Genomic DNA, 270753 nt, shown 5'->3' on the forward strand with positions numbered 1-270753 from the left:
TAAACAATACATTTTAACACCCAGTCTCACATTACCAGAATCAGAAAGTGACTTGGACAAGGGCCAAATTGTGATGGCTGGAGGGCTGGTCAGAGCAACTATAAAAACTGCACCTCTTGTGGGATGATCCTGGTCTGCAGTGGGCAGGACCTACCAAAGGTATTTTAATTAAGGAAAACTCGTGAACTGGTGACATGGTCATGGGTGCCTGGTGCACATGTGGTGGAAACCAGGACCAGAATAAATAATAATAAAAAAATCCATCCAATATGACTCAAATAAATGTAAAATTCTCATAGCATTGTTTTTTTTTTTTTTTTTTTACTTTAAAAACTTTTAAAAGCTTTTCAAATATCTTCCAATGTCATAAATATGAAAAAGAGAGGGTATACTATGATAAAATGTACTGTTTATCTGCATGTCTTGGACTGTGAAGAGAAAACCAGAGCACCTGGGGAACACTCAGCAAGCACGAGGAGCACATGCACACAGACCCGAGGTGGGACATTTATGAGTAAACAAACTTATTGTTGTTATGTTTACTATTCACATAGATCTTATTTTATTATTAATAACAAAAATTACAATATTGAAAGAATAACACAATACTAAAAGCATAACACAAGTCTCTAAGAATTATACAATTAACTATCGACAGTTATTAGAACAGAAAAAAAGAATATATACAGTATAAGCAAACTTAACAAAGAATATATAAATAAATAACAACAATAGACAGAGTAAACAAACAAATAAGTAACTAAGAAAAAAATAATAAACTGACTAAATGGGAAAAAAAAAGTTCACATAGATCGATGGTTTCCAAACTTCTCAACGGTGACGTAACACCTTCCCAGAATTCATAGTCGTGCACATGCGCACATCAGACACTGCTCTGGTCCTTTTCTCGCTCCGTGTGGAACGATTAGCATCGTGCGATGTAAGGCCCGTCTTCCTCTACATATTTATTACGTTTTTAGTGTATATTTCGGGTTAAAATTTCAATTGTTTGGGTATATAAGGTTTAAAATTTGTGCTATACAGGTTTCCAGGTTAATATGGAGTATATTTAGAGTATTTATTTAACACTTTGACCGCGTGCCTCCTCATGCCTGTGAGCGCTGTGTGGACCTGCGTTCAACTGGCTAAAGCTAAAGCTAGCACAGAGCACAGCTCCAGAGCCAACGCACGACAACTCATTATATACTGTTCCATTGTTTAGTATTAGTTGTTTCTTTCAAAAGTATAAAAGGTTATAATTTAATTAATATAAAACTAGGATTGTGGCTAGCACTAAAATTGAGCTAGCTCCCACTAGCTAACTTTTCGTAAAAACTGGATCAGGAAGTGAACAGCAAAGGAGGAAAACCTGGAGAACCTTAATCATACTTTACCTGTTGGCATTTTACGGGTTTTCCGTGTTTTTTTAAAAATGTTTTTGTGAAAAAAAACTTGTTCGTTGTTGCTGACCAATCATCTGCTTTGAAATTAGTGACGTCACATATGTACAGAATATTTCCTTATGACGTAAAGTAAAATATGGCCGCCGCCGAGACAAATGTATATGTAACATCTAAATACTTGGAGCACAATAAAAAATAATCCACTTTTGTCTTCACCTTAGCAATCAACATGCAGCTTTTCGTGCGTGCACAGAACCTGCACACCCTCGAGGTGACAGGACACGAGACTGTCCAGGATATCAAGGTGAGAAACACTCATCCTATTTATTATTTAAATAATAAGTGAATTAGATCTCTACTAGCTTCTGATCTTTGTAATGCATGTAAGTCATGACCATGATGATGGTACGTGTTAAAATATAAAACATTACCTGGTGTGCTGTAAAAAGGATGACTATAACCTATAGGGTGATTCTAGATAATTCTTCCTCTTATACCATGTATACAATTTTCCCAGTTACTAAAGTAAAAATGTAAATATTACAATTTAATTAAGGTTTATAGAGAAAGTGTTTATAAATTGTTTAAAAGATTAGGTAATGTGGTGCATTATTTATTGTTGTATTTCATTTTGATGGTTTGTTTTTTGTGAAACCTGAGCTATGGGAGTGAATTAATCATTTTGTTGACCATTTTGTCAGCCTTATGAAGAGACTTTCACAGTACCTCTGTTAATCTTTATCTTGTTTGCCCTATTCGGACTGAACCGTTATTTTGATGTTACAGTTTAAAAAAATCCCACAGAAGCATTTGAAGAAAAAGGGATTCTATTGAAAATACAATTAATTGATCACAAACTGTATGAGGAGCATTTTTAAAAATTTCCTGCATCAGGAAGTATTTGGAGTAGCAGGGTCACTCGTATACCCACACACAGCCAGACAGTTATAATTATTATGAAGTGAAAGAGTATGTAATTCTTTCTGTAATCGTCCCAGGTTGGTTGGGAAAAAGTACAGTCTAGGCTTATCCGCATGGTTTTGGAGGTCAAGGTGTGCTTGTAAAATAGGACTCCTGCCCCAGGAATTGAATCCTGTCTAGGGGGCTGTTAAAAAGCTGTATAGAATTTTGAACACCTTTTAAGCAGCCATATTTGAGTGTTGGTATACAGTCAATGTCGTCAGTCACCCTCACATCGAATATATAACTACAGTGTTTTTTAGCCTGTATAGAGAGAAGTGAATGCTGCAAGTGTTGTTTATACAGTCATTGTTAACTATGTGTTTGTGTCTCGCAGGCCCATGTTCAGACTCTAGAGGGTCTGTGTGTGGAGGATCAGGTGCTTCTTCTGTCTGGCACCCCTCTCGAAGATGCTGCTTCCCTTGTGAGCTGTGGTATTTCAGAGCACTGCACTCTGGAGGTTGTTGGCAGGCTTCTGGGAGGTAAGTACGTGTAGGTTAGAAACCAGTGTTTGCTGTGCAGATCTTTATTTTTAAACTTTTGAGCCACAGGTAGTGTTTAAGGAACTGTTACTGCAGTTTTAGTGTTACTTGTAAATTAGTGCAGATTACTGGAGCCACAGGTTGTAATGCCAGTGAAATTTGATTTGGCCCCTGCTCAGTGGAATGAAAATCTTTCGATTGAGAATGAAAGAAAAGTAACAGGTCTTGCTTTATCCTCTCCTCTGTCTAGGTAAGGTCCACGGTTCTTTGGCTCGTGCTGGAAAAGTACGAGGACAGACACCCAAGGTAAGAGCAAAGGGCTCTTATTTAAAAATAATTTAAATTGAGCATAATTAAGTTCAGGGAAAAAAGATTGTAAAAAGCCTTCTCCCTTAAAATGAAAAATAAATTAGTTTTAGATTTCTCTTGCAAGTTATACACCGATTATGGTCTGCCTTCTGTAAGCTGTGTTTACTTCAGACATGACCGCGTGAACAGAAAGCAGAAAACGTCATATCCCCTCTCTTTCTTCCTGCTTTTAGGTGGACAAGCAGGAGAAGAAGAAGAAGAAGACAGGCCGTGCTAAGCGTCGCATCCAGTACAACCGTCGCTTTGTCAATGTGGTGCCCACCTTTGGAAAGAAGAAGGGTCCCAATGCCAACTCTTAAATAATTCTCTGTAACATGTGTTAATAAAGTTGCAGGTTATATACACAGCTTTGTACTTGGCAATTTTTATTGTTCACATTTAAAGCATATTATAGTAACCTAAACCAGGGAGACATCAAGCAAGAAGCAGGGAAACGTTCACACAGACATTTGATTTTAATTTATTTTTATTATTCATTTCTTAAACAACAAAAGCCAACAATGCAAAATAATGTGAGATCACATGGTTGCAAATGAGCTCCTGCTGCCACCTGTAATATTGAGTACTTTTGCAGTGTATTAGAATACTGAGGTTAACATGAAGGCTGGCTCCAACACGAACTTGAGTTCTGCTGAAAGGAGAATGTTCGACATCCTAATCAATGGACACCAATTCAACCTCAAAAATAAGTTTGGCATTTGGTGGGATTCTGGTATCTAAATTAAGGAAAAAGGTGCAGTAGTATTGTGATTCTGCAAACGTGTTAATGTCCACAAAATAAATCTCACATTGTGACCACAGAGACTGTAAACTTAATTTATCTGGAAACATTTATCCTTCATTAACAAAAGTTTAAATTTGTTTAAAATTTGCCCATTCAACATTAAATGCTTCACATTATTGTAGTTATACTATTCCATAGTATAACTCCATAGTAGGGCCATATGAACACATTTTTAAACCATGTATAATCATTAGGGATGGGACAATAGATTTTTTTTTTCCTTGATAGGATTTGAAACACTGATGTTTGGGATATTTAATTTTTTTTTGCACTGATTTGAAAAAAAGCAATACACGCAGCAAAGAGCAAATATTTTCAGTAGTTTTTATAGCATGTGTTAATGATTTCTGCATTCACTGTCTAAGAACGTCCAAGTCTTGTGCTGATTTCTTTAGTCTGGATTTAATCACTGAGGAAACACTTTCTGCCTAATGTGTTATTTAAAACAGCCAATCAGAATTAATGTCCCCCAGTTTCTGATTGGCTGCTTTTGTGTCAATCAAAGGAAGGGCTGGAATACTAGGGGCATGGGATCACGCAAGTGTGTTTAAGTGAGCACAGATACAGTTCGTGATACCGAGGGGCTCTGTATCGTGACTCCTGACATATTTAGAGAAAACATAATACTACTAGATAACTGTTGAAGTGTGTATACATTTTTGGGCTCCTCTGTAGATACATTATAAGATGCAGTATTTGCAAAAAAGGAGATTTTCGATCAGGAATGAGTCACAAATATAATGCCACACCTTAGCTGCAGTATATCATACAAATATTTATGACGTCCTACAAAATGTAATGTTTCAGGTCTACTTGAAAAAAAAAAACAAAGTTATCCGAGTAATGGAAAACCCAGTTTTGCATTTCGATGCATGAAATTTTTATATTTTCTCATTCAAATTCTAAAAAGTTGATATTTCCATAAGGTAACTTTTACCGTGAGTCTCTGCTGTCAGTTCATTGTAAGTGAGCTTTAATAAAACTAACTTTTCCAACACTGTTTAGGCTTCAGTGCGGAGAACTTTGCATGTGCAAATCCTTGGTGGTTTTAATGTTATGGCTGAACAGTGTATAAATTTACATTTGGCAGACGCGACTAACATTTTTTATCTTCTTATACAACTTAACAGTTGAGGGTTAGGGGCTTTGCTCAAGAGCCCAACAGTGGTAACTTGGTGGTTGTGGGGTTTGAACCTGGGACCTTATGATCCTTAGTCCAATGTCGTGCCCCCTGGGCGACCCCTGCCCTATACATTTTAATTAACTTGAAAAAAAAGGAAAAGGGATGCTATTGCAGGATTGTCTGTAAGTGGTATAAGTGCTAACACAAAATAATTGGTTTCCTGAAAACACAATGAACATAAACATAAGTTGGGAGGAAAATCACCAGGGATCTGCTGACATGATAAGAATTTTATAAAAAGTATAATTTATTATAATTATTATTTTAGATTTTCTTACAATTCTAATCAAACCTGTGCTCCTGCCACCCATGATGCTGCACTGCCTGCCGATGTGTGACTACAATTAGATTAGAGTGTAGGATTATAGAGAAATTACATTAACGCCTCAAATGCAGTGTCAGTGTAGCAATACATGAATCGCCAGACATCGCTGGACCGATTTTTCTCCCTCATTTCTAATCAAAGTATGACATATTGTTTTTTGCCAAACTATTTTGGTATCAGCGTAATACAACGTTCCTGGATGTGAAAATTATTAACATCTAACCAGTAAAACTAAGTCTGCTTCTCATGTTGGCAATGTCTCATCACCTTCATCTGAGCTGAAAGAAAAAACTGGAACTGTGGGTGAAGTACAGTCTAAACAAAAATTCAATTAAGTGAAAGGATACTTAGAATCAGGAACACCCTTTTTACCGTAGGCCCATTCGGGATCAATTTCCAAGCGCGCAGTTTCACCTTTACTCATGGTCAGGAGTCCCTCATCCCACTGCAGGTTCATTTTTGATTGAGAGTGTGTAAAAATCTTTACGAGAAATAGATAAATACTGAGATATTTATATGATGATCAACAGAAAACACTCACCCCTTTGATAACTTTGCCCATGCCAACTTTAAAGGAAAGTGGTTTGGCCTGCTTCTTTTTCCGTGCTCCTGCAAAGAACAGTCACGGTCAGTTATTGTTCACTATGCATTCATGGCACAGTGTATTTCTCTTTGACATTCAGAATTTCACTCCGCTTTAAATTTGGAACTGAATATGAATACACACTGCCTGGCCAAAAAAGACCACCATTTCAAAAGGGTCAAATTGTTGGCAAAGAAAAAAATCTAGGGAGATTTGAAATGACTGGAAGCCTTCAACACATTATAAAAAATCCAGTAGGGTAATGCTGAACCATCAACTTTGTGGAATAAATGTGGTAGAGAAAAAAAAAATCATTTAAAGTTGCACTGTTAAAAATCACTTAAAGTTGCACTGTTAAAAAAACAACAACAGTAAAGACCTTAGCAAAGTTGAATAGTAAAGGGAAGAGCATTTCCATACACACACAGTGTAATGAGAACTCACAGGATTGGAACTAAACAGCTGTATAGACATAATTATTTGTTAATGACTTCAGTTTTCTAGGGAGCATAAAGACTGTACTTTGGAATAATGTGGAAAAAGGGTCATGTGGTCTAATGAGTTCAGATTATCCCATTTCAGAGCGATTGGGGCGTCAGGGTCAGAAGGGAAATTTGCACTCATCATGCCTAGTGTTCTACTGTACAAGCCACTGGAGACAGTGTTATGATCTGCGGTTGGTTCAGTTGGTCCGCTCTAGGCTCAGCAATGTTGTGGCAAGAAAATAAAGTCAGCTAAATGTAATAAAAGGAACTGGTCTAACTTCATTTTTTTGGCCAGGCAGTGTATGTTTGTTAATCAACAGATAATGTGTTCTAAATGGATGGAAATAGAGATATTCATTATTCTATACTCTCTAAAGAGTGATGGAGCTGCACTTTATTTCTTTTTGTCTTAAAACTGTCTCACCTACTCCTATGTATACAAACTTGTGCTTGTCATCTAGTACATCCCCAATAGCCAAGCCTCTACATCTCTGCTGTAACACTAAACAAATGAGACTTATACACACTAGATTGCTAAAAGTAGGCAGACAGCTGATCGTTTGCACCTATTTGTAAATTACAAATTTCACAAACAGTTATAGGATTTTTTAAAATGATTTTTGATTACAAATTTCCTTCAACCAAGCGTGTCTAGAATGACAGTGCACAATGTGAGTTTTATAAGATGAATCAGAACCCCGACCACACCCCAGGCCTCCTCAACCGTCATCTTGTGACAGAATGTATTTTTTGGTCTTTTTTTCAAGCCAAATGCCTGTGAATGTTTAAGCTTAACACACAGGTATAAACACTGACTAAAAACACAAATATTGTTGTTATGATGATGTTAATACAACCTGCAGGAATGTTGGTATCAAAAACAGTGCCATCTTCAAGCGTGCCAGTATACCAACATGCCACTGTGTCACCCTTTTTGGGAAAGTTAGTCTTGTCTCCTTTCTTCAACACTGACTTTGTAAACTTAGGAGGACCCTGTGCAAAGAAAAACACTATATTTTTAAATGCTAAACTGTAATTTTAATAAAAGTCACATACAGTAGCACAACTGTAATAGCGTACAGTAAAGCTTGTGTCTACCTCATCTACAACTTCTGTCTTTGTTTCTTTGGGCTTCTCATCGATCTTCACAGCTTTTACCTCTTCAGTCACCTGCTCCACTTCCGTGCCTTTAAACCTCTGCCAACACCGGCACAAGACGTCAACTTGTCATGGACTGAATCTTAATGTTGGTTTTTTTAATGGATAAAAGAAAATGCATAATAAAATCCCTTTTCAGGGATGATGAACAAATTTAACAATATAGTATTTACCTTGCTCTCAAACAGCTGGTTGTAGGCGACAACAAGTTGCTCCTTTTTAGCAGTCTTTGCAACATTCTTGATGTTTCCCATGAGCTTGTGCTCAGCAAGAAACTGGAAGCACAGAGAAATGCTGAGCAATCTCACTCACACTAACGACCAAAACATGTTATCGGTGCTAAAAAGTGTCTCATCTAGGTGTAAAAGTGAATTTTCAGATAGGATCATATAACACGAATTTATTATAATACTTCATATTTCTTATCTCGCGATCCATGCTTCGTTTTTAAAAAAAAAATATGCATACACATTTGTTTTTTCAAATTGTCATTCAGATTTAACCTGGCCAATTGAGATTCCACACGAAAAGACATAAACCTAAAAAAAGTGTATTATTATAAAATGTAAAATTGTTAAAATATGGGACACTAATAATTTTTTTGGTATTTTACAAAGCACTGAGTTAGCTTTTATTGTATTTTTTAAAATGGTATATGTGTTAAGAATGAATTGATTTGCAGAATTTTAAATGCTTAAAAATATAAAATAGGAAAATGCTTAAATTTGCTTGGAATGCTTAAATTTAAACAACAATTTTACAGGTCACATGCTTCTAGAAGCTTACACCAATTTTGTCATCAATAATTAAAGAAATATGAATAATTTGTATTTTAAATTATTATCGTTTGAAGATTGACTTCCAAATAGCTTCATATACACCTTAGTAGTTAAGCATTGTAACCATTATGTTCTACCCTACTTAGTGCACGCAGTAAGGGACTGCTGTAGGTTTGACATGCACACTCTGTGAGGGGTAGCCGTCCCATGTTAGCATTGAATCATTTACAGAATAAAGCAATGGTTTATACAAACTCTGCGAGCATAAATATCAACTGTGAATACCGATTGTGTTGCATTGTCCTGGAGAAATTTGATAAGGTCTTTTTTGGGTACTTCGTCACTGTTCAGTTTCTCATCGCTCCACTCTCGTGTCGGTTCAGCAGCCATTTTGCTTTCGAACTCTGCGAACTCTGACCTCCTGCCGAACAGCCAATCAGATTGCTCTGTGCTCGCCTAGGATGTTACATCTATCGATTTTTTTTTTAGCATCTTTATTTTAAATATATATTTTATATGTGCACTCTTAAAGCGCCAAATGGGTTTATATTAAAATAAATAAATAAATCAAGCAATGTATTGGTCACTGATTTGTTCTGCTCTGCCTTTGCCATAAGAGAGACTCAGTTTGTGTGAATTAGCTTTTGTTCTGTAGATGGAGCCAAAGAAACAAGTTCTAAACTCACTTACTCACTCGCTCATTGTTTATACCGCTTTCAGGGTCGTGGGGAGCCTGGAGCCTATCCAGGACTAGGGTACGAGGAGGGGTACACACTTGACAGGGTGCCACACACACACACACACACACACTTAAGAAAGCCACTTAGCCTAATCTGCATGTCTTTAGACTGTGGGAGTAAACCGGAGAACCCGGAGGAAACCCACCAAGCACCGGGAGAACAGGCCACACACACAGGCCTGAGATGGAAATCGAACCTTGCAGGAAAAAAAAATCATCAAGCACAATTAAACCTACAAAATAGAACAGACTCACACAAAAAGAACAAAACAGGTGACTTTTTCCAGTACAATTTCAGTCAGCCGGTGTCCATGATATCCCCAGATTTATGTTTTTGGCTGACAGGTGTGATCACAATGCAGCTGTAGCCTAACCCCTCTAAGGTCCAATGCTTTGTGCTTGTTGAGATGCTTTTCTGCTCACCATGGTTGTAAAGAGTGACCTTCCTGGCAGCATAAACCAATCTGGCCATTTTCTTTTGATATCTCTTATCAACAAGGCATATACACTACCATGCAAAGGTTTAGACACACAGTGTGATTCCATTGTCATTCCTGATTTTTATTTTTTTCCTACATCATAAAACAATGCTGAAGGCATCCAAAATATGCAATAATCGTCTTTAATCAGTTTATACTGATATGTTTCGGCTACTTATGTTATGTTGTTCTGTAAATCCTTCATAACAGCTTTAATCTGAGTTGCTGTTAATTGGTGATTTTTAAGGCTGGTAACTCTAAATGAACTTCTTCTCTGCAGTGAAGGTAAGTTTTGGTGTTGTTTTCCTAGGATGATCTCCACCAATTTTTGGAGGAGTACATGTCATCAGTGACCAGCTACACGGTACAAGTGCACCGATGACATCACTGTCCCCAAGAACATCATCTCATGACCCAACCAGAAACCGTGGATTCCTGCGGCGGTGATGCCCTAAGAACAGCAAGTGCCAAACTTTCCTGGGCCATCAGAGAGGCGAAGCCCAGAGAATCCAGAAACACTTCAGTGACAGTGGAGACACACAGCACATGTGGCAGGGCATACAAGCCATCACAAACTACAGGATGACATCACCTGCCTGTGACGGTGAAGGCTCCCCTCCAGATGTGCTGAACAACTTGTCGACACTCGGTTCGACATGTAGAACGATGTGACGGCGATGAAGACCAACCCCCCCTCCCTCCGAACAACCAGGTACTGTGTCTCACTACAGCTGATGTGAGGAAAACTCTATGCAGAGTCAACCCAGGCAAAGCTGCTGGACCAGACAACATCTAGGCCTCTTAGTTAGCTAGTTAGTTTCTCTGTTAATTTATGTTGTAAATTTATGTTGTATGTAGCACCTTGGTCCTGGAGGAACGTTGTTTCGTTTCACTGTGTACTAACTGTATATGGTTTAAGTGACAATGACGCCTACTTGAGCTTGAACTTGATGAAAGCCAGTTTCATCATGGTGCTTGATAGGTTTTGCAAATACACTTGACAATACTGTTCATCAAGAACTATTCCAGAACAGCTGACCTATGTGTCTAACAAATAACTGTTCTTATTGTTGTTGTTTTTGTTGTTACTTAATCATCTAATGCCCTATGTGTTATTTCATAGTTTTGAAAAAAAAAATCCAGTATTGTTTTAGAATGTAGAAGATAAATCTGAATCCATCCAAACTTTCGCCAGTGTCTGACCGCACAAATGCGCCTCTGGAAGAATGGTAAAAAAAATCCCCATAAACACACCTAACCTTGTGGAAAGCCTTCCCAGAAGAGTTAAAGCTGATATAGCTGAAAAGGGTCAGCCTACATCATATTAAACCCTACAGACTAAGAATTGGATGTTACTCAAGTTTATATGCATGTGAAACTAGGTGAGCAAATACTTTTGGCAACAGTATTTTTATGTTAACAATAAGTTCTTCATCTGTGTCTGCATGATTTTATGCTTTGTTCTGCCACCAGATAATTGATTGATTAGATAATCTGAATAAGATTGGAATGGTGCTACCAATAAAGTGGACAGTGAGTGCACGATAAACCAAATCATTCACCAGTGGAATGGACCAGTGCATACACCATGCAGCTACCTACTGAACATTTGAACTAAGGCCCTGAATGATAGTGTGTGTGTCCCTCATGTACTGAACCTGAACTGTCCTGCCTTACAAAAATCTATATTCCATGCTTTAATGCCCTGTTACATTGAAGGACTGCTGCTTGCATATGTATTGCTCATTGACTTACAGTTTTTTCCATTTAAAACATACATTCGTAGTTTTACATGCACCTCAGTATATATGGTGCCTCTCCTGATCAGTGTTTATCAGGAAATATCAAAAGGATGAAGTGAACAGTAGGTGGCAGTATTAACCATTAATGGAGCATTACTGTCACTCTCAAGGCTTCTCATTGCTGATTTTAAAACCTTATAGAAGATGTGTGTGTAGATGGACTAAAAAAAAAATTTGTCACACATTTGTCAAATTAATGAGAAATCAAATCTTTTGAAGTGAAAATAATAGAGATACAGTATGACAGTTGAGGGATACACAGAAGTAATAATAAAAAAAAGCAATAACTTTATTATTTATTATTGTGTTCCAGAGTGAATTATTAACACCATATTTTATATTAAAAAAGTACAATGAATAAATACGATGAACTAGAATGAATTAAAGGAGAGAATATTTCTCATCTCCACCTGTACAGTAAAGTTACAAGGCCTGTATTTGCACTTAAAACCGTATTTTAAATGTTATAACATTTTACTGAATGTTTATGAAGTACATTAAGTAAAAAAAGTGTAAGGCATTGTTTAGTAACACTGGCTTATTAGATAAGGCTTTGGGTTGCCACTGTGTGTGTGTGTGTGAAATTTCAATTTCATAACCATACACATCGAGTTTATTGGATATACGGCAGTCTAGAAAGCATGTATGTGTTTCAATATTAGTCTCACTGTATGTAGCTCAGTGCTAAAAGGTTGTTCTCTTCATTTCTGTTTCCTTTTCATTTTCTTTGTCTTCATTTTTCTGCTTCTTAATCAATCGGCGCATAAACAGCCATGTGATTCCCCAACCAAGGAGTATACCTACAACTCCAAATATGGCTGCAACCCACATGGGTAAGCTGTTGGGGCAGGGAGCTGGGGTGCTTGGCACCAGGGTGCTTGTAGTTGTCGGCTCTGGAGTTGTGATGTGATCAGGGTGGCTGTTGATCTTGGTATAAATGAACGGTCTGAGTGTCTGATAAAGAGAAAAAAGGCATGAAACTTTTTTAGTTGTCCAATAGAGAAGTTCCTGCGACGCCAGCATTTCAAACAAGAAGCCGGTAGTCCGATCATGGCTGGGATACATGAATTAATGTAAAGGATTATATAGGGAAATAAAGGTAGTTTTTAATTTCATTGCTGCGTTTTGTTATTCTACACAATTAAGTCCCCACTTATACATACAGTATCATTGTTTTAGGATGCTTAACACATTTTTATCCATATTAGATATAACACTATGATCCAACACACTCAGTTTAGATGTGACACAGCAATTCAAACATCTACGAGATCCAATGTACCCTTATAATGCATTTATTCAAATGTGGATTTATACATATTTGCACTTTGAATAATATTTGCTCCTATGTATTTTTATTTATGAGATTTTTTTATTTTATTTTTACTACTTCACTAGTAGCACGTATTACTGCCATACACACTTATTACCAGAACACACTTTGTAATTGAGCACACTCACCTCTGATGGACACCTAAGTTTCGTGCGATCGTATGTAAAGTTGTTGAAGATCTGCTTATTTCCCACTGGCTCCAGCTAGACAAACAGGTGAACAATGTACCATGTTAATGATAAAAATATCCATAAATACTGTATTCCAGGAATACTAGGTGCAAGGAAGAATAATTAATCCTTAATAGGATGCAAGTTCATTGCGTGGTACTATTCACACACATTCACATCTCTGGCCAATCCAGCTTCCAGCATGTATTTGGAAAGCCAGAGAAAAACCCAAAGACATTGTGAACAGGTTCTGGATAAAAACCAGGGACCCAGGACCTGTGAAGCTTCTCACTGCACCATATATTAAACCACTTCCCCATTAGAACCCATTCATGGATCAGCTGAATTTCATTGTCACTGTTTGTACACTGCCTGGGGAAAAAGCGTAAAATGATTGGGCTGCATCAAGCTAAGAAAACAATTATGGAGTTTGAAATGACTGAAACTGAAACTGGGTGAAGAAAACTTCAATACATTATTAAAACCTGGAAGTAGTGTGCTGAACCGTCAACTTTGTGGAAAAAGGAGGCTACAGGGTAAAACAGGAAGCGCATGAAGCACCGCACCCATCATGCATAGGGTCCTATCTCATCTTATGGATGAACATATGTCCAGTTCTGTATCTTACCATGTTATTCCAAAGGGAAATAGCCATCTCAGCTTGTGCCCGCTCACTGAAATGGAAGCAGTCTAATGTAAAATAACTGAGATCAGGATTTCCATCCTAAAAAATGGAAAAAAGTAAGAAAAAAAGAAAAAAGGTATTGTTAGTGTTTTTAATCCTTCAGACTCATGTTGTATTGCTAGAGTTCATGACTCATATACTCATATACCCACTTTATCTAAAGGAATGGTTGTGTTTTGAAGATAAGGCTGAAGGACAACAGTGAAATCTTCACGTCCGTCGTAACGTTCCCCAGATATCAGCTGTTCCATCTCAGTCTAAAAGACAGGAGTGAGAGAGAGGTCATTTAAAAGAGAGCAGAAAGAACCTATTTTTTTTTTACACAATTACGAAATCCACCAATTCTATCTGTTGTGGGAGTTGTACATTGCCCTTATGTCACACTTGTACTAATTACACCTTCAATCCTGTTGTTACTTCACACTGATATCCACAGTAAATAAATATTTTTATGTTTTACTCCCAATTTAAGAGCAGTGAACAGAGATATCCTGGTGCTCAAAAACGAGATTGACAATAAAACCACATTTTAATTAATGTACCTGATATTCCTGATTAATCAGCATTAACTCTGATAGCTCTAATGAGTTGTCATCTGGAGTCATTAGGCATGGACAGACGTCTCTGGAAACAACAGACACATAACTATAAGGTGTGAAGCACTGTAAAGACATCTACAAAGCTTAAATGACTGACTAACAACCTAAAGGACAAAGAAGACAAAGATCAGGAGTTCTAAATCAGCTATAATGTCTAGTTGTAAATACATTAACCCAACTGGACACATACTGTTGGCTAAATCTACTGTAAGTCCCACTGTGGGAATATTGCATGAACTTGAGTCCATGGTTTTTGAAATTGACTCCACATCACCAGAGGACAAAATTGAAACTGTTATCAGATTAGGCATGTGTCGTTCTAGTTAATCCAGCCCAAATGTAGTCCAAGATCTCAAATATGTTAAGGTAGGATTCCACAAGACCTATTGTAATTTGTTGAGATCAGACTTACTACTGAGTACAAGTAGATCTACAAGGACTGTACCTATATTGGCTCAAATGTATATTTAGATATAACAGATTAAATTTAGACTAAGGAGAGCCATTATAAACATTTTCTAAACCCAAGATTAGACCCACTTTGGACCTTTAGTCCATTTTTTTAAACTGCCAATTCCTATCTATTAGCCAGCTGTCACCTAACACACAATAGAATTTACAGGGGAGTGAAATATGCCATCTCTTCCAGTTCCAGTTTTTACAAAACCCATTACAGGCCTACACTAGACTAACACAAACGGGCCATTTAAAAACTGTGCATGGTCCTGTCTAACCAAAAATCAGCTATTTATTAAGCATTCATACCATCATAAAGTTAAACAGGCATCAAAAGCGATGGTGTTTTTTACAACTCGCCATGTTTGATAGAGAAATTGAGATCATCTAAAGTGTTTAAAGTATCACCATTCTTAGTAATAATTTAAGACGAAGTTTTCAACTCATAACTTTTATGCAGAAATGAAAATTATTTGATAGAAACTCAGAAACCTGGGAAAAAAACTGCAGCCTAATGAACTCTTCTTGACCATCCTCAAGACCTCAATTTCTGGAACAGTGAGAACATTCACTAGAGCACGAGGTACCTGCATTGGAGTAAACAAAGAACAATTAACTGAAAACAATCATGCTGTCAGGGATAATAATTATAGCCACTACTCATCTTTGGTAATTGTGATACAAATATGATAACAATGCCTCTAACATTAAAGGCTAAATTAGGGCTAGACAGAATGCAGAAGGTTGATTCCTGTAAGTAAAAGAGTTCCCCTAATTTACACACCATTCTTAAATTCTTATTCCATGATTCACACACTCACACACCACAAGCAATTTGGAAACACCAGTTAGCCTCATATTCTGACCTCTTTATATAGCAGATCCAGGGCCTTCATGAGGTGGTGCCTATAGTTCTGAGGCGACAGGTTGTTCTGTATAGATGAGGTTAGATATGACCAAGAGTTAATAAACAAGGTTTTCAGTTAAGAATTTTAGGAACAACCACTGAACTTCAGAAAATATAAAAAGATACATACCTGATCATTACAATATTGGCATAAATCACTGACCCCAATAAGGACAGTAATCAGCTTCCAGTCCATTTCAAAATCTACATTCTGTGAAAAAGTTGAAGAATTATGTTATCTAATTCTGTGATAAGTGCCCCAGGAGTGCTAATAATGCAAATGCTACCGTAGATAGAACAGGCTGACCCACTTAAAAAAGTTAAGAAACAGATAACATGGATTTTACGGTATCATAAAAAGTATATGCAACTTCACATCATCAATATATATACAGTATAAATAAATAAATAAGTGGGAAAAGTAATCCTCACCTTATTGGATTTTAAGGACAGAATAAGTCTGTTGACCTGAGCTACAAGATCGCTAGAGTAAAGAAGGAGAACAGGATGTTAAAAAGGCAGGATTTTAATCATCAGTTAAATATTCAGTTATATTCCAGCTAATGCAGAAAGAAACTGAGAATATTTACGAGGCTGTGGCTGCAGACACGGCCATGTTGAAGCCATCCTGTCCTGATACGCCATCTCCAGTAGAGAAGCCCTGCAGGGATGGGTTGAACTTTCTCAAAATGTCTGTTTAACACAAGACATATACAATCAGTTTAGCAGCTTGATATGAGAAAAGCACACCAGGATTTGTTACTCTTTAGTGTATCTAGCTTTGCCAAGCAGGACAGCGGTACCATTTAAAAATAAATAGTACTGATATATATATATATATGATTATATATATATTTTGACTTTATTCAACCAAAACCTTGAGCTATTTGAAACTTTTAGTAAAAAAAAAATATTAAAGAAAAGACACATGAAATGTTAACAGCGTGTGCAAGAGTTAAACAAGCACTATGACATCAGCCCCATTACACCATAGGGTGGGAGGGCCCGGGTGGGAGGGCCCTATTGTTTTTCTAAGGATTATTATTAGAGCCCAAGCACTATGACATTAGTCCCATTACCGACTACACTAACTACATGTAGAGTAAGGGGAACCCCATTAATTGGACATAGAACACAGAGATAAAATCTCAACGTGTCCAAGTTAATGCTGAGATGAACTCACTTGGCAGCGTTGTAGTGCTGTCCAAAGAATTATCACCTCCAATACTGCAAACATGGGCACGCACACATTAAACTTACATGATGCATTTTGCAAATCATATTTTACAGTATACATTTTAGTACAGATCCTCTTCACATACAGGAAAAATTATTAGTATTTTACCTCCATGACACTCCCTTGTATTCTATATGAAACTGAGTGTAGTTCTGTGATTTTGTACCAAGTGCAGCCTGGAAAACATCCGTAAGTCTTATAGAAAAAAAATGCTCGGCAGGTGAAAGTCATAGATCATTTATGGGTAAGAGATAAATCAGTCAAATATTAACACTTGATGCAGCTGATAAAAGTCAATGAGGAAATCTAGAGATATTCAGTCTGTTATTGTGTAACACACTGCATAAAGCTGAAGGGAAGATAACACATAGGGATGTAACTTACAGTAACAGCGTCTCCGAGTGCAGCAATCACCTTGATATCGGCAGGCCTCAGCTGATGAACTGAGCATAAACAAAATAAATATTCAAATTATTCCACCGTCATTTCGTTGATGTCAAGAACCAGCCCAATCAGACTGGAACATCCAGGTCATGACTCAAATCTAATCTAATCTAATCTAATCTAATCCAGACTTTCTCTTTGTTTTCTTACCCAGTTCCCACCATGCTCAGCAACTCACGTGAATGCTGGCAGGCAATCAATTCCCAGCTTGAAACGTTATTACACTGTCTCTAAGTCTGTATTGAGTACACCCAAACCACCTGGTCATTCATGTCTTTAACAGTTTACTCTGGACATGATACACTTGAGTTGCGGCCCTTGACCAACTCAGACAGGCCGTTTCCCAGCAAGGAGCACACTAGGCACCCATAAACAAAGCAACTAACAGGTAAAACAAACACTCCTCTTTCAGCTCGGTTGCAATAAGTCCTACCTTCTCCCCCGTCATCTTCATGTTCAGCCATCCAGCATGAATCGTGTCTCCCCAACACTCTACCTTACAGTGGCGAGCATGGAACCTGTTGCTCCATTCTGTCACAATGATTTCCAATTCTCAAACTCCAAGCCTCAACTTTCCCCACAGAGCGCTTAAGAATGTCTTATATCATCACTCTCATTCCTCACTGGAAGGACTAGCGAATGGGGAACTGTTTGGTATGTCAATCGCTCTTGCTCCAATTTCAAGACTTTCACAAAGGAGATTAGGAGGGTATATGACCATTCCTCTTTAGCCAGGAAGGCAGCAAGACATCTGCTTTTTCATGTTCTGTTTATGACTACGCCATCAAGTTCTGCACCCTGGCAGCCTTTATCAACTGGGATGCTCAAGCCCTGTGTTAAGGATTTCGGTTAAGGATCAATTGATCTCTCAGTAGCTTCCCACCATCTCATCAGCCTCATGGATTAATCAGGATGAGCAGACTCTTTAATGAGACTAAGACGGCCAGTTTATGGCCAAGTCATGCTCAGAGTCAGACCCCCTTTGAAGAATCTTATCCAAGGAGCACCGGTGTAGACTGCAGTCTGGGATATGTCTCTATTGTGGCCAGGCTGGACATATGCATCTCCAGTGCCTGTTAAAAGCACGACCCCTCTGGTGAAGCAAGGGGTTCTGGAGAGGCCTGGTTTTTGTCCACTGCTTTCAGTCATTATCACCATACGCCATAAGTCACATGGACTTGTTGACTCCAGTTCAGGCCAGAATCTTATCTGTGCTGCAAAGGCTAAAGATCTGTACATTCAGCTAAGCAACCTACTATCAGTTTGGACACTAAACAGAAGCACCAAATTACTGCGTGGGTCAAAGAGTTGTACTCATATCAAAACGAGTCCCAGCTAAACAACCTCTCGGTAACTGTATCCCAGATTAAATTCTCACCTCACCATCACAAATTATTATCAACCCCTGCACTGTCAGACTTCTCATACCCTCCACCGCATGAGACGTCCACCGTTCTTTCAACATCGATCAAACCTAGTTGAGGGTATAGAGGGGTATAGAGTAGAAAAAAACCTTCAGCTGTGCACAGACTCTGTTCACCTGTTGATTTTACACCTTACATTTTTTTAGGTCTAGTTGGAATTATATGCACTCTGAAAGTGTCAAATTAACACTGGGGACTTTCCTGTGTAAAATCTTTGGTGGTTAGCACTGTGGTCCAGCAGTGACCTAGGTTTAAGGGTTCGTTTCCTGCCTTAGGTGTGCTTGGAGTTTGCATGTTCTTCCCATGCTTAGTGGGTTTCCTCTATGTACTCAGGTGTTGTCTCAGATTCTAAAGACATGCAGGTTAGGCTAGTTGGTAGTTTTAGATTACCCATAGTGTATGAGTGAGAGTGTGCGCTTGTTTGCCCTGTGATGGACTGTTACCCTGTCTCGTGCCCCGATTTCCCTTTGATGGGCCCCAATCCTGTACAGGATAAGTGGTATAGAGACTAAGCGAGGGAGTGAGCGTCTGTCTTTCTGTCTTTATCACTCTCAGTCTTACCTGAGTTAGGGACTTTGTTTGATGGCTTGGTGTCTGTGCAGGAGAAATCACTTCCCCAGTTCTGCGTATGAGATAGCCACATAATATTAATGGTATAGGAGGAAGAGGAGTATAAGGGAAAATGAATAAATAAATAGACTTACTGAAATTGGAGGTGGGGGTGGCAGTGGGCTTTTATACACGTAATTGCTGTTTTCAAAGGTCTGAAGAAAGGGTGAGGACTGGGGAAGGACACAATATGGAAAAACACAAGAAAGTTTGAACAATTATGATTTCAGTACTGGTGTGTGTGTGTGTGTGTGTGTGTGTGTGTTTGTGTGTGTGTGAACAGATATTGACAGCAGTTTTACCTGTGAGGGACATTTAGGTTGCAAATTTACAGTAAAGTCATGTTTGTTGGTTTTATTCCCCAGTCCCTCCATCTGGTGACAGAAATAAATTGTTAAATGCTGAAGCTGCAGGAAAAGTTGATTGCAAAATAAGTAATGAATCAATAAATCTCTGCAGACATTTTTTTCACATTGTCCTTTTTTATGCTTTTTTCTTGTATCTAGTGTTTTTGAAACCACTAACCATATTGTTCCACAGAGCACGAGCCATGAGTGTGTGAGCCTTCTGACTGAGGTGGAAACAATCAGGAGTGAAATATGAACGATCAGGCTGTCCATCCTTCAGGGGAGAAAGAGAGAGTAAGAGATAGATAGAGAGAGAAAGAAAGACTCACTAACTGCATAACAATAGTACAGTTGTATAATAATACTAATACTACTAATAACAACAACAACAACAACAACAACAAGAACAACAGCAATACAATTTATAAAAAAAAAAGAATAAAAAAAAAAGCTGTAGCAGTGGGGAGATTAATCTGTTTAGAGAAGTAATTCCGGTAGTGTATGTGTATGTATGTGTGTGTGAGTGTGTGTGTACCAGCATTGGTACTGTTATATCCCTAAGGAAAGGCTGCAGCACAACAGTAAAGTTTGAGTTGGTGTCATAACGGCCAGACTCCACCAAATCTTGAAGTATTGTCTGAAACAAACAAACAAACAAACAAACAAACAAACAAACAAACAAACGAATGAATAACACCAACCTTAATGGACCGACCCTTGAGTACAGATTCCACGTATCTGAACATGTTTTGATGTACATAGACCTTGTTTTACAACAGTTTTCAACAATCACAATCAAATACAAAATCAATACATAATCTCACAAATCTCATTAAGCTGGTGAACTCCAGAAAATGAAATCTTATAAGTAAGTGAAAGTAAACAGTGAGAGAATGCTAACATAGCTGGCTGTTGTAAACAATAGTTAAGGAAATTAGCAAAACGGATGTCTATTAGTGATCAATTGTTTTGCGTGACAATTCATACATCTCCACACTGACACCAAAATAAATTCTTTAAAAAAAATACATTTGAGGTGTTAATGTGTGGCGATTCCTCTATATTCCTACAGGTGGTGTGCTCTAAACTATTCACACACTGGCATCCTGTGTGCTATGAGCAAACTATTTGTTTTAAATCATAAGAAAATCTAAATAGTGATTATCTGACTAGAGAGAGTAAAAGTTTCTCTTATGATTAGAAAGCTTCAATCATTATTTTTAATAAAGCTTTATTTAGAGATGTATTTCCAATAACTTTCTACATCATTGAACATATTACATCATTAAAATATTAACTGCATAATTGCTTAATGTCTATGGTAGATAGGTGTGTGTGTATGTGTGTGTGTGTGCTATGCGTGCTCATAATTTTTCTTATAATTAGAGAATATTGATATTTCATTCACATTTGATGGTAAATTTCTAAAAAAAAATATCTCCTTAATATGAAACTTTTTTATCATTTTGATAACAGTGAGCTTTAATGGATTCAGACTCCCAGACAATTCACCTGATAAGCTCTGTTCAGATGTTCGAGGCTCTGCAAAGCTTCTGATCCCTCTTCTGGTGAAACTACACAGGAACAGAGGATGCTACAAGACCAAACATTATTATTATTAGTATTATTATTATTATAATTATTACTACTACTACTACTACTACTGATGGCCAATTGTACAAGAGCCAAGTCCAAGAGGAAAAAAATATTGAGCGAAAGTTATAGGAACAAAACGCTTGCAAGAGATACCTCATTAATAAGTAAAATCCTAATGGCAAGTAAGAGCAAATTAATTAATAAAGCCAGGCTAAAGGAAAGAAAAGCCATATTAAAAAGAGAAATGCAATCAAAATGACAAAGCTAACTAGGTAGCTACTGTATAGCAAAAACTAGTAAAAGTAAAGTGTCACAGGCATAGTGCACACATACACTCACCGCACAAGCCATGTCGGGCAGCCCAGAGTGACGTTCAGGTGCATGGCTCTCAGTGGGGTGATATGAAGAGGCTCCACCAGATTAATGATAGCACGAGGAACCTGAACAATCAACACAAATAATATAAGCATATAAACTATTTTGTTTAGACAATGCAGTATGCAATGCAAGTCCTAAATCTGTTTATATTTGCAGCTTTAAAATTATACTTGACATCTGACATCTCACCTCAGAGTGGAGAAGGTCCAGCGCTAACTGGATTCGCTTCAGAAAGTTTTCTGGAGAATAATGCAACTATGAATAAAAGATGGAATAGAATAAATGAGAATATACTGTACATTCTGTCAGTAAGATTACACATAAGTTCCATACAGTATGTGACTTGACATAGCAAAATACTTTTTTTGCTTTCCTGATACTAAAAGCTTATCAGCTGATATCAACCTTTATATCAGCTGATATCAACCTTTATATTAGCTGATATTAAAACCTATTCAATATTATTTTCTTTAAAAACTACAAAGATTTACAAACTTCACATATAAACCCCTTCACACACACAAAAATATTGTTTATAACAAAATATCAAGCATAACATATATCAGTCCTAGCAAAAGAAACATTTGGTTTTATATATAAAAATTTCCAGGTTTAAACATTATTTTAATTTTCAAACCAAATTTTAATCTATTAAAGTCTTACAGTCTCTACCGTATCTTATTAGAATTTATTGTAATAAGTAACAGTTAATCTTTCACGTATATATGGTTAGAGGCTGTTTACATAGATGTAGATTTAAGGTGCAAAGGAGGTTCTTGCTCATATAACTATTAACTATAACTATAACTTTTGAAATGTTAACAGGAAATGGACATACTGGATTTTCACAGGAATCACAGAAATCATTGCCTCCGATGAACATAGTGATCACCTTCCAATCTGAGTCGAAATTGATGCGCTGTGAAAAACAATGAGCAAAACTAAAAGACTGTTGATACTTAACTACTGCAATCTCATGACAGCTTTTAAAATCAGGCACTGATACCTAATACCTTATGTCAGTCATCCGAAAAACTTAAGAAGGCCGCAGCACTATTTGAAATTTGAATCTCTCCTGCAGCACATCCAAACCTTTAATCACACATCTGATCAACACACAAGACACTCAAAGTATTTCTCTACAACCATACACTCCAGACATTTATTAGGTATATTTTGGTAGTACTGAGTTGGACTCACATTTATACAATTGGATCAAATCTATACAATTTACCCCAGAACTGCCCTACTTCTTCATGTTATAGATTCAAAAAAGTGCTTGAAACATTTCTTAGAGATTTTGGTTAATATTGACATGTTCACTTGGCATCACACCATAGGTGCTCTACTAGATTTAGATCTGGTGACTCTGGAACCCATTTGAGTACCATCATCCATCACCAGCCAGAACCATTGATACAAGGCAGATACAAGTTCTGTGCACTTTTTAAAATAAATATTATAAATATAATGTAAATATTTAATCATACATATTAAATAGTAACTTAACTGCCAAAATTAACATTTAAAACTTTATTCATTATAAATGATCTCTAGTGGCCTATTCATATTTTGATAACAAGCTTAAATTACAGTAGTTGTGCATTCTATCTAATTTCATATAATATAATATAATATAATATAATATAATATAATATAATATAATATAATATAATATAATATAATATAACAGACAGTTGGTGAGTGCAGGTTATTTCTTACATTATCTGTCTTCATCCTGTTGACCAGCACTTTAGCTTGATTCAGCAGATCGCTGATAATGAAATCAAGGACGTTACCATTTAAAAACAATATTTTTACAAAAAAATTATACTTTGAGGAAGCAACTGTTAAGTTACACAAACTTACATGCTCTTGGCTCCTGCCACAGCCTGGTTGAGGAAAGCTTGTTTGGTGTTCTGTTTTCCCGTTTTAACAGAGAATCCTGTAAGCTCTGGATTAAATACACGCAGGATATCTGAACAACACGATGAAAATTGTTATGAGAGGAAAAACTAAAGCTCTTGCATAGCACACATACAGTATATTACATGTATAGAACTTGTACAGTGCATTTTACCACATTAAGAAATTTAATCAGGGATTTTCAGTAGAATTCAGCTAAAGCTAGCTCCTTCCTGTATTCATTACTAAGATTAATTGTCAGCTAGGCTAGAATGCCCAAAAGATAGGATGCGTTCTGTTAGACAGTGAACAAAATTGATAGACTTTTAAAGATTTCTCCCTGTCATGAGAGACTGGATGAAATATTTAAAAAAGTGTTCTGATGTAGAACCTCGATCTTTAATTATGTATATTATTAAAAATTAAAAAGTTAAAGAAAATATGAAACGAACTTGGAAGTGTAGTGACTGTAGAAATGTTGTTGTCTCCTCCAATACTGTCAAACACAGAAAGACAGTGAACATTATCGTGTGATAATGTACTTGTATAATAACATACAGTATTTTAGAACATGGAAATTGGTAGTGTGATATACTTAATGTTATACTGATATAGGTTTTTACTGATTTCCAAAAAGATGAGAATCAGAAAAAAAAACAGTTTTTATTAAATATTGCATTACTTTAGTCTCAGTAGCTGCATTCACATGGGCCCAAATATTTAGTTACTAATTATAAAACAGCTCAATCTGAATAAAAAACCGCTCGCTTTTCAGCTCGCTCTAACTTTATCTCTGCCACAATTAATAAATCGAGTAACAGGCCAAAAGCATTATTTAATACAATAAATAAACTTACCAACAGGATGCTCAAGTATCTAATGAGTTTTGCTGCTCTTTTTTGGATTATTTGCTTAAGAAGACTAATGCTGTCCACCAATGTTTTCCTACTGATACAGAGCTCAGCCATCCAACAAATCTATCCAGTCAGTCTCTGTCTTGTTTTTCTCTGACGACCCCAGATTCTGTCTCTAAGCTAATCCTGAAATCCAACTCTTCATCCTGTCACCTTGATCCTGCTCCTACTTCTCTCCTGAAACTTTGTCACTCTGCCATTTCTGCACCTATTTCTCATTTCATCAACGCATCTCTTACCTCTGCTTCATTTCCTCTGCCACTAAAAATTGCTGCAGTTACACCAGTGCTCAAGATACCCAACATTGACTCCTCAGTTTTATCTAACTATCGTCCCATTTCTAATTTACATTTCATATCCAAATTACTGGAAAGTACTGTTGCTGCCCAACTCCAATCTTTTCTAGTTGATAATAATCTCTTCAGTCTCAACCCATTTCAGTCGGTTTTTGCCCCCTCCATAGTACTGAAACTGCACTTGTAAAGATAGTGAATGATCTACTGCTTTCTGGTGTTTCTGGTTCCTTGTCTATACTGCTGCTACTTGATCTCAGCTTGATCTTCGATACTGTCTCCCATGATTTGCTTATTTCTCGTGTCTCTGGTTTGGGTATCTCTGGTACTGCTCTTTTTTTGGTTTTCTTTCTATCTCTCAGATAGACAATTTTATATTTCTGTTAAGGATTTTCGATCACCCACCATCTGCTGAAGCGAGGTGTTCCCCAGGGATCTGTTCTTGGCCCACTATTATTCACAATTTACATAATCCCACTCGGTCTGATCCTTCAACGTCATGGTCTTAACTACCACTTTTATGCCAACAACATTCAACTTTATTATATCTGTACACCTACAGTACTCCATCTGCCCATATTGAAAAAATCTCTGCTTGCGTAAAGGACATTAGAGATTAAAATAAACTTTCTGAAACTTAACAAGGACAAAACTGAGATTATTTTCATCAGAACCCCAGCACTCACCAGCAACATTTCCACCAATTTCATCTGCAAGATTGCTGGCTCTCACATCAAAACATCTACTTCTGTCAAAAAATTTAGGAGTAATCTTTGACTCCACACTCTCCTTTCAGCCTCATTAAATCTGTCACTAAATCTGCATTCTTTCATTTACGCTGCATTTCCCAACTGCGTCCCTTCATCAGTACCAAAGATGCTGAAACTGTCATCCATGCATTTGTCTCATCACGCATTGATTTCTGTAATGCCCCTTTTATTGGTCTACCTGCCAGCTCCATCTCCAGATTACAATATATTCAAAACTCTGTGGCTAGAATACTCACTCTTTTGATATAAATCCATTTCAATGGCAAATCTTTAGCCATGTAAATACGTGATCCAATCATCTTGCATGTTGTGGGTGTAACATTAAGTAAGCCAATAGTTTTCCGGAGGAAAACCAAAAGACTGAATTATTGCAACCAGCGGAATTTGTCAAAAAATATGGGAAGCCTACAGTAATATAACTTTAAAGGGAAAAAATACTCCTTCTTCTGCTTAACTTATGGTAAATTGAACACAATGGGCTTTAACCACTTTGCGCATGTCAAAAAAGGTACTGTATATTCTGACTAAATAATTTGTGCATGTAAAGATCTTATAAGATCAGTACGATTTTAATCAGACTCAGGAAATACGTTTTATGTAAACTTATAGTAGCTGTTGTTAGCTCTCTGTTGTACTCACCTCCATGATAATCCTCTGTACTGTGTCAGCACATCCAACAGGGATGTAGATGGAACACCATTCCCTGCCTACACAGAGGATTGCAACGCATAAAGATGGTGTATTTATTATTTGACATTACAACTAGGTACTATTAGGCAGATTAAAAAATGACAATTTCAAATAAATATAAAACATAATATAAAATTAAACACAATAACGTGTACTGTTATAGAAAATTAATGACTGGATGGTGTAATAGAGTTCTGCTGTGAGAGAGGATTCTGTTTTACATAAATAGTTGTACTTTTATCAATTTATAGTAACATTTAATGTTATAGAACATAAATCACACCAGATTTCTTTCTTTCTCTTGGGGTTAATAAGATTTTTTTTTTTTTACTTTTCATGTTATCATCAACACCAACACAAAAAAAATGTATAAATGTGACAGTGACCAGCCGCTAAAAAAGTTACAAAAAGTAAAATAATAACAGTTACAAACTGCGGACAACTAAATCTCATCCATCCATCCATCCATCTATCCATCTATCTATCTATCTATCTATCTATCCATCTATCTATCTATCTATCTATCTATCCATCTACTGTATTAACTCTAAGGTTATTGGTATGCAAAATGTGTGTGAATGGGTGTTTGTGTGCATCTGTGCGTCACGGACCGTTAGAGAATCTCCGACTGCTCCCACAACTCGGATATCCGCCGGCCTCACTTCATGCACTATAGAGAAAAGCATGACATCCAGTTATATAGTCTTGCAGTGATTTGTATGACTGTAACTAGAAAGTATATACTGTTAGTTGCCAGAAATTAATTGACAAGGTATAGACAAACAGCATATTCGGCATAAATATAAGGGTGAGTAAAAATTATTTATATTAATTAACTTTTAGAAAAGACAAATACATAATTGTCAGCATTATTTCCTTGCTTTTAATACATGTGACAAATGTCCATCTGTCAACAAGCTTTCATATTCCCTCATTAAAAAATGTTTTAGACTGAGCTGTGAGCTACGATTGCACCACTGTCTTCACTTCATCATCAGAAGTGAATCTTTATCCTTGTAGGGTGGCTTTCAGGGGACCAAACAGGTCAAAGTCTGATGGAGCAAGATCAGGACTTCAGGAAGGATGCTTTAACACCGCAAAACAAAGTTTTTGCAGAGTTTTGACAGTGTGGGCAGTAGTGCACGCAAATGTGAATTGTCATACAAGAACACAACAAGCAGTCCCTTGCGTTTAATGTAACATTCAGGCTTCAGATCTTCAATAAGCATCTCACTGTAACATTCACTGTTGATTGTTGAACCTTATTCCAGATATTGTTCCAGGAATAAAGGTACTTGCCCTTGAGAACCCCACAAAACTGTAAGCATCAATTTTCCAACGGAACGGAAAGCTTTGATAAAACTGTGCGGCCAACAGAGGTTTTAGTATAAGTGAAGTGCGTATAATTTTTGACTCATCTTCGTACATTTAAAATCATTAAGTGTTGTCTTTGTTATATTCTAACACAGTTATGCAGCATTAGGAGTATTACGTGGCTTCTTTCCATTACTGTTCAGGTCTGTGTTAGAGGCATCCTGATCTAAGAATACAAATAGCATTTGGAAAATTGAAAATAATTTATTTGAAGGGTACCTAAATATTGTATTTTTGTCACCTTTGTACTTTAGTATATACTTTAGAAAGCAATTTTAACAAGGCTTATGTCGGTTGTGAGTTCATATCCCAGCAGTTCTAACATAATGAACTTAACATTCATGCAATGCTTATGAATACATTATACGGGCTCAATATATACAGGTTTAAATAAAGGGTCACAAAATAATATACCACTGGCCACAATGAGTGTTAAATGTAGTTAAAAAGTATTTTATTACAATTATTGGATAAGAGAAAGAAAGTAATATTGTCTGTATTTGAACGTGTAATGACTAATTATGCCATGGACTAAATGCCAGTTGTGTGTGTGTGTGTGTGTGTGTGGGTCTATACCTGAGGTGGGGATTGTGTTAGAGGGACTCAGATCTTCACAATGTATCTCAGTGCCCAATACCTACAGTACAATACCACAAACAACATAATAAAGTGGTTATGAAATATATCACACACATTAAAAAGCTACTGTAGGTCAAATCAGCTAACCATTGTACCAGGGGGAATGGGTTAAAGCTTACAAAACAGATCGGACTGTTCTGAATTACTCTATATTTAGTCTATTTCTTAAGGATTTATTATAAATTAGTTGGCAAAAAAAAAAAAGGAAAAATATATGACATTAATTACAATGTATCTAAAATTGCAAATTGCAATGTATCTATTTGTCCATAAGACATTAATAAAAGCTGGAGACATTAAAATACTCACTTGGAAATTTTGTTTAAATTAATATTATGTGTCATATCATAACTTGAATGTGTTTTTGTGATTTGTGCACTTTTGTGTTGCACGTTTTTCATGACAATCCTTTTGATAATTTTGGTTTGGTTAATAAAAATAAAATCTATGCTTATGTCTATATAACAGTTTATAAATAAAATATCAAATATTTAAAAATAAATTTTGTTTAAAAATAAAAGTTAACATATTTTAGATACGTTGTCTCTTTCAATACTGTCAAACATAAAAAAGGGAAACATTACAGTGTGGCAATGTACTTATGTAATAATACAGTGGGACCTCGAATTATGAGTAACGCGGTTCACAAGTATTCCGCAAACCAAGCAAAGATTTTTAATAAATTTTGACTTAAAAAACGAGCGTTGTCTTGGTTTACAAGCACGGAGTATCATGTATAACTCATGCGCTTCTTGTTTTGACACCGAGCGTCGCGTCATCACAACTGAGCCAACGGTTTTTCTCTCTCTTGCGCTGCGGGTATTCATCTTCCCTGTTGGGTCTTAGTGCTCGTCTCTTACTGGTATAATCAACATCCATGTGTATGTGTCTCTTGCGCTGCAGAGTGTGTGTAATATGTGTGTGCGCGCGTAATTTGACACCGTGCCGGTTCACACACAAACACACACACGCTCTCTTTCTCTCTTGCCTTTACTGTGTGTCAGTGTTTGAGTGTGTGTTATGTGTGTGCGCGCGCATATTTTGCCGTTCTCTCTCTCTCTCTCTCTCTCTCCTTTAATGTGTGTGTGTGTGTGTGTGTGTGTGTGTGTGTGTGTGTAAAACAGAGAGGGGGTGCTTCACTCACACACAACCGGCACGGTGTCAAATTACGTTCGCACACACACATAACACACACTTAGCAGCGCAAGAGAGAGAAAAACACACACACAGCGCCTGTGCGCATAAATGGAAACACTTATCTGTTGGGATTTATTTTTACTTTTTTTAAGGTAACATGCAGGTTAATTTGTTTTATTTTTACTTTATATTTTGTGTTAATTATTTTTATGTATTTATTTTTTGGGGCTGTGGAACGAATAATTTTAATTTCCATTATTTCTTATGGGAAAATGTGCTTTGATTTACGAGTGTTTTGAAATACGATATCGTAATCCGAAGTTCCACTATATATGGAAATCGGTAAAATGATATACTTAATGTTATACTGGTATGGGTTTTTACTGAGTTAAAAAAAACCCCCGAAAATCAGAGAAAGCTGTGTTTAGTTCAAAGTATACATATTAAACCCAGATATGAACAATAAAGTTGAAAAAAAGTCAAGAAAAAAAAGAAAAGAAAAACTTGCTTGGGTTTTTAGGAAGAGCAGCAAAACTTTAAGTCATCAAACACATCATTATAAATTCCTTGGTGATTTTAGGCCGCAATAATCTGGACAACATGGAGAATAGTGTTATGGTGCCATAGATTGTGGATTAATTTACATCAACAGCTTTAGCCGGTCCTCTGGATGATGGATTCATTTCTGATGGAGAATTCTTCTCTGTTCTGAAAAAGCGTTGGTCCTATATAAGAAAGAAAATAGTCAGTCTGTACTGTTGTTAAGATTATTATGTTGTCAACATTTATATCAGCTAGTTAAATTTGATTTTTGTGGAACCAAAATTACATAGTCAGAAACTCTTCAAATATGAATAAAAAAAATTATATCACACCTTGGTTGGGCATCGATTTGTAGAATCGTCACCCTTGTTCAGGTTTTCCTGATTGGTGATTGGCTGGAGCTGCAAAATTATTAAAATATATTAAATCAGCTTCTGTGTATAAAAGTAGAAGAATTTCTGGGTTGTGTGTGTTATTCTGACATACAAGGTTTTCCCAAAGCTGCAAAAAGACAGTGTATGCCTGCTCATTCAGTTTCTCTTCTAAAGTCCATTCGTGCTTCACATAAGACATAAGAAATAAAAATTAAAAAAACTTGTATTTACTATAATATATATATATATATATATATATATATATATATATATATATATATATATATATATATATATATATATATTTTTTTTTATTATTATTATTATTATTATTATTATTATTATTTTTTTTTTTAATATGGTCATGATTAACTTATTGATCACAAAAACTAATTTTCTTACATTGTTAGATAAGACATTTGAAAACAGAGGAACATCTTGAAGCTGGACAGTAAAATCATCCCTGCTATACGAGTCCTTCTCTCTTAGACTGTCTTTCAAATCTTCCTGAAAAAAAGCAGTAAAAACGTGTGTAAGGAAGCCAAACAGTTAAATAGGAAAAATAAAGCTTAAAATGGTAAATGTATCTGAAAAAGACTTTATAATTTGATGTTTAATATTTTAATCTTAGAATATTTTATCTTAAAATAAATATAAGGAACAAAAATACTTGCTAAAATGTTTTCACTTGCTAAGTACAGTAAATGTGTTATCTATACAATTACTGCAACATTTGTTTTTAATATTTTATACACAACAAAATATTCAGTGTTGAATTAATACATTAATAAGTATTTTAATTTATACATGTAAATATAATATAAATATGAATATTAATGTACACATTTTATAAATATTATAAATATTAATAAGGACCTTACTGTGAGGGTTTATTGCACATATTTCATTATATATTATTTTGTTCATGTTTCCTCTTGCTAGAAATTAAATGCAAGCCAAGGGGAAAAAATAAGCACATACAGTATTCACTGCCTAATATAATCTGCTAAAGAATTCACATTGATTGTAGTCTAGTCAAGAAAATAATAATAATAATAATAATAATAATAATAATAATAATTATTATTATTATTATTATTATTATTATTACTACAGTATTATAATAATTAGTAATAGTATGAGTCTCACCAAAAGGTTGTGTGCATAGATTGCACCAGTAAGACGCAGTTCTTCAGCTGAGTCTATTTGTGGACAAGAACATCTGGAAACACACACACATACATGTTAATATTACATATAATACTAAGAATTTTTTTTATACTCTTCTAAAGGGCCCTTTTTAATTATTATAATAGGAGCATCTTAATAGCTTGTGCGCTTCATGGAAAGTATAAGAAACTTCAGCATATATGCTATTCTTCTAAAAACATAGTAATATATCATACTGTTATTAAGAAACTATTACCAAACGTGACTGTAACTAAACCTAATAATAAAGCATTGGGTATTACTGTATAGTAATTCTAATTTAAACCCATAATCACCTGCTGTGTCTGCTGTTAGGTTCAGCCTCCAGGAGCACAACACTCACTAAGGCCTTTTTCAGCTGCAACAAACATAAAGTTCGTCATAACAAAATCAAAAATAACTGCTGGATGGTGCTTTGATTGTGTCCACGACATCCCCCGCTCGCATATCCACAGCACACACACCTGAGAGTGCAGCACTTGTAGAGCAGCATCCACATCTTGGGCCATAGTGTTGACCTAAATGTAATAATTCACATAATTAGTGTTAGGAAATGTGCAATAAATAGTGAGTGTGTGTGTGTGTGTGTGTGTATGTGTATGCATGCTCTCTAACCTGCTGAGAACACATACACCGCCAATCAACTGGCACGAAGACTATCAGCAACTTCCAGCCAGATTCTGCTACAGACTCCTAAAACAGGCGCGCGGACACACACGCATGCACACACACACACACACACACACATGAATATACAGTGGGGCAAAAAAGTATTTAGTCAGTATTGTGCAAGTTCTCCCACTTAAAAAGATAAGAGATGTAATTTTTATCATAACTAAACCTCAACTATGAGAGACAAAATAAGAAAAAAAAATCCAGAAAATCATACTGTACTGGCTTAAGCAGGGGGACACGTCTGGCACTGCAGGATTTGAGTCCCTGGCGACGCAGTGTGTTACTGATGGTCCCAGCCTTTGTTACTTTGGTCCCAGCTCTTTGCAGGTCATTCACTAGGTCCCCCCGTGTGGTTCTGGGATTTTTACTCACAGTTCTTGTGATCATTTTGACCCCACGGGGTGAGATCTTGCGTGGAGCCCCAGATGGAGGTAGATTATCAGTGGTCTTGTATGTCTTCCATTTTCTAATAATTGCTCCCAAAGTTGATTTCTTCACACCAAGCTGCTTACCTATTGCAGATTCAGTCTTCCCAGCCTGGTGCAGGTCTACAATTTTGTTTCCTTTGAAAGCTCTTTGGTCTTGGCCATAGTGGAGTTTGGAGTGTGACTGTTTGAGGTTGTGGACAGGTGTCTTTTATAATGCTAACAGATGCCATTAATACAGGTAACGAGTGGAGGAAAGAGGAGCCTCTTAAAGAAGAAGTTACAGGTCTGTGAGAGCCAGAAATCTTGCTTGTTTGTTGGTGACAAAATACTTATTTTTTTCACCTTAATTTGCAGGTAACGTCTTTAAAAATCCCAAAATGTGATTTTCTGTTTTTCTTCTTACTATTTTGTCTCTCATAGTTAAGGTACACCTATGATGGAAATTACAGGCCTCTCTCATCTTTTTAAGTGGGAGAACTTGTACAATTGGTGGCTGACTAAATATATATATATATATATACATTTTCTAAAAACATAAACAATATAGAAGACAAGAAGAAAATTAGCTATAAATAAAATAAAACAGCATAATAAAAAGTGGAAAACCACTTTACAAATAAAATTACATTATAGTATATTACCTGTTGGGTGTTCAGAAGGGAAGCTGCTTGTTCAGCCTGATACATCAAATCACTGGAAATAATGAGATATCGTGAGTAGGACACACAGACAGACAGACACACACACACACACACACACACACACACACCTGGTTTGTGCAGAGCCAAATCCTTTAGGTAACACACTGGAAATCTCAGGACTAAACAAGGACATCATATCTAAATATACAACAAGAACAACAAAATTTAATTTTATTAATTACACACAAACATTCTCTCCCTCAAACCACACACACACACACACGCACAGACACACACACACACGCACAGACACACACACACACACGCACGCACACACACACACACACACACACACACACACACACACACACACACACACACACACATATATAATATTAGAAGTGAGTGTTAGGTCAACTTACCATGAAGACTGCTTATAACTGATGACATTAGTCTGCTTCAGGACGACAAAAGCAACATTGTGAATGGATGTGACTCATTTTATTGTGAACATCTAAAGAATCGTAGAGAAAGTCATAATTTTGTGCCTTACATTGGTGTGTTTGGGAGTCCAATCACAGAGAAGACTGTGATGTCCGCAGGCCTCAGTGTGTGCACTGCAATATTTGAACAACTTATCAACTATTATCAGTTATTAATTAATTGCAAATCAGTTTTTATATTAATTCCTGGGTTTTGTAAATTCTACTGTCGACTATATCAAATAACTTGTGAAGTTGATGTTTTTGCATAACATATTTGGTGCGAACATAAAAAAATAAAAGCAGACTAGTAAAGAGAAAATTGGATGTATAAAACTTTAAGGGTACTGTGATACTGTAAGTATAACATAAAAGATGGTATTGTTCGCTTGGTGATGGTTTCAGTGATTTCTTTCATATTTATATTTAAGCAATAACACATAAGATGGAGTGCTGTTGTGCTGGATATCAGCATGGCTGTGATGCCATCGTAAACATGAGGCCTTTTATACAACAGTTCCACAAGCACCATTTATTATCAACACATTGTGATTTGGTTGTTTAATTAACCAGTTATTTTGCTCTGCAAACACATATCATTCTGTGTCTGGAGGAATTAACTTACTGTGACTGGTGGAGCTGGCAACCAACAGGGGTGGCATTAAGAGTGCAGTTAACGGGTGGAAGTAGATTACATTTTTTACCGGAACTACTATATGAACCCAAGACGTGTCTAGAATAAACAGTGCTGTAAATCCCATAATTTCCTCTTTATATATTCCATAGACTATTAGCTACTTCAACAGGAGAGGACTATTATGTCTAGTACTGTAAATGCACTTATTTTATGTTATATACAGTAAATGTATACACACTTGAGCATGAAAAATATGTGCCTCTCTTCTGACGGTCACAAGATCGCGTCAATGATGATACAACTACTGACTACTCTTTAAAGGAATCTAAATACTACACATTACATTTCAAGTTTTAAAAAAGCTCAAAATGACACCTTGCACCTCCAGGCCTTGAGTTCGATTCCTGCATAAGGGCCTGCGAGCATGAAGTTTGCATGTTCTCCATGTGCTTGGTGGGTTTCCCCTGGGTTCTCCGGTTTCTTCCCACGGTTCAAAGACATGCAGATTAAACTAACTGGCATTTCCAAATTGTCCGTATTATGTGAATGCACATGTGAATGTGGTCCGAGGTCCTACCATGGTCGTACAAATAAGAATAAATACTATTTTTTATTTATTTATGGTGACCATATCAGATGGTCACCATTGGCCTCATCCACGGTCCCTAGTTGGACTACTGAGGTTCCTTAATGGATGGATAATACATGCCTATATTGTGAGCAAAGTCTCACTATATCTTCTATCTTTGTATGGTATATAATCCTTTGCTTTAATTTCCAAATCATTACTTGTCCTTTGCATCCTACTTTACTATCACTAGCACTGCATGGAGCATATTTTGGTAGTATTTTTGTAAAAAAAATTAAACAGAGATGATGCTATAACACTCAAGAGACACACACGCACTCTGTGTACAAGAGACATGAGATAGACATGCTGTATGTGGAATACGGTTGTGCTTGTCCTTGATCTTTAACTTGGAAGTGGCATAATGCCATAAATAGTGATTTGCAATGTTAGGGTCTTTTGCTGGGTTTTTGATTTACTACCTTCATACACCCAGGATATTTGATTGTTCATTAATACATGATTGGAAGGCGGTTACCTGAGGAAGGTTTGTGTGTGCCAGCAGGAGGGTCAGAACAAGGCCAGGAGAGTCTCTGATAAATGCATATCAGACAGATAACAAGAAACGATAAGATAAACCACAACTTGCAGCATACAGTACTACAAATACTGAATACAAATTTTAATATTAAAAATAAAGTTATTCTGTTCTGAAACCAGAGTTTTAGTTTTAAAGGAGATACATTTTGTTGACTCCCTATTGTAACTCACCCCATTGATTTTCTCAAGGCCTTGAGGTAAAGTGCGGACAAACACAAGCCCTGGGGATGAAAACAACCAAACAGGCCTCAATCAGTATGCTTGTTTTTTTTTTTTTAACATTTTGTTAAATCACCAATGTTATAGTCAGGCACGTGCTTCTACAGTAAAGACTCCAAACAACATATTTAAAGCATTATTCTGATTTAGGAAGCCTACTAAAGTTTGAGAGGTGAAAGTAAGTGGTATGACTTGCAATTTCTGATCCTAAGACAACCTGCTATTCTACAGTGATGAAGGTCGAACTTATCTACAGGATGCTGATAAAGAATCTTAATATGTATATCTTAAAGGTCCCGATCCCATCAGATATGCTTTTAAATCGTAATGACTCAAGTGGATTTTTAAAAATGAGATCTTATTTCAAGTCGTTCATTTCATTACGTGGTCAGTTGATCCAAATGTTTAATTTAAAAAAATCATCAGTAGAACCATTTTAAACAATATACTGTTTAATTTGAGATAATGTTCAATGAATTTATGCTTCAGTTAGCAAACAATGTAAATGTAACTTCAGATGTTCATAAGTAGACTTTATGGTTTAAGAAATTCATTATGTATAATAATATATGTAGTAAATACATACATATATAGCCTAATGATTTGGAGATGCTTTATTGTTCTTAAAAATGATAATGGAAAGGGTATGTCATGTTGATCTCTTCATCATTTTAATCACATATGGTGTCAGGATAAATATTACATTTAAATGTTACAATATTTTACAGTTTGCAGCAATTCAATCACAAAATTGCTGATTTTAACAAAATTACTTTAGATATATGTTGAAAAATATACTGACTTAAAAAATATAGAAAGTCGATAAAAAAAAAGGAAATTTTCTTAAGAATTCTGGAATCCAACACCAACAAATGCTAAAGTATTTAGTGATGATTTTACATAGATAAAGAAGCAAAAGCAATAGAACAACCTTAACAGATACACATTAGACATTTGCAAAATCTTAGACCCACTCCACAAAAAAAGTTTTTTTTTAAATATAAGAATGAAAAAAATCAACAACCTGAGAGTAAGAACAGGATAAAGAACATCCAACACTTAAACGTCATCTTCATACTATCCTCTGGAAACTTTAAGAGTCTGGAGACATTGAGAGAAAAAGAACTTGCAACTTTATGTCCTTTATGGTCTTTTATGATTATTTATGGTCCCCTAAGACGTGACTGACAGCTGCATCTCTTATCAGTACAGTAGTTTTGAGAAGGCGGGGACTTGACCACCCAAAAGTAAAGGAATGGCTAATACCAGGGGAGGGAAGTACTGAATTATGTACTCTTAATATAGTACTCCAGTCCAAGGTTCACTGTAATTATATTTTTATATAATAAAATAATAATAATAAAATCATAGTATGTGTACTTGCTTGATAAATGAGATTAAATTGTGATGAAGATGTAATAAAATATTGCATTTAACCCTGAAACACTGTGAACCAAGTAGAGTAGTACAGTATATGAAACTTATTTAAACCTCTTATGGACAGAGCTTACATTTTTTATGCATTTTGTTATTTTTTCCTACCTATTTTTTGATTAGTAGAATCAGATACATTATTCATAAACCTAAGCATTGCCCATAAACAAAAAATAGTTAAAAAAAAATATTATGTTCTAACGTGGAGACATTTGGTTTATTTTATTGCATAACACAGTCACTAGTGTGTAACTAGTGTGTAACTGTTTATTTTAATGCACCTTCATTAGTGTACCAGTAAAAGGACACTTGCTTATCAATTTGATTTACAGCTTTCATGTATTTTTAAAAGTAAACACAGTGTACTTTTGCATCAGGATACATACTGTAGTTTCAATCAGACGTGCAGTAACTACTGGCGACAAACCCCGGTATCTTCTTGTCCTAACCCTGTGATCTCAGAATGTTTGCAACTTAATACACGTAATATGCTCAGGCACAAAGCTGGATATATACTGTACAGTACATATAAATGTATATATAATGTATTTATGCAAATACATATACAGTATATACACTGAACATACTCTCATACAGTACTTGTTCTCTATGTTTCCAGACTTCACAAACTCTGAGTCAAATACAAGAAATTTTCTCCCCAGAAGTTTTTCGAACCATTACAATAGATATAGGCATTTTATTTAAGTAAATCCTTAACTTGTCTCGTAAGCTAGACTAGCTAGCCATATCTTTTGATATTTTACAGTGTAAAAACTGTGAAGGCATGTTGGGTTCAATATGTATAAGTTCAGCCTCAGCCTATATGTATATTTGCTTGACAGCTAACTGTGTAACTACAATTAATAATAGCATTTAACAGAATTGATTTTTAAAAAAAAGATAAATGCATTTTTCAAAATCAATAATTGATTAAAATGCATTACTATGATACAGAACAGTTTTGGGCTTGTTTTTAACAAATAAATAGATAATTTACAGTGTAATTACTGATTTAGATTTTTAACCAAGCAGCTTATTTACTCTTTCTTGAGTCATGCTCCTGATCCTTTACCTGAGTTAATATGCTGCTGATAATAAATAAAAACGTAAGTTTTAGATTGACCTTATCCTCGAGTAATGGGCGTGTCAGGGTAAAAAGGGAAGTTCATGAAGTGATGCGCCCATCATGCATATACTGTAGTTCTCACTGTTTACGCCTCTGGAGGCAGTGTTATGCTCTGTGGTTGCTTCAGGTGATCAGGTCTACGTTCGGCAATGTTATGTGACAATAGAATGAAGTCAGCTAATGACCTGAATGTACTGAATGCCCAGGTTATCCCATAATTGATTTTTTCATCCCTGGCATTTCCAAGGACTCTGTGAAAGAGCATGTGAGCATGAAGAATCATTTTGACACATTAACTGGCCATAGTCGCAGCTAAAGGGCAGTTGAAGGAAATCTTAGAATGTGCATTTTTCTCTTTGTCCAGGCAGTATATAGTTTGTCCTATTTTCACCACAAGAAGATACATAAACTGAGAAACACAGGGGTAGCCAAAAGTAGTAGGGATTGCTAGACAGACAGATGGAAAGGTACAAAAAAAAAGATCAGCCTGAATATAGTGTCAAAGTGTATCAGATAGCATGTCCTTGGGAAAGAAACATAAAAAGAATGAAGGTTAAAAGTTAGGCTTTGAGAAAGCTAAAGTTGAAACAAAAGATAAGGCGATGGATGAAGGTGGAGAAGCATTAAACACATTGACAGTTCTGTGTTCTGTGATAATAAAGTCTCCATGACAGCGATAAAGGATAAACTATCATACAGATTTCAACTCATAATCTTTCTTATCTTAAAGAATTAGAAATATTGTCATAGATGGATAACACAATTGCGAGAATCAAGGTCTACAACTTTCCCTGAAAGGACAAGAGTGCCTGTCTGCCTGCCTGTCTCCACTTTAAGGAAATAAAAAGGATGATACTGCTAAAATTTTAGCCTGGGGACTTAAAGAATTAATTTGACTTTAACTTCTAAAAAGAAGTTGACAGGTCTTTTTAGTTGTGATACAGTTCGATGAGCCAGGATAAAACCTTGTAAATTGAGGTCAAGCAGTCAGATGGGGACAGTGGAGTAACTACAGACATTCACTAAAATTTGCCTAGCAAAGCACGGTGACCAAGAATAAGCAATCAGCTATGAAAAGAAAAACCCAGAGGGAAGTGGACCGGGAGTAGAGGGCTCAGTATCGTGTCGTTCCTCATGGATTTGCAGAACAATCAGAATGTGTGAGCTATTCAGTAGCATCATATGAAATGTGATAAATTTTTGCCTATTATCTTAGGTATTTGCTAAATAAATAAATGAATAAATACATCAATAAACACACAAACACAAGGGTGAGTCAAAATTTATCTGGACTTTGGTCATATCAGTCTTATCAGCGCTGCGCTCATCTTATTAACGCTTTCTGTTCAAGGCTACTGTGTCGGCCAGTCACAGCAGGTGTGAACGTGTTACATCAACGTGTTACTTGTTAATGCTGTGCAAGCATAAATGGACACCCCACTTGTGATTTACACGAAAGAAAAGCAGCGAGCAGTGATTTCTTTGTTGCCTTTGCACCAATACTCTAAGGAAGGTGAAAGTTTCTAAAAGAGAATCATTACTGGTGACGAGACATGGATTGATCACTATGAGGCTGAGGTTATACAGCAGAGTATAGAATAGAAACATCTTAAAATCGCTGACCAAGAAAAGGTTCAAAAGTCAACCATCACCTAGAAAATTTATGCTTACAGTTTTTGGGATTCTCAACGGCCAGTAAGGAGTCAGGATGTTTACAAATATAATGTTTGTAAAAAATAATTACACAAAAAAGCTAATTAGAGTCAGATATTAGCATATCTGGAGACTTCTTAAGAAAATGAATTTGAAAATGTGGACTAGAGCTACTTTCACTAATAATCTTTTTTTGAGTTTGCTTCGCATAAGAAAAATATGCTAACTGCCAAAAAGAGCTTTCAGAGGATCTATGATCGAGTATTTTCAAAGAGTTACAAAATGATTTCAAAGTCTTTAGAAATTCACCAGTCTATTGATAGGCAAATGGAGACACATTGGGACTGTGGCTACTCTACCAAAAAGTGGGCGCCTAGTCAAAATGACCCAAAAAGCACAACAAAGACTATCAATGAGGTAAAGAAACAACCCAGAGTAACAGTCAAAGATTTGAAGTCATTATGTTAACAACTGGTTAACATCTGTGTTCATGAGTCTACAGTACATAAAGCATTGCACAAGTAGGGTGTCCATGGCCAGACACCACAAAGGAAGCCGCTGCTTAATAAAAAGAACATTGCTTCATGTCTGAAGTTTGCGAGAGAGCACATTGACTTTTCACATTGGTATTGGCAAAATGTTTTGTGCATTTTGTGAAACTAAGATTGAACTATTTGGAAAAAACATGCAACACTAGGTCTGCCATAAAAAGGGCACTACATAATATCTTGAAAAACATTATCCCAACTGTAAAGGATGGAAGAGAAAACATCATGATTTGGGCCTGCTCTGCTGCATCAGGTCCTGGCCACTTGCAGTCATTGAGAGGAAAATGAATTCCCAAGTGTAACAAAAAGTTATTCAGAATAATGTGAAATGAATGTCTAGATCTCACTCCATGTAATTTCTTTCTGTGTGGCTATGCCAAGTAGGAGGTGTACAGGACAAAGCCTTGCACAATTTGTGAAATTGCACAAAGATTCAGGAGGTTCTCAGTAATATCCCAAATGACTTCAATAATGTGCTTTTCATCCCAGCGTCTGAGGAAATTGGTTGATGCCGCTAGTAGCTAGTTTAAAATTTAAGGGTGTGCTTTCATTTTTCAATGATTCAGGTCAAGCAGCTAAATGGGGACTGCATATATACAGATATACAGTATATATATATATATATATATATATACACACACACACACACACACTTGAATTTAAATTCACTTGTAGTGCAGTAGGGCATACGTACGGCAGCTTTTCTGCATTGTTTTTTATTTATTTATTTTATTTATTAATTTTTTTTATTGAAATTATACAAAAATGGAATACAAAATACATAAAATACAATTTCCTGCATTATGGTTAGTAGTTGTTTCTTTATTTTTATTTTGTTATTTTTTATTGGAACAATACAAAAAGAATACAGAACATATTAAACACATTTAAGAATAACAACAGCAGCAATAATAACAACAACAACACACACGAAAAAAAAAAAACATTAATTAGAACAAACAAAGTATAAAGGACAAAGAACTATAGATTTGAAAGTCCAAAAAAGGATAAAATACACGAGGGGATCAAAATTATGTATAAACCGTGAAAAAGATGTATTAAGAGACACTTCAGTTAAAAGTAATATTATAATAATCTAGAAGTCTATTATTCTTCTTATTAAAAATGAATTAATTTAGTGGTTTGTTTCTCCCCGTCAATGCGAAACGGAAATGACGTTTTTCTATTGACGCCAACTGTATTCATGACAACACGCATGCGCACAACGTGATTAGCCGTTTTTTAATGCTCGGAGACGATTTCCGACGCAACACCGGATGTTGCTATAGACTGCGGAACAGCTGAGCATATCAACACAGCACCAAAACAGACGGGCGCTTAAAAAAAATAAGATCTGGAAAACAAAATACAGCTAAAAAGACAACAGCGAGAAAAGGGTCATTGAACAATAACACTTCCCGAAAAATTGTCAGCTACAAACAGTTCAAGTTTAAACGACTGCATTAAGTTATAAGAAGAACAAAAAACGGTAAGACGTCACTGACAATCAACTGGCTAGCTGTTAGCAAAGCTACTAGCAAAATTCATTGTGTGGTTAAACATATTTAAAAATGGTTTGGACGTCACCATTATTGTGTATTGGATTTGTCTTGGTTTGTGTTAAGCCATTTGTTTCAAACGTTTATAACGTTTATATTTTCACTTTAACTAAAAAAAAAAAAACAATCATTTGTAAACTTGATTAGCTGGGTGTCTGACTGCAGCAGGCCGGATAAACACACACACACGCGCACAAAAATGCGCAAAAACATAATAGACAAATAGGCAATTTTGAAAATCGGATTGATGTCCAAATCTACGTCAGAAAACTTTCAGTCGAAATAAGTGTATTTCTGTGTGAAATCCCATCATCTGAATAATATGCAGTAACAATGAATGTCTGTTACCAATTGACCACCTTGTTAGTGTGGTTAGATGGTTGGTTGGTTGGTTGGTTATTGACATTTAACATCTATTGAGTGTCAAAATGGAGCAAAAAGGGCTATATGTGTTCAGGCTTTCATTCCAATCAAGCAGAAGCTACGCCTGATGGGTCTGTTAAAAGCCCAGAATGTCTTATCACAAACAGATGTAGCTTCTGCCTGCACCCTCAGACTTCTAGATCCATTCTGACATCCCTAATCCATTTAAATCCCATGAGACCTGAGCTCATCTCTTTTTCTCACTCACTCACAGCAAGTTTACTGATACTATTGCACATACTCACCGATTGTTTTCCATGTTGCAGCACAATGGGCCGTATATTTTTGGATCACATTGGAGGCACTCGGCTCTTCTCATGTGCCAACTGCGATACAATCCTGACCAACCGCTCCGAACTCATTTCCACACGCTTCACGGGAGCAACAGGCCGTGCTTTCCTCTTCAACAAGGTAAAAAAACATTATCTGTAGTTTGTAAAATGTTTTTGTAAAGCCTGTGAAGACACAAGGCTAGTTTGTGAACAACTTTTTTAGGAAACCTCCTGTAGTTTAGTTTACACTTCCCTTGAACTTGAAGTTCGCATCTTTAGGTTTTGTCTAAGTAAAAATTTTAAATTTATAAAAGGGAGATTACGTTCGTATTGTGCAAAATAAGTTTGTATTAGAGCTGCAGATAAGGTGAAAATTGAATGAAAGGTGAATTTCAGATTTTACATCATCATTATCATCATCATCATCATCTGTATAAGTCTGATGCTTGCCCAGATTCATAATGAACTGCTGGCTGTAAAAATAATTACTTGTTTGTTAAATTACTAGCCAAAGTTAAACCTGAGACAGCAAATAGGTATTACCTGATTGAACAAATTTCAAAGGGGTGGATGGTGTCCTGTTTATTTCTATTGTAGTGCCTCTTCTTGATAAATGTATTTTTTTTTTCCTAAGCATATCTTCCTGTTCTATGAGGGGAAAAAATAGCTTTCTGGCAAAACCTAAGGTGGTTTTAGTGTTAAAAATTAAAGTTGGAATTCCAGCAAGGACATTGATCCAAACGTGTGGTCCAGTGTCCACAGAATTTTTTTTTTGTCATGACCAGCTTAGATCCATGACCTAAACCCAATTGAAAACATGAGAGAAAGAAGAGAGACAAAACGAACCTGAAGAAAGAGAACGTAGGAACCCAAAGGATTTGGAGACATTCAGGATCTTTGCTCAGTATTCTTCAGTATAGAAGAAGGCTCAGTGCTATTATGTTGCCACAGGGAGGTTGCACAAAGTAATTAAAGCAATATTATATAATTAAACTTACATATTGTGATATTTTTTGTTCCACCAGAACTAGATTATAACTATTTTTTTGTGCATCTGTTTATAGTGGATTTTATTTTAAGTTCAGAATCTCCAAGTGCTTCAGAGTTTAGAAGTGTAAGAGAAGAAATTTAGAAGGTGCTCTTCTGTGTACTGTTGCTTTGGAAATCCAGGGTCCTTAATTTTTTGCTGAGCTGTGCAGAGTTTTACATGATTTTACAATTTTACTCCCACTGTCTCAATGCATACTATTACATGGATTGACTAAACGAAACTACACCTAAATATAAATACATGCGTGTTAAATCCATCGTGACCCTGACCAAACTAAAGGAGTTATTAAGTGAAGATGGTAATTATAATTAAGAATGTTAGAAATCAATATAAAATCACAGTTATAAATGAACTGTAAATCTGCAGGAAATTAAGAGAATCCTAAATATTTTATTGAACCATGTTTAACCCCAAGAATAAAAATAGTGCAAAGATATTTTTAAGAAGACTTTTTGACAGTGTCCTTAATGATCTTTTAAAACACTATTTCAGAGTTGGGGTGAAGCAAATCACATTTTAGTGGATCAGCTATGAGTGATTTTCAGGATTAACTGTAGCTTTGCCTCAGCTGGTTTGTTTTTTTTATATCAAATAGCACAGTCCTAACACCCAAGGTCATTCCACAAAGACTGTAGCACAAAATAACATAGAAATAGAAAAAAAATATTATGTGAAGAGATATTTTCAACTAAAGTTTAAAGGAAGCAATAGAAGCACAGACAATTAGAGTAATTAGAATTATTAAAATGATTCTAAAGTAACTACCATCCACTGGGGGAAGAGCCTGGCATGGTGAGCTACAAGCCTTACTGCCAGTATTTTGGCTTGAGTAGTTTAAAACTACAGTGGAGTTCAAACATTCAGAGATTGAAAGGTAAGTGGGCAAAACTTTGTCATCAATTTGGAACTTAATACGCTTTAATAAGATTGGAGTAATGTGCTCTGACTAAGAAAGAAGTTTATATTTATCCAAACATGTATTTTATTCAGTATTCAGTTTTGCATAGGTGAACATGAATGGATCTACATGTCTAAGGGGCTAGATTTAAATGGAGATTAGGTTTCAGGCTGAAAGCTTTACTGCATTCATATAATGCAATCGGCAAAGTCTTTTTCAAAAAATGTAAAACATGTCAGTGTAAAGACTCATGCAGTCTGGCAGCAGACATTGGCTATTCTTATGTGGGGATGGGATAATATGTAGAAACAGGGTTTCTTTTAAAATAAAGCACAAGTTCAAATGAGACAGTTAGAGACAGTCTTATACTTAATGGTACTCTGTGAACTTCTGCTATCCATGCAGAATTGTTTATATACCCGCCTGGGCACCTTTGGTCTATGAGAAGGATTCAGCTTAAATGCTTATGATGTTGACTTGGAGAATAAAACCACCATACATTGGTCTCTGAAGCTGCCATACAAATGTGAAAAAATGATTCAACTTTTATTTAAAAAAACATCAGAGCTATTCTTCTTCTGAAAAGCTGTGTCCAATAAACAAATCCTTACAGTTTAAAGTTTTTTGCATTATAAATGTTTTTATAAAAATAGTTTCCAGCTTTTCAAGCAGATGAAATGGAACTAGAGTACTTAAATAGAAGGGCTTATGCTATATATGATGTACAGTGTGTTGTAGCACACTTGTAAATCAAATAGAAATATACACATAAACACAAGTATGGACGGTGAGACAGAGCTGATATTATGCACAAAAGTAACACCTCCTTGTTTAAATGTAAAGAGCTGATATTAATCTCTATTTAGAAATACCCCATTACAGATAAACCATGAGGAAGAGATATTAATTTTCTTTTTTTCCCCCCTCTGGCCAGGTGGTAAACCTGCAGTACAGTGATGTGCAGGACCGGGTGATGCTCACAGGGAGGCACATGGTGCGTGATGTCAGCTGTAAGAACTGCAACAGTAAGCTGGGCTGGATCTATGAATTTGCCACGGAGGACAGCCAGCGCTACAAAGAAGGTCGTGTCATTCTAGAGAGGGCACTAGTAAGAGAAAGTGAGGGATTTGAAGAACATGTGCCATCTGATGCCTCCTGAATTGTGTTCTCATTTAAATCTCTCTTTAACTCTCTCTCTCTTTCTCTCTGTTACGCTGCTCATCTCAGTCACTGCCGTGTCCGAACACGATCTGAACATCTGAACAACGTATCCGCTTCTCACGAGCCGGTTCAGCCTTGCTTAGAGACTGTTAATAAACAACAAAATGATTCAGCAGCTTTATAAAGCAACAAAAAAACATGCCTGCAATCCATCTACAGATCTGTAAAGCAAAAAACTAATTCAGCTGCCCCAGAAGTATGCCTCGGTAAATAAGCAAACCCAGCCTCTTAAACTAGTAGCCACTCTAAAGATCAGTAAAGTCAACCAAAAATCAAATTTGGCAGCCGTTTAAAGCTTATCCAGGTACACTTTTGCAGTTTAGGCTTTATAGATCTGGATCTGAGCCAGCTACTAATGATTACAGGAAGGTAAAGGTTATCTTCACAAGCGCCACAGTTGCTAGTTCAGCAGTATGCAATGACAGTTTTTGCCAGGATGCTGATGTCTGATTTCATTTTTTAAGACCACAAAGGGAAGGTAAAGTGTCAACGTTCCCTCGCTATTTATACACATTGTTTTGGAATTGGTGGGTAATAAGAACCCTATGTTCACGATAAACTCAGTCCAGCACCATTTTAATTATTATTCCTTTCCTTGTTTTAGTTCAGTGATGTATTATTATTTTTTTTCACAAGAGACAATGATAAAAAAAAATGTGTTCATTTGATCTTAATAAAGTAAATGGTCTTGCTCAAGCATTATGTCTTTTTCTTAATTTATGTCTTTATGTCTTAAACAGCACCTGGGACACAATGTTTACAGTAATTATAATGTATTGTTACACATGCTATGTATGTATTGTCTTAGCTCTTGTATACAATTATAAATATTGAGTTACTGTTCTCATGATGGAAAACAAAGACTCACCTGAAAGTAGGCTTTTGCTTTAACATGGTAACTTTAATTCTATTTTGTATAGCACTGTAGTACTTTTTTCCCACTATTTGAGAATGCTTTAGCAGGGCTTTCTGCCAAATTACTGCTGAGCTGCTTTCTGTCTAAAAATGTGATAAAAGGATCTTGAACCTTCTGTAATGCACAGCACAAAAAGTCAGTTTTAATTCTAATGTTTTAATGTGCTTGTCATTCGTTTATCCATCTATCTATTTATTTGTCTCTGTAAACCTCACTATCCTTATGAATGGTCTCAGACTTTAAGGACGGTTTCGCTCATGGGAAAAAAATACTCCCTGGATCGCGTCCAAGTCTGTAGCAAGGCATCACGCGTACACCCATGCACATTTGACATTTAAAATTCGGTGACAACCAGAGGTATCGGTCTGACCAAGGACTTGAGAGCTGTGAGGTAACTTTTTTTGTCAACTGCATCATGATCCCATCACCTTATATTTCCAATACAGGGCAAATAGGGAAACTAAAATTGCTGTTGCAAATAGGGAAACTGAAATTGCTGTTGCATGTATTTTTTTGTGTTGTGCATGAATGTTGTCATCTTGTGGAAAGAGCCAGGTTATAACCTCCTGGCAAAGGCAGCTAGTTCATTGGTCTGAAGTAGATTATGGACATAAGTTAGAATGTAGGAGAATAAGGGTTTGTACTTCTATATTACAATGACTATTTAGTAGTGTAAGACCTAAATAAAATTAGTCAGTGCATCACTGTTTATTCCTAGCTAATCACTGCCAGCCTGCTCAAAGTCTATCTGCTTGTGTTGACCACCAGGTGGCACTTTAAAATAGCATTGTCTGCAGAGGTCAGCCACCAGATACATAATTTGAAAATAGACCTAACCAAGTTTATACAAAATAATAGCCGCTAAAAAAAATTTTGGACTGAGAAGATGGTAAGATTAGTGTCTCTGGGAGTAGTTGGGATTGGTAGAATTGATTTAAGTATAATTAAAGAAAAAAAACCTTTTCCACACACCTGCAATGCAAAAAATATCATACTTTTTAAAAATAGTAAGTTCTCCTTACATTTAATTTTGGTTTATTCAGTACCCACATCATAAAATGCCGTGCGACATTAACAAGGGCAAAGTCATTTATTCTCAGTATATACTGGAACAGCTTTATCAGTGTTACAAAGTGCTCCTGACACTCCTCCCAGACATTTTAAACCTTGTTTACATGCTCTATCCAATAATTACCCTGCTATTATTTAGACTTTAACTACCAAGGGCATAGGCTTTTCTGTTACTAGGAATATGGGGTAACCATTTACATTGTAGTTCCAGGAATTATAAGCAGCATATAAATGGCATGTGAGATCTGTCTATAGACCGATAACCTTTTTGTACTATACTGTATGTTAGTGCTAAGTAATACTATTGGAATGGTACACAGTTGAGCTTGACATTTCTACATAATCCCAAATTTCATTAAACTGTACAAGTGCAATATCATAACAAGGAAACTAAATATTTGATTTGTTTTTTTTTGTTTTGAATATTTGAAAGAATTTTAAGTACAACTTAAACAAGTTACTGCAACATATTTCAGTATCTACAGTACCGTGCAAAAGTCTTGAGCCACCCATCATTCCTTTTTATTTTCCTTTCAAAGTGTCAGAATTGAATCTTGTATTTTTTGTAACATAGTTTTTTCAATTTCTTTAATTTAATCTACATCTGATAATTAATAAGAAATAGTTGGAGGTTCAAAACTTTTGCATAGAACTGTACATTGTGACAGTTATTATAATTTATCACATTATTTGTTTAAGTATTAAAATATCACAAGGACAAAAAAGGTTCATACTTTTTACTCAATATTAAAAAGTATTAATATTGAATATTCAATATTACAATAATGATTTATATACTGTATGTATACAGCTGTTTAGTTGTTAGCAACATCTATATTTAATTCTGGAAAGTGTTTTATCTGTCTCCAGATTAAATCTGTGTCAGAAGTAGCTCTCTCTTCTGAAGACTGGTTAAAAAAAGGAGAAAGAAAATACTTTAATCCATTTTATCTGTAATCTTGACCTCAGCCTCTTGTGGACCAGACACTGAGCAGCTCGCTGGGGTGTCTTGTTTTGATAAGTGGCTTATTTCAGTTAGATATTCTTTCCTGAAAGAGAGCAGAGACTCAGGGTAAGTTCCCATCATACACAGATATATATATATATTCCCATCATACACATATATATATATATATATTCATATGCATATGATTCTTATCTTGCCATATATCCTTCTTCATTGCACTCAGTGTATATAACTCTTTTGTATATAACATTTTCTGTTTACAGTTACATATTGTATGCATACAGTATACATATGCAACCTATTTATTATAAGAATACAATATCTTCACACTGCATACTCTTTATACATAACTCTTCCTCATATAATTCCTTCCTATTCCACCCACCTATAATCCATTTGCTTATATGCACTCATTATATTACCTTCCTCACTGTATAGTGTTAACATATGAAAAATTTTATAGCATGGTATACACTACCTTCCTTACTGTACCACCTGTAATCATTAGCTCATTTGCACCCATTGTAACTAATCTACCTCTCTACATACTATTTATATATGCAAATTATTCTGCACTGTGAAAATGCACTTCTGGTTGGATGCTAACTTTATTTTGTTGCCTTGTACCTACAAGTGCAGTAACAATAAAGATGAATCTAATCTAATCTAATCTCATCTAATCTAATCTAATCTAGTACTATTACTTAACTAAAAATAATGATCTTTACATACATCTTTGTGGACATAGGGCTGCTGATGGGATGGGTGGGATTAGACTAAACCACACTTATTTGGATTATGTTAATAGAATTAAGATAAGGGGAGTTTCCTTTTTTGCTCACTTGCTGTGCATTTTGTACTTTTGGTCAGATGATTTAAAACTGTTTACTAGTCATTTTGAAAGTGTCATATATATATGAAAAATCGGAGCAGAAACAAAGGTGTTGCTTTATATTTTTGTTGAGTATATATATATATATATACTCAACAAAAATATAAAGCAACACCTTTGTTCCTGCTCCGATTTTTCATGAGATGGACTTAAAGATCTAAAATTCATTCCAGATACACAATATTACCATTTCTCTCAAACATTGTTCACAAATCAGTCTAAGATCTCAGTCTGAGATAATCCATCCCACCTCACAGGTGTGCCATATCAAGATGCTGATCTGACATCATGAGTAGTGCACAGGTGTACCTTATACTGCCCACAATAAAAGGCCACCCTGCAATGTGCAGTTTTTTGCTTTATTGGGTGTCTGGGGACTCAGAACCGGTCAGTATCTGGTGTGACCACCATTTGCCTCATGCAGTGCAACACATCTTGCAACAGATCATCATGATCTACTCATGATGTCAGATCAGCATCTTGATGTGGCACACCTGTGAGGTGGGATGGATTATCTCAGCAAAGCAGAAGTGCTCACTATCACACATTTAGACTGATTTGTGAACAATGTTTGAGAGAAATGGTAATATTGTGTATCTGGAATGAATTTCAGATCTTTAAGTCTATCTCATGAAAAATCGGAGCAGAAACAAAGGTGTTGCGCTTATATTTTTGTTGAGTGTATATATATATATATATATATATATATATATATATATACACACTACCGTTCAAAAGTTTGGGGTCACTTGCAAATTTCTTTGTTTTTGTTTAGTGATTTATTTTCTACATTGTACAACAATACTGGGAATTTCAAAACTATAAAATGACATGAAATTAGGTAATCACGTAACAAGAACAAAAACATTTCAAAAACATTTAAGACACAGAGGTCAGCCTTTCTGTAATAGTTCTTGCAAGAACAGTATTGTTAAGTACATTTATATATATATATATATATATATATATATATATATATATATATATATATATATATAAAATGCTAACACAAAAGAATATGGCTTGTAATTTACCTGTACTGTTATGAACATTAACTGTCAAATTAGTTGAGTAGTTATGACTGTTTAGCATTTACTTCCTCAGTCTAGTTTCTAGCAAACCGACTATAGAAATATATATTTAAATAATTCAATTCAGTCTCATACCTGCCAACTGTACCTAAATATTAAAACTTTACACTTAATGTGTAATCATCTGCACATTGATACAGAACTGTTATGTATGTCCTAGAGAAACTATATTTTAATCCAGTATATACAAGCTACTGTATATAACTGAATGAGAATAAAAATCTGCTTGACTTGATATACACCCAGATCAGCCACAATACTACCACTAGGTAAGCTGAATAACATTGAACATTAACTATGTGCCAGTAAACTGGAAACAGGATCATGGGCACTCTAGGCTCATCCATGCCTTTGAGGACCAAAGACTAACACATTTGGTCAGATCTCACAGAAAAGCCAATGCTGAAAAAGGTTAATTCTGGCCACTGTAGAAAGACACCAGAACATCCAGTGCATCAAAGCCTGCCACATACGGGGCTTGACATGCAAAAAGTTAGTTTGTTGATCTGGCGTCCAAAGTGTCTAGATTTCACTCAGATATAGGGTTTACCAGAAAAACAAGTCTGAGCTATGGGGGCACGATTCTTCAAACCACAGCACCCAACGGATCAACCGCAAACATCCTGGTGCTACACACCACAGCACACCACCAGAGGCCATGTGGAGATATTCCCCTAAGCGGCTAGAGCTGGCCGGGTGGCTGATCAGTGTCCAGAATAATGTACACAGCTATCTGAGAGCTGGAATTTGTGTAAATGTTCCTTTTGCATTTTTGTAGGTAATTTGAAATCATGTACCTGTACATTACATCACGAGTAAAAATAATACAAATTGCTTGTTGCAGAAAATTTTTAATAGTAGTAAGTGAGTTATTTACCTTCCATTGTTTAAAGTGGTAGCTTCACTGTCCTGGTAGTGGGTCTCTGTGACACTAGGTAACAATACTTGGTGGTCATTAAGTGTTGGCCTGTACGGAATGATCCTTTGGAAGGTCTGGGGAAGGCAAGTAGTTTGTAGTCTCCCTCTGGAGACCTTTTGCTCCCCCCATGGTCTTGGTAGTATGGACCTACAGGAAGGTTTGACAGACTCTGAGGCTAATTTGTACTTTTGACAAAACATAGAATGGGCATTATAAAATGACATCGAACTAGGTATAGTCCTAAACCCATTTTCGTCATCACTGTTTTTCCTAGTCCACCCCTGGATTTGAGAATTGAATGTGGTTGTGAATGTTTCCCCTTTACCACTGATAGGACAGGAATGAGATGGAGCCGTAGAACTTGAAATTCTGTGGCATGTAAAGTAGCCTGAGGGTGTGATTCGAACTCTGGAGGCTGGTGGATTTGTTGGTAAGGGGCTGGTAGAATAATGGGTTGATGCTTCATCACCCGAGTTCTTATTTCCCAGTCTTACAGATCCTTCCACCCTCTCAGATAAAGACTTGATATTACCCTCATTCTCTGGGCCTAGCTTGGATAAAATGTTATTGGAACCACATAAATGAACAGTCATTTGAGAGTGATGAAAAAGACCAGTTGCTTCATCTTTCTCCTTGTCTTTATTCCCAACTGCCTGTTCATAGTCCCGCGCTGGGTTGCTTTTGTCCTCTCCATTATGGTAGGTTTCTGAGATATTCAGGGAGTCCGTTGAAACAATATCCTGGCTGGGGTATAAAGATACTGTGTGTATTGAGGATTGTGGACACTGAGAAACACAGCACTTCTGCCTTCGTATTGAATACCCCTGATTTGGGGTTTTACTAGCATAGTCAATACCAGTAGGACCATTTTCCCCTAAGGAGATATCCATAAGTAATTCAGGAGGAGGAGGTGGAAGGCTGTTCATATCTACATCATCAGTTCTCTCAGAGATTTGCTGGTCAAATGCATAACTGCGATCGCTGACATCAAGTGCCCTGCAATTGTTTAATACAGGCAAAAGGCTCCTTTTTCTTCCTCTAAATCTATTAAATGATTTAGGATTGGAATTGTCACATACACCCTGGCTAAATGTATTAATGAGTCTTCTGACAGCATTTTTGCCAGGGGGTACAGGTGCAAAGGCAGATGTCAAGCTAGGTCTTAGTCCAGATTTAGATTGCACATTATTCCCATCTTGGGGACCACAGGATTGGGGTGGATTCTGTCTTTTGGACATGCATTCATGTTTTGGCTTATCATTTGGAAATCTGTTCAGCCCTTGTACCATATAGTCATTAACTTTTCTACATAAACAGTCTGCTGATCGTGATCGGCGTGCACCCCATAAATGTCTGTATTTTCTTTGACAAGAGATAAACAAATCATCTGCAGTTTGGGTCTGTCTGATGCAGTTGCTCTCATTTTGATCAATCCATCCAAATTGTACTACTGGCCTCATGTTTTGCAGATTGACTATAAGTGGATACTGACTTGGTTCTGCCTGAGACTGATTTGACATGTTTCTGTATGTCAAATCAGTTTTTCCCTCCTGCTCATGTTTTGGCTCTTCATCATGGTTATCCTCAGCATCTATATCTTTGTCAGTATCATCATCTTCATCCTCATTAACATAGGCCTGATCTAATAAATTGCCATCAGAACATTCATATGATGATTGTGTGTTTACCCTTGATCCAGAGCTCTTCTGAAGGCTGCAACATCGCACTGAACCATTGTGGCACTCATTCTCTATACTAATGCCACTGTCCTCACTGTGCAGAGCAGAGTCTTCTAAATTAGGCTTTCTTAAGGCATTTGATTCCACACAAGCTAACACTTCTTTCAAACGCAACTCTGCTGCTCTCTTTACCTCTAGCTTTCCTGCCAGCATTTGAGAGAGTGAGCCAAAGTAGCTGCCTGTTTCTCCTAATGATGAGTCCCCCAGTTCTGTAACAGAATCCCCTACCAACCTGATTTTTTTAATCAAGTGATGAAGTTTATGCGGTGGCCAGTCTGGAGAACTCACAGATGAGTTTATCTCAACCTCTGGGATGTCTGGGTTTAGCATAACATCATTTTCTGCTTCTGGCAAGGCCATATGGTTTTCATGCATTTCTAGCATCTGCTCTCCCTCAGTTGCAATTTCAGTTAAGGACTGGTTTATCTCCTCATACTGTAAAGATAATAAGTTGACCACAGACCGTAAAGAAAGTTGGGTTTCTGTTGCTTTTTCCAAGAGCCCTAAGATGGACTCATATTTAGGGATATTATGTTTCAGATAAGCATAAGCTGCCTGATGAGCTTTTTCCATGCCTTGTGAAAAATCTAAATTTGATTGGATGTGGACAGTTTTCCTCAGTCTCCTTTTGCATCCGTTATTTTTCTTTCTTCTGTCATCCTTTCCGCCTGTATTTTTTTCTGTGGGTAAATAGTCTTGTGGATGGCTGTTTGTGTCTTCTACATCACACACTTCAGGTGTTGTACCTTGCAGTGGTACAGCAGTGTTTTCTTCTTGTAATAAACTTCTGCTGGAAACTTCCTGGTCTTCCTCCACTTGGCTCTTAATTTCTGCCCCGCAAGGTAAATCATGACCGTTGCATTCGTATGATCCAAACTGCAGAACTTTGTCTTGATGGTTACAGATTCCAGCAAAGAGTTGACCTTTGGATGGTGAGCAGCCCATTATTGATCAGAATGTTTTCCTTATGTTGATTATGTAGTTTCATCCACAGAAGCCAAAAATATTTTATAAAACAAAAATAGCAATTCCGTAATGATGTTTATGCTTTCTCCACCGTGATCACTAATCCCGTCTTCTTGCTGGTAGTAAAAAAAATTATGCTCCTTTAAACAATTTACATCTGCCCAAACAGATAATGCTAAGGCTGATATTTTAGTCAATGTACTCTTTATAAAAAAATTTCCGGTCCATTCTCATCTACAGTATCTATGCCTTCGAATAGTCAAGTGGCTGAGAGGATAAGGGAGGATTGCAGATCCTTGCTCTTAAGATTTCCAGATGGCCACACTAAAAGAAGTGCTCACGTAAGAGCCTAATCTCATGAAAAAAAAAGTGGCTGTTGGTTTTCTTTTTTTCATCCATATTTTCACTATTATGTAATACTCAAAATACCTAATGCAGTTTCCTGTGCAGTTGAGCAGCTATTTTAAAGCTGTCTGGTGTTTCCATTAAATAATGTATGGCAAAATCATAAAAATTTTACAGTAACCAAGTAACAAGTAACTTTTGCAGTTTCTTTCAAGGTGTCTTAAATGGGTATAACAAAAATAGTTTTACTGATTTATCACTTTTTATTCTTCATTATTATTAGTAAAAGCAATGGTGTAAAAATATTAATAATGGACATTCCTACATTTTTTCTCATACCCTTTTTGTTATTTTTCCTTCAAACTTTCCAGCCATTCATTGTGTCTGTTTATTAGATTGATTGATTGAGTAATTATGTATTATTATGCACTCTGAGTGTATGATGCCACACCTTGACACTACATTAGCAACCATTCTAAAAGATGTAGTCTGTTGGTTTCATGTGTCCTGGGGAAGCATGTGATAGCATTAGAAAGGTGAATACTAAAAATAAATATGATAAAGTATTCTCTTATGTGCTGGTTGCTTAACAAAACCTGACAGTGTATGTATTATATGCAGGTATAAGACCCCAGTGGCCTGTGGGAGAAAGCTCATGAGACTCAGTTCAGCAGGCTCTGTTTAGCTCTTAGGGGGATCAGAGCTGATCAGTGCTTTATCATGGTTGTTGTAGATTCAAGCAATGAGTTTAAATTTGGAAGTTGAGCTGTTCATTATAATTATTAGAATGTGAGCTTTATGTGATCCTTGACTCTTAGTGCTCAGGGTAGAACGTCCTTAATAATGTTTATGGTTTGTCCTCTCTGACCCTTGATACAGCCATTATTTTATCTTTGGATAAAAGGGGATTGAACTTATCAGGTAGCAGAGATCGTTGCAAGTGCATGCGGACTATAATACAACAGTTAATCTAATGCACTATGATATACAAAGATGATTAGATGAAATAACTGTAATAGAAAAAAAAGAAAAACCTCACATCAAAACAAGAATGTAAGGTTAATGCTGCTTACATACTCGGCCTATGTTTAGTGTATTTGTGCAGGCTTAGAATCAGATATGAAACCTTTCTCTACTAAAACATGCTATATTTGCAACCCTGTCTGTCTCCTCCAAAATATATGTATGTGTTTATCCCATGAACTACATAGACATGGTAAACAATGTTTGAAGGTAAGAGAAAGGGTCCTTCTTGACATTGACTTCAAGTTATTAACAATAATTTGGAATATTAGCATGAAGGTACTTCTTCGCCTTCATGTTTACTGTCAGAATGCAAATACTGCCACTTTACTGTGCGCAGATTTACAAATGTACTGGAAAAGAATATTAGAAAAGACTTCAAGATGACCTGAAAATATTGTGAAAGTAAAGTATTTCACATTTGACCAGTTTAATCTATTCATTTTGCACCTATAAATATAAAATATATTTTTATAAATAAAATTAATTAACGAAGCTATTTATGAATGCATGAAAAGATGTTTGCATTAAAAAAAATATTTTCAGTAACATCCTAAAAAACTTTTTAATTCAAAAATAAATTTAAATATTGCTGACAATCTGCCTGTCAAGAGTCGGCAAGGTTAAGCTTGGTTTATGAGGTTGTTCTATATGTTAATCAAGACTAGTATTTTCCCTTCAGTACTGTGCATACACCCACTTGTGAGGATTTATTTTGCGCCTCTGTTTGTGCAAAAAACAAAGGCAAGCAAAGTAGTGAGCATGCTTAGGACTACAGGCTTAGTCTCTTTCTCTCTCCATTTGAAGGCTGTCACAAAATAAAAACCTGCCAGAACAGAAATGTATATACAGTATATGTGTGCATCATGACCAAACCCACTAACAGTCCCTCAAGTGCACAGATGGTACGGGGTAAGAGGATCTTTTTCAGATGGGCTTTCTACAACTTTACAGTAAGAAGATCACATATAAACCAGAAGAGGCAAATAAGAACTTGAACATCAGTGAGAAGGTTTATGTTGACAAAAGACTAATTAAACCTACTTAACTAAAGCTGTCTATTTGGGTCATAGAACATGAAAGCATGAACACGAATGAGCTAAAGGCCTTAAACAGAAAGCATGATACAGAGAGAGTAAATCTAAGACCACAGATGGGAGCTTGGATAAAGCAGTTATTGATGAGGAATGAACAAACAAACCAAAAAATGAAAGTGGTACTCCCCTTAATAGTGTGATCTCCATAGTGTTACTTTCATGGAAAATGTGCAGTTCTCAGAGCCGACCAAAGACTTCCATAAGCAAACTAAACGGTTGCTTAGGGCAGCTGTGGCCACCAGGGGGCTCCCAAGAGTGACAGCGTTTTTTTTTTTTTGGTACAATGATAATTATACAAAAACGCAATATTAACTGAAAAAACAACAACAATGCAATATTAAACAAACAAACAAAAAAATACAAAACAATAATATGTTAGCGGTCTGCAGAATGCAAGTACAGTCAGACTGTGACTATGACTATTGGAGCTAATTGAAGAGGCAGCAGCGTTAGCAAAACCATCATAAAATGTCACAAAACGGACATTTCCTTCGCATACAGACAAAAAGAAAAAAAAAGAAGAAAAGTGAGGAAAAGAGAGAGAAAAGAGAAAAACAAGCAAGATAAAGGTATGTAAAATTTATGTAGCTAAACTATGTTGCGAGCTAACGTTAGCTGGCTAGTTAGCAGCCTAGCCTATCTTCTTGTTTTAGGAAAGGTAATGTTTGAATAAACATCCTTAAATAGACTTGACATCTTAATATATTATTATATAACAAATTACTAAAATAGTTAGATTAAAGTTTTTGTAATAAAAATAAGCTTGTGTTTAATTACTGATAACAGCTTAATATTATCTATATTAGACTATCTTTGGGGTTCACAGCTTTGCCCTCAGGAACTATGAGGAATATCAGTTTTTTAAATTATTATTAATGTTATCCTTTAGAAGGTTTACTTGATCCGGCTCTGTCTATGTGTACATTATGAGAAAGATCTTCAGAAGACAGACTGTCGTTTTTTCCGCTGTCACGGTCTGTTTAGCTGGGTTCTTTTTTGTGTCAATCACATGTTGACCCACTTTCTTCTAACTTCATGTAGAGGGAAGAATCTTCTTCTTATCCAGTGACGTAATGAAAAACGGGGTCTTGGCTATTATATTTGCTTCAAAGTTTGATGATTTGTACTTATTTTGAGTTACAATTGAATTTTGATTTTTGTTATTTCTTGCATTTATTGTGATCGACGCAAAAATATTGAAAAAGACATACCGCCACCCCAACTCTATCACCCCATTACCTACACATAGCCATTATGAGTAAATCTTAATATCTCCATGTGAAGGACAATAACTCTTAATGCTGCTGTAATGTAAATGTCTCCATCTGCTGACTAAGGTTTACAATCACAAAACCAACCTACTGAAGGAGACCTCCTTGAATTGACAATATTACATTTCTCTATATACATCACTGTAATTGTTACAAGTGAGTCATCTGGGAGAGTCAACTACTACACATCAAAGCTTACACTCCTTTATCCATGATCACATAGCAGATGATTTTATGAATAACAAAAATTGGGTTTGTCACAATAATGTCCGCCAATAGCAACAGAACACATTGTGAAGCAAAAGCTGTTTTTCCAGCTGTTCATAGATTTTCTTGGTTATCTAGTCCAAGCAGAAGACTAACTTGAGCAGGGTGGGAACAGTATACAGTACACTCTTGCTTTGGAACACAGACTAAATGAGATAGCAGAGGGCATGGGCTCAATGCTTTGCTGGTAACTCAATATTAAAATAGAATGTAGACCAGAGGGGAAAGCAGGTGCACTGAACAGCACTCACAAATAAATTTACTACAAGCTGGTGTTAAACATGTTAGCCAAAATGAAAGTTAAATCATCTACCTTATATGACTGTATAGGGCTATTCCACAATATACCAGTGTTCGAGCTGTGGAACTCATGGGAACAAGGTGTGACAAGCCACTGGAGGCAAGGAGAAAGGGTTGTTTGGTTCAACACCCATTGTCAAATCTTGGGATTATTTAATTTATACATTTTTAATGTAATTAATTTATGTGAGTTGTCTGATCAATGTCTTATCTATACAATTTCAATTCAATTGTATTCATATAGCACTTTTAACAATGATCAATGTCACAAAGCAGCTTAGGGAAAATTAGGGAAAATTAGTGAAAATCTCATCAAAATTTATACAGATGGCAAGAGTTACCTGTGAAAGAAGACCCTGAAATTCCTGTTTGATATTCCTAATCAAATTTAATGGATTCCTTTACAATCTAAGTAGATTTTAAATGACACAAGAAGAGAAATCTTTGCTGTGTGGATTATTTAATCATTAGTTTCTCTTTTTTTACTCATCTTTTGTGTCAAATTGTGCAACTTTGGTTTATTTTATTTTTTTATTTATGAAGTAACAATCACTAGTTAATGAGCTAATTAATTAACAAATTGATTCATTTCTTTCCCATGCTGATTATCCTCTTTAGCATCATGTGGGGCCTCAAGCTATCCCATAAAAAATTACCATTACTACTACTACAAGTATACTTAAAATAATACACACACACAGGGCATCAAAGACTCAATTTAAAAATTAAATAATAAGACCACTACTTTGCGGGCATGATGCAAATCTTGGCATAGATTTTACCCACTGCTAGAGAATTGTAGGTCCCTTGTTACAAACATGGCTTAATTTTGTCGTATCACAAGCCATTGTAAAATGTAATTTTTTGGAACACACACACACACACACACACACACATTAAAAAGACTTCAAAATATGTATAAAAATGTTTTTAATTCATATAACCATTTTTTGTAATTATGTTATAATGACGTAATAATGGTTACAGTTTCATCACAGCTAAACAGGACACAGCAAAAAAATTGCCTATTACAAAATTTAATAGTTGTCTCTCTTATAACAGTTACATTGTCATTATTAATTATGATAATGTAGTGAAAAAATACTGTAAAATTTTTAATTAAAAATAATATACATTCATAAATAATAAATAAATAAATATGTAACAGTTTTTCAATGAAGATCAGTCTTTTGTCTTTGGACTGTTAACTTTTTTTTTTTTTTTTGCATCTAAAGACATATAAATAAAAAATGGGGAGGGGGTACACACAACAACCAGCTCTTAGTTTTCCGATATGACACTTACAAGCATTTTTCCAAAGTAAAACTCTGATAGAATAAAGACAAAATTACATTAAATAGACATTTGTTTTGCATATTCATTAAAATCATTAGGAACTATTTACATTGCTTGTTTATTTTTAAGTGTATGTTTCAGGTTAATTTATTTTCATTACATATGAATATTGTCATTTAAAAAAAATAAAGGCAGAGAATCAGAGAACTGGAAGACAATTTTGCTTACCCAAGTTACAGTAAAGGTTTTAATCATTCATTTCATGCTACTCCACCCACCTCCCTTCATTCTCTCTCTTGCCCTCACTCACACACACACACACACACACACTACATGTCAAATTCATGCCAGATAATTAAATATAAGTTAAAAGAAAAAACAAACAGTAAAACAAGAAGCATACTGCCAGTATGTAGCCAGTGTTAGGTCTGCATTAAGGACTGTGTGAAGCTTTTCAGAGATGCTGGAATAGGCAGTTTATCCAGACTTTGTGGAAATTCCTGTGGAGGCAGTTGAGACAGGATTTTTTGCATAGCTACGAGGAAGAGTGTTCCTGGATTTCTCCCAACAAGGTAGTTAAAAGTCTCCTCACCCAGAACTTCGGACCAGCACTGCGGATCCTTTTGCAGTGCGCTCTTCATTTTGAACTGCACCCGAGGCATGAACATGAGCAGGCTCTCAAGGCACATCTCCTTGGCACGTGTGTTCACTTTGGAGGTCCAGAGCTGCTCCAGGGTGAGATCCAGTGGTGTCATACCGTTGTGGTCCTCAGCATGAGGTGAAGCCCCGTTTCCCAATAACAGTACGACAGCCTCTGAGTGTGACAGTTCACAAGCCAGATGGAGTGGAGTTTTGCCGTCCTCCATGTGGTTGCATCCTCCTCGGTCCATGTACGAGCGCAGAGCGGGCATTCTATGTGCCACCTGAAGGATGAGAGCCATGATGTCCTTCCTGTCGTAGCGGACAGCCATGGCCAAGTGCGGGGCAGATGGTGCACAGCAGCAGAAACGCTCTCCTGGCATGGCAAGAGCGCCGTCTGAGAACTGATTCAGCAAATATTGTGCGTAAGCTCGGTGGTCGTGCACGATGGCATACAGGAGCGCCTCGGATGGAGAGTAGGTCCGTTGCTGGCTGCTATCTTCCCAGTGAAAGGTTTCCATGTTGCGCATGTCCTCCAGCATCCACACAGGTTTATGGTCGCGCACAGCTTGGTAAAACAGAAAGGAGAGAAGCTTGCGCTCCTTGCACGTGTCCTCCATCAATCCAGGCGACAGGGGAAGATCGGCTACGCGGAGAAACGAGAACGCTTTTAGGCTGTCAGTGTTAAAAGTCACAATCGCTCGTCTCACAAGAAAAAATAAAGGCACAAGAAATTAATACCTGATATGTTCATAAAGGAGGCGCGGCTGTCACTCTCACACGGTTGATGATTAGAAGGTCTCTGCAGTGCTCGATCAGTGCGCGTGCGCGTACGCGGCGTTCCTAATGTACAGTGCGAGATCGCGTTGCCCGTTGCCATGGTACCACCCAAGCCATAAAGGACGCTACCTGCTGTGACGTCACTGAGGGACGCCTGTAACGGAACTGCCTATTCAAACACAAACAGTACAGTAGGTTCTCTCCATATTTATACCCCCCCCCCGCCCTCCCTCTATATCGTGCGTTCAGAATGTGCCAATCATGTATTTATTTATTTATTTATTTATTTATTAATTCTCGCACAGTATCGCGATGTGTGGTTATTCTGGAAAAGCTGTTCGAAATTTTCCATGGACTAAATCCGTGTATTTATCACCAGCTTAAAAAAAACCCTGCTCCGCCAGAAAAACACGTTTTTCGATGGTTAAATTGTTTTCAGTGTATCCGGCTAATAAATATATACAAATATGTACATATTTAATCTGCTATGTGAGATTACAGAAGTCATTCCCCCTTCCAACACGGTCTCATAAAAAGTGTTTTTATTTAAACTATTAAACCCTATATTGTACATTAAGGCTATATGCAATTGTTTTTCACTTTATTAGGCTTTTAGTTAACAAAGCAAATCTCTGGCTCATGTACAATGTATGCATAAAACACCTTTTATATATGCTTGTATCTTATTTCAGATTTAGTTTACTCATTGATTTGTATTTATTTATTTTATTAATCTCCAGATTAATCCATAGAATTAAATTGTGGCTGCCGGAATTACTGCATTTGGCCACAAGAGTATTATTAGTCAGATCAGGAACTGGCATCCCAGCGGTGTTCACTGGGTTTAAGGTCAGGGCTCTGTATAAAATACTTAAGCACTTCCACTCCAAACTTCCATGTCTTTATGGAGTTTTGGTTGGTGCGCATGTTGGAACAGGTTTCGCTGAGAAGGCATAAAACTACATAATACAAAGACATTATATGCAAATACAGGCATCAGTTACTGGAAGGAAGATCTATGGGTCAGCGGTCCACAAACTTTTGGCCGTTTAGAGTATTTTCATTTTGTTTTAAAGTTTTAATCTCCATTGCAATAATTGTACAGCACCTAAGTTTATCTCATTTACTCTCACTCACTCATCATCTATACCACTTTATCTTGTATACAGGATTACGGGGGGCCTGAAGCTTATCCCAGGAGGCTTAGGGAATGAGGTGGGATACACCCTGTTTGGGGTGCCAGTCCATTGCAGGACACACTTACACGAACACACTCATTCACACACTACAGGCAATTTGGAAAAGCCAGTTAGCATAATTAGCATGTCTTCGCACTGTGGAATGAAACCCACCAAGCACAGGGAGAACATGCAAATTCCATGCACACAGACCCCAAGGCGAAAAACAAACCCGGAACCTGGAGGTGCAAGGCGACAGTGCAAACCATTAAACCACAATGCCGCTACTTACTTACTAATTTATCTTTTCAGTTAAAGAAAAGTCAATTAGGGAGTACTAGGGAGTAGCCTAGACCATAAAGTGCATATTTTTATGCAAATAGACATTCATAATCAAACTTTCAGGACCTTTTCTCCCCCTCCTTTAAAGCTATCACACTGACTTCAGTTTTTTTCAGGCTGTGATTGGATAATAAATGCATTTTACTATAACACATCTAGAATGCCCAAAGAATATACATTGCAGGATTAAGTTTCTAAACAAAGTCACTTCTAAACACAAACAGCTTTTAATTAAAAGAAAAAAGAATCATTTGTTGCTAAGGCCTATTTTTTGCCTTTTAATGCAGAATAATATGATTATAAGGAATTACCAATAAGAAAGACATATTGCTTTTCAAAAAAGTCATTTATTATTCACTTTAGTCTAGTATGCATGATTGGTAAGCTAGTACTAAAATACTGTACCAGTTAAAATGAAAAGTTGAATCCATCTCTGTCATCAACGAAAGGCAACTGAAGATCATGTCCTGGTCCCAGTCATCCTGGGGGATAAACTGTCTAGTGTACACAAGATTAAAAACATGCTGTCTCTTCTCTTCTCTTCTCTTCTCTTCTCTTCTCTTCTCTTTTCTTCTCACAGTGTATGTTTTTGTGTACATTCTATACAAACAAAAATCAATGTATGTTTTCAAATAAAGAATATTAATTTGAATAAAAAACATTTGTTTGTTTTCTTTGTTTGATTCAATCTGAATAATTGCATTTTACAATGCAAACTAACATTTCTAATATGTGTGTGTGTGTGTGTGTGTGTGTGTTGGGGGATATATTCACAACCTGTATCTACATGATTTTATGCAGTTGCAGTAGGTAAAAATGCCACATGAATGAACAAGTGTACAAGTGTTTTCTAATAAAGTGGACAATTATTTTAAAAAATAAAATAGATTCCTGCTTCCTGACCGCAGAGGGCAGTAGTGCACTTTCTTTCCTGCTTACCTTTCATGAGACACATTTACACCAGGAAGCTATTTGTCTGGACTAGGAGAAACTGCACTTTGCATCATTAATATTGCTTAACCTTGCTGATGAACTAATTTCTATGAACTAGTGAATTTGGTAAATTTGGAAAAAAAAGTTTTTCGCTTTTACTTCACTATTGATACCTTACAATTAACAGAATTATAATTTTCTAATAAAAGAACAGTTTACTTAACATTTATTAAACATTTGGATGGGAATGTTCCATATGATATTTGTGACTAGTACAGGAAAAGGAGTGTCTTTCTTTGTACACTTTGATGAAAACTAATGCATTAATGAAATTAGCTAAAGCCTTCCTCATAATTGAATTTTTATAAATTCCTCTCACTTGTTTTAAACCCTAAATTTTGCACAGGCTTAAATTGTAGCCTAATGCTTCTGTGTTTAAGCACAATCAGTGAAGATGTGCTTGACTGAATTTCCCATCCCTATATAGTGCCATCAATACAATAGCTGAGATGCTTTCTAAAACGCATTGATTTCCTGCCTTAGTTTGTGAGAATGTGAGAGACAGAGAGGGAGGGATACCAGTATATGTAGACAATTGGAGTAATCACCCTTATTGCCAAGAAGTACTTCAAAGAGTAGACTCTATTAAATATGTCGAAGTTGCAAACAAGGACCTTCACATTTTACTGCAGCATTTACAAAGGAAAGCATGAGAAGACTAAAATTGATTCCTGAGTTGAGAATGCTTGGCTTTAAAGTGGCCTATCTTGAGAAAATTGTGGTTCTATTCCAACAGAAGTGGATAAGAATAAAGTGGATATAATGGAGTAATCACTATATCTTAGAGCGATCTTATAGGAGCAATTTAGAACTGTCGATCAACCTGCTGGCAAGTTTATGGAACCCATAAAAACCCATAAAAATGTGGACCTCAACGAGAACATATGAAACATATGGATTGCAGAGTCAATAACTGATGTTTATGATTGCACCACAGACCCTGGAGCTGTTAGGTGGCAAGGCCGCCTGCTGTGCCACCATGCCACCATGTGTTCTAATCACAGATTGTCTTTTTTCTTTTTAAAAACATTGCATTATTGTGCTAATTATAATCGTAGTATTAGGTCTATTAGGGTTAATCAAGAAAATTGCTTACTACAAGCTTAGCTAAATAAATCATCTACTAGTTAAATCTTGTATTTATCTAATGATGGAAAAAGGACAAAGATTGGACATGCTGATAAACTAAAAGCTTTATAATTAAGCACTTTCTTTTTCTGGTCCCAATTTATTGCCACAAACCGGTAAATATGTAAACATTATTTTAAAAGAACAAAACACAATTTCATACTTACTTAATTCCAGTCAAGGATGTGTGATTCACACTGTGATCTCATTACAATATTAGATTCTCACATAATGGGTTTGTGTCATGAAAAATGGATTTCAGGTCAGACAAGTAGAACCTTCAAACATTAGCATATATTTATGCATTACATGCTTTTATCTGAGAACATTTACAAGTGCGGTAAAATTAATGTATGCATGGAGCAGCTGAGGATCACAATCTTCTTATCATAAATCATTGTGCTTCCACTAACAGGTTTAGGTGTCATGATTGCAAATTCATATATATTTCTAAGAGCCAACAACTGTAATGAAGGGTTAATAATCTGTGCATGTAGGACAATTATAACTGAAGTAAAAAAAGCACTTATACAAAAGTTGAATGAAGAGCTAAAAAGCTTTGCACATATCACCTTTGAAGTGAGCAAGGCCTAACAGATGCCATATGGCAGTTTTGGACTGAAATATATATTTTTTTCTTTTTTTTGCATTTTGTCAGGATTTAAGTAAATTTACAGGTAGAAAAATATTTCCTGTTGTGTTTGTTGCCACTCCAAGATTTCATACAATTGTCTTTAGCTTTGATTACAGCACACAATTTGAAGGCCAGTTCATGTGTGGAAATTATTCCTCATGCTCCCAGAACCACTCTGTCACAATCTGAGTACTGGAATAGTTCCATGCCATCAGGGAAGAAAAACGTAAGTGAACCAGGTCATTCAGTACATTCAGGTTTTTAGCGGACTTATTTTGGTAATGACAGGTTTTGATAATGACTTGAAGGGTTCTTAACCCACTTACATTAATTTTAAATCTCTAAGTTGTTTTCTTTGTTTGATGGAGCCCAAAAATGCGACCTTCTGAAAAGGTATTATTATTATTATTTTTTTGGCTAGGCAGAAAATAACCAACAATATTGGAGTGATTGGGATAATTCAGTGTTCAGACATTTGTCTTTGTTACTTATTATACTTAAATTGCATGTATCTTGTTATATTTAGATGAACATATACAAGCAAAATATGCATTCATTACGATGAACAAATACGTGGGAATTGGTGGTTCTGTGGTAGAATCATAGCCAGCCAGGTGGGAAGCCCAGGTGTGGACAGAACAGGTGTGCCTCACAATAAAATCTAGACACTACACTGTAAAACTAATGATAAGAAATGTAAGCATTTACTTAACAGAAATTTAGGACAACCAAGATAAGCAGAGACAACAGTTGATTATAGAATAATTGATCATAAACGATGCTAATATAATACAATAATTTTCATTCATATTGTATAACCTATGCAAATCCCTTCTGCAAAAAAGAAAGAGAAAATAAAGTCTGAATAAAAGCATTACCTATAGACAAATCAGATCTGTTCTTCAACATAGGACAAAGCAAAAATAGATCTGTTTTTGTCTTGGCGAATTTGGCGAAATATTTTAATTTGATCCTGAATCTAAAGAGATTTTCAACAAGCCCACCACAAATATGAAGCAAAGCCTTCCATGGTTTTGGCAATTTCTTGACAAAATTCCCTTTAAAAATGTAAAGAGAATTAAAAAAATGTGAATCAGAGGGAGTTTCAGAAGGAGTTTCATATCCCTGGGAACCTGAAAACAGCTTATTTGTCAGGAAGAATAAGCCAGCAGTAGAACACAAAACAGTTTTTGTTTTAGTTAATTTTGTTATGTTTGTGAATAAATAAGCACAAATAAGCAGTTTATATTTATAAATACAAAGTTAAAAGACATGATGTATGGAAATATGCAATGGATATACAGTATGTAATAAAAGTATATGAAATAACAAATAAACAATGTCCAGATACGTATTATTTCTCCTTAACTGGTATATGGTCCATGTCTGGATGCAGGTTATTGTAAGGTTTTTAATAATATTTAGATCTATTGTATGTATATTTGGATTAGGTGAGAACTAAGAACATACCATTAGATAACCATCCAGGAGTTAATACAATTAAATCATTCTTCCAAATAAATCTAAAATCTTGTAGAAGATTATCATAAGGATACGTCTGCTAGTACAGGATGCTTATTGGGGAGTGTCCTTGATTAGCACTATTTTTCACTTTGCTCTTACATTTGTCTTTTGCTCATATTTCTCAAACAGATGAACATTTTAAACATGGTCTATTATGGCCTATTTGTCTGTCCTAAATGCACTAAATTATACATGTATGCACATATAGATATTACACTGGAAACATAAAATTATCTATATGACAGCTGGGTAAAAGACATTGAAAACAGGACAAATTAGACATCACTATGGATTTTCTTGAATCAAAGGCCTTATTTTTTGAGACGGAGTTCATCATGGCTATAAGGTCCATGTAGATGTTGAGTCAGAAAACGTGATTCTGCGCAGTACTGCATCTTCAAATCTAAGCAAATATAAGGATTATTTATTTTCTCACCAAGACCAGAAGGAAAGAGCTGTGCATTTTTCTTCACTGTGTTTTTTTGTTTTTAAATTTTCCACTGTCTAAAAATAACTCTGACTGCAAAGTTTAAAGTGGTTACTTTTTCTAGCTGTTTTCAAAGTGTCATTCTTCTCACTACACAGGTGCTTGTTTATCAGTAGTGCTTTTCCACCAGCCACTATGGCACGGCTCAGCAAATTACCCATAATCTGGTGTGTTGTTGCTATTTCCAGTACCAAGTGAGGCATGCCATACTTAAGTAACCGTACTAAATTTGATTTCTGTTTTTACCCAGGTACCTTGCTGGCTGAGCCAGGACATACAGGTGCAGCTAAAAGTAGTGCAGCCCATCGATTGCTCAGATGCTCAAGACGTCTTGATTAATGTGCCAGCCTTATGGTACTCCTCTACTGCCACCACAAAATCTTTAGAAGCACATAAGAATATGGTCTGCTTACACTCCTTACAAAAGTAATTTTTTGATAGATTAATTAACACAAATTGAATATATTAAAATATATAAATAATATATAACGTGCTTATATTGTTTTTACTATTTAGCTTGTTGATCTTATATTCAATTTCAACAGTTACCCATTCCCTATTTACTTTGTTTTAGCCCTTAATATAAGGGAGTAATAAGTGCCCCCATCTTCAGAAAAGACATAACTGCTTCGTGTTTTCTCTGTGTGCGCTTGCGTGTGTATGTGTAATGTTGTCTATGATTTGCTCTGTTTTTAAATATTAAAGCATTAGCATGCTTGTTTCAGAGATTAGGCAACAATTAAATAGAAGTTTTCTTCTCTTATTTTTTGCTAACAAAATAAATTATCTTCACATTTGCACGCTGCCATTAAAATAACCTCATTATCTGATGCTCAGGATGCACTGTGACAAATAATAGAAAAACCCTGCATTGTTACCATCAAATGAAAGATGTCTTGTTTTATTTCAAAATAACTAGTTAGAATTTCAAATAGCCTAAAATGTTACTACTCATACATACTCCAGAGAAATAACCTGTATGTTTACTGATTGTGTTATGTGATAGCAAAGTTCCACACAGTGGACTGCCATTCAAAACATTTCTATTTTGCATTCTTTTCTATTTTAATGAAGAAAAAAAAAAATAATACAAATTTTATTTATCGGCAACAACTTGAGTAAAAATTTCAATATTTGGTATGTTTACAAGAATTTCAAATAAAATAAATTTTTGTATTCCCCTTATTTACTTTAATGACAGGGTGCACAGTTGGCATGGACTCTACATCTTATGATCCATTTTAGATCAAATACATGTGAGTGTGGTCTGAACATGTGTTTCTGTAGACTAGGCATGAGGAAAATGTGACCTTTTATACAAAGCAGTTGTCATGGACAATATCATCAATTTAATTTCATTGAAATTGGGGCCTTTGAAACAGTGCTGAATCTTCAATAATATACATCCAAGATGATAAGCATTTATTATTTTTTAAATTTCATTTATTCATTTGATTTAATTTATTTTTTTATTATTCAAGATTGCAAACATTTCCAATGTTTATTACTAATTTTCAATGAACACATAAAAAATGTGTTCTCAGACTTTTTAACTCCATTTTATACCTACAATGTACACCTCCTAATTTCATTAATTGTCTTAATTTATGATCCTAATTTGGATTACATTCCTCTAACAGTAAAACATGTTTCACAAAATTTTCCTTACATTTTTGTATGCAACTGAAATAATTAAGTGATTTTTACTTGAATTTTCTGTTATCCTTAGCATTTAAAGCCTAATCTCAGTTTACATTTGTTTACTTATAACCTAGATACTGGAATTTTATGAATACCACTCCTACAATGATTGACAAACAAATGAATTCATATTCAGGAATGTAATATGATAGCTAAATCAAGGCCATTATTGTTGGTAAGGACAAAATAATTGCATCTATTGAACTGAATAGTACAGTGAAAAAAATACACATTTTACTTGACATATCCTAATAGTTTGGATATAACTATATGTGTTCCTAATAGTTTGGATATGACTATATGTGTTCCTAATAGTTTGAATATAACTATGTGTTCTTTTAGCGAAATCAGATCTAAAACCAGTTCCACAGAGAAGCTTAACAACATTACAGCTAGTAAGGACACAGAACATTTAATAGAACACTGTTTCTGACATTTGCTCAGGTTAAAAAACTCCACTGCATTTAAATACGTTTTTCCATTGAGATGTTACTCAATAAAATGGTGCATTGGTCATGTTCTGTTACATTTCTAAATGTATTCAGTTGTCAAACAAGATGCTCAGCTCTTCTCTTACCTGCCCAAATGTCTGATTTACAGAAATGCCACACACCAAAGGTTGGGAAAAAATCAATCAATCAATCAATCAATCAATCAATCAATCAATCAATCAATCAATCAATCAATCAAAAAAACAAACAAACAAACAAACAAACAAACAAACAAACAAACATTCTATAAGTACAGAGTATCTCCAAAAACATGTTATAATCATGTAATTACTTTTTATTCATAGAGAATATTCAACTGTATATTTCAGTTTTAAAACATTAGAGAATCTGATGACAGGGGAAACAGAAAGGCTCAAGACAAATAATACTTCATTATATAAATTGGTACTTTCCTTTAGTTAAAAAACAAACAAAAAACAAAATGGGATCTATTTGATCGAAAAAACATAGTCTCACAGTTAGCAAGACTTGTATACATTGAGCAATACAACAAAGTGAAAATACTCTTCTTTAGATATCATGTCCCATTAGAGTAAAATGCTACTGTACAACTTTCCATTACACACACTCATTCATGTGTACAAAAAAGCCATTTTATTGTGTCAAGCAGCCAGTCTGAACTGTGTCTATGATTATGTAATTGTGTGACACGACGATAAAACTAACAATTCCCCAAAGGACCAAAAAAGTCTACATACTGTGAGTTCCATGAGAAAATAACACACCATCGCATCCCAATTGTAAATTTTTAGGAAACAGGATTTTTATGGATTAGAAGTGTAAAAGAACAACACTGTATGCATCTGTATACTTCAAATATCTGTATTGTTTTGGGTTTTAAACCAAAAGTGGTCACAGGCTGAATGTGATACCTATACACTGGAAACTTAAAAAAAACTAAAACAAGGAAATGGCACCACTGTCAGCATAATAAAACTGTAAAATCTGGCTCTGTCAGTTCCTCAATATTATCTATATTGCTAAGTTTCATAATAAACCTCAACTAGAAATTTGTGCTTGACAGTGTTTAATTTAAGTTGTGCAGTTTTTACTTGTACTTTTTTCTAGTTAATTTAGTGGGTTTTATTTTCCAAAAACATAAATAAGTTACTAGCTCAAGGGAACACTATCTGACAAGCTTCCTGGTTGTGTCTGCATGAAATTAAACACCAACTAGTGTCTCTAGGATCCCAGTCATGGGCACAACTCAACCAACCAACCTACCAACCAACCATGCAACAAACAAACAAATAAACAGTGTGCCTCCTGTTCATATCTCATTTGAAAGTTTTAAACATTTTATCTGTTCCATTAGCATATTGCATTAACATTCTGCATATCACATTTAAAACATTTTGGGTGCATTGATTGCACACACACACACACACACACACACACCTGTCCATCACTCAAACTTTGACCAGTACATACATTTTACTAATAACTACATTTGCAGTCAAGTTAACAAGCAATGTAATCTGCTCTAACAAGCATGGAAATATGCTTTGTTTATTTATTATTTTATTCAAGTGGATAATAAGGGCTAATGGTAATGGGTTTGTTCAAAGGAGGTTAAATGTCTGTGAAGTCAGTTTTAAAAGCAAATTTGCATGACATCTAACAAATAGTTAAAGGGTAGCACAAGTATATTATCTTTTAGATATTTTTATTTGTAACAAGTTTGTTCATTGCATTTTCAATGCACACCTGTTCGTTACATTCACACTAATTTAGAAAAAAATCAGAAAGCATGGCTTTGATAGTGTTATCAATGATAGTAATAACACTTCAGTGTAAAGTGTCATTAAGTCAAGCTTGAGTCCTGAACAAGACAGACATTCTGCTCTGTTGGTTTTATAGCTAACTACTGTATGCATTTGACAGGTGTGTGTTTTCAGACTTCACATTTCATTTGGTAAATAAAAAAATATGTTGTTCTTAGTTCTACTTATAAACAAATAGCAAGAAATAGATATTACAAATAAAAAGAAAAAAAATAAATAGCAAAAATGCATACTCAAAACTTTACATACAGTATTTGCACCAACACTGTTAAACATAATTTTCAACTAGTGATGTGTCAGTCGCGAATGATACGGCTCTTAAAGCTGGCTCTTGGAATAAACATCCAGAGCTGGCTCCTGCCTGTTTTTTTTCCTCTTCTTTTTTCTGTACAAGCCATGCATGATTGGTCAAATACATGTCATGAAGTGCGATGGTGTTTGTGGGTCTACACTAAGTAATAGGGGAGGGGTGGGGTTACAGATACAGCACATACAAAGATGGACAGAGAGGAGGGAGACGAGCCACTGGAAAAGGTGTGAAAATGAGTGACAGCAGGAAAAGCAGTCAAATTTGGATGCATTTAAATTATGCAGACAATACAAAGGCAAAGTTTTGGTTTCTAATAATTAATTATTTCCCATCACTATTTTCAACCACCCAAACTAGAACAAACAAACTATTATTTCTCTTGTGTGTCTGGATAATATGATTTATTCAAGATGTAAAAATGGTGAAATAGCGCAGAAAGTCCAATAAAATTAAGTCAGAACTGGATCTACAGTGGTGGCCAAAACATATGCCATGTATTATAGTTCTCCTTATGCATGAAATAGGTGATATCACTGATTAGTTCGAGCTAATTAGTTGGCAGAAGAGTTGTGATAATTAGAATCAGTTAGTTTAGTTAATGGAGGGAACAAATATGAGTAAGGACTTTGATTTTCTGAAGCTGGTGTGTCCACCTCTGCACAAAAATAGCCTAAACTTGGGAGTTCTCAAGTGGCTTGCGAACTGTGGCGAATTTCTGTACATGGTCTTTAACAAGCAATCAAGCAGGCATGGATTGAGCAAGTGACCGCAGAGTACTGCAGCCATCTTTCTCTATGCCTAGCTGGATCCAAAGGGCTTTGTAAAATAAAATGCCTTCATACAATATACTGATTGTTGTATAGCAATTTCATTGCATAAAATAGCAAATAACTATTTTTTATTTTTGATTGTCATTATGTAAAAATATGAGTATATCATTAAAATGCTGAATTTCACTATAGTCTCAAAACTTTTGGCCACCACTGTGCATTAGAATCCATGACTTCCATTTCTAATCATTTATCTTCTCCTTAAACCTAAAAAAGGTAACTTCGGATACCAAACATAAGTAGGTTTAAGGGGAACACTGTGCACACGTATTTTATACATTTGTTAGGTACATTTTTGGAATACACTTGTTCCCAGTTTGCATTGCTTCCAGTCATCAGTACTGTGACTGAAAATCATGGTAATAACACAATGCTTGCATGGCATGCTCATTTCAAGAAAGCAGTATACAGGTCAATCCTGTTCGACACCAATACAATGTCTGCCATTTGCAGCAGATTTGGCCTTTGAAATTTTCACACATCCTTTTGACACGTATAATTAGATTGAGATGACTGGCATTGAAGTTATCTCTCACTGGCTCATGACAGTAGCTCTGACACGTTTAACATGACAAATATTTAATTTAAAATTTAAAAGCATGATCATTGTCTTGATTTCTCTAATTATAGCTTTCCCAAACATATGTACTGTAGACTTCTCTTGTGGATATGGCATCATTTGTAGCTGTGTGAATGCACAAAGGAAATTTTATTGTACAGGATGTCACAAAAAATGTGTTTCTTGGCTTGATTCCAGGACTTCATTAGACGTTCTTAACAATTCATTAATATACATAGAAATTATTTCTATGGCAAAAAATATGTGGCGTTTTTCAGCTCCTTTATGTGACAAAAATGTAATGGTATTTTACACTTTAATATTCTGTGAAAAGGTAAATCAAAGAGCTGTGAATCTTTCAACACATACTTTCAAACTCTGCTTTTTACAGATGATTCCTTTAGGACATGAGTGGGATAAAAAGAAGAAAAAGTAGGGAGGAAAAAAAAAGTATGAAATCTCTGACTTTTTAGCTCTTCTCTTTGAGAAAGAGAGGTATGACACTGTTGAGATAAAAATATAAACTTTAACTTCATTTAATTTATAAATATTATTTGTACCACAGATATAATTTCTATACAGACTGAATTTGCAGAAAGTATTGGCAGTTTTTTTTTGTCTGTGTGTGTTTTTTTTTTAAATAGCTGACATTTAACAGTCATGTATCTGGTCACACTCTAATGGCCCTGATGAATAGCAAAATCCCAAGGGTATATGACCTGAACTTTCTCATTTATAAGGGCTTAGAAGCTGCTCAACACATACAATCTTATGCCACACACACACATGAATACACCCACACACACCCACACAAATGCACTTATTCACCAGAACATAGAGCTTATAACTGTCTGTCCAATACAGCACATTGTATAGTGAATATATGTTGTAATATTCGATGAACAGATATGTAATTCCATGCATGGTAAAACAGAGGCTTTATTCCCTTGACTTTATTTGATACAAGGGCAGGGTGTCAGCTTAAAGATATTGTACACAATCTAGACAGTGCTTTCCATCACCCACTCCGAGCCTTCTAGAGTGCCTCTGCTGCTAGCCGTGTCATCTTTGAGCAACATACCATTGATGGAGAGGCTACGTTTGGTCCAGACTCCACTAATTGATGGTGCAAATTCACCAGCGTCAAACGAGTGACTCCGTCTGAATTTGGAGTCCAGTGTCCGGCCCAGCAGAGGCTCCTTATCATTAGGGGGTACTGTTGATGCTATTGCACGGCCAGATTTGGTGTTTCCCAATGGCACCTGACCCTTAATCTCTAGAGAGTTGATGGCCCCCAACAGTTGGTCCAGATTTCCTCTTGGTTTGAGATGAGCTGACCTCCAGATGTTGGCCAAAGCACTGTTCGGACTGCAGGGGTGCAAAGCATTCACAGAACCAGAAGAAGAGGAGGATGAGGATGAGGATAAAGAGCTCATGCTATTCTGGAGAGAGCCACATTTAAACTCCACCACCTCATCTCGTAGACTTACCTTGGGTTTGGACTTAAGTTTGGCTTTGGAATTTGAAGGGGGCATGAAGACTCCATTCTGCCCCAGACATCCATCGTTGGTCTGCGAATAGGTATCACCAGTGTCGCTTAGCTTGCTAACAGGAAGGTCAGCCCCAACTGCAGTCAATGTCCCTCCCTCCCCAGCCTTGTAGCGCACCATTAGGATAACAATGAAGACAAGCAAGGTAGCTACGATCACACCTCCTACCACCAGGATCATAGTGCCGCCCAGTAGCTGCCCATGCAAAGAATGACATTGTGGGTAATCATCTCTTGTAAAGAATTCAACACAACCCACAATGCTGGTGGCTGTCAGTGTAGTGGCCGAGTCATCCCAGGCTGCCAAGATGCACAAATCGTAGCGGGTTCCAGATACCAAGTTGTTTACTAGGAATGCCTTACTGGAAGCAGGGATCATCCTTGAAAAGAAAGAAATACAGGTTACAAACTGTACAATAGCACATTGGTTTCACTGTAAAATGTGATATATACATTATGGTAGTTTTGAGAAGAATTTGTTTTAGCAAAAGATGTAAAAAGTAATGCAAACTAATACAGAAAATATTGTGAATGTTTTTTTTTGAGTCACAAGGGTTTTAAAGTAAGTTTCCATTTGTGTATGTCAAATAACTCATTTGATTTTTTGTAAAATGCTAACAATCTCCTACAGTTTTGTCACAATTTATGCAGCAATGTAAATATGTGATTGGCCTTTTGGATGCATATCTATTAACTATGAAAATCGGTTGTTTAATATTGTGTTTTGCCAAAAATCCGTATGTTCAAAGCATCTAAAATAAAGATTAGACTGCAATTAAAAAATGTTATATACATATTTTGTGTGTCTGAAGAATATGACTTGCCAGATTAAGTAAAAAATTGAAAGTCTGAAAAGAGCGTTTATCACACTTTACAGTGTTCCCCATCACATGCTCTCAAAAAGAGTCATATTAGCATGCCAGTAGGCACAGCATTGTTGCAAAGAGGTACTTATCTTTCCATTAACACTTAAATGGGATTGCAGATGAATATACAATAGCATCAAAATGATGTCTAAGGGAATCTATTATACAAAATTCATATTCTGCAAATTTTTCTGCTCATTCACAGTAGGCTCCAAGTGTGTATACAAGGACTAAAAAAAACCCTCCTGTTTTTTCCCTCCATTTTTTTCATAAATGTGCTTGAATAGGGTATTCAGAGTTCCTGCCTGGTATGATATCATTCCAGCTACGAAGAACAAAAGGATGGGTGGGCATCTCTCTTGGGCATGTTTTTAGGGAAGTCCTGTTTTTGCTGTTTTGACTATTTAAAAAAGTGCACTTCAACAAATTTGTGTGTGTGATAGCTTATTTGCATTTAAAGCTGTAGAAGGGTAAACAGTTCATTTGGAACACAGTTGAAATACGAGAACATTCAGGGATGTCAACATCCTGAAAATTAACCTGAAAATTTCACCTTTAATTTTGCTCTTTGTGTGTGAGAAAACAGACTACAGAAATATCTGACAGGATGTTTTTGTTTTTCATTCTCTTTCTTTCCTCTTTTCTTTCTTTTATTCTTTCTTTCAGTGCTTTACACTGTCTTTGTTCAATTTATTAGTGGTTAGTATGCAGGAGGCATCTGAAAAACAGAGTGGGACAGACTTAAGCTTAGACGGTGATTATGATCATTTTTACTGTACTGTTGATTTTTGAGATAACTGGCGATATCTCTTTAAGCCATCTGCCTCAACAGATGGCCTATTTGATATTGCAGTGATCAAGGATAGATAGATAGATAGATAGATAGATAGATAGATAGATAGATAGAGTTTAGGAAAAGTATAGAAAGTTTATGATAGAATATTATGAATATAATAAATTATGCATATTTCATTAATTAACATAAAGTGCTGCACAAAAATTCCACAAAATAACCAAGCTCAGTATCAAACCTGGAGTTTTGGTGTTGGTGATGTCAATGCCATGTTGAACCCTGTTGCCATTGTGTTCCATGTATCGGCACAGATGCTGATTTTTGAGCTGACAAAGCAGCCTACCTATAACTAAAACCTATAAATTCAATTAATACTAAAAAATATCTTGTTTTGAAAGCAGGTATGTAAATAAGTGTATAGAAGGAAAACATTTCTGTCCTTCTGTCCTTTTTTTTCATTTTTGTAATGGACTATGGAAAAAGACTGGCATGGTTTTAATAGTTTAAATATGTTTAAAAAGAAATAACAGGTCCAGTTGCTTTATAATCCCAAAAACGATCCTTTAATATCTGAAATACTTCATAGTCTTATAAAGGACCCTCAAGGCAAACTGCTCAGTTGTCACACATTCAGCTTATAAAGCTCATTTGTTTACATGTAATGCACTTCACTCTGAGTACTGTATTTGATATCGGACATTTGGAATAAAATCCATTACTAGACTGTGTTGGATGACACTCTGTCCATCTCTACTCTCACTACAGTAGTAGATTCATACATCATAGAGCACATCTCTGCTCTCATGGTGTATTCATTCCTTCCAGGACGATATTGTAAAAGTTTGGGGCTTTTTTGATTAGATCTAGTATGCTAGAAGGCTACATTCAATAGGTTTCTGCATATCACCAGGTATTTCAAACCCATGCTTTTCTGCACCCATTACAGATGGATTTTGTCCAGCACTTAATTTAGTTTAACTAAAAACCTCAGACAAAGTGGAACCCTGGTGGGACATGTTTGGTTCTGTTTATCATACTAGCCTAGGAAATAAGTGATAGTTTAGGATGGAAAGAAATGAAAGTTTTAGCAGGGCTCCAGGCACTGAAAGGCAATTTTGGAAGATCGAGGCTTTGCTTTCTCGGAGACAGCATGAGGCCATAACATTAATCATGGAGACTGAGTCATGAAATGCAGCTAGCAGGAAACAGCTACTATAACAGTGAGCAAATATTGGTCCACTTTTCCCCTAAGAGCTTTATGGACCTTGTCTGCAGCACCTTTCGACCTATTTGCACTTTTAGCTGCAGACTTGATCTAATAAAACTTACACACCAATAAATACGATGCCTCCACCTGTTTCCCCTCATCTTTTCTCCCTCTGTAATCATCTAACCATTTTCGCAGCTCATTTTTACTCACTCATTTCTCACTAGGCACTTCCAGTTTCAGACATGACTCCTTCTTGCCCATTACCTAGGCCTGGTTCTTTCTGGACTAACGTCATGCAAATGTACTCCTGCAACATTTATTCCTCTGTGGGAAGGAGATTTGATTGTCTTCATGAAGGCAAAAATAGTAAACGGGCCTGAAACAGGCAGGGAGAGAATAGAGAGTGTGCAGAATGAGATAAATGGGTCTTGACATTTGTCTGGCCTGGCCGATGAGCTGATCTCAAATGCACGAACATCACTAATGGATGGATGCATTAAAAAGAAATAAGGAGTTATGGAGAAGCAAAGTGAGAATGCCTTAAAAGGCTCTTACAGTGTTCTTTCTAAGTTGGTGTCACATTAATTCCCTAATAGGTTAACCAAACCAAATAACATCTATTAGAATGATACATATTGCAGTAAAGCAGATATCTTACAGAGTTCAATACATATTTATGGCTAATGATAAAAGTTTATTTATTTCCTTTGTTAGCTGAGGAACCACACACCTTCTAAATGAAAGTCCTGATATCAGTAATTACTCAGATCACAAGCTGCTAGTAGAATTTTTCATGGTAGAACCGTTGGAATTCTCGCTTGTTGTATAATAGTCATGCTGTAACATACTATAACTGAGTTTAATAAACATGAGCTGTCTTTGTTTACTGTCAGCCAAACATGATCTTTAATGAAACAGACAGACCCAGAGCAATGAATAGCCAATGGGCAAAGTTTCCCAGACAGAATAGCAATATATATCACAAGAAAAGACAGACAAGCGCAGTAAATTTGACAGCAGGTGACATTCTGGACAATGAGGGATAGAAGAGTGTCATGGTTGCCTTATGGCAATCCAGCTAAAACATTACTATGGCTTTCCATTTAACAAGTCACTTGCTATATGAAGTACACTAACAGTATGTCTGCCCTATGGCAGATGCCTTTAACCATCCTTTCCTATTTATGACTTAGCAATGCTGTGTTCTGGTGACATTAATACCATCTTTACAATATTGCAGTACATCTGTATGATCTATTTGAAATTGTCAAATTATTTCAATTCTTTGTTCTTTTTTATCCATCCATCAATCCATCCAATCGTAAACATTTAGACTTTCTAACTGACTAAAAACTGCAGATTGTCAAAATGTTTTATTTTACTAGAATAAAAAGGCTACCTACTTGTTACTTTGGTGTCAATGGTTACAATAATACCGCATAATAATACCATGTATATTTTACTCAGTGGAATACACCAATTTTATATGATTATACCCCACATTTCTACAAAAATTATAAATACATAATTCTGTAAGAGACATGGAAAGTGCAGATTCCTAGCCAATGGACTGAGCAGAAGAGAAGGATTTCCCCAGATACTAATGAATAAAGCTTTAAATGGCATTAAGTAATTGGATTTGCTCTTTGCTTGGGGTTTTCTGCTCTTCTTGCTCAGATTTACTGCACCATTCTTGCATGTTGTAAAACACTTTATATCATTATTATGGGTCTGGGGACCAAAAGACTCAAATGCTTGTCATGAGATTTGAGAAATGAAATAAGTACAGAGCTGCAACTCTCAACACATAAAGCGGCTTACATTGGTTTTAATTCTCGTCTGAACTAAAACCTCATTGGCTTCCATGGTTGCTCTGAGATTGTGTCAAGATTACTCTCACATGTTTTCAGTTTTCCCGTGATCAATCTGGGTACTTACAGTAAGCTCTCTTTCATATGGCCTGTGTAAAGTAAATTTATTGTGTTCTTGATTCTCTGAGAGAAATTATAGTATTTTGACCTTGTTTCTGTCTTCCAGTTCCTGCTTCTGCCAAGCCTTGTTAACAGAGTTTGCTGATCTCTTGCCCTCTGGCTGTTAAACGACTCAGATTACTGATTCAAGTGTTTTGTTTTGATCGTCCAGGATAATAAAGTTCTGTTGACATGGATTTGCATCCTCTGCCCTTATTCTGACAGCAGGAAAAGAAATCAATGTCTTTCATCCACACTATAAAAGTTTCAGTAGTAGAAAAAAACATATTGACTGACATTGGACACAAGGGAATATTCACACTGTGGCCAAGACAAGTGGGTGCAAGCTTAGTCTGTACAGATGTAATGCACTGTGCGTGGACTTGTCTATTTGTGCAAGAGTACATAAAAGTATAGTACTAATAATAAATTATTGTGTAATTGCAACACACTTTTTACTCCTTTTATTTCCTTTTTTAAAAAAAAGTCTGGGGGAAAGCAACTTATTTAACAGACCTATCAGGAGATCATGGATAGATTGCTAAAGAATTTAACAGGGGTACACTATCAAAGATAGCATTCTCATCCCTAAGCAAATTCATCACTTTTTGGTTGAGCTGTTGATATAGCTGATCGAGTATATATAAAATCTCACAGCGTGTCAAAACTGGCAGTGCCTTCCAAAATATGTTTTTTCTCCAAAGTAATCAAATCTTCAGCATTTAGCAAGTCACTATTTAGCAAGCACTAAGTTTCTTTACTGTTTGCTATTTACAAGGTTTAACTGTAGACATACAGCTCTGATCCCCTTTTTAGTCTATAACATTTTGACATCAAATATATTGAACATTGAGTCTGGAGGCCTGCCCCTGCTGGACATTTTATAATACTGTACCTGTAAATGAGCACTTCATCATCAGAGCAGTTGTATTGCAGCTGGTACATTTTCACTTTGGGTGCTGCCTTACTGATAGACCATCTGACAAGGGCAGAGTCTGAGGTCACCTCGGAAACCCAAACTGGCTTGTCCTTTTCTGGTTGGCTCTTGGGTGTGGCCTTTGAGGTCCCTGTGATATCCGAGAGGCGGGTTTTGGGTTGTCCTGTTCCATTGCTTATGTGGGGCAGCTGGATGATTGAAAGTTCCACTGAAGCAGTGGATTCACCGGCAACATTGGCAGCAATACATGTGAATGTGCCAAAGTCTTTTGATGTAGTAATGGTAATCACAAGTGTGCCGTTGCCATATAGGAAAATCCGAGAGGAGTTGCTGAGGAGACGATCATCAGGGGCTACCCAGTGAATTGTGGGAGTCGGGTCTCCAGTGGCCTCGCATCTCAAGCTGGCTGTTTGACCCTCTAGAACCAACATCCTGTGTGTGTGTTGTGTGATAAGCGGTTGCTCACATATGAACTCATCTTCCCTTATGGTCCAGAAGTAACGGCCTTTTAAATTTGAAGGGGAAGCACAAGTTTCCAAGTCATTTTCACGCTCTAGTCTTCGAAACCAAAGCATCTCGCAATTGCAATGCAGTGGATTGCCACCGATGCTAAGTGAAAGTTGTGGTGCAAATGGTGTAGAGACTTGCAAAAATTCCTGCAATGAATCTTGTGCCCGAGCAAAAATTGGGTCTGGGGGAAGCTTTCGGAGACGGTTGGATGTCAGGTCTAGACGTGCAAGTCTTTCCAGTTCAGCAAAAGTACCTTCAGGAATGTATTCCAACAAGTTGTGGTCCAGAGTGAGCTGGTGTAGGTTGACCATCTGACGCACTAAATCCCAAGGAAGCGTTTGCAGGTTGTTGTATGACAAATCAAGATCCTCAATTGCTGGCACCAAGTCCTGGAAGGCATGTTCAGAGATGCGGCGTAGCTGGTTATTGTTTAGAATTAGGTACTGAAGGTTTACAAGTCCCCGTAGATCATCTGGTCCCAATTCAGACAGTCGGTTGTTGTCCATGTGCAGCGAGCGCAGTGTCTCAAGGTCAGCGAAGGAGAACGGCTGGATGGAACTGATGCTGTTGCGTGACAGTGTCAGATCCACTAATTCACTCATATTGGCAAAGTCCTGCTGCGTAATGCGCAAGATGAAGTTTCCGCCTAGACGGAGCTCTACTGTGTGCCGGTTGATGTCAGTTGGTACAAACAAAAGGCCTTTAGCGGGACACAGTGTCCCAAGAGACTCAGACAAATTCTGGCACACACAGTATTTGGGGCATGCATGAACAACCACTGCAGTCATAACCAGGACCAGCAGCTGCCAAAGCACACGGTCCATGGTCGATTCATAAAAAGGGGCCTGTGGAATAGAAAGAGAATTTTTTTAAAAAAGGATTCATAATTTAAAATAATATTGACATCATTAAAATCTCATCCGATACTAACTAATAAGAAGCAAAATTGCATTGTATATGGAGCAGGTCTCTGTGGCAGATGTTCATTTATATGGTTTGGCACAAACAAAGCACAATGACCATGGTAGACTCAGACAAGTGGACTGGGAGAGGATTGACTTACAGAAATATGACTTACAGTTTCTCTCTCTCTCTCTCTCTCTCTCTCTCTCTCTCTCTCACACACACACACACACACACACACACACACACACACACACACACACACACACACACACACACAATCTGGGCACAGAGCTAAGCAGATGAGGGTTAAATGCCTTGCTTAATGACCCAAAAGTGACTCTCTGGCAGTCATGGAATTTTAGCTCATCATCTTTTGATCAATAGCTCAGCAGTTCAGAATAGAGACTAAGCCATCACTGTTTAGGAATAGTTCTTAGAAGTTTGCAGCACAAGTTTCAGGAATATCTTTTATACTAGAAGAATGACTTAAAACTATATATAAGAAGCTTGAAATAACAAAGATAGGAACCTTATGATCATACACAATCAGTTATAATATTAAATCCACCTGCTCAATATTGTGTCATCAAAACAGCTGTAAACTGTTGAGGCATAAACTGCAAAAGCCCTCCAAAGGGGTGCTGAGCTGGCACCAAGATGTTAGCACTAGATCCTTTTATGTCGTGTTTTTGTGAGATGAAGCCTTCATGTATTGGACTTGTTTGTGCAGCACATCGCACAGCTCAATCGGGTTGAGATCTAGGGAATTTAGAGGCCAAGTCAATACTTTTGTTTGTCAAGTTCCTCAAACTATTCCTAAACACTTTTTGCAGTAAGACAGTGTGATTTATCCTGATGAAAGAGTGAGTAAATTCCATGGTCATGAAGGGGTGTATTCACTCTGCTTGTAATTTAGCTATGTGGTACTGTATGTGTCAAAGTAAAATCTACATGAATGCCAGGACCCAAAGTTTCTTAGCAGAATATTGCTCGGAGCATCACAGTGCCTCTGTGGGACTTCCCAAGACCCCTTTTTGCCGGACTTCTTTCCTCCCTCCCTCCTCAAACCCCCTTCTCTTCCCCTTTTTCTCATAAGACCTTGCCTCGTGTCTGTGGTGCACCCCGAGCGAAAGATCTTACACGACCTTATGTGTTAGATTGTGCTTACAAGAACACAACTCTCATCTGTAATTAATTAGATGCTTTAATGCATGTGAAATGCAAGTCAATCAGTGCCACTTCCTCAGCCAGAGACTGAGGATGGAGTGGATAAAAAGTTCAAAGAGTGGATGAAAGTTCAAAGTAAAGACTGGTGGCAAAGAGTTGTTCTCATGAAGCTTACTAATCATGAATAAATGTAAAATCTCTCTTCCAGAAACTAGTCATGTCACCTAATGTGACCACCACATGGGGCAGAAAGAATATATTTATTCCAACAAAAACAGATCAAGAGTTTATCGAAGGTTTACACTACAGTACCCTTCACCACCTCTACAACACCCCTCCGATTGGGCTAATAGTCTGATTAGTGAAATACGTAGAAGGGGTTCTGGGTAAACATCTAAATGTTATTTATGTCACTTATTAGTGGTTTTTATGTCCATCATTTATAGATTAATTTAAAAGCTTGGTCAATCCTTATATTAATCTCTAATTCAATTAATGAGGAAGAAAACAGCATTATTTGCAGAGCAGGTCTCTGTAACATATGGTCTGTTTGTGTGTACTGTATGTGTGTGTGGGTTCACAGCCTGCAGAGGTCATCCCTTTGGCCACTGATCCAGCGCTTCTTTGATCATTGCTGTTTTATCTTTTGTTACTGTGTGTCTTACTGCGTGTGTTCAAAAGCTACAGTACATATGAACAGGGGGAGTTCAATAAAGCAGTTCAGCCAAGCAGTGTGGCTTAGTTTAAGCATCTCAGTGTGATGCTATTTTTTCAAACCTTGGTCTTTGCCTTTATTTTTAACCTCATAACATAGAAAAGCCTTCCAGCCCCTTCACAGAATGTGGGGCAAAGCTAAATTTCACTGTTTTGTCAAAAAAAAAACAATACTGGAACATTCAGTGCTGGTAGAGGTGTTAATGCTGTGGGGGGTGAACACATTCACACACTGAATGGTCTGACATAGATAAGGAGGAAAAGAAATCAGTCGCAAGCAAGCAAACCGCCCATCAGGATAAAATTGCAAAAGACAAGCCAGAGCCATTAAGCGGAGAGTTTAGTCATTCCACACAACTAGGTAACTACTGAAACATGACAGGACTTGGCATTTCCTCTTGCATCATCTCCCCACTAGCCTCCGTGCATCAATGATCCAGCATTACTCTGTCAGTGTCTACACACACACAAGTGTTAAATTTTAAACTAGGTTGAAGTGTTATTTCCAAGTCATTTGCATTTATCTTTAAGTTTTTTTTTTTAGTTATTTATAGCAATCTTTCTATTATTTAAATGTATGATTTGCACACCTGCTTTATGCAATTTTCTTATCATTTAGAAAAAGGATTTTTTTTACACACAAATGTTTCTCGAGAAGGGTGGAAAAAACAAAAACATTTTTAGTTTTAAGGAAGGACATGGCTTTTTAATGAGTATGGACGAACTGCTTTGACCTGACAGAAAGTCTACAGTAACTTAACTACTCTTTACAACCATGGTGAGGAGAAAGGCATCTCAGAATATACTATACTATATCTCAGGTTTTAACAGCAGATCACACTGGCTATCTGAACAGTTAAAGATTGTAAATACATCAATTGCCTAGTCATCTTTTGCCAAATATCAAACATGCTACAGATTGCTGTCCAAAAATAAAATTCAATCTTCACCCAAGCCTCTCTGGCACCAACATCCATGCCACATTCGAAGTTACTGCGTTCACATTTTCTCTTTTCTAATGTTTAATTGTAAATATTACCTTAGGCTCTTGACCTGTATCTGAATGCTTTTATGCATTACGCTATTGACACATGAGTGGCTGTGTGAATGACTGCATAAATGAACGTACAGGTGTTCCTAAAAATGGTTTGTCAGTGTACGTAAGGGGCGTAACACAATAAAACTGACATTATCTTTATCTCCAAATGTCTATATTGAATAACTCTGAAATACACTGGAAAAGGTTTTTAAATTTAAATATGAACTCACTACGAGAGACACTAGGAAGAACAGTGTTAGAAGAACACTGTCAATGTTGTGGGTTTTTTTTCTTCAATTTCTCAGCTTCAGACAGTAATGTGGCAGTCTAGAACCACATGCAGCTAGAAGTAAGCTTTTTGATTTAATCCTAGCTCTGGATGGTCTTTCTGTTTTATTATGTGCATTAGTAAAATACCCTGGTGTGACTTATTGACTCCAGCCTTTTATTTTGTATATTACTAGGATAGCATTCTTTTATCTCAGAAATATTTCTAAGATAGGAAAAAAATTACAATACATGATGCAGAAAAAAAAAGAATGCATGCTTTTGTTACCTCTAGGTTAGATTGTAGTAATGCTTTACTATATTGATATTACAGTGATTGCATAAAATGCTCTAGGTAGGCCAGAATGTAGCAGTCATTATTAGAATAAAAAATATGAAAAAATCACACCCTAAATTATCTATAATTATCTCCCATTAAGATTTTGCACTAATTTGAAAATATTACTATTGAGCTAAACATCATCGAATGGTTTTGTGCCACAGTACACGAGTGAACTGCTACAGTAGTATTCTATTATTTGACACAACTAATTCAATCAGAAGGTGCAGGCCATTTGTTGTTACCTCATATAATGAAGGCTACAGCAGAAGTCAGAGCTTATTTTTACAGAGCTCTAAAGTTATGTAATAGCCTTCCAATTAATATTTGGAATTCAGAGACAGTCTCCCTGTTTAGGTCTAGGCTGAAAGGTTATTTGTCGTTCAATTTTAGTTATCCTGTCATAGCTAGTCCTGCTGCAGTCCCTGGTTGCACTCTGCACAAAATATACATGATCTTATCATTTACAATACTGTAAGCATATTGTAGCATCTCTCTCTCTCTCTCTCTCTCTCTCTTGTTACACATGCCACAGTGATGCTGACCCCTTCCATTCTCTTGATTTGCCTGATCCATGCTGATGTTCTACTTCTAGTTGGAGTTCTTATCACATGAAGACCACTCACTGCTGCTGCGGATGACCACATATGGTCTGCTTAATGATATGTGACTACCTAAGATGGTTCTACTTAGAAACCTTAAAGATAGTTTTGGGCAGCATTTGATACAAACAGTTTTGCTATGATGGTGTAAAACTGCAATTGCTTTGATGGAACAGAAATTGCCCCAAACAGTTTTGTACCCATCTCCATCAGTGAAAACAGCTGGAAGCTTTAAAAAGTGAACTTAGTAATAACTAAACTCTGAGTTTTCCCTTGCTATCATTGTCTCTTAGTTGACTCAGTAAAGCCTATAAAACCATACATTTACTGTATATGCTTTAATTTGTTAATTCATGCCTGCTGCTTTGCGATTGAAAAATCATATTGAAAAAATTCTTTTCACAGTCCAGTAGCAGCTCTGGACAAAGTTTCTCACTGCTTTTGCCTTGTGATCAGAATAATGAGATTATGTGATGCCACATTGAAATTATTCTGGAAAAGCAACTGTAATGTTGTATTTCAAATTGGATAGACTCAAGGGAGCAAAAATACCTACAAAGGCACAGGGTAGTGACAACAATGATATGGACAGACAATCATGAAATATAGAGTTATCTGATTATTTAAAGATGTCAGTTCAGAGGTGATGAAATAAACCGATTATTGGGTGTAGTGTGTACATAAAGAAGATTGTTCCATTAAAAGAAAAGGGTTTGAATGCTTTAGAGCAGAACACACAGTGCCTGCCACCCCATAATTCCTCACGACTAAATGGGTTCATTTGCTGAGAGGCCAGTACAAGCTAGCTCCTGCCACCCATGTAGCATAAATCAACGAGAAATCACAGGCAAGGACACGAAGGCTTTGCCGAATGGACAAATCTTCCATGACCGTTTAATTTGAGGCCTGGATGTGGATATCCACACACACACACACTCGTCCCCCTACTTGGCTAGAAGTACTTTATCAGCTCCAGATAGCATAAGATCAAAAGAAGCTTGAAAATGTAATGGTACTGCTCTTCAGTTATTGAGATGAAGTTAATTCACACCATTTTGTGGCCACTCTAAAGTTTTTTTTTTTGCATACAAAAAAAAAAAGAACATCAGTGAATGGAACTCTTCTCTACTTCATTGTCCACCAGCTTGAAAGATGACGAGGACAGTGATGAGTGTAACAGTGACAATGTCATCAGTTCTATTAAAGGACAGTGTTGTTGAATTATCAAATGTGATTGGTGTTAATGTAAAAAAAAACCAGCTCTGACAGTAGTGTCAGCTGTCAGACGGCTAATCACAACTTTATATCAATGCTGTTTTTCTATTACACCAAAATTCTCATTCGATAGGGACAGAAAATGTATGACTAACAGAAGTAGTTGCTATTTACCAGCACAAAATGTACAGACATTGCTCTGGTGAGGTTTATTATATAGGAACTTGAGTCAATGTCAGATATATAAGGTAACATTGTTACTTAAAAAGGTTTTTCAATCTTTTTATTTTCCTCAGTTATAAGTTGAGAATTTTTTTTTGTCAATAACATATAAAGACTTCTCTTCATGTCCTTCTCGTCCTGTCCTCAGAAACAACGATAGCTTGTTATCATCATTAGCAAATCAATATTGCTTAAATGGAAAGTGGTGTAGTGCGATTAATGCAACAGAGATTGTGATATAACAGAGGACAAGGGAAAACCAAGTGATAACAGGGACACACTTATCTCATTCGTTCATTATCGTGCACAACTATTCTGCTGGGCATATCAAACATCATAATTATTATTAAAGACACAACATACATCAAAGGCCTCTCAGTATCTCCCCAAAATGATACCCAATTTATGAAACATCTATTCACAAACTTTCAGTCATCAGCAGAGATCACAGTCGTGTCTGAACTCAGAAATGCAGGGTCATTAACGTCTCATCTCTTTAAGAGAGTCTTGAAACACTCAGCTACATATCTCCCATAATGCTTTTAGGCTGCCTGATATCATTCCTTGGAAGTGAGCGCTTTTGTGTTAAAATAGAAAAATGTAAAAAAAAAAAAAAAAGCTCCATAAAGCATATGAGCCATAAAAAATTCGCTGTAAGACATGTTAAGCCGCTCCAAAATGTCACTGAACTTATAGAGAACTGGCTTCGTGGAGAGCATTGAGCATCACCACATGTTAGAGGGAGCGTGCTCATAACTCCTCTCACCAGGGAGTATCTACAAAAATCCGAGCTAAATTGAAAATATAAAATATTGAATCCCCAACTGGCATGAGTAATACACTGCCTGTATTGCATTTGGATTTAAATAAACAAATATTTGAAAGCCTTTGATTAGATAATTACAGCACTGATTGATGTTTCAGCTGGCAGCTATTCTTTTACCCTAACTGGTGCAGTGAATAGCTTTTTAGTTCTCAAACAACCATGTCGGAAGATGTATCCCATGGCTGTATTAGTATGTTTCAGAAGGGTTTAAATATTGGCCTGGGAGAATGCTGGATTTTGGTTAAGAACTGTGCACCACATTATTAATACCCTGAAGGAAAGTGCTGAACCGTGTATTTTTTTGTGGAAGAAATTCATTTTATTCATCTTCTATATAGCTCATCCCTGTACAGGGTCTCTGGGGCCTGAAGCCATCCCAGGGGACTTAGGGCAGGTGGCGGAAACTCACACACAAATACACACACAAACTCATTCACACACGACAAGCAATTTGAAAACACTACTTAGCCTAATTTGCAATGCTTTTGAACTGTGAGAGGAAACCGGAGTAACCGAAGTAAACCCACCAAGAACAGGAGTGGGTGGGTGAAGGTGCAGACTCCACACACAGAACCGAGGCGCGGATTGAACCCGTAACCCTGGATGTGTGAGGCCTAAATGTGGTCAGAAAGAAAAATAATGAATGACTGTCTGAAGGGCATTGGTGTCTAAGTGGTAGGTCTTTCGTCCGACATGTGGTCTGGGTTTGATTCCTAGTCAGTGCCCAAATCCCTGCCACTGCTGTGCCGGTCCCCAGCCTGTATATGGGAGGGTTGTGTCAGGAAGGGCTTCTGGCGTGAAGCCCATGCCAACAGATGGCCCCTTAACAGGAGCAGCCAAAAGACTGACAGCAATGACTATGAACTGCAATCACTTAAATGCCTGGTGAAGTTCCAATTATAGAAATCACAGCTATGTTTATTAGTAAAAGTAAGACACACAATCTGATGAGAACTCACAGGACTGGGACTAAACAGTGGCCAAAAGAAAACCACTTGTTAGTAAAAAAAAAAATGCTTCAAATGGATGAAGATCGTTTAGATTGCATTTTGGAGCAATGGAAAAAAGTCCTGTGGCCTGAAGAGTCAAGACTGATACTATTCCAGAGTCATGGTTAAGAGGAGTTTTATAGAATAATAGTGTATAAGAAGAGTACTCCACTGACCAAGTGCAGTGAAATGCTTCTCCATTCGTACCCTAGCTTGTTGAAAATGTAGCGCTGGATGTGCCATGAGACAGCGCGGCTGGGCAGACATGATATACTTTAGCAGATTTGAGTTGTCTGGGCACAAACTTGTGATCAGTAGCACAGATAAATAAAAAACCAAGTCATCACTAACACCACTTATGTCAAGAGGAGTTGAGTTGCTGGCCAGTGCACTGCAGTTTTTCTTTTTTATGTCAGTAGGGGCTTAAAGGCTACGGGTTACTGGCGGGGCTTCCAGCTGCCACTGATGCCATATCATAGCTGATCCTATGTTCTGACCACAGCTTCCTAACAAGCTTTGATATGGGAAAAAAAGTATTTGTGAAAAATGAAGGCTTCTTATGAAAGAAAGTGTTAAGCAAAGAAAAAATAATCCAGCATCATTAGTGATATAAGGGTTTCACATTAGGCATAGGGGCATCAATATACAGTAAAACCTGCCTTTTATATTAGTAACATGACATGGTAGTACAGCATTGCAAAAATGTCTGCTTTAAACTATTGCACCCTAAAAAGTGCATGATTCTATTTTCATTACATTTGTATATTCAAATAAGACTGGCCAAGTTACTATACGTGAATTAATTACACAACAGTTCCAAAATCCAGAACATTGACTCAGTGACACATTTTAATGTAGTAACAACTCTCCAATGGCTAAGTACCACAGAGAAAAGATTTCCTTAAAAGTGCACTTTATGGATATTCACCTAATTTAGTGTGTTTACATACAATTTATGAAATAAATTATTTACAGTCAAAGTAAGTCAGATCTAGGCGGCATGATGGTGTAGTGGTTAGCACTGTTACCTTGCAACTCCAGGGTCAAGCATTTGATTCCCTTCGATTCCTGGCCAGGCTCGATTCCTGTCTCTATGTGCATGGAGTTTGCATGTCCTCCCCGTGCTTGGTGGGTTTCCCCAGGGTACTCCGGTTTCCTCCCACAGTCCAAAGATATGCAGGTTAGGTAATTGATGTTCCCAAATTGCCCGTAGTGTGTGAATGAGTGTGTGAGGGTGTGTGTGTGTGCCCTGCGATGGATTGGCACGCTGTCCAGGGTCTACCCTGCCCTAAGTCTCCTGGGATAGGCTCCCTGCTATCCCTGCGATCCTGAATACAGGATAAAGTGGTATAGAAGATGAGTGAGAGTGAGTGAGTAAGTCACATCTATAAATGAAACGATCCATGACAATTTAATTAAATGTAGAATACATTTAAATGCAGGATCTTAATCATGCAAACATTTAGGCTTGGCAGATATTTCAGCTACTGTTAAAAATAATATTTACTCAGCATTTTATCCTTTAGTGCTATAATTCATGTATTTTCTTATAAATCATAAGTAAAGCTTTAATTTTTTTTGTTTTCTTCTTCTCAGTCGAATTAAATAACCAATTTATTAGAATTATAAAAGGTTAAAGGTTCCATATACGTAATATTTCTTTAACTTAAGTTAAAACAGGTCTCATAGCTACCCAAAGTGTGTGTGTTTGCATAATACGTCTCCTTTAAACAAACTCACTCACTCATCTTCTATACCACTTTATCTTGTATTCATGGTCACGGGGAGCCTATCCCAGGAGACTTGGGGCACGAGGCAGGGTACACCTTGGACAGGGTGCCAATCCATCGCAGGGCACACACACATACACCAGGCAATTTGGAATCGCCAATAAGCCTAACCTGCATATCTTTGGACTGTAGGAGGAAACCCACCAACCACTGGCAGAACATGCAAACTCCATGCACACAGAGATAGGAATTGAACCTACACCTTTAAACAAACTATAAGAATTTTATTCATTCACAAATCATATAACATTAGGCTACACAGTTAAAGAAAGGCAATGCTCTCACATGTTGGTCTATTGCTAAAACCCACTGACTTATGTTCTATGTAAAAAAAAATATTATTCTAGAGCTGTTTGCCTGAAGTTCAGACAGACTTTTGTTGTTAAGGTCATAGGTCAATAGATTATGTTTAAAAAAATATATATATATTTTATGCAGTAAAGGCCAGTGCCATCCTATGCAACAAACATCCACCCAAAACTCTAAAAAGTTGAAAAAGTACACTTGGATACCAAAACTACTGAACTCGTGTACTTTTAAAATCTAAATCACTTAATTATTTACCAACAGATAAGATACTGTATACCTTAATTCGTCCCACAGTAGGGAAATTTCAAAAAACACTAACACTCAAAAGCTCATGTCTAATTTCCACTGTTACTGTACCATTATGCTGCCCATATAAATAAAATAAATGGCTACATGTTAGCTAGGTAAATTGTTAGCCATGTTCATTAGCTCACCTTCGCTCAGTGTCTGTATTTTCACTGAGGTGCTGCCTGCGTGACTGAGTGGAGTCTACTCGCCACAATGCACTCATTTATCAGCAGTGACAGTAAACTCGTTTGGCTTATTGAGTGAAAGAAAACACTCTTCTCTTTCTCTCATTTTATGCTTGAAATCACTTGTCTTCTACCTGCCTGCTAACTCTGTAGCACCATCCTTAAGTGTTAATAGCCTTTAATTAGAGATTAATTGTGAATGCAGAGGTGAGACAACCTCTGATTGTCAGTGCAATTATCCACACCGGATTAAAATGCATTGCACACACACACACACACACACACACACACACACACACACACACACAGAACACGTTTAGATTTTAGGAAGAACAACAGCCGAACTTGCTTTACACCTCACTCTTTCCTCACATATTTTTATTTCTGAAGTGTATTCTCTCTCTCTCTCTCTCTCTCTCTTTCTCTCTCTCACACGCACATACAGTAGGTAGACAAGGGGAATGGACTTGGCTGCAGTCACTCAATAGTGCAGGACTGGAATTACCTAAAAGTCTACCTGAGCCTTCAATAACTACCTGGACTCCATATAAACATCAATTAACATCAACTGTTATGCTGAACAGCCTGTCACCTAACACACAGTATGAATGCAGATTCATTCCTGCTTTCTGTTTCACCCAAATGAGGATGGGTTCCCTGTTGAGTCCGGTTGCTCTCAAGGTTTCTTCCTATTGCCATCTCAGGGAGTTTTTCCTTGCCACTGTTGCCTTCGGCTTGCTTACCAGGGACAAACTGACCATTTTGATTCATACACATTCACATTCCATACAAACTTAAATAATTCTTTTAATTGTGTAAAGCTGCTTTGCGACGGTGACAATTGTTAAAAGCGCTACACAAATAAATTAAATAAATTGAATGGCTATAACTGCCGCGCTCATCGCCGCGGCAAAAAGTCGCATTTCAAAGTAATTCGTGAAATGACCGCCAGGTGGAGCAAAGTGACATTTTCCATCATCTCGGTTTCTTAAATATAATTAGAGCTTAAGTCATAATAAAGTCATAATATTCAATATGACCTTATTATGTCAAAAACTATTTTTTGAATCGAAGAAATACTACAATGATAGTAATTTCCACATCCGAGTACTGTGTCCAACATGAAAAATCATAACCACACAATAATGAGTTAGAAAACATTGGTTTCATTTTGTTTAGACAGACTCTGTTTGTATCTGTTTAGTGTTTAAGAATTCGTTATTCATTCACACTTCGTCTGGCACTAAACCAAAATATAATGTCTTACATTTGAGAAAAAAAATGATAGGGGTTTTTTTCAGAGATTTATTTGTGCAAAATCATATTTATGCAATATAATCAGAGGCTCTTAATTCGTTATTCGTTCGCAATATAAACCAAAATATATACATTATTCTATTATAATATATATACATATATTTTGATACATCTGTGAAAATGTTTCCGAAGATTTTTTTTAGCAATGTTGTTGTCCTGATTGTTGTTTATGCAGTATATTCAAGGTCTCTTAATTCGTTATTCGTTCACACTTTGGCTTTCACTGGCTACTGTACATTGCGTTTTCTGCTTCCACCCTGTTCACAACTGAGCTTCCAAGTGTGGCAATGCATCCTTCGTTTAAGTTGAACGTTGAAGCACATATTGTAAATGAATGTGAATCACCTTACCAAGGTTCTAAAGTGTCCCAATGATACATTTAAACTATTTATTTATACAGATGTACCTGTTTTACATGGAAAGTTACAGGTCTGTCACTGAATAATTTACCCTGGCAAAGAGCCATATAAGAAAAAATATTTTAAAAAAGCATATAACTGGGCTATGACCTGATCGTCAATCATAATCTTGATTGTTATTGAAATAATTACAAAAGTGTTAAGCATTAGCCCATACTCGAAAATCTCTTCTTCGTTGTAATCTCCATACATTCTGCCGGGGTTTAATCGCCCTAATATTAACACCCATCCTCTACTCGCAGTTCACGCAACTAGAATCAGGACATTAAGAGGAAAATGAACAAGAAGAAGAAAAGCAGATTCATTGTTCATCTGCACTTAGCAACTGTAAAAACAACAAGCCGCCTCAAAGTAAAAAAGTTTAGTAACAAGTTGCACATCTTTTTTAAGTTTACTCAACTTAAAGAGCAATTTGCTGGCCAAACAAAATATTTTACATTGATGTTTAAAATCTTAAGTTGACTCAACTTGTAATTCATTCATTTTAAAATTTTCATTTTAGCCCAAGTCAAACAAGAAAATACTGGTTCTATTTTGCTGAAAGGTTAATTGTTGTACTAAATAATAATAATAATCATGCTCTATCATCAGGGCCTCTTACAGTAATTCATTATTCAATTGCACTTTGGCTGGTTGTTGTTTTAGTGTTTTTTTGTGCTTTCCAATTTCTGACAACGATGCATGCTTTATTTACAGTAAGATGAACGTTAATTACGCAACTGTTAGAAAAGACAGGAGGCAGAGTTGGAGGTAGCAGAGCTGAAGATGTTGAGGTTTTCCTCGGGAGTGACAAGGATGGATAGGATCAAGAATGAGTTCAACCCATGTTAGATGTTTTGGAGATAAAGTCAGAGAGGCCAGATTGAGGTGGTTTGGACATGTTCAGAGGAGGGATTGTGAATCTATCGGTAGAAGGATGCTGAGGTTTGAACTGCCAAGCAGGAGGTCTAGAGGAAGACCAAAGAGGAGATTTATGGATGCAGTGAGAGAGGACATGAAGTTAGTTGGTGTGAAAAAAGAGGATGCAGAGGATAGGGTTAGATGGAGGCAGATGATTCGCTGTGGAAATCTGTGTGAAACGGATCAGCCGAAAGACAAAGAAGAAGTTAATTGTGCAACTGTTAAGCGCTACATAAGCATTAAGCATACCTGAAAACCTATTCTTCATTTTAAGGTGGATCCTGTCTGTTTTCTTTATTCAAGTGTAAATGATTGCGCTGGCGCTTTGACATCGCAGCCTTTTAATTACAAAAATAACACATTGTAAACCAAACATATATATAAAAAAATACACTGCTCAAATTTAAACCCTTTATTTAGATGTTTGTATACTATTTAATAGGGCATTCCACTATATGGATATATTCCAGAATGGATTTGACTGACATACTGTACAGTGTACAGTACATGCTAAATTAGAGACGGTAAAAGTGAGTGGGTCCAATATCACTAGTCTTAAAAAGTGGGTGGGTCCTGTTCCACCCACATGCATTAGTTTAAATGCTGCGTGGTCTCTTTTTAAATGCTAGCGTATAACCATTTCTGAGCTCGAGCTTTCTGCCACACTATCGACCATGACGAAGATTTCCTCTGAGATGAGCATCAAGATCAGGTCTTTGTGAATAGCAGGACACCTTTTCTCTGATATCTGGACATTCTTGAAACAGTCAGGTGTTCATGTCTCCAACGACACGATCAAATGACATTGTCGTTCTCGTCGCCTGACTCCTGCAATTAAAACACCAACTCCATTGAAAGTGACCAGGTACAGTAGGTTATGTTGGTATTTGTTTCGTATAAAATCTAAAATTTTACATTAATCTGACATTGAATAAAATGTCATTTTTATTTGTATAGTGCTGTACTTCAGTGCATTAAGGAAATGCTGCACGAGGATGATGAACGGTCTGCTAAACAGATTCAAAATAAGTTTCAGATTCGACTGCAATTGAAATTATCAATTCGCACCATTAGAAGGTCAATAAAGAAACTTGGATGGACTTATGGCAAAGCCCGGTAAGCATATATAATAATTTTAGTGACTATACATTATATATTAGATTTAACTCATTTATCTATATATTTATTTGTTTGTGTTTTTTTTTGTTTGTTTAGCACAGACCCTATGATTCAGGACACCAACAAAGTCCGTCTTAGCCAAGCACAGCAGTGGATGGCTGTCAAAGAGACCTTTGACAAAGTATCCTTTGCTGATGAAACAACTGTGGCTTTGGAGCGCTTTAAGTTGACAAACATTCTGTAAAACTTCATGTTTGGGGGCCCATATCCCTTCAACGACCAGGATTAATAATTGTCTTTTAAGTTTAGTTTGATATAATGTACAGCACATTTTACTTAACGAGATACAGTAGCTGAATAGTTGATTAATATGACTGATTTCAACTTTACAGGAATTTACAGGAATAATGGACCGGCATTATTATAAAGGAAGCATAATAAAATCTGCGCTGGTGCCATACGTCCAACAACACTTTAAAGGACCTCATCGCCTCTTTCAAAGTAAAAAATAACGAGCTTGTGATATTTTGTCATTTCTGTTACCAGAATATATGTGTTTTATAGTGTTCATAAATCAACAATGTGTTTTATAACTTTTTCTTCAATTTACGCTATAGACAATAACCCAAAGCATACAGCGGCGAGACAGTGTAATACTGGGGCAGGGTTTAACTGGGTGAAAACATCAGCCGAGTATTGAGTTTCTTACGCCCTGTGATCTGTTATTTTAGATTAACTTGTTTATGAAATGTTCACATGACAATTTCCTTTAACTTGTATTCCTTACATGCAGGTCCCCTGATCTCAACCTGATGGAGATGGTTTGGCACTCGCTGAAGGAGTTTGTCAGACGTGAGGCTAAGCCACGGAACAAAGATGAGCTTTTTCAGGTCAATGTGACTTTCTAGAGAGATTGCTTGACCAAAATTGCATGCAATAAATATATTAATCAATTACATAAGGTTTTGCCGGCGGTGCAAAGGGGGTGCTACTGGGATGTAAAAATTTTATATGTTAAAATGATTTCATTATTTATTAAATAAAACTATGATGATCATAACAGCCCACTGCATTTCATTCCTATAATAAGGCAAAACACAGGCGCTGCAGAATGACATTGACGTCTGTTGACGCAGTAGCACGTCCTGACGATGTTTAAATTTTATGGTCATTTAGTTTCACTTATTTCAGTTAATAAATCTGATACAAATTTAAAGAACACAAAATATAGGATGACACAAAACCGTACAGGCGTACTGTAGCTTTTCTAATTACACGTGATAATATCTAAAGGCTCACTGTGATAACGTTTTACGTAGCTTAAATTCTATCCTTTTAAGATTTAATTTAATTTACATTTAGTACTGTGATTATGAATTTGTTCAATTACAAAGTTTCACTTGATTTTATCTGCAACTACGTGCGGCTCTAGACGAGCTGCGGCTCATTTATCCTTGAGAGAATGAACTAAGGCCTAAGGCCTCAGTCTATAGTTATATAGCGCCACTCAGCGGCAAAAGCCAGCAAACGCACAAACCCAAATGCTGTTGCTGTGAGGCATGGCGGTAAAAGTAGAATACCGCTTGTATACCATCTGTACACAGTCTATAAAAGTTTAATATGAGCAATGTATTACACTCTTACAGTGACAAGAACAAGTAAGTGAACCATGTGCAATTTTTTGAGACCTTTTTAAGACTTTTATGTCTTTATTGAACATCAAACATACAAATTGATGGTACAAATTGAGGCTGCCAACTAGAGTCAGATGTTAGCAAATATGACGTCCAATCATTGCAAGGAGAATTGAGGCATTTTTTAGAGATACCTCAACTTATAAAAACACTTAAACAAAGACGATTAAGCGTAGTTGATTTGTGTATAGTTAAAGGGGTCATACAGGCCTACATGCACTTTTTCAAGCTGTTTGGACTGAAATGTGTGTTAGGAGAGTGTGTACACAACCACTCCACAATGATAAAGAGCTGCCCAGTAATTTTCTTTTCATTTATTAAAATAACATGCCCCTTCTGAAATCAGACCAATCTCAAATGCCTGGCAATGTGACGCCACACCAAAAGAGGCCGCTCCTACTATAGTTGATTGACACTGGTGTTTTAGCAAAGACCCGCCCCGAGTGAGGAGCAAAATGCCGCCTAAGCAAGTGTGGTGTAGAGTTGTTGGGTGTAATAGCGAACACAGCAGTCGTCATTCACTACCGACATCTGAGCCGCTGAGGACGCAGTGGCTGAATTTTGTTTCTGAAGCTAACGTCCCCGCCGATCTACATAAATGCGTTTGTTTGTGCTAATTATTTTTCACCAGACTGCTTTATAAACGCGGGTCAATATAAAGCAGGTTTCGCTAGGAAGCTGCTCCTAAAAAATGGATCTGTACTAACGCTTCGTGTTCCTGCTTCATCTTCACCAGGCTCAGTGAGTGTAATTCCTTTTTCTCTGAATCTTTGCAGATCGCCTTTTCTAAAAATCACGATGAATGCGGAGTGTAAGTTAACTTACACTCTCATAGAACATGGTTATGGCTTCTTCTCTATGTACATCCCTCTCTATATAATCCCTAATCGCCCGTTTATAATAAACAATGCATTGAGGTGATTGTCTAGTTGCAAACTGTGTACATAGTCGGAAAACTATATTATGCTTATCTTTGTAATGTTAGATGGTTTATAACGATGTCTGTCGAAGATTAAAAAGTCATGTAAACACATCAGTAAACACATCGCGTATCTCTCTCAGTAAGCTTCTTCGCTTTTGTTGTTGTTGCTCACGGCAGCGTAACAGCCCGTTAATTCATGCCCATGCAAAGACAAAGACAAAACGAGTCGATGCATGTCCATTCTTTTAATTTCTGCATTGTCACGCAAACTTCTGCGTAGGTTCCGTACTTAAATCAAAACAAAAACCACTTAAGAAAACAGGCTCAGGCTCTATATTCCAGCATTTTCCAGTTTGGACTGCATTACCCACAAAGCATTGCCCGCACTGCGTTGTAGGCAATGCTTTGTGGGTAATGCAGTCTAAAGCATTGCCTGCACTGGACTACACTCCCATGGCTATACCCCACATGTGTTGTGAAGACACGCCCCACAAAACTGGGGGGGCGGGCTCAGCAGAGATCATAAGCATTTAAAGGAGCATGTACTGAAACAGGTTGCTGAGAACAGAGCTAGTTTTTACCAGGTAAAAGTAGTGTTTTTTTTACACAACCATTGAGAATTTTTAATTAAAGTATATTACAAACTTTTCATTAGAACCCTAATCAATCATATTAACATTTAAAAATGGGGCTGGATGACCCCTTTAAGATATCTATCAGTCCACAGCTAGACAACTTTCTATAAATGGAAATAGTTTGGTACTGTTCTTACTCTCCATTGACTTGGCAGCACAGCCAAGATCACTCCAATGGCACAACAAAGAATGCTGGATTAGGTAAAAAAAAAAAAAAAAGAGCCCTAGAGTAATTGATTGGAGCTGGAAAACATCTCTGTTAACTATACATAAAACATTGAATATGCATGGCTATCCATGGCAGGACACCATGGAGGAAACTCATTGCTCTGCAAAAAGATTTGAAAGTTTGCCGAAGACCAACTTGACACTCAATTACTCACTGTAGACACTGCATACCAACTACTTATTACCAAAAAATAATCTCAACACTGAAGTATGCAGGAGAGAGCATGATAATTTGGGGACCTAAATTGCTTGCAATCATGTAGAGATAAATGGATTTCCAACATCAGGGTAGATTTCTGCAAGCTGAACCTCCAATAAAGCTGGGTGATGCAACAGGACAATGACACTGAAACACTGAAGTAAATCTACTACAGAATGGCTTCAGCGATGGAAAATTGTCCTTTTGGAGCAGCCGAGTCAGAACCCAGACCTCAATCCAATAGAGATGTTGTGGAATGGCCTCAAGAGAGACGTTTTTACCAAACATCCTGAGAAAGTGGCTGAGCTGAGGCAATTTTGTGAGAAAGAATGGTCCAAAATTCCTCCTGAGCTTTGTGTAGGTCTAATCCACAGTTACAGGAAGCGTCTGCTTAAGGTTATTGCTGCCAGTGGTGTTTCAACCAAATATTACAACAAAGTTTCACTTAATTTTTACCACCATCACTTCTATATATGACTGATGGGTGTATTCAATAAACACATTAAAGAATGAGTGTTGACTCAATTCATGAGTGTTTGTGTTGTATCGTCTTAAAAATATTGCGATTGCTTATTGCAAAATTGTGGCTTCTGCAAATCAGATCACATTTCATAAGCAATGGAAATGGCAAATGGTTCATATACTTTTCATTGTCCCTCTATATTCTCTTTACATTTACATTTAGGCATTTGGCAGACGCTCTTATCCAGAGCGACTTACAAAAAGTGCATTAATGTTTACATAATTGGATACATACTTACACTGGGATACATACTTACATAATTGGATACATACTTACTCTTTACACTTACTTTTTACATCCTTATTATTTAGGCTCTGATTTTGCTTATTATTATTATTATTTGTAGAAAATTCATGTTGACAAGGCTTGGAAACAATGCACAGTGACACTAGTATGTGAATGTGTGTAATGCGGGAAAGCCGTACAAAGAAACAAAGGTCATACAAACTGGTAGGTATGGCTGTATGGATAAATATATACAATTTGAGGGATCCTACACACACACGCGCGCTTCATGAAACTCCGGGATTTAATATAAGACTTATATAACACTGGTGGAAACCAGGCAGCTTAATATGCAAAAAGTAATTATCTCATGATGCTGTATACATAATGCACCAATGTAGTACAGGTTTTCATTACAACCTAGCAAAAAAAAAAAAAAAAAACAGAGAAAAAGTTAAAGACCAAGAATAACTGATTAAACTGGTACAACCAGATACTAGCTCCTGCTTGGTTGGGAGAAAGACCTTGTAACACACTTTTACAAAACAGGAGACATTATATAAGTTTTTTTTATTTTTTTTTTATTAGACTGAAAGAGGTATTCTTGTACTATCTACCTGTATTCGCTCTATTCATTGTTCCTTTCCATTCTGATACGAAGGCCAGGAGGTTCTGCGGATGAAAAGCATCCCCAGAGCATGATGCAACCACCAGCATATTTTACTGTAGTGATGGTGTTAATTGAGTTGTGTAACACACTCAGCATTTGAGCCATGCCCAACTGTGGGGAAAAAAAATCACTTGTTCCAATGTGTTTTGCCAAGTTGTAGAAAAACTTTACAAGTTCAATAAATTTATTCTTCAGTGAGCTTCCTGGAACAATGTCCTTCTTTGCAGCTAATAAACCACCCAACACTGCTTCACTATACATTAAGCAATCAGAGGTCTCTAGATGTCTCTGGAAAGAAACATTGTATCCTGAAGGCAACAGTGGTTAGTGCTTGCTATTAAGCTGTATACTGTATGCTGCAAACTGACTAGCAATATTTTTTATGGAAATGACAAAGTCTCCAAGGGGGGCCTTTAATGATGCACTTGTTCCCTCTTGAAGGATGATATGAGATCAGGCATCACATAATCCCAACTTCTTGAAGTCTTTCTTTTTCATCAAACTGCAAAATCGTACTCACACATGGGATGCCCGAAGTTTTCACAGAGAACTGATAAATGGCTGATCTTATCTGGCTGGGTTTTCAAAAAAAAAAAAAAAGGTGGGAAAATTTATTTTTCCTCCTCTGATAAGTGTTACATAACCTTTTCATTTAGAGATGGGAGATTTGAGGGGTTTCCACCCAGAGGCTCTAACCAATGTGATATCACAGTGTCAATCAACTCCTAAGGCGCAGTAAGTCCCGGCAAGGTCGCTTGCACAAGCAGATAAGACTTTTATAAGTGGGAGAAAAACTTATTTGCCTGGAGAAGATCGATGAACTGTGCAGTGTGCTTTGTGATGCCTGGCTGCTCGTTAAGCTTGTTTTTTTATGATCAGCGAGAAGCTTAACGGGGGGAAAGGATATAAGAGTGGCAAAATGAATATAGTAAAAAGCTGAATTATTACTCCACAAAATACAGAAATGACCATTGGACAGCAAAAGCTTACTTTTTAAATAAGTATGAGTAAATCCAATGTGATATTGCCATATTACTCCACTGGAGTTTGACAAGGGAAAAAAAATCCTAAAGTTATTATAAGAACATTATAAAAATGTTCTTAGGAGCTGAAAAATTTGAGCTGACAGAGGACGTGGAATACTGTTAGTCACTAAAGAAGGGAAAATGAAATAATTCCCAATGGTTAAGATCCCAGGAATATATTACTGTCGATCTATTATGTTTTCCTGGCTAGTTCATTTCAAAAGCTAACCACCAAGCTGTTTGATATTCTGCCAATGTAAAACACATTTGCATAGTTTTTGTGATGCCTCCAGTTCAACCTTCTTCTTTGTTAACATAACAGTATAAAATTATACACTACACAAAAAAACAAAAAAATAAATAAAATCAAATAGGGCAGCATGGCGGTTTTGTCGCTGTATTTCGCCAGGGTCCAGGTTTGACTCTCACCCCAGATCTGTCTGCCTGGAGTTTGCATGTTCTCTCTGTGAGAGCGTGTGAGTGTGTTTCCTGCAATGGATTGGCATACCTTCCCGGATGTACCCCACCTTGTACCCTAAGCTTCCTGGGATAGCCTCCAAGCTCCCCCGCGACCCTGTATACCAGCAGTATAAGAGCAGTATACATGATGAGCATATAAAGCAGTATACATGATGAGTGAGTAAAATAAAATGAATTAAATTCCCATACCTTAATATGTCATTGGTCTGTAGCTATTTTTACTGAATGAATTCACTGTGGCATTGTTTCAACTACTTGATGCAATGTCACAACACCTATTTCCATCCAAGATTGCATTTATTTTTACTCAAAATCTTGTACTAATTACAAGAGAGCCAAACCACTCCATTAATGTCTTCTCCAGCACATCCCTAAGGCTTTCAGTTCGGCTTTTTATATGGAGGACCTGATAATAATAGCAACTAGCCTTTTGTTTATTAGCTTGTTTTTGCTGGCTTTCTTAACTTCCTTGTTAGTTAGATTTTAGTGCTGTCAATTGATTAAAAAATTATCTAGTTAATCACAGTCATAGTCTCTGATTATTTAGAATTAATCATGATTTTAAAAATATATATCTCAAACAATAAACCCTAAAGCCCAAGCAGCACAGATGCATGCTGGCAACACAGCAGAGGTCAATGACAGAGGTGGGAGGTAACAAATTACATTTACTTGCGTTACTGTAATTGAGTTGTTTTTTTGTCTACTTCGACTTTTTAAAGTAGTTTTGTTTAAAGAATTGTACTTTGCTACATTTTAAATAATATTTGTTACTGAGTAAAAAATAAATTAATGAAAATGAAAAATAATAAAAAATAATGAAAAAAATTGCACCCTGGAATTCTCAAGAACAATGGAGACGGACATAACAGTAATGCAGACCCAGCTAAAAGTGAAATGGCATCAAATTCTTATGAAGGAAACCGCTGGTCATATATACGCGACCATTTCTTTTTTAAATGCAAGAAAAGCAACAGCTTTATTATGCAAAGGTGTTCTTTCAATTAAAAACAATTACACTAGAATCCCCCATCTCTTCCCTGCTGTTAAGAAATGTCACTCAGTAACTTTTACTCAAATTTTTATACTTTTACAATTTTTATAATTTTTTACTTTAACTTGAGTAGATTTTTATACTGGTAACTTTACTTGTACTTCAGTAAAATTTCACTAAAGTAACAGTACTTTTACTTCATATATATATATATATATGTGTACTTATATGAAATCCTTAACAGTGTGTCTTAATGAGGAGGCTTCAGAGTTCAAACTGTATAATTAAGTTTTCCAAAAATGTTAAACTCTCAAAATTAGCACATTATTATTCTGTCCTATTTCTTTACCAATATTACCGATTAATTCTTTTTTGTTTTTACTCAGTCATGTTTGTATAGTTGGTTATATATATAGTTCATCATATTGTCTATTTTGTGCTTAAAAAAGTTTGGCTAGAGCAATTGGCTATCACATGCTTCAGCAAAATGTCTTTTTTCTATTGTTAATACGCACAGAGTAAATGAGCGTGGTCGCCATTCATCATTGATTAGATGTTCTGTTACACCGAGGTACTTATGGTTACTTACTTATGTCCAGTGTTTTTACTAGTAAGTGCAATAAAAGTAGCTTCTGCCAATTGCCTCAATTTTATAGCCTTTTTCAGTGTTTTACATTAAATGTTTTCTTGTAAAAATAGTTCCCTTTCATGTTAACATGAGCTGTTTTATCCAGACTTCCATCTAGAAGCTTTTTATAATAAAACTTGCCATTCAACCTGGTGATGTTTCCTTAGTTATCTTATTATCCACATTAATACCCTTAGGGGTCTGCAGATATTTTGGGGCTCTAAAGATGAGCAATCATACAGCCTGGTAATGGCACTGTGATTATGGGAAGCCATTAGGGTCAAACTTGGTCATATGATTAATTTGCGTAAAACAAATTGGAATGCGTTAAAATTCTAGCTTAATCACATGCGTTAACATGTTAACATTAACAACCCTAATTATAGATTTCATTTTTTTAGGTAACTGTCAACTATGCATACTGCACATAGGATCATCAGATGGAAATAAATTCTGCTGCAATCCATCCAAATCTAACCGTCACTTGTGTTTTGTGTTGCAGGTCGTATCCACAAGACTAAACTCATTTAAAAGTCTGTCTTTAATACTGTTTCACAGATTATATTTTTTCACTTTCAGTCAATACAAACACACTGTTTGGGAGTGACATTAGTGGAGAGTGATGGGTCTTGTTTGACAAGTGTCATGAACTGTAAAACTAATAAAAATCAGCACTTGGTAGTGGTCTCGGACTTTCAGAACCGACAGTATGTTTGCAGTAGGAGTGATGGAGAGAGCATGGAGAGGTCAGGGAAGTGTGATTGTGTTGTCTCAGCAAGGAAGAAGAGTTATGAGGGCTGCACTTTCTATGACATATATACGATAACACATAAAACCACATTGCAATTCCAAGGCCCAATTCCACTGAGAAAACAGTCAGGATAAAGTGCAGTTCAGAAGTGCAGTGTCCATACTCTGGACCAGGTTTATTCAATTAGAGGCCTGTGTACAAGATCTGATGAGTCAGTGCATTTTACTAAAATTTGTGTACTTATTTTGTATTATCAGCTAATTAAAGGAACATTTGTCTCTGTATTAAGGGCTTTTTACATGGAAGGTGACAATCACTCATTTCACATTATTTTTTAGTAATGGGTAGCAAATAAAGCTATGCTGTCAGACAGTAGAGATTTCTGCAAGTCAAGGTAAGAGGCAAAAAAAGTTTTGTCTGTAAAGTTGTCAGAACTCTCTCTTTCAATAATATCTTTACATTTCATGCATGGATTACCCGAAACCAGTTTTAGAAAATTTTAAATTAATCTTAGTCCTTCAATATTTGCCTGAAATTAAAAATGCACCATAAATGAAATCAAAATGTTAAGTGGAAGGGAAGTTATGAGCAGCTTTGGACCAGATTATAAACTGCAGGTTTAGAGCAGTTTTCCTCCTTTCCTGGCCACTACTGAATGCTCTGTAAGATATTATTTCCTGCTTGCTTTTATACTAATGTTTGCTGTTTGTTCCCTTTTCCTGTGTTAATATTTTTTACTCCTTATCTCTCTTATTTTCAATTTAGCTTTTAATACATTGTTTACTTGTCTGAGTTGAAAACATAATTATTTTTCAGGTCTGAATACTGATGTGCACATTTCAGTAACTTCACATTATGCATACTTTACTCAATTTTGAACACGGTCACACTAAACAAAATACAAACAGCCAGACGTCAATACATACATGCACACAACTAACAAATCGGCAAACTCAAACAAAAGGAAGAACAAGCAAATGTGCTTAACAGATTATTAAAGAAGGGAATAGAAGAACAATCTCAGAGCAACTGAAGTGTTAGGACATTAAATGATCTCCCTCTCATGGTAGACAAACATGGTGACAGAGAATGTAGGGATGTACAAGATAGAACAAGGACCTGTAAGCTTTAGGAGGATATAATCAGAAGTGTGTATTCACTAAATAAATATTCACTAAAGCTATTGTGAGATCTAAGGAGAATACAGGATGAGGAGGGAGAAAGATATGCATCAACACTTTAGCACCATCAATTCAGCATCTCAGATAAATGATTTTACAGTCACCATCCAACCTAGTTTAATTGTCTACCAACTGACTACGTATATACACTACTGCCCATCATACATTTTTTTTATTTTTATTTTGACCAAGAAGTCAATAGTGAGGAAAAACCATTGGTGTATTTACAGTATGCCAGTTTTAAGAGTACCAACAGAAAAGATTTCTTTCCATCTGCTGACACACATTCTTCCACACATATGCATGTATGTATGCGCAGTACATGAACATGCAGGTACTGTATACAGTATGTACTGTATGTACCGCCTTTCAAAATAAAGGAGATGGACCTATAAAAGCAGGTGAAGCACAGTTCATCATTGATTAACAGCAAGACATGGTCAAAGCACATACAGTGGAACCTCGGTTCACGAACGCCCCTAAGTACAGGGCCTTTGCAGAGGTGTTTCATCCAAATAAAACTTTGACAAACAGAGTGCTACAGCTTATGAACGATAACGCGGTAGGTTACTTTAAGTTATGCAGCGCGGAAAAAAAAAATCTCTCTGAATAGATTTCTAGTGAAAACATCTGCCACGTACGAACTGGAGATCAGGAAACAAAAAAGAGAGAAAACTCCTAAAGGAAAATTACCCAGCGTTATTGTAGAAGGGGGCACTAACCCCCTCCCCTCCCATCTTCCTCTCCTCCATTCCTTCACGTTAGCAGGTCTCCCATAAAAGGGTGCGTGAACAATACATGCACATGCAAAAATGAAGTGTGCGATATTTATGGTACATTTTTTCCTATATTTAATGCTGTATTATTTTTGCATAATTAAGGCTTTTTCATACTTTGTTCTATCGTTTGTGATAGAAATAAAGTAAATCAAAAGTTATATATAATGTAGGTTATAGTGAGCAGGAACGAATTAATTCTGTTTACATAATGTTAATTTTGTCAGCTATTTTAAATTTTTGTCTTAGTCTTAGTCCTATTGTTGTTAAGTCATGTTTTAGTCGATGTTTAGTTAGTATTTTAGTCTAGTATTACTCAATGAAAAGTAACATTTTAGCAATAGGATTATTATTAATTAACCCTACAGTAAATCTAGTCTAGCCAAAACCTTTATTTTTAGTTTTATACAAAACAATTATCTTAACATTTAAAATTGATTTTTTTATTTAATGTTTTCAGCTAATTATATTGATTTTTAACCATCACAGCTGCCATATGTCCAATACATTTTTTAACTACAAAACAATACGAGCAGTATGGACAATACAGATTAATTATGAATATGAATTTAAACTTAAATATGAATTTACTATATAACAAATCATAATTACAACAAAGAGGCTGTATAACGACCTTAAGATTTTTATGGTATGCCTTGATGTGTCTCTTCAGGTTTGTGGTGTTTTTCTCAGCAATTGTGTGCCCACACTGTTTCCCTCCGATATTACTACACATGGGCTTTTTTCTCCGGTTCAATATAAAGAAAATGGGCCAAAATATTGTCTCTTCTCTTCCAGAGTAATCCTGTTGTGATGATGGAGAAATAAAGATGATTGAGCTTGTAACATGCCGTCACTGTGTGCACAAACTACTCCTGATATGCTGCTTGCTGTGACCTGGGAAATACTGCTGCTTATGCCATAATGAATGGAAACCGTAATGCAATGGATCGTGACAAAAATTAAATGATGACGAAAATAACACAGATGTTTTATTAGTTGTTGTTTTTTTTTTTTACCATATTTTAGTCTCATCTTTTGTCGTCAACAGTATTGCATGCTGATTTCGTCACTGTCACTGTTCATTGATATCTGCTGATAATCCTGTGAAAAAAAAATGTAATCGGTGTACGACCAAATCGGGTAACAAACAGAACTTAGCCATGAATTACGCCTTGTTGCACAGTGATAAATAAGTAAGAAAGGGGGAGGACCATCTTTACAGTCTTATCTTCAAACAGGTCCATGCAACTTTTACTGCATCTCTCTGTGCAGTTATTTTGCTTGTTTTAATGGTTATTTTTTACAGCCTTTTTCACATAAGGGTTTACAAGATGCAGGTGAGTGTCTCCAATTGTGAAATATTCTAACATAATACTTCAGTGTGTTCAATAATAAGAAGTTATGTTGCCTTTAAGTTAATGGCACCTATTTTGTTTATGTAAACTGAAGCATGCAGACACTAGTAGCTGATTTGTAGGCCAATTTTATAGTACTTGCAAAGACAATACAAGCAAAACAAGCAATAGCAATACAAGAAAAAATTGCAACAATGTATGCAATATGTTATGGGATGCGATGTCTTATATGGGCATTTGTATTCATCAATTTGTTTCCGTATTTACTGTGAGTAATTTTGAATGTATTTTTTTTAGATATACATTTTTTTTAAGAATATTACGCAACAGTTAGTTCTGACTTAGTAATCTGATTGCATCAGAGGCCTTCCAGGCGTGCCAATTTAAAACCAATCAAGGTAGAACTTTCAGCAAGAAAACACATTTAATAATCTTATGTCATTTTAAACAACACTTTGTCTCCTTAGTAATAGCTTCAAAGTCGTTCTGAATTGCCTTTAAACCGTCAATGTTTTTCTAATTCATGGCTAATGCAAGATAGAATGCTAACTAGCCTTTAACACAAGGCTTAAATTCCAAATCCCACTCTAACTTCTGATCAAGGGCACAATTGGTGTGTTGAACAAGAGATTGTACACCCTACATAGTGCACTAGCTTTCCATTTCATGTGATTTAGAATTTAACCCCAGAAGTTAATGAGCTGGTATTGTGGAATAAGTAGAAATTTAAAGAGAAACTTACAAGATTTACAGGCCTATCCACCTTTAAAAAAAATTTAAACTACGTTTTCCCCTTTGTTAATTACACTAACTATCAGTCAGCTTGCATCAGGCAGCTTGATGCTAGTAGCGTCGATGCTAGATATTACACCAGAAATGACCCCGAGAGGCATAAGACATATGGCAAATTGTAATACGGGTAAAATTCTGCTGTTGTGTGTCAGTTACACTAAGCTCCATCAGTCTCTTTTTCTCTCTCTCTCTCTTTTTCTCATTTGCTGTCCTTCCACCCTTGCTGGCCACTGAGTAATGAGCTGAGCCATCTTTCCCACAGCAATTATCCATAATTATCTTCAGTTCTTCTGCATATGCTTGGCAATGTGCTGCAGCAAAGCATTCCTGAGGCTTAAGTACTGCAGAGACTCTCAAACACTGGACACGTACAGTGGAGATGAGAAGGAATAAATGAGGGATCATATCCGACACCATAAACAGCTCTAATAAGAGGAAGCACATTACAGTAAGACCCTTACTTTTCCCATGTTTATAGCTCTTCAGTGTGTATGCAGTAATCAGTATGTATGCATGTATCATCATCAAGTCAAAAGTGTGGATACCTGCTTGGATTAATTTTATACATTATAGAAAAATACTAGATTTTTTTTTTTTATATATATAAAATAACACATTTGGCATTGTGTAATTAAGTAACTACAATAACAATAGTTATTTTAAGACATGAAGGTCAACTCTTTAAGAATAGTTTTTGCAAGAACAGTTCCGTGCATTTGTAAACCATCAAAACCCACCACGCACCATGATAAAACCGGCCCTCATGAAGACCATCCCAGGAAAGCAACACCAAAACTTCCCTCAGCTGCAGAGAAGCATTTAGCGTTACCGGCCTCAAAAATCACAAATTAACAGCACCTCAGATTAGATCCATTATGAAGGCTTTATGAGGATAAGGACTGTATCAGGCACATCTCAATATCAACTTTTCGGGGGAGATTATCGCATATTATTGCACAATTACCTGTGTGTAAACACAGTATTTACAACTTGTGCTGCCTTGCCGAAAATCCTAGTGTTCTAGCTTGAAACGATAGCGTTAAAGTTACAGTAGGTTAAAAGGCTTGATGGCAATATGCATGTAAAAATATTGCATAGTCAGCACCGTAAACTGTCGAACAAAGAGTGTGTTTTACGTTCTACCGCAAAGCCTGAAAAGTCTTGTGCATCAAAAGAAAGCTTGTGTAACCTTCAAAGTTTAGTGTATTTTATCCATTTTTTACTTTGCTGTTCTTTTTATTTAATTTACATAAACATATATAAGGCTCAGGATTGTGCAGTATCAAGTGACATATTCTTTTTTTAGCACAAAACCAGCAATATGATTAACTCAATTTTAGTTGCTTTTAACCAACTACCCAAACATAAATGAGCAAAGAATAAGAAAAAAGGTCACATAGACAAAGAAATAGCAAAGATACACATAATCACATGTTTTTCTGGTTGTTTTTCGGTTGTTTCTATGACTAACAATATTAATATGCTCATTTTGAGATGTGCTACATTTTTGCAACATCATTCTCATATTTGCTCTACATGTTAACACACACTGGCGAGGCTTCCATATATATATATATATATATATATATATATATATATATATATATATACACAGTATACAGTATATATATAATTGTCGTTGATTCAAGGTTTTATTACGACGCACCCGATATATACTGTATTTCTCTCTCTCTCTCTCTGACAACTCTGGGAGCTCTGCAGTCTATGGCAGTAGGAATGTTAACACTTAACCCTTTGTTACAGCAGCCTAGTTGTTTTTGTTTTGTACATATATTTACATTGTAGTGTTTATTTATTTTTTGTTGTTAAAAAATCTGTCTTCCCATTTTGTTTTGATCATTGTTTTAATAAAAGTGCTTGTGACATTTAAAATTTGGCTTTGACTTGAACCGAACATTTAATCCACTTAGTAGAAAACATTGCAACCTGTATCGATATTCCTAAAAATGCAGAAATATAATTTCCTGTTCATGTCGTTCACCCCAATACAAATTTACTGTATATAAAAACACATCTAAGTTAAGAACACCTGTAACCCTGACCATTTATACAGTTGTTTATGTCATGTAGCAGCAGCACCAGGCATAAGGTCATGCAGATTACAGATCAGGAGCTTTAGTTAATGTTCCCAGGAAATATCAGAATTTTGAAAATCTCTGTGTTAGTGCCAGATGGGCTGGTTTGAGTGTTTCAGACAATGCTTATATCCAGGGAATTTAATACCCACTGGAGTCTCTACAGATTATACAGAATGGTCCTGCCAGGAAGGAAAAAGTAACTCAATTATTATACACAACCTCAGTGAACAGAATTTTGAGGTGGATAAGCTACAAGAGCAGAAGACCAAAGTGGATTCCACTCCAGTCAGGTAAGAGTAGGAATCTGAGGCTTCAAAGACATTTGTGTTTGGGGTCAAAAAGGACCTTATTAAAAAGGAGAAACCAACATAAGAACCAAAATAAAAAAACAAGAGCCGTCTATAGTAATAGCTATAGTAATACAATAGTATAGCTAAGAAAACGGAAGATTTATCAAAAGCAGATGAAACTGTCAGCTGGAGGCTGGTGATAAAAATGAGGTTTGTGATTACGTGTACAGAGTTGTTTTAAAAGCAAGTTAAAATAATATATATATATTATATTAACTATATTAATTATATATATATTTGGTTCTACCTCTCATCTTTTTATCATTTGGCAAAAAAGTCTCACACTAATATTTCATTAGACTGCCTTTAGCTTTATTTTGAAAAACATTCACCAAGGCATTGAATTGAAAAGTTCTTAAGATAATTCCATTAACTTTAGCAATAATCTCCTTAGTTTTTTTTTTTTTTTTGCTTTATGCAGGCTAGTAATTTGATAGTAACATTTTTTATGGTTGTTTAGGAAATTAGAATATATTAACTGTATTAGTTAGAGCTAAAAATTGTTGCCTGCTGAAACCTATCAATTACTGCAATAATTATCCAATCAAAAGCTCTTAAGTGTTTACTCATTTAAATCCAAATTGCCAGGTTTTTTTGGCCTAGTCAGTGTATCTACCATGTGCACTCTGGCTCAGTCTTGCTTCCGTGACAGCACTGCCCCACTTTCAAGTGCTTAAACAGTATACAGTATGTGTGTTACGAAATGTGGTTTACTAATTGTAAATGACTAAGTTACATAAATCAAAATGTATTATTAAGCATAGTGTGCATGAGTGTTTTTAATTGTGGGGGTTGTTCAAAAAGCATACATAAGGGAAGCCCACTCTTTTTTGTCCCAGGATGAATAGCACATGCAGAAGAGCGAGTGTTCATCCGTGTACTGCCACCCACTCCCTTTAACTGCTTGCATGGCGACTCAAATTACAATTGGCAAGGATTAGAAAGCACTGCACATTTTAGCACCAAGGAAAACAGTAGCTACACGGAAAGAGTGAAAAAAACCCACACACTCTGCTCAGGGCTTCAAATAACTAATCCCTTTTAGATGAAGACCAGGCGGAAAAAGAGGGACGATGGCAAATTAAAGCTTTTCAAATTACACACAGAAAAACCAAACTCATAATCAAACCAACACAGAAAACTTTACGAAACTGGTTAGACTTCAGTTAGTGCCAATGTTTAATTCATCAGTAACATATTGCACTGAGAAAGAATAGAGTGCTGAGTAAGTTATTTTTTGGCTGTTGATGAGTAACTGTACTCTACGCTGAACTACAGTATAGTCGGAACTTGTCCTTTAAAACACATTCAGCTGGATGCTGGGATTTTTTATAATTTGTTAAAGTGTGTAAATCAGTGCGGGAGAACAGAAACAACAGAGAGCCAGCACGCAAAACTATCAAAAAAACACGTGCATTTCAGCTCTTAACTTTTGCTGATCTGCTATAGCTAGCTACAAGAGGTGTTCAAGTCATACCGGAACTTGATGAAAACGTGATGAAATTTCTCCTGAATGAAGGCATAAAAAACAATTGACATTTAGAGAAGACTTCAATCACAGTAGGGTATGGGCACATCTGAATGGTGCAAACATTTGAAAGAAGGCTGGATGCCAATGAATGACTTCCCCAGCTGTGGTTGCTTTGGAGCCACTGCAGTTGTTAATATAAGCATTCAGTGAGTGAAATACACTTTCAGGAAAAAAAATTATCTGGTTTGATTGCGCAAGTCATGCTGTTTTTGAAGTACACCGCACAACATCATACTACACCACTTGCACATTATACGGACGTGGCTAGGAGATATATTTCCTGCCATCCTCCCCATACAGTCCTGGCTCACTTCCAACCTTTAAAGAAGTTCCTGGGAGGCCAGCGTTTTAGACATGAAGCAGGCAGTCCAATCATGGCTTCAGAGTACTGAGAAAACTTTCTGCTTTGATGGTATCCGAACACTAGTGAAATGCTGGGATAACTGCCTTAGTGTAGCAGGAGATAGAAAAAAAGGTAACATAACTTTTCTGTTATTCTGCATAACCAAAAACCCTGGTTTGAAATGGATACTGCACAAAACAAAACGACAGCATGTTCATTTTAAGCTAACAAATTTCAGCTAGGCCAATCTGTCTTACTATGTAATAAGCCACATCTTATTGCACTAATTAGTCAGTAGTACTACACTATCAATAGAGTGAAAGCGATTTATCACACAAGCACATTCAAATACTAAGCCTCTTGTGTTATACTGCAACAAACAAAATGAATAAAATGATTATGAATAGTGCTTATACTATGCATATATGAGGATATTGCACGTTCCAAATTATCCCAGTTTTCACCCTGGAAGGTAGAATGAAAGAAAATAAACATACAGTCTATATTAATGTTACTTGCATTATTTACATATTCAGTTTTGCAATGAATTTGCATTGATATTTCGAATGATTTTATTTATCATGCAGCCATCTAGAGCAAGTTTTCATGCAAATGTCATTTTCAAGTAATCTTCATACAAGAACGATTTTAAACCCCTTCATAACATAACACGGTCAGCTTTTCAAAAAATATGGGAGGTAAGAGGAGAACATCAATCAGCCACAGTTGGCACAAGTTTTTTGATACTGACAGTCCAAAATGGAACATGGATCCTAACAATGAACTATAAAAGGTCATTTTAGGCTGGATGGTAATCAGCCCCTGAACTTTTTACACTGTTTCACTTTTCAGAAGCACTTATTTTTTGCACAAACCAACGAATGTACTTCCTACTGTGAGGAGCAGGAGACACTTTCAGAAACTACAGCAGTGCGTAAAAAAAGAAACGTTCAGGGGAGGAATAATAAAAAAAAAGGGAATTTTCTGCATGCTTTTGCACATTGAGACAAGCAAGTCAGAGACAGGAACATAAAACAGGCACAGGTTGAGACTGAGCTACTCAACTCGTCTCAGTCATATTTCCTCATGACCTGATTATCAATAGAAGAGAAGTAGGTCAGGTGCCATGCAGTATATCTTTAAAATGCATAATTGATTCAGCACTCTTCTTGATTTTTTAAATGATTGATGTACATGATGTACATTATGGCAATGTTGACCTGTGTTTAAATCTTCAAGAAGTTTCTGTATGATTTACCTTAAAATATACCAGCATATAATCCTGTGTGTAAGCAGTAAATCATCAGGACAAAACCTTAACTCCAGATGGAAAAGAGGCATAGTCTACAGTTTACAAAACTAAAAACAGTTTAAAAGCAGAATAAAATAGACCATCCATCCATTTATCCATTCATCCATCCATCCATCTTTCACTGGGGAGAATTTGTAAAATTCTATAAATTTCAACTCATACCTTACACCTCCAATCATCTGACCTTAATGAGTTCTCCATCACTCATTTTCAAATAGGGTTATGGTAGGCCTATCCAAAGGGACTTGGCACACTAGGCAGGATACACCTTGGACAGGGTGCCAATCCTTCGCAGGGCACACAAGCACAGACATGATCACATACTCAAATAGCCTAATCTGCTTAGTTATCCAGATTAGTCTTTGGACTGTGGGACGTACCCATGGACTCCCCAGGGGGACATCATAAAGCAAAGGGAGAACAGGCAAACTTCATGCACACAGGAACGACGAACCCTTGCTCCTTAAGGTAGAAAGCCACAGTGCTAAGCACTAAACACCAAAAAATCTCCTATTCAGCAAAATGTTCAAAGAAATTTAAATACATTTTATAAGTACAATAACACTGACTTCGTACAGACAGACGGTTTCAGTATTAGCACTGAAAGAGGTCATGCTAAATGCCATCGGTCAATGTGAATAAGCTATTTGCTGAGTGGGAAGGCAGCGATGGTAGGACAAGTCAGTATCACCCTAGCTATAGGCTCAGTCTGGTCCTGGGATTCACACTTAAAGCAACAGTTTTGAGCAAATAAGACATTTCATTTGGCCAAGGAGACTCTTTAGTCCAATAGCATTAGGCCAAAGACGCCTCTTGAATTTTGGCCTTCAAACATCAGCCTTCAAGAATTATGTCCCGGTGAAAGAGTTTTATCAAAGAGGAGACATTTTTCTCCAGATGCCATTTGAGAACCTAACAGTCTAAATATGACTTAACTGTTTTTGCCAGAACAGTAATTTGAGATTCATTTTAGGACTCAATCTGCAAACCAAATGAGGCAGTTCCTGTCGTGTATCCATGGTCAGAGTCGGGCTCTTGATCACACCACAACACAGCCCTGAAACGGCTTTATTTCCTGTCAGTCCGCCTCATGGAAATTGAACTGAGGATCTTCTGCTCATGTGTACATGGTAACAACCACTGATCAACACTAAGCATCTCTCTCTTATGCTCTCTCTCTCTCTCTCTCTCTCTACGACAGCAATGCTCTATGACAGCAATCCAGTTTCTATTGATCATCAAAGAAGCATTGAAAGTTTTCCACAGATTCCTTATCAAGAGAGCATTATTAAAACAACAGCATTATACTAAATGCTTTTCTCTTTGAAAACTAAATCGATCTGTATTTACTTTTAAAGAGGGAAGCTTTAATGGAAGTATGCTGTGGTTTACTTCAGCATCGACCTGATGATATTTTCTGAAGGATCACTTTCGATGCTTTTTATCTATTTTCCCTGTCTTCTCTGTCTGTCTTTCTCTTAAAAAGAAAAAATATATATTATTCATTTTACAATTAGACATCAAATGGTACATTAGGGTCATAATGGCTGAAAGGTCACTTGTAAAAGGTCTAAGATCAAACTTTCTTCCATTAGAGCCACTTGCTTACTTGAGTAAAGGTCATATTAGACAGTAGCTGACCATGACTTCAGATAAAATTATTCTTTTATATGACACCATCAGGTCTTAGGTCCCTTTTGTTTCCTTAGATCAGTAATTAAGCTTCTGTTCACATTTTATTTCATATAATATAGCTACGGATTAAAGGAAGGTGTTAGTCAGGTGTTGGGCCATGTTAGTGTTCTAGCAGACAGAATGAGAAGGTCAGCTTGCATTGACATTCAGTCATCTAAAGAACAGAAGCTCTTCATTAATGCATAAGCATTACAGTCACTGTATGAGCATCTTCAACTACAGTGTTCAACCCTACTTGATGTCGTTCCCATAGATGGCACTTTAGTCATTATTCCTATTGAAAAATGAGCAAGTTTGGGAGTTTTATGCCTCACACCCCAGCCATCTGTGCCACAATAATGAGTCCAAGTCTCAGAGATCTATTCCTCTTACCATCTTGATTTCTAAATAGAGGGGAATTCCACTGGCTCATCATTTTACATTTAACTTAGCCCAGTATCTTATAATAATATCTTAAGTAATAATAAGGATGAAAATGTGTTAAGTGTATCCTGCAATATACCTGTCTGGAAGATACAGTACGCGCATTATTTTTCTTTACTAAAGAACTTGCAACAACATGTGCGTTATTAAAGTTTATATATTGTATGTACATATCTTTCTGTTATTCCATCCAATAATTGAATCTTGGTTTAGGTGTAAATTTGTTTTCGAAAAAAAGAAAAAAAACATGCTGGGGACAAGTAAACAAGCAGGAAATCTTCCAGATTTCTATAAATGTCTCATCAGAAATGTTTCATTATAGAGAAGACATTTTTATTATACAGGTACATGCTGCTCTGAGTATCTACTCTAACACTCTAAACTGAGGAAGGCTAAACTAGGAAAATGTTTATACCAGTAATGTCTATAATTAAAACAAATATGTGTAAAACTGGGCTATTCAACTGGTTTGGAATTGGGCCCGGATGATGATAAGGATCGCAAATGAGGGGCAAATGAGGGGCCTGAGAAATAAGTAATCGCATTAACAGCTACAAATAAATAAAGTACTGTAATACTGTTTATGTACATAGAATGGTATTAAATAGAATTATTACAGCATAACAGTGCACCACATATAAATTAATCCATATGTGAGCCGTACCACATCAATAGAACATTAAGTGCATTATTAGTATTATATGGTATTTGATAAATTTGATTGATTTGCCCGGCCAAAAATTAACTAAGAAAGTAGTTACTGTATAAGCATTCCATTGGATAATTACTGCAGTAATTAATATGGTTCAACTCGCAACAAGTTATTTAACCCTAACCAATGCAGTGAGTACTCGATTCTTAAACAAGCATGTCAAAAGACATATCCTGTGGTCGTGGCAAATATGTTACTCATCAAGCAAAGATAAAAACTAAGGAGAAACTGCTAAAATTGGGTTAAAAACTGTCCAACACATTATTAAACCCTGAAAGGATAGTTGTGAACCATCAGATTTAAGGAAGAAATTTTGAATTATCGCAAACAGAGATACTTAAATGTTTGGTGAAATTAAAACATAAAAAAATATAATAATAGATTGGGATAACAATAATATATTTGCCAGACAGCATAAAGAATGTGGACCATTGGAGAATGTATTCTAATAAGTCCAGATTTACCCTCTTCCCGAGTGATGGGTGCATCAGGGTAACAAGAAAGGTGGATGACATGATGCAAACATCATGCCTAGTTCCCACTGAACAAAAATGTGTATGCAATGTTATGATCTGGTGGTGCTTCTGTTGGTCAGATCTAGGTTTAGTGATGTTATGTGCCCCAAAAACTAAGGTCAGCTGACTACCTGAATGTACTTTATCACCAGGTTTTTCCATCAGTGGATTTTTTTCTTCCCTGATTGCATGGGCATATTCCAAGATGACAATGCCAGGATTCATTGGACCCAAATTGTGAAAGAGTGGTTCAGGGAGCATGAGAAATCATTTTTACACATGGATAAACCTTAACCCCATTGTGAATCTTTGGGATGTGCTGGAGAAGCCTTTACTTTCTGACTCTCCCATTATCAGTACAAGATCCGGGAGAGAAATTAATGTGACTCTGGATTGTGACTATGACAGATTTATAGATATAGCAAGAGCAGTAAAGCCAGGTGTATACACTGTAATACACATAAAGTGGTGCAGATGGTGGGCAGAGAGGAATGCGTGATTATTAATTTTTAGTGGCATTCACGACGAGAATGATGATATGAGTATAATAATTGTGAGTATAAAAATAGCTGGAAGGGAATTTCTCGTTCTCGTCATTCGAAAACCTCATTACTTCAGTGGGGATACTAAAATTAACAAACCTTGTGGCTTGTTAAAAAAAGTTGCTTTTCAAAGTGTCTATTAATCCAGTTATCACTTCGCTGATTTGTAGGCCTGATGTGAGCACTGTAGGGAAGTGGAGCATTTTGGCTGGGCATAAATCAGCAGGAAAAAAAAAGCCATGAGCTTTTTTTTTAATGCATGAAGTCTTTCCAGCAAGTTGTTTGACAGTTTTATTTCTCCCCTGTAGCTCCATATTGAGTTGGTTCACATAGCGGAGAATAGCGCTTAAAAAAAAAAGCAGAAAACTCAGCATTCTCTATTAGAGATAGAAATGTATGGGATTTTTTTCTGCTTTGGGTTATAGAAAAAAAACCAGGAACTCGTCATTTAGTTCAAAATTGTCGCAGTGCATTTCCTTTGCTAAGCCATCTAATGTCATAGTGGATAAGCAAATCATTATATTGAGCTGACATGTCTGAGAACAACTGGTGAAAAAAGTGGTGCTGTAAGCTGTAGAAAAACAAATAACAACAAATGAAGTCCATTGCCGCTCTTATCTCACCACACAAGAGGCTTTGGTGGATAAGGCAGTGGTTCTCAGCTTTGAAACCAAAACCGTCAAAGTTAATACATCCCAAATCCAACGTTTTAAACAGTTTGATTTAATATCATCCCTTTCAGTCACATGCCCCTTTAAAGTTATTAGTCCAAGTAGATCCTCATGAAAGCATTCACCATTAAAGAACCTAACATACTGTACAGTAGAGGAGCAGGTGTGCAACAGTGCTGTTGTCAGGTGACTTGTTCACAGTTAGAGACATCACCTCCACCTTTCTCAGTTCATTCAAAAGAGTCTCCAAGACGTCCAACGCCCTCTTCCTGTGGTTGAAGTGTCTAATATTGTTTTTTTCTTGATTGAATCATTCATACTGATTCAGGGTTTCTAATCTGAAACACATCCTTAACTGACGCAAGCATGAACTGATTGACAGTCTCCACATCTGTAAACAGCACGTCTAATCCTTTTTGTCTAATATTCATGCCACTCTTACTGATGATTTGTCTTAACATGCATCCTGATAGCAAAGGAAATTACAAGATGAGATCTCATGTTGATGGACATGTTCTAGACAAAAATAAGCCATTTTTAAGTTTAAATGAGATTTTAGGCATTTTCTCCATCTTCTCAAATGTATCTCCTGAGAAACTGTTTCCTATTGGGGAAAAACTGAGAGCTCAAATGTCTCTAAAATGTACTTCAGTTTATTATGGGGGGGATTTTTAAATTATTATTATTATTATTATTATTATTATTATCATCATCATCACAAGTGATCTATATAAAACTTTTCCGATTTTTCTTTTTTTGCTCATACATGTGTGTATAGCTAATTAAAATGAAATAAAATTCTATGTCTATGTTTAGTGATTTCTGTCTACATTTATCATTTAAAGTAAAACCTATTTTTGATTAGACATTTATGACTGTATCTTCAAAGTTTTCCAATGGCCAACCCAATTAGGCCTACTGTACCATGTAGATTCTAATAAATATATAACTCCCGGCAATTTCTCCCACACATGCTCTAAGCCCGCAAATGTTGGTCACTGTGTTAGGGAAATGTGCACCAAAAGGCCTCAGTGTCAAGTTACAGTAACAAAACCACTTTACCAAAAATCTGTTCAACTTGAATGAGCGCATCATTCATTCACTCATTGGGTGGCAGCAGCATACCACCTACTTTGCCTGCTGCAGATACAATTAAGAAGAAGGTAAGGTTGAGTTAAATAAAAGTTTAATAGAATTGAGAATGAAGTAGTGAGGTTGAATGTCACTTGGTTAAAACCACTCAGCTGGTTACAATATTATTATTAGGAACATCCTAGGGTTAGGCTAACCATCGTATGGTTTAAACTTTAGGTCAATTTTTACTATTGCTTTTTTACGCCAAGGTAAAAAAAAAAAACAACAACTATTTTTTGTTTTAAAATAGTAAGTTAATGTTACTGCACGATCAGTTTTGGAAACCAGTAGTTTTACCATGGAGTGTTCGGTGTTTAACCTGTTGCCAGAACATGTAACTTTAAAAACATCACCTAATTATATTCTACAAGTAAAGACCAATATGTTTATGTTATCCTGGTAATGATATACAGGATATACTTTACTTTAACTAGGTTAATCAGAAGCATGACACCTTATAAACCTTAAAGGAGAACAAGAATCTCAACAAGGAAAATGCTTCCAGAGTCTGAATCAGCACCATATGATTAGTCAGGTAAGCACCAGCTCATGAGCAAGCTCAAGCCCACCTCTCAACCTTCAGACAGATGGGAATGGAGTAGCTGAATGGTGTAAAACACATTTATAAAAGATTACATTTAAAATTTATATACAATTTTACCTGCTTAGACTATCAGCGAGTTAACTACCAAGGATTTCTGACAGAATTCTCATTTCATATTCAGGAAAGTCAGTAATCTTAATTGTTGGGGCTAACTGCCTTAGCAAAAGTTTAAATAACTGGTTAAACGGTTAAATAAGTTAAATGTCTGAAGAAACCTAAACTTTTTTTAAAATGTTATTTAATGCGACTTAATGTGCCAGACAGCAATTAAGAAACATTTGATAGTAATAATAATTAAACAGAAACTGATTCCGATTATGAACTGAATAACTGGATTAAGTTGCTGTCAATTATATTAATTATATTATCAAGTAGATCCAGCCTTTTTAAATGTCAGCAATAAGGCACAATATAATGGGTCACACTGATTTATTATTGGTACAGTAGATGTAAACCGGTAACAATATATATATACACAGGGGCCCAAAAGGGGCCCTACTACTGTATGTGTGTGTGCTCGTATGTGTGTGTGTGCATATAAATTCAGTGTTCAATAAAGAGTTGATTGAAATATTTTTATTATTTTCATTTTAACATTATGAGCAATGATGACTGAAGTATTCCATGGACAAAACAATTACTTCGAGTACATGTACTTTTTTTTTTAGCCATCTTAGTTTAGCAAAGAATTTACAATGATGTCAAACCAATAATTATTTTGAACTTTAAGTATTCAATGTATTGTTTGTTCATTTATTTAATATCTATACAATGTGTGCTGTGTAGGGTTGTGGAGCTTGGAGCCTATCCCTGGAAGCTTCGCACACAATGCTGGGTATACTGAAAGCCAACAAGCAGAACATACAAACTCCACAAGGTAAGATTCGAACCCAAACCCTTGGAAGTGCGGGGTGACAGAGCTAAGGACTAAGCAACTGTACTGGCCCATTTTATAGTTGAATGACTAAAAGTAATTATGTAGGAATAAGTGAAAAATGTGATGCTGAAGAACTGCTCCCAGAAATTAGCTGCTACTTTCTACAGACTTTCATTTTAGTATTTTTTTCTTCTATAATCTCATTGCATCTGGCAATAGTTCCTGCTGACTGCAAACCCCACCTGCTCTGGTTAAATTGCTGGGGGGTTTTGCAGCACATCTAATTTATAGAGCTTAAATAACCTTTTCCCCTTCCTGAACCAAATCTTTGAACTGCCTGAAGATTCAGCAGTAAGTATTAATTACAGCTATGTCAGAAGTCAGCGCTAAAAACCGACAGGTGAAACTCAGCCTAATTAAAGTTTGCTTTCTTAATGACCACAGACCATAATTAGTTTCCCAAGCAATCTGAATTCAAAGTGTACATGTCTAATGACTTTACCTCTCACTTGCTAAGATTGAACTGTAACATTTTCATTAGCACAGTATGAAAATATTGCTTCCTGTACAGTTCGGCCTCCTATATACTGTAGTTGGGTCTGTAGTGTTTGAGACAAATATTAAAGGCTTTGCTGGCGATCGTGCTCACAAGTCTGACCTCTAAAGCACAAATGAGGGGATCAGTTTCCACCGTTTAACAGACTGACTTTTTAGGCTCCAGATCAGCAGGATTTGAAGTGATCTGGGTTAGACAATCCCCTGCAACTCTCCAGAAACAGTGGAAAAAAGCCGAGCTCAGGCTTTCAATAAACGGATACCTGAGGGATGTGCTTTAAAACAGCGGGGTGAATTTGGTGCTCATGAAACCTCAAGAGTTGGACTTTTAGAAAGAACAAAACTGCAGGAATTCTGCTGTATTGGAAATACTAAAGTAGCACTGGTAAGCCTCTTGTGCTTATAAATCCCGGAAAAGCTGCCACATACCACTTTTACTGCAATGGATCATCATGGCAGTTAAAGGAATATTAGAGCAAATAAAAAAGCACTTAAGATTAAATACGCGTTCGAAAGGAATTTATAAAACTTTTCGTCAACAAAATGCTTATATTTAGCAAGCAGACTCCACCGGCAGCCATTTACTGTATCAGTAGATTTCTTATTCAATAGTCATCCAAGACAAGCTATAGCTATCTTTAGTTTAATAATCTTAATGTAACTAGTTCCTTTTTTGTATAAAAGTAGCATATAACAATTATATGCTACAAACAGTATATACAGTGGGGAAAACAATAATTTGATATTCTGCAGATTTTGTACATTTGCCCACTTATAAAAGAAATAAAGGCTCTATTATTTTTATCCTAGGTTAATTTTAAAGGATAGAGACAGCATATTGATCAAAAACCCAGAAAAAAAGCATATTATATAAATATGTGTTTTAATATAAATGCTATAAATTGAGTTGCTTTTCAGTCAGTAAAATTATTATTTGATTTCCTACTATCCAACAATAATTCTGGCTCCCACAGACCGCAGATTAATTTACTGTAATAAGGCGCTCCTAACAACAACTCAATATGTGTATAATAGACACCCATCCACAAACTCTCTTTCACTAACACCTAACCATCATGGGCAAGACCAAAGAGCTGTTAAAGGTCACAAGATTGTAGACCTGCACAAGGCTGAAATGGGCTACAACACCATAAGCAAGAAGCTTGGTGAGAAGGAGACTGGAACTGAGAAGGAACTGTTGCAGTGCAGGAATTATTCGCGAATAGAAGAAATACAAAAATAACCATCAATAGCCCTCAGAGCTCCATGCAAGCTATCACCTACTAGGGTAAGCATAATCATGAGTAAAGTAAGGGATCAGCCCCGAACTACACAGAAAGGACTTGTGAAGGATCTCAAGGCAATTGGGACAACAGTCACCAAACAAACCACTGGAAACACAATACGCCGCCATGGATTAAAATCCTTTAGCGCTGCAAGGTCCCCCTCCTTAAGAAGGCACATGTACAGGCCCATCTAAAGTTTGCCTATAAACAGAGAAGGATAGAAAGAAAGTGCTGTGGCCAGATGAAACCAAAATTGAACTCATAGTCATCAACTTCTATCTTTGGAGGAAGAAAAAGTGACTGAACCTAAGAACACCATCCCTACAATCAAGCATTGAGGTGGAAACACCATGCTGTTTCTCTGCAAAAGTTGTGAGCCGACTTTGGACTGGGGCCAATGGACGGGGCCATGTATTGTTAAATCTTGGATGAGAACCTCCTGAAGACGGGTCCTCCTGCATGACAATGACCCAAAATATACCGCCAAAGCAACAAAGAAGTGGCTCAAGTAAAAACACATTAAGGTCATGGAGTGAAGCTGTAACTCCAGTGAAGACCAGTATGAAACCTTATTTAGAGGGGAAATTTGGAAAAAAAAAATGGTGGACCAAAATCCCTCCTGAGATATCGGCAAACCTAACAGCTTCAACTCATCTGGGAACGCTTTCCACAAGGTTTTGGAGTGTGTTTATGGGGATTTTGATGTTGCAAAGGGTGGCCCAACATCATATTAAACCCTATGGATTAAGAATCGGATGTTACTTAAGTTCATAGGCATGTGAAGGCAGGTGAGAGGATACTTTTGGCAATATAGTGTATTTAAAAGTTCTCTTAATACAGAGAATGTTTTTCAACTGTAAAAATCTAACAGCCTGTAACATTAATCGTGCAAGTTGTTGTTATAATGTGAGCCATCTACTGCAAAGTCGTCAGAGCTTTCAGAAAAGTTTGACCTTCCAACTGAATATTACAGAGTTTATAGAAAATATGAAAGCATTTTAAATGTTGAAAGTTCTAAGTTACATAATTCTGGGATGAAATGAAAACACAAATGTTTCACTTGATAAATTGCATCTATGCGCTTACTGGTGTACTGTATTATAATAGAAAAACAAAGTAAAAAACTGTGTGTACTCCTGTTTTATAGAAATGCAACAGTAAAATACCTTAATTTTCTAAATATTTACCTGTATTGTACAGCTGCTGTGCCATAGGTTCCAGCTTGTCTTCAAGGACTGTCAATTAAATCCCAATTACCTCCCACCTGCACTCTAGGATGGATGGCTAACCTTGACAAACGAGAAGAGAGAAATGTCAAATTACCTCAGTGTTTTAACTATATGAAACATTCTTCACACAATCCCCCAATACTGTACTGTCAGCCCATGTTCAGCTGATTTATTGCACTAAATTCCAAGATCACTGAACTGACAGACTATCAAACAGAAGGAATAGAGGAGAAGCATTTATGAAGCCCTGTAATTCTCCTTCATGAAGAAGGTAAACAGTAGAAAAATGATGCATTCATGTGTCTAAAATCACCACGAAGCGGAAGATCTTCCTTCTATGACACTTAAGAATTAATCTTTTATGCATGAATAAATGACCCTTCATACAGCTGATAAAATGAATGGGATTTTGATATGCAGGTCAATTTATTTTTCTTGGACTGAGTTTAGTGATCTAGGCAGTCTTAACATGCACTTAAAACAAAGATGCAAAGGGAAATTAAATGTCTAAGGTTATTAGAATAAAGTATCTAAAAAATCCATTCATAACACAGTTCTATATTTTAAATCTCTTCTCAATTCTATCAATTCAGTTGTTTCCCAAACTATTTTCTTACATGCAGTTGGTCTAGCTTACTTAATGATTTTAACAACACCATTTTGCATTAGGAACTCTATCTATCTAATCTATTGTGTATATATAAATAATCACAACATACATTTCTAGACGTTTTTCTCCCCTTTGGCCTTCTTGGTGATATGGTTTAGGTGTGCTCTCTGTCTTACTCTGGTGTCTTCGAAGAACCCATTTACAGTATACTGAGGTCACATGACACTTTTACTGCACACAGTTAGTAAAACTCCAACTAATTATGTGAGTAAAACTTTTGCAATTTATGCAGTTTCAAATTGGCTATTTCAGTGTTTAGTTTGCTAATTTTCGATAAAGTCAAAGTTAGTAGAGGCTCCCTAGATCTCAATTCACTTTTAATGATATATTAGATGCTTTTATCCAAAGTTAAATTTATTCCAAACACAGACTTGGTTAATTGCCCATCAATGGCTTTACAGTCGTCCTGGGATTTGAACACACAACCTCTTGTTAACCAGTAAATAAAATTAACAATCGAGTTACAACTTCCAATCTTGTAGCTTTAATCTACAACTGATGACTGTGCTTTGTTGCTGATGCCAAAATATTTGCTATTTATGTGTGTTAGACATTTGGTGGGTCTGCACCAATACTCAGTCTAAGCTACAGTACTTGATCATGAGTTGATTAACTAGTGTCTCAGGATCAGCTCTGATTATGTATCATTATAACAGTAATTGAGTGAAATAAAACCACCCTCAGTTGGTTTTTACTGCATTTAGAATCTGGCAACATTGAAGTATATTGTTTCCGGCCCTTAAATTAAATTATCGATTACGTGACAATTATTGCCACCTGACACACCTGAAATTAGTACGATATCTGGAACAATGAAATTACACAGTGACTCATAAGACCTTCAAGTATCCAACATGTGAATTAATGAAAGGTTTCAACATGATTAACGTTCAGCAGAAGGGATTTATTGTTTTCTAATGAATTTGATCACAGGGATTAAGGTGCACAGAATTGATTTTGAGTCACCAACTGCATCCAGGTCTCAAAATATGACATTATTCAAACCTTGTTCCTCCTTAAAAGCTTGCCGAAAAAAGAAAAAAAAAAAAAACGGTTCTTGATAAGCGGGTAAATAAGGATATCGGTGTCACCTTATGTTGTTTACCAGATCATAAATGGAAGCAAGGAAATAGGATTTGTGATTTTTCAGGTAATAGCCCCAAACTTTTCCCATCAATTAGTGTAAAAACACACAATCCCTTGCTTACAAGCAATTAAGAGGCTTGGAGCTTATCCCAGGGGACTTAGGGCACAAGGTGGGACACACCCTTGATCGCAGCACACATTCATGCAATTTAGAACCTCCAATTAGCCTAATCTGCATCTCTTTGGACTGTAGGAGGAAACCGGAGTACACGGTGGGAGAACCAACAGTTCCACTGTGCCACCATGCTGCCAACTATTGACTAGTAATGCTGTTCATTAGCTATATGCTGATTCCAGAACAAAGTCCAAAAATATTTCTTTTACTGGTTAGTTATATTTGGTTAAGCAAAGGGATTATTTTTCATATTTAATTTGAGCCTAATTACATAGCCTGATTACATGCATCTTTGGTGAAGCGTATTTAGATCAGCCATTTCCTGCCATTAACTCTGACATCAGTTACAGGAAATACAGCTCAGACTCACATGCTGGTAGAGAATCCATCTGTTAGCTTGATTTGATCACACATTTCTCATTTGTCAGTGTTATGTTCACACTTTTAAATCTGGACCTCATTTTCATTTTCAACAATCAAGGGACAGAGAAATAGAGAGGAAAATGTTGTTTAAAAAAATATGTTAATAAAATATTACTGTTAGAACCACCTGTGCCAGCGGAACCAAAGCAGCCTATTCTCCAGTAATAATGTAACAGCAAGAGCAGTATAGAGACCAGTTTAGTTTGAGATCACAGTAGAAGATACAGTAACATACTTGTGTGTTATGCATTTCTAAAGTACATGCTGTCATTGATACGTACAGTTAAAATCTGCTTCTTTGACAAGCTTGTTTGGATTGTTACGTTGCTACAGTACATCACTCGAATACACCAGTCTTTTCTTTTTCGTGATAAAAAATGGCAAATTAACCAACAAACATAATTAAAAAGTGATTTAAAATATTCTTTGTTTTGTACAAGTAAAAAGATAAATCAAACTTGGAAGTGGGCTTCATGGGGAAAAAAGTTTTTAAATTAAAGTGAAAGTATAACATCATTATATTTTATAACCATTTAACAAACTTAATACTAATTATGCCAAGTTTTAAAAGATGTATGGTCTACAGTAGTATCTAACATCTGTACAACTTAGTGGTTAGCACTGTTGCCTTGCACCTCCAGGGTCCGGGTTCGATTCCCGGCCAGGCTCGATTCCCGTCTCTGTGTACATGAAGTTTGCATGTTCTCCCCCTGCTTGGTGGGTTTCCTCCGGGTACTTCGGTTTCCTCCCACAGTCCAAAGACATGTAGGTTAGGCTATTTGGTGTTCCCAAATTGCCCGTAGTGTGCCACTGAGCGTGTGTGGCCTGCGATGGATTGGCACCCTGTCCAGGGTGTACCCCACCTCGTGCCTTTAGGTTTCAGGTCCCTGCGACCCTTAATACAGGATAAAGCGGTATAGACGGTGAGTGAGTCAGTATAAAATAGAAACCTCTGACATATTGGGAAACTTAATAGCTGACAATATACATTACCATGCAGACAAAATCAATCAAAACCTTGGTTAGTCAGTTACATACTGTTCCAGTTGTATCCTTCCCTCATATTTTTCACAGGATTACAACCACAGGAGTGGGCTAAAGTAACATGGTTTTGTACCTGTCAACTGGCTATCTATTTTTAACCCACAATATCCACAACCTTCTTTTTAAAGTAGAATACAGAATATTCTAAATAGACTTGTACCAAATAAACTGCATTTTTTTGTGTACTATGTCAGGTCAAGAGGTGTCAATGAGAATTAGGAAACACCTGGAACTATAATTATTTAGTACTGGCTAATTAGTATTAAGCAATTGCTTCCTGCCAACACGCTGCATGTCATACATACCAGATGGTGTGTGTTTATTATGAGCATTTTGCTTGCACAGGTGCTAAAAATTAAATGGATATACAGTACCCAAATCATCGCACCTATAGACTTTTCACTGCAGGAGAACACAGGATTCTATAAATCACCCCCAAAGCCAAAAGATGCAACCTGCCATCTCCACAATTTTATTCTTCAGTTTTGTGTGCTTGAAGGGGAATGATAAATGTCGCTAAAGTTTGAGTGCTTAGTAAGCACATTTTGATTATGCACATTAGGAAGATTAAGTCAATTTAAATAGATTTTAGGTGGTTTAGTGGTTAGCACTGTCGCCTTGCACCTCAAGGGTCCGGGTTCGATTCCCGCCTCTGTGTGCATGGAGTTTGCATGTTCTCCCTGTGCTTGGTGGGTTTTTTCTGGTTACTTTGGTTTCCTCCCAGTCCTAAAACATGCAGATTAAGCTAATTTGCGTTCCCCAAATTGTCCGTAGTATGTGAATGAGTGTGTGTATGTGTGTTTGCCCTGCAATGAATTGGTACCCTGTCCAGGGTGTAGCCCACCTCGTCTCCTGGGATAGACTCCAACCCCCCCCAGGACAAAGCCGTATAGATGATGAGTGAGTGAAAAATTACAACAAAGAACTGTAAATAAAGTTTGCTAATCAAATTTAATAAGCTAGATAACTTTAGCAAATACTCTAAGCGGTACTACTGTACCAAACTTTAACTGTTCAGTCTGATAGTATAGTTTGCTGGCAATGCACTAAAGGGTTGTTTAGATTTCTGATTTCGTACATGCTTAAATATCTTAACTCCTACGATACCATCCACTGTGAATATAAGTAGCTCAATATGTCCAGCATTTGTAATGAGCGATCTTGTTGGTAATGCTATTGAACGTACTCATTTCTAGCAACAGTGATACAACAATTCCAGCAATGTCTTTGAAGATACAAATAGAGAAACAATCAGTGAGTCAGCTGATGCTGAAATATTACATTAAATAAAAGGCAACCCTTGGAGAGATCTTCTTCTCTGCAGTTGTATTATGCCTTCCTGGAAACTGTTATTGCACAAGACCAAAGGCCAGGAAACCTTGCTGTACTTCACATGAAGCCTTCCAGCTTCTCAGCGCAGGAGTTTTACTTTTAGCAGCCCTGGTTTTGCTCTTTAAAGGATGAAGCTACAGTACTATTCACAGTATTTTACACATTAAGGTTGACAGATCGACATGGCACTCTAACTCAAATTTCGTTAAGCATGCTAATATCCTCGGTATACATTATACTGTACACCCTACAGTAGTGGAATGGGTAGGTCGTCTCTTTTAACGCTCATGTCTGAATCATCCTTTTAGCTGAGTAAATAAAAAACCCTACTAGGGGTGACATGTACTCCTATTTAACTCACATTGCTATCCTACCTACCCTATAAATTACTAACTCAGTGTGTACTAAGGTGCATCAGGGACTCAGGGTCACTTACAGTGAAATTCTGCCACAAGTTAAGTAATTAACGTGTTAATCAAAAGACTTTACTGAATATCATCAATAGGCCTACATAAGTCTAATTTTTTTCAAAAAGTCTATTTATCTTAAAAACCTCACAGACAGTACCTGTGGATAGTCTGAAGTGGCAGGACAAACTTTAATTTGTAACATAAAACAAGATCTTTTAGTTTCACTTAGCAAAAGTTTGAACTTCTAATAGTTCCAGCTGTCTGAGGGATGCTGCCAAACGCTCTACTGGTTTTGACAAGTCTGCAGAAGAACACAGTGCCTGGAGGCTGCACAGTAATGAACTGTAGATGCTTGTACAATAATGGAAAGGAATTGTTGGTAAAATCTCAGGCAGACCAAGGATAGTGTTTGATTGAGATCAAGCTGGATTAATTATCAGAGGGCAGGAGGGCTAGTCCATCTTAATATGAGCAGAAACTAAAGTGACAGCCTGCCCTGTTCTACTGCATCTGATGCACTCTATTGTTATAACTATAGCTATAACTTAAATCAAAGACACAACGGCATGGTATTACAATCTGCAATAAAGGTATGTTCGCAAAGCAATGCATTGTATTGTGCATAGTGTAGTTTATTTAAGGTTACAATAAAATGCTTCAGTAGGTTTCAGGCTTACTTTTTGGCACCATAAATTTAAGAAATCAGAACCAAAGACAAAAGTGAAACACTACGATAGTACGACATACAGGATTTTAATCCAAGGGGGAAAAAAAAAACTAAACCATTACCTTAAGTAGGGCAGTAGTTTTCTTTTTTTCTGTTTACAGTAGTATTATAGACAGGTGGACAGATAGAAACAGTGGCCTTGGAAGCAGGAACCAAAAGCTATTTCATATATAGACAGTGTATTAATTAAGAACACATAGGCAATATTGACAGTTTTCAGGGCGGCACACTGGCTTAGTGGTTAGCACCGTTGCCTTGCACCTCCTGGGTCCAGGTTTGATTCCTGCCTCATGGTCTTTGTGCAAGGAGTTTCCATGTTCGCCATGTGCTTGGTGGGTTTCCTCCCACAGTCCAAAAACATGCAGATTAGGCTAATTGGCATTCCCCAATTACCCATAGTGTGTGTGCTTTGGGATAGGATCACTTGCAATTTTCATTCTACATTGAACAATGATTTAAGTAAATGATTAAAACCTTACAATTTTAAAGAGTAGCATTTTATAGTTTTGTAATTAGGATTATGATGATTATGATAAGCACATTTAAAAGGTGTTATATATCAGTTATCGATTAATAATAACTGAATTTGCAGATCTCTCAAACAAAAGGCATAAATAGTCTGACAGGTTAATATTAATTTTGAAAATCCATAATACCCACTGAGAACAGTGTTTATGTCCATTCTAGAATCAGTAGTAATTAATGTCTGATATTTGAGGTTAATTACACAAAATATAGTCACATTTCCAATCTAAAGTCATCTGAGATCATCATCTCATCTCATTCACAATTCCTTTGTAATGATAGAAGCAAATACCACACTACTGCATTAATGACATGACCACAGCATTCAATCAGGTGACTGAACCCCGAGAGTAAATGTTCAGTTATACTCCAGATAATGTAGTTCCACTTAAAAGAAAACTAATTTGTCAAGGAAAAAAACTATCACCCAAATATGATGATTACAGAAGCACCTTAAAACAGATGACTTGAAAACAAGAGCATTAATAGCTTTAAACTACACTGCCTAGCCAAAAAACGTCACACACTAATATTCACACACACTAAAGACAGTCTTTTGTCTTGATTACAGCACACATTAACTATGGCATAATTTCAATAAGCATTGACGTATTGACCACCCAAAGTCACATTAATTTCTCTCAAACATCCTGTATTGATGATGGGAGAAGTCGGACTGCTGCGTGAAGGCTTCTCTAGCACAACCCAAAGATTCTTAGTGTGGGTAAGGTCTGAATTCTGTGGTGGCCAATTAATGTAATATAGATGTTTCATGCTCCCTGAACCACTCTTTCACAATTTGAGCCTGATTAATGCTGGCATTGTTATCTTGGAATAAGCCTGTATCATCCGGAAAGAAAAAAAAACCTCTTGAACTATAGAACTATTGAAAAACCTGGTCATTCTATTTATTTAGGTAGTCAGCTGACCTTATTTTCCGAGCATATAACATTGCTGAACCTAAACCTGACCCACAGAAGCAACCCCAGATCATGACACTGCCATACAGGCTTGTACAGTAGGCACTAGGCATGATGGGTGCATCACTTCATCCGCCTCTCTTCTTACCCGGACATGCCATTCACTCTGGAACAGGGTAAATCTGGACTTATCAGACCACATGACCTTTTTTAAACGCTTCACAGTTCATTCTTTAAGCTTCATAGCAAATTGAAGCCGCTTTTCTTATTAGCCTCACTGATAAGTGGTTTCATTAAGGCTACACAGCTGTTTGGTCCCTTGAGTTCCCTTTTTCACTTTTAAACATAGCTGTGATTTCTCCTGTATTTTTTACAGTAAAGAGTTGATTTTATGATATGTGGAAGTAATCTCCAACAACTATATGTTTTTTATGACTTCTATGTTCATCACTACCCATCCAGGCGTGCATAATGCTTTTAACAGTTCTTAACCCAATTTAGCAATTTAACCAGGATTCTTAGTTGTTTTCTTTGCTTGATGCATGCCCTTATAAGTCGATACTTTTGAAACAGAGTGACATCTTTATATCATCCACCACCACCGGATATATTTTCTTTTCTAAGCCGTTCTGTTAAAGGCTTGTATCAGTATTATTTTTGGTCATAGAAACAACCAAAACCTAACCTAAAAGGTAAAAAAAAAAAAAAAAAAAAAATATATATATATATATATATATATATATATATATATATATATATATATATATATATATATATACAGTATATGTCAATCTATATTGCATAATCCTGATAAATAGTTTTAAATAGGGTTTTAGGGTCACCTTCCCACTCAATTCAGAGAAGACAGAACTACTGGTACTAGGTCCACATGCAGAATTAACCTGTTTGATCACATAGTAAAGTTGGATGGCCTATCTGTTTTATCATGTAGTGTAGGTACAGTAGGTTCAGCACTAAAAATACATTGGTGTGCTTGTTGATTCCAGTTAAATCGGCCGATAATCACTAAATTTCTATAGAACAGTTTTGTTCTGGCCAATTACGTAAACCAATATTATTGTGATAATGCAAAAATACATAATTTTATAGTCACATCAACATGCCGTCAATGATCTGAGAATATTTAAATTTTCTCCAAAATATGTCAAATTTGCAAAATGCAAAGTTTCGTTTGTTTTTGTTTTTTTTTATAAAGGAAAACCACAAGGGATAACATCTGTCAATATTTTTATCACAACTAACCTTAATCACCACTTAAGAACAATGCAGTGTGAACAAAAAACATAATGAAGAAAGAAATAAAGACTGATTCCCAGCTCTGACTGAGCAGCCCGGGTTTACCGTACTGCTTCATGTCTGTGGGCTGCGGGTGACTATTCAGCATGGCTACACACACTCTGGATGATAAGAGGTAAAGACCTTCTCTTAAAATTTTTAGTTTTTAATGTTTATAAATAAATGCCTGCCTGCGCTGCCTGCTAATGAATAGCCATGATGAGTTGCCAATTACAAAGTGAGTGAAATCTGTGTTCATTTAAAAAACATTTAGTGCAAAGTTTTGAATTTGTTATTTATTGACAGCTTTCTTCCATGTGCTGCATGTTATAACGAGTAAGTGTAGTAGAACAGTTACATTTTGGCTAAGTATTACGGTATTTGTGAGAGCTCCTTAATACTAGTTAAGGGCTCTTTAGTTGAGCATGATACTTTCTCAGATCTTAATTATATTTGTACACTGCTGTTTAGAATAGGTATCTTTTAATGCTATAAATAATAAGTAAATAAACAATGCTAGACTATTTTAAGTAGACTATGTGAAATGGAAGATTCCAATTACCCCCACACACCTACCTGTGATTAGCAATTAGTGATCAGTATCGTCTGAGTATTCCCTAATATTACTAAGATGGCTTTATTTTATCACAGAAATATTGCCTAAATAAGTGATATAATGTCACTAAATTATGCAATGTTCTACTAGGTGCATAAACAAGCTCCAGTTAATCCAGAATGCAGCAACCAGGGTCCTTACTAGAACACAACCTCTTATCCACACTGCACTGGCACCCTGTGAAATTTTGCATTATTTTTAAAATATTACTATTGACCTATATGACACTGAATGGACATTCACTACAGTAGCAACTTCAGGCAAAAGGTGCTGGCTGTTTGTTGGTACCTTGTACACTTGTTTCTTTTAAGTCAAATTAAAATTAGTGTTTGGAACTTAGATACAGTTCAAGCGATTAAGTCTAGTTAAGCCATTTGTAAAACGTTTTTCCTTGGATTAAAGAGCAGAGCTTGGGGACTCATGGACATAAAGTTTTCTATTGGACTAGTATGTCTGGATGATGTCTTTCCCTACTCTTAGAGATTCACTCGATTTTGTTGATGGTTAACTGACTGGTGGCCTCACTTATCATGGAGTTATCATGTTTGTGTTTTCTTGTGGTTATGCAATCTGCAATCGGCACAAAATATGCATTGCTCTTATTCATTATTTTCATATTAATATTCACATTCATACCTCCCCTGCCTGCATTCTCAACTCCCCTGCCCCATCTCACTATTATTATATGCTATACAATTATAATAAAAATTTTATTAAACTATTAGAATTTTATGTTAAAACTTTTATCACTTCTATCGATTTTTTCATTAAACTAGTATCATAAAACTCTGATTTCTGCATTGCAACTATGCATAATTTCTGCAGACATGGCATTCTTTAGACATTTTCTTTTCTTCAGTAAACAAGCTCAAGTAACAGGTTTCTAAGAGTGGACTGCTTTACCACATGGTGTGGTCACACTCAGGTTTACCCAAGGCTCTTGCATGTACCAAAAGTAATTTCTCTGTACTAGACCGGATACAAATTTAAAGCAAAGCCAAACACTTAAAAAACACATATGTGAATATGGATAATCACCATGGAGTCAGTGACATTTTTAATAGATCAGCTCCATGTACAGATATATAGCTGTTTAAAACTCAGTATGACCATGTAGGGACATAGAAGCTTCAGCACTGTGGAATGAGACAAGGTAAGATGCAGCACTGAGGCTCAGACACAAGAGAAATCACAGTCCTAGTGTCTAATGACCATGTTGTAACTGAGAAAACAGACGGAAGAGCTTGATCTGGACTGCAGCTGAAATGCATGTCTTGCATGTCTGCTGAGCTGTCCATGACAATAATTTGAACACACTGCTCACTAAAACACTGTTTCAGGGTTTTAAGGCAATCTCAATTGTTCGGTTTTTATTACAAAGGGCTATAACCCATAACCTAACTTTAAGTTTACATCAGGCTTCTCAGATTTTACGATAATCCCTGACTTTCGCATTATGATTGGTTACAAGAATTCAGTCAATGGTTGGTTAGATGCTTTACTGTGTATGAAATGCTAAGCCAATTGGTGCTCTTCTCTCAATAGATGAAAGTGTGAAGTAAAGACAGGTGGAAGAGAGATGTTCTAATGGAGTTTTCTGATCAGGAATGGAAGCAAAATTTCCCTCCAAAATACTTGTGACATCACATAATGTGACAAAAAGAATCTATTAATTCTGAAGAGAATAAAAATGACGGGACCTAGCGTTACATGACTAAGGTGTGTAAATGATGCAACTTTATTTCAACTGAGCTATTATTCTGATAATTCATGGTCCATACAAACGCATCTAATTAGTCATTAATCAAAGTATTAGAAAGACCCTGGTGCCATTGTTTATGCCCACACGCTCAACAGATTTGTCATGTCTAAAGTAAAACAAAAGAAAACAGACATCGTATGATTCACGTTTTTTATTCTAAACATTTTCTGCTCAAAACTGTTTTTAGACCTACCAGTATATCCGTTTTTTCCCCAGGGCCAATGATTTATGGACGTCCTTGTAATTTAGCTCATTTACTCACACACAATGTTTACAACCCTTCTCATGTCCTCATCTCTATTTTTCTGTCATGTAGACAACTTGAGTTGTTGTCATGGCGATGAAATAACCTTCTTCCTATCTCAGCTTCTGACGTCACTTTTTTTTTTTTTCCTTTGGTTCTAGCAGCTTTCTAAACTGAATATACTGCCTAAGAAACAATCAAAATGTGTAGAAGGGGTCAAGATTAGACACCTGCTCCAGCACCGTGTCAGTGGGAAAGCACTATATGTGTGTGTTCATTAGATGTGTGTGCGTGTGTATGTGTGAGAAAAGGAATCAGGCGTGTCACTCACAGGTAAATAGATGGTAATAATTAAGCATCCCTTTGGATCAGACAGCTGCATTTCTGAGGCTCTGCTGCTGGGTTCATGCGCCACAAAACACCCTCCTCCTACACAAACACAAAAACACAGTCGATATTATAGATTTACAATTAGCCAGGTCCTGTTGCTTTTTCAGCTTTAGGCAGTCTGTTGATATCTACATGCAACACCGTCTTTATTCCAAAAATAGGGCAGCAGTTGTGCTCCTCTGACAACAAAAAATTTTAGTCTTGGAATAAATGTAATTTTTTTTCTTTTTTTTTTTTAGTGCTATTGTCACAGTCAAGTCGGAGTCACCTCACAAGGTGAAAAAAGAAAGAAGAGGAGATGATGCAAAAGGAAAAATAAATCTGACGGATTTTTGACTTGAAAAAAAAAAAAGAAAACAGGCACAAAGATATTGTGAAATGACACTATATTTAAAATAAGGTTATCTCCAGACTGAATGTCATTTTTCCCTTAAACACACACACACACACACACACACACACACACACACACACTGTACTACATTGTAGTACAGGAAAAGGTAGATTTTTGTCTAATATAATCACAAAATATTGTAAGTCTGACAAAATATAAGGTATATATATAATATAATTTTCAGATTTTTTTTTACCAAAATCTTACCAATCGGTACAATAAACTAAAATTCGACATAAACCACCCATTCCTATGCTTTTCCAATTTAAAAACAGAATCTACTAACACTCTACTGTTCAAAACAAAGGAAAAACCTACTCCCAGTTTGACTACATCCATACATACAGTACTGTATATACATACTAGGGCTGTTTGTATACTTGGAAAGATTAACATTTCTAAACTTTAAGACAAATTACATACAGTATAACTTTTTAAAAAGACTTATTCACTGGTGCTTTTAATTTATTTAATAATTAAATTAATATTAATTACATATATATTTAACCTTCCTAGAGACTGGGGTGAAGGAAAGGATGAAAATTATGATCAAGTGAAAGTATAACCTTTAAAAGTGCAACTATGCAACCCAAAATATACAAGAGTGAAAGTAAAAAAATACCCATTAATTAAAACCTAAATGTCGTTAAATTTCGTCCTCTAAAAAGATCACTAGCAAAACATGCCTGTATCTTAACATCAAGTTCAAGGTTCATGCATGTACTGTACTGCACCTTAAACTGCAACAAGACTCAACATCACGTTCAAGGTATATGCATATACCTTGAACTTGATGTTAAGCCTTGCATTTTGTTCTGAGTTGAATTCTGAGCCATTTATTCTGTGGATTTCTCATTTACATGACCTTTCTTTCATGCCTTGTCTAGGCTTTTGGACTAGATAATTCTGTTTTCTGGTATTCTGACCATGGCTTGGCCTGTGCATACAATTTTGATTATGTTTACCTGGGACTTTATCTGAACCCTAATGTTTTGAGCCCTGTCATTTGTACCACTAAAGCTGATGTCTAATCTCGCTTTATTAAAAAATGAACACTCAACCATTTGCTAATATCGAAAAGGGATTCTCGAAGTCTTTACCCATGCACAATCTGAGAATTATCCTGGAAATAGTCTGCTTTGGCTAAATCAAGATCCATTCAAAATCCACTGCAGATAATGCACTAACCTTTCATACTCTGGCTAGAGAAAGCAGGTGGATTGAGCCATTAGCACCTTTTTTAGACAAGCCCTCAATGAAGCACTTCAATCTGGCACAGATGACTCATCTCTTTCAAACTTTTCAGGGCCTGTAAACCTATCAGAACCATTGGGGTTATGCAAGTAACACTTTCAAATGATGAGCATGAAAGGGTACAGTCGTGTTCAAAAGTTCACACTTTTAATTTGGTGATCTGATTAATTCTGTGTAAAGAAAACAAATATTACTCTGATCGTAGCGGATCTTAATATTAGGAAATACAACCTCAGATAAATAACAAATTTTTTTTTCACCATGCCATTATTTATTTAACCCCAAAAATGAACATGTGGGCTATACTAAGTACCCCCATGATACAAGAGCTTGGAGATGAACGTTTAGAGGCAAAAAGTAATTACCTAATTAAAGCAATTACCTGAAGTTATTGTTTCCTATATGACTTATCAGGCTCTCAAATTATTGTGGAGAAACATTGGCTCATTCATCTTTACAAAGTTGCTTCAGTTCCTTAACATTTTCGGGAATTCGCATATGTACTGGTCCCACCACATCATTTCAATTGCGTTGAGGTCTGGATTATTACAAAACTTAATTATTTTATTTTTCATCCACTTTGATGCAGATTTAAAGGTATGCTTCAGATCACTGTCCTATTGCAGAAACTTATAGGACGGTTACTACCACCTCCATGGTTATTCTTCTCACCTTTTTGTTACATACAGGTAAGAATGTAAAACTACTTTCAGCCCTGTACACTAACTCGCAGTTGCTATCTGTCAGTCACCAGGTATGGTTAGTTAGTTTTGGTAGGCACGGAAAGATATTTCGGTAGAGCAAAATAATCAAAATACAGTTAAATAAAGCTGCCCCTCATTCCTATGAGCCGTGCTGATAACCAGCACGACAGCACTCCCTTCCATGTGATATTGCTTAAATATATTTAATGATGAATTAGAAGTGTTTTATTCTCATCTATCCTGAACAATAAAGCACATAGAACTTAATAAGTTCATTCTGCAGTTATAAATCATCTTAATGTAATGAACTCTACAAACTCCCAGACTGATTACCGCCCACACTCAGTACACTAATATAACCCACTTCATCAGTTTTTGCTTGCATATGAAATCATGTTACTCCTCTGTGTTTTTCCTTTGTTATTCCTGCTGATTGCATTTGTTGTGCAAATGTGACGTTTGATCCAGACAGCTTGTAACCTATTTCTGAGTGATGTGCTTGTTGGTTCAATATAATCTAAAATGACTAAAAATAATCATTGGAGGAGAAATGTTTTCTAGCTCATGTTAAACAGAGTTGTTAAGTTTATATCACTGTTTTATATCACTAAGTGCTGTTTTCACTTGAGTTGTTCACAGGGTTGTCATACCACCCTAGGTAATTGGTTTTTACAACTCATCAGCTGGGACGTCCCCAGAAGTGCATTCATAACAATATCATAGCACATTATAAATAGCAAAGTCTGGGTTCAACTGTATAATTACATGAAAGAGAAATGGCTTTAGCAGACAGCTGGTAAAACTATTCCGAATGTAACAAATACAACTCTTTAAAATACATTTAAGCCTGATCTTATGTATTTATACTTTCAGCTCCTCTTTACAGTACATGTGTATGTAAAAAGTATATATATACAATAGATGGATATCTACAGTAGATAGAAGAAAATCCAACCTGTACTGTAGCTATTAAAGTTATTATATTTACTGGGTTTTGTTTTGCTTGAGTTGAAGGAGTAAATCCAACCCTGCAAAACTCAAAAACAATTCAGCATCTACATGTCAGCTTGGACCTTACTGCATGTGTTGTGTTGATGGAATGTTGAACATTTAAAAAGTCGTACAAAAAAGGCAAAATTAGCCAGAATATTTAAGTGCAAATTTCAATATTGTGATGTTGAGGAGTTGGATGTTCATACATACTGGAAATCGGTCTCAGGTTCTGTTACCAGGATGTATTGTCACATGCTTGAAAATATTTGAGAAACCCTGGCGTAAAAGTCCTAACTGGCTTCACGGTTCCTGGTAGGAGTTTATGGTAAATAAATTGCTGTATACAGCCGTTAGTTCTGGGCCACTAATTTGATTGGTCAAGTGGTGTTCCGAGAGTGCTCATACTTAATGTAACCGCACTGGGACATTTTACTGTCTGTTGCACTCTGCTTGCCTGCTTACAATTCCACTTAACAGTTTAAAATGATGGCAATACGGTTAGCGACATTACCACCAGACAGGATAAATTCTACTTTCCGGAAATACAACTTGACATAAAATATGAAAGGTGAAGGAAAAAGGGATGCCAATTCCACCAGAAGCACTCTTAACAGTAATGTACAAATCAAGGTGATCTACAGTAGCTAGGTAGCATGCTCTAAAGTGAGTGTAATAAGGTAACAATGACTTGTTGAACTTATTAAATATATATATAAAAAATATATTTATGAAAACTTAAAAGGGCTCCTATTGATATAATGGAAGTTTCCCCTTTGCTTCAAGTGAGCATGTAGATTTGTAGACGTTGCTATGGTGTGTGTGTGTGTGTGTGTGCTTGTGTGTGCATGCATATGTGTGGGCGATACCGGAATTACTGAAGTGTGCAAAGTGGCTTCACCAAGGTCTATTCCTCTTATCTTAACAAAACAGTCAGTGCCATTACTGTAACATGCTCCTTTGGAAAGGCCATGAGTGATCACACGGAGAATCAAAATGACAGTGCGGCAAAGTGGAAGATCTTGTTAAAAGACCAAAGCATGCATTAATTACACAGAATATCCTGACCCTTCATTCTCACACCTCCCAGAAGGAATTTTTGGTTGGAACAGAGATTCAACAGGCTACAACAATTCAGAGATGCTTTGTGTGTGAGCAGTCGTTTTTGTCTGTGTCTCAGATTAGGATTTCTCAAATCTGTTATAACCTTAAGGAACCGCACAGGCATTGTGGTAATGCAGGCAGAAGATGTGTGAACAGAGAGTAAGCATCATAAATGCTATAAATAAAGATTAATATTCTGTTGTATTGAGGGCATCATTTATGTTATCTCAATGTCATAATGAAATTTTCAAAACGACATTGCCCTAATGATGTATTTGGAGTGGATGTATAGTGGTAATTATAGGGTGATATGACTTCATACAATGGTTTAAAAGCAACAGCCAAATATAAATCATAAAATTTTTTCTTGTTATCTTAAATGTAAACATTACCTGGCTTGGTAACATTACGCAAAAGCAAAGAAGAAACGTCTGATGCTAAGCCTGCTTTGGCCGAGTGACTTCTGTAGTGCCATTACTGTAACATGCTCCTTTGGAAAGGCCATGAGCGATCACACGGAGAATCAAAATGACAGTGCGGCAAAGTGGAAGATCTTGTTAAGAGACCAAAGCGTGCATTAATTACACAGAATATGCTGACCCTTCATTCTCACACCTCCCAGAAGGAATTTTTGCTTGTCAAAGGTTGTGGAAACATCAAAGTATATGTTCAATAACATTGAAATAATGTTGAACAAATGATCCCAGCACAATGTGCATTTAATATTAGCATTAATGGAATTTTTCTTCAGGACCAATAAAGTATCTATCCATCTATCTGTCTGTCTACCTGCCTGTCTGTCTATCTATATACACTACCTGTCTATCTGTATGAACTGCTCGTACCCCTTTCCTTCTGTAACTAAGCTGACAGCTGGCAGGACTCGAACTCATCTCTTGATGGCGAGAACACTGAATGCTAACCACTGGTCCACTAGAGAACCCTCTATTGATGCTATTAAATACAGTATATGGCTCTGTCAAAGAACGAGAGCCACAGAATAACCTCTTTAAGTCACACACTAGACAACTGTAATTTACCAAAACATTAAATCGGGAAGCAGCCCGAGGGAGGAAGGAAAAAAAAAAAAAAACGCCCCACAGGAACCGTTCTACAGTATGGTAGTTTAGGTACAGTACTATCGCAATATTCAAAGTACAAGCAGAGACACTGTCGGTTAAATATTACTTAAGTAAAAGAAGACGTTCTCCATTCACAGTTCAACTTGGGGTAACGTACGAAATTACTTACCTTAAAATTTACTAAGGATCACTGTGCTCCTATTAGCATTTGAGTCTCTCTCTCTCTCTCTCTCTCTCTCTCTGCTTCCCGACTGTGCACTTGCTACCGTACTTTCATCATTGTCTGCAAACAACGCTTCTGATTTCAAGCACCTTTTAACGTGATTAAGCTTGTTACAGGGGAACCGCAATAACTGACCCGCTTTAAATACTACACATGGTTATGTTACACAATGCGATGCAGGAATGCAGTAAAAGTACAGATATTTGTCTTATGATGTAGTGGAATAAAAGTAAAAAGTATATTCTAATAAAACTACTCAGTTAAAAGACAGATGCTTGAAATCTATGCTTAAGCGTATTTTATAATAAAATATAAATAAAGATTGATAATCTGTTGAATTGAGAACATCGTTCTTCATCATTTAATGTTATCCCACTGTTATAATTTTAATTTTCAAAACAACATTATGGCTGTACAAAAGGATCTATAGTGGTAATTATAGGGTAATACGACTTCATACAATGGTTTAAAAGCAACTACCAAATATAAATCATAAAAAATGTTCTTGTTGTCTTTAACGTAAACATTACCTGGCTTGGTAACATCACGGAAAAGCAAAGAAGAAACGTCTGATGCTAAGCCTCCTCTGGCCGAGTGACTACATTTAAGGTAAAACAACCACAGAGTACATTTTAGGTGAGGACAGCATTGTGTACACTGTGCCCGAGAACTTATTTAGCTTGAAGCCTGAGCCGAGTCACTTTCAAGTAGTGAGACACTAAATGTGTGACTCAGCTCTCTCTAAAAAAACATTCCTAATGGGAAAGAAAGCCGGCAGTGCATTTCACTACACACACACACACACACACACACACACACAATAGCAGCCTCACTGGTGCCTGGAATCCATCCGTCGAAAGGATCCATCAATTTACTCACAATTCCCCCATGAACAAATGAAAATAAATGGTCCATGGATGCAAATGCACCTGCTCAGCAAAATCTCCATCCTTCACCATGTGTATGTTAGAAGAATAGACAGATATATAATAGAAGAAAATAAATATTTAGCATGTGAAAGTGTTTGCCAAACTCTGTGTGACTGGGTCATGTCCTGAATATAAATGAAATCTTAAGAGCCTGAGACAAACCAGGGATTTACTATGGATTGGGACCACAGAGAAGAGTAAAAAAAAGGAATATAACCCTGTCATATATATATATATACACATGTCTAAAACATCTCTGAACCATCGAAGCATGAACTCCAAAAGACCTCTGTAGATGTGCTGGCTCCAAGATGTTAGCAATAGATCCTTTAAGTCCTCTACTTTGCAAGGAGGACAGTTTGTTCAGCACATCCTACAGATGCTCCACTCCACTAAGATTGGGAAATCCGGAGGCCCGGTCAATCAAACAATTTCTTGCGGTGTGGTAGGGCGCATAATCCTGCTGAAAGGGGCCACTGCTTCAGGGAATATTGTTTGTATGCAACTATGTTTGAGTAGGTGGTACGTGTCAAAGTAACATCAACGTGAATGGCAGGACCCAAGCAGAACATTGGCTGAAGCATCTCACTGGCTTGGACAACTTGCCTTCTTTCCATAGCGCATCGTCGGGGCCATCTCTTTTCCAGGTAAGTGACGCAAACGCACCATATGAAATTTTTTAGACCAGGCCACCTTCTACCACTTTAGGTGCATTGGGTGATAGATAGGGATCATCATAAGCACTGACCCATCTGCAACTAGACAGCCCCATACACACTAAGCTGGGATCCATTATATGTTCGGACATAATGTTTAGCATTAACCTTTCCAGCTCTTTGTGCTACAGCGGCTTTTCTGTTGGATGGGACCAGACGAGTTACTATTTAACTGTCCCTACCCATCACGGGGCTGTGGGCACTTATAAACATGTTACAAACACATTCTGGAACATGCCATGACACTAATTCATGTAGTTATTAAAATTTTTGCACTTATTAGAATTGCTCTGATACTTACGCTTGACCTTTATATCAGCTTTCAACATATTAATTTGGGGAACTACAGTAATTGTTCACTTGCTGCTTATATATCCCACCCCATGACAAGTCCCATTGTCATAGCAAGCGGTAATATTTACATTTGGCAGGCACCAATTGCAGAGCGACTTACATTTTTATCTTATTATACAGTATATTTGAGCAGTTGATGATTAAGGGCCTTGCTCAAGGGCCCAACAGAGACAACTTGGTGGTCATGGGATTTGAACCTGGGACCTTCCAAACCGTCGCCCAATGCCTTAACCACTGTGCTACACCTGTTAAACATGGTTCTAAAGTCTCATATTCTGAATCTAACTTGAAATGTTATGACATTTCAAATAAATGCTTTTGGCTCAACCACAGTGTTTATACTCCACAGTGTTCACACTGCTAATGAACAATACACACAACCTTAATATAATCTTTATATTTTCTCTACAACTTCAGTCAAATATGATTTTGGTTATGCATGTATGGGTCAGTGGTCATGGGTCATACTTCTGCAGATCTGGGTCTGCAATATCTCTACCAAGCAAACAGAAAGCAACTGCATAAACATCTTTATTTGTCTTATTTAGATTTTTACCATACAGGATTTTAGGGCTGAATCATCTGTTAGTCTGTTTTGTACTTGCCCTTGTTTCAAGGATGTATGTTTAAAGTGTAAAAATTTACATGCACATTTATAGCATTTGGCAGACGCCCTTATCCAGAGCGACTTATGTAAGTAACATTGCACAAGTTTCTAACATTAGATACATTCCTATACTGGTTCACTAGGTTATTAACCATCAGTATCATCAGTCCAAACCGTTACAGTAGGTGTTGCAGATACACAATATGCACAGAGGAAAATGCAATGAAAGGATTTATTAAAAAATAAAAAAGAGGACAAAAAAGCAAAGTCTGTCTAAAATCAAAATGCATCCAAAAAAAATCTAACTATGATTGAGATGGCCGACTCACTCACTCACTTGCAGTGCAGTGTCACGGGGGCGGGGAGCATATCCCAGGAGACTTAAGGCATTAGGCGGGGTACACCCTGGACGGAGTGCCAGCTCATCACAGGGCACACACACACATACACACACTCACAGGCTCAACCACACACTATTAGGCCAATTAGCCTAATCTGTATGTCTTTGGACTGAGGAAGGAAACCGGTGCACCCGGAGGAAAACCCACTAAGCATGGGTAGAACATGCAAACTCCATGCACACAGACCCAAGGCACGAATTAAACCGGGATCCTTGAGGAGACAGTGCTAACCACTGCCATCATGACGTGATGGGAATTTTTTATTTTTTTTTATCGTACTGGATTCCAGATCATGCAAAGAAACTTTTATTATAAAGTTATGTCACACATACTGTACATAACTGCACAGTGAAATTCTGTCATTGCATATTCTAGCGTAGCTGGGGTTAACCATGATAGAGCAACCCTAAAGCAGATAAGGGTTAAGGGCCTCGCTGGAACTCTGAGCTTCTAATCAGTAACTTAATATCCCAACAAGGGAGTAAAGTGTTAATTGGCTATTCTCTGTAAAAAACTACTAAACAGATAATAAATCACGAGGTTGAGCTGAGCTGATTGCATACCAAAATGAATGTTGACATTTCACAGCATTTAAAATCTGGGCAAAAAATGTCCTCAACTCAAGCAACCATATTTAATGTTTGTATGGCATTTCATTTTTAGATTAAATGTGCATGAGGCATGCTACATATGTACCAGTACATACTGTACAATTTCTTAAATCCTGAGTTGTGTTATTTGTGGAGGAACAGATCGGTTCACCTTGCCAAGATGAAAATAATTAGTTTATTTGTGCCAATAGCAAATGGGTAAATTTATGCCGCTTTACTATTCTATTGCAGATTATGAGTAGAGAAAACAAGGGGAAGAAATACTCCAAAGGGTGAATATAAACGAATAGAGTATTTAAACTGCATGGAGACTTGGATTAATATCAGATTAGCACAAGTCTCAAGAGTGTATGTTGAGTGCGAGAAACTGCAGCGAGTGTTTGTGATGGCATATTTGAGGAAGGAAATGGGCTTGTCAAATACAAGATCTAATTGGGCAAACACTTTAACACATATGCACACACATGCACACAGAAGCAGCTGTCTCAGAATGTCTTTGATCCATAAAACATGAAGTTCATTAGGTGCATACACACACACACACAAACACACACACACAGACGCACACTCACATAGTGCACCAATTGAACATTTCATGAAACAGGAAGAAAACATCAGCTGGTTGTGGATATGATACATTTATGATTTTTTTTTTGAGAAGTCAATGACTGGAGAGTTTTTTTTTTTTACATATATAAAAATAAAACGTGTTGAGTTTAACTTCCTTGCTGTTTTTTTTTTGTTGCTTCTGGAGTTGTCATTACTCACTTGACATACTCCTCCTCATACCGCACTCGATTATTCAAACACCTGCGAGACATGTGACTAACCAATGAGAATCATCTAAAGGACTCATTATTTATTGTAAAATTTTCTTCAGGAATGACGAGAGGAACATTGTACCTAAACCCCAAATGAAGCAGTTTTTACAGGTGTTAATAATAGAAAATGATGTTTCTACATTCTTGTGATGAGATAATGCATCATCCTCTTAACCAGTCTTCTGGTTATACATTGTCTAGCACTTCTCTCTCACTGAATAACTTAACCCTTGCTCTATTCTGGAGTGGTACATTTTATAAAGCGTGAAGTTCTCATATAAAGGTTTATAGGAGGTTTAAAAGGTTTTACTATGATGCACTAAAAAATGATTTTACTGTTAAGCAGCAAGCAGCATGACATTCACACAGACCCATATAAATAAAACAAAATCTATTAAATACTTCTGGGTGTGCCGCCTGCATCACCAAAGTCAGAATCCTAGATTTTATCATGGAGATATAAAGATAAACAACAATAAAGCTCATGATTGTGAAGGTAGACAGCTGTGGAAACAAACCACACTAATTCTTTAAATTCCTTCGCTCCAGTCGGAGAATGATTAAAGATTCTCAGCATTCAAAGCAAAGGCTGTTCAACTTGGGTCCCTTCTGGTGGGCCATCTATCTCACTTATCTCAGGAGACCATTCAGGTTTGTTGTGAGGTTGAGCGCTGCTGATGTGTCAAGTTGTCCTTGTGCCTTCTCTGGATCTTATGTGATGAGGTATTGAACAGTTTTGTAATATGGTGTTCCTGATGTGCCCTTAAAGAGTGTTATTCAGAGGATGGTACAGAAACTGGAAACGATGGGATCACTCATCCCTTTGCATGGCGGAGGCCATCGGAAAATTTTGCAGGTTACATTAGGTGATGTGCAACTTCTTCAGCATCGCATGTAATGGAATTAATTACACATAAGTCATGGTATGGAACAGATTGTTTTGGTTCGGATTGCCTCATCATAGCGGGAGTGATTACGGAATATTCTGGGCCTCTTCCGTGTGAATCACCCTGTACTGTACGTCTTCACATTAAAGAATAACTGTGCGCTAATTTTCAGTGTTTCTTCTCTCTAAAGGGACAAGTGGGTCTAAACCAATGCCAAATGCTTTTTAATGACTCTAAACACACATCAAAATCAACACTGATGCGATTGCAGAAACATAAAACTACTGCAATGACAATAAAGCTTTTGTCTTAAACGTGCTTATTTTGTTTCTCAATACAGATTTTTATGCTTCTATACTGAATATCTGGCACAGGATGATCTGGTGAATAAAACCCCTGAGAGAAGAATCAGCCTTGAAAAATCCACTCAATCATCAGCTAACATAATAATTTATATTAAAAGATTATTAAATTTCCAGGCAGCACTCTGGCCTTGATGTGATTCTTTAATCATTCCTAACATCTGGAGCTACGTGTACATGTAAAATGATGTCTCAACTGCTTTCATTAACGCCACCTCACATTTCAGCAAACATACACTCTTCATCTCTTTATCCCACTCCTCTCTCCTCTGTTCTTCCCCCCTTCCCCTGACTTCAATTAGCTACCTAACAAACATCACAGCCCAAACAATGTGTGTACTGCAAGCATGAATGCCGAGCTGCCCCTAAAGGCTCTCATCAGATCTCTTCTTTAACACACCATCTCAGTGGTTATGCTCCAACCTACATAATATTGTACTACAAAGCTGATCGGTTTCTCATTATAAACTTAGGATCCACCTTTTGTAATACAGATTTGCTAAAAGCAGGATTTCCTATTATTTAATTAAATGGTTAATGTGTTAGCTAGTTGATGGAGGTAGTAATGTAGTGGAAAAGAAGAGACACTTCATGTAACTAAATTATGTAACTAACAGAATGGCAATAGATCGCAAAAAAAAAAAAGAATTGGATTTATCTGTGGCACAAAAAAACAACAAAAACCAAAAAAAAGTTAATAGGAGTTTTTCAATTTGTCTGCTTTCTTGTTTTTACTTGTTGCTGTAATTGAAATGGTAAATAATACCGACTAGATAGCATCTGGGATAAGTGCTAGGCTAACACCCATTAAATTCCTAGCTCATTATGGCTAGCAATGACAACAGTACTCTGTTAAATTTAAAAATAATTACCACCCAGGTAATTAAACTTAAGCCTCCACCTTGTTTCAGGACCAGAGCAACTCAGATGATCACGACCAATGAAAAAATGATCTTTATTTGTTAATAAATGATTGGTTTCCTTTCCTATTTGGTTACATATATAATATGTTTCATTCTTTGATGGCATGGTGGTTTATCGGTTAGCATTGTGTGTGCTCGTGCCCAGGTTGTCTCCTGTCTTGTGCCATGACCTCCCTGACACAGGTTACACGGGATAAGTGGTATGGATTAATAAATAAGTGGATAGATGAATAGAATGCATGGATGGATGTTTTGATCTTCAATTCCTTACTCGTGTTCTTTTAAAGGTAATGAAATATTAACTCTATATGAAGTATAAAGAACCAGAAGGTGTCTGCAAACTTTTGGCCATTTGCAGTTTTGCAAAATTTTCTGAATGTTTTAATTCAGGTCATTTAATTTTTTTTTCAATAGGCACAACTTAATAACAGTTTGATAAATGAGGCTGAATGTTGGTACTGTATGCTGTTAAGTCAATGCTGCATGCTTACTGTACAGCAACAGATTACACAATATACCGATAATAAAAAAGCATTGTTGTGTTTCAATAAAACTTGTACATTTGTGCTTTCAACATGAAGTGTAGTCAAACACACTATCTTCACCTTCCAAATGTTAACTGTTAAATGTTAACAATTCTTTTAAGTGAAAAATACCTAATGCTTTGTGTCATTCATTCATTCATTCATTCATTAGTCTCTAGGAACTACTTTATTCTGGTCAGTGTAATGGAAAAGAACTACAGTAGGATAAAGCTGGGACTGTACCTGTTTTGGAAGGTGGTGGAACTAGTGAACCTAGAGGAAACCCATATCCAATGTTACCTTTAGAGTTTTGTTGTATAGCTAAAGTGAGCATCTAGCTACAACCAAACTTGTAAACTAAAAACTAGAATTGAAAACAAAAGGGACTTTGTAACTACTAAAAGTTGATGTACAAAGGAAATATACTGTATGGTTTGGCAAGTAAGCATGAATAAACTGGAGCACACTCTCACTATATCATCATTCATTCCAAATATGTGTTTCCTTAGATCACAATTTCTCCATATCCATATGCCAGATTTAACTATCTGCCGCTAACATGCTGTCTATCAGGTATGAATAGTGGCGATGTAGGAGCACTACTCAATCTCCCTTTCTAATAATCAGAGGCAAATTCTCCTGGTAAAAAGCCTAAAGCACTAAAGCACAATGAATTTGAATTGATTGAGGAAAAGTGGGAAGGGAAAAAGAGATTCACTCATGAAGAAGGTCGATCGTTAGCACAAGCAGATTGCTCAGGGTTCAGCTGCTGGCAGAGAACATTAATAATGCAAGACAAAAGCTATGTTTCATGGCTGATATTTCCCCCATTTTTTCCTATTTTAAGCTCTTCCAGCATGGACAGAAATTTAAACACCGAGGGTTAAAACTGCAGGTTAGTGCAACCTGACAGCGTGCACCTCTGCACTGTTGGACAGCCAATGTCAAGTCAAATCAATTTGAGCTTTTTCGTCATCTCAGCCATGTACGGTGCATTTATTAGGGGCTGTGGTAGCGCAGAGGGCTAAGGCACTGAGTTAATGATCGGAAGGTCGGCGGTTTGAACCCCAGCTCCACCAGGTTGCTATTGTTGGGCCCTTAAGCAAGGCCCTTAACACTGTCTGCTCCAGGGATGCTGTATCATGGCTGACCCCAGTTACGCTGGGATATGCAAAGAAAGCATTTTACTCTGCAGTAATGTTTATGAGACAAATAAAGGTTTAAATTAATTTATTAATGGACATAAAATGACGTCCTTCATGGACCATATGAGCAACATAGATAGATTCAGAAATCAGACAGACACAAACACATTGGGGAGACACAACATCGTTAACAGCATGCAGTGGTGTGGATTTGTGCACGTAGGCAAAAGTTGCAGTATCTATTTTTTTTTTGCAAAAACAGTACTGTATGTGATATACTGTATGTGCAATGGCCTGGTATCTCCCACAACATACCCAGTGTTCCCAGAATAGGCTCCAAAACCACTGCAACCCTGAACAAAGGAAAATTAATAAATCAATCCAAAAAAGTGAACAGGTTTTAGAACTTATCCAGGCAGGCTTATCACCCCATCACTTTTACCTCTTTGTAAGAGACATTCTTTACTATTATTATTCTGCGACAAATTTCTCACCTGTCTCTGTTCTGTTCAGGTTAAATCGACCCTTTCACTGAAAGTGGAACTAAACATGACTTTTACCTAACTTGACGTTTTAAGTAAATGGCACAGCTAATATTGAGTGATGTTTTGTAGAAAACTGCAATCACACTTTTTTAGCCACATTTTAAAATAATTGTTAGAAGTTTACAGTGTTACCACTGATTAAAATAAAATATATGGCATTTAAAATTGATTATAAATTCAAAGACTGCATGTTTATTCAAGGTTTTCTCATACAGATCTGTAAATGGAAATCAGTATGCATAATATGACAGAAATAAAGGATAATTCCTCAAGAAATTGTGACGCAGGGGCACACAGATGTATCTGCTTTTCTTGGGCAACAGTGAATTTCTTTTTTTCAGGTCCCAAACAAACCTTGATAGCTCCCAAAGGATCCCAAGTCTACCTGAGCCTCCAATAACTACCTGGCCTCCATATTAACATCGATTAACATCAACTGTTATACTGAACTGCCTGCTGCCTAACACACAGTATGAATGCAGATCAATTCCTGCTCTCTGTTTCACCCAGATGAGGATGGGTTCCCTGTTGAGTCTGGTTCCTCTCATGGTTTCTTCCTATTGCCATCTTAGGGTTTTTTTCCTTGCCACTGTCGCCTTCGGCTTGCTCACCAGGGACTATCTGACTATTTTGATTCATACACATTCACATTCTATACAACCTTAAATAATTCTTTTGATTGTGTAAAGCTGCTTTGCGACAATGACAATTGTTAAAAGCGCTACACAAATAAAATAAAAGTAAATTGAATTGAATTGAATTTGGCCAATCTACTCAATTTAAAATGTACACAAGGCAGAAGACCAGGCTCTCCGTTTTGATATAGGTTTTCTGGGTATGTGTACAAAATTGAGTGCACATGGGCAAGAGAGATAGAAATGTAGTTTTTTGCTGAATCAGTGTGTATCCACTGTAGAAACCTATAAATAGTATATGGAGTGAATTTGTCAGTGATTTCAGGGCTATGTTCAAAGGAGGCTACAGTACTTATTTTTTAAACAACATGATTAATAAGGTTGTATAGTTATCAAAACCTTTGATCTTATACATTTCATTTTCGGACTGGACCCAAAACAAGTGACCTAGGAGTCTGGGGAGCAAAGTGGTTCGACTTGGGTAAGAAATTGATCATCATAACTATAAAAACGTGCATTTTACATAAGGTAGGCCATACTAACTAGCACATAGAGCTAGATGTAAATAAAACAAACTAAATCATCCAATAAAACTAATTGGCTAAACCACCAGAACAATACAGTGTCTAGTTTCTATAATGACTAAACACATAGACGAAAGTGTACGAATACGATCAGGAGGATGTGATGAGGGGACTGTCGATATTATCAACGAGATTGCCACCATTAACACTGTTATATATGCTTTACCGTTAATATAAATTTATACAACCTTACATTCAGACAGATTTCAGTTTATTGTGAATATTTCTCAAATAAACAAAATTTCTGTTTTAGTTTTAAATAAAGCATTCTCCAATAATAAGGATCAGCTGAGCATGATAAAGCCTGAAGGGACTGTCGATACTGCCAACAAAATACAATCCTTTCAGCCTTATTTTGCCTGACTAGAAAAGGCAATTCAGCTCAGGCAGGATGCGAGACTGCTGATTAAAAACAAAGATGAGGCCGTGGCTTTGATCAACCCCTGCAGCTTCCCGGCCTGCTAATGGATTCCTCCTTTAACAAGGTCGATCTCAGGAGAAGTAACATTTGCTGCTTAGCATCAAACTGATTTTCTTTTCGGCATGTTTAACTCCTTGTTGGAACTTAATGTTTTGGGATTTTATGTATCATTGAATGATTGCATGTTTAACCAGTAAGTTGAAAAATTATTGGTCAAAATAGGAAAACAAAGTAGAGTTGTTTTTTTTTCTTTTTGTTCCTGCCATGCTGTTGAGCACATCAAGCAACAGGGTTAATTTCTCTAAAAATGGAGGCTTTTGTAGAGCCAATTTCCTAGCTCAATGCTCAACCCGCCCCCTTTTTGACCCTTTTCTACCCCCCTGACCCTTCAATCAGCAACCCAAAACCTCAAACTCCTGAACTACCCCTCCCCCAATACAGTAGAATAGGTACTTTCAAATTATTGTCTTCCCTCCAGATTCTTCATGTTCCTCCCACCTCCCAAATACATGTCCAGTAAGGGACTGGTCCATCCAGAATATATTCTACCCAAGATTATATTCCAAGATCTGACCTTAATAAAGCACTAAGCACTTATAAATCTTGGCATTGTCATAGTGGAATTGCCCCAACCACCAGGAAAAATACATTAACAGGAAACCTAGTCATTACGTACATTCAGGTAGCCAGCTGACTTCATTTTATTGCCACATAGACCTGTCCCATTAAAGCTACATCAGCTGCTGCAAATGCAATGACTCAATGTGTGCATTCATTTCACTAATAATCTATGAGAGAGGTGGCTTAATTATAATAGGCTGATGATCTGAAATATGGTTTCAGGTCAGTAAATACTCAGTTTGATAGTTGTACATATTCAGAGATGGTCTTTTCAGCAATCCTTGTTTTTGGAGATAATGTACTGTATTGTGCAAAAGTCTTAAGTCCCGCTCATTTCTTCGTATTTTGTTAGACTTTCTGTCATTTTTAATGTCTTCAGGAATAGTTCTCCAGGCTTCCTGAATGATTTTTTACTCCTATTTCCAGTTCAGTCACCGTACCTCCCCAATTTCAGAATGTTTTTTGTTTGTTAAACCAACAGACGAGAGGGGAAACGAGGCTGCTGCTGGGGTTGTTCCATAATTTTTTTATTGTATCTTTAGACACTTTACAATTTTTGTATGCATAATTCAAAAACATAGAATTTTAAAACCATAATACTGGGTAATTCTAGTTGCAAATTCATAGAATAATTTTAGTTTAAAAATCTACATAAAATGCACAATATGATGAATTTTTTTAAATATATTACACAATATAACTATATTACTGATCAATTATGGGCAAAAACCAGGGTTACTCTCAAGCTAGACAATTATAAGAAGAACATTTTTACGATATATTTTAGGAATCATACTTGCAATCTCCCACATGATAGACTAAAACAGTCACTCTATAGTCCTAAAGTACAGTATGGGGAAGTGACTAACATATTATACTGTATATACATTTTATAATACATATCTGTTTTACTGCAGAATCACCTTCATGACAAAAGCAACGACATCAACGAAAGAACTGGCATGATTATAAAAAAAATGTTTATACTGTAACTATGATATTAAAAAAACAAATAGTTATATAAACATTTAGCTGTTTTTCTCTAAAGTAGAATCCCTCCACTGGATTGAAGCCAACCGCGGTTTTAATATTATAGCACAGGTCTGTTAGATCTTGCTTGCCCAGTTGATATTCACAGTTTGTCAAATTACCAACAGTTCAAAAAGTTCTTTGTAGATAATGTATTCTATTAGCCCCAATCCCACGAGTAAATAACGTGCAACATGTGTTTCAAATATATTTTATACAATAAAATAAATGAATGAATAAATCAATCAATAAATACATACATAAATATTTATATACTTTAGTATTTGCAGCCCTTTATGACTATCCATGTTCTATTTATGAGTGCACATGGGCAAGAGAGATAGAAATGTAGTTTTTTGCTGAATCAGTGTGTATCCACTGTAGAAACCTATGAATAGTATATGGAGTGAATTTGGCAGTGATTTCAGGGCTATTTTTAAAGGAGGCTACAGTACTTATTTTTTAAACAACATGATTATTAAGGTTGTATAGTTATTAAAACCTTTAATCTTATGCAACTCATTTTCGAACTGGACCAAAAACAAGTGACCTAGGAGTCTGGGGAGCAAAGTGGTTCGACTTGGGTAAGAAATTAATCAGCATAACTCGAAAAAAAAGTGCAAAAGGGAAGCCATACTAACTAGCACAAAGTGTTAGATGCAAATAAAACAAACTAAATCATCCAGTAAAACTAATCGGCTAAACCACTAGAACAATACACACACTTATATTATATATATAGCACACTTGGTGCATGACTATAGTACACATATATTTAAACATGCTATACTGTAGGTCAAAATATCCACTATACTAAGTGAATAAGATCAATATTTAATTTACTTTACCTCACTTTTAAACTTATTGAGCATAGCCGACTTTATGTGCACTTTAGTGTTTTATAAGGCTCATGAAACAGCCCTAGTCTCTCCTCTTCTCAGGAATAGATAAAAATTTATCAGGCTTGCGAGGCACTATTGAAGGGTCTTCTTGTGTTCTTTTACTTTACATTGTGTTTATTTAGTATTGATAAGTACAGCTGTTTAGACAGCATTTCAGCCTCTTTTTCATGATTTGACAATATACTGTATCATGGTGTGTCGATAAGTGGCCGGGTACAGGAACCCTTATTTAATTACCATCTGAGCAAAGTGTTTAAGTCTGTATGGATTTCCACCAACTTTCCAAATAGAGTACATCCAGCCAGTACACTAGTTAACCTTAGCTATGTTCTTTAAAAATATATTAAAAAAATGATTAAACAAGACAGCAGAATTCAATATGCTGTAACAATTAGAGATGTGGATGAATTTGGATTTGGATACATAATTTGTGAATCACATTGAGTCCAAAAACAAATTTTAAACAATTTATAACATTCGATACATGATAGAAATCCACCAGTCAATTAGCCAGTGACTGGAATTGGCTGTTTTCCAGATCACCCATTACTAATCAGCCTTGTGTATAACCGTGTTGAGTGGAAAAAACCTTCCATATGGTGCAACAAATCCGCATTTTATGGTGTTACATTGTCAAAAGTTGAAAGCACGCATTAAAAAAGCCTCTAATCTGCCTTTTTCTCTGCAAGTGAGTTAGTCTCAGTGAGCACCATGAGCACTAATTAGTCTCGAAACACTTGCGTTAGAAGCCACCAGTGCTCGCGTCAGAACCACTGGTGCGCCCGCATGCTTACAACTGCTCGAAATACACTTAAGACTTTCTTAAGGTCTTTTTTGAGTCTTTCAAGGAGGTAAAACATTGCATTGGTAGAAGTGATTTATTTACTATCATCATTATTATTATTATTATTATTTTATTTTTGCTATTATTTGCTTTTGCTAATTATTTCATATATATATAAAATAGTTTTATAAAAATTTGTATTGTTTAAGTCCTGCGCTTTGTTTTTAAATGAGAAAACTAATGTCATAATTGAAGTTCTTAGGTTCTTAAAATTGTAACCAAAAAAAATTTGTATTTTTTTAAATATACAGTGGAACCTTGGATTACGAGCATAATTCATTCCGGAAGCATTATTTCAAAACACTCGTAAACCAAATTGAATTTTTCCAAAAAAATAATGGAAACTCAAATTATTTGTTTCACAGCCCAAAAAAATAACAAAAAAACTTTGACAAAAATCGCGACAGAGCAGTGTTTCTGTGTAGAGCAGAGAGAAAGAGTCTGTGTGTGTCTGTAAAGGCGAAAGTAGGAGGCGTCTGTGTGTGCAATAAGAGTAGTGCAAATGTGCTTATTTTTGTTGTTTAAAGTGACATTTTAAAGAACAATATAAAACAGTATTAAAAAGGTATGTACATTTTTTGTAGTTATTTTTCCTGGGTTGAGGTAGTGGACAGACCAATGGTGCATGGTGCATAAAGTGAGTGGTGCAAGGTATGTGAGTGTGTATGTGTATGTGTGTGTGTGTGTGTGTGTGTGTGTGTGTGCGAAATGAAGAAGTCAGAGAACGAGGGTGGAAGAGGCCGAAGAGCACAGGGAAGGCAGAGCTGGAAGGGAGTTAAGCTTCCTGATCGCCTGATGGATGAAGCTGTCCTTCAGTCGGGTGGGTAGGGTCACAGACGGTGTTGAGAGCTTTGCGTGTGAGGCGGGTATTGTAAATATCCTGGAGGGATGGGAGAGAGACACCAACGATCTTCTCAGCTGCTCTCACTATGCGCTGGAGTGTCTTCCGGCAGGACGCGGTGTAGGCGCTGTACCACACATTTATGCAGCTGGTCAGGATGCTCTCAATGGTGGCTCTGTAAAAGGTGCGCAAGATGGGTGTCGGGGCTCTGGTTCTTCTCAGCTTACGGAGAAAGTAGAGACGCTGTTGTGCTTTCTTGGCTAATGCTGCAGTGTTGTAGGACCAGGAGAGATCGTCTGTAATGTGCACACCCAGGAACTGTGTGCTGCTTACCCACTCTGTCCTGTAATCGACAACAATCTCCTTCCTCTTTTCCACGTTCAGTGAGAGATTGTTGTCTGTACTCGCAATCCGAGGTTTCACTGTATTCATAAATATTCATAAAATCGTAATAGTCAGAATTGCAATAGTAACTGAATCAATGCCAAGATATCACAGAAATGTCATATCGGGTTCTGACTGGTGATTCTCATACCTAGCTGTAATGTTGCATCTTGATGGATCTGTTCAACCAAATATGGCTGCTGGATGCTATCAGGTATTTTGCATTGCCACTTAATTAAATCAGGGCATTAATAATTGGTCTTAACCAAGTAGATTGGCTAGAACATCTCAGTTTGGTTCACGGGTGTGAAATAAGGCGAGCTTACTCACACATGTCTCACACACTGTTTTAAAACTCCATTAGAAGTTGTCATGTCATTGCATGCAAACTGTGCAAGCTGGAGGGAGAAAAGAGAAGCGAATGTGTGTGTGTGTGAGTGTGAGGCATGTGTGTGTGTGTAGAGAGAGAGAGAGAGAGAGAGAGAGAGATGGAAATCCAGGATGTGTGATTGAAAGTAACTGGAAAGAGTAGAAGAGAAAAGGAAAGAAAGAAAGAGAATGTTACAGTCGGGACGAGGAACATGCATAAGGAGGTTAAATTATGAAACAGACGAAGGGGGACAGAGAAGAGAAGAATGAAGTAGCACGAACAAGTGGAACTCGATGCCAATAGTGTCAAGAGGGAGGCAAATCTCCTCACCTCACTAGAAATACCCTTAAAATATTCTTCAAACGTAAGGAAAGCTATTGATGAAAAACTACTGCAGACATTTGACCTTGCTGTGTCGTTGACTCTGTTTGAATCAGTTTTAAAATCTAAACAGTTTATCTGCTGGGTACAATGAAAAACCAAAGTAAAAGTAAAACCAAGTAGGATTTTTTTGGGGAATATGGAGACTGGGTCAACAAACTTTAACCTTTTTGCCTGCTAGGCCCTGTACATGAACCGATAAACATAACGCTGCTACCTCTCATGCTACTGATCCCAGGAATCCTTTCACCCACCTAGTACTTTTTGTCTTTCTTCTTTTACACCTGTACAGTGTAATTGTTTATAATTCCACACTCAGCCAAAAAGAAACTTTCCATTAAAGCCTGGCTTCTCTTAAATTCTTTTCCTTGTCACTGTCACCACTGGTTCGCTCATTAGGGCTCTAAATGTACAGCTGCTTTATGACCACGTCTATTGTATAACGGCTGGAGTAATTAAATTGAAATGGATATAGAGAAAATAAAAAATGAGCCGGAAAGAAATGGTAGCTGAATGACTGAAAGGAAAGAGAATGCTGGGGCATTATAAGCATTAGCAGACAAGGCTCAGACACTGCATGATCTTTCAACTGGAGAGATCAAAGGGTGCCCGATCCCCAAATCCTACTTTCTCTTCAAAATGAACATGAAAGCTGTCTCAAGATGACAATCACGATGGAGAGTAAAAAACTGTTGGTTGTTTGGCTACTGTTTTTGAAGAAAACAAGAAGGAAGAGCAATAAGAGAGAAGGGAAGAGGAAACACTGGTTGGGGAGATACAAGCAGTGAAGAGCGCTTTGTCGCAAAAAGCCCTGGAAGAACCGAGGCTATTTTTATGCTTTTTTATGTCATTCTATACTCTGTTTCACGAAGACTCATATTGTGTTTGTTTTTAATATCGCTGTGAAAAACAACCATTTGGGCATGGCATGCCAGATGATTTCTTACTGATGCCATATTATTTTGCTGACTATAGTTAATTTTAGATGTTCTTGCTGCTTATCAGAACAGTTGCATGCATCAGATGATAGAGGATCATCTATGGGGAGTGTGAGAGAGGAATGGTCTGTGAGGAACATGGCAGTGCAAAAGTGAGAAAGACAGAGAGAAGAACTGCAGGACAGCGAGTGTAGTACTGAATATTAGTTATCATGGATGGTGTGTCTGTGTTGCTAACTCTGCCTCCACACATTGAATCATGGCGAATGAGGAATAGCTTTTTACCATGTTAGTAACTGATACAGTAACACTTATGTGCCCACATTGAAGGTGCATTACAGCCTCCTCCATTCATCACACACAGAAAAATAAATGAATAACATAGGGTCTATTGTGTGACCTGAGAAGCGATGAGACGAATAAAATAGAAAGTGCGAGAGAAAGAGCGAGAGAGAGAGAGAGACTATGTGTGAGTGTGAGTGGAAAGGGATACACCGAGGATTTCGGTCAGCTGTCAATCACAACTATTACAAGATGATGGGGAACAAAGGTCAAGACACACACTGCTTGTAGAGTGACCTCTAGAACATGCTGCTGATGTTTTTAGTTTAGGCCTTGAGAGACTTTTTCTGGTCTTTCCTCTACGAAATAAAAAAAATAATTTCCTTATTTCTTTTTTATCCACACTTTGTATCTTCTACTAACTTAAAGTTTTATCACTTGTTTAAATGAAAACCTTTTAAAACCTTGTGTTCCTACAGCAGTGCAAGTATTTTAATAGATGAAATTATTTCAGCATTTCTAACAATCTGTAAGGCTCCCGTCACACTGAGCCACGGTCCTGCAAATTATTAGTTGAACGCAGTAAGAGCTTGTATAATTTGGCAGGAACGCCATGTTCTCCCTGTGCTTGGTGGGTTTCCGGCAGGTACTCCGGTTTTCTCCCACAGGCCAACGACATGCAGATTAGGCAAATGGTCGTTTCCAATTTGCCTTTATTGTGTGAGTGTGTGCGTGCTTGTGCCCTACGATGGATTGGCATGCCCTCCAGGGTGTACACTTAAAAGTGCCCAGGGTTCCCTCAGACAGTAAAACAGCGCCCCCTAGAGAGCCTGTCCAAGATAATCTGTACGAAAAATTCTTAGAAGAAATCTTAGGCATCATTGCAATGGTAAAGAACAGTACTCAGACTGTGTAGTTAGCACTTAATTATAAAAAAAAAAAAAAAAGTAATCACAGAACCCCACTGGGATTTTTATTTATTACTAATTATTTTTGATTTTTTATTAATACTAGCTGATGCTGATCCTCAGTGAGGACAGCAAAAAGCTTTACACGTATATGTGTTCCAGCTTAACTGTATTCTCTCAAAGCCAGAATGAATCACAGTTGGGGCATTAATGAGAAAAGTGCTGAAAAATATGATTTGTTTGGGTGTGACCCCAATCCCCTCTCAGATCATGAAGCTCTAAAGAAGTCAGGTCCAGCTAAAGCTCAGAGAAAATGCTGATTACAGCCACTTGACTCATTTTGAAACCCGAAAAACTCTCAAGTTTTTAATTCCGTTACTCAACCATTGCACACACATGAACTCCCTCCCTCCCTCTTGAAGGATGTCAGATTTTGAGGGTGACAGAATTATTCCAAACTTTATTGGCCATTTCATGTCTTTAGAGGATTTTGAGGACTTTGGGATTCTGACTCAGGCTTTATCTCAGAATAGAAAAAGGCTGGTTAGGGTTTCACAAGTTGTTTTCTCACTTAGGAAATGTTAAAGTAAGAATGTCAGTGAGCATCATAGTGTTTGCCCTGAACTTTGGCAATATTAAGACTCCTAATAATTATGCAGCCGGGTTTATGAGCCTCTGTGCAGGAGAGTCATCTTTAAGATAACTGGAGCATAGGAAACTCCAAGATGAGATCTCATGTTAATCTCTTCTTTTTCTCCTAGACAAAAATGAGTCGTCTTTGAGAGCTGAATGTGTTTTCAAAGGTGTCTCAACTGTGGCTCATTACCTCTAAATCTCGGAGATAGTTTATATTTGTCTTGTGTGCGACTTAAATATACAGAAATGAGCTGTCTTTGAGACTTGAATGAGATTTTAGGCTTTTTCTCAATCTTCTCAACTGTGCCTCATTACCTCTAAATCTCAGAAATAGTTCATACAGTATTTGTCTTGCATGCGACTCACATACTGTATTTTTTGTTCAGTTGTAATGTACAGTATAGACAGCATAGAAAAAGTGAGAGAGCATTTTTTTTATTACTGTACTAACTGCTTATTACTATGTTCAGCTTGCAAGTTTGTTAACAGGGAAGGATGTCCTCGAGCATTAATAATGACACTACTGACACTGCAGACGTTTGTGTGGATACTTCTGATGGACAGCTTACTTCTGACCAGTCCTCCTCAGGTTCTGTGCAATGGCTGACCAGGACATTTTGAGGTATATGAGACATGATACACTGGCAAAAATAACCAATATGACTTTAAATTAAAAAAAATAGTAATGTTATTCATGCCAGTGTGTCCGTTTGTACTTGGGTAAGTAAGGCGTCTATTATCAATAGGGCCGAGGATGTGGACCTGGTTATCCTACTGTCAGGACCCTTTTATATTTGTCCCCTGTTTTTGTGTTTTTGGCCTGTTTTGTGACTTGTCTATCAAGACGTTTATGTTGACGTCCACCTTAGGATGGTATTACCCAGGATACACTGCACCCCATTTATGTTGCTGTAATCTTGTTTAGCTGATTAGCCCTTCTATATATAGTCCTTGTATAGATTTGTGTCTGTTGGGTTCCCTGGTACTGTTGAGTTTACTGGTTTTGTCGAGTAGCATAGGCATTAGAGTTAGCGACAGCATTAGTCCTAGCCCTAGTTCATACAGTTCATCATGCTTGTGTTATTTACTTATGGTTAAACAGTCTGCACTTGCATCCCTCCTCTACTCCATTAGCGACACCTATTCACTTGTGTATGTAATTACTTTTTTTTAACTGTGGAATTTTCTTCAAAACTACTCTTACTAGACAGATTTATTTTGCAAATGTGTATGTGTTTCCTCTGTGACTTGTGACACCAGCTCATGATTGGCTATTGGCTTTGGTTAAAGTATGACACTCCATCCCACCGTGAGAACATAGCTACTCCGGGGTGGGTGACTTCAGTGGGATTCAAAACACATGATCTCTAGATCAGAGAATTAACGTTTAATTTGTGCCACTGGAGATCCTGTACACCACTGGCACAAAATCAATCAAGCTGAAAACCATTTGATTCTGGTCACTGGCTGATCAATCTGTGCGTCTTCATTCCATTTTGAACGTGCTCTGAGTGACAAAGTATTAACCAGGCCCCAGTCTGAACTTGTGAACATGCTGGAAATCTGGGGTCACTCTCATGCGTCAAACTGCTGTATCTCAGTAACCTGTTCATGTGAAATGCCAGGGTCAGACAGACAACACAGACAAAACCATGGCCTGTTTGGACAGAGTGGTGCTATTAATACACTGCTTGTACAGTCTAGGACACACTGCAGTGTAACACTGAAAAAAGCTTATTGCTGTAGATTTGGCCAGTCATGCACCAACACACCCTGGTCTAAAGCAATTGTTTCTACCCTGTCTGTTGGGCCTCATTATACTGAACAGTCTGCATAGGAGTCATGAGACTCTCTTCATGACTGACTTTTAGCCCTAGTGCTTCTGCATATGAGACAAGCAGCTTTGTCTGGCTCATCACCTGCTGTTGTCTTCTCAGCAGCCCAACATTCTGATAAGGGAGTGTGCACAGATCCTGGCACAGGAGAGGCTCACAGTGATTTGCATAACACATTGCGATAGTGCTAACACTCAGCAAAGGCTATGTCAGTCCTGAAATTCCCTGTTTTCTGCAACAGTTAGAATGTGGAAATGGTCAGATCTAAGTCGTGTTTGTTCGCTGCTTGCCGTTTGACTGGTAGGTTTAGTGTATGTTAATGCATCCATGCCTGGGAGAAAATACAGCTCACCATCCGGCCCTGAAATTCATTTCACAATTCACACCGTACTCACACACTATGAATAGATAATTAATTTATACACACTCCTACACTCTGACATAAACAAAAAGGCCATGCGTTTGTTCTAAGCACATAGTCAACCAGTGTGTGAACGGTAATTATTCAAACACTAGCATTACTGTCCAGTATATGTGTGTCCATGTACTCTTTGATAGTATACATTTAAAAAGGACAAAATAAGAAAGAAGTAAAGGATTAGAGCAATATAATTAACATCATGGAATTCACTTAACAAAACAAAATGGGAAATAGGATGGGTGTAATGTAGCAGGACGGCGGCACAGTGGTGTAGTGTTTAGCGCTGTCGCCTTGCACCTCCAGGATCCGGGTTTGATTTTCGCCTCGGGTCTATGTGCATGCTCTCCCTGTACTTAGTGGGTTTCCACTGGTTTCCTCCCACAGTCCAAATACATGCAGATTAGTGTAATTCCCGTTCCCAAATTGCCCATAGTTTGTGAATGAGCGTGTGAGTGTGTCTATGTGTGTGTTCCATGCGATAGATTGGCGGCTTGTGGGCTCGAGGCTCCAGGCCCACTGCAATCCTGTATACAGCATAAAGCGGTATGGAAGATGGGTGAGTACTTATCCTCTATACCGCTTTATCCTGTATACAGAAGATGAGTACTCACTCATCTTCTATACCGCTTTAGCCTGTATAAAGGATTGCGGAAAGCCTGGAGCCTATCACATGGCATTTCACATGAACAGGTTCCTGAGATACAGCACTTTGGCCCAAGAGTATGAGCCCAGCCTTTCAGCATGTTCACAAGTCGGTAGCGACACACTTGTATGACACCATGGTGTGAAAAACACTTCCATTAAACATTATAACAGCTCTCACTTTAGAAAAATAGAGCGAGTGGTTAAAAGACATAAGCTCTGATTGCATGGTCCATCTTTTAAAATCAAACTAATTATTCTGAAAAGCTAAATGAACAAAATGTATTTCTTAGTGTTAAATTTATAAAAACAGACTCAAAGGGTTGGAAAAAAAACCCCAACAACTTGTTTTTCTTTTTCAGGTGTAAATATAGTTGTCCTTTGGGACATAAAAATACAACCTGTCTTCAGTGGATGGGTTTTTGTCAGAAGTGTCCTTACAGTTGCACACGTAAACTGACATATACTGCAGCTGCACTGACATGTCTGGCTTTCTGTGTCACATCTGATTTCACATCAGAGAGTTTCTAGCTCGTGCCCTTTCTCAGGGAGAGTGCGCTGAAAAGTGCCCATTACCTTTGACAGCCAAGAAATCACTCAGAGTATCCTGGGCAAAGTTGCTTGCTGCTCATGGACATGGGTAACAAGCTTGAAACATTGTGTCATGAACGGTAATTACCGCAACTGAGCAGAGGGAGGGAGAGAGAAGGAGAGACAGACAGATGGAGAGAGAATCCATGTTTAATCCGTAGTCAACACTGTATAATACTATTAGCATAACATTTTACGTTGTCTTTTACGTGTTCCACATCAAATTCTCCATGCACAAACTATTTTTCTATATTTGATTTTCAGCAATACTATACAATAACCAACAAGTGAGGGTTTGGTCCCTGCTTCTATTTTAAACAGGCGTCTCTTGGACTCATTACTCTTCTTATCTGACACTCCTTTAAAATGATGAATGCAGAGATATTGAATATTAGTAGTTATTTAATATCGTCGCTAATGCACATTTATTCACGCTGACAGTCTAGACAGGAGTTCCATTACACTCAGGTCAGATGTGTGAACTGGACATGAAAAAAAAAAAAAAAAAAAAACCTCAGTGAAATGCTAATACAGAGAGCAAGCACTGAACAGCGCTCCCTCCAAGGTCCACTCCATTATTAGTAAAAAGCTGGGAGTGAGCTGAAGATTTTCACGTACCAAATTGGAAAGGCAAAAGAGAAATGATGAACAACCATCCTATTTACACAGTGTCGGGTCCATCAGCAAAGTAAAAATTAGACATACTTTTCACAGAGCAGCTAGTGAAATTAGATCCGATGCGGATGGGTTGCCATCAAATGCAAATAGCACTGACTGTAAATTGGTCTGAGACCTTTCAGAGCAGAGGCACTTATAATGCCTGAAAAAAACAAACCATGTTCGAGAAGTTTAAAAGAAAATTGTTACATGTCACGGCACTATTTCAAAAACTATGTTGAAATGTCTGAAACAGATTCTATTCAAGAATGCACTTTAATGCATTTGGTTAGGATTGAACCAGCCCTGATTTCTTTATATTTCGCTTCCAAAGAGCCAGACTTTCTTCTATTTTACATGTAGTCTTGATAAATAGTTCTCCAGGCTTCCTAAAGGATACTTTTGGCCCTCCAATTTTTCAGGGGAATATTTTTTGTTTAAGCTACACTGTGACCTACGATCATTCACTTACTCACTCACTCAATCAACGCCTATACCGCTTTATCCTGTATTCAGTGTCACGGGGGGCCTGGAGCCTATCCCAGGAGACTTAGGGTCAGGGTGCTAATCCATCGCAGAGCACACACATACACACACTCTCACACTCAATTAACCTACAGGTCTTTGGACTGTGGAAGGAAACCGGAGTACCCTGAGAAAACCCACCAAGCACAGGGAGAACATGCAAACTACATGCACATAGAGACAGCACTCGAGCCTGGCTGGGAATCAAACCCGGACCCTCAAGGTGCAAGGCATCAGTGCTAACCACTACACCAATAATGACAGACGATCAGGCCAGTGATACTGAATGCTGAGTGGTTGGAACAGACGAGAGGGGAAATGAGGTTGATGCTGAGGTTGTTACATAAACAACCAATTTATTAATTGTGTCTTTAGGCACTCCTAGTAAGATGTTTGCTTTCATTTAACTTAACCTACATCAATTTACATTTTTTTCTGTCTATAAGAATGCACAGAACATAAAAATGTATCTATTCTTGTTGCTGTCGTTGTCCTTCTTCTTGTTATTCTCCTGCCCTGGTCACTGCAAATGTTGGCCATGTGAATGTTTGATGTCCAGTTTTATAAAAGAGTTATATCAAAATGGATTTTATAGGGTTTTTTTCCCGACTGCACAGATCATAATAACATGTCCTCCCCTACTGTATGCTCTTTAAACCGGAAACCGCTCTATTGTGTGTAAATATGCAAATCATCTCATTACATTCAAACTTCCAGTGTGGTTTAAGATGCATACAATGGCCAAGTATGAATGGGATCAAAAATCTCATTAGGATTAAAGTGCCATAAATGGTAAAGTGCTATGTGTAAATCGAACCCTATAGTCACTAATTTAATTAGGTAAAGGAATTCTGGCTTATAATGACAAATGGAAAAGAGAAAGAAATAAAAGGAGAAAGATTAAATGTACAGATTTAAAAAATACAAAGTACAACAAATATATTTTAGATATTAAATAAACACACTTTCAATATTCTAGTCATTAACATGCATCCCTTGATCTTGGCACTGCAAATATTTGACCTGTGCTCTGTACATACATTGCAGACACAAGCTCTTTAAGGGTACTTAGCATCAGGCCGATAAAATTACACCGTAATTAAAGAAGAAGGATTTTACAACGGCACCACACCTCATTCAGTGCCTATTACTGACCAGCTCAGAATGCACCATAATGATCCTGTTAAATGAGCAAACATGGGACAATATTAAACTTTCATATTACAATGATTAGCACAGTTTATGCTATTACCTAGTTATTTTTATTACTTTGTGTTTACCAGCAGTTGCTCTCAGAGGGCATAATTTGAACCATCAGCATTTTCAGCTTTATACCTATGAGGAGGTGTGATTCAGCCCTTTAGGATATTTCTTTAACAGCATGCCAAGAGTTCTTTTATTTATTTTCTTATTTCATTTCAATGTTTTTAAATATTACATTTTAACAATTTATAGTTACAATTTATATGTCCCGGAATACCATTAATCATGTAAATTAAAAGCACATTATTAATAAATTATTTACCAGCCTCAATTCTCTCTTTTGAAGAATACACTCTCACTCACTTATTTTCTATGCCCTTTATTCTGTACAAAGTTGCATGAGGGGGACTCAGGGCACGAAGTGGCGTACACCCTGGACAGGGTGCTAATGCTTGCCAATCAGCTCGAAAATGCTCATGGGAGGAAACCAGAATACGCAGAGAATACCATCCATGTGCAGGGAGCACAGTAAGAACTGTGTGAGGCCACAGTGCTTACCACTACGCTCACTATGCTGACTTATAGGATACAAAAAGTAAATAAATAAATACATTAATAATTAATAATAATAATAATAATAATAATAATAATAATAAAATGCAGCTTGTCAAGTTTCTAAGAAACTGATATGCTTAAGTTATCCTGTGGTGGAAAACCTAAATGTACAGCTTCAACTCTGACTGTTTCAAAGCACTGACACCAGACACCCCGTCCATAAATGGTAAATTGATTTGACCATAAGTGAAACCCAAAATGTCCTAGGAACTGCGTTGGTATAAATGATGCAACATTTTTTTTGTTTATGAATTATATTAACAGTGTCTCGTTTATATGTGATACTGTACTTCATCACATCTTGATGTTATACGTGACATCAATAAAGGAACAAATAAAAAACATGGGTTGCTAATACAAACATTATAACAAGACCCTGAATAAATGCGACTAGGTGGGTTAAGTACTACATGTAGGTTAAGTACAGGTTAAATCCCAGAAACGCTCACAATCTTCACACGAGTCTAGGGCAGTGAGAACACAGCAGGTTTATGACACACACACACACACACACACACACACACACACACATACAGGCGAATTATTATAATAGAGGTTACAGACTCCCTGTCTTTAACATGAATTTTTATGTCTTTCATGTCCAGAAGGAGAAGACTTTTGATGTCCATTTTCTATTCATGTGTGTTTTTTCCTCTACCAAACTGGGTTCCATCATGAGGTGCAGCATCTCTGTTCCCCTAAGGCTTTCATCACACACTGTCTTGCACTAAAAGCTCACCCCTTGCATGAAGAGCAGGAAATGCCATTTCTGTCGAAAACAGTACAGATTAGGCAAGGCCACGTGCAGCCACAGAATCAATATAAGTAAGAAACAGGTTGCTATTTAGCCAGCAGTCTGCACAAAATGAATGCCAAAATAAATGTTCCCCTTTGTCCTGTAATAAATTTAAATTCTCAAATTGACCATGTTAAGGTTGAGGATGTCAGGACATGTTAAGCAAAAGGCTGCAGATTTGTCAGAATATGAATAAATAAACAGTGGTGAGTCTGTGGTTACGGTTCTGCGCTGTGACTGGAAGGTTACACACTCAAGTCCCAGCAATGCCACAGTGCCACTATCAGCTCCCTAAATTGCCATAATGCAATCTCTTTTATGCAAATGCTAAATTTGCAACATAGTACCAAGTGCGGTCAGAGCCACTTTAATATGGATACTTTCAGAAACAAACAACGAAAAACATTTCGTATTCCCAGTACTGTTATACTGAGAATACAGGATGTTTATACTAATGTAAATATCGTTCATTCTTGTGCTTGAAGTCACAGAAAAGAAAACAAATATGGAAATTTCTGGAATTTGATTGAACACCATCTAATGCATTATTAAAATCTGGAAAAATAGTGCTGAACCATCGACTAAATGACATAAGCTAATCTAAAAAAAAAAAAAAAAGCTTTCCTTACAAATAGCTGTGGAGAAATAGAAAAGGGTCATGTAGTCTGCAATGCACCATAATGCATAGTGCCCACTGTACAAACCTCTGGAGGCAGTATCATGATCTGGGGTTGTTTCAGTTGGTCAGTTCTAGTCTCAGCAACATTATGTGGCAACAAAATGAATTCAGCTGATGCTGTGAATGTCCCGAATGAGCAGGTTATCACATCATTGGATTAAGGAGGGAATAAAACTTGGTTGGTTTTACTTCCTACAGTTGGATAAATTCAGGGTTAATAAACTGTCCTGCTGATTTGCATCACTGCATTATGATTTGTTTAGAATTTGGATTTGTTAGACGCAAGGAATTAAATGCAGCATGTAAACAAAAGCATATGTAAAAGCCAGAGGTGGGTAGTAATAAGTCACATTTACTCTGTTACATTTACCTTTTAGAAAAAAATTGTACTTCTATGAGTAGTTTTACTGCCCCATACTTTTTACCTTTACTTGAGTAGATTTGTGAAGATGAAACGCTACTCTTACTCCGCTACATTCGGCTTCCCTCCACTCGTTACTTTTCTACCGTTTAGTCTACACATTAGATAGGCTTTGTTTTTGTCAGACAAATGCAGCAGGTGGAATTACCACGTGGACTGTGTTCCACCAATCAGATGTAGCAACAATAATCACATGACTCCGTTTGACCAATCAGACGCAATAACAATAACCACATGATGTCACATGACCACAGAAACTCTGCAACAAAAAATCAGCTGTGGTAGACAGCCAAGAAAACATGCTGTGGGTAGTTTAGCTGTTTTATTTAATGTTGCAAGATTATTAAGATTATTAAGATTATTATTTAGCAAATAAGCTAAAAAATGGCTAAAGGCTAAAAAAGATATGTTTCTTACATTTGTTCTGCTGGACACCGCTTATAGTAAACTGAGACCTCTAACACATGTTCTAATGTTATTTTCTATCTGCTCAGCCATTTGGAGGGCAACTGAATATACAGTATATCTCACGCTGGAAATAGTTTAAACTGTTCTAACATACATATGTTACTGTACCTACAGTAGGTATTTGCTTAAAAAGCTTTATGATGTGAAAAAGGTAAGATTAGGAAATTTAGTTTTAGTTTCTTGTTCCTAAATTTGCTATTATGTAAAGATATTTAGTTTTATTCATTTATTTTATTACATTTATTGTATTTATTTTGTTACTTGGAAATGTCAGAATTTGTACAATATTTCATCATTTTGTCTGGCTTCTTACATAATTTCTAAAGAATAAAAATAACTCGGACATTATGATGAAACAGTTACTCAGTACTTGAGTAGTCTTTTCACCTAATACTTTTTTACTTTTACTTGAGTAATGTTTTGGATGACTACTTTTTACTTCTACTTGAATAATATTATTTTGATGTACAGCTACTTTTACTTAAAATTTTTGGCTTCTCCACCCACTTCTGGTAAAAGCTAGTTACGGTTATGCTGTTCTGACTGTAACTTTCTCTTTGGTATAGAAGTTATTGCTGGATAATCACTGAAGTCACACTCCACCTGTCTACTCTCAGCCTTGTTCATACCGGTCACACTGTGTTCCCATAAAGGCGTTAGAAGGTAATTTCTTTTTTTTTTTTGTGTTGTTTTGAAGCAGGGTGGTTAAGAAGAAGGATATTTTCTAACTACTGCACTTACACAACTGGTAATTATTGCTACATGTCACATTTGGGAAAGGCATTTCCACTTGGCTTGGGTGGAATTAACATCTACCGCTAAATCGTTCAGTCTCTAAACATTCCACCAAAATGCTTTATACTGCTCCAGTATAACCACTTACAGTTTCATCAGTTGGCAAAGACCGAGCAATGGTGAGCTCGAAACTTCAGTATCTGTCCCTCTGACAGCCAGTATATTGAAGCAAATAAACCATAACTTCCATTAAGCACATTATTGCTGCTCTTTATCTGTTACATTTATGTAAGTTGAATGTCAAGTTCCCTGTTCCTTCACTTGATATGATGTGCACTACTGGCAAGGTAGATTTGCATTAGCATTCTCAGATTCCTGTGGTATTTCTTTTTAGGTTTCTTATTTTCTTTGTTCATTAACTCTGCTTTTACTGTGTCAATAGCCGTGTGAATGGTGCCCCATGGTGTTTTATTTATTGCACCAACCTGAATATAAGGAAGAGATGAGAATGAAGAAAACCGAGTGCACTCTTCCAATACACCGAGGCATTTCTGTTTCTATCCCATCATGTTTGCTATCTGAGAGACACAGTGATTGCTATAAAATCTACCGTTTTGATCAAACACCCACCGGCTTCAGATGACCCATAAAACACCTTCACTTTCATGGTTACACAGTCAGTGATAACATCCATATACTGGACAGAGAAGATAAACAGCGTGAGAGAGGAGTCAAGGAGTCTGTCTGGTTCAATGCGGAACAAAGTGTTCCCGAAGACAGGGGGATGCTAACATCCTTACACCTCCAGACTCCAGTCTCATGTAAACGAAACAAACTGCATTCTGGTACACACACAGTTCACTGTAATTGTATATAATTGTATTAGCTTTCTTTGCACTTTACTCACATTAGAACTGTGTCCGGGTTGCCATTGCCGTGTCCTGTACAGTACTTTGCTTATTGCTGTGCTTTTGGTAGAAGCTTTGTTCACACACATTGGTACATGTGCACTTTATATGGTCCTACATTGTGGTCTAATTTAGTTATGTGTAATCGAATGTAGCTCTGTGTTTATTCATTTATAACATCACTGTCATGGGGGAACGTACAGTATTTCGTTTCACTGCGTACTATACCAGCTGCATCTGATTGAAATGACAATAAAAGCCACTTGACTACTGTTTAGATTGATGGGCAGAGTTATCGGGCAACATTTATTACAGTGAGACAAAAATGGCTCTATCCACTCATGAGCGATTTTAATAAGAACACCTCTACACCTGATCTTTCATGCAACAATTTAATCAGCCTATATGCTGTAAACACACACACACACACATGCACACACAAACGCATAAATGTGAATACCAGGTCAATCTGCAAAACCCATCACCGTTCCTCTACAATCACTGTTTCCTCCTATTTTTCATCACACCTTTTTTTAATCCAAATCTACTTTCATAGGTTGTGCTTTTAACCACATGTTTTGAGGAGCCGCAACAAAGATCTTCTGCTGTTTGCTCAACTCTATACTGACCTACTACTGACTATAGCATAAAAAAAAATTTTTAGACTAGACAGGCTGTAAAATCATTTGTTGCGAACACTATCTCCCACCTACTCTTTATTCACACCTCAACTTTTACACCTCAGAAACACACACAGTCATGGGCTGCATCTCAAACCACCTACTCCTGTATTAAACAGTAGGCTGTGTCAAAATAGTTCACCATCTGTGGTGTCTTTAATTTAACAAGCTATGTTAGTAAGCCGAGCAGACATTATCCATGATCAAACTCTGTTACTGTAAACATTCGCTCTTGACTGTATATGAGATTTTATCAGTACGCCAGACGACTACACCGCGATAATGCTGCATAATGTGGACGAAGACATTCTGTCTACTGTCTGTGTTCCCTACTATTAAGTACATAAAATTATGCCTTAACGTTGCTGAAACAGAAACAGCACCATTTTACACCATACCATTAATAACGTTTTCACTTCTTTATTTATGGTTCAGCTTTAGCTCAAATTTAATATTGGCAATAAAACCATAGATGGAAACCACTGTCATGTTTACCTTACTTGTGGGAATGGACTGAAATGGTTCTTTCCTACATGATAAAGCATTTCAATTGTTTGCTGAAGGGAAAGTGCCTGCAGTCTGCAGTGCAATTGAAAATAACAGTAATGGGTTATTCAAAGGCAATTTCTCTATAAAAAGGCACCTGGGAGAATTGCATAATGGGAGAAAAGTATAATTATTTCTACAATTTATACCTACAGGATTTCTATAGTGATACTTAAATATTTTATCTTGATACTGGAATCATAATTATTTATGAAACATTTTTTTTGATGTATTTGCCTTTAAAAAAAAAAATGTTACAGACCTGGCGAGCATACAGTAAGTAATATAAAGCACTTAGAATATTTACAGCACATTTTCTTTAAATTCTGATTATTTAAACTGCGTACTGGTTTAGATGATCATACATTTTTTTTTTTATTATTTCAAAAGTTCCTCATGCTTTGAAACAATAACCATGACAACAATTCCACATAAGAGTATCTATGAAGCAGAAATTGAATTAAAGTTAATTGAAATAAATGTAATTAAAGTTAATGCATGATTCCACCAGACCTCTGGGGGTGTGCTGTGGTGTCTGGCATCATGACATCACAGCCGAGCCTTTGGATGCTGTGGGTTGTTGAGTGGGGCCTCCATGGATCAGACTTGTTCGTCTGGTTCATTTCATGGGTGCTCAATTAGATTGGTCTGGGAAGTTCGGAGGCCGGTTGAAGGCCTTAGCTTAAAAATATACTATATACTAAATATACTATATGCTAATTATATAAATATTTATATATACTAATACACATAATATATACTATAAAAATATACACATGCTAATTGTAACAGCTTATGTGAATAAAGATGGGCAAAAGAATTTGCACATTCTTGTCATATTATATATCTGATCTCCTGGCTGGGTCTAGTAAATTTTATAGATAAAAAAAACCTGCACACCAGAAGAATAGGATAGACACAGATACGCCAAGCAGCAGCCTGAAATTGCTTATTTTTAACCGTATAACTCGGTATGAAATACGAAATACATCCTCAACAATTACTATGTGTTACTAAGACAAAACCCTGCCACTGATCATTTTCAGTGCCTCTTTTCTTTTTGTTTCCTGTTGTTTTTTTTTTGTTTTTCTTTCGACTCTATGATGAAATATAGCACTTGGTGAAAGTTGGGAGTTTTTCAACGATATGTGGCTCTCGTGGGCAAATTTGACCCTTGCTGCCATGCCTGATTGGACATGTACAAATTTTGCACTCTGTGTGCATATGAGTTTGTGTGTGTGTGTGTGTGTGTGTGTGTGTGTGTGTGTGTTTGTGGTTGTGTGCGTGCTCAGAGTTTTTTAAAGCTCAGATCAAGCACAGGGCTGACAGTGAGTAAGGGCAGAATATACTGGAAAGATGAAGTTACCATTATTAAACACAGCAAAGGTTTTCAATAATGTAGGCTGCCAATTTAGCAATTAGCAGTAATATTAAAAAATATATATACAGTACACAGGTCATTTGTTAGTAAGCATTTTTATAAAGGACAAAATACTGCACTATAGACGGCATGGTGGCTCAGGGGTTAGCACTGTTGCACCTCCATGGTCCAAGTTAGGTTCCCATCTCTGTGTGCATAAAGTTTGCATGTTTTTCTTGTGCTTTGTGGGTTTCATCCCGGTACTCTGGTTTCCTCCCACAGTCTAAAGACAAGCAGGTTAGGCTAAATAGTGTTCTCCAAACTGCCCGTAGTGTGTCAATGAGGGTGTGAGTGTATGTACTGTATGTGTGACCTGCGATGGATTGGCACCCTCTCCAGGGTGAAAGTCTATATGAAAAATCTATTCTTCTTGTCAATTCTACTAAAAAACAAACAAACAAACAACAACAACAAAAACTATAGTCAATGCTCCCATTGATCCCTGTGAAAAGGTAAAGCTCTGTAAGCCTACCAGTCTCTGTGATGCAGACATGATCACTCATTCCTGCATATGTGACTCTCATGCTGTACTGGTTAGACAGTTCTAAAATATTGTTTTATTGATTCATGAGTAAAGGGAAGAGTGAAATTCTGTGATGGCCCCACTTCAGATGGAAAGCAGTTCCTGTAATGTTGAGACTAATCAATGCCACCATCTCCAGTAAACTCAAGGAGGGTCAATAAAGAACTGTGATCTAATGCTGGATAATCACATTTCACAAGACCAAACCATTCCTGATTCAGAAATGGAGCTTTAAGCATGGGTCTGAACTTAGCCTGATTAAATACAGAGGGCTGATTCAGAGCTCAATGCATCCTGCTGCCATTTATGATCTTATACCAATGTGCAACCCAATCCATTTATTTACCGTTTACATCTAAAATTACAGGGCCATCCAAAAAAAACACCACCAGCCAATCACATACAGCTGTGTGCTCAGGGTATATACTAAACATGTAAAAAGGTTGATCATATTTGGATTTTTGCTATTAATAAACAAAATATTCCATCATGTGGTACATTTTACTATTTACCAGTAACATCTAAAAAAACTTTTAATTATGTATGAAGTATTGCTTATTGGTTATTTGCATATTTTATTATCGCATCAGTACATCAGATTTTAATAAAAGGACTTTTAAAAACATTCATGGGTTCAACATCTACTGTACCAGTCTGAAGTGAATGAACTCAGGTTTTTTTTTACCCTGATGTGACACTGTCTGAATGAAGAAATCTGATGTTTTTTCCAGACCAGATCTGAGGCTACGTTTACACTGCAGGTCTCGATGCCCAATTCTGATTTGTTGCCTATATCTGATTTTTTTTGAATGTCTGTTTACACGTTCTTTCAACTATGACCCATATCCGATACACGTGTTTACACTTGCCATACCATCTGAAACATCGCACATACTTAAAGGGAGGGTCTTCGCTACACACTAGCCAAGATAGACGGAGGTGAAGTATGCTTGACACTCTGCAATATATGCAAAGTTTGCGAAACGTCACCATGGTTTTAAACGGAGGAGGAGAAAAAAACGGCATAATTGGAGCCTGCACATATGCTTTAAGTATCAAATACTGATTTATTAATGTTATTTAGCCCAAATAAGCATTAAAAGGGGCGGCTGGGTGATTTTCCTTTTACATGTCACCTGCGATGTTATAATTCCACACGCGCTTCCACCGGAGAATAACATTACGTCATTAAACCGCAAAGAAGTCGCAGTTTTAATGACGTACAGACAATCACATTAGCACATATCTGATTTATTTCCACATATGAAGGGCATAATCAGGGGTAAATCTGACCCAATTCCGATTTTTTGCTTATATGTGACACATATCCGATATGTTCTATGTCTGTGTAAACAGGAAAAAAACACATGCATTCTGATATTTCGAGATCGGTTTCAGGCCTTCTTCATATGTGGAAATAAATCAGATATAAATCAGATATGTGCTAATGTGATTATCGTGTAAACAGACAGATCAGATTTCCTCATTCATTGTGTTCTGTACGTCATTAAAACTGCGACTTCTTCGCGATTTAATGACGTATTGTTATTCTTCAGTGGAAGCGCGTGTGGAATTATAACATCGCAGGTGACATGGAAAAGGGAAAGCACCCAGCACCCTCCCCCCCCAAATATGAGTCATAGTTGAAAGAACGTGTACACAGACGGTCAAAAAAATTAGATATAGGCAACAAATCAGAATCAGGCATCAAGACCTGCAGTGTAAACGTAGCCAAGGAGGCCTGAAACTGATCTCGAAATATCGGAATGCATGTGCTTTTTTCCCTGTTTACACGGACATAGAACATACCCGGTATGTGTCACATATGAGCCAAAAAAACGGAATTAGGTCACATTTACTGTACCTGACAGCGTAAACGTAGCCTGAGTTACTTTCATATGTGGTTCTAGATTGGATACATTTCCGATATGCAGCAATGTTACTTGAATGATAAAGTGCAGATCAGAATTTGCCTCTGCACATGCATGGGGCGCTCAATGATATCAGTCAGTGACAGCAGATTTCATAGCAGTGCTTAAACAGATAAAGCAAGTCGTCTGGCTTCCTTCCTTCCTCTGGACCTCAAGAAATACGCCCGACTAACTTTCTGCCATCCTTCAGAGCAAAACTCTAAGCATAGTTTTGCTAAATTCACACTGTTTGAAATGAATGAACTTTATGACATAATTTAACCCACCTGATGCAAGCAAAGTATTATCAAGGCATCAATGTAGGCATGGGTGCCGTTTCAGATTAAAGACAAGTCCACATTGGAGACTGATAAAATAATGACACTTGTAATAATGAATGTGAACTGTTATGACTGATAACTGATCTGACCAAAAAAATACATAAACTGGTTTATAATGCGGACATTGCTTTATATTCTTCACAGAAATAGCGTGACTACATATTAAGATGTTAGACTTTTATACTGACTATTGTCAGTATTGTTAAAATTCATGACCATTTTTTTCTTAAATTTCATAAAAATATACGGTACGAGGCAACATGTATAGTACAGTAAAACCTTGGATTGCGAGTAACTTAATGTGCGAGCATTTTGCAAGACAGGCAAAATTTTGTAATTGAATTTACCCTAACAAGTTAGGTCTTGGCACATGCCATTTGTCTGCCGAGCGTCATGTGATTCCAATTTAGCTGACTGGGTGTGTCCAGGTGTATTGACTGTGCTTTAGTAACTGCACTGCAACAACAGACCCAGTGAAAAAAAAGGTTAAAATATAAGTCTGTTTAACGAAAATGCAATGTCACATTTCCGCCTCAAAAGGAGGCAAAAGCATGTGTCATTAGAGAGATTCGGAGAGGTGTGTGCATACAGTATATACAGAACAGTGTGTACAGTAGCCCCCTCCCTCCTCCTCTCATCTTACTTTAGCCATGATTCTTAAAAAAAGTAAAGTCCAGGTTAATTTTTCTATTTTTACTTTATATTTTCTATTAATTATTTTCAGATGAATAGTTTTGGGTTGCAGAACAAATTATCGAAGTTTCTATTATTTCTTGAAAAACGCTTTGACATATGATATGAACATATTTTATGATAAACAAGCATGTTTCTGAAACAAATTAGGCTTGCAATTTATGATTTAACTGGACTGAAATTCATCTCAGAAGCGCATTTGCATTTGTCAACAAGGCAAAGCTCCAGCCACATGTGTTCCTAGTAAAGAAAAAGAAGTTGTGGTGTGCACTTTTTGTTAAAAATGGCTCTCTCAATAGAGGAAAACGTATTCATAGTTGAGTATTATTTCCACTTATATGAAAGTGCTCGTGAATGGGGACTGAGTTTAATAAAAAAAAGGTGGCAGTAACATTTATTCCCACAACCGTCCTATTTCTCCGATCTTCCACCACCTGATGCCTTCTCATGGGGAATGATGTGTTCAACTGTGAAGACCCGCCAAGAACTGTGCCTTCATTATGCAAGCAAATTATCTCCTTTCGCATAAGTCTGCAGCAACCTTTGTTCCAGGAATCTGGGTTAAGAATCTGTGTGAATGATATGAACACTGTCTACAGCAAGACGGTGCACACACACTTTGAACACTTACATTGCGCATATCATGGTAAATCAACACGCTAATAGTGTGTATGTTCAGGAAAAATTTATTCACAAATGACAACAAGACAATATCGTTTGTCTATTCATTTCAGTACTGAATATTTTAAATAAAATATATGATAGCACATCATGGGGCTTAAAAAACGAAAAGTCTGTAAATTATAGGAACATCAGAACATCATTTTACCCCAGTTGTGGGGTGTTTTTTTTGCATCTCCAGTATTTTGTTTATTTAATATTCCTTTCTCTGTTTTTTTGACATTTAAAATACTAAATTATATAAATATTATATATTAAGTTGTAATATACTAGTCATTACTTTTTATCCTAACCAAAGCACGTTATTTCCTCTGCTTTATATTTTTGCAGTCAACTACAGTACATGATGATGAAAAGTCACCATAATTTAATCATGTTACATCTATTAAGCAGCTCCACAGTAAGAGCTGTGTAAGTTTTGTACGTTTTTGACTTTAACTGTTCACGCCAGAAAATAAATTGTGTAGGCATGTGCACAGTGGCTGAAAAGCACATTAAAATATTCACATCTTGAACAGAGAAAAATTAAAAACCTGTCATACCATATCTACCACCTCTCACCATCCTTACTCACGCCACCCCTTTTGTTACAATATTAAAAAGCACCATTACAAGTTTACTGCTGCAATAAAAAGACTAACAAACTTGTTCACCATTGCTTATCCCAAAAATGTGGAACATTTGCACTATCAATTCTTTAACCACCGCATCCCACATCTCAGATCTACAGTGAAAGCGTAGACTATTATTTCTGCTCTGTATGTGTATGTGTGCACGTGTTTTTATGGCCAAGAGTCTGAAGGGAATATTGTTGGCATGTTTCCCAATAAGCGAGGGGCCACGTGGAGGAGGTCATTGGAGAGATGGAGAGATCAGTCGGGTTTTCACACAATCACACAATAATTGGCGAGATTGGTTTCTCTCCTAAGAGTCTACCGAGGCCCATAATGCATTGCGGCTACTGGCAGCAGACATTAGACAAAATGTTTGTTCGCTTTTCCTTTGTAGCTTTATAAGAAAGAAAATAAAAAGACAGCAGTGAAAAAGTAAAGGGGTTCTAAGATCAGTTTTTTCACTCATATTAATGAATGCCTATAATGTTTACTGTTTATTCTAGTTAGCTGTATAACTGGCAAGACATCTGGGAAACACGTCCATATCAATAAGCAAATGTGTCAGATCGATGTGACAAATGGTTCTAAATAAACACTGTAAAGGAGCTACTTCATTTTTTTTCAACTCTGTCTAAAGTATTAGCTTTGTGTTGGTGATAGCCTTAGGATATAAAAGGCAATATCTAAAGACCAATTTTATGGTGTTCATAAAAAAATAGCGGATATTTCTTTCATAAAATGTAAAACCAGGGGAAAATAATGCACACTGGACATTTCAGGCCAGGGAGGGCTTGATAAGCTCTACGCTAGAAACTCCCCAGTTAACCCTTGTGTTGGCTTCAGGGTTTAAAATGACCTGTCACTACGTTTATGCATCATTTTTGTTTATACTTCCATGAAATCTGTAGACCAGCAGAGTAGGGCAGAGCAGAGATGGAGGAAAACATTTTTTTTTTACTTAGTGGTTAGCATTGTCGAATTGCACCTCCATGTTCCGGGTTCAATTCCCACCTCGGGGTCTGTGTGCATTGAGTTTGCATGCAGTGCCGGTCCCAATCCTGGTTGGTAGGGTTGTGTCAGGAAGGGCATCCAGCAGTGGGAAAAAAAAGTTTTAATTTGGTATGTGCGGATTACATGGTCTACTACGCCCACCTCCTTGATGGTAACATTAAAAAAAATGGTTTTAGTTTAACATCATAACAAGATCTGAAAAATTCTCGGCACATAGGTACTGTATTGTGAGAATTTTATATCAGAGGTAACTGGTGTTTCCCATCCCTACTGTGAAACACTATGCAGTATATATAGTTTGCAGTGTGTACAGTATGAAACACTGTGCAGTGCATACTCATACAGTATTCAGTAAATTTGCCAACAACAATAACTAATCCTCTACTTTAGTAAAGAAAACAATAATAAGTTTATAGTAATAAAAATAAGTGCTATTCAATGAATGAAGCAGTTTTTCTGCACATTGAAGAGGGGGAGCACAGATATCGACAAAGTTTGTGATGACTGACAGGGTGTTTCTTCAGGCAAGACAGATTTGGGGAGTTTTTTTTAGACCCTTAAAGCAAGTGAAGTATACAGAATGTGAATACAATAGGTTAAGACTTGAAGAGACCCAGTGGTTAGAATTAAAGCTTAAGTCTGAATGTAAGGAGGCCTAAAATTTTACAAACATTCTGTACATATCCCTCTGTGGTTGCATCTTTTGGCATGACAAAACTACTTTTGCACAGTAAAAAACAGCAATGCGCCGTGCATCATTGTTTTTTTTTATATTGTAAAGAGGATAATGATTCCCTCAAGATGGGGTTTTTCCTTTGTGGTCTATCATCACTGGACAGGCCGCCTTGCTGAAATACACTGTAATGACTCATATTAACAGAAAGGATCATAAGATTAACTACAAAATGGATGGCTATTTATAACAGCCAGCATACTCAGCTGTTTCCTCAGCTACAGCTGACATCAGAAGTTTACATACAGTAAACTTAGGCTGAAGTCATTAAAACTGTTTTCTTACCCACTTACCCACACCGCAGGTTTTATGTTTTCTAAAGTTCTATAGTTTCTCAAGTCAGTTTGGACAGCTACTGTACTCAAGACATGTGCAATTTTTCCAACAACTGTTTACGGATTATAGATTATTTCACCTATAATACAGTATATCACAACTCCAGTGGATCAAATGTTCACATACACTTACTTGACTGGGCCTTTAAACAGCTTAGGAAATTTTTAGTTTAGGCTAACTGACATCATTTAACTCAATTGGAGGTGTAGCTGTGAATGTATTTAAGGCCTAGCTTCACACTCAGTGCCTCTTTGCAATACCCTGCACGTATAAACACCATGGGATCACGCAGCTTTGAGTAGACATGAACGTACAGTACTTTGGTATGAAAAGTACAAATCAATCCCAGAACAATAGAAAAAGACTTTGTGAAGACACTGGAGGAAATGGGTATAAAAGTATACATCCACAGTAAAACAAGACCGACATCGACACAAGCTGAAAGGCTGCTCAGCGAGGAACAACCACTGCTTCAAAACCTCCACAAAAACCCAGACTACAGATTGCAGGTGCACATGGGGATATGGAGAAATGTCCTCTGGTCAGATAAAACAAAAATTGAACTGTCTGGAATTACCATTATCATTGTTATGTCTGGAGGAAAAAGAAAGAGGCTGACAAACCAAAGAAAATCCCAACTGAGAAGCGCGTCAGTGACAGTGGGGGTACACTGGTACACTTCACAAAATAGATGGCATAATAAGAAAGGACGCCTACAGTATGTGGTTATACAGAAACAACATCTCAAGACATCAGCCAGGAAATTAAAGCATAATTCCAAAGTTTTGGCAAAATGATTCAAGGACAATAAAGCCAAGGTGTTGAAGCAAACCGACTCAGTAACACCAGTTCTGTCTGGAGGAATGGGCTAAAGTTCAAGCAACTTTTCATAGCAAGCTTGGAGACGGTGATCTGATTTATGTTTTATCCAAGTTCAACTATTTACAGGCAATATAACCACATATTTACTAAGTGTACTGTATATACACTTTTGACCCACTAGAAATGTGATAAAGGAAATAAAAGTTTGCATTCTAAAATAAAGTGGTGATCCTAACTGACCTGAGCCACAGAAGACTTTAGAGTTTAGAGTTTAAATGTTCCTGGCAAAGGTATACAGTATGTAAACTTCAACTGTAGCACAAAATGTCATAGATCACAATGCACTGGCTGTTACTCAACAACATTTGGATGAAAAAAACATGCACAGTTAATGAATCAGCTTCAGGTTTCACCCACGCTTCCTTTATATCGACTGTAAAACACACCCTAATTCATGCAAACGTTACAACAGTGAGTCAATACAAGGAAAACGCTCAGATGCTGCCAGAGGAAAGAAGCGGTGAAAATATAATTTCAGTTGAATCATGGTTGAGGTGCCTTTGTTTGATTTTGCTACAGTATATATAAAGACGGTTATGGGAATGTGCTGTTTTTCCCCATCATCGTCTGCAGGTAGTTTTATCTACTCTGGCTAGAGTTTCATTCATAGAGCACTTCAAACAGGATGGAAGCGACTAAAACCAAATTTCATTTAACCTGTATTTATAAAGATAAACACAAATTTTGCATGTAGTTCCTATGTTTTGAAAACATAAAAAAACATGGCAATTATTAAAGGTGGTGTAGAGGTTAGCACTGTCGCCTTGCACCTCCAGGGTCTGGGTTCGATTCCTGGCCAGACTCGATTCCTGTCTCTGTGTGCATGGAGTTTGCATGTTCTCCCCGTGCTTGGTGGGTTTCCTCCCACACTCCAAAAAACTGCTAATTGGTGTTCCCAAATTGCCCGTAGTGTGTAAATGAATGAGTGTGTATTTGTGTGTCCTGTGATGGATTGGCACGTTGTTCAGAGTATACCCTGCCTCGTGCCCTAAGCCTCCTGGGATAGACTCCGGGTCCCCCTGAATAAAGAATAAAGCGGTATAGACAATGAGTGAGTGAGTATGCCTGTTATCAAGGTAGGAGGTATAAGTAAGTACCTTATCCTTGCACATGATTGTACATCTTGCTTCTTTCTACTCTTCTCCTCATTCTGTGCTGTGATTGGACAAGTTTGGGCTGAATGCACACACACACACACACACACACACACACATGCCAGTCTCCATTATGACCAACTTCCTGTGAAAAATTGAGCAAATGTAAACACACAAACCATAAGCATTTTTGAGAGCTAGGGCTTTCTACGTAGAAAATCTCGTCGTGACCACCAGTAACAGTTTGTGCTACACAATGCAGTTGACAAGACGTGCCAGACACCAGAGCAGGTTTGACTGTTATGGATGATTTGTGAATGTGCAAAGGAATTCCTAAAAGACAACTGAATTCTGAACAGCTGCTATGGTAGCTGTCTGTGCAGGAAATTCAAAACAAATACTAATGCATGATGTCATACTAATACTAATGAATTTCATGCCACGTTTCATTTTGGCAAATTGCATTTAATTAAAGTATTGATTTTGTAATTGGTTGACATTTAAAAGCAAACTATTTTGATGTGTTAGCATCAAATGTTTGTTTCAGTATAGTATGAAATGACCTTTTTATTATTAATCACAAGTAGCAACTGTTCATTATTGGTCATTAATATTAGTAATTTAACTTTAGTGAATTTAAAATTCTCGGAACTTTCCCTATATTTTCACGAAATGATGAGTTTTTTTATTAAATCAGTTATTTTTAGCGTTGAGATTCGTTGTGAATGCTGCCCCTGATATGCCGTCCAGAATGATGCACCATTTTGCTGTCCTTGACTTTGAGCTGTGAATCTTCCCTACAGCATTCCTCATGTCAGGAGCAGAGGTGAGGGCTGCTTTTTGACAAGTTACTATAAGTAAAAGAAAGGCAGCTGGCCCTGATAACCTCTCTCCTTCTACATTTTAGCCCTGTGCTGATGTTCTGGCAACTGTCTTCTCTGAAACTGTTTTTCTCTGAAACTGTCTCCTCTCTGAAATTGCCATCTTTTCCTTTCAGGGACAGCTAAATATAAATAAAATATTCTGTTACAGATACTGCTAAATTTTTTAAGGTGCAGTTTTAGAATTTGATCTATTTTTAGTTCTGCATTTTCCAGACAGCAGTGCTTTGTAGGGGTGGATAACGAAACCTTTCCAGTAGTGCTGTGTAGGGTACAAACCCGGTGCCATGCAGCGGTACCTATATAACCGGGATGTATTAGAACTGAATCAGAAAGACGATTTTGGTGCCTCACTTCAGAAATATTTTTCTTCTGGTCATCGACCTTAAGAAGCATCATGACCTTCATCGCACATGAAAATGTGCCACCAACACTGTAGTTGGTGTTTGTGTTGTTTTCACATTACGACTTAAAATTACAACTCAGGAAATGAGATCATCCAATGAGTGCGTAAACACATTAGTTACACTTACTCTGACCCCAGCAGGTAGCACTAGTTCACTAAGTTAAATACGCTTTAATTACAATGCATGAAGCTAAACGTTCTAAAGTGTGACTGTATTTCACAACAAGGATTCCAACACCGTGACATGCAAAACTTGCGTGTAAAGGGGGAAACACGTCAAATCCTAATAAAATATTCAAAGACACATGGGATGAGGTCAAGAGCAACACTAGCAAAGTCAGACTTGGGCACACTGAAGTCAAAGTCATGTCCGCTCATGATCACTACAGTCAATGATGTGCGACCCTGTGACCTATGGAGCCAGTGTAAACCTATTATGTATTCTGTGCCTTTTTTTCCCAAACAATCATGGTAATGTTTTTAGTGTAAGGAGAAGTACAACTAATTGAATTTGAGAAGGAAAAACGAGTGATACCAATGATACCAACTACTTCGCTGTTTTTGCTGTTATATTGTTGTAGTTGGGTTGGGAAGTATGTACAGTAGATTTATTGTTTTGTACTTAAATCAACTTATGTATACTTTAAACCTCTTATAAATTGTTAATTTAAAGAAAAGTGTGTTTCAATAAAAATCCGTTCTTTAACGTTATCCAATATTTTTCATAGTTCTTTTTTTATAAAGTACCGGTTCAGGCACTGTTTAGTCTCTGGTACCTTTTTAAAAGTTTAATTTGGCAAAAAACACAATACCCAACCCTAGGCATGTGTTTCTTGGTTTAAATCACTAAAAGCATTAATGACCTAATGACAAATAATGACAAAACTTAATGACTTCAGAGCCCTTGCCTTTAGACCTTTTTTTCATAAAAACATTATTACAGTCTGCCTGGTATTGATGATCAGAGGTGTCAAGTAACGAAGTACAAATACTTCGTTACCTTACTTAAGTAGAAATTTTGGGTATCTATACTTTACTGGAGTAATTTTCTTGTATGTTGCCCTCACAGATTTCTGCAGCTAAGCTTGGATGTACATTTACATTCCAATAAAGGTTACTGACATGCCTCTGAAGTTTGACTTTTTGCACCATTAAAATACTTATAGGCCACTAGATATCATATCTTCCTCTCCATAAAACATGTTAATGCTCAGTAGTACACATATATGTTTCTTTAATGTATTTGCATTGTACCAAAATGCATTTTTTATTTATTGCCATATACAGTACAGTATCCCAAATCACTATGGCCATTAAAAAATACAACAAAATAACAACAACACATTTTTCTTTTTCTTTTTTTATATGAGGTGTATAGGAGGAGTATATAGGCCCGTGGCACAGCCTAAGCTTTTATCCTTAATGCTTTTTCCCCCTCACGTTACTTTTACTTTTATACTTTAAGTAGTTTTGAAACCAGTACTTTTACACTTTTACTTGAGTAAAAAGCTTGAGTTGATACTTCAACTTCTAAAGAAGTCTTTTTAAACCCTAGTATCTACAGTATACTTCTACTCAAGTAATGAATGTGAATACTTTTGACACCACTGTTGATGATACAGTCAACCTTTTCCTTAACCTCAAGGGTCTCCAAAGGGAATGAGGCACTGGGTTACTGGATTTTGGACTCTGGTAATTTGCACTTTGCATGTTTAAAAGAAAGACAAAGCATCTACGCATAGCACCTTGAAACATTGATGAGTGCCCTTATAATTTTCAGAAGCGGATACAAGGCATAGTGTAAAAATGAACACAGCTGGATTTACTAAGAGAAGATTATAGACCCTGTCATGTCTGTAAAGCTTAGACACAGTACACCCGGCTCCATCCTTATTGTGTTGTGTGATGTATTAATGTGATCTCACGTGTGCCCTTGAGAATTTAAATGTTTTATTTCTTATACACCATAAAAAAAATCAAGCAATAACATTATAACCACCAGCCTAATATTGTGTAGGTCCCCCCTTGTGCCATAAAAAAACAGCTCTGACTTATTTAGGCATGGACTCGACAACGCAAGTGATTGTAACTGGCACCAAGTTCTGAGGCCTCCATGATAGGGCCTCCATGGATTGTCCTTGTTTGTCCAGCACATGCCACAGATTTGCCACATGACACACTCTGTCATGCTTCTTGTGTATCTGGTCAGCAAAAATGTTCCGGTAGATGGTACATGTCAAATTGAGATCTAAATAAAAGGCAAGACTCAAGATCCCCAGTAGATCATTGCCCAGAGCATCACACGGCTTCTGCTAGAATGCCTTCTTGCCATAATGCATCCTGGTGCCATCTCTTTGCCAGTTAAGCAATACACAACCACCTGACCGTCCACAGGATGTCATTCACCAGACCAGGCCACCTTCTTCTATTGCTTCTTTTTTCTAATCCCTGATGCTTATATGCAGATTATAGGCTACAGTAGCTCTTCTATTGGATTGGATCAGAGGTTCTAGCCTACATTCCCTGCTAGCATTATTGACGCTGGGGCACTCTTGATTCTGTCTCCTGTCACTTGCACACTTTTCCTGCTTTCGAAACACATCCTTTGGAAATAAGAAGCTGTAGCAGCCACTTATAGATGGTATTTTCGGTTGCTCGGATATCATACCAGGAATTTAGAATATCATTTATGCCCCCTATTTAGAAATGACTGTTTTGATTCCCCTGCCCAAGTGGAGATGGAGTTCGCTGTTGATTACCAAGTCAGATCACGACTTATTATTTAATAGGGAAGGCTGGCAAGCCGATGCCAAACCTCTACACCCTCCTGAGCCTTGAGAAAACAGCAGCTGAGCACTCACAGTCGTGTTAGGGAGTACAAGGCGATGAAATATTTATAAGATCTATTGGCTTCAGAATTAAAGCCAGCTTCCAAGAATTTAATCTGCAGTTCACAAAAATGCCAAGGCTACCGGCAGCGACCAGGGAATACAAATCACTTGCTCCTCTGTGAAAATTCACCAGGATTTTCAATGCCTCACGCTTCATACCATGCTACTTAGGTTGGCCTTAATACTGATATTAACTTACAGCTCTCTTTCTATTACAAGTACATGCATGCATAGTAGAAAATAAAATTGATATTTACTTGTTTAGTGGTGTAAGTGTAAATAATAATAATGGATTATGATGTATTAAGAAAAATATAATACTGAATTTTCTGGCCATCCTTTTTTTTCTCCAATGTTTTCCAAAATCCAATCCGAAAAACACTTCTTGGTCTGTTATAGACTGAACGCTACTGTATGTTTTGTCATTGAGACAGTATTATGTATTAGTCACGGAGATCTTTTCAATACGCTTGAATTTCTGAATTCATTTTTATTTTTTGCAACATAAATACTAACACACCTCAGCATGCACAGCGAACAATGATGGTCATTATCTTTACTCATTATTGAAATTATGTATATTCATTTAATTTAATCTACCCCACTATAGTAGCATATAAAAAAATATCTTTCTGTACAGTCTTTCGTCCTTGCCAGAACATGATTTTGTTCGGAGAGAGAATTGTGGCCTCTTGTACAAGTAAAGCTTAAGGCTATCGAGACCAAATGCTGTGATATGAAATAAACTTTGAGAAATGAGGCAAACATGGTGTGGCATTTGCAGTTATTCACTTCAAAGACACTTCAATGCGCATTGGCTTCCAGGTGAAGCAAAATTCAATCTAAGCACTTACAGTACAAGTGAAGTGAAGCAGTGGCTTGATGACAGTCCTGGGTTTAAGATCATAACCATCAGCACCCTGTTGCAACAGATTGTGTGTGTGTGTGTGGGGGGGGGGGGGGGGGGGGGGGGGGTAATGTGGAAAGTAGTTAGTGTAAAGATGTGTAAAATTCTCCTAGCACCAGACACATGGCAAGACATTAAAGAAGTCATTCATGAAATGATCATAAACAGGAATTTCTACTTGCATGATCATAACTGGAGGAAGTAGCTCCCATCTCTTTCAGTGGAGCATATTTAATTTAAATCCAAATGCCTTATGCTCTACATCTCTTTGCCTCTCATACGGTGTTCCTAGGATAGGCTCCAGACCTCCCGCAACCATGATGAGAACAAAAACATGTAATTTATTTGCTGTGATCTGACATGCTGAATCTGATAAAATATAATGTTATTAAATATAAAATAAATAAAAAATCTGATGTATCTTGCCAATTACATAATGTCTCTTATTCACCACATTTGCATGTAGTCATGTAGTCACGTGTTTTTTTTTTTTTTGGTAAATTTACTTTTAAGCGTCAATGTCTTGCCAAAATAAAAATAATTTTAGCTATGTATGACACGTTCAACCAAAAAGAATCTATATACTTCGTTCAAACACTATAACAGGGCATATGGTTACATCAGGATGTGCTGTATATAAATAGCGTGTAAAATGGCAGATCTAAAATAAAATGGGTCTGCGAATTACACTGCAAGGTCCCATTAAAGTTGTAGAAGACATGTCCAATGCAGTAGGCGATTAATAATTAAACACATACTACAGTATATGGGCTTGCGAGACAGGTTAGACAACCTGTTCACTCAGTGGAAAATCTAGTGGGGATAGCTTTGAATCTGGGAGTAGGCAATCTGTCTATGAGGAGCTGATATAGTGTTAATAAGGGATTATGTGATGGACAGTCTGCACTCTAGGGACTCTAGAATTAGTCTATCGATTGATTTATTACGCAATTAGCAACTTGTATGAACTTGAGAAAATCTTAATCCACATTAAATGTCATTATTGTTGTCAATATTTTGCTCCAGTGTCAAGAACTAGCACAAAAAAATGTCTGGTCACTTGGCTTGCTACAGTGAACACAGGTGTAGGGTGTTTTTTGAATCTCCAAAGCGTGACAGCATATCGTGTGCCTGCCAGCCTTTTCCGCTTATAACAGCTGGTTGCTCAGTTCTGCCTCTGGCCCAAAACTCTTTAGGTATTATTTGATGGTCTAGTTGTGTGAGCAGGCTGCAGAACTACAGTATGCTTTCAACCAAATAACCAGGGAAAAAAAGACAACAGTAGAGGTTACCAACTAATTTTATTATATAATCACATCTATCTAATAGGATGTTCCTTTTTCTATCCACCCACATTCATCTATTCCTCAACCTATGTATCTTTAGCGGTGTACCGGTACATAAAAGTCACAGTATATCTTATACTGTACCTATGCTATACCTGTGTTAAGGTATATGGGAGCAAGAATAGCAATGACACCATCTATAGCAATGGTTCTATTTAAATAAGAATATGTAATGGATATTAAAAAAACAATATTAAAAAAAAATTCTAAAGTTGTCACGACTTCTGTTTTTGCACAACTTTTTCCTCCCTTTTTACCACCACAACTGAAAAGTTAAAGTTCCTTCCATGTTTATAGATTAAATAATCTGATAAGATTAAAGCTAAGCCATTGGCATTATGTTTGGTTTGAATCCAATTGCTGCTTAACCTCCAAGTTATCTCACTGCTGTGATCAAGCAGGGTGGTGGTAGCATCATTCTTTACAGTTGCTTTTCAGTCGGAAGAACTAGAAAGCTTGTTTCCATTACAGTCAACATACTGTAGATAAAGAGAGAGGAAAAAAAAAGCTAATTATTGAGTTGACCAGACAACTGCATTAGGGCAAAAACATTTGCTCCAACACATCAATTAGGCAAAGCACAACCTTAAATGAGTAATGACTTAAAATAAGAAGGTTTGTGCTTGAAAATGGGTCAAAGCCCAGATTAAAAAGAAAATGACCTAAAAAGCTTTCCACCAACATTCCCCATCTAATCGGACAGAGCTGGAGAAATATTCATTAAGAAATGCAAAGCTCATACAGACACGTCAGAAAAACAGGTTAATTATGCAATTTATGCATTTTAGTATAAACTAATTGGTTAATTTTATGAATTTTGATCACTAGCTTGGTTATAATCTTTTGTTGTTATAATCTTTAAGTTACTAGAAGGTGCAAAGTTCAAATCCGAGCAGCGCCGCAAAGCCTGTCGTGTCCTTGAGCAAACGCTTGGCTTCATGCATGGATTTAATTCCGTCTCACTTATAAGTCATTCTGAATAAAAGCGTCTGCCAAGTGAATGAAAGCAGCCACTCTTCCATCTGACAAACACTTACGAATCAGCTTCCACTTCTGATTTCGACTGAGGTTCACACCAGATGCCTCGTTTGTTGCTCTTGCCAAAGCTGATTCTGCTGGCAGACTCGGACTGCGGAGAGCACACATTGGTACACATTTTCATATCATAGTCGTTAGTGTGTAGTCTCTCTGATCGCATATGTGCTTTTAATGACGGTTTGGCAGTCGATTCTTCGTCCCGGCAGATAAAAAAGTTGACGAGAGGCGATTTTACTTATTACACAGCATACTTGTTTTATACTCACTGGCTTCAGTTGCCTTAAAGAAAATCGCGATTTTTTGAGGAAATTAAGGTGTGTTAAGGTAAGTGTTAAACACAAAGTAGGTTTGTGTATGTGCATAACACATTTAATACACAGTGCAGCATTACTACTTTTTTTCTTTTTTGTTTTTTTTACTATCATGACACAAAAACGAGAAACATGGCACACAGTGGCTGTGTTTTTTCCAGCTTGCATCGCAAACACAAAATCACTGTTTTAACACTAGAAGCGCCGCGCCAGTGTCACCTACTAAAAGCGCGGTTCAGCGGTCTTTTGACCGCCTATTGTTTTGAATGGGAAGCTGTTGCTGACACACAATGATCGCTAGATGGCGCTTTCACACAAAGCAAATAGTTTAGCTCCAAGATCAACTTGCACTTGGACAATGCGCCATTCATTCTCGCGTTGATAATCAGCGGTATCTTTTTTCATATTCAACTGAGAAAAAGCTCTACTTAATTTTATATCGTATGGAGAACATTTATTCGTTTTTTCATTCTATTTGAAACTTCTGAACGTCTTGGATGGAGCAGGAGCAGCGATTTAGTTCTGAACTCGCTTCCGTGAAATTATCGCTAAAACAATAATGTGTTTGAATAAATCAGATCTACCACAGCAGATAATAAACTATGCTATGTCATAACCGAATCAAACACCACGACTATGCCTCATTTCGTTCGTCGGGAACGTGGTTCACTTGGCCGCGGTGTATTATAAACCTGCGGAATGTTTCACTGTTTATGCCCACATAAGATTCATGTAATAAAAGCGAGTGAAATGTGGAAGTGGCCACTCAATGAGAACTAAATCAAAGATTTCGGTAACTACACTGAGTGTATAGTGACACTAAACAGCTGAACAACTTTATCGTTTACCTCTGAGAAAAAAAGCTGTATTTTGTTTGTTTATATTTAGAATTTTTATAACAGTACAAGCAGACACACACACACCTCCCCTGAGCCCTCGGTAAACATCCAATCACCGTCGGTATGCAAATGAGTTAAGACGTAGCCTAACGTGGTGTCGTGTCTGATTTCAGCGGTCACGGAGAGGAAAGACTTTGAAGCAGATGCAGCGTTTTTTTTCAGTTACAACAAGCACAGCGATGAGTCCACGTTGTTTCACTGGTTATGACATAGTGACACTAAACAGCTGAACAACTTCACTTTTTTGGGAAAAATAGCTGTATTTTGTTTGTTTATATGTAGAATTGAATAAATAAATGAATAACACCTTCATATCCCCTCTCAAGAGAGTGCCATAGTCTATTGTTAGTTTTAATGATTTGGCTGAAACTAATTATCACTACATAAGTACCCCAACACCATTGATCATGAGTTTCAGCTGAAACTAATTCATATGTGTGTGTAATATGTGTGTGTGTGTGAGTAATCGAGGCCGGCTCTACGCAGGGCAAGAGGGGCAGCGCACCCTCAAATATATGTCTGCACATGTTAATATATTCCTAAAATTTATATATTAAAGAAGCGTCCACGGAGTGGACCAGTTTATATATTAATCTTAATATTAATATATTAATCTAAGCTTGAACTTATCATCATTGTTTCGTTCAGATTCCGCTTCAGTGTGTTTCTTAATCTTTCCCCATATGTTTGTGTCAAACTATTATACACATTATATATATGTGTATTTATATATATTATATAACAAATAAAATCCGTATTACTTGACCCTGAAGTTTAGTTTAGCACACAAAAAACCAGAAACGTCCTTTCTGGTAAATCAACTGCATATGTGTTTTATTTACAGCAATTCTTTAAAAATGAATATACATTGTACAGTACAAGGTAAACACGAGGAAGATTACAAAATGAAATGAAATGTCTACTTTATAAACAGCTTAGTATATTGTGCATCGAGATTCTAAAATCCCTTGCATGTTGCCCCTATATTTTGTGCTTCAATTCCAAGTGAAGAGATATTTGACCGGCAGCCTAGAAACAAAAGAACTGTAGGTGTGATCACAACCCCCTCCGAACGACCGTGCCATCAATCACTGACCACCTCAGAAGTTCCCTCCAATGTATGCTGATGTATTGCAAGTTGTTTTAGCACCATTCAAAGGCTTACAATTCATTGAGCTTAGATTACTAGCAGATGACATAAATTTTGTTTCTGAACATCTGCCGCTTGATTTTTATTTGCTTACAAACACAAGTTCCCTTCAACAGTGTGAATTCTGCCCATGATGCTTGCATCGCTTTATTAACATTCCATTCCAATATCGTTCAGACTGTGCCTGTGTACAAGGGGGCAATTCTCGTCTGATTTTATTAATTGTGCCAACAATAGTGGTTTTATTCGCCAAAAGATAAATAGATAGAACATAAATAAATAGAACAAAATAAAATGAAATATCCTCAATTCAGATACTATTTTATTAAGCAACGACATAACATTTATCTTAGCTGGATGTTCTAATTCTTAAAAACGTTGAACCTAAAGTAAGACTTATCACACTGTAACTAGAATATTTACAAAACTCAAAGGTTGTCTTATGAATACTAAAAAAACCTAAATTTTCAGTTTACATATACATTACATTTTAAGCAGATGGGCCATAAAACTGATCATATGTTATATATATATATATATATATATATATATATATATATATATATAATATAAAGAGTCAAATTCAGGCTTTTACTATAGTGGATTCCAAGGACTTGTAACTTAAAATGTAACGTATAATCTTATAGTAGAAAACACGAGGTAAATTTGACTATATTCATTTACTTAGGTTAAATGAATTGTAAGCCTTTGAATGGTGCTAAAAAAATTGCAAAACATCAGAATATATTGGAGGGAACTTCTGAGGTGGTCAGTGATTGATGGCACGGTCGTTCGGAGGGGGTTGTGATCACACCTACAGCTCTTTTGTTTCTAGGCTGCCGGTCAAATATCTCTTCACTTGGAATGGAAGCACAAAATATAGGGGCAACATGCAAGGGATTTTAGCATCTCGACGCACAATATACTAAGCTGTGTATAAAGTAGACACTGTTTGTTTTTTCATTTTGTAATCTTTCTCGTGTTTACCTTGTACTGTACAATGTATATTCATTTTTTAAAGAATTGCTGTAAATAAAACACATATGCAGTTGATTTACAAGAAACGTTTCTGTTTTTTGTGTGCACACTTAAGCGGAATCTGGACGAAACAATGCTGATAAGTTCAAGCTTAGATTAATATATAAACTGGTCCACTCCGTGACCGCTGAAATCCGACAGACGGTAATTGGATGTTTACCAAGGGCTCAGGAGAGGTGTGTGTGTGTGTGTGTGTGTGTGCGCGCGCTGCAGCTTGTCCCTTTTTCAGCGGATTTTTCCGCTACTGCAGATCAGTTTAGCAACTTTATATCAACAATATATTTAATATATAAATTTTAGGAATATATTAACATGTGCAGACATATATTTGAGGGTACGCTGCCCCTCTTGCCCTGCGTAGAGCCGGCCTCGATTACTCACACACACACACATATTACACACACATATGAATTAGTTTCAGCTGAAACTCATGATCAATGGTGTTGGGGTACTTATGTAGTGATAATTAGTTTCAGCCAAATCATTAAAACTAACAATAGACTATGGCACTCTCTTGAGAGGGGATATGAAGGTGTTATTCATTTATTTATTCAATTCTACATATAAACAAACAAAATACAGCTATTTTTCCCAAAAAAGTGAAGTTGTTCAGCTGTTTAGTGTCACTATGTCATAACCAGTGAAACAACGTGTTTCAAAGTCTTTCCTCTCCGTGACCGCTGAAATCAGACACGACACCACGTTAGGCTACGTCTTAACTCATTTGCATACCGACGGTGATTGGATGTTTACCGAGGGCTCAGGGGAGGTGTGTGTGTGTGTGTGTGTCTGCTTGTACTGTTATAAAAATTCTAAATATAAACAAACAAAATACAGCTTTTTTTCTCAGAGGTAAACGATAAAGTTGTTCAGCTGTTTAGTATCACTATACACTCAGTGTAGTTACCGAAATCTTTGATTTAGTTCTCATTGAGTGGCCACTTCCACATTTCACTCGCTTTTATTACATGAATCTTATGTGGGCATAAACAGTGAAACATTCCGCAGGTTTATAATACACCGCGGCCAAGTGAACCACGTTCCCGACGAACGAAACGAGGCATAGTCGTGGTGTTTGATTCGGTTATGACATAGCATAGTTTATTATCTGCTGTGGTAGATCTGATTTATTCAAACACATTAATAAAGCTTTATATCCTCAGGATGGGTCACTGCATTTTTTAGAGATAATTGCAACAGAAATTTTTAAACAGAATGAACAAACTAATGAATTTTCTCGAAACGTTATAAAATAAAGTAAAGCTAAATCCTCTAAATCTCCTTATAAAATATCGCTGATTATCAACGCCAGAATGAATGGCGAATTGTCAATATTTCACGGATATATATATATATATATATATATATATATATATATATATATATAAAATAAACTGCATATATGGAATGAAACCTGAAACAGTTACACACTGAATGACGCATAGATAGTATGCGCGATTCCTTGCGCCATCTGCTGAGAGAAATGAGAATCGCAGGTTGGAAAAGGCAGGAAACGGCATGACCGGCGCGCAGCTGTCAGCGATTTCACGTAAATAAGAGCAAAATAGCTTTATACTGGCTTTTACTGGTGCGATTTTGAAAATTTAAGCATACAGGGTGATTAAGCTCACAGATCTAGGAAAAGTCATGGAAGGAGGGTCCTGGAAATTGAACGAGTGTGAAGTATTATTTTTTTTTTACCCCCTTGCGGTCAAATGACCGCTGCTCGGCGCTTCTAGTGTTAAAGTGTTGCTTTATTCATTGTTAATATTTGACACAAACTCGGTGTGTACGATAATTAAAGCTGGAACACAAACAGTAACATTATGGTGAATAGCTGTAATGCGACACATTGGCAATAAAGTGATTTTCTTTTTCTTCTTCTCATTATTATTCTTCCAGCAGATGTTTACAGTAGACTTGTGCATGCATTCACCTCTTCATCAGTCTCACACGGTGCTTGTCAGCATTCTTTGAACATCAAATTAATTGGGTAGGGCTTTAATGAGGACAAAATTGTCAAAACGACATCAGCAGGCGCAGCGCTGCTCATTCTGCTATTGAAGAAGTTGGTACATTCTCATTTGATTTGTAGAATTGCATAAAAGTAGTTAAATAACCAATTTGTCAAAAAGGTTCTTTGTAGCAGTGTCTGCTTACTGTAAGTGTAATCAACTGTCTGTGTCAAGAGGTTTGCTTTCTGCAGTGGCGCTTTTTATCATGAAAGTCAAAATCTGTTATATTCAAATTATTAGACACTTACTTAATCACTTTTTAAAATATGCAATTTTGTAAAATAGCAGGGATAATCCACATAATACGATGTATACTTAACTCTAAAATGGAACCCTCAACATTTAAGGTAACATCAAGATATTTCAAGACATTTTTTTTTTTTAAAGTGCTGTCTTTTTGTACTATGTGAAAAAGTTCATCTCTTCTTGGTTAAATCCCCATTAACATCTTAACGGCAGTATGACTTCTTTAGCTCGAGTGAAGTGTTTGATGGAGGATCAAGTACACATCACTGTGAACTTCAAAGCTGCTTTCGGCTGCTGCGAGTGGTCACAAAAGAAGGCATATCTCAAAAACTCTTAAAAATGTCCCCCCAAAAAAGTCTCCGCTTTTACTATAGAATAGAATCCCACCTGGGTACTGTAGACTTTCATATAAGAACAGCTGCTTTAAAGACTAGAGTGGTCAGACAGGACACTGTTTCAGCCCACTCAGCACTGTTTAACTTCATAGCATACTTCAGTGGTTCACAACTCTGGTCCTGGAGGACCGCCTGATATGCACAGTTTATTGTTTTTTACTGCTCTATCATACCCACTTCTGTTCATAAAAGGCTGTTAATTAACTGATTAGTTAAATCAGGGTGCTGGGAGCTGAGAAAATAGTAAAATGTGTAGGTCCTCCAGGACCAGGGCTGGGTAGCACTGGTATACTGGTATACAAGTGTAATGCTTAAACATTTATTGGCTGTACATAAGTCTCAGCCAATATTCGCCTGGTTGTCTGCCATCGGCAAATACTGTAAGTTGGCATTCGCAGATGGCAGGGGACGATATTTTTCTGTACCGTCGCATCAATTTAATGCGGCGCTGGTTCCATGTTGGGTTTGTTTATTAGTGGTTTGACCAGGACAACAAGAACCTACTCAGCTACAGCTTGAGCAAAGATCCGATAGCTGGCACGGATATAATACGCCCCTTAACCGTCCTCTTTTCAACAACGTTCTGAAGTGGTATGGTTTAATGAGTGAGGAAGAGCAGGGAGCTTCTAATTAGCAATAGCCCGAGGAAAGCCGATTAGCATAGAAAGATGGCGATGTGTTTCAGAGATTTTCACACTGCACCTTCATTCTGACAGAATAAAACGCCGTCTGTATGAGTCCAGTGTCTATGACACAACTATGTCATACATGACTAGAAAACAGAGTGTAATAATTGTTCCGTAAACTTCATTACAGAGGAAAAAGGTCAGCGTGAAGGTTAACTAGAACAGCCCCTGTAACACTCTTTTTTTTTAAGGCCAGTTTTCCATAATAAAAATTGTAATTACCGCATTTCTTTATTTTTTCCCCCTTGAATTACCCGGGCATAAAAGGAAATAAAATGCAAAAATACAATCAGTAATAAATAATCAGTATGATCAGAGGCTAAATAATTTTATTCTCTGGCCCAGTATTGACCCAGAATTTTTCAATTGGTGCATGAATCAATGTCAGGACAATGTTTCATTTGCTAAAATGACTTTGAGATTGAATGAGCCTCCGAAACACAATACTGCAAACACAACCTCAAAAAACAAACTTTTAAACTTTATTTGGAACATGTATGCCAAATAACACTCATTCGCACAACGTCCAACTAACAGGGTTTAGAATTCAGCTCGGAGATCGGGAAGCAACAGCTTTCCCACACACAGCACCTGTATCTCATGTCACACATCTTAGTTCTACAATGTCATATTCTTTCTAAATTTTACTATCTTTGCTCCCAAATTACCATTTAGTAATATGTCGTTTGTAGCGCTCATTGTTACATATTGTACGCACATTTACAAGGTTTATCAGGATGTTCCCTTGTGGTCGGGTAGTTACCGCGCACAGCTCCTACTGCAGTGACCAGGATTGGTTCTGATCTCAATTTTGCAGGTTGTGTTAGAAGAATGCGCTATCCCCTCACCACGTAGTTAATGTTGTTCCACTATCAGTTAAGCAGTAATTAAGTAATTCTACCTTTCCAAAACATCTTTATACCAACGTTGTCCCAACATCTGTTACATTGCCAAATTAACGTCACCACAACATTTTGACACAAATTCCTGCTGGGGTCATCCAGAAGAGGATGGATTCCCTGTTGGGTCTAGTTACTCTCAAAGTGTCTTTCTCATGTTTTTCCCTGACACCTTGTCATGCCATCTCTGGCTTGCTCATTATGGATCTAATTTAAGATCTTCTGTTTAGAGTGCACTACAAATAAAAAGACATTAATGACCAATTAATGTCCATTAATAAAAAAGAAATATTACTGTACATTATATTGTATTATGTATGTACTGAGTATTATTATATTATATTATGTTAATATATACTGCTATCTAGTTGGCATACAAATGCTACTTTTCAACACTTCCAACTTTGCTTTCACACAGCATAGTGTAGGGATTTTTTTAATATTTACTTTTTTTATTCATAAGTCATGAAGTCATGTTGGAGCAATAGAACTGCATTAGTGATACAGTAGGCGATTCAATCAAAACAGCTCATTCAGAGCTTCAATTGGGATTTAGGTGTTGGAGCCCTACTTTTTTATAAATAATATTTGAGCAGTGCTTTCAAATTATGGTAAAATGTGATTAAAGATCATTTGATTAAAACAAATGACTAACACAGGATGCATAATATTTTTTTCGGTTTTCTGCACTTATTAGTTTTGGTAACAAAGTGACATACAGTACAAAGAAAACAACAAAAAAAAGTTATTTTAAAGAAAACGGAAGGAATTATATAATCTTATTATTATTATTATTATTATTTAATTAGTTCTGGAGGCAAGTTCTTAATGTGGAATTTCAATATTCACATTTTTTCAATGTAAATGCAGATAATCTGTTTCAGTAAAAAGTAAAATATGAAATAAACATTAAAAATCACTTAACCTCAATTAATGATTCCTCTTGGCACCTGCTGCTTTAAATACAGTGCTTGGGACCCAGGGATTCTTGGGACCCAGGGTGCTATATCTTTACTAAATCTTGCACAAAATACCAAAAAAAAAAAAAAACAACCACACAAAATAGTATGTAAACTCACTTCGCTTAGCTTTCCACTGACGCAAACAAGTTTTAATCGGCTAGTAGACATACCAGATATACTTCACATCCCGAGGCAAATTTCTTGCAAAAAGGTAAAAATTCCTGAGGCAGGGTGTTCGTATGCCGTGATACCTCTGTATTATTATTGTAAGTATTTTCGTTTCCATGCTATGATTTATATTTCCATCAAACAATAGTGCACACTCTGCATCCCTCAACTCAGCCCCTGCCCCTAGTCGACTTAGACATTTGGACTACACAACATACAGTATAATTAGTAGAATAAACAAAAAAGGTAAAAAACAATGCATGTGCAAATGCTATTTATGGACCTTTTGGTCACTTCCTGCACACTCAGCCCTGCTTCAGTTATTTAAAGCACCTGACTGGACACGAGCAGCCCTCATGCTATGAATAGCAGAAGCATTATTTTAAGATGTAAGAGCTTGTATGTAGGTTAATTCCCTCTGTGTCGTCTGCTTCACTTCAAAGCTCCTTCTTTTTTTATTAGGCTTTATCATCCTCTCTCAAATCCTCTTTATCATCCAAATTTTTCAATTTAAAGTTGGTAAAAAAAAAAAAAAACACACAATCAAAAACTTGATTAGGCAAGTGCTCTAAAGATAATCCATCATGACAGCGCAACAAATTCCAAAGTAAACATTCATGTTTTTTTCCTTTTGTATCTGACAACCTCCTTCATTGTCTTTTACAGAAAAAGGACAGTAAAATTCTAAAATTCTCTCGACAATGAACTTGAGAAGATTACACTATAGTGTTATATGAAGCCAAATCATAACCTCATTACTAAACGCATCATCAGAAATCAAAAAGATGCTATCTCAATCCTCGTAATGTCTTATCGAACTGAAGCAGACTGGCAGGGTAAGTGGTGTTCGTGATTGATTGTGTGTACACTTCCCATAGACAGATCCCTCTCTTGGTGTGACAAGTTGATTTTTAAGGATCAGGGGTTCCGTTGATAGCCAAAGGTTCACGATATTCATGATCTAACGTTTGCATCAAGAGTCCCAACATCGTACTTTGCCTGGAGTCTTCTGTAAATGTCAATCACACCTTCACACCTTCATTCATGACAAATTTCTTCCCAAGTCCTGGACAGAACACAGCTAACAGCCAAGATTTTAGGCTGATTTGTTATAGGTGAAGTAACAACACGCACTGCTCTAGTAGCAGGTGAGTTTCTGTCTTTATATGGCTACATGCTAAACGCTGTCAACACAGCATCTGTCAAACATTCCTGAGTTTCCACTGTCATTCAGCATCCTAGCTCCCAGTGTGAGTGCTTGTCGGGTGTCATCTCTTATCAGTTCGCCACATGATTCTGTTAATGTTTAAGCTTTTATTGTCTCCTCCCCGGTAAGGACACAATTCACTTCTCTAGTATTTTCCCGTCGTTAAAGGGAAAAGAGTTTGTAGAAATAGTTAAAGGGTTAAAGCTAAAAATACGTCAGTGTTATACAGTTTGAAGCCCACATACACGTCTGTCTGTCTTTCTTTCTCTGCCTACTGTAACTCATTATTACAAAGAAATAAAAATTTGGCTGAGTATCTTACGCCTTGTTTTACACTTTTTAGTTGTACTTCTTTTGTCCTTAGCTAAATATACAGTATTTCTGTTTCGCAGAGTGAAGCGCAGATGAGAAATCAAAAGTAGATTGGATGAAGATTAAGTTTCGTCTTTGTCAGTGCGTTAAACTTCACTTATATCACTTCAGCACTGTTATTTCAGCAGTGTAAATATTAAGTAATCCAAGTACAAATAATAAGTTGAGCTTATATAATTAATATCTATTGGTGCAGATGTTTGTTTACATTGAGTACCTTATGTTAAAGTAGATTAATAAATCTGGAACATAACTATTCAAAACAATGCTTTTACTTAACAGACTTATGGTGCAGGTTAAACTTCAGGCAGATGTACTGTATACAGTACTGAAACTGTTTCATTAAATTATGTCCAGGCAGTTTTGCATAATAAAATGATGCTGTATTATAGGGATTATGTAGCGGGGCAACCTGAACCAGGGAGGTATCTCAGCACCTAACACCGGGCTCTCAGTTATTTCAGGTATTTTACATTCCTTCACCTCGGACTGCTGTGCATATGTTTGCTCTAACGACTGTGATCTGCCTATTTATCTTTGAATGTTTTTTTTTTCATAGTCTACTTTCATGTTTTTTGTATTTCATTCTGTGCTGTGCTTGCGACTCTGTTTTTTGTGGACTGTGGTGTTTTGTAGGTGCAATTTGGTCGTTTCTGTGTCTTTTGCTTACGCACATACAGTATATGCAAAATGAAAAAAAAAAGGTATATGTTGTGACATAATTTGGCACATAACTGCTCATAACTTGAACCATTTTGATTTCATGTCTCAGGTTTATCTTTAGGCAAATACCTAAGTACTGCCAAACTTTCATTAAATTCTGTGCAGCCAGTTTTGCGCGATGCTGTAACAAAATCTGGCTAGACATACATACAGACAGACAGAAAATATGTTGAGAAAACAAAAGGTGGTTGTTTTTTTCCCCTGGTGGGTCATAATGTTTCCAGTGGCTGTAAAAACTCAGCTTGGGTATGTTACCCTTAAAGACAACATCATCTGGTAGCAAGTCTCTAAAAGGAAATTTTACATTTCGTGCATGTTGCTAACGGAAACATAATGACAAATCTGCAGTGATCTGTGAAGGATGAACTTATGTGAATGGCATTTTAAATATAGGCTTATTTGATGAGTACTTCTCAGTCCCACTTGACACACAATGGTTTAACACCAGCATTTCTCTTTTTCTCCCTTTTGCTTGTATTAACACAGCTGCTTTGGCTCACAAAGAATTGCTAATTAACTGTGAATTCATTTGGGTTTTACGAAAATATTGTGTGCCATCAACAATATCCGACTCAATATCATGTAAGATGTGACTTTAATTTTGCAACATCCGGTTGCTTAGTGATTGCTGGCCACAGTGACCGGTGTCAAAGCCAGCAGTCACTGCTGAAAAAATGATGTTGTTGAGGACCCCAATCTATTTATGATCTCTCTCTCTCTCTCTCTCTCTCTCTCTCTTTCTCTTGCTCTCTATTTCTATCGCATTCCCTCTCTGAGAAGGAAGTGTGACAATAAGCAGTGAAGTACCTAAAAAGTGGCATTACTGTTTTATGTCTAACATCACTGTTCACTGACGAGCACTGATTAAACCTCACACACATACTTACCAGGGGTCTACTGTGCTCTCTACATGATGTGCTTCTGAGAAATTATTTTCAAATAAAGGCATCAAGGTCAAAATCACATCAACCTCAACAAAGAAAAAAAATCATTTAACGTTATGTCAAAATACATTTTGTTGCCATGTAAGCATTATACAGTACAGTGTACATATGGTATATTTGTTTCTGTGTATTCATGTACTGATCAGCCTTTAACATTAAGACCAAAGGCAAGAGAAGTGAATAACACTGATAATCTCTTTATAATGGCATCTGTTCTTGAAGTTAATGTGCTGGAAGGGAAAAATAGGCAGGGGTCAAATTTTGAAAGCTAGACTATTAGGTCAGAGCATCTCCAAAACACCAGGCGTTGATATGCGTTTCTGGCATGCGGTGCTTGGTCCCTATCAAAGTGATCCAAGGAAGGACATGCTGTGCACTGGTGACAGGGTTATGGGAGCACAAGGTTTAAAAAAAGTTAATGAGAGGTATGATAAAAAGTTGTCAGAACACACAGTGCATCACAGCTCGCTGTGTACAGGGCAGTGTACCCACTGTACACTGTCAGACTGAACATGCTGTCCCCTGTCCACCACCGAAACAATGTGCACATGAGCATCAGAACTTTACCATGGAGACATGGAAGAAGGTGACCTGGGAAGTATACTGTATGGCACCAGGATGCACAATAAGAAGGAGGAGTGTGATGCTTTGGGCAATGCTCAGCTGGAAACTTCAGTATTCATCTGTACAGTATATCACTTTGGCACATACTGTACCTATATACAGTATGGTTTCAGAACAAGTTCGCCCCTTGAAATGTCAATCTTACATATTGCCTAATGGCGGTGGCTTTTTTTTAGCAGAATAATGCATCCTGCCACACTGCAAAAAAAACATCCAGAATTGTTTGAGAAATATGAGGGAGTTCAAAGAGTTGACTTGGCCTCCAAGTTACCCCAGATCTCAATCTGATCAAGTATCTGTGGGATGTGCTGAACAAACAATTCCAATACACAGAAGCTTCATCCTGAAAATAACAGGACTTTAAGGATCTGCTGCTAATGTGCATTCTGGACGACAAAACGCCCTCGAGTGATATTGCTTTTATACAATGACTTCACGAACACCATTTATTTTCAACACATTATGATTTGTTTATTTAACCAGTTTTTTTGCTACGCCAACACATATCCTTCTGCGACTGGTGGAACCACGACTGGCAGACCTGGTGACAGTTAGCTACCGACAGTAAGTGAAATTAAAAGAGATTAAAGTAGATTTCATTTCTTAACAGCGCTACAATATATAGGCAAATGGTGAGGAGAATAAACCCTGCAGGTGATGGACAGATTTGAGAAATGTACAAGATCTCGTTTACTTTTCCACTCATTCCACTTAAGAATGTCAGCTTATTTCAGGGTCCAATCCCAAATATATGTATCCATATTATGTAGGGTGTGCAATTTCTTGTTTCACACATCAAGTATTGCTCTTGATAAGGGGTTAGAGCGAGATTTGGCCATGAGAGACAGTTCAGGGGCAATTCAGAACGACTTAGAAGCAACTACTAAGGAAACAGGATGTTTACGATGACATAACGTTATCAGAAGTGTTTTTCGGCTAAAAGTGTGTCCATGACTTGTTTAAATGTGGGTTTTGCCAGTCAGCTGCTCTTCACTATTTCCAGTATTTTGGACTGTACTGACCTATCTTCACCAATGCTGGCAGTCGACAGCTAGTGTCATCAACAAGTGTTAGAACACCTGTGAAGCAGAGTCATACATGAACTTAAACGTGCCAGTGCTGATGTGCTCTATTATCGCCACTCATGGATTTCATCTCGTCCAATGAGACTACTTTAATTTGGCCTCCTGAAAATTTCCATTGATACCACACAATTCAAATCAGGAAGTAGGTGACACTTTAAATGATGACGTGTAAATCAACATGGAAATTAATTTGAGTCAGAAGATTGTTATTAGTACTAAGCAATGTTAGCCTTGTAGCATCAATGCAACCCTAAAGAAGCAGATGTGATTTGGTTGATGATCTAATTTGCCCACATCCCAACTGGGAGACCAAATCGAATTGATTCACATAAGATGAAACCGACGCTCTGCACTACCCAATCTAATGAAACGTCCAATTTGCTAACTGTGTGACTAAACACAGCCTCTCTGCACCTGCAGTGATGAATAATTGATTAAACAGCGGCTGGTGATTGAAGCCCTCTAGTTAAGACACATTTTATTCAATAATTTTTTAATGAAAATTTTTAAAAGAGTCTTAATGAAAAATCTACTTAGCAAATTCCAGAAAAAAATCTTTTCTGCTTATGTGTCACAAAAAACAAGGTGTGGTAAATAGGAAAGGGTAGAGATCATTTGAAACAAACAGTCACAGAGTGAGTGTTTCAAACCCGTGCCATCAGAATATGATTGCCTGGCACATTTAGAGAGAATGAATAATAGATTAAATAGTGCCATGTTACCAGAGCCCTCCAGTTAAGCGCTGGTTTTATTACAACAGTTATCGGTGGAATGGATCAGGTGGTCTTTGAAAGGAGCTCACAGGGGGAGTGCAGACTCAAGTCGTTATACGTTAGCTTAAATATCAGCAATGCTCTATAAACCCTGCGTGACAGTTAAATTACTTAAATCAGTAATCAAGTGCTCAACAGTGAAGGCAACAGGAGACTGAGGATCACAGAAAAACAATACCACCACCAGGTTACAAATGATTCTTGATGAATTTCACAATGCTCAAGGCTAAACTTCTCACTAACAGCCTCACTCTCTCAAGCACTTAATAGAAATCATAAAAGAGCCTTTATTTTTACATTATATCATCATAACACCAAACATAAGCACCTCAAAGCTGAGCCTGATGTTAGCAGTAAAACAACGGTACTGTGTATGAACCTGCTAAGGGGAAAAGTAAAGGGAAATTTCTATAAAAAAAAAAAAAACCTAAAATGCATTAAAAAACTGATTAGAGTGTAAATAGGCTGTTCGTAAAAATATAAATCTGTTCATATTCTGAATTTCTCCATAATTACAGTGGTTTCAGCACTTTTTGCACTATTGTGACTGTGCATTTTTATGTTCTACTGTATATTCTACTAGAAAATTATAAGTATATACAGTATTATATAGGTGATATTTTTTGTAAGAAAGCCTCATGACCGCCCAAGAATACTCTGTCCTTTCAATATAATATCACTATATAATACATAATAACCCTGTGCCATGTTTTAATTTTGTAGTGAGCACAACTTCTAATTGTGCTTAGAGAAAGGGAGTGCAGAGAGACTATGGCAATAGTGACCGCACCAGATGGAGTGGCAGAATCAGTAAGAGTTGATATGGGTTTTTCATTAATATAGGACTTTAATTATCCAGTAGGATTCATTGATAATAAACTGTGCTGCATTAGCAGTTTGCTTGTGTACAGCTGTTGTGCGGCTCCACTTAGTCATACTCTCTGAACACTAAGGCTGTAACACATTTCCACATGAGTGGAACACAGTTGCTTTAAATGCCTTAACATGGATGTGTCTACTGAACTGATGTACTAAACTGTTTTGGCTTGCTAGTCTGCATTTATTCGGCGTATACTATGTGCTGATCTCCATTCAACCCTTTCAACGTTCAAGTAGGCAATGCCAAAATAAAAAGACAAAGTGTGATCAAGTATAAACCTAATTTGCTTGCGTGTTCACACTCGTGCTCTTGACAGTCGGAATGGTGTTTTAGTCACTTTAAAAAGTATAAAACTAACCTGAGTTAAAACGAATCATGAAAAGACCTCACTTACAGCTCATTCTTCTTTCATTTTAATAGGAAACCCAACCATGCCTAATCCTACAGTCAATCTGCGACAGAACAGACGAAAGACAATTTAACAGATTATTTTTTATTTGAGACAAATATTTGAAGTAACTTGGACAGGCAAATTCCCCATTTATGCATTTTTAATGACATTTTAACATAGCTGGAAAACCACCACGGAATGCAATTATGCAACTAATAATTATACTAATGTCAATTTTGTGTGAAATTGTAATGAACAATGTGAGTAAAATAAAAAATATATAAATATTAAGTGGTATTGTTAGTACCAAGAGTCAGACAGATAAGTGAACTTTAGGTTTAAGACTGTGAATGCGATATAGCCTGCGGACCATTCAACATATTTTCTATTCAAATATTCATCTAAATGATTTCATTAAGGGCATGCTTGCCAATATTTAATTACCTCAAAAGTATTAAAAAATATATATTTACATTTTTGTAAAAAACATATATTATATGTTTATATAATAAACATAAATATCCCATATAAAAATATATACTGTTTACTGTACAGTAACAGTCATTCTTAAGAACTGGGACAAAACATTTTTAATTTGACAAAAAAATAATTTTATTTTTTCTAAAAAAACTTTATATATTGTTGAACAGTAAGATGTTGGTTATCAAACCCTGTTTTGGAACAACCGCTACAACCTGTACAAATAAAATCCTTTTTAGTGCATTACAGAATTTTGTTCAATCAGACAAAAAGATATATTTAAATTATATTTATTTTGTTTTTTGTAACTGTCACATAATAATTTAAAAATTCAATGCAGCATCTTTTAATATAATTTAATTAGGATAAAAACTGGATTCCTTCCTTGCTTTTTACCTAAAAACAGTAAAGCAGGGGCCACAGTGGTAAATGCTCAGTGTTAAATGCTCCCCCTATCATCTAGAGATTAGACACGTACAGTCATAAACAGTAAAATATGCAGTGAAATGCTTAAATATATAGTGGGCCGGTGATGTTTGCACTTGTAGTCACAAGCGATTATCAGCTTTTTTTGTACCTATGTCATGCTGTGGGCGTGTCACAGGTGTGCCTCATATGACTGTAACAATAGGCAGCGTCATCATCAACATTTATGATGGTGTTGACATGGTTGTGACCACAGCAGTATCAATGTCAAATCCTTCAAATATAAAAAAAATTTTTTAACTTACAGGAATCGTAGTAGTTGAACGGGTTATAGAACAAATAAGGGAGTCTTGAAGGTGTCCTTCAATGTTTGGTTTACCGTAAAATTGCCTGACTTTTTAATTTTTAGAAACGTCTGATAGTGTTAACAGAAACTCAGGACACAAATTCAGCACATTAAAAATTTGAGTTAAAAAAATATTTTTTTAACAGGCATTAATTGTGGCTGGTGGCTCAGTGGTTGGTGTTTCCCCTGCCATGCGGAACCAAATCACTGGATGCAGTGCCAGTGTCCCAAGCCTGGATAAAATGGGAGGGTTGCATCAGGAATGGCATCCAGTGTAAACCCTGTGCCAAGCTTGTATATGCAGACCGGATGGAAAATGCTGGGAGCAGCCAAAAGACCAACAAGAACTTATCGTGCAATAAGAGTTTTTTATTTTTTTTCATATATTTTAATGACTTTTTTAGCTATTTAAAAATGTGAACCCTTGTGCTGGACAAGAACTTTTTCAGGTCTAGTGGGGACACTTTATAAAAAAATAAAAAATATAATAAATAAATAAATTATGTAGGATTGAAAAAACTATTTTCTTATGCTGAATTGATTTACCTCATAAAATTGATCATAATCAACAATAATATGAATTATTTCTGAATTTTTACAGAAAAACACAATATTATGTGCTGAACATATTTTGTACAAGTTCTTAAAAATTATCAAAATGATTGGTTTATAAAGCATACTTTAACACACTACCAGTCTCCATAATTTGTATGCTAACCTCCAGCTAATTGTATTTTAAATGCTGTAAGCTGTAACTCAAAATATCATTGTATAATTTAAGCCAAATACAAAGATTACTATAGACTTCACGCTTTATGCCCACACACTGTATAATAACTTATAATAGCACTAGAGAACTAACTAGAGACAAACAATTCCCTTCCAACCTACAGTACCTTTATCCCTCAAGGTGCTTTGTTTTCTGTGTCTTTAAGCCAGCTATATTTACATGACCTATATTCTGATATAAAAAGTGGAGCAATGTGCAATGTGCTTCAAACACCTGTTTAGGACTCTCCGCAAGATAAATAACAGCATCTGACTGTTCATAGCTGTCAAAATGATTTTAAGTTAATGACTAGATACAGAATTTGCAAACAGATTAGTAAGGTGAACACTAGCTAGCATCAGTGTATTTACTGTTCAGTGCCGTATGTTATTGTATAATATTACATGAACTGTCCTGGGGACATAAAATATTAGAATAAAAATTGTGCTTACTTGTTGTTGCTTTGCCATCAGAGCCATATACTGTAATTGAAATAGTTCCATACATTAACCGTATTTTTATATCGCTTGACCAAGATAATTCGTAGTATGAACAGGAAAGTTGAAAAAAAAAATCTCCTCCTTTTAAATTTGTGTTAGCTGTCGCATCTTTCATTCTAATAATTCTGATCAATAACTAACTACAGCCACTTTAACATCAACACCAACATCAACCTAAGTGACTTGCTGGGGCCAAACTGGCAATAACTGATGGGGTGGTTCTAATCTGAGGTAAAGTCTGCAAGTAGATTTTAAAAATGCTACAGTTTAGATTTCTTAAACTAACCTTCCAGAAAAGGGAGTCAATACAAATTATATTATGTATAAAGGGGGTCGTCAATCTTATATGCAAAGGGCCAGTGTTACTGCAGGCTTTTATTCCAGTCAAAGAGAGGAAACATCTAATAATTGATTGAAAACCAAGACAATCTGATCAAACTAGTGGCATCTGGTGTAGTCCATGATTGGTTGGAATTAACACCTGCACCCTAAACAGCCGTTTGTGTATAAGATTAAAGACGACCGTAATGACTGTAATTTTTTTTCTCTAGGAAGCCGGAAAGTCATCTTTTCTAAAAACTATTTTCAGAAAACTATTAGTATTGTAATAATTGCAATAATACATATCAATACAATATGTAATACAGTATTACATATAATAATACAATATTACATACATATATTAAATTACTGTATTACTTGTGCAATATTTACAAGTGCTCTTGTGTCATATTTAGTGTGCAATAAGGTGTTTAAAAAGTTTAGTGTGCAATATGGTACTTACTGTTTTAGGACTCTTTTTATTGTATTTTATTTTATATATTTTTCTTATTTATTACTTTTTCCTTTCTGCTGGACAACTGTGAGCAACTGTAACCAAGGATAAGCAATTTCTCTCTGGGATTAATAAAGTTCTTTGAATCTTTGAATTAATCAAGCAAATTATACTGTACATGGTATTAAAACTGAAGTATTGAAAATGTTCCACATAGAGTCCACATACAAATGACTGATCTACTATATAATAATGATTTAGTCATTTAATGATATATTTTTTTTATGGATTCTGCCCTATTATGTTATTAAATTTTTAATTATGAAAGTCCTGCTGTAAAGATATTATAATGATGGTGATTGATTTAAGAATCATAAACTGTCCAAAGCCCTTAGTTTCATACCAATATGGATCACTGAATAAAACAATATAGATTAGGGATTTTAATATACATGGTACAGTTGCTTTTTTTTATGAAAATATGTTTCCTGGGGCAACTAGAGACAACATAGCTAAATTCCCAACTACAGACAGAGCAGACAGGATGTAAAATTCTCTTTTTAGATTTTAAAAAGAAGCAAAGAGTGATAAAGTGAGCAAATGGAGTAAGCCAAGAATTTGTAATTGGCACGGCATGGGTCATTTGTAGCACGCTGACTTCAACTGATACATGCTGCCTCGATACCAGACCCGCTAATGAGAATCTTAGCAAACTTGAAATAACTCTTTCACAGCTTTAAAAAAAAAATTCTGAAATCTCATTCTCTTTCTTTTACACTTCATCCATTTTCTGATAATCTTTCTTTCACCTGTATTCATATTATAAAACAGCATTATGCTTGACTATTTGTCACTTGGTTGTGGGTTCAGATGTTTAAGGTTCTGATAAATAATACATTACATCCAACTGAACAGCCAGATTTATAAACTCATTTGCTGTTATAATAACCCCCATTCTTTAGGGAAGGCTTTCCCTTAGACTTTAGAGCATAGATGTGGGCAATTGACCGCAATAGTATTAGTGAAGTCAGGCATTCAGGTTGGGCATGTTGACGTTCTGATTTATCCATATGATGAGTTCAGTGGAGATGAGATTAGGGTTTGGGCCTCTTAGTTCCAGTAAAGGGAAAATAATGATACAGTATACAAAAACATTCTGTACAAATGTGTAATTCCAAGTTTGTGGCAAGAGTTCATGGAAAAAGAACATATGGATGTTACAGTCAAAAGTGCCAGCTTGGTGGAGCTGGGGCTTTAACCATCAAACTTCTGATAAGTAACCCAAAGCCTTACCATGCTAAGCTAAAACAGACCCCAAATTTATCTCTACATCAATAGGTAAGAGATATATTTTTTTATTTATTATTTATTAGTGCCTTACTATAGTGTAGTATATCATGTGTAACCAATATTTTATTGTAGGGTTCATGTATAAATCTTATTCTATTTAAAAAAACACGGTTTCTGCATCTTACAAGTCTATTTTAAAGACTACTCTCTTTTAGATAAAATACCAAAAAAATGCAAAAAAACGGAATTATGTTTCCATTAAATGTGCAAAGCTGTAATAAAAAGTGGATCCCCAAATTATTAAAACAGGTCAGGTAATATACTAGCAAATGGCAGAAATAGATTTTTTTGGCACAAGAAGGTTTGCGAGTGTTCCACAAGACAAGCAAAGATTTTTTATAAATTTTGACTTGGAAAACGAAGTCTTGGTTTATGAGCATGTATCACGCATACACTTCTTGTTTTGATGCCGAGCGTCACGTGATCACAACTGAGCCAAGGGTTTTTCTCTCTCTTGCGCTGCAGAAATGTGGGTAATCATTTTCCGTGCTGGGTCTTAGTGCGCGTCACACAACATCCGTGCATGCGTGTACTGTTTGCTTTAACACTGTGACAACGTGTGTGTGTGTGTGTGTGTGTGTGTGTCTGTGTGTAAAACATATTTTATTTTGTGTTTTGTGTTTACCTGCACATATTTAAACACACAGCGCCACACAGCCCGACACAGCGCCTGTGCGCACAAATGGAAACCCTTATCCGTTGGGATTTATTTTTATTTTTAAGTACAGTGCAAAGTAAGTTGTTTTATTTTTACTTTATGTTTTGTATTAATTAATTTAAATTATTATTTTTTTTTGGCTGTGAAACGAAAAATTTAAGTTTCCATTATTTCTTATGGGAAAATTCGATTTGGTTTATGAGTGTTTTGGAAAATGAGCCCATTTCCGGAACGAATTATGCTCGTAATCCAAGGTTCCACTGTATACCCATTCTCCTTAGACATAAATTCTGTGACAATATTTATTTAATGCTGGTTTGGAAAAAAATTAAAAATGTTTGTAGCTTTAAACAGAATGCTTTGGCAAGTAGTCACAATTGTTATAAATACTGTCTGTTTATTTATTTGCATAATACTGCATCTACTTTTACTTTAAAGTGGAAAAGCAGGATATTGATGTGGGAAAAAGATTTTTTTATATTATATCAAAAACAGAATCTGCTAAGCCAAATGTAAAATATTTATACGTATACTGTATGCAACTGTAATTTTTTGCTTGCTAGCATAAACACTGGTTAGTTAGGTCAACCTGCCCTCTAAACTTACTTATATTGTCACATGCTCTTTTACAATAACACTTAAAGCTAAAGCCATGGCGCTGTTTGAACATTGTAATATTTCAGCATGTATTTCACATATTTGACAATGTTGAAACGGTGCCACCCGCAGCCTTTCAAATGTAAAATAATTTTTTTCAGATGAATGATTGTAAATCCGTGAAATATACAATACAGTATGTGCAGGTAAATTAGCTAGGTATGCTAATTTACATTAAAAATGTAATTACAATTAGCTAGGGTAAATGAGTCACCTAAATAAAAATATAGATGAATATGTTTACACACATTGGCTACAGTATTTATTAGGGAAATCTAATTAATCTGTGTAATTCACTTGAATGACTGATTAGACAGTTTGTTAATGGAATATTCAATAATTTAGTAATTACTCCCTGCATTGTTTAGTTAATTATTTACAATGCAAATATTTTATTTAACAACCCTAATTTTAATATGTTTATTTATTTGGTCAGGATTTCTCCTCAAGTTCAGTACATCTCTCTTTCAAAGCAGTTATGATCCATAAAACACCTTTACCACTTCATAAAAAATTGAAACACAATAGTACAGTTTTGTTCATGGAAGATACAAACACTTCAACCTTCGCAACAGAAAGCCTCAGACTCTACACTAAAGTTACACAAAGGGTCAAACTATACAAAATGTATTTGCAAGAGTATATTCGTGGGCCTTTAATTATAATTCCATATATTAGTAACCCTACACATTCTGCATCACCAAAGCTAAGGTACAAATGACAAAAACAGTTAAAAGATTCCTCCGCAGTGACAAGTGAAATACAAATACTAATTGTAATGTTTAATAATAGTTAATTACCCGCCTAAATCACCTTACTTTCCATTAATGCACAATTGGTATACTTTAAATCCAGTGCAGATCAAAACACAAAGTCCACTGTCATAAAAATTAAATGCACTTACCTCAAGCTTAGGGCAGGTTATCCTATAACTCATTTTTTGGCCCAAGGCAACTTTACCCTAAAAGAAAAAAGACAAAGTGAAATATGATGGTTTATTAATTAGCAGTTAAATATGAAATCATATCTGTTAGGGAGAAAAAAACTAAATATGTAGAGTTTCATGGCACTGACAGGCCAGATACCTAGGTTGGTGGTTAAGGTGCTGGACTACTAATCAGAAGGTAACGGATTCAAACACCAGCTCCACTAATCTGCCTCTGTTGGGCCCCTGAGCAAAACCGTCAACCGGTCAACCCTCAACTGGTCAAACATGTAAGGAGCTAAATGTAAGTACCTCTGGATAAGGGTGTCTGCTAAACGCCGTAAATGTTGTTAAGTAAGCTTGTTGGACTTGGTTTTTATTCTGAAAAGAATTATAAATTATAGGACACACAAATGTGTTTATTTCTAAATAATGTCCAATCAGCTGAAGTCTACTCAAGTTCTAAAGACACTGGAAGATAATCAAAGAAATAGGATGCACCTCAGTTTAATTTGGAGTGCCTTAAGCCGGTTTTTACACTGAGCAATTCCAAAATCTTTTACGATAATTACTTGTCACACAGTATTTTATAACAGATAACACAGCTCTTCAGCTGGAAAGCATGCAATGGTTTCATCCTGTTATGATATTGAATAAACTAGGCAAACATAATGTTTGCATGCTAATTAGCTAGCTACATACCTGAAAGCTAAAATTCTATCTTTGCTTATGTATCCACTCTTCTTTTAAATTCTGCATGGTTTTGTATTACATTTTGTCATTACCACTAGAGTATATATAGCTGTCCTGTGAGCTTTGGGAAATCATTTGCCATCTCCCTATTTGAGTCTTGCAGCTGCGGTACAATAACTTTTACTTCTATTAAAACTTCTTGACACTGCAAGAATATTGTCGTCAGCTAAATTTGGTCATTGTGGCACTAAATTGGCTGCTGGTGAGCAAAACCACCAATCTTAGCTCATGACCAAGGAGTATCCTTGTCAATGTACATTTCTGCCTGTGAGAAATAAAATCAGACACGAATAGTACAGTGTAAAGATTGTCCAAGTGTCTAGACTGATGGAAAATCAATTTAAGCCATATTACCTTAAATGTGTACTTGTGCAAAAAAAAATTAATGAATAAAAAGGTCTTAATAATTTCCTAAGCCTTTTCATAAAGCCTAGCCTTTGTATGTCATTAGAAAATAATATTACAAATATAATTTAAGATATTACATGACATTCTAAAAATAATAAAGCAAATCACACAAACTGATTTAACCACCCAGTGAATAGTAAGCTGCTTGCTTTCTTCTGCTGTGTCTTTAATGAGCAAATAATCTGCAACGTATTTGCTACTGTTAATTTATAGCCTCTTGTTTATCATTGGCAAATCTGTTTAAAAACTAAGCCAACTGATACAGATACCAAAATTAAGGAGCTAAAAACTCCAGGCTTCTACATAAACCATATTTATAGCCATACCACATGGGAAGGTTTTAATGCTGGAAAAACACCCTAAAGTTATGCTCATGTGCTTCGGCAGAGTAACCAGTGATTTGTAAATGGAGAATTTACAGTTTTTTACTCAATTAACTACTAAAAGATAATATACATTAGAATCTGTAACTGTCACGAACATACAACTGACAACTACACGAAAAGGCCTTTTTATAATTACTGTACTACTAAATCCCAAGATTATATTAGGAGTATGTTTAGTAAGCTTTAAGAAATTAATTTCTTCTGGGAATATAAATGCTTCAGTAAACTTTGGATGGCCTAAAAAACAGTTGTCCAGTCTCATTAGCAGAGGGCCGATGTGGCTGCAGAACCTGACTGAGCATATTTAATCAATTAGTCTCGGTCTTCAAAAAGCTGATGAGCTGTACTGTAGCTTCTGCTTGGCTGGAATAAAAACCCTACAGCCACATTGGATAAATGGATAAATTTGGACACCCCTTGTCCAGAATTATCTTTCAGAGCTGTAAGTGGCTCTTTATACCTTTGGCCCTGCACACTAATGTGTGTTTCCCGCTCTTACACCTCTGATTTAGCTCATCTGCTCAATTACACACCTGGGTGTTGTCAATTGTGTTAGAGTAGGGGTTGCAAAAGTATTTCAAGTCATAGCCCAGATTGGTTAAAATTTCCTAACAAAGGAGCCACACAAACACATCTAATAGCTAATCATTAATAATATTCGCCTTATTCATTTTTAAAGGTTGCCTCATATTTCAGTTATAAGTCAGTGACCAACTACAGCAGACAATATGTATTACTAATATTTTGTAGTAATGGACCATCATACTAATAAATGCAATGCAAATAAATTGATAGAACTTGTTGCACAAGTTAAAGACATATATGTTGGTCTGTCCATAACTGTCCAGTAAACTGGTCATGCTTTTTACATTGATTGATTTGGTAGTGCTTCTAATATTACATTCTTTAAGCACAGCCACTTGCTGGGAGCAAATTAAGGAAATGAGTTTCTGCTTTATTTCCCAAAAGAAACATACAGTTGTCAATCCCTCCTGCCTCACAGTGCACCTTCCACTTTATTGACAGACATTTTTTTCAAAGAGTTGCACAGAGCTAGACTGCAAATGCACATTGAAATGATGCCAAATAATGGCAAGACATGACCTGCAGCAGAGAAATGACTAACTATATCTAGATATCAATAAAAGCTAAAAAGTGACAACAAATAGATAAATCAGAAACTGTACAGTAAATGGTTTTCCTAAACATAAATACCAACTATACTATATGTGTGAAATGTAAATTAGATCTAATTATGTCCTCATTATGGCATAATTGATGATCTTTAATAAAGCAATAGTAAAACAGGCTTATGCAAATTTAATGCCTGGCTTTTACGAATTTTAATTTGAGCACACAATCGCTGGTGAAGATGCAACGTAATGTAGATCTATTTGCATTCCCCCATATATGACACATCTTTAGCTAGAAATTCCCCAAAGTACATATTGATTAAGGCAAACTGGCAAAACAAACAACACATGTTATTTTGGTCACACGGAAGACACAGCCTTCTGTGAACCCTATTACTGTATCAGCTTTCTGGATGACTTTAAACTTGCATGTCTTTTTATACACTATCTTATAAAAATACACTTTTTATACACTATCCTATCCTAGTTACACTCTGGGCCTGCAAGTGTAACTAGGCTTAGAAATGTTTCAGCAACACCTCCATATTAAGGCCTATGGCAACAAATTAGGGTGGCCCAAGGTTATAAATATATATATTTAAATACTTATATATATATATATATATATATATATATACCTCTCAGCCTAATCCATTTTCAATCTTAATTAAATGCATTAAAAATTTTTATTATATTTATGGTGTTTGTTTGCTCTATTGCTGTGATATGTAAGATATGTGCTCAGTGGTCAAAGCTGGGCTTTTTGCTAAAATGGTGGGAAGTCGAAACAATTAAATGCACTGGGAGACAAAATTAATACGTTTTTAATTGTTTTTTATTATACAAACAACATTAAATGCGACAAGATTACAGATGGTGATTGTATTTGCCAGCACAAAACGGTTCCCAGCACAACCAGTGACCGCAGCCTGACATAAGGCCGGTGAATTCTGTGAAATAAGACCCTGACCTTCATCATATCCCAGTGGTACTATCAAAAGCCTTTGGGCCAATAGCCTGAAGCATGGATGGAGTAAAGAAAGATGAGAGACATAAACAGAAGCTAGAACTCAGGAGAAGCAAGAAGTCTACTGACTGTCAGAAAGCACTAAGTGAGCAGAGGGCTTATGGGACCAGAGCTGAGTGACATATGAGGCATTATTTATAGCCAACAGATCAGGCAGAACTGATATTAATATACTGGCATAACTTAGAAACCTGAATGCGTGTCTAGACTTTGACTGACTCAAGAAAACCAGCATCCATTTACACAATGAACAAAACAATAAAAGCCATTTTAGGTCTTTAATCTGGACATGCATATATTGTTATTATACATATTTTTTTATTTATGGCTTTAATGTGACCCGACAGAAAAAATATGTAGATTTTTAAAAACATGTACAATGAAGTACCACAAAAAAGTGTGGGTCGTTATAATTCATCTGAATATTAAGGTTTCCTAACTATTAGTATTACAAAGGTTAGACCACCATCAATTAACAAATATGTTGTGACTTCTTGCAGCAAAAACTAGGGGTATAATGGTATGGAAAATTACTGTTAATACGTTTTCTGGGGTAAAAAAAAAAAAAAAAAAAACATTATTTATTATGAGTTTAACGAACAGGTAATCTTTTAAACAATGGCAAACTAGACAAAAAGGCATTTACCTTTCTGTCTTAAAAAAAAGAAGAAATGTCTAAGTAGGGTATGTACAGTGCATCCGGAAAGTATTCACAGCGCATCACTTTTTCCACATTTTATGTCACAGCCTTATTCTAAAATGGATTAAATTGGCCAGACGGAAGCCACTCCTTTAAGTAAAATGGCAGCCTGTCTGGAGTTTGCCAAAAGGCACCTGAAGGACTCTCAGACCATAAGAAACAAAATTCTCAGGTTCTCAGGAAAAAGTGATGGTCTGATGAGACTCTCTGGCCACTCTACCTTATAGGCCTAATTGGTGGATTGCTGCAGAGATGGTTGTCCTTCTGGAAGGTTCTCCTCTCTCCACAGAGGACCTCTGGAGCTCTGATAGAGTGACCATTGGGTTCTTGGTCATCTCCCTGACTAAGGCCCTTCTCCCCCGATCGCTCAGTCTTAAAATTCTTTCACTTACGGATGATGGAGGCCACTGTGCTCATTGGGACCTTCAAAGCAGCAGAAATTTTTCTGTAACCTCCCCCAGATTTGTGCCTCGAGACAATCCTGTCTCGGAGGTCTACAGACAATTCCTTTAACTTCATGCTTGGTTTGTGCTCTGACATGAACTGTCAACTGTGGGACCTAATATAGACAGGTGTGTGCCTTTCCAAATCATGTCCATTCACCTGAATTTACCACAGGTGGACTCCAATTAAGCTGCAGAAACATCTCAAGGATGATCAGGGGAAACAGGATGATCAGGGGAAACAGGATGCGCCTGAGCTCAATTTTGAGCTTCATGGCAAATGGTGTGGAATATATATTTGTGCTGAAATCTGTTGGACTTTCCTGAAAATGTGTTGAATCACCACGCTATTTTCTATTTCATATTTATATCAAGTTGTGTAAACGCATCCTGCCAAAGGCAACAATACTACTTATAATAAGTAAAACATGTGAACAGCAATAAGCATGATCAATTATTTTACTGTTTAATATTAAACCTCAGTAATATGTTTTAAAATGATACTTATGTTAAAAAGTGACGGGTGTTTTTAAGTGAAGTACAGTACTTGCTTTTGTTTGACACTGAGTGTATTCATACAATCATTTCTGTCTATTGTTTTTACTTAATATTTTCTGCAAAGTATAAAATACATAAAAAATGTACTGTTGTCTGGTATATACAGACTCTATACAGTACGTATTTTATATGCTGATCCTGATGTCCAATCAGAGTCAGAGTTAGCACTGCGGGAGATTCATCGGTCTCATGGGGAAAATCCAAAGTCAATTCATATTCATCTCATAAAGGTGAGCATCTAACAAGTTGACTGTGCAAGAATCTTTCAGATTGAAACAATTTTAATGTATCACACAGTTTTCACACAACAGTAAGTCACTTTTTCTTTTTTAATTTAACTAAGTTTAATGATATCAAAACAGTATTGTTTAGGTTATGTAATTAATTAAGGAGGCTTTAAATACAACAAATTAAGCAGTTATAATATTGATTAAAGTATCAAATAGCAAAAGTCCCTCTAGATTAAAACCAACAGAAAACAATCCATACCAGAAACCACATATCTCCAGTTAAAGTTACATTTATGTCATAAATCTTTTCCTCAACCCTAATTCAATCCCTTTTAATCACACTCTGTCTTCTGGCGGTCTGTTAACCCCTGATCACACAGATCCAATGACCTTTACTTATTCCTATTAAAATGACCCTAAGCATTGAACCTCTTCATTCACAACAGGGCAAATTATATGCATTCTTAAAAAATATCTTCATGTCATATTGCTATTCTGATGTATCATGATATACAGATGGCTGAAAAATAAATGATGAAAAGTCTGAGTCTCTTGGAGGCATTTTGCTGACATGCTAGAGAGGAAAGGGTCACTGCAAATCAATACAAAGCTCCTCTGATGGATCACCTTTAACTGAAATAAAACATTTTCCCCTGATGGGAAAACTCTTCTCCATGATGTTAGTGCTCCAATCCACATGGCACCAAGGCTCAATCAGCATTTTGATGAGTCTGAACATAATAAATCACTTTCTAAGACATTTGCAGTTACCTGATCTAAACCTAATTAGGCACTAATAAGAGTAATGGTGTGTTAGACTGTGCTTCGCACCACCACAGTGAGCACAGTTCCTGATCTTTACTTACAAATGGTATAGATATAGTATGCGCAGTAATGTTGACCAGGACACTTTAATATGTTAGTAGAGTTGATTTGACTTTTACATTTTTTTTTGTATAACAGCATGGCTCAGACCATATCCCCAGGTGTTACAGTTATTGTGCTCTTTCAGTGTTGTACTATATACTGTAATGGACGCTTCATCTAAGCTCAATATTAACATAAGTGATAGCAGGAACCAACTTTTTATATTACATCCTAACTATGCACCAGCAAAATGTGCAACATTAGTTAGTCTAGACAGCGGACCATCTGATCCACACACAACTTGGCACAGGTTTTACATCGCATGACCTTCCTGACACAACCCTCCTATTTTATTCGGGCACTGCATTCAGTGGCTGAGGTTTGGTCACTGGGTGGGAATTGAACCCGGGCCCCGCACATGGCAGGCGAGAAACCTTCCACTGAGCAACCAATGCCCAGGTAAAATGTGTATTAAATAATAATTACACAATGCTAAAGTGATTTTTTTTATCACTGTTATAAATGGAATAACACACCTGGGACTATTCTAGGTACAAATGTGAGCAGTTACAGTACAGTACAGGCTCAAGAGCCAAATGGTCACTTTCTGCTAATGTGCTTTTACAAAAGCCATGATCATATCCACCAAATTAGCAGGTACCTAAAATGGAACAAATCAACATACAATATACAAAACATTTGCTTCAACAAATACAAAACACTGCACAAACAAGTGAATTTAGTGTTCATAACACATCTAATGAATCATATGAATGAATTAATCAGACATTAGATGAGTTGCACAAGGTGTGTTAAAAAGTAAAAAGATTAACACACTGCTTCTGTATCAGCACTGTTAAGAATCCAATCACACTGATTACACCAATTATACTATTAAACCCAGCAATTCTGCTCCAGTATTCACATGCAGCTCTGGCAATTGCCAAACATGTTGTGCTGATAGATCTAAGCTCAGTTTAACTGCAAACTACCTGTGTTGACTCTCCTTGTTTCACAATTAAGTATGCAGATTAACTAAAATTTACCCTAGCAATACATATACATAAATACTTAAAAATATTGTTGAGAAAAATAAGCATACACTTATGGCTTAGTCATACAGTACAGTATAATGGCACACAGTATTCTGTACTATAGAACAATAATATACAGTATGTACAACTGCTATGCGGTTAAAAGTTAATGATGCAACTTTGCTTAAGTGTTTCTGTGCTTATAGTGCTTGTACAAGAATTTCTGAAGCAACAAACATTTAGAAAAAAAACTGTTTTACTGCACTGTGAAAATTCACTTATAAAGCAGTTGTCTACTGTGATTAGAGGAGATATAATTAGATTTTGCTGAGGGCAACTGGAAATTATGTGCTCTTTACACAGAAAACATTATACAGCATTGTTTCCATTAATATTAATATTAACATTGGCATTTGGTAGGGATGGGAAAATGTACTGAAATTTGATATATAATATGATATAATTTATAATCGGAAAAGACATAATTTGGTCTCTCAATATGTACATCATTAGTTACTTTTTATTTTTTACCCTTATCAGGGCTCCAAACAAATACAAACTATTAGAAGCCAAATCATATATTTAAGAGTTAATATCTTAGTTACCTGTAGCTGTGCTTTACTAACATTATCTGATAATGATGACTGAATACTGACTGCATACTGAGCCACTGTATTGATGGCATGTGATATAGAGGACGCAGGGTCTGGACAAGCCGGAATTGATGGCGCAATGCAAAGACATCCTGTGAAATCTTTGCTTGCGAGTTAAAACACAAAATATGTGTGCAACCGCTCATTAATTTCAAACAATTGTTGTGATTTTACTATTATAATAAAATATATAGAATTATAATATAATGCTATTACGAAATATTATATATATATATATATATATATACAGTATATATATATATATATAGTATATATATATATATATATATATATATATATATATATATATATATAATGTTATTATGAAATCCAGACGCTGACAATGCTAACTGATGACAATAAATTGGAAGAAATCCAGTCTGACCATTCTCACTCAAGTCACATGACCATGTTTTAGCTATATCTAATCTACTGTAGGACCACATACTGCACAAAGCTGACTCAGATCCAATCTGAAAAGAATAGATTAGTTAGTTCAAAAATCAGATCCCTTGCACATTAGGGTAAAACATCCAGCCTGTGTCGCTCCAGGCTGGTAATGTGAACATAGCCTAAGTAAATGGCAGCTGTGTTTTAAAGTTATGTTTAGATTTCAAGAATCACATTTTTATTGTTTCCATATAATTTTATATTTTTTATTATTAGCAACAGTTATGCACTGTCCTTCAAATGCTTTTTTTGTTTAGATAATCAATCCATGCATCAAAAGGGAAAAAGGAATAAAGTGTAATTATTCTGTAGTCATACTGTACATCAATGTCACTGAACTTTTAAATAGTTTCATAACCACCATATTATGTACAGAATCCTATTGAGTCAAAAGCAAGGTGTTGTGTCCATAGTATATGGTATATATTTGTTTAATACTATGTAGTGAGAGCACTTTAAAATGCATCATTATCATTCATTGATTTTTACATCCAAGAATAAGGCAAGCTAAGCTGAGTAAAAAGTCATCAGGGCACAAGCACCCAGTAGTGCCTTTCTGGTGGTTGTGGGATTTCTTAAAATGTTCTAGACATTAGTACACAGAATTAATTGAAAACACTATTAATCTGTATTAGCATTAGTTAAATATTTCCAGTCTAAAGTCTAGAATTTTCCTAGCTTATTTTTTGCAAGTGTTTGTTCCTATTGTGTGACATTACAGTGTTGGTGTTAAGATAAACCATGTATAGAAGGCCATATGGCCAAGACTTGACCTTTAAGCTGGATTTCCTAAAGCGGGCAAGCAGTTATCCCAGACAGCAAAAGAGTGACATCCCAATGCTTACCAATTTCATCTGTTCCACTTATACCAGTAATGAACTAGCTGCTAAAAAAAAAAAGAATCTCCTAATGAGATTAAATCTCAAGCCTAATGTACCTGAGAGATTACCTGAAACGCTGCACAACTCATGGTATAGTCCAAAAAGTCACCACTATCTTACAGGGAAAATCTGCAGTTAAAAAGGATCTGTCTGTGATAGCATACAGTAGACTTTATTGTCCCTGTAAGATAGTGGTGACTTTTTGGTCTATACCTTGGCACATGAATACATCTGTGGTAAAACTCAAAAGCTTTTTGAATGTTATGTTTTATTAAACATATACAGGCACTTCTTCCAAACAGCCTTGATTATTCATCTGTGAGACAACAGAAAGCTGCTTCTACTAAAGGACACGTTCAATCACTAATAAAAAAAATACTTTACAGTATTTGCACCATTACATTGTCTAAATAGTTAAATGGTTAAATGCTTATGTTAATGTTTAATAAAGGTTGTCCTAAAATATGGAGGAGAAACATCTAACTGTACTGAATGTCCCGCACTGGAAGGAGAGTTTTATTCTTTCTTTATTTCTTTAATTATTTTATTTTAGGAATGCATTACTGCATAAATGTATACTATGATCAGAAAAAGACGTTCGATTAAGAAAGCTGTTAAAATATAAAAACATTTAATAATACATCTCCCTTCTGTGTTCTCTTGGCAAATCGCTTACATGGACGGCTTAATGTAAAACACCCAAAGTGCTTTCCAGACTAACAGGAAATATGATTGGTAGGCAAATACAGACTCCTTGCTCGCTTTGTTGGTTGGATGTTGGCGCCGTGCATTTGTTTTATCTACCAAACCTGAGAGACCACAGAGAGGGCTTTGCTAAGATATTTTATTGAACCTGCTGAAATGCATGCAGAATTTTTAAGTTCTGACTTAAGAAAAAGCTGACCGCACCTTCAAATCTCTTAACTCTTAACAGTCGCAACCATGTAGCGCGAATAGGAGATGATTTTGGATCGAGATCAGTTGCATGGCAATAGCGTGTTCGTGTTCTAAAACTCACAAACCCTAACCTTCTAATGGAGCTGTTTACAGTCAGGTCACTTTTTTTTTTTTTGGTCCGCAATACACCATTGCCACGCAATCATATTTGACCCAGACTTTTCTGGGCTGGATGGTGTGCCTGTGCCTAAATAACGTGTATGAAAATACAGGTAGGACTGATACACACCTCCCACCTATTAAAAAATAATAATAATAATAAGACTGTGTCCTAACCCAGATTTAGTACAGAAAGGAAATTCATACCTGACTCAAATATGCAATGAAAGCAATTGAGGGTGTTAGATCAGATCTAGAGGGAAACAATATTATGGTGTGTATATTTATAAATGAGGTGTCAGTAAGCAGGTGTTATAATAGCACCTACACTGAGTGGGCACATACACTAAAGAGATTTACTATTTCTGCATGATATAATGAGTGTTTTGCAATGATGAAGTGAAACCTGTGCTGTGAATGAAGTTACTGCACAGAGACCAGGGGAATGAATGGCTCTGACAATAAACTCTGCATATATTGCAGGTGAAAAGTTAAAGATGTGTTATGCTGTTGTCTTTCCCCCAGTGATCTGGCCATAAATCAGGACCGTCGCCCATACACCACCTCCAAGCAACCCTAATGAGCCTACCTTTGATTTGTCCCCATAGCCATGGTGATCTACCGGTGTGCCCCGATGCTGTTATTTCGCACCTCCGAGAAATAAACATCGACATGTTATTCCATGTTATTCCCAATCGGAAAATTCAATCCATGGCGAACATGGCTGAGAGACACACACAGACAGAGACAGAGCCGAAACCGGATCCGTGTCTCTCAATCCTGAACCTCTCGCATCCTCTATGATAAACCCGAATAATCTCGGCCACTTTGCTAAGAACCGATGCGAATGTTTCAAATGTTAGACTTTAACGACGCCGGCGGATTCGCGCAGTCCTCCTTCATCAGCAGTTCTTAGACGCATACTGGAACTGATTCTTAACACACACACACACACAGCAACGCAAAACTGGTCACGTCCGTTTAAACAAAAATACAAATTATAACTACAATAAGCACAATATCTAGTTCTTGGTAAAGAAGAAGAAAGAAAAAAAAACCGACGCAGCCTGTGATATCTCACAACAAAAGTAAATCCGATTATTACTCGGAGTGGAGAGACACGAGAGTGCGCGGTAACGTGTGGAAAGCCATACGAGTCGTCAACACTTGAAAAAGCCAATATCAAACGGTTGATTGATGTTTATTAAAGATGTACAGTGGTACCTCGGCACACGAACGCCCCGTCTCCCGCCTTCAGAAATGAAATATTGCATATGAGCAAACGAACCGAGCCGAACCATAACCGCCTAAGTCGCACGGTGTCGTTCAAAACTTGTTAGCGTCAGTGAAAAGCCAAACCAAGCGAGTTTAGGTTGCTTCTTTTGCAACATAAACTATATATATATATATATAATGTTGAAAATTGGTAATATTTTTTGTGGCTAAAACAGATTATCTGAATTTACATAATTTCTTATGGAAAAAATTAGCAATATAAAATTTTACCTTAAGAATTCGCCTCCGGAACAAATCAAATTCTGAGCTAAGGTATCACTGTAATCTGTTTTTTTTTTTTTTTTTTACAATTTATTTTAAAAAATTGCAGTATTTGCACAAAACGAAAGCATTGCTTAAGATTAGTTTTGGCAAATTTATGTAAAGTGTGTACAGTACACAATCTTTCAAAAAGCAGCATTGTTTTCAACTCTATTTTGATTAAAAATTGTTTAGTTCCACTTTAGTTTATTTGTTTTATGTTTTTCCTAACATATTATGCTGATCTCTAGTCTTGTGACACAGTACACCTTTCAGAATCATGTGGAAATGGTAAAAGATGCATATTAAAATATATATTTTTTGTTATCACCTTAATACTACTAATGTAGAGTATTACTACTAATTGTTTTGGGCAGATCTTTTATGTACTACAAATATTTTTAAACTTAGTATTTCAATTTAAAGTTAACTGGTCATTGGTGGCTCAGTAGTAGGATTCTTGTTTACCGTATGAGAGCCCTGAGAGTGAATTAGTATATTTGATTTATAAAAAAAAATTTAAATGCTACATTTAAATAACTGTAGCCATAAATAGGTGTCATATGGTTTTCTGGACCTGGGGGTTGTGAGCCCATGATTAATATACATTTACATTTATGATATTTGCCAGGCACCCTTGTCCAGAGCAATTTACAAATATATTATTATATACTGTATAAGCAGTGTTAGGTAGATGGCCTTGCTCAAGGGCTCAATGGCGGCAGCTTGGTGGTGTAAGGGTTTGAACCCATGACTTTCTGATCAGTAGTCCAATGTCTTCACCAATGAGCTGCTCCTAAGATGATACAGTATATACAGTACTTAGGATCTCCAGTTATCCAAAATAGGTTAGTGTAGGTCAAGGTTTTCATTTTAATCCATCATGGGCTATGCCTCATTTCAGTACTCATAATAGATAAATTAGTTAAACAGTGTTTTCTGGTTAGGATAAATTTTTGACACAGAAGTACTTGGCTATCCATTGCATTTTGGTACGGACCGAAATAGTTTACAATTTAGGTCCTGTGTGGACCCATTGGGCTTTCCATATGTGCTTAGCACTAGGCGGGATTTCACGGAGCTACTGTAAGACTTATGCAGCTTCCAGCTCCAGTTCACTGTGCTGCTGTTTCAGTTGTTCACTAATGTTAATAATCAGGACAATATATTTTTGATTGGCGTACAGTAGGTTGATTGGTGGTGTCTGTAGTTTGTGTGTGTGTGTGTGTGTGTGTGTGCTATGGGCAATTTGAAAACAGCAATCAACCTAGTCCTCTTGCCTTTGGGCTTTGGGCCTGGAGGAAACCCACCAAGCATGGCGAGAACACATCTTTTCTTATACATTGAATCAAATCAAATCAAATCAAATATTATCTGAGCTTTTACCATATGTGGACATTTGATCATCACACAGTTTTCCCGAAACCATGGGGCATTTGCACTGTATATGTAGTGTGCATTCATACATTTTCTTTTTTTGTAAATGATTAATTATGAAAATAATTATAATAACTTTAAACTGTAAAATAAACACAGTTTAATAATAATATTATATTATTAATGTATTAAGTTATACATTTATTATAAATTCTACTAAGAATAAAATATAATTCTGAATACAAGCTAAAAATTATTTGAAAAATAAGAGCACTATGTGCTCTAAATACACATGAAATATGGGTTTACTCAAGCGGGTAATTTAAAACAAACAAGTTTTAACTGTTTTAAGTTGTAACACTGGAGATGCACAATATGCAATATGATTGTTTTTCATTTACTGAATTGTATTTTACACAATAAAATTTTACAAGTTTATATGAGCAAATTATGATATTCAATGTTTTGTGCGCATTCTGGGAAGAAAAAAATCGATAAATGACAATGTCTGTGATCAGGGCAAAGTGGCAAAATGATGACCCATAATGGTTTCATTTATTATTAACACACTCAAGGTAATATAGAAAGGAGCAATTTCGAAACTGTCTTCATCAGACTTCTAAACCATTTTTCACCCCTAGTTTCATTAAAGATGTGGTAGCATGTAAAGCAGATTGAACTGATGCAGAGAATCCATATCAGGGTTGTAATGGATGCTAATGGGAAGCTTGGCATCTTGCTAAATGGCAAATTCACTCTGAAGGTCACATTATCCTGATGTTTAAAGAGCACCACCCATGACAAGTCCAACACGCAGACCAAACTGCTGGCTGCAAATTGCAAAAATACTGATATGAAGATCAAGTAAAGAATGCTATGAAGTGGGGCAGAGGGCATAGGCTTAAATGGCTAAATGGGGCGTTTCATAATGGATAGTCATATCCTTTTTTAGGCAGGTTGGAACATAAAACTCTAGTTGATAAAAGCATTTTAGAAAATGCAAAACCTCAGCTCAGAATAAATGCAAACAAGAAAATCACCAATATGACATTTACCAATATGGATAAATAAAAAAATTAAAAAATCATCACATACACATTGTGTCCATTTCATCTCTTTACAAACCATTTTAATCAATCTCATATTATTACTCATTAAACTTCCTTAGTGACAATACAGGTTTGGTCCAGTCAGCACCTGCTAGGAAGGAAGAGCCATGATTATCATCAGTGCAGAAATTTTCTACTGTTTCCTTCTTCAGTGATCAAATCACTGGGTGCAATGTTAACGAAGCACCTGTGAGCTGTTAATTACGCAGGGAGAGAGAGAAAAGGAAAGAAATAAAGAAAGAGAGAGAGGGAGAAATAGAGAGAGTGCAAACAGACATGAATGGGTAATCACTCAGGAAGTCCAGCAGAAAAATCAATGCAGACACATCAGCCTCTATCTGCTTCACCCTCAGAGACAATGCAATGTCTTCAAGTGATGCAAGTGCAGCGTCTGTTTATTTAAGCTAATCCAATATTCACAGTTATCGTTCATACCAAGGTGAGCAAAGGGAAATATATATCCATTAAGGCACACAAAAGCAGTAAAGAATGCACAAAAAATACTTTTCTTTCCTTATCCAATTTAGAATACAGATACCCTCTTTAAATACGTGGCAGTACATGGTCTTAAAGTAAACTGCAAGACAACTCAGACCATCCACAAATCAGTAAGAATGCCTGAATTCCTGAGAATGCTAGACTCCCTATCACATCAAAATGTAGCAGAAAGTTTTATGCTTGCTAGTGAGAACCCAGCTTTGTCCCTGAAACTGTGCAGCTGTTCAGGATACTGGGGTTATTGATGATAGCCACACCAGTAGTATCCTGAAACTACAAGCTTTTCAGAAGTGTGTTATTAGTCTATGGCTGACCCCGACTGCTGTAAACAGTGTCCTTGTCTCAACATGTGGGGCACATACTGTAGCTTGCTGAAGACAGAATGCAATATGGTACCGCAAGAGCCTGCTGTCTTATCAGCAAGTGAACGTAACCACATACATTGCTGTATTATGATGTTGTGAGATTTTACCATACAAGTGTAAGAAAATGTGAGAAATCACAGCCTTGACTTTTCAGTGCGGATAGTAGTAAAAATTTGGGTAAAAATACAGCCTACAGCTTTAACAGTATATCTACAGTAGATCATCTAGATGAAGATCATGATTTCTCTATCTCAGTCATAGTACAGCGAATCTGTTAATCCCAAATCCTTTCATTGTTAATCCTTTCAAGGATAAAAAAAAGATTGAACTACAATAATACTTATCCTAGTGCATCCACAGCCTACCATGCCAACAATTGGAACAATATGATGTGCGATGGGTTGCCAATGCATTATGCACACATATTCACAAGCTTTTTCGCAAAACATTTGCAATTCAGGGCAACCACTCACTCACTCATCGTCCATAACACCTTATCCTGTATTCTGGTTCGCAGAGGGCCTGGTGCCTATCCAAGGAGACCACGAGGCGGGGTACACCCTGGACAGGGTGCCAATCCATCACAGGGCAGGCTCAGATACACACACTAACACATTTATTCACACACTCCGGCAATTTGCGAACGTCAGGGCGACGAGATTTATTTATTTTTTCTTGGTAAGTCTTTTGGTATGGTTTTAACAGTAAAATTGGCAAATACATACAGTCAGATGATTCCTGAAACTTTACTGATAAGAATCACAATCGTTTCCAAAAAAGAGGAAAGACTGTATGTTTTAAAGACTATTCTAGTGAAATTCTACATTGCTACTAATTAAATCTGATTCACAAATTCTTTGTTGTGTGTATGAGAGTGCATGCATGTGCGTATGTGTGTGTACGCGTGTGTGTGTCTTTGTGTGCATGTGTCTGTGTGTAAATTGCAGATGTCTTTTGTGATGGAACCCTCTGGGCCTTAGTTAGTAACAGTTAATCATAATCACAGTGTGTCAGCTATAGACAGTCGAGAGAGAGAAAGAGAGAGAGATACTGTAGAGAGAGAGAGAGAGAGAGGTTTGAAGCTTTTGCCTTCCCTTAAGTTTAATATGTTAATACTGTATGTACTAGTTTTCCATCATCTGGCACTGCAAAAAAACATTAAGTTACAATATCTTAAATATGGTATTTAGTGCTTCTTGTTAGAAGATTATCATAAATCAATTATCAGTTTATCCACCCTGTTTTAGATAATGTATTTAACTAAATGTTTCAGTAAATTTTATTTACATTTTTGTATTTTATGTGTTAAAATGAGAAAAGAACAATACTATTTAAAGCTTTTATCAGTCAAAAAAAATCAAGAAACAGTGTGTGTTACAATAATCAGGTACAATACAAAAATGTGTGTGGTACAAAAATCAGGCGGCACTGTGACTTAGTGGTTAGCAATGTCGCCACCCTCAGGGTCCGAGTTTGATTCCTGGCCAGGTTCGATTCCCACCTCTGTGTGCATGGAGTTTGCATGTTGTCCCTGTGCTTGGTCGGTTTTATACCACAGTCCAAAGACATGCTGATTAGTTGACGTTCCCAAGTTGCCCATGGTTTGTATGCGTGTGCCGATTGGCACCCTGTCCAGGGTATACCCCGCCTCATGCCCTAAGTCCCCCCGCGACCCTGTACACTGGATAAATTAGTATAGACGATGAATGATTAAGAGAGATATAAACAATCATTGTGTATTTGAATCTACAGTAAGTACATTTAAGATATTTTCACTGAGCAGTAGTGGATCAACGGTAAAGTTTTTGGGTTACTGCTAAAAATGTCAGAAGTTCAAGCCTTAGAACTACTATGCTGCCCTTGAGCAAGGCCTTTAACCGGACACTGTACTATAGCTGACCCTGCATCCTGACCCCAGCTTCCTAACAAGCTGAGATATGTAAAAAAAGGAATTTCACTGCGCTGTAACAGGCTTGTTTTTGCCAAGATATATCTTTTTTCAGAGTATACAGTATAGAGTTAGCCATGTAGGCATTTCTTTTTGTGTATATCTAAAGTAATAATATGCAATATAAAGGCTGTTACTTACTGTAAATAGAACAAATTCCTACTGTAACTATTAAAATTTTTTTTTTAAATGGCTTTAATCAGCTTGAAAATGTCAATCAACTCATCACTTCTGAGTAAGTGCACTTCCTGGTCCTTATTTTACTTTTTTATATGAAAAACCCCTGTTTCATTTATGGCAACAATGTGTGTACAGCATCTGAAACATTTATGGAGTTAAAATATTAATAAGGATCATATGGCATAACTAGGTATGAGAATTCACTCAACATAAAACATCCTAGACGAAGACGGTACTGTAGGGAGGAAGAACCACAGCAGGAGAAGTCTATCTGGATTTGCATCAGTATCACATCAGGCGTTCACATCGTGCTCAATAGACAAACAAAAATGGATTGATTTTCTTTATTCAAACTTAGCATGGTGAGCTGTAGTTATGATTGTTCAACAAGAACTGGGGAGCCAGAAGGCAGCACACACTTTAGGGCACCCGGAGATATCAGCACCCCTCCACTCAAAGATTTTTGTTTCTCAAGATTTTCTTTCTCTTCTTTGTTTTTCTCATCTTTGTTTAAACAAAAATGTGCTTGACTCTTTCCAGCTTGCTTTACAGCTCAGAAACTTGCTGCTTAATGCCAATCCTGCACATTTTAACAAATGCTATATTGGGAGGAAAAAATATAAGATATATACAGTAGTTATCATACACTTTAATAGATGCCTGTATAGCAGCTTATGCTGTTATACAATCAGTCAATTATGTAGAAGCAGTACAATGCACACTGTGAAACCATGCAGATGCTAAAATTCATTAAAAGTCAAATGATCATTTTTTATATCAGAGCAGGGGTCTTCTTTTAGCTGAGGTCTGCATTGCATGTTTGTGTTAGGTTTCAGATCGCAATATACTGTATGCAATCATTGTAAGTTTATAAAAAATAGATAAGCAGTCTAAAATTTCCATATCATTTCAATAATATTTATTGTTTTCAGTAACAAATGTTCATCATATGGACAATTTAATTTTTGATGGTCTGCATATTTCTATATATTTGTATAAAAAACAAACAATATTTAATCAGTCTTTAGTGAAGTTTCATTTGCACACTGCTGAGCTGTAAATAAATATGAAAGGATTTGAGTTGCTCTGTCACACTGGGCTCTCAGTTCAGGTATTTTTCACGCCCTCACCTCGGACCACTGTCAATATGTTTATTTAAATGCCCAGTATTTTTATCATTTTTCCCACTTATTTTTATAGTGGCCCATCACATAACTGCATTTTATTAGCCCAACAGATTCTGAACATATGAGACAAACTGGTTTTAAACTTCCTGCAGGATGAATAAACATATATTGATCTGTCCATTCATACTTGAAGGTTCAGTTTTCATAGACTATTTTTTTTTTTTTGCCAACTCTGTCCATACACTATAAACTATTGCATTGTTTGGGTCTGTTGGGTGTCATGTATATAGCCACGCCCACCTAAAAACAGCGCTAGAGTAACGGTATATTAATTATTCTTGTTAATTATTCTTATTCTTGTTATTAATAATAATAATAATAATAATAATAATAATAAAAATAATAACACTAATAATATTAATAATAATACTTATTATTATTATTAATATTATTAGTGTTATTATTATTATTATTATCATCATCATCATGTGTGAAGATGGTCTGCAGGTTAAAAAAATTATTAATGAGAGAAATGGAGAAATAAGAAGGGAATTGACAGAATGGTTTAAGCTGACAGGAAGACAAAAAAAGCATCTTTGCTCTGATACCCCCAACTAAAATCTAGTAAAACCATAGCCTTCAGAAGTCACCTAATTAGTAAACATTGAGTTTACATGTGTATTATTTAATCTCAGTATATAAAGAGGTTTGTTAGAGAAGAATAGTGAACAGATCAAGGATAAAGTTTTTGAGAAGTTGAAAGCAGAGTTGGGTTATAAAAAAAAAATATCCCAAGCTTGGAACATCTCACAGAGCACTGTTCTATCCATCATCCAGAAATGGAAAGAGTATGGCACAACTGCAAACCTACCAAGACATGGCCCTTCACCTAAACTGACAGGCCGGGCAAGGTGAGCATTAATCAAAAAATCAGCCAAGAGGCCCATTGTAACTCTGGAGGAGCTGCAGAGATCCACAGCTCGGGTGGGAGAATATGTCCACAGGACAACTATTAGTTGGGCAAGCCACAAATCTGGCCTTTATGGAAGAGTGGCAAGAAAAAAAAGCCAATGTTAAAAGAAAGTCCAATTTGCAGTTTGTGACAAGCTATATGGGGGACACAGCAAACATGTGGAAGAAGGTGTTCTGGTGAGGTGAGCTCAAACTTGAACATTTTGGCCTAAATGGAAATACCATGTGTGGCAGAAAATTAACACTGCGCTTTTCTTTAGCAAGGACAGAGAAACTGGTCAGAGTTAATAAAAAGATGGATGGAGCCAAATATAGGGCAAGCTTAGAAAAAAAATCTGTTAGACTTGTGGCCAGGGTGGAGGTTCACCTGCCAGCAGGACCACGACCCTAAACATACAGTATAGCCAAAGCTATAATACTGTCAAATGCTTTAGGTCAAAGTATATTCATGTGAGTGACCCAGTCAAAGTCCAGACTTAAATACAACTGAGAATTTGTGACAAAACTTACAAAATTGGTCACAGACACTCCCCATCCAATCTGACTGAGCTTGAGCTACAGTATTTTGCAAAAAAGAATGGGCAAAAATGTCACTCTCCAGATGTGCAAAGATGGTAGAGACATCCAAAACACTCACAGCTGTACTTCACAATTATGTCTATTACATAAAATCACAATAAAATATATTCAAGTTTGTGGCTATAACGTGACCAAAATGTGAAAAAGTCCAAAAGATATAAATGCTTTTGCAAGGCACTATAGTACTGGAAGCTGGTTATAATGCATAATTGCATGATTTGCTTTCCCTAATCATGTAGCAGATGTTTGAAAGTGGAAGTGAAGATGGTTGCATATAGCAATAAAACAGCACATTCACATTCGGAAGCACACACACACACACACACACACACACACACACACACACACACACAGAAAGAGAGAGCGAGAGAGAGAGAGAGAGAGAGAGAGAGAGAGAGAGAGAGACTTTGCTATGACTTTAAGGCTGCTGTGAACTACAAGGTCAGTCATTTTGATAATTACGTAAAGTAAGGGGTACAGTAAGTACTTTTTTTCTTTTGCTCAGGTAGACATGTAAATAGAGGACTTTTACTTCAGTAATAATCTCTAGGTACCTCTAGGGTGCTATCTTTTATTCAAGTACTGGATTCGGGTACTTTGCCCACCTCTGTGCACAACACAGAAAACCCTAAAGTGGATGCGCTACAGATTCACTGGAACAGGACAAAAATCACCTGGCCATTTTTACAGTCTTGTACAGGTTGGGTGATTCTTTTCTGTCCACCACGATTGTCAAAAAGTGATTGTGTTACTATATCCTTTTTGGCAGCTTGAGCTTGGACAAATCGGGCCATTCATCTGATCCTTTTTATCAACAAGGTGTTTCCATTTTATGCATTGTCCTGCTGCCACATGATTGCCTGATTTGATGTCTGCATTAATAAGCACTTGTACACCTTCTTCTTTATTGTTTTTCTTTTTTAGTTAATACTGAAGACATCAAAACTATAAAAGAACACGTAAAACAACACAGAATATGTTTTTTATATTTTAGGTTGTAGAAAATATTTTTGATGACAGCTTGGCACACCAGGTAACCATCTGGAATGTTTTTCAATTAACAGTTGTGCTTTGTTAAAAGTTAATCTTTGACATTTCTTGCCTTCTGTGCTTTAGACCATTAGTTGTCTTGTGCAAAGGAAGTGTGGGTAGTCAATAGCCGTATTAGTGCTACTAAAACTACTGTACAAACTCATATTATGGTAAGAAATACTCAATACTTAATACAGTTAATTACAAAGAAAAGATAGTCCTTCATTACTTTGAGAATGTATCCTTAAGTGCAGTTGCCAAAACCATCAACCGTTATGATGAAATTGGCTTGTCCCAGGACAGGAAAACCAAAAGCTTTTTCTAATTTCAAGCTTGAAATGGTCATGTTATGGCTAATAATTTTTCTTATTTGCATTTATGTCTGGAAGGAAGCAAGAGCACCTTCCGTCCTTTTTTTAAAAAAAATATTTTTTTATTACTAAGCATGTGCAGAAAAAGATTTAGTCTGTTTTCTATGTTATAAAATAATCTCATGTACATGTTTCATTATTAATTTATAATTATTATAATATGATTATATATTTTTTAATTACGGTATTTTAACTTTTACGAATTTTTTTAATTATTTTTTTGCAGTGCAGGCTTCTAGCTGAAAGACCGGATATACGGTTTAATTTATCACAATGGATCTCTGCTACACATGTGCAATTAACACTAGCTCCTAGCATTTTCCTGTTCAAATGCTTAGCTATTTTCCCATGTGTAATATTTATAAGGTTCCAAAGAATTTCTTTGTGTTTCTTTCTGCTTGTGTTTGTAGACAATCAATATTATAGCTGATTAAAACAATGGTGAACAATAATTGACAACATATGCACAGATGTTCAGTCACAAGACAGTGTTATTCATTGGATGTCTTTGAGGGATTGCTGCAATAACCTGCAAACATCATTAAACATCGCCATCAGGGCAGCCTAGGGAGAAGAGGAAGCAGAATTTATTAATGAAAAATAACTTCACATTATCAGTCTTGATCTGCAGAATCAATTGCTGCAACTTACTGCAGCTTTGCAGGAGCAAGGTAAGATACATGAGTGTATACTTAAACATACAACTTATACTGGTGTATTTTGTAATAACATACTGTACAGACAAAAGGGCTGTAGTTACAGGGTTACTTTATTAACATATCCATAACAAACCAGCTACTGCAGATAATACTGAACTAGAACAATGATTTTGACAATCAGAGAATTTAACCCAACAAAGACATGCAGGTATGCATAAAAAAACAAACAAATGAATGTATAACATTATCAATAAGGTGCTGGTGTGAGACCTATTAAAATGTTGGTTGCTTGTCCAGGGCGTATCACAATGAGTGCATGTACAATTGATGGTGATGAGGCATTAAATGACCTTAGAAATAAACTTATGAAAATCAGTGCTATAACATATTGTAGCATAACGGTTGTGAGGAACCAGGACAAAATATATTACAGTAAATCAATTTCTCAGTAAAGATGGAACACCACTATGGTCCAGTTTGCCTTTCTGAATCTCGCAAATACTGAGCCTTTAAACTATTTTCTACCTTTATTTCCATGAGTTTCTGTGAACTTGTGTTGGTGTTGGGCGAGAGTTGCGGATCATTAGTTTTAATGCAGTAAAACTCCCCAGAATGCCTTACTATGAAGGTTGGCTGGCTGAGCTCATGATGTCTACATAATTTAAATTAGGTAACTAATTGAATGGATCCATTTTTTTAATAACCTGGTAGCTCAAGGGCAATTTTGTACTTGGCCCCAGGCATTATTATGATTTGGTCAGCTTGGAAACGCCTAAAGAATTACAATTAGATCTAGTAAGAACCGATACATGAACAAACTAACACCAAGTATTCATAGCTCAATATTTACCCTGCAGAAATGTGTATGCCATGCATTAAACATGCATTTTATTTCACAATAAATCACAATAAACAACAGTAAATGTATAACCACTGTAATGATTGTTTAAATAATCATTTATTTAGTTAAAATAATTTTCCCCCAAATGCCCCTATACTATATAAAAGTTTCTTTAATATATACTGTATGTTTTTCTTAAATGGTTCTAAATCTTTCTGAAATGTGTATTTAGTCACATGGCGAGGGATGATTATAATATAAAAGGTGACAATGAGATGATTTTTTTTTTTTAATTTATCAATACTTCTAGTTTTGCTCAATGCTACAAGTCATGCACATTCAGAAGAAAAATAAAACTTTTATACGCCGATCAGCCATAACATCATTAACATTAAAACTACCTATGCTTTGGGTTCCCCCTGGGCCTCTAAGGCAGCTCTAGGCCCGGGTGTGTGCTGTGGTGTCTGGCAAATTAGGCTTATCAACTACTGTAAATTCTAAAAGCATTTGGGTAAAACAGCAATGTACAGGGTGGGTGAAAATTAACTAGACAATATTTAATAATATAGAACTTGTGGTATCCCTGGAGCACCACCCCATGGTGCACCACCCCATTCTGCTCTTGCTGTCTGTGCTTGGAGGACCTGGAGGCACAGCAATTCAGGAGGTTCTCAGCAAATCCCAAATGACTTTCTTCAGAAGACTGTACATTTCTTCCTAGCCGTTTGAGGAAAGGCCACCGGTGCCTATGTTGAAATTGAAAGATTTCAGAGGTAATAAAGATATTTTCCCTAGTGTTAACTCTCACATGTTTCCCTATTTCTTTTTGTTCCTTTTAGTTCTTTTTATTCCTTATATGGCAATACTTCCTATGATTTGTCACTAGATGTCTATACAACTTCCTTCTCTTTGTTTCCCAAGATTTCTATAGAAAATGTGAATGCCTCATTCTCCTTGATGTATACTCAAGCTATTTGGCTCAGGACTTGATCTATGAATAAATTAGAGAACATTCCAACACTACTATACATTATTATGTTTGTGTATGTTTGTGATTGTGTTTCTCCTGATAACAGCAAGCATGATGATGCACAGCGGAAAAATCTAGTGGTTCATTAATCAAATTTATACCTAATAGATGTTAGTTCTGTATATCTTACTTAGATAACTTATTAATGCTTGTCTGAGTAATTTTCTAGGGCATTACTTTTACGTTGACTCAAATAAATTTTTATTACAATAGCAATACACATTTTTGCATTCTTCTAACTGCAGAATTAAAACCATAACCATAACAGCATAAGTTTGCTTGGGAGAGTCATTTAAGGCAAATTCATTGGCAGCATCCAAAGTAAATTCTTTATTACAACCTCTTTTCTTTACCTCTGTTATGGTACTGATTGAGACAATAGTCTTGTACACTGTACGGTATGTGACAGATGCATAAATGACAAGGACAACTGTGTGACCAGTATTAAAATGTACTAATCACTTTATTCGCTGATTTTCACATTACAAATATTTTTCTATGCCCTCATTCTCACTTGAGGTTTGAATAAAGGTGACACACTGATGTGCCATTCACCAGTTTTGTTAACTTTTTTTTCAATGGATGTTGCTTACGCACAGGCTGTGGATGACTCAATCCCACGCATCCTACACAATTCTTCGCAAATATCTGAAGTTGCAGGGCCCAAAGGCCATTGCATTCTTTTCTTTTGTATGTCACTTGTGTACTGTACATCTGAATAAGCAATTCACTAGCATTGAAGAAGGGTATAATCTTCTATCTTTATTCGCATTGCATTGTCTTTGCAACGGTAAAAAAAGTGTAGCACTTAAAATGTTAGAAACTGTTATACTGAATAAACATTCATATTGGCTTATAATATAGATTTATAGTTCTAAGAGAACTGGTTACCTTATTCAAGGGTTAGCCCTAAACCCAATGAACTATCCTGCAGATAGCAAAAAGTTGTTTAAGATGGAAGGAGTAGCAAACTTCAACCAAGATGAAACTGGATCTTGTTTTTGTTTTGTCTATGAATATTTTTCTTTCTTTTTTTCTCTGTATAAGAATGTAAAAATATTTTAAAGAGTGATACGCTAAAAATCCTAATGATTAAGTGCGTAAGTGAGTAAGTATGGTTATTAAATGGTGCTACAGAAAGTCTCGAATTACATAATAATTACATTTAATTGTTGAATTAAAGCCATTTAATCACATTTTATTTTGCAACTACTATCTGCATTGTTTATTGACTATAAAGTTGACTTGACTACACTTTATGACAAATCTCATGTTGTGTAAAGCTGCCTAGGAACTGCTGACACATTTTACGCCTCACTCTAATAATAAAGCTTTGTGTGAAAAGCCAACCAGTGCTAAAAATAAGCATTGCAAATTAGACTGTCTCTCACATTGTTGCCCTACATAATAAAGAATGTGTTGTACAAAGAACAAGTACTTCGTCATAAGCTCAATTTGTTCTGAATTGGGTGCCTCTTTTAATTATATTGTGTGCATATAAAACAAAAAATTTGAATGAATTTAACATGATCATGTCATCTTTTTATGGATCCTATTAGAAGTCTGACCCTTTTCATTATATGACATAATCACCATGTCTTCCTCATTTGTAAGAGGGTTGCTAACAAATCTGAACATTGAATTTTCCAGGGACGGGGTGGGGTGCCCTAACTCACCAGGCATGGACGCAGATTATTACCTACCTTCTCATTGTCATCCACAGCCTAAAAAAATTCCATGAAGGCCCAGTCTGGTGAGTAAGTCTTGTCGGTTAAAAGTCTATTAGTCTAATAGTTAACAACTATTTCCTACAGTATAGTATAGACCTTGAGTACTCTAGAAAAGCTTAATCACGGAGAAAGCAGCCTACTAAGAACATGCAACAACCGCCTCTTCAACTTAGCTGCCTTCTGCCCTGCTTAGCTCAGCCCTCCAGCACTCCTCGCCTGAAAATGTTTATTACAGTAAGACAATGCCACTGTAGATTTTTTGCATAGGAGAAAAAATAAGAGCAGCAGCATGATCAGTGAAAGTGCAAACAAACAAAACAAATAAACAAGCAAAAAAACTAGTTTTGCTGCAGACTACTGTACATCAATACTTTATATATGGGACAGGCTTATTGATGGTTATAAAAAGTGACTGATTTCAGGTATTTTTCCAAAGGGTGTGCAATCAAAAATTAAGTTAAGGGTGCCAATAATTTTGTCCAGCCCAGTTTTGGAGTTTTTTGTGACATTATGTAAAATTTGCTTTTTTCCTTCCTTTTTTGTTTTGTATCAATACACACAAAGGCAATAAACATGTGTATACTGTAGCAAAACATGTGTTAATGCAATACTTTTTTGTTAGAAACACTTGATTTTCTGTAAATATTTCAGGGGTGCCAACAATTTTGGCCATGACTGTTTGCCCATTACGAATAACTTCTACATAGAAATACCAACTCTTACTTACAGTAAGTACTTAAATAGATGACTTCTACTTTAGCTTAGGTAAAAGCAAAGAGCAAAGATTTTTAATATATTTTGACTTGAAAAACGAGCAAGTCTTGGTTTACGAGTACGAAGTATTATGTATCACGTATGCGCTTCTTGTTCTGACGCTGAGCTTCACATGATCACGACTGAGCCAATGTTTTTTCTCTCTCTTGAGGGCTGCGGAATTGTGGGTAATGATCTCCCCTGCGTGTCTTTCACTGGTGTAATCAACATCCATGCACACGTGTACTGTTTACTATAACACTGTGACAACGTGTGTGCGTAAAACATATCTTATTTTGTGTTTATTAGCGTGTTTATACAGCGTGTGTACTGTGTCTTATAACACACGTGTGTGCACGTGTAAAGCAAAATACAAGTCTAAAAAAAGTCTAATTAGAGAGGTTAAATATTCATTTTCTCATATCGTATAAGCCTGTCGTTATGTGTGTGTGTGCGCGCTTAATTTGACACCTTGCCCCTTCTCACACACACTCTCGCCTTTACATAATTTTTACTTTATATTTTGCATTAATTATTTTTATGTATTTCTTTTTTTGGGCTGTGGAACGAATAATAATTTGAGTTTCCATTATTCCTTATGGGAAAATTAGCTCTGATTTACAAGTGTTTTGGAATACAAGCCCACTTTCCGAACGATGCTTGTAATCCAAGGTTCCACTGTACATTTTTTGGTTCACAATTTTGCTTCCTTTTACAAATTAATTCGTACAATTAGCCAAATTATTTGCCAACAGACTTTGGCATAATGGGATGTAAAGCACTTTTAGTAGGGTCATTCTTATTCTCTAGAAAAGTCTTCTTAGGCATCTGCTTTTCTATTAGACCTAGCCAATATAAAATTGAGTCTAGAAAAGAGCAAAGCACAACAGCCCTAGCAAAGAATAAGTCCCTTAGCAGACTGTGCTCTATAAGAAAAATATACTGTATAAATACAGAGCCCTTTCCAGTCAGTGTCTCTATTGCTCCACAAGTTAAACCATCAGGGGCTCCCTATTCTCTATGTCATCATTTTTGTTTAAGTATGCGAGCACCAAAGGATCCAGGTCTGTCCAGGTGAGGCAATAATTTTCAATTTAAAAAAATACTCTAGAAGAATCTAATGTATGTTGCATGTTGTAGCCTGCATGACACTCTGTTTAGTAGAAAAGTTAAATGATGCTGCTACTGTGTTGTACATTAAGGTGTTGTTTCAAAGCTTTGTAACGTTAGTTTGAGGTCATGACTTATTTATTTTAAAAATGTCAATTAAGCACACCACAGCCATTTTATTAAAATGTTTTTATAAACAAGGTAGTTTTAGTTTGTGTGTAATAGTATTTCCGCTCTTTCTTCCCTTATCTCTGACAGTAGAAAATTATTGCAGAAGTAACCGATTTTATTACATTTTGTAAATAAGCAATAACATGTTGGCATGAATTGTAATATGACTGTAAAACTCAAAATTATTCTACTGTCATATGCTATAAGTTAATATACAGTAAAATAATGTTGAGGAAAATCAAAATAAATGCACTAAAATAACAGTGAAATAGTACCTTATTTTAAAATGATGCTGTAATAAGATTCTGCAAGTAATTGACTGTTATTTTTCAGTGACATTTTTTAGTGTATTGGGATGTTGTTAAGGTAGACAATTTTTACAAATGTCTGAGCTCAGTGCAGGAATTGTCAAGGCCTTAAGACAACACATATTCATATTGCCTGCTAGTGCTGAAAAATGCAGTGTTCCATTTGTTGCCCTCTCTGATTCATATCAGGTTATATCTGGTGTTTAGGTCGGGCTTAAGTCTCTGAGCTGCTTTAAGGTTAAGAAGAGTAATAGGAGCAAATACCTGCAATTTAACTGTAATTGCTTCATACTGTACCTCTATAATTAATGCAAGTCAGTAGAAATGCTGTAGGAGTGGTCTATAGTCTTTATGAGAGTTACTGTATGTTGTACACCAATTGTGCCTTTCTGCAATTCACTGACACAATCCTCTACACAATGTGGAAAAAATTTAGAGGCTCTGTCTAAAGGTTTTGCCAAAGTCTGAATAACAACAGGAATTTGTGTCCCATAGCATCATTCAGGACAAACATGGTGTGGATTGAGATTGAAGTAAACAAGTCTTTCTATGTGATAGGTCCAGAAAATGTCTTCTGCATTCTGAGACTACTGTCAGATTATTTTGTTTGTGGCCTGTGGCACCTGCATGACTGATCCCTCCACAATGGCTCTGTCATCTAGTGCATGAACTGTGCTGGGGATTACAACGGATTTAGAGGAGTCTGTTGTTGCATTGCAAAAAAGTGTGCAGAGAGGAAAAGGGGACAGTGTCCATTATCAACAGAAGATTTTTTTACTTAGTTTGCCATGCTAAATACCATTCCCTAGATTTGTCAGACCACTCCTTTGTCTGATCAGATCATTTAAAATTGTCCAGATATTCATGATTCTTTTTGTTGTGTCATGTCCCCCTGTTAGTATTGCACAAGGTGGTAAAAGTTTTAAGCCTGCTTAATATTAAATATGCTACAGGTCTACAGGAGTAAATGCATCCAGTGCTACAAAAGCACATTTCCAAAAAAACAAAAAAAACAAAACAATTCTGATTTACTGTTCAATACTGACTGTGTTACCACTTACTTTTAGTCACTACTTTACTGCAGTTAAGCAGTTGCTCTTGCTTTAATCAGGGTAATTATCCACTGTCAACTTACTGGCATGACTTTAAATTTCCACTGTAAAATGAGTTAATTTATATTGTGAGCATAAAAAGGTCACTGTGAGCTCATACTGCATAAGTAGGCTTTAAATTTAAAAAAAGTGCCGATTTCAGCTGTATTAACATTAATACTTAATACTAATACTTGAACTAATAAAAAGTTATCATTAAAAGTAACTCTAGTAAAAATTTCATAACTATGAGTTAGTACATAAAAATTATTAGATAGCTAGTCATACTTATGAGATCCAGAGTTAGCAAATAATAATTACAATATAAGGTATCTACAACAATTACCTGATGATTATGATGATGATGATGATGATGATAATAATAATAATAATAATAATAATAATAATAATAAGTTGATAATTTACTATACTATAATTATTACAATAACAATTTAGTCAGTTATAGAATCAACTACTTTTCTTTAATTTTATACTATTTTATTGCCGTTACAAATTACAGTTGAATTGTGTAATTTTTACATTATAATGATTTAACATTTGAGAATCTTGATGAAGTATCAATGTATTAATGATTGTAGCATAGATAGGAATTAAAACATGCAAAAGAATCATTACGTTTAACGGTATGTGCACACTGCATTTAGTACCTCCACTTCTTCCATCTTAATCATTAGGCTCATTGTATGGTATATGTACAGTTTTACACAAACTGCCTCCTTACAAAGCATTAAATTGTGCATTACCCAGCTATTCCTTTTTGTACCATATATACAGTACATGCTTAGCTTTGAACATTATTTCTGGCCTTGAATTTTTGCTTACTCTCTCTACAATAACCTGTTTCCCTGTGTTTTGATCCTTTGCCTATTTATTTAAAAATGTTTGCTTTATTATTTATTATTTTTAGCTTCCCACAGAGTAGGTTGGCAATTTGCAATATTGATCAACTGTAAATGCCATAATTAATAGTTTTATACATGTTTGTGAGACATACAACAGTAAAACACAGTTGCATTTCCTTTTGATTTCATTATTTTAGTTATTTTTTAGTCAAAAAAAGTTAGTTTAGTTTTATTTTTTAGCCAAATTTATACTGAACAACAAACTCCTAAAAATAATATAATAGCTACAAATTGGTGACAAATGGGTATCATTTTCCAGATATGGTTTGGATGAACTTGTCCTCTTGGATGTAAGGGTCATTGCAAAACATTGCAAAGTTACTTTGACTCATCACCCTTATTTCTATGCTTTATACAGCATTTTAACACTGATGGGAATGATCTCATCCAGGATGACCATGCTCCAGTGCACAGGGCAAAAGGAGTGACTGAATGGCGTAATGAGTATGAAAAGGATGCAATTAAAATGCTTTGACCTTTACATTCCCCAATCACAGCACCCCTATGGAGATTTTGAAACAATGTATTAAACAGTGCTTTCCATCAGCGAAATATACACTGATCAGCCACAACATTATAAAGACCACTAGGTGAATTGATTATCAATTATATACCAGTAAACTGTTGATAGAATCCAGTGGTGGTCAACAAGTCAACATTTTGCTTGTGCCAAGGGCCAGACTGTCTGGTCTGATACCACAAGGAAAGCTAATATAGCAAAAATTGCTGAAAACAGTCAGATAATACAAAAGACACCAGAACACTCAGTGCATCACAGCTTGCAGTGTATTGGGCTTATCCTCCAAATTCCCCAGATCTCAATCTGAACAAGCATTCATGAAATTACAAACAAGCTCAGTCGATGGAATCTACGTCCCACAACCCACAGCACCCAAAGGATCCACAGCTTACATCAAGTGCCAGACACAACAGCACACCTCCAGAGGTCTTGTGGGGTCATGCCCTAAGGGGTCAGATACCCTATTATGAAGGACATTTGGAGGTGGACATTTACAGTACACAAGACAACAAGGTCGCCCTGCATACTCAACTCAAAATACATTGTCCTGTCACTTATTTACTGTTCCATAACTTTATAGGTGAGGTTAAATGTTCATGAACACATTCACATGATCAGATATCCTCATTATACAGTATTCGCTTACTCAAGTCAGGACCTAAGGCATAAGCAAGCAGACTGGATAAGGTTTTATCTGTAGCTATGAGATGTCAAAATATTTTTGTGAAATGTCTGGTGGGGCTTTTTTGTAGTTATGTTAAACTTTAAACATGAAATAAACTGCTGTGCAAAGTGTATACCCGAGCAGGAGGATGTGTGCAGAATTTTGAAAGTCTGTTAAATATTTTTTTGTAAACAATTGCTACTAATCCTAAACGTCATAAACACTAGAGATGAGGAAAAGCTTTGTTAATCGAGATTCCTAAAGCAATCATTTTTGTTAAGCATTAGAAATACTACCTCTACATTTTTAAGGACTTTCTGGGCTACATTTATCTTGACATCCTTGCTGCCTTTCAAACAAAACGACCTAAACTTAGCTGATAAAAAATGAAAACCATCTCCAGTTGACCATTAATCTCAGCTCCTGTCAGATTCAGGCAGAATATCAGTAACTTCAGACCCCTAAAGCATGAATACAAATAAATCCTGGAGTCACAGAGCATGGAGATAAATTGCTCTGAGAGCTCTACAGTCATGACTCATAACTCATAAGTCTTTCTCATTCTATCTGTATTCTACAAATGTTTAAAACCTACAAGATGCTAATAATGAAAATATGACAAAGATTATAAATTATTCTATAGTTATACAAATTATATATATATAAAAATGTGGTGGTGTTGTGGTGTTCATCTATTAAAATACTTTCATTTAATTGATACAAAATGAATAAATAATTATTGACTTATATTTCTCTAATGAGACTCCAAGATGACCCTGCTACTGTGTTTTTATTGGCTGCTAGCAGTAAACCATAATGTAGAGTGTTAACAAAAACTGATCTCAAAATGCTTACAAAAACAAAAGGTAAACCTCATTATATAGTGCATATAAACTTAAAAACTCAACCCCCTTTTTTTTTTGTCAGAAAAAGCAAAGTGCAGAGCAATGCACTCCTGGTCAGTTTAAATTATTGTAGTGTTGATTGTGGATTATTGATGCTTTGGGCTGTTTTCCTGCTTATAATCCTGGGCTACTTGCAATGATTGATGGCAGTAACTCTGCTAAGCACTAGGACTAATATAATTTGACACGGTTTTGTTATGACAATTCACCCCAGAGCCATGGTGTATATTATATTTTCAGGCCAGATCTTTCTTAAAATTTGACTGATCTTTTTTTCAATTGAATAAACCCAGTAGCTTCCTATAGGGGGGAAAAACTAAAGTAGAAAAGATGTTAAAAGCCACTTTAAAATCAAAATTGTAATAGATTTGAATGTTTAAGGTAAAACTATAGTACAACAGTACTGGTATGACTTAGATCTGTACCTGTCAAAGTAGATTTCAAGTAGTTTTTGTGAACTTTACATGCTCTGAAAGACAAGCTTTCAAGTTATTTTTATACGTCAAACATGAGGGGTGCCATTATAAAAAATTTCAAATTGCCACTACAGTACAGTACAATGCACCACAATGCACCTACTGTACATTATGTCTTAGTTGATGCCGTTTTAAATAAGAGTATGATCATTAGTTATTCAGAATTAAAAACATAATAAATATTAAATTTACACCTATATACTGTATGTTTGGAAATGATTTGTGTCAAGTCAACGATTATTAATATGTTAAGACAAAAAATATGTTTAGACAAACTGTATGCATTGCGTTTGTGGCAAACTCTGGTAATCTGCTAACATGGAGATGATTAGAATAAATAAATATGTACAATAAAACTACGGTGTATAGATTACAATATAATCAAATGAAGTTCAACAACGTGGAAACAAAAGCCATTGTGCTGTAATAAAATATGATGAGATTTATTTCTTTTTATCTTTATAGACAATTTATTTTCAATATTTCTTGTTTTATATTGGCTTAAATATAATTGTAAGTAGCATTATTTTAAAATAAAATGTTTTGAAAGATATTTAAAGTATTTTAGTGAAGCTTCTTTGTGTTTCTCAGGAAGAGGTATGATGTGCACACAAATCAGTTATGTAATTGTCTTAGGTTCTGCCAGTTCAGTCTTTATACAGATTGTTAAGAAAAAAACTTTTAGGTGATGTATAACCTTTACAGTGTTAAGATTTATGTAACTTATTTAAATGTTCTTTTAAAAAGTTACATTTTTTTATTACCACAATAATCCTTGATGCTATTACAGCAGTGCTGGAGAATTAATTACATAAATTATTTAATCACAAACGGCTGGAGTTTATTACAGGTAATATATGCATAATTGGAAATTCTATGTAGATTTGTCAAAAATATAAGTATTCGTTTATTTTATGAACACATTTGTGGTTTTAAATAAATAGTGATATATTAAAATAATATATCATATAATGTGTTAATATATACATATTAATGAGATAATTTTTGCCTTTATTTGATGTTAGCCCAATAACAAATGATACATTTAATAGTTACATATTGCAGAATAAATTACAGTAGGCCTATATGTCAAAACAACCGCTATGTACATCATAAATAAAATATGTTTTGTTCAATTTACTATGACTTTATATTGACAGTTTTCATCTCTTATGTATATCTATTAAAATATTTTTTAGTGTAGGTTTTAACAATATTGCGTTACTTTAATAATAATATTTTTTCAATTGGTTATGTAACATTGTCCTGTTTAATTTCTGCATGTAATGTATGCATATTATAAATGTACTAATGCTGGCGTTTCTAATTTCTAATAAATGCCAGAAATAAATGACTGGCTGGCTAAAGACAGTTTCCATTTAAATTAATAATTATAATTAATTAAATCAGTTAATACTGTAATTCTGTTTAGGTTTCCTTTTTGATTTATAAAACATTCCACATTGCCCACAACCACACCTGCATGCATTAACTCTCGGATGCCCTACATTAAATATTAATGCAACATGAATACTACATAAACCTTAATTAATGGCTTGAATTTTTTCCACCCCTTTGCTTTTTTAAGCATATTGTCCACCCTGTATTAGTGGTATCATTAGTTTTAGTCTGGTATCTCTTTTACTGTACATTAAATATTTTGTCGTATCCTTTATTTAAATGTTTGATGATCCCCCTGTGACACATATAAGTCCAATTGGTACTGTAACTTTACGTAACTTCTTTTACCATATCCTCAAAACCCCAAATGCACATGCTTAATTGAGACATGGTAGGAAGTCAAGGCTGATTTCTTTAGCTTTGCACCCTAGCTACAAAGCTAATGTTTTAAGCTTTAAACTTCCACATATTAGGCCAACCATAACACATACTGTAGCAGCCACATTTTTGGGCAAAAAAGGCACATCATGATCAGCCTATTGGATTGCTGTGAGTGAACTAAATGTGTTCACTGGCTTTATGGGGAATGTTAAAGCCAAGAAAAAGGGTGTTTAGTCTGTTAGTGGCATTATAGCCACTTACAGGAATTACAGGAATTTGTCATTTTACAGTACATGAATGATTTAGTCTGTGAATTTGGTCATTCCATATGTTTTTTATATTATGTAAACAACGTGTTATATACCCACCAAAGCTATGTGTCAAACTGTAGTGTTAGCACTGTTGTAAATTTAGTTGGTAGTGCCACCTTCTTCCTTTTAATTTCCCTTATTTTTTTCCTTTATCTTGCTCTCATTAGCATTGTGTTGTTGTTGTTTTATTTTTGCATACAAAGCCATGAAGCATTTATGGCAAGAATTTTGGAAGGAATTTAAATATGAAAATAATATTACAACGCTTAAAAGATGGCCAATCAATTCTTGAAAGAGATGCAAGATGAACATGCTATGTGTTAGAAGCTGTTGCATTCGTTCTGTTGTCAAGTGGCAAAGAGTACAACTTGTAAAGGAGGAGGCTGACAAAACGTTAGCTTATGTATTAATTCTAATGATTCTTATGAACCTAAAGACTCTTTGTAATTAAATGGGCAACAAAACTCAGCACATTTTTCTTTGATCTAATTTGCTGCTACAGTACTACTGTTTCACTCCCTACAAAATCACAATGAAAGCATGAGTTTGCTACTGTATATCTTTTATTTACACTTAACCAGCACATTATTGATATTAAATTGCATACATGCAACAATAAGGGGATTTGTGGTCATTTAATCAATTTTAACAAAACCATGGGAAATGGAGTTATAGCTTATATAACCAAAAGTACATAATAGTTTGCCATTTCAATTTTTTACCACTCTTATGGCTCAAAGATAGCATGCAAAAATAGTCCCTATAATTTTGCAATACTTTTTGCTTAATTAAAAAAAGAAAAAAAAAAGGTTTTCTTAAAACTGAAAAACAACTTTGCATTTCATTTTGCTGGCAAGCTGTTCATATATAATCAGTCTGAAACATCACCAGCTCACTGGAAATTTTTCTGGTCCCTCAAGTTACCACTCTAAAACTGCCTTACCATATTCTAATTAATTTCATGTGTCACTTGCTGATAGCACCTTTTTTTTCAAGCTGATTAAAATAGAATCAAAACAGACCAATATGCCAATGAAACCAGTAGCAATAGCATGAACAGGAAATTAAGCACAAAAAGGTAAGGGGTCTCTCACGTGTGTAATAACCTGTATCAGGGCTTATTATAGTTCTACAATACTGCATCTGTACTATTGCGTGATGTGAATGTGAACACTAACACACAAAAAATATTCAATTATCTGTTCAGGTTACCCAGCAGAAGAAAAAAGGTCTAAAGCAACTACTGTACAGCTTTTGTGATGTGTACAATTTGTGCCTGATTTGAAAATGCTTTTTGTATGCTTTTTACAGTAGCATTAACAAAAAACTAAAGTGGTTTAAGATGCTCTTAGAAATTAAAAAGCCTCATAAGTGTTGATAGCAGCTGTAATTGGAGCGTGTATAAATAAAGAGTTGTTTAAGTCAAATGTAAATTTCGATTGTTCAAAATAACAGAACACAGTTATGAGAGTAAAAACTACATTTTCCCTGATATATAACCTCTTCCTACGCTAATGCACATATACAGCATTTCACCAGTACTTGAAAACCATCAAGCTACAGTACAAGTATAATGGAGCCATGATCGGATCGCCCGCTTCACGTCTGAACCGCCAACCTCCCAGGAACTCCTTTAATGGCCCAAACATGTGGAAATGGCTTGAAACAAGGTTAGGGCTGTACAGGGGATGTGACAATAACTTTCAGCGAGTTCCTGTAATGTGTACTGTAAGTTGTATTCGTGAATGATTGTGTGTACAGTTCCCATAGACTGATGTAACTCCATTCATTACATTTCAAGGATCACATGTTCCACTTGCGGAATGTTCATAGGATCGACTGCAGTGGGCTCCGAGCCACCTCAGCAGGATTGTCATTTTGAACCACCTCAGCCTTTATTTAAAACATTTTCACCATTCTGTCATTTACCTGCCACTAATAATCTTCTCACCATACTGTGCTTTAAGTTTTCTGTAAATGTTAAGTGGTTTTACACTTTCATTCATAAGAACTTTCATCACACGTCCCCCTTTGACTTTAATGCCTCTGATAATTGTTCTTAATCCACAAAAACACTATTGTAGCATTTGACCAAAGTGCAGCATAATTAAGCTTTTCCATCCTGAGTGAACACTGAAGATACAGTAGACTCACCATATTACTTTCTACATTTGTCACTGAGCATTTCTTCAATATTAATTAATGGACATTAATAACAGAAAGCTACTGACTTTTATATCATTATTTGCCTTGAATTTTAAACACTACTGTTACTTTTTTTGGCAAAAGAGGCCAAGCTGTCAGACTACTGGTAGATGCTGGAACACTCCTCATCTACAGTAGGGCCCTAAAGAGGACCATGCTGTTGAGCATATATGGAAATACTTATTATCCTAATATCACAACTGTTACTTTGGAATCAAATAAAAACACTAACAATGTGCTGCTTTTTAACATTAGGAATTACCCCACATTCTGACACCTTTAACAGTTACACTATTATTTATGCAAATTTAGAAACTGCATTGAATATTTAAATGAGCTTTTGAACGTCGACTATTGTATGATTTTTTTTTACACTCAAAGCTCAATCATTTAGATACTAAACAAAGGGAAAATATATTGCCCTACACAGGAATTTAATGCCATGTGTGATGTGACCTTTATATTAAAATTCTTCATATTAAATTGAATGATATAAATTGAATTAAAAGATTCGGAATGAATGTTTTACTTTGACAAGCTATAAAAAGCCTAAAGATAGGGTTGAAAATATTATTTGTTTAGTTGTTTGTTCATTCAATTCAATTTTATTCGTATAGCGCTTTTAACAATTGACATTGCTGGAAAGCAGCTTTACACAATTAAAAGAATTATTTAAGTTTGTATGAGATGTGACCACACAGGGCATCCATGCGACGAGTCAGACAGCTCCAGAGGGCAGAGGGGGTCTGGATTACTGGCAGCTCAGGAGCGACATGTATAGCTTAAAAGATAGACAGGTAGAGGGAAAGAGAAAGAGGTACTGTAGAGAGAGAGGAGAAGAGAAAGAAGAGAAGAAAGCAGAAGAGAAGGAGACATGGCAATTAGCAGCTTTTTTTTTTTTTTTTTTAGGTATGGTCACAGTCAAAAAATTTATAATGTGAATGTATATTTAGTGTAGAGTGCAACCAGGGACTCCGGCAGAACTAACTATGACAGCATAACTAAAATGGAAAGCAAGAAGAAAACAGACATCAGGGCTCCCTGAGATGTAAGGAGACCAATCACTTCACCATTAACAGACCTGAGTGATCAATGTGAGTGGGAAAGACAGCATCTAAACATACCAGTTCATCGTAATACTTTACGTCCTTAAGTTCCTCAGATCTGCTCCTTTACCTAAGGCATATCTTCAAAAATGCTTAGGTAAATAAATAAGTTTTTAGCCTAGACCTAATCATTGAGACTGTGTCTGAGTCCCGAACATTAATTGGAAGACTATTCCATAACTTTGGGGCTTTGTAAGAATAAGCTCTGCCCCCTGCTGTAGTTTTCATAATACGCGGTACTGACAAGCAGCCTGCTTCTTTTGATCAAAGTAGGAGTGGAGAATTATAAGACACAAGCAGTTCACTCAGATACTGCAGCTGGAGACCATTTAATGCTTTATACGTCAATAGTAATATTTTAAAATCAATGCGAAATTTCACAGGGAGCCAATGCAGTGTGGATTAGATATGGGTGATGTGCTCATATCTTTTGGTTCAAGTGAGGACTCTCGCTGCATTCTGGACTAACTAAAGCTTGTTTATACACCTAGTTGAACAACCAGACAGTAAGGCGTTACAATAGTCCAACCTAGAGGTGATAAAAGCATGTACTAGTTTTTTTGCAATGTTCAGTGTTATGTGACAATATATTTTTGTGCATTTAGTGACAATATATTTTTTATCTTGGCAATATTTCTGAGGTGAAAAAATGCTATTCTGGTAATATTATCAACATGTGCTTCAAATGAAAGGCTCGGATCTATAATTACACTGAGGTCTTTCATTGTGGCACTGGATGGAACAGAAAGGCCATTTAAAGTTACAGTATGATCAGCAAGCTTGCTTCTAGCTGCTTGTGGTCCTATGATTAGAACTTCTGTCTAAACAGGATTAAGCAGAAGGAAGTTAATTAACATTTAATAACTTATGTCTTGCCCACATTGCTTAAGCTGTTTTTTCTCATCTGGTTTTGCTGAGATGTATAACTGCATGTCATAAGCATAACAATGAAACTAATACAACGCTTATGAATTATGTTGTCCAGAGGAAGAGAATGTAAAAAGAAAAAAAGCAGTGGGCCTAAAACTGAACCCTGTGGAACACCAAACTCCACTTTAGAACATGCAGAATGATCACCATTTAAATCTACAAACTAATAACGATCAGTCAAAAAGGATTTGAGCCAGAGAGGGCTGTTCCCTTAATTCCTACTATTGTACATTTTACTGTACATCTGTGAAGAAGAATACTATGATCGATAGTGTCAAAAGCTGCACTGAGGTCGAGTAACACAAGTATGGTGAGGTAACCATGATCGAAGGTCAATAGGAGGTCTTTTACTTCTTTGTGAAGTGCTGTCTCTAACCTGTGATGAAGCCTAAATCCTGACTGATATAGTTTGTTTATGCCATTCCTGTGTAGATATGAACATACTGTAGTTGCTGTGCTACTATCTTTTCCAGAATCTTGATATCGACCTGTAATTGGACAGCTGACAAGGGTCAAGGTCAGGTTTCTCAATTAGCGATTTAATAACTGCTAATTTAAAGGATATGGAACATACCCACTGCTTAGTGAAAAGTTAATTATTTTCAACAGGGGTTCTCTTATTGCTGGTTCTATCTGCTTGAGAAAATGTGTCGGTACAGGATGTAATACACAGGTTGACGATTTTGAAAAAGAGTGAAATTAGTTCACCACTTTAAGGGGAGTAAAGTATTCAAGGTTCTGATGTGGTGTGGTTAGTTTATCATCTGTATAACGTAAATTGACTGGTTTCAAAGCCTGAATTTTTTGCCTAATATTTATGATTTTGATATTAAAAAAGATCATGAAGTCCTCACTACTGTATGTTGCTGTTGTGGAGATTTCTGCAGTGGTCTTGTTTCTAGTTAATTTAGCTACGGTATTAAATAAAAATCTAGGATTATTATTGTTATTTTCAATAAGGGGGGAGAGATACAATGATCTAGCATCACTGAGAGCTTTTTTATAGTTCAGGATGCTGTGTGCTATTTGATGTAAATGTACGTTTAATGTGGTAGTGTGGCGCTGTGCGTACATTATTACTACTGTATGACACACTTTAATTGAGGCAAGACAGTGTTCTGAGATAGCTTTAGACTGTGGAATTGTAGTTATATTTCTTATACTTAGTCTGAAGGATAATATTAAATCTAAAATGTGACCTGCTTTATGAGTGGGTCCTACTACACAATGTTTTACTCCTACTGAGTCCAGTATGGACATAAATGCTGTTCTCAGAGGGTCTTCTGCATTCTCAAAATGAATATTAATGTCTCCAGCAATTACTGTAACACTTTGAAAGACTTTTTGAGTCTACATTTTTGCTTAGCTCGGGGAACAGTCTTAATATAGTGAACCCTGAGTAACGACCCTGTGCAGCTCGCAGACAGTTGGTTTAGCCTGTCTGTCTGCTCCCTGGCCTGGGCTCTGAATGGTCACCGATTAACTAGGCCTCTTTTGAGACTATGAGCTATACTACAAGAAATTAGATCAGCACCTTCCTGAGTGGGATGGACACTGTCCTGTCCTAACAGGCCAGCTTTGCCCTCAAAGGTCTTCCAATTGTCCATGAAGCCCACATTATTTTAAGAGCACCACCTGGACATCCAGCGGTTCAGCGACCATAACCTGCTGTAAGCAGAGCATATTACTTTATCGGTTTATCCCAGCAGCAACCTCATTTTTCCTCTCGTCTGTTCTAACCACTCAGCAATCAGCATCACCAGTATACTAATCACCAGTTTAATCATCTAACATAATCTGCACCTGTTTTTTACTGGTTCATGCCTTACGTTAGATTTTTCAAATGCTTGAATGATTCATAGGTCACTGTGTGGCTAAACAAACAAATAACATTAATAACAACAAATAACCTTTGACTTTGCTCAGGTGAAGGGACTGGGCTGAAAATGAGAGTCAAAAAAGTCCTTCAGGAATTCCTCAAGGCTATATAAAATAAATAAATAAATAAATAAAAGAACGTCTAGAAGTATATGAGGAAATGAGGGGTGGTTACTTTTTTAAAGTTACATTTTGTTTCCTCCTATTACTCCTATAAGTTCCTACAACTTACTAATTACAACCACTTTTGAGAACACACCCACATACACATCTACACATGCACACATAGACAAACACACACTTAAATGAAAGGGCAGTAAAGTAAAGAAAAATAAGGGCAAGTGTACAGTAGATCCATTTCAAGGTCCTTGCCTTTTCTATGGCAATTGTGTGAAATCAAGCATTATTAAATGCATAAAACCAGGCAGTGTGTAGGTGGCTGGGCTTTGCTTGGCACTTTGCCACTGACACAAGGCCTGATAGCCAATCCTGGAACAGCTTTGGGTGTGAAAATACTGTGAGTACTTTCAAGCTGATGGCAAAAAGGCACTAGATCAGAACTTCACTGTGAGAACACAAAAAAAATGGTTATTATAAACATTCAGAGAGAGGCAGACTTAAAGAATGGCTTAAATGCTAAGACCAGCCCGAGGGGAGGAATATTAAGAATGGCTTACACTCTTTGACTTATAACAAGTGAAACTTACCAGCTCAGACCTCACACGTCATTAAAAGTGACAGAACAGATTTGTTTTATCCCCTCAATCCAGCAAGCTGAGGTTCAAACATCGGCATCCATGTCATATAATAAAGATCAGGTGAAATCTTCCACCGTAGTTATTCAGGTACTGGGATTAAATATGGGTTTGGTGCATCAGCTTATTAAAAAAGCTTTAAAAGGAACTGCTTTCACTTCTGGTGTTACTTTATTTTTCTTTGTTTCAATCCATTACTGATGCTCTTTTCTATCTGTACTGTTGAAAAAAAGGTGAGATGACATACTGTAGTATTGCTTGACCTAGTGTAATTTTACAGTCAACATGAATTTATGAAGCATCATACAGCGGCAGCTTGCATTTTACTGTGATCCATGTGTAATGTAACTACAGTAATCCACTAATCCTTATGCTTTCTCAGCATAAGTACTTACCATTCATACAGAAAGTCGAGGAAATAAATCAAATGTAGAAAACAATATTACAATAAGAAAACGTATTACAGTAAGCCACATTGTGTGGTATGGATGAAAGACTCTATCTTATTTGCTTTGTGGTTTTAATTATTCATTATTAGTGATCCTATGTAATATAATGAAGAGATTACAGAATGTACTGTACAAAAATCCTCTATCACAATATTATATGGCTACACAAATTAGGTTTTAATGACTGGCTGATCTATGGAAAAAAACAGAACCATTATTTAAACCTTTGTATGTTCTTATCATGCCTAGCAAGCTGTTCTTTCTGCTATGAGCTTTTTTCACTTATGACTCACCTCCTGCTGTTGCTGGATAATCTCACATGGATACCCCAGAGACTTGCACCACCTAAGGACTAACAATATGAGAACACAGAAGGGTCCATATGCTTTAAACATATTTTATACTGTTTGTGTTTTATGTTTTTTAGCATATATTGTAATTATTTATGAACACAGTATCCAATGACCTGGCAGACCAACCCATTTTTTAGAGTGGGGAATACCCTTTAAGGTGGTTGGCAGAATGTGATAAAATGCCCCTTAAACTGCTCCCACAGCACAGCAAACATGATAAGGTGCCCCTATAGTGAAGCAAAAACAACAAAGTGCCCTATAAGGTGATCTCACAGTACAGCAAAAACAATAAAGTCCCACCACAGTAGAGTAAACAATCATTAAAGTGCCATCTGAGATACCCCCAAAGTAGAGCAAAACAACAAAGTACCCCACAGTAGAGTAAACATGATAAAGTGTGCCCTCTGTGATGCTCCCACAGTAGAGTACCCATGATAAAGTGCCCTCTGTGATGCTCCCACAGTAAAGTAACAATGATTAATTGCCCTCTGTGGTGGGCACAGTAGAGTAACAGTAGAGTAACCATGATAAAGTGCCCTCTATGGTGCCCCCACAGTGGAGTAATTTTGATAAAGTGCCCTCTGAGTTGGCCCCCACAATACAGCATAAACAATAAAGTGTCCCCACGGTAGAGCAAATATGATAAAGTGCCCTCTAAGGGGCACCCCAGAGAGCAGACACAATATTGTGCCCTGTACGCTTTTCCCACAGTAAAACATACATAATAAAGTTCCCACTAAAGTGCCCCTTAGTAAAGCAAACACAATAAAGTACCGTCTAAGGCACCTACACAAATTTACAGTATGTAATGTACCTCTATACAGTTACATAAATTTCATGGCAATACTGGACTTTAAATTATTCCCTTGAAGAAAACCCTCAGAATTTGGAGCATATAGTAAGGTTAAATTTATTTGTGGTTTTATGAGATAAACACAGGGTCAAAATTATAAATACAGGATTAAAAATCTCCACACCCACTTACATTATTAATTCAGGGGTTCTGAAAGTTCTAAAATATCTTTTCATTTGCTAAGGCCAAAACCTCGCAATTTTCTGTTAGTGAGTACGATTGACTGCAGCTATTTGTTCTCTGTTATCATAAAAAGACTTTGTTTAAATGCACTCATCAAGAACCAGTACAGTAAGAAAGTTCATGAAGCTCGATGCAGATCTGAGAATAAGGAATGATAAATTTACACAAGTCAGGAATGTCTCTGGCTCTTTTACTAAACACCTGCATTTTCCAAGACCAGGATCAAGATCAAGAACTTGGAGAAGACCCCCAAAGGGACAGGCATCAACACTGGCGCCCCCCAGGGATGTGTTCTCTCCCCACTGCTCTTCTCCTTCTACACAAACGACTGCACCTCTGCAGACCCCTCTGTCAAGCTCCTGAAATTTGCAGACAACAGTACAGTCATTGGCCTCATCCAGGACGGTCACGAGTCTGCATATAAAAGCGAGGTTGAGCAGCTGGCTATCCAGTGCAGTCACAACAACCTGAAGATGGACACTCTCAAAACAGAGATGATTGTGGACTTCATGATAAACTCTCCTGCACTTTTCCTGCCAAGCAAAGGTTGTTTTTCCTTTGCCAGCTGAGAAAAGTTCAACCTGGCACAGTAGCTCTTTACACAGTTCTACTTGGCCGTCATTGAATCTGTCCTGTGCACTTCAATAACTGTCTGGTTTGGCTCAGATTAAAAAAAAGACAGCAGAAGACTACAAAGGATGAATCTTACTGCTGAAAAGATTATTGGTGCTCCCCTGTGAATCCTTCAAGAACTGTATATAAGTGAAGAAAAGGGCTCAAAAATCACTTTAGACCCCCACATCCAAGCCATCTTCTCTTTGAACTTTTTCCCCTCTGTACAGCCAGACACAAAAAAAAATTTCCCCCAAGGCAACCTACTGTATCTCATGAACAGTTAAATAGTTTTCCCACTGTATGATCAAAAATATGTGCAATATTATCATGTGCAATAGGTGCAATATTATGCAACACCACTAATATGTATTTGATAATACCATACATGCTATTCTATTTCTTGTTATTTTTATTTATTTATTTATTTATTTATTTATATTTTGTTTTGTTTTGTGTGTGTTGTTGTTGTTATCTCTGGAAGCTTTTGTCACCAAAACAAATTCCTTCTATGTGCAAACCTACCTGGGAAGAATGTTCTTTCAGATTCTGTTTCTTTTTCTAACCCTAAAGAACACAATACTAGCTGTTAAGCAGGGTGGTGGTAGCATCATGCTTTGCAGCTGTTTTGGTGCCATGAAGTAAGACGATTACTTCAGAGCTCTTCAGCAGAATCTCAAATCATCATCTAGACAGTTAAAACTTAATAATTTAGTGGTATAGTAGGAAAATTACCCCAAGCACACACCAAAATGATTGTGAAATGGATAATGCGGGCTAACTTGAAGCTTTTTGATTTAAACCTTATGAAAAATTTCTGAAATGATTAAACGATTCATGATCATCAAAATCAATGGAACGCTTCCAATTATGCCAAGACAAGTGGTTAAAAATTCAACCATATTTGTTGATAGCTACCAAAAGCATATGCTAAAGGTGAAACTTGCGAAGGGATATTACCTAAATATTAGACATGCTGTATGTACATTTTTGGCCCCCTCTATATAATTTTGTCCCTCTGTTATTTCTGGAAAACAAATTAAAACATGTGCACCAATATTGGGGTGGTTTCTTTCCTAAAGAAAAAAAAAAGCTGAAACCCAAATACTGCCATAACATTTTTTTTTTAAAGAGTACATTCATGTTTTCAAAGAGTAAACTTTTGACTGTAAATGTATGTGACAATCTGGAATAAAGGGCCTTCATGGGTGACTTTTCAGCACACTATAGCATACTGTACCTCCACAAGCATCAAGCGAGAGATTAAGTGAATAAATAAAAATATATAACGCAGTATTCAATGAGTTGCTGATGTAATAAGCCAATAAATAAATAAAATAAAATAATGGCATTAAGGTTTCCTTAAACTCAACATACCTGTATATAAGCACAGATACGTAGTTCTATTGTTTTTTGATCACTGCTGATTAAACTTCAACATTAATTCTAATACAGTTCATGAAGTGGGCCACATAACAAGGCTTTTTTTGTACGTGCAAACAAGTATATGAATAGAATGTTAGTAAGAATGCATTACTTATGTTCATTTTATTGTTATGTACACTCAATCGTGTATCATTGTTTTTTTTTTTTTATTAATGGGGTCCCATTAAATGTATCAGGTACCCTTTATATTTTTTTCACCCTTGCCCAACAGACAGCTAAGGTCCACAAGTTATCACCCAGAAGAGGATGACTCCTCTTAACATTTTTTTCTAATAGAGGTTTTCTTTGCCACTCTTGCCTCTGGCTAGCTCATTAGGAAGCTAGGTCTAAATTTGGATCTTTTTTGGGAGCTTGTGAAAATCTGCTCTGGCAGTGCCTATTGTTAAACATGGCTAAACAAATGCAATTTCATTAAAATATACACTGTATTCAGAGAAAATCTTTGGGAAAAAAATTAAACTCATATTATTTAAAAATGGTGTTTATATTCAGTTAAAATTCCCAGCATAGTCATGGATCACTGATTTAGAAGGCTGGCAGAAGCATTAATTTAGTTTTTAGTTCAGACTGTGTAACTGGGCCAGATGTGATCTCTAAATTGTCTAGAGATACCAGTATATAGAATTTTAATTTAAAGAGTCATTACATCATGAAATGTTTTAGTTAAAATGTAAATGAATCCCTTTGTAAGAATTCACTTAACATCTGTCTTCCCGTATAATATGTCCTTCTGAACGATTAAAACAATGTAGTCTTTATGCTATAGGTAGAAATGATTTGCCATGGAACCTAAGTACTGGGACACATTATCCAATTTAATCACAAGCAGTGTTATCATCCTGGATCTATGTCTACCCTGTATTCCCATTAGAGATCATTGAGACGTTGAGTCTAAATATATCATTTCATTACCACACATGTGAAAAAACTAATTGGAGCTTCAAGCTTTTTGGCAGTATGCACCATCTCTTGACATTTGTGGAGCTTCAATTTCAGAAAAAAAACCTGGTGCCCATATTTGTCTAAAATATATATATTTTTTGTAAGTATTTATGTATGTATGTGTGTGTGTGTGTGTGTGTGTGTGTGTATGTATGTATGTATGTATGTATGTATGTATGTATTTTCTTTTGATATAAATACAAATTTTGCTAACACAGACCTCACCTTAACGGACACACCAAAAAATAAAAATAATAATATTAATAATAATAATAATAAATATATATATATATATATATATATATATATATATATATTTATTATTATATATATATTATTTATTTATTATTATTATTATTAAAACAATGTAGTCAACATTGTTTTAATGTAATATATATATATATATATATATATATATATATATATATATATATATATATATATATATATATATATATATAGTACATTTTGATATTTTTAAATATTATGAAGAAATTACTTTTCTTTCATAATTTAATGTTAAAAAGGAAACTCATAGATTTGTTTTTGTTTTGATAATGATGGCTTACAGCTCATAAAAATAAATAACAAGAAAAATGTACAAAAGTGTATAATCCTATAAAATTTAAGAAATGGAAACAAATGCAAAGTGCAAAGTGCCTACACATTCATTTATTCATCTCCTATACCGTTTATCCTGTACAGGGCTGTGGGGGGCCTGGACCTCATACCAAGAGATTTTTGGCACAAGGCAGAGTAAACCCTGGACAGGGTGCCAATCATTCACAACGAGCACGCGCACACACACACACACACACACACACACACACACACACACACACACACACACACACACACACACACACACACTTCAATCAATTTTGAGGCGCCAATTAGCCTAACCTGCATGTTTTTAAAAATGTGAAAAGAAATTGAAGTACAGGAAACCCACCACCCTGTCGAGGCCACCATGCCACCTGTGCCTAAACATACATTTAAAAAAATGCAACAATCTCAGCAGCAACCCCATTTTTCCTCTCATCATGTTTCTCATTGGTTCATGCCTTAAGTTATTTGTTTATTTCTGTTTAATAATTCATGGGTCACTAAAATTCTTTTAAACTTGTTGGGTACAGGGGCTGGACTGAAAATCAACGCCAAAAAAGTCCTTCAGGAATCCTGGTAAACTATTACTATAAAAAAATACAAGAATATCTGCCTCATTTAAAGCAAAATATGAAGGAGTTAGTATAATAAAAAATAAATATAAATAATAAGTATAATAATAATTTAACTACTGTCTTTAGGGAGAGCTATTTTGAGATACAAGAATAAACACTTGTGTCAAAACTAGGTGTTGAGGTCAGACTAATAACAGGCATGTAACTGTGCTTAAAATAATCCTCTTTTTCCCATGTGCTTTTGATGTGCAGCAGTATATAATAGAGATGTCTATTGTTGTGTCAGTAGGTGACATGACACAGTCTGAGCTGCGCAAAAGTCATAGCATTGCCTGATGAACGTGAATAGAGTGTATAGTAGACCATGACATGATGTGGGTTGGCCAGGAACAAGCTCAGTGCTGCAGTGATGAGACTTGTCCTGAGCTGTGTCACCCCCATCTGGAAAACATTAACATTACATCTCTTAAAATGAAGCAACATTTGCCTTAAACTTAGAATAACATTAACTAGTGTGTGTGTGTGTGTGTGTGGTGTAGTGTCTGTGTGTGTACACTCCGGTTATAATAAATTTCTGTTGGTCGCACTTGTTGGTCTTATCAGCACTTTTTGTTTAAGGCTACTATCAACCCAGTCACTGCTAAGCAAGTTTAAAAGTGTTACATCAGTTTATTCGTAACTGTGGTGAAATCAAAAATGGAAAATGGATACCCCACCTGTGATTTGCATGACTAAAAGAGCAGTGTGCAGTGATTTGTTTTTTTGTGGTCTGAAGGTGTACTTGGTATGAAAACACCTCACGGAAGAGCATAAACAGAAGCGTTGGGGTATCTGCAAACAAAATTTGAAAGATGAAAGCTCTTTAAAGAGAATTATTACTGGTGATAAGACGTGGATTTATCACTATGAGCCTAAGAGTAAATAGCAGAGTATCAAACATCCTCAATCGCCAACCAAAGAAAAGTTTAAAAGCCAGCCATCAGCTGGAGTATTGATATTTATAGTTTTCATTCAAAGCCCAGTTTTGGAACATTATCAGGAAAAATCAACCAGTTACCTGTTACAGTAACTTGTTACTGTGAAATGCTTATTGAAGACCTATAGCCTAAATGTCAGATTAAATGCAAAAGACTGGTATCGAGGAGTGTTGTGATCTTGCATAACAATGCATGTCCACACTCTCCTGCCCACACTGTCGACACTCTGTAACACATACAGTACTGTAGTTTTAAAGTGTTGAAGCATCCTGCCTATAGCCCTAATCTTGCACCATTGGACGTTCACCTTTTTGGTCCCCTGAAATCAGCCCTACGAAGACAAAGATTTACTTTTGATTAAAAAGGGCAACGGTAAATTCATAGCATTTTTATTAGGATGAATATGAAAGTTTGTGGAAAATAAATTGTACAACCAGCGTGCAGATAATTTTTGACTTATGCTTGTAGAACTAGTCAAAATGTAAAAGAAATGTACATTATACAAAAGTGAAATCAAATACATTTAACACATTGTTTTTGCACATTATGTTACCTTTTATTGATGCACACATTTAAACAAGCATTGTTCATCATTGTTTGTACGGTACAACTCTACTGTGGGCCTTTAAACTTCCCAAAAAAGAGAATGCTTTTAGTAGGGTTGTGTCTGATGAAAAATAGGAAGGGGTGGTCTGCCATGAAGTGCTCCTCTCGTAACATACAAAATGCAATCGCTACGACTGTGGCTGCTGCTGCCTCTGTGCCTTCCTCATTAACCTCGACAAAAGCTTTGTGGATCACCGATGACACAAAAAGGCCTTGATGACGGCTCAGGCCTGTCAGATCTGCAGCACCGGCCTGGAACAAAGAGCTCATGCCCATCTTACTCAGGATACCTGTTAAAGAGTACTGCTCTTTCAGCTTAAATTTGGGCAAATGGACAACAATATCAGTTGATCTGTCCATCTTCTCTGGATTTGTCCACTCCATCAGCTTGTCCACTGTTAGTTCACTCTCCAGCTGTTAGGCAAAAAAACACAGACACTGTCAGGCGCTAGTGAGATAATTAATGTATAATTAAGGTATAATACAATTTTGGCAGAAATTCACTCACAGACTCAGAAATTGGATTGTTTGAGAGAGAAGGCTTGTGGGATATTAAGTTTAGTGTGTATTTAAAAAATTGGGCTCAGAATGGCAGTTTTTTCAAAACAATCCAAAAACATTTTTTTTGAAAATCAGGTGTGGGTCAGAGTGTAAAATGAATGAATCCATATGACACAATGTGGTTTTGTCATGTCAAAAACGATGCTTCATAGCTCCCAATAGTTTTGACCAATCTACTACTGTGCATGTAAAGGTTATACAAGGCAGGAGATGCGACGCTCCTGTGACATTTGTTTTGTGGGGCAGTGTGCAAAATAGAGGATGCATTGGTGAAAAGGATATGGAGGTATTTTTTGCTAAATCAGTGTGTCCACTGACGAAACCACATTATAGTGTCTGCTATTATATTTGCAGTGATTTAGGGTCATTTATAAAGTAATTACAGTGAAACCTTGGATTACGAGTAACACGGTTTACGAGTGTTCCGCAAGACGAGCAAAGATTTTTAATAATTTTTTACTTGAAAAATGAGCGTTGTCTTGGTTTACGAGCACCGAGTATCATGTATCACGCATGCGCTTCTACTGAGCCAAAGGTTGTTCTCTCTCTTGCACTGCGGAATTGTAGGTAATTGTCGTCTCCCCTGCTGGGTCTTAGTGCTCGTCTCCTACTGGTATACTCAACATCCGGGCATGCATGCACTGTTTACTATAACACTGTGACCACGTGTGTGTGTGTGAAACATATTTTATTTTGTGCTTGTAAGCGTGTTTGTACAGTGCGCGTGTGTGCGTATAAATCAAAGTCAAGTCTCATTAGAGGGTAAAGATCCACTTTTTCTCTCCCTCTCTGTATAAGCCTGTGGTTTTTTATTTTACCTTTAAAAAGAATCGCGACAGAGCGGTTTCTGTAAAGACCAGAGTGTGTGTGTACACACACACACAAATTTGTGTGGAAGCCGAGAGGAGGAGGGGGTGGTAGCAGGGCTGTAAAGACCAGAGTGTGTGTGTCACGCACATTACACACACACACACACACACACACACACACACACACACACACACACACACACACAGTGCCTGCGTGCACAAACGGAAACACTTATCTGTCGGGATTTATTTTTATGTATTTATTTTTTTGGGCTGTATAATGAATAATTTGAGTTTCCATTATTTCTTATGGGAAATTTAATAATAAGTAATACGAGCCCACTTCTGGAACAAATTATGCTCGTAATCTAAGGTTCCACGGTACTTGTTTTTGAGTGACATGGTTTCTGGCAAAAGTAGTAAAGTTTTTCGAGCTCATTAGCATGCTGTAACATGCCTTGTTTTCCAATTGGACCAAAAACAAATACGCTAGGAGTCGGGAGCAAAATGGTTTGGCACAGGTTCCAAAAGTATCTTTATAACTCTAAAATATTGCACAATTCACTGCAGGTTGGAGGTGCGGCTTACAGTTTAATATAAGTTCCATGGGGATGCATGCCAAATTCAAAGCAAGACAGTAACCTACTGTTGTCCTGAACCTGAAAAACAGGAGTTATGGGAAAAGAAAAACTTGCTCTAATTTAATCAATTCCAATTCTTTAAAAAAATTCTAGCGTAGGGGGGTAGCACCAATCCGATCTGCATTAAGGGCCAAAATGTTTGCCCAAAAATACATTAGCAAAATGGTAAAAAAACAAACAAACATGAAATAGAATAGAAAAAAAGCTTGAACAGGCCAGCATGAAATAGATTTTGTTTATCTACAGGTTACTAGAATGAATTATCATTATAAAAGGATATTTTGAAAAGGGTGTGTGCTGACCTTTTTAAGTGGGTCTGAGCCATCCACAGACTCCTCAGGTAAAAGCACCACCATGCTGAGTTCATCCTCCACATATGGCAAATCCAGCACCTGCAGCTTGTACTCATCAATGTAGTTGAAGAGGAATTTCTCCTTCTTGTACATCATTTGCACTGGTTTTGTCTCATTCTAATAATCATACACAAAAGGTATTAAGCAATACAAATACTATACAGATAAAGTATATTATGAAGACTGAAGTCCTATTATGTGGATGTTGATTTTGTGACTTCAACCTGGTTTATCTTGAAGGGCATCTCTTTAGTGTCTTTAGTATTAAACACGTGCTTCCATTTTCCCTTGAAATAAATCGCATTCACCAGGGCAAGTCGAGTCATTGTAGTGATCGTCCCTGGCTGCAAAATATCTTTAATTTTACCTGAAACCAAAAGCAAGACAACTTTCATGACCTGAACAAGGTTTTGTAATATATAATCTACCTCTTGTAGTGTTTCCTTTATGTTGTAGCCTTTGAGCTATTATTAACTTGTCTAAAAATATTTGGTTCTTACCCTCAGTCTTCTCTTCTATCCACTGGTTGATGAGCTTCCGTGACTCTTCTGATGATCCAATAAAGTCTACTGCCTGCATGTCACCGTGGTAGAACTTCTGAGTGGAGTCCAAATATTCCTGAAACAAAGCCACAGCATCAGGACACTGCTCATATGAGCAAAATATATCAATAAACAATATTTCATATCCCTTCAGTATACACCCTTGAATGTGTCCAAACATTTGACTGGCACTGTGCATGCTTGTACATTCCAGATTTAAGCTAGCTTAAAAGACGACTTAAATGGTGATGCAAAGAACTTTTTTTTTCATTTGCCGAACAATGTAGCAATGCATACTTTATCCTTACCTCACAGTATTGGGGTTACAGTCAATAACCTTCATGACCTAATTTATCCCTTATTGCCAGATTAAATATCTTAATCATATTTTTGTAATAAAACAAAACTGAAAGATGAACAGCAACAGTTGCAGAAACCTTACAGATAAAAAATTGAAAGTCTTCTCTCCATAAAGCCTGTTGGCCAGTCTGAGGATGTAGGACGCTTTGGGGCTGTTAATGGCAGAGTTAAGGGTCTTGAAGTGGGTGTGAACATCAGAGACTGAACTGAAGGACAGAACCTGCAATGAGCAACAAAAAAAAGGAAAGAGTTTAACTAAGTGTTTCTTCATTATTCCTAAATACACATCAGGCATTATTTAAAAAAGTGCAAAAAATAAAATACTATGATACTGACACATGTCATGGTTCACTAAACGACTGAACAAGTATGTTCTCATTATTTTCCTGGTGAAACGCCCTAGTCATGACAATTCAAACACTGCTAAAGTCTAAGGTTCGTTGTCAAGCAATAAATCTTATGTATGCGAGTTTGCACAATTTTATCTAGGGCTGCCTATTGTAAAAGTCAACAGTTGTTATAAAAATATGGAACATTTTAATGGTGACATCACAGGTATCTTACTGTATGTGTTTAAATAGAATCTTTCAGTGGACACAATCTTTCAGTGCATTATGACTTATTACAAGGCATTTCTTAATCACAGTATGTAGTAATGCAAGAAATTAATAACTTAACCATGGGTTTGTTTATTTTTTTTTTTAATGTTTGACAACCCTTAAGAAAAGAAAAGAAATGAAGAATACAGCTTAAGAAGCATGTCATGGTTCACTGAACGGCTGAACAGGTGTGGTCTCATTACTCTCCTGGTGAAACGCCCTAGTTATGACAATGCAAACACTGCTGAAGTCTAAAGTTCTTTGTCAAGTAACAAACATTACTGTACAAGTTTGCAAATTTTTTTTTCTAGGGTTGTCTACTGTACAATTCAACAGTCATGATCAAAATATGTAACATTTTAATGGTGACATCACAAGCATCTTATGTAAATCTTTCAGTGTCACATAAAAGTTTCAGCAAGTCTATTTTAAGGCATCTTGTGTGTACTGTATGTATATATATATATATATATATATATATATATATATATATATATATATACATACAGTACACACAATATATATATATATATGTCACTAAACTTAGACACAAGATAAAAATGCTTTATGTGCGCGCACACACGTGGTTACGACGTTATGTTTATTAGTACACGGATATTGACTATAAGACTGAGGCACATGCACTGAGACTGAGCATGGGAGACGATTACCCATAATCCCATAGGACGAGGGAGAGAGAAGAACCATTGGCTCAGTTGTGATCACGTGGTGCTCGGTATTCAAAGTGCACTACTTTGCATACTACTAAAATTGTCTGAAAAACGCTTGCAGACCAAGTCACCCACAATTTAAAGTTTCACTATACTGTATATACAGTATATATACATAAACTACTCCTCCAACGACTGGGATCACTTTCTAACTTCTTGGTCATTCCTGATTTTTATTTATTTCTACATTGTAAAGCAATTCTGAAGGCATCTAAAATATGCAATAATCTCCTTTAAACACTTGATGTTCTTTTTTTCCCTCTGCATCAGAGGTAAGTTTTGGTCTTGTTTTGCTTTGCTTTGCTGGGTTGTTCTTCATGAGAGACAGTTTCATTATGGTGCTTGATGGGTTTTGCAAATGCACTTGAAAAAATACTGTTATTGCAAGAACTATTCCAGAAAGGCTGAACTCTTTAAATAAAATGTCTCTTTAAAAAACAACTCACTTCTAACAACACAATTTATGCCTAGAGGAGCAATTTCTCTTAAAGCCACTAAAGTAAATCATCATAATATTAATACCTTAATTAATGGATTAATATCTCAACCTTACTTGCTTAAAACATGTAATATTTAAAAAAACATTTCACATAAAATGATGACTCCCAGTTTATGTTCTTGCATGTCTGTGTATTCAGAGCTTCTAGCCTTGGTTTAATGTATTTAGGATAAACTCTTATACCTGAGCCATTTCCTCAGCAGTCCCTCCTCTGGCTCCTAAGTAGACCATACTGAGTGCAGCGCTGATGCTCAGCGGGGAAATGAACAGGTTTCCATTCGGGTTCTCTGCGCTTATGGCCCGGTACAGGTCCAGGGCGAAGGCGCTATTAGCACGGCTCAAACTCTCCATCTTTGATTAATCTAATATAAAACATATACAGATAGTTGAAATGAGCGGTGCTATCACCCAGCAATGCTTTCACATGTTTTATTTAAACAGTTTCCATATATTAACTACAATTCACAGAAAGAAAACATTTAGCCTTTGCTCATGCAACTGGAATGTTGAAGAGTAAAAGTGTACAGTATACAAATCCTATCGCACAGAAGAGAAACTCTTAGAAATGTCGGTTCTACACTAATTTAATGTGACATACACATCTTAAAATACCTGTACTGCGTTATACTCACACGGGGAACTCTCGCTGAACTGTGGGAAGGCAGCAGTGACACTAGATTCAGTGTGGTACTGTACACGTCCAGTGTAGTAGTGTTTAAGGAAGTGAGACAGGAGGAGGAGCCAGATGATTTAACCCTTTCATTGGCCAGCTGTAAGTGTTTCACATACTGTACTTCTGTTGCATAACATCAGATAGCAAAAGGATTTATTTGTTACCCCTTCCAGTGACTTTTGCTTATAAAGAAGCAATGGCAGTGGGGTAATTCAAACAAGAAGAAAACTGAACTGCCAAAATGTTCAAAAGCATGTTATAGTAATAGGAAAGGGTGTTTCTGATTCTTCTTCGTATCTACACAATAGTTTCTTACCAGATTTAAATTTCTAACATAAAAATAAAAAAAAAATCTCCTGGCAAAATAGAAACTTATTTGTTGTTGTTTTTAGTCATCATATTGCCCATTTTGGTGAACCTGAACCTATTATTATTATTATTATTATTATTATTTTTTTTTTATTACCCCCTTCTCTTTAAACTCAAGAAACTGTTACCATCAGCAGTATTTAAAATATTCAAACCCTGTAATATTATGATTAACATTTTCTTCTGCATATTGAAACATATTCATTTACTGTACATGCAGCCTAACAATCTGGTAATAATCCAAATGATACAGCAATAGTAAGAGAATATTGTGCTTTAACCTGTAACCTTTTTCAATAGAATAAAGTAAGGAGGAATAAAGCAAATCTATCTATCTAATGATTCATGATCAGCTATTTTTGTTACGCTGTGTAGTTCTCAACTAGTTGTAAGTAAATCAGTATTGATTTAATCTATTTTAATGGGATTACCTTAATCTTTATGGTGAACAAAGTTAAACAAGCATTGCAGCATCAGCATAAACTTGATGAGCAAGGTTTTAGTTAGTTTGAATGAAAACACACTTTGTACAATCACTTGTTGTTTTACACAAAATAATTTTAAATAAATGCATATTTTCCCTCATAGGTTTAGTAATAAATCGTTCAGTGCAGCTTGTCAACATATTGTACTAGACAATACAGTATTGGCATGATTTATGAGCACAACATACACAGATGAACGACATTAGAAACACTACATAATTTGCCTATGTACTGTGGTGTCTCTTGCTAAATTATGAAAACTGACATTCATGGAGAATTTGATGCATATTAATTGGCGTTAAGCTCAGTTTTATAAGTTTGTAGCAGCTGTAATACAAGCATCCTTCTATAAAATCATTTGTTGTATGGTTACATTTTAAGAGCTTTATTATGTGTCTTCTTTGTCAGAGTCAGTTTATAATATAATACTGTATATAGCATTAGTGGGTATATAAAAGCAATGCACAATATCCAACCTGGTTTATCTTAAAGGGGATCTCCTAATGTAGGGGTTAACCCCTAGAGGGCGACAAACGCCCAGACTTATTATGTGTTTAGTTGTGTTTTTCGTGATGTTTAGTTTAGGAACTTCATCTCCCATACTGCACCTCGGTCAGGTGAAGGAAGCACCCACCTGAACCGAGTAATTAAGGGAATGAGTATAAATAGCCTGTCTTAAGTTCTGTTAGCGGTCTAGCTTTCTGTCACGGTACCGGCGAGGGTGTGGACGTGGCATAATTGCAGAAGCAGATTCAAGTCTCTTTTATTAAAGTTGTACACAAAACAAAAAGCTCTTTTCTTAGAGCACTTGTAAACTTTGATGTGACTCTCTTAACAGAAAACCAACCAGCACTTAACTCATAATTATAACAAAAGCTAGGCCGTAAACAGAACTTAAGGCAGGCTATTTATACTCATTCTCTTAATTACTGGGTTCAGGTGGGTGCTTCCTTCACCTGACCGAGGTGCAGTATGGGACATGAAGTTCCTAAACTAAACATCACAAAAAACACAACTAAACACATAATAAGTCTGGGCGTTTGTCGCCCTCTAGGGGTTAATCCTTACACCTAATGTCTTTTAGTGTCTTTAATAATAAAAACATGCTTTAATTTTCCCTTGAAATGAATTGTATTTACCAGGATAAGCCAAGTAATTGTCATGATCGTCCCTGGCTCCAAAATATCCTTGACTTAACCTGAGACCAAAACCCAGACAACATGTGTTTCTTTAAGACAATATTCACCTGTCTAAAATATTTGTGGTTGATGAGCTTCCGTGACTCTTCTGATGAACCAATAAAGTCAGCTTGGTACTCTTGCGTCTTTTGGTACTTTTAAGAACACATATTTCTGAAACAAATGCACTCAGGACACTGTCATTCCAGTAATAGGTGGCAATGTCGAAGGACCTAAAATCTAAAACATTTAGCTTGTTTATACTTTTGCTTATTATATAATTACATGTGATATTTCATAGTCTTGATCCCTTGAGTATTGAGACACTTGAATGTCTCCAAATGTTTAACTGGCATTATGCATGCTTGTACATTCCACATATGTACACATATGTGTATGTGTCACAATGTTATCATTCTTCTTAAATACACATCAGGTAAAAAATGTCATACTTAATGAACGGTTAAAAATATAGGTTAATTGAATGCCTGAACAGGTATGGTCTGA

The 270753-nt window shown here is 36.4% G+C and overlaps 8 protein-coding genes across 10 annotated transcripts; 2 read left to right on the forward strand and 6 right to left on the reverse strand.

Annotated features, from left to right (window-relative positions):
- Positions 1-858: 858 nt before the first annotated feature.
- On the forward strand, positions 859-3558 carry faua (FAU ubiquitin like and ribosomal protein S30 fusion a). Its single transcript, XM_053489454.1, has 5 exons — positions 859-940; positions 1625-1707; positions 2701-2845; positions 3096-3151; positions 3388-3558. The coding sequence occupies exons 2-5, from the start codon at positions 1633-1635 to the stop codon at positions 3511-3513; spliced, it is 402 nt and encodes a 133-aa protein (XP_053345429.1). The 5' UTR covers positions 859-940; positions 1625-1632; the 3' UTR covers positions 3514-3558.
- Positions 3559-3662: 104 nt separating this feature from the next.
- fkbp3 (FKBP prolyl isomerase 3) lies at positions 3663-8913 on the reverse strand. Its single transcript, XM_053489453.1, has 7 exons — positions 8797-8913; positions 7906-8007; positions 7673-7771; positions 7432-7567; positions 6048-6115; positions 5854-5951; positions 3663-3923 (listed from the first exon to the last, which is right to left on the reverse strand). Exons 1-7 carry the CDS (start codon positions 8899-8901, stop codon positions 3869-3871), a joined length of 663 nt encoding a protein of 220 aa, XP_053345428.1. The 5' UTR covers positions 8902-8913; the 3' UTR covers positions 3663-3868.
- A 2883-nt stretch (positions 8914-11796) lies between these two features.
- Positions 11797-36946, reverse strand: LOC128514736 (phospholipase B1, membrane-associated-like). 2 transcript variants are annotated; one of them, XM_053488571.1, is made up of 43 exons: positions 36839-36946; positions 35767-35816; positions 35534-35588; positions 33862-33925; positions 33731-33762; positions 33437-33506; positions 33309-33360; positions 32180-32257; positions 32029-32082; positions 31861-31922; positions 31505-31577; positions 30758-30862; positions 30468-30539; positions 30314-30382; positions 30083-30163; positions 28239-28299; positions 26900-26958; positions 26238-26305; positions 24074-24117; positions 23586-23694; positions 23439-23490; positions 22555-22635; positions 21906-21971; positions 21678-21778; positions 21255-21336; positions 20278-20379; positions 19921-20016; positions 19698-19769; positions 19491-19568; positions 19348-19408; positions 17303-17361; positions 17027-17094; positions 16865-16908; positions 16272-16374; positions 16114-16165; positions 15812-15892; positions 15641-15706; positions 15267-15361; positions 14262-14343; positions 13872-13976; positions 13663-13758; positions 12993-13067; positions 11797-12485 (listed from the first exon to the last, which is right to left on the reverse strand). In XM_053488571.1, exons 1-43 carry the CDS (start codon positions 36888-36890, stop codon positions 12216-12218), a joined length of 3297 nt encoding a protein of 1098 aa, XP_053344546.1. In that variant the 5' UTR covers positions 36891-36946; the 3' UTR covers positions 11797-12215. The 2 variants fall into 2 exon arrangements, with proteins under 2 accessions (XP_053344546.1, XP_053344545.1); XM_053488570.1 differs by having other exon boundaries at positions 33731-33765.
- A 4904-nt stretch (positions 36947-41850) lies between these two features.
- Positions 41851-46698, forward strand: ypel5 (yippee-like 5). Its single transcript, XM_053489550.1, has 3 exons — positions 41851-42064; positions 42824-42968; positions 45713-46698. Exons 2-3 carry the CDS (start codon positions 42828-42830, stop codon positions 45935-45937), a joined length of 366 nt encoding a protein of 121 aa, XP_053345525.1. The 5' UTR covers positions 41851-42064; positions 42824-42827; the 3' UTR covers positions 45938-46698.
- Positions 46699-47986: 1288 nt separating this feature from the next.
- On the reverse strand, positions 47987-54823 carry pcare2 (photoreceptor cilium actin regulator 2). The gene is made up of 2 exons (XM_053488442.1): positions 51814-54823; positions 47987-49035 (listed from the first exon to the last, which is right to left on the reverse strand). Exons 1-2 carry the CDS (start codon positions 54537-54539, stop codon positions 48924-48926), a joined length of 2838 nt encoding a protein of 945 aa, XP_053344417.1. The 5' UTR covers positions 54540-54823; the 3' UTR covers positions 47987-48923.
- A 5276-nt stretch (positions 54824-60099) lies between these two features.
- On the reverse strand, positions 60100-61695 carry zgc:112001 (uncharacterized protein LOC550384 homolog). Its single transcript, XM_053489289.1, has 2 exons — positions 61540-61695; positions 60100-61444 (listed from the first exon to the last, which is right to left on the reverse strand). The coding sequence occupies exons 1-2, from the start codon at positions 61676-61678 to the stop codon at positions 60582-60584; spliced, it is 1002 nt and encodes a 333-aa protein (XP_053345264.1). The 5' UTR covers positions 61679-61695; the 3' UTR covers positions 60100-60581.
- Positions 61696-70403: 8708 nt separating this feature from the next.
- Positions 70404-224639, reverse strand: lrfn2b (leucine rich repeat and fibronectin type III domain containing 2b). 2 transcript variants are annotated; one of them, XM_053489411.1, is made up of 7 exons: positions 224192-224639; positions 213003-213059; positions 136530-136627; positions 124927-125028; positions 80844-82240; positions 75051-75489; positions 74728-74928 (listed from the first exon to the last, which is right to left on the reverse strand). In XM_053489411.1, exons 5-7 carry the CDS (start codon positions 82217-82219, stop codon positions 74830-74832), a joined length of 1914 nt encoding a protein of 637 aa, XP_053345386.1. In that variant the 5' UTR covers positions 82220-82240; positions 124927-125028; positions 136530-136627; positions 213003-213059; positions 224192-224639; the 3' UTR covers positions 74728-74829. The 2 variants fall into 2 exon arrangements, with proteins under 2 accessions (XP_053345385.1, XP_053345386.1); XM_053489410.1 differs by having other exon boundaries at positions 70404-75489.
- A 37574-nt stretch (positions 224640-262213) lies between these two features.
- Positions 262214-268253, reverse strand: LOC128514942 (leukocyte elastase inhibitor-like). The gene is made up of 7 exons (XM_053488860.1): positions 268174-268253; positions 267725-267903; positions 265795-265932; positions 265311-265428; positions 265035-265177; positions 264760-264927; positions 262214-262860 (listed from the first exon to the last, which is right to left on the reverse strand). The coding sequence occupies exons 2-7, from the start codon at positions 267890-267892 to the stop codon at positions 262453-262455; spliced, it is 1143 nt and encodes a 380-aa protein (XP_053344835.1). The 5' UTR covers positions 267893-267903; positions 268174-268253; the 3' UTR covers positions 262214-262452.
- Between the last annotated feature and the right edge of the window lie 2500 nt (positions 268254-270753).

This window comes from Clarias gariepinus, chromosome 27, assembly GCF_024256425.1.
Source record: "Clarias gariepinus isolate MV-2021 ecotype Netherlands chromosome 27, CGAR_prim_01v2, whole genome shotgun sequence".
NCBI lineage: Eukaryota > Metazoa > Chordata > Actinopteri > Siluriformes > Clariidae > Clarias > Clarias gariepinus.

Excerpts from the sequence above, each read along its gene's own strand:
- faua (XM_053489454.1), top strand. The coding sequence starts at position 1,633 with ATGCAGCTTTTCGTGCGTGCACAGAACCTGCACACCCTCGAGGTGACA. Across the intron at positions 1,708-2,700 it reads AGACTGTCCAGGATATCAAG|GCCCATGTTCAGACTCTAGA; the intron begins GTGAGAAACACT and ends TGTGTCTCGCAG. Across the intron at positions 2,846-3,095 it reads TGTTGGCAGGCTTCTGGGAG|GTAAGGTCCACGGTTCTTTG; the intron begins GTAAGTACGTGT and ends TCCTCTGTCTAG.
- fkbp3 (XM_053489453.1), bottom strand. The coding sequence starts at position 8,901 with ATGGCTGCTGAACCGACACGAGAGTGGAGCGATGAGAAACTGAACAGT. Across the intron at positions 8,008-8,796 it reads AGGACAATGCAACACAATCG|TTTCTTGCTGAGCACAAGCT; the intron begins GTATTCACAGTT and ends CTGTGCTTCCAG. Across the intron at positions 7,772-7,905 it reads ACCAGCTGTTTGAGAGCAAG|AGGTTTAAAGGCACGGAAGT; the intron begins GTAAATACTATA and ends CGGTGTTGGCAG.
- LOC128514736 (XM_053488570.1), bottom strand. The coding sequence starts at position 36,890 with ATGAAGATGACGTTTAAGTGTTGGATGTTCTTTATCCTGTTCTTACTC. Across the intron at positions 24,118-26,237 it reads TACAGAGGATTATCATGGAG|TATTGGAGGAGACAACAACA; the intron begins GTGAGTACAACA and ends TGTGTTTGACAG. Across the intron at positions 20,017-20,277 it reads ATATAACAGTACCAATGCTG|GATGGACAGCCTGATCGTTC; the intron begins GTACACACACAC and ends TCTCCCCTGAAG.
- ypel5 (XM_053489550.1), top strand. The coding sequence starts at position 42,828 with ATGGGCCGTATATTTTTGGATCACATTGGAGGCACTCGGCTCTTCTCA. Across the intron at positions 42,969-45,712 it reads GTGCTTTCCTCTTCAACAAG|GTGGTAAACCTGCAGTACAG; the intron begins GTAAAAAAACAT and ends CCCTCTGGCCAG.
- pcare2 (XM_053488442.1), bottom strand. The coding sequence starts at position 54,539 with ATGGGCTGCTCACCATCCAAAGGTCAACTCTTTGCTGGAATCTGTAAC. Across the intron at positions 49,036-51,813 it reads ACCACTTTAAACAATGGAAG|GAAAGAATATCTAACTGAAA; the intron begins GTAAATAACTCA and ends GCTCTCTTTCAG.
- zgc:112001 (XM_053489289.1), bottom strand. The coding sequence starts at position 61,678 with ATGGCAACGGGCAACGCGATCTCGCACTGTACATTAGGAACGCCGCGT. Across the intron at positions 61,445-61,539 it reads CTCCTTTATGAACATATCAG|CCGATCTTCCCCTGTCGCCT; the intron begins GTATTAATTTCT and ends TTCTCCGCGTAG.
- lrfn2b (XM_053489410.1), bottom strand. The coding sequence starts at position 82,219 with ATGGACCGTGTGCTTTGGCAGCTGCTGGTCCTGGTTATGACTGCAGTG. Across the intron at positions 75,490-80,843 it reads GATGAAGTGCTCATTTACAG|GATGATCCCTGCTTCCAGTA; the intron begins GTACAGTATTAT and ends TTTCTTTTCAAG.
- LOC128514942 (XM_053488860.1), bottom strand. The coding sequence starts at position 267,892 with ATGGAGAGTTTGAGCCGTGCTAATAGCGCCTTCGCCCTGGACCTGTAC. Across the intron at positions 264,928-265,034 it reads TGCCCTTCAAGATAAACCAG|AATGAGACAAAACCAGTGCA; the intron begins GTTGAAGTCACA and ends TATGATTATTAG. Across the intron at positions 262,861-264,759 it reads GCTCAGACCCACTTAAAAAG|CTGGAGAGTGAACTAACAGT; the intron begins GTCAGCACACAC and ends TTTGCCTAACAG.